The sequence below is a fragment of the Hippocampus bargibanti genome, linkage group LG04 (assembly GCF_051943395.1).
Source record: "Hippocampus bargibanti isolate YZ-2025 linkage group LG04, ASM5194339v1, whole genome shotgun sequence".
Classification (NCBI taxonomy): domain Eukaryota; kingdom Metazoa; phylum Chordata; class Actinopteri; order Syngnathiformes; family Syngnathidae; genus Hippocampus; species Hippocampus bargibanti.
The window spans coordinates 9,875,006-10,163,363 of NC_142737.1; the positions used below are offsets into that span (position 1 = coordinate 9,875,006).

Consider the following 288,358-nt stretch of genomic DNA (forward strand, 5'->3'; position numbering starts at 1 on the left):
TTCTTGACTTCAGATTTGAAAACGAGTTATTCATTAATTTGCTGTGTGCTCTATATGTAATATTTGAAGGGATTTAAACATTCTAATGGGTTCCCCAAATTCATAACGGCCCTCGAGAGGAAACCATAACTACAATGTGGCCCGCGGCAAAAAATGACTTTGACACCCCTGCTGTAGACTAACATCCTGTACCAAAATGTAAAGCAATAAAATGTATTAAATTAAAAATATTACACTAATATACGACATATTTTAAAATGTCAAATATATCGACAAAAAATAGACTATAAAATATTTTAATGAAAAAAAACATTTTAAAATGTAAACTATATTGAAAAAAATAGACTATAAAATATTTTAATGAAAAAAAGTAATGTAATGTGCTGTTTTGACAGTACTGCCGTCTATTTGAGTTACTTCCGGGTTGAGTGAATGTTGGTGCATGTGGCTGCCGCTGCTTACCTGCAGAAAAAACAATTTTGTGACTGTAAAGTGATCTTGAGAGTTTTGAAAGGCAATTATAAATGAAATGTATTATTATTATTTATTTATCTGGGCTTAAATTTGACATGTACAATAATCACATACACAAGACCCAAGATGAGCATACGTCAAAATATTTATCAAGAGAATTTTACTGTTTGCCTAGATTTTTTTTACATATTTTTGGGGGTGGTGTTCGGCTATCGCTTAAACAATAGTGATCAAGAGAATTGACGGTGATATTGTTTTTGTTAATTTAGCAAACTATTTTTGGCACTCGTATATTAAGCAATACATCTTGAATTATGGACATTTTATGGCGTTTAAGAATAGTAAACTTCACTTTTATCAAATAAAATAAAAAGGGCTATCAGAGAATGATATGTTTATATGTTTGAACTCAGAGGTGGACCCAAATGTGGATCTTTTTTTTTCTTAAAAGATGAAAAAAATGAACTTGGTATCAATGAGCAAACCAGGATCTTCGGTTGAACTCAGAGGATCTTAAGATAACGGCGCTTTGAATCCAAGTTCAAACATGTTACAGATAAACACATCTCACATTTTAGCATCTACTGTGGCCTATCAGCTCCTCTGTAGTTCCAAGTATTTCCTCAGTTTCTAACCCATCTCGACATCCGGAATCTTGTTTGGGTTGCTGAAAAAGTCATCATGAAAGACTTGTTGGAACTCCCTTTTCCTGATACTATATTCCTGATTTTGCACTTTTATAAACACAACACAGGTCACAAGGTCGGTTTATTTGTTTGTGGTGTGTTTGTGCCAGTCGCATCGGCACTTCTGAAAGGCAACACCTTGAGGTCACCCTTTTGTTTGGTCTCAGAATCTGCCTCGATATGAATTTTTGCGGATGAGGGACATACAAACACAACGCGAAATGAAAACAGGCTCGAAGTGTTCATCTATTTATTTATTTTCAGAGGCAGGTAATTCACTACAGTTCAAAAAGTTTGATTTTTTTTATGAAATATGAACGTTTGCTCGAAACAGTCGAGATAGCCCGTGGGCGTGGATGTGATGATTATTTTATTGGTGACCTTTCCACTAAATCATTCCAACCATGGTCCTAAAGAGGAAAAGTGCTATAGGAAATATATGGATAAACGCAGTTCAAAATGTTTCTAAATAAATTAAACAGTGAAAGAGCACGAGTGTTTGTGTAAGAATCATTTCACAGACCAAATAAATAAATAAATCTGAGCAAATGTTTGCTTCCCCCTGGTGGCAATAAAGACAACTGTATTTTTAAATCCATCGAACTCGTCTGAATTACGGTCATAAAAATGTACTTGAACACATGCAGGGTTGATTCCTCGAAGAGCGTCAAGTTACTTAACAGCAAAGTCATTAACAATACAGTTTCTGCATATTAAATTTGGCCTTTAGCTTACATTTTGGACTCATTCGGCGTTGAGTTAAAAAAACCAACAACACAACCACAATCGGCATTTATCATGATTATCTACACATATCATTCGTTCATTTAAATGTTAATTTGGCTTTAACTGTGGAATTATATACAACATTTAAAGCACAAATGTTGTCAATCATCATTCGCTGAACAAAAGCTCAAAGTCATGCACACATTTAACTCCTCTAATCCTGAGATCTACTCAGGATCATTATGCAACATTTAATTCAATTGCTGCATTTACAGTCAAGGGACATTTCGTTTAGCACACATTCATTCGCCAACAGAGATTGGTTGATATTGATCAGAAATTATCAGTTAGCAAAATGCTGTTGTGGTCGCCGGATAACTAATTGTGGTGCCATCCGATTGTGCATATTTACCTAGTGTAGATATGCAGTCGACGTCGTTGTTGGCTTAAACAAGCATTACCAACTATATTTACAACTTCAGGTGTTTTAAAACGTTTTTAGTCAAAAACCATCTACCTTCGTTACTTCGTGGTGTTTCTCGTAGCAACACTTATTCGAACACGTCATCGCGATTCGATTCTCCGATTGGTTGATTAAAGCAAAATATGTTTTCTTCTCTAGACAAGAATACGTTATAATTCTTCATATTTAAAAAAAGGATTCGGAAACATTCGCGATAATGTATGAGACACAGTTGTGTAAAAGCCTTTGTCAGAATAAAAGTGATTTTTTTTTTTTTTTTACAAATACAGTATATTGTTGAGTAAATCAAAACGAGTACAGGTTCTAAATCACATTTAGTCTCCTGCTGTAACTTGCACCATTTTGAACAGACTGCTGGTACAGACTAGTTCCAGTGTCAACTTCTTGTCCTCAAGGGTGGTTTCAGTTTTGCCGAGGCCGAGAAAAAGTCCCAAGGTGTCGTGTCTCAGGTGCGCTTCAGCAGCTTGGTTTCACATAATGAGTAGCAAAGACAGCAGTGAGCCGATGACAAGAATGATGCTGTTGTAGATGGGCCCGCTGGACGCTCCGGTGTAGTACTCCATATCTCCAGATCCCTCTGGATCATATGCAGGCCTGGCCCCGTAGACACCGCCGTGGCGCGGGTAACCATAACCTCCTCCATAGCCACCAAAACCTCCTCCGTAGCCCCCATAGCCTCCATAGCCTCCGCCATACCCATACCCGGGGCGACTCAGGGCGGAGCCCAGCATGGCTCCTCCGATGGCCCCCGCCGCCGCAGCCCCGGCAACTTTACCCGCACTGGGGCCGCTGCTCCTGGGAGGGGCCGGTCTGTAGGCAGACCTGCTGCCACCCCAGCCACCCCGGCCTCCCCTGAAGCCTCCGCCGCGCCGGGCGTCCGACCTGGGGGTTAGTGTGGCTAAGAGCAGCACACACATCGTCACTGTCAGGGCCACTTTTTGTAGCCTGGGCATGATTGGTTTGCCTGTGACACATTGGCGGAAAAATACACATTTTCATAACTTTAATAACTTTGCTGCTGTGAAATGTAATTTTCTCCCCTGCGAGACTAATAAAGGAATATCTAACATGTTAATATTATTTATACATATACTATTATATATCCTACTAATACACTATGTAGAGTCAACCGCAATCCATGCATAATTGCCTAACTGACCACTTGATAAAGCAGATTGTTTTGATTTAAAATAATTTAATTCGTGATCAAAAACTCGACTTGGGTACTATTTTTTTATCTGGATACTTTTGATCACAAACATCTTTGTATTAATATAGACACCTTGTGGATGGTGATCAAGGAGACTGAACCAAAAGTAAACGTGTGTTTTCTGTGAAACTGTAACAGATTCTCAAAGTCCTGTAAGAAAGAATCAGAATCAGAATCAGAATCATCTTTATTGCCAAGTATGTAGGACACACAAGGAATTTGTTTCCGGTAGAACACGCTGCACTAGTATCGTCAAAAAAACTGCTAAGTGGCACTATACAGTTCCATTTTGGCTACTGTTGAAAGAGTTCAAAGAGTTAATGGCTTGGGGGAAGAAGCTGTTTAAATGTCTGCTGGATTTGGTGCGCATGGATCGGTAGCGCCTGCCTGAGGGGAGTAGCTGGAAAAGGTGGTGGGCAAGGTGCGGAGGGTCCAGTAGGATTTTCCGCGCCCTAGTTTGGATTCTTGCAGTGTGCAAGTCCTCGAGAGTGGGTAGGGCGGTGCCAATGATTTTTTCTCCTAACTAAAGTGTCATTGTGAGTTTTGAAAGACGCTTATAAATACAATATGAATTAAAAAAAATCACATTTGAAGTACAGTTCAAGTGCCCATGAATTTTTAGACATCCCACACTACTGTATTTCAATCTTAGGGTGTTTATCCATCTCTGATCATAACACCCAGTAAACAATTAGATTACAAGAGAAGTTAATTTTACCAAACACAAAAATAGACAAGATCTTCTGAAGACAGCTTTTTGTATTTTTACCCCACTGATTATTGAAGGGCTCTGAATAATCCTTCTAAATGGCGACACTTTTTTACACAAGCTTTCATAATCCCCAGTGCCACTAATTCTTTTTTGTGCTATAATATGTAAAGATATATCAGAAAGTGGACAGTATGTGTTTAATCCAAAATTATGGCCATATGGTTTATAATGGTGCCTCGACCAACCTAAATATATTAATAACAAGAATTGGAGGGATGGATATAAATACTGCTGAAGTGAGTGACATCATTTGTTCTATTATCGAGACAAACGTAGACTATTTTGAACCGGCAGTAATCCGATTACAGTGTCGCTCATTCACAAACAACGTGGGAACTTTTCAGCACAAACAAATGTGACGTCACCCGTTCAACAGCGCACACCCCGGTGCAATAATTTACTCATAAAAATAATTAAATAGATGTCATGCGTATGAAAGTTGTTGTTCCTCCATTGCTACATTTCTGTTTTGCTTCACCTGGAAAGATTTCAAGCAGCGCGGTGGCTGACTATATTTAAATTGAATGCGGTGTATCAAAAAGGTGCTCTCACCTGGTTGGAGTTCCTGGGGAGAGGAAAAAAGGAAGAAAAAAATCAAAGCTTGTTTCTGTCCTCTAGAAGTTGAAAACCACCAAGTGTGTGTATGCCTGTTGGCCGGTCTGTGTTGCAGTAAGTGATGTGTGTTTCAGGGTCAGCCACTTACCCTTCAGACTGTCACACCGAGGGGATCATCAGCCCGCATGTCATTGGCTGGCTGGGTGGTAATCTGTTGCGCCACTGACAGTAAGACTTAAAACAACTCATGGTCTAATTTGGAAGGAATGTGTTTAAGAAGCCAATGGAAGCAGCGAAACATCTTGTTACGGGCTCGACTAATAGGATATTATCAGTTTGAGTAACGTTAGATTATACAATACAATACATATTGATTTATACAGCGCTTTAACAACAGCTCAAGTTGTAACAAAGCGCTTAACATGGACAACTATCATATATAGGAAATAAAGCAGTCACAAAGATAGTAGAAAGCACCAGGAAGTAAAACTAAGAGCAAGTCTGAAGATCAGGGTTGGCCATTTCATTACTGTCATCCGCCTCAACAGAGTATCACGTTGATATTATTGCAGTAATTTTGCAATTTGTCAGTAAATTTATTTTAAATTGTTATGATTAGTTATTAATGTTTTTGTTAAGTCATTCACTGCCAGACGATGTGCAAAAATGTGTCAATTCCAGTGCCAGGGTTTTTGTCATTTTCACTAAACTTCAAAGAATATTGAGTTGTAGGACTACATAAACATTCAATGGAGCGTAAAAAACCGTAGACCCTCTTCTTTCAACAGAAAAAAAGAGTTAATTCCTAAATTATATGGGTCTGTTATATGAGCTTGAAATGAGGGTGGCTGTCCAAAATACAATGCAATACATACATATTGGTTTTTATAGGGCTGTAACAACAGCCGAAGCTGGAACAAAGCAATAACATGGGAAAAAAGGAAAATGCTTCCCCCTTGCGGAAAGGAAAAAAATGCCGGAGGTCTGGTCAGCGCTTTATCGGAACCCAAACAGGAAAAAGCAAAACCCGAAGAAATTCGAAAATTGCGCTCTATGTTATATTTTCAATTCCCGAATAAATTTGTGGCAGTGAATTACTTAATATGCAATTATTTTTTTCTTATTTTTTTCTTATTTTAAGAACAAAATATCAAAATGATTTCATCATACACTTCTCTAAAATCTCTTTTTAATTAAATTACAATCATTAAACAACACCCCCCCAACCTCTACATTTTCACATCATCATGAGTTGTTCCCATGTGAAGGATTAAAATATTTCATAGCCCTGCCTAAGAAGTCATACAAAAAAAGGCTGAAATAAAGCATGCACATTCTCAGAATGACATACAGACATTTGCATGGACTCTGTAAGTGCTATACAGTACACTACGGGTCAAAAAGTAACGAAAACATCACTAAAAGATGTCCTACAGTGACGCAGCGAGTGCAGTCGACACCTTGCAACCAACGGCTTTAACGGTATCACAGTGGGTGAATATAACAGACACGAAGGACCCAACATGATGGCGTTTGTGTGCGCGTCGCTCGACACTCACTGACCTACTTCCACTCAGCCTCCATAAGCCGTGTGGATCGCACACATATTAACAAACAGAAAACATTTGCAACAGAGACAAGCAAACGTAAGCAGACTTATATCATTGTGCATCATGCAGGCATTCAAATAACGGTCTCTTTTATGCTGTGCTTTGAACATGTCAACATGACATTGATATGCGTATATTGGATATGAGGAATGATTTTTTTCGATTTAAGGAGTACCTATCAGTGGATGGTAAACCACTTCGCTACTAGCAGTAGCGGAAAAAAAAAGAACCAAGTGCATTTTGGGTAGAGAAAGACGCTTTTGGCCTTTGTGCTCATCATTTGTTTTGCACGTAGAGGAAACATGATTAAAGTTCTTCCTTTGTGCTTGGTGAGTTTTTTTTAGCAGGCACTTGATTAAAAGCATGACATGATGATGCTTGTGCTTTCAATGGACTTTTAACATGAGACAGTGCAGATGACGCCATAGACAGTTCAGAGGTCAGGCAAGTTCATTTCAGACTCTCAATGGATATTGAATGGTTGTTAGATTACATGTGATTGGTTGTCGACCAGTCCTGGGTGTACCTTAACTCCGACCCAAACCCACCTGGAATAGTTTCAAGCGCACAGGACATTGCGTTCCAGCTAATCGGTTTGTCAGCTTCCCTGAGTCACACCTGCTGTCTGTGCCAAAGGAGAAGAGACCAGAGGTGCAGGACAGGCGATGTGGCTCCGATCATAAAAAAAGTCAGAGTGGGTTGAGCTGGTTTCGCATGGGTCCCCCAGAGAAGAGCCACTGTGCTTGTCGTTGCTTTGACGCGACGCTGCTGGTGGTGTTTGCTGGTGTTCACATACACGCGGGGCCTTCTGGCAGACAGCCGAGCTGCTTCTCTATGATGCAGCGTAAAACGTTGTACCTGCGGAATGTTTGCATTTATCAATCATGTATGTTTTCAACGGAGCATTTTAAGGAAAATGTTTTTTTTGAATGACTTCTATGAGCACAGGTGTGTGTGTTTCTGAACACCTCTATAAATATTATTGAACAGTTTGGCTAATTTACATAATACCGGGTGACCCAAAGAGGGAGAAAACGTTGCTGCAGTGAGGGACTCAGTAGGACGCATCTTTTTGGGTCACCCTCCCCGATAGAGGAGTGTGTAAAAGTGATTGATAACTTTGTCAGACGAGTACAGCTTTGCTTGCAACGAAATGGTGGACATTTGGAACACATCTTGGGAAAGCCATAAATGGACTAAAAATTGGCAGAAATAGCTGAAACGCTGGTGAATGGTCTTCCATAAACTGAATAATGTGTGGTTGTAATTTGAAATAAATAGCTTTTTAATCAAAGCCACAATTGAAATTTTCATGTTTCAGGTACGCACTTTTTGGGTCACCCTGTATTTGCCCTGAACCGAGCTTCTTCCCGCATGACACGATCAGCTAGGACCAGGATCAACTAGGCAAAAATCCAGAGCCATTTGGACAACTGGTGCATAGATCCTACTCTCATATCAAAGGCAAAAGGTAAGCAGAGCCGCATTGAAATTTTCTTTTTGAAAATTTTCATCCAGTCTGCGGCTGGATGGATGCATGGCTTGAGGAGCTCGCAATGAGAAAACCAGAGCGGCAATGTATATGTGGAACTGTCGTGGCTTGGAATTGAAGCGGATTTACGTGGGGACAGGAGATGTGAGATAATCTGTGTTCGTGAATGGATGCTACAGCTTCGTGTTTGCGCTCAACATTTAGCTTGCAGACATGCACATTTCACCATGACGTCCCCTATCCACTGGTGAAAAGGAGGCGTTGATCCTCCTCTTTCATCTAGAACTGCTTCATACAACATACAGTGCAGAAAGTGCTGAAGATCGAATGACTGTCTGTCTTTTGTGTTGTGTCACATTATTTATTATTTAGTTTTTTGTTGTTGTTATTTTGACTTCAAGATGGTGCCGCAAGAGTGGCTGCCTTTAGAATAGGTTCTGTATTTTGTTTTTTTCTACTTCTTTCTTTCCTTTCCTCTTACTTTCATCACTTTTGCTGCTGTGAAATATAAATTTCTCCACTGCAAGACTAATAAAGGCTAATCTAATCCAAATTTGTGAGATGGATATATTAGCAGAATCTCACAAAATTTTCTGAATGTTGTCAGGTTCTTTAATAGGCTAGGAAATTGAGTATGTACTGCAAACTGTTACCTCCTCCTCAGTTTCTGCACCTCTCTGTCTTCCTCCTCCTTCAGTTTAGTGATGAAGCTCTGCAGAACAGGCATCTCAAACTTGATATACTGCGCCACCTGATGGAGTGGAGGAGTAAAAGTCCATATAAGCGAGAAGAAAAGAAGCTACAGTATTTGGCGTGGTGTCCAGATATTTACGTCATATGTGACTTCCTCTCCCAGGTCCTCCTCCATGAGAAAGAGTTTGCACACCTGCTCACACGGACCCTGCATCACTTTCAAAACCAGAGGGAAGTCACTGCGTTTCAGTTTCGCTCGCTCTGAAAAACACAAAAGCACATATGCATTTTTTAATTATGCATCTTAAGCTTCCCTTGTCAGAGATGTCTGCTCAGACAAAGAACAAAGGCTGGAACACAGGAAGATTGTTAATTTAAAGCAGATTCTTTACTTACAGACAGTGTAGGTGTTCAATTAAATATCAAGTAGACAGGATGAACTTAGTACAACGACAGGAAGATTGTATTTTACTGCCGGCAGGGGGTGCAGTAGCCACTTTGTGTGCGCTTCTCGATCAATCTCTGCCAAGATTTTTTATTGAGAGTACTTGCAAGTTCAAATGATACATGAATAAAACGTTCCCTTCCTGATTTGAATACCATGCCCTGGGATGTCCCGTGGACACCCCTCCAAGTCGTCCCCTGGTACAAGCACCAACATCCATAAACCAACAGAACGGAGACATTTCAATGGGTGGCCTTTCCATGAACTACAGTAAAGTCTCGTTATATCGATACTACTGCTTATTACAATACTATTTCTATGAATGCAAGGAGAAAATTTACATGCCGCAGGATCGGATATATCGATAGTCCGGTTATATCGATATTTTTTCCGACTCCCGAGAATATCGATGTAATGAGACTTTACTGTAATAGATTTGTAACCTGGCGGATGAGCTCTTCTCGTACAGGAGCGTACCAAGTACTCCTTTTGCCCAAGGCTAGATTTCTTACGTCAGGAAGACAGTTTAACAGGCTGGTTCTGTTCATATCAAAGTGAGCCCAGATTCTCTGTGCTCTATTGTGTATACTGTGCCTTTTAGTCACACGTGTTTGGCCAACTAAGCATACAACAGGATGAAACTTTTAAACATGATAACTTCTGTCTATTTTCTATCACAGGGATGGGCTACTTTTTTTAAATAAAAAAATGACGACAGCGCTACGGAAATGCATTGCAGACTGGAGTTGATCAGTTTTAAGTTGTAATAACAGTGGTCACCACTAGATGACAGACCTCACGTACAAGCACCCCCAACCATAAAATTATACTTGCGCACCAGCAATAGAAGATACAGTTGGCATGAGGTCAAGAAAATGGACTCTTTAATGAAGATGAATGTGAGAGAGTGCTATGACTTGTTGCGTCACACGAGTGTATGATTTTGAAGTGCGCCTTTCAACACTTTCATGTCTTTCATTCCTTGATCTCCTTGATGTGCGTATCACCCTGACGCATAGCACACGCTTGCAAATTGTATAAAAGGAGCTGTCGCGGGACAGAGAGATGGGGCGAACCACGGGGCAGAATCAGCCCAGACTCACGCCCGGCTAACGCCGGGCGTCGGACGGACATCACGGCACGACTTGCTCAACTCCACGCCACGATCAAGCTCTGCGCGTCACCTGCCTGGGAGATCTGACAACGAACCTACTTACAAATAAAGAGAACCATCAAACTCTTTATTGGCGAGCCAGCCAGGAGCATTTTTTTCCCTCCTCCTCAGCCCAATCAACTCTCCAAATGGAAAGATCCAGATTTCCCAGCCGCCCGTGAACCCGGCATCTTCACAGCAAGACCCCTCAAGCCGAGCTCCCGATGGGCCGCCACCACCCGTGGGCGCCCCGACCCCACCGTGAAACCTGCCGCACTCTGATGGCCGACATCGTCCAATTCGCCTGGCGACTCTGCAACTAGCTGCATCGTATATGTCCACGATCGCACATCGTCGGACATCGCTTATGTCCACGATCGGACATCATATATGTCCACGATCGGACATCGTCGGACATCGCTTATGTCCACGATCGGACTTCGGGAAGACGCTTCATGGCCGACACGGCCGCCGACGTCAGCGTTCTTCCTCAGCGTCCTGCAGAGCGCCATGGCAGCGCGATCAACGCCACCGTCGCCGATGACCCGCCTGTCCGTGCCCGGCAGCATGGCCAACCCCACGCATCTTCGTCCTCACAATCCCTCATCGATTCTCCGACTTGACCGATCCCAGCCGAACAACTCACGGTGAGAAGACCTTCCGGCATCGACTCGACGGCCGCGAGGAAAGTTTCCATCGATCGACTCAAACTGGCAGTCGTAGAGCACTCTTTGCCGTGCTCCCGTACAACGACTTCAGGCACCATGAAACTTCCTCGGCAACCACCCCACCGACGCCTGCCATGCCCGGTGACCGTCATCTTGCCTGGCCTCATCATGTCGCTGAGTGACTTTTGTTTTTATTTCTTTTTCCTTCATCGTTTTCACAGACTTCGGATCCAGGAGGGGAGCCCTGTTGCGTCACACGAGTGTATGATTTTGAAGTGCGCCTTTCAACACTTTCATGTCTTTCATTCCTTTATCTCCTTGATGTGCGTATCACCCTGACGCATAGCACACGCTTGCAAATTGTATAAAAGGAGCTGTCGCGGGACAGAGAGATGGGGCGAACCACGGGGCAGAATCAGCCCAGACTCACGCCCGGCTCACGCCGGGCGTCGGACGGACATCACGGCACGACTTGCTCAACTCCACGCCACGATCAAGCTCTGCGCGTCACCTGCCTGGGAGATCTGACAACGAACCTACTTACAAATAAAGAGAACCATCAAACTCTTTAGACTCACCCCCACTGGCATGGACGAGGTAGAGTGCAAAGTCATCCGGGCTGTTTTCAATTTTAAACTTGTTGAGGAGAACTCTGAGCACCTGCGGTGTCGTCATGCAGCTGTTGATGCGAACGTTGGTCACCGAGCCGAAAGCCGGCGTGAACACGGCGGTCTGAGAGACACAAATATCAAAATGTACAACGTAAGAATTTCATTGCTTAGTGCTGTGTTGTACTTTTACTGTGCACATGAAAAAACATTTTCCAGTACAAGTGCATCACCTTGTGGTTGTAAAAGTGTCCGTTGATGGAGAAGCGATGGCGTCGGATTTTCCTCTGGTCGCTGGGGGAGCGGCGGTGGACTCGCCTTAGAATTCCGGCGTCACTCTTTGTTCGAAGCAGTTGAGCTGAAGTCTCACTGTCCTCTGTCAAGTCACCGGGAGAGACGTTGTCACCGAAATGAGTTATTGCTTCATCAACTCAACTGTGCAGCGTTCACAGCGACATTTACCTTCAGCATGCTCCTCCATCACACCGTTGCCTTCCAAGTTGTTGTCGGAGGGCGTTACTACCACAGTGGGCGGAGTCACTTGTGGCGTTTGTTGACCGTCTGCGCTGTTTGGGGAGCTGGAAGGAAAGTCATGAATTGGGAGCTTGCTCAGATTTTTTATTTGTTTCAGTTTATTTGAACAATAAATATTTTGTAAATTGACTTGATAGCAATCCAATGTAAAAGAAACAATTTGACATGCATTGTACAAGCCATTGTTGTTTATTATTTAATGCCTAATTATTTTTAAAAATTGAATCATTAATATTGGAAAATTATTGATAATTGTTATGAATTTCTTCTTAACTCATTCGGTGCCATTTACCAATTTATTCGAGAATTGAAAATATGACGTAGAGCGCCATTCCCGAATTTGTTGGGTTTTGTTTTTGCACGCTTAGGTGCTGATAAAGCATGGCATCTGGGATTTTTTTTCTTTTCGACAAGGGGGCAGCATTTCCCTTTTCCAAGTTAGCGCTTTGTTCCAGCTTCATCTATTGTTAAAGTGCAATATAAATCAGCATACTGTATATGTAATTTATTTTGTATAGTTGCCCCCATTTCAAGCTCAGATAACTCCAGACCCAAATAACTTACGAATTAACTATATTTTTCTGATTGAAGAAGTGAGTCTAATGTTTCTTACGCTAATGTTTATGTAGTCCTAAAACTCAATATTCTGTGGGTCCTGGAATTCAAGTGACAATGACAAAAACCCTGGCACTGGAGTGGACACAGTTTTTGCACAAGTCTGGCAGTGAAGGAGTTAAAAATGGGAATTAATTAATATTGCTAAATTATTGAAAATTTGAATGAATTTGTTATGAAAAAACATTTTACACATACTGTACTCTTCAATCATTTTGTTAGACAAATGGTCAATTGTTGAATTCGTTTTACAAATACCATCTAAAATGTAAATAATCCTCATTTAATTTTTCAAGGAAATTATTTTACATATATTTAACAATCTTTTATTTTCCTGTATAAAATAATGAGTTGCTTTCATAAATGTGATCTAATTATTATTTTATTGTTCACATTTACTGTTTTACACACACATTTCCCATCTCGGGAGAACATACAGTGGCACAAAATATGAAGGGAATATTTCCATCGGTGACCTTCAAAATTTCTGGTCATTGTGGCGTAATCTGATCAGCGTGCATTTCTCACCCTTGACTGTCCAGAATGCAACCCGAGTGCCAGGATGTGGAGGATGGAGGCGGTCGGATGCGCTCGTGGTCGTCCTGCATCTGAAGCCTGATTGGACGCCGGAGGCCCCAAAAGATATTCAACAGGCCTTCTACAATCAGCTCCCCCTCTTCCTGTTGAGGAAATCAATGGATTACACGCCGCCAGATCGAAGCGCTGTCTGTCCGCGTGTGTAAAATGCCAGAATGTGACAGATAAAAATACCTCTCTGTGCCTGAGCTGTAGATTCTGTCCTTCATAGTAGAGGTTGTATGTCTTCAGCTGCGAGAGAATGGTTGCCCTGGAGATAAGAGATGATCACATTTCAGTACGACTCAAGAGTATCTTTCGTTGTCCGATGTTGAGGATATCGAAAAACTGGAAGTAACTGACACCACTCCAAAACGTTTGGAATGGCTAAAAGGGTGAACGCGAGTCACTTACTTGCTGATGAATTTGTTCTCTCCGATCTGAACCACATTGTGAGTCCCATCCATGGTCACACTGCATGAGAGGAGCTGATGGGAGAAACAAAATATGCGCTTCATTATTCCGGCCACAGTCTCATGACTCCTCATGACCAGCTGAGGAAGAGCCAAAACACAAGATTGATTGTATGACAACAGTTTTATAAACGCGCGCGGGCCTCCACTGCTCTTAAACAAACACATAGTTGGACGTCTTCTCTGTGTTGATGTGTTTTCTGCATGCGGACGGAAAAAGAAGCTTCTGTTTTGGGTGAACAGGTGCAGGGACACATGTGAAACTTGTTGAGACAAATTCTTGTTTCAGCTGTTGCAACCTGCCATTTAATGATATACAATCTCAAAATACTGAAAAATCACCGAAATGTTTTCCAGATCAGTGCATTCGTTCATTTATTTCAACGGTGCAACTGAAAGCACATTTAGACATAAACAAAGTCGGTTCAAGCCATGCAGAAAACTGGCAAGAATATGTTTCTAAATGTTTTTTTCCCTGCATGGGTCAAAACGGGAATTGACTGAGCAGCTGTCATGAATCCTCCACATGGTTTCGAAACACTTCCTGTCTCAAACACGAAGCACAAAGCTTTTACTTCATTCTCCAGACTTACATTTGCCCGTCGAATGTGAACACCACCAACAAGAGAAAAACTGATGTGTTTGTTAGCAACAGAGCTTTAAAAAAAGTTTTCTTGTAATATGTAAAATATTCTGTATTATTCCCTTAGAAATAAATGCAGATGATGTCACAATGTCAAATCAGGAGTACTCGATTGGAATTTGAGGCTACAAAGGAAATTTCAACCAAAATGCTCAATTTCATCTTCAATTTTGTACATGGGTCTTTTTTTAACATTTTCCATCCATTCTGTCATAAGGATTGAGATTGGGAACATTGACAATGTATTTATGTATGCATTCATTCGTTCATTTATTCGGGATTCCAAATTTGAGACGCCTAAAGCGACAGTTCATAACAATAAACATGCTTTACAAAAATTTGAAGGGGAGCATTAACTCATTCACTGGCAGACGTAGAAAAATGTGTCCACCCTAGTGCCAGGGTTTTTGTCATTGTCACTTGAATTCCAAGACCCACAGAATATTGAATTTTAGGACCACATAAACATTCAATACAGCGTTAGAAACCCTAAAGTCTCTTCTTTCATCAGAAATAAAAGCGTTAATTCCAAAGTTGTATGGGTCTGGAGATATCTGAGCTTGAAATGTGGGCGGCTGTACAAAATACAATGCAATACATACATATTGATTTATATGGGGCTTTAACAACAGCTGAAGCTGAAACAACGCGCTAACATGGATAAAAGGTAATTGCCGCCCGCATGTGGAAGGGAAAAAAACATTGCCGGAGGTTTGGCTAGCACTTTATCGGCACCCCAGCCATAAAAACCAAAATCTGAACAAATTCGGGAATGGTCATATTTTCAATTCCCAAATAAATTCGGGAATGGCAGTGAACGAATTTAGCTAGTGGAGGTTATTTACTTTTCTTTCTTTATTTCTTGTCTTTGTTTTATGTTTACTTTGACAGCAACCTTCAGCTGAGAGTGGCAATAAACACCTCAAAGCACCTGCTTACTTATTACTTACAATGTCTCGTATTTTGAAATTGATAAACCAGGTCACTTTTATCTCAAGGCACCATTGAATTGCCAAAGTAGACTCACACAGAGCAACGATAATAATTACACAGGGGAAGGGGGTGTTCATAATAAAAAACTGCAGTGAATAGTGTTGTCATGAAGGTTTTTTTCAACAAGCACGTCTATGTGCAATTCTGGTCTCATGAGAGCAAACAGGCAAGAGGCAAGCAGGGGTGTAAGAAGGAAGTACTCCCCTTCCGCTGTATCACTTCCTCCTCTGCTCACCCAGTGGCTCAAGAAACTGCGACACGACGAAGACTTCCTCAATCCAACATCAACGCATACGAATTAGCATCCACACCCACAGATCATCTCCAAACAGAGCCCCCCCCGCCCCCTCCATTTTCAACACCACTGCGACAGAATCTGAGCCCGTCAATCAGTTCTCTGAATTGAATCAAATATTAAAAGGGCAATCAGCCAAGCGTTATTAATATTTCAACACCTTTCTGTCACACCTCAACGGGTGGCGTCAAGATACAAAATGGAGGTGATGATACTCTTCCGTAGAGCAGGCGCGGTCTCGGGCAGCCATTATTGCGGACTATTTACACCCTGGGTAATGTCACACTTGGGGATTCAATCGAATTTAATGTTGACAACAAAGGATTTGTCGTAAACGGTGAACGTGTGAAACATTTATGATCGTTGCCGCTTCGGTGAGACAGATATGAGAAGGTTTCCGATGTACATTTCAGTACACTTAATTCCCTCACGGCTCATTATGGCATCAGCCGGTCTTAACTCAGTTAGTGTCAGACATGTGCAAAAAATGTGTCCACTCCAATGCCAGGGTTTTTGTCATTGTCACTCAAATTACAGAACCCACAGAATAAACATTCAATACAATGGTGAAAAGGTTTCTTCTGCCGTCAACTGTACTTCTTTGAAGGTGTTGGACGTTTCGCTTATCATCCAAGAGGCTTCGTCAGCAAACTAAAATTTTGCTGGTAGCTCTGGCCATATATAGATATCTCCCTACTATCCAGAGGTGCCAGACCTCTGCTATGATAGGTGCCTGCTCCAAGGTTGGGGGGAGCAGAGGACACACAAATGTTAATTCCTAAATGATATGGGTCTGGAGTTATATGAGCATAAAATGAGGGTAGCTGTCCAAAATACAATGCAATTCATACACATTGGTATATATAGCGCTTTAACAACAGCTGAAGCTAGAACAAAGTGCTAACATGGACAAAAGGCACATGCTGCCTCCTTGTGGAAACAAAAAAACATTGCCAGAGGCCATGTCCATCACTTAATCGTCACCCAAGCATGAAAAAACAAAACCCAAACAAATTCAGGAATGACGCTCTACGTCATATTTTCAATTCCCAAATAAATTTGTGAATGGAAGTGAATGAATCAAGCTTCTGTCCCACTTTTCACCATAGCCCAGGGCTCCTTTGCACGCGTATGTCGATGAACAGTTTTTCCAGTCTGCATCTCCCATGTAAACTCTCTCCTTTTGCGTGTGCTTGTGAAAGCCATTTAAAGTCACGACCACGACTTCCTGACTTTCAAGTCCCCGTCACTGCAGTCTCTAAATGACAAGCACATATGCGTAGCTTCTTTTTGAAACTGCAATGGGCTTCCTTAAATGAGATGAATAGCTTTTAAAACCCTCCTCCCGACCCCTGTAACCCTTCCGGAATTCTACACTTCTATTGTCAAGAGTGTCATAGCAACCCCCTCAGAAACATTGAACCAAAAATATATGTTCCTCCTGCTTCCCATTAGACGTGGCAGGGGCCTTTTCAAGCTTGGTAGACGTGACTGGGAGAGAATTTGGGTTGTGTAAAAAGATGCTACCGCAGTAGCACAGATTTGCTTTCAACTACAACCATGTTGTTTCATTTATACATCTTACATATCATCGAACTGTAGTGCCTCTCAAGCCCTGCGATGAGTCTATAAAATGTATTGATTGAAGATCTTTTTGGAGAATGGAATTTACTTACTAGTTCAATGTTGCACAAATGTTAATGCATTACGGAACATTATTTTTACACACACAAAAATCTAAGGCACGTCACAAAACAAAAATGGCACAAAAACTGGAAGAGTTCGGCTCATAACCAGACACCCACACACGGGCGCGCTAGTGTTTCTATTCAAATCAGTTTTTCTCTACATTTGATGTTTAAAAGGTATGTTTCAAAGATTGTAAATGATTTTAAAACTCATTTTAGCTGACTTCAGGGTATAGTGGTAGGCTGCACTCTATACACCAGCTACCAGCCAACTGTCTGGACCATATCGATAGACTATGCAATGAATGGATGGTGTTTAAAGCTTGTGGGACTAGTAAAAGTGAGGCTGCACTAAAAGCGGTACAGAAATTGTAAGTCTGCGCAGTTTAAAGAAAAAAAAAAAAAAAAAGCAGGGCGGCCCGGTAGTCGAGTGGTTAGCACACCGGCTTCACAGTGCAGAGGTCGCTGGTTCGCGTCCCAGTCCGGCCTCCCTGTGTGGAGTTTGCATGTTCTCCCCGGACCCGCGTGGGTTTACTCCGGGTCCTCCGGTTTCCTCCCACACTCCAAAAACATGCATGGCAGGCAGATTGACCACTCCAAATTGTCCCTAGGTGTGAGTGTGAGAGTGACTGTTGTATGTCTTTGTGTGCCCTGCGATTGGCTGGCAACCAATTCAGAGTGTCCCCCGCCTCGTGCCCGAAGACAGCTGAGATAGGCTCCAGCAACCCCCGCGACCCTAATGAGGAATAAGCGGTACGGAAAATGAGATGAAAAAAAAAAGCAATCAACATCTCTAACGTTTATGCCGTTCACATGGTCCTGAGGCACTGAAGCCTATCAAAGGTGATTAAACTAATTCAGTGCCATCCCCAAATGTATTCGTGATTTGAAAATATGACATGGAGCGCCATTCCCGAATTTGTTCGTGTTCTGGTTTTTGTTGGGGGTGTCAATAAAGCACTGGTAAGACCTCTGGCAATGTTATTTCCTCTCCGCGAGGGGGCAGCATTTGCCCTTTTCCCATGTTAGCGCTCTAGCTGTTGTTCAAGCGCTATATAAATCAATATGGACTGTATGTATTGCATTGTATTTTGAACAGCCACCCTCATTTCAAGCTCAGATAACTCCAGACCCATATGACTTGGGAATTAAAAAAAATTCTGATAAAAGAAGCGAGTAAGGTTTCTCACGCTGCATTGAATGTTTATGTCATCCTAAAACTCAATATCCCGTGGGTCCTGGAATTTGAGTGACAATGACAAAAACCCTGGTACTGGAGTGGACAATTTTTTTTCACATCTTCTAGCAGTGTATGAGTTAAGGCGAAAGGTGGCTGACACTCTGAATTGATCGTCTGTTCAATGAAGACACAGTCAGAAAAACCGTTCACACTTGCATTGATGGGGAACTGAGACAGACGTCTAAACCACTATAGCATACTGGATATGTTGTAAATGAGTCAAATGAGCAAATCTGTCATATTCGAATGTGTGTAATAGTAATATTTTTTAAGAAAGCGACGGAGTATTAAAAAAACTAACATCTGAGTAATTGTAACCTTACGCAGTCAGTCACAATCTCGGTGCAGTCCCACTTTGATGCCTCTCCAAGCTTTAGACGAAGCCCACACTTCAAGATGATTGTACGTACTGGCTTAGCATCCCTTGAACGAGATGTTCCACACGTTGATTTGAAACAAACGCAAAACACGAAATGATGACTGTTTTTGGCTAAAAACGTTGAAATAATTTCAACAAACGCACACAATGCCGCAGTCCAGTCAGTCTTCATATTCAAGAACTGCTTACCCGAAACTACGCGGTTTGTCGTCGGCGACGTCAACGGATTCGGTTCCGTTTCTCTCCCGTGGTCGTGTTGCTGAGTCGAACTGACGGTCGTCGCTTCTCGGTTCGACCGCCGACGGTCGCCGTTGCTCGGTCTGTCCTCTGTCCGCGTAGTGGGGGCTGACACTCCGACACGGACAGAGCGAGTACATCTGTCGAGACGAGCGACGGAGCTCCCTCGCGCCTCCTTGGCAGCCAATCATGGCGCGGGGCCCCCAACGAGGCTATTATGCGCGAGACTCTCTCACACTTGAATGAAAGCCTCTTAGAACAATAGACGAGACAAACAGACAGAGAGTGAGCATCCCCTTTGTTATTCAGAAGGAGCACATGGTTCCATGAGATGGGAGTATATCATAAACAGTATCAAAGAAAACATGCAACGTGATAGTTTAACTTTCATATAGTTTAATAAGACAAACGTGATACAGTAGTGGGGGAACTCCTGACTTAAATGTTAACATTTGCTGCCGAGAATTGTATCAAATTGGACAGACGAGTGTACTTGAGGAGGGGAGACCTGTGGCATCACACGGAAGTGCGCCTTTCGACCCTTTGATGTCCTTGATGTCTTTCAAGGAGCCGGACTCATTCCCACACAGGCCAAGTGTATATATAAGTAGCCAGCGTGGGAAAGAGAGCTTGGGCGAATCACGGGGAGACTCATCTCGGACTCAGACAGACACATAGCTCGCAGAGACCTGCTCAGCATCGCACGGAGTTTCACAGCACGACTTGCTCAACTCCACGCCACCATCAAGCTCTGCGCGTCACCTGCCTGGGAGATCTGACTACGAACATATACTTACAAATAAAGAGAAACATCAAACTCTTTATACTCTCTTGATTTGGATTGGATTACTACTAATAATACCTGTCAACCTTGGCTAATAGCCTCCCATATAAATGATTACAATTCCCGTATAAAAGTTGGAATACGTCGTACATTATTTGAAATGATAAAAAAACGCTAACACAAGCGGAAATGCAGTTTACCGCACATGCGCACATTATGCTTTCTGAAAGTGGCTCTTTTGATCGTAAAATCCACCTGGGCAACTTTTACGTCCTTTTTACACGGAACGTAGAACGATAACTGAGGACCTTTTGTCGACGATCTTATCCATCCAGCGTATTTACCTTGGAGACTCTCCCATTCTTTTTGGTGGCGAGCTGATCCTAGAGTTTTTCTCTTCTTGTCGGTTCTCATATGCTTACTTCTACGTTATCTTCTTTTCCTTTCAAGGGGTCGCCACAGCGAATCAGTAACCTCCACCTTCAGAGGTATCATACGCATGTTTGTTTTGGCCAAGCGTTTACGTCGGATGCCCTTCCTGACACAACCCTCTGTATTTATCCACGTTATAACTACAGTAAAGTATCGTTATATCGATATCGGATATATCGATAGTCCCGGTTATATCGATACTATTTCTATGCATGCACGGAGAAAATTACATGCAAACAGGGTCGGATATATCGATAGTCCCGATATTTTTATCGATATTTTTTCGGACTCCCTTGAATATCGATATAACGAGACTTTACTGTAATTGATTCCTCGATTGCTACACAAATGCCGGACTTGAAATACGGAAACGGAAATACAAATTCAAACGAAAACGATTGTACGCGCATGCGCACATCGTGCTTCATCGACAAAGACTCGATAACCGCAGAAAATAAATGCCTGATCGAGGGTAACTTTTGCTGGTATACCACGGACACCGTGACAATATTAATAATTGACGAGCGCGTTGTCGTTTGCTACCAGTGACCGAGATCATCCGGATTAGAGCCGAAATGGGTATAACAAGATTGGTTTTATTAACATCGTTTTTTAAAATGTATTTTTTATCGTATAAAAGTTATACGGCGTACACAATTCAAAATGATGAAAAAAAACGTATAAAATACGGGGAAAACATACATTGACAGGTATGAATTAGTCTCACAGTGGAGAAATTTAATTGATGAAAGAAGAAAGGGAAGGAAGAAGTAGAAAAACAAAATACAGGAGTTGCTGTAAAGGCAGTCACTCTCGCGGCACCATCAGGAAGTCAAACCAAAATAACAAAAAATGTGACAACACAAAAGACACTGACAGTCATTCAATCTTAACACTTTCTGCACCCTCTTTGTTGTATGAGGCCGTTATAGATGAAAGAGAGGATCAAAGCATCATTTTCACCAGTGGATCAGGGACATCATGGTGAAATGTGCACGTCTGCTTCGAGCTAAATGTTGTCAGCAAACACCAAGTTGTAGCATCCATCGACAAAAAGAGACTGTCTCACATCTCCTGTCCCACGTAAATCCATTTCAATTCCAAGCCGCGACTGTTCTACATACGCAATGGCGCGCTGCGCTGACGCTCCCTTATTGTCATCACGGGCTGCTCGCGCCTGTCTCACAGTGGAGAAATGTACGGCCTCATCTACAGCAGGGGTGTCAAACCATCATGAGGGGTTTGGTCAGAAGAAATGCCTATAATCTCTCTCTTAATTACTAAACATAAGAATGTAAACTTTTGGCTGACATTTTAGAAAAGATCATGGAACTTGACACTCTTGAGCTGCTTTCGCAGGCAATATGAAATGATGTGGTGGCCTGATTTGGCCCCTGGGCCTTGCGTTTGACCTCAGTGGTGTACAGAATTTAAATAACTAACATCTAACAAAAACGGGGAACTCTATTGGAAATCAAGGCTCTGCTGCAGTCGAAAAACACGCAGAATTAATTTAGTCAGATGGAAATATTAAATTAAGTGGAAAAATGTTGATGTAGATAACAATTGTCCCCGAACACAATGACAGCATCGTGCATTATAATGCAGTTGAATTCCGAAGAGCACAAAACCTTCAGCCTGGAGAAGTCAGGAAAAGCATTCTCCATTTAAAACTTTATGAACAGTAAATTTTTATTTCATTTCTCCAAAATCATTTCATTTTTCAATTGCATTGGTTGTGTGTGAAATACAGTAAAGTCTCGTTATATCGATATTGGATATATCGATAGTCCCGGTTATATCGATACTATTTCTATGCACGCACGGAGAAAATTACATGCAAACAGGGTCGGATATATCGATAGTCCCGGTTATATCGATATTTTTTCGGACTCCCTTGAATATCGATATAACGAGACTTTACTGTAATAATAATAATAATAATCATAATAATACATTTAATTTCAAGTGCCTTTCACTCAAGCACACTTTATAATAAAAAAACAAAGCACAAAACAATAAAACTACAAATAAAATGATAAATAATAAAACTGCTAATGTCAGATTTTAAAATGTATTTATAGTTTTTTTAAATAACTCACAACCTTTGCATTTGGGGTGTGTAGACTTTTATTCTCTGACTACATTTACAATGAAACATTTTAAAAAAAAATCACAATAAATGTGTGGAGACAAATTTGGAACCAGTGTGAATATTTGACATACTGTACAATTTTTATTTATTACTAGGAGGTGAGTTGTTGAAACGAGGACCATACATTTTAGGAAGTTTCAAAAGTACTTCATTAGCATAGTAACATAACATTTCCATTGATTGGTCAATCATGAATGAATAACTTGATCCTAATGAGTTCAAAGACTGTAGGTTTGTATATATGAAAGCAAAAGTCTGCACATATATTTATATTTCAGTACAAAATGAGGACAAAAAAATATATATAATACATTCTGCGATTTTCCATTAAATAGTATTAGAAACAAATAATCAACCAATTGTTGTTGCTACAATTAGTTTTCACAACGATTTATCTTCCCAGAAGCAAGTTAAATACACAGATACTCTATTTTCTAGGTTTGCCTGGTCGTTTACTTTTTGTTTTTCTTAACAATCCATCCATTATCCTAACCACTAATCTTCACGAGCGTTGCGGGCATGCTTGAACCTGGGCCAGTTGTCATTCGGCAGTAGGCAGGGTACACCCTGAACTGCTAGCCAGTGTGTTAACAAGGTGTAAGCAATAAAAAAACAGTCACACATATAGAACAGGAAGAACAGTATTGTACATGTCCCCTTCATGATAATCAAAAGCAACCTGATGTCATTGTGTACTTCTGGCCATTTTAAATCAAATTACCGTATTTTCTGCACTATAAGGCGCACCTAAACGTAAATATATTTTCAAAAGCTGACTGCGGCTCTTAAACCGGTGTGCATTATGTATGGAAAAGGTTTTAAAATATGTCATTTATTGAAGGTGCCCCATATAATGCGGTGCACCTTATGTATGGAAAAGGTTTTTAAATGTCATTCATTCAAGTTGCGCCTTATATTCCAGACAATACGGTAAATACCATCTGCTGCTGTGTCACTAAACCAGTACAAACGTCAATGAAGGAGGTCCAGTTTTGTACAGGTTATTATTTTTTTCCAGGAGTTATGTGAACAAATTCAAATGAAGTTAAGTTGTAACACAACAAACTATATTATGATAAAGTCGGTTTCCGTGACAAAAAAACGCTTTGGTTACCTCGTAATAAGGAGATCATGTATTTTATCTTCGCCTGCGGCCATAAACTTTCACAATTATTAGCATAGGAAGCTGTGTGGGTGTGCTTGAGATAAGTGTCATTTGCATGACTGGTCGCCTGTTGCGTGCACGGAGTATTAATCCAGCATGAGAGAGCTTTATTTGTGTATAAAGAACAAACAAACAGATAATTGCAGAAGTAAATGCTAGTTAAACATTTGGTTCATTGAATGAAAGTAATTAGATTGTAGATGTTTTTGGAAATATTGATATGAGATAAAGCGGTATGTTACCCGTACAATGCAAGAATTCGCAAATATTGTGTTATGAGGGATCATCAGGTGAACCATGGGAAATTATTTGCGTTAAACTAGGTGTCTTTAAATTTGCATAAACAATGGGAACTATATTATTCATCCTTTCTGAAGAACATTTAAAGGACAACCAACATCACTTTTTTGCTTCCTAACTGACATCAGAAAAACGTTTTATAGCATCTAAAATACCCAAAACACGCAGTATGATATTTTTAGTCAAATGCAAAACACCAATAAAAATGACTTAGTGTCGAAAAACTACTTCAAATTGAACCCGGAAGTGGCCAGTTTCAGAAGGTCCCGCCCCCTTGTTGTGGTGTCACCCCAAGACGTCTTGACTTGCTGAAGAATCAAAACAATGGCTTCGGATTTGGAAAAGATGCTTTCTTGTTACTCATTCAGTTATGAATATGATTCAAATAGTTCTGAAGAGGAAAGCATACATGTTTGCAATCGATTAAAGAATTTATTCCGGTCATTTTGATACATCTGGAGAGAAATGTAGTGACAAACTCTTTAGTACTCACAGTACCCAAAACAAGGCAGAAGAGGGCGACAAAGCTCCGTGTAAATAGTCTCTTGGGACGTTTTGTAAACCACCATCAAATACACTGTAGAAGTCTTGGCGCAACACAAGGATTCACCATCGCGTTATTTATGTGTTTTCCTTCAAATTTAGCCATTAACACGGATCAACACGAAGTTTTCAGACCAAACAAAGTACCGCAAAATGGATTGAGGTGATGCAAGGTATGTCCTTTCTCGGTGAGGGGCGTTCCTTCAGTGACATAGGGTGAGGACTCGTCACCAACTCAAAAACAAGACTTGCGGAATATTCAGCGCGAGTCTTAAAATGTAAAACTTAGCTATATGCGGTGGGATCTTTGTAAAATACGCTCAGTAGAAGTTATTTGAAGCCATTTTACAAATTACGGACACAACTTGTCCGGAGACATCAGTTGTCCTTTAACATTACTGTGGCTAATTGATAAGCTGAGAACGTCTTCATTTAGTGTCTGTATAATAGTGCCCCCAGGTGGCAAATGTATGTACAGCAGAAGGAGCAGCACAATGTCGATTGAATCAAAGCAAACTAGTGGTAAAATCGTCATTTTTTTCAACATTCTAATTAATTATATAATTAATCTTTTTTTTTTATAGAATACAACAATATAAAGTGCTATCTTTTGTGTGGAAAAACCTTTTTTTTTCAGTTGGTCCGTCCCAGCAGCATTCATTTCAATGGGGAAAGATGATTTGCGACGTGAGCGTTTTGAGTTCCTAATTCAAGGCACCGCTGCTTTGTATTCAATTCAACAGGTCCACATTTCACCAAAGTATATTTGTAAATCAACGGAGACGAGATTGCCATTATTTCTTTCTCCTGGTGTACTTTTGCTGAGGTTTGGTGTGCCATAACATTTTTAGAATAAATGTTTAGGAAATACTGTAGGAATAGGGGAACAAATAAATTGGAGGAAAAAATATAACAAGCACAACAAAATACCAATCATGTTTCTGCACATGAGAGGCTACGAACAGTCAGTTAGTTAGAGTTAAGGCCCAGCAGTATTATGTGGTCCATTTCCCGGTCTTCAGACCAATTCTAAACGCAAATTAAGGTAAATGTAGTATTGTTGGCACCTTGAAATGTAACCGAATCGTAAAAAGGATGCTGACATCTGCCGTGTTTTATTTCTTCTTAACAGCAATAAGGGTAGTTGTTGCCTTCTATGTAAAAAAAAACAGTTGTATTTAGCTGATGATGGTGATTGTGAGCTTTTATAGGTCGGGGTGGCTAATAAATCATAAATACACTTTGAGCATTGAGCAAGCCACACAAAGACCTACTTCAAAAAGAGCTTTACACCATAACATTGCTTCCATACATAAAGCAACTGCTTTAAAAAAGACATAAAGGTCGTATGAAGTTGAGAAAATATTGGCTGGTTTTTATGGGAGCGTCTTTTGCTTTTTTTTTTTGGTAACATTAAAAAGAAGAAAAAAAACCTTTTGGTTTCATGAAAAAAAAAATTCAACGGTATACAATATTACGCACTTTTCAAGTAATTTACTTTAGTATTTGTGCTACCTTGTGTTGCTATGATCACAAGCTGCATGAAAATGGGAGTCCGACTGCATGAATGGAAACGCGTTGACGGCATTAGCAACAGACGATCCAATCGAGCCAGAAAACGCAAGATACACACGTTCTTGTTTCATTACAGTTGCCCGACCTTAAATTACAGTAGTAGTTCACGCCGTTCTAAATGGGCAAGTGGATAAGTGACTGGGCTGTATTGTGACCCTGTAAACAAGGAACAGAGGATCCACACAGAGGATCAGAGAGCCCATCAAACAGTCAAGAGACCCGTGCGGATGTGACCCCCATCTATGATAAGGCTACGTGAGGTACAGTACGGAATTGCTTTGAGAAGAAACCGCCAGCGAATAGGATGTTTGGCTCTTGCTGGAGTCATCTTCACTTTTGATAATTTGATGTACTAATGTGAGAAGATGGGGTGGAGGGGGTGGGGGGGGTGAATTACATTAGGCAGTAGCAAATTTCAATTGAATGCGCATCAAAAATGTGTCCACTCCAGTGCCAGGGTTTTTGTCATTTTGACTAACATTCCAGGACCCACAGAATATTGAGTTTTAAGACTACATCAACATTAAATGCAACGTAAGAAACCTTAGACTATCTTCTTTCATCAGAACGAAAGAGTTGATTCCTAAATTATATGGGTCTGGAGTTATATGAGCTTGAAATGAGGGCAGCTGTCCAACATACAATGCAATACTACATACATATTGGTTTATATGGCGCTTTAAAAACAGCTGAAGCTGCAACAAAGCGAAAACAAAAAAGGGAAATACTACCCCCTTGTGGAAGGGAAAAAACATGGCCAGAGGCCATGGCCAGCGCTTTATCTGCACCAAAGCAAGAAAAAACAAAACCCGAATGGCAGTCTAAGTTATATTTTCAATTCCCGAATAAATTTGTGAATGGCAGTTAACATATTTTTTTCTGTAGGGTCTCAATTGGGTCACGGGTAACCTGGAGCCAAACCTCGTTGGCTTTAAGCGAGAGGCAGGGGACACCCTGAACTTTTTGCTACCTATCGTGATCAGTGGACAAAAATATGAAGAACTATCACTTTCATAACTAAGGACCATTTAAAAGCTTTGATTAAGTAAAAATTGACAACCTACATGAACAAGACTAGAATATCCTCAACGCTACGTGGGAAGTCCATGAACCGGATTTTAAAAACCTCAGAACAACAACCGGCCTTATATTTTACTGCACATCTTCTTACTTAAGCAAATATAGGAAGTAAAAGTGAAGATAACTTCAGTCCGTTTGAACTGTTGCCAAATGATCCATTCGTGTAGATGCTGAGATAAATGCTAATACTGACAACCGTAATGACATGTAAACTGTGAGACAGTGAAACTTGGTTTCGCGGAAAATAAGCCAATTTCCCTCCTCTGTTGGGTTTTCCGAGCCTTGCGTGGAGTGACATTCACACCTGAGGCGGCAGCAACAACAACAACAACAAAAAAAAAACTCACAATCACTGTGCCGAAGGGACCCGAACAGACATGCATCCAAGAGGTGGAGGACTAAGCTAATTTTGGTACGGCTGTTGGTGTGTATGCATGTAGTTGCATCAAGTCATTACGACTTTTTCAATATATTTTTTTGCATAATTCTCATTTGGCAGATTTACTGTGTTATAATCGTATGCCTGTGTGGATTAAAGTGACAGTGTAAATAGATGCACGTAGCCATTATGCTAGCGTGCATACCGAGCACACATGCAAACACACCAAGCAGATGTCACATGGTTAACATCTTCTGGAGCATGTTAGCCGCGGCTTGCAGCATTGTTTAAAATGGCAAAGTGGGGAAAAAAATAAAAGAAAACAGACAGACAGGCAGACGGACAGACCGACAGAGGTCAGTGCTTCACCGTGTCAACCACACGCTCGCCAATCTTGTATCCTTTTTTTTCTCTCAGTGTTCCGTGCCGTTGCACCCGCAATTCACAGGTCACCTCGATGGCTACGCTGGACTCTCGCCAACTGAGCCCGCTCCCTCATTTCCTCCCTTGTCTGCATGCCTGTGTCTGCAACGGTTCCTGCAGGTTTCCTGCAGCCTCCCCCACTGGTAGCCGGCAAAGGTGGGGCTAATTGGGAGGTACTTGAAGATGGGATGCCTGCGGATGAAGTCCATTCCAAAAGGCAGGTCGTAGGACCGCATCCCTTCCAGCTCTGCAGCGCTGGGACCCGCGCCGCGCTTCAGCTTCTTGATACCTCGCTCCTCGGGGGAACCTGACGAGAGGTGAAGGTCATCGTCTCATTTTCAGCAACCAAAACAGGATGAAGTGGTAGTGGGAGCTCGGTATTTTACAACAGTCAGAATGTGCCGTAGTCTATCAATCATCTGCACTAACACAGTAATTTATGGTAATTATATTTACTACAATGACTACATTTATGTGTACTACCGGTACATTTATGCGGAAGAAGCCTTGAGGCTAGAAATGTAAAATGATCCAATGAAAAACTCTTGAGTAAAGAAATCCCCTGTCATACCACAGTTCTTTGTTTGCAGTGGCTTAACCCATTCACTGCCATTCCCGAATTTATTCAGAAATTGAAAGGCATGACGTGGAGCGCCATTCCCAAATTTGTTTGGGTTTTTCTTGCGGGGTGGCGATAAAGCGCTGGTCAGACCTCTGACAATGTTTTCCATTCCACAAAGGGGCAGCATTTGCCTTTTGCCAATGTTAGCGCTTTGTTATAGCTTCAGCTGTTGTTAAAGCGCGATATAAATCAATATGTATTGTATTTTCTTCAACCACCCCCATTTAAAGCTCAGATAACGCCAGACCCATATAACTTAGGAATTAACTTGATTTTTCTAATGAAAGAAGACAGTCTAAGGTTTCTTACGCTGAATTGAATGTTTATGCACTCCTAAAACTCAATATTCTGTGGGTCCTGCAATTTGAGTGAAAATGACAAAAACCATCGCAGTGGAGTGGACACATTTTTCCATGTTGTCTGGTCGTGAATGAGTTTATTACATCGCAGATACTTTTGTGGAAGATCCCTGCTTGTTTAAAATGGAAATTTCCATTTTTGTGTCAGATGGTAATTGGGTGTGTAAATGGTTCACCTGGAATCGTATTGTCCAAAATAAAAGCAACTGAGCCACCCACAAACATGGCGGTGGTGAGGAGAACGTTTAACACTTGGTCAATCTCAACAATGCCTGAAAAAAGCACAACAAACAAAAATTAGGAACAGGTCAATACAGTGATATTTTGTGTCTCTTGCAAAATATTCTACAGTAATTTTACTATTTGTATTGTTGGGGTGAAATCCGCATGGCGCGAAAAAAAAAAGTAATTCACCTCAGTATATAAAAAAAAAAAATGAAAATCTTATTCATCTCATCTCATTTTCCGTACCGCTTATTCCTCATTAGGGTCGCGGGGGTTGCTGGAGCCTATCTCAGCTGTCTTCGGGCACGAGACGGAGGACACCCTGAATTGATTGCCAGCCAATCGCAGGGCACACAAAGACATACAACAGTCACTCTCACACTCACACCTAGGGACAATTTGGAGTGGTCAATCTGCCTGCCATGCATGTTTTTGGAGTGTGGGAGGAAACCGGAGGACCCGGAGAAAACCCACGCGGGTCCGGGGAGAACATGCAAACTCCACACAGGGAGGCCGGACCGGGACGCGAACCGGCGACCTCTGCACTGTGACGCCGGTGTGCTAACCACTAGACTACCGGGCCGCCGAAAATCTTATTTTAATTGCTAATTTGAAAAGGAGTGACAGAAATTTCATTACATTCGTTCAAAAAATGAAAACAATCATTGTCACCCCCTTCCTAAAACAGGACCAAAAGCTGCTTGTGCCTGAACTAATAGTGTCCTCTGCTGGTTGCTCGCATGTAGTAAACTCGATCAATATTTTTTTTTCCAACCGCAAATTCCACATGATGACCATCATCTGTCGAAGAGTAATCTGGTGTGATTTGCTATCAGTCCGCTGAACTCACCCGTGACCAGCGGGTTCTGTTTCAGGTAACTAGGCAACATCAAGCCAAAGAAGATGGAGAAACCCAGAACAAAAAGGTTCCTGGAAGAGTTGAGGTCGATGAACTGCAGGTTGGATAGACCCACCGCTGTGATCATGCCAAATAAGGTGCAGAACAGAGCCCCCAGAACGGGGTCGGGCAGGGAGGCGAACAGGGCGCTGAATTTACCCACAAGGCCCAGCACAAGCATCATGATGGCTCCGTACTGGATCACACGCCTGCTGCCCACCTGGGGAAAAAGGTTGCCTTGTTTATTCTCCTGATCACAGATTAACTCATTCACACAGCCATTCCTGTTTTATTTGGGAATTTAAAAGTGTGATGTGGAGCGGCATTTTCTTGTAGGGCAGGGGTCGGGAACCTATGGCTCGCGAGCCATATATGGCTCTTTTGATGATTGCATATGGCTCTCCGATAAAACTAAATACATATTCTCGCTTTTTCGCTGTTCATTTCCTGTTAGGGCTGCAGTTGGCGGAAAGCGCAATTCTGATTGGATGACACTGACCTAGGTTGGCGGAAAGCGCAATTTGGATTGGATGATACTGGCCATCAGTTGAAACAGGTAAACGCCCTTTTAAATGAGCCCGACGAGTAAAAAAAAATCACGAGTACGCTCCAGCTTGAATGCACTGGAGGATTCGCGATTCTAATTTTTCAATGAAACAATAACATCGATGAAACAGTCGAATGTCAGTGATATTTTAACAAGCCCCATGTTAACGTTAGCATCAATATACTTCTGCGAGAATTATATTACAGATAGCAAGTATGGAAGCCAATGAGCCGTGTGCAGGCTAGCTAGCAGTAACTTCGCCTCTGGACGCGGCAAGTTGACTTTCATTCCGATCGTTTGGCTGGATTTTTACCAATCACGAGGAACGGAAAACCATTCATATTAACGGTAAGTACTATCACAAAGTTATTTTAAATAATACATTCTGACATTTTGTTGAAAAGTGGCCGTGCATTTGTGCGTGTATGCGCGCGCGCGTGTGTGTGTGTGTGTGTGTGTGTGTGTGTGTGTGTGTGTGTGTGTGCGCGCACGCTCGCGTGTGTGTGGCTCTCACTTAAAAACATTTCTAAATATTTTACTTTAATGGCTCTCTTCGTCAAAAAGGTTCCCAACCCCTGTTGTAGGGGAATGCGATGCGATGGTGAGACCTCTGGCAATGTTTTTTCAGTTCCACGAGGAGGCAGCATTTTCCTTTTGTCCATGTTAGCGCTTTGTTACAGCTTCAGCTGTTGTTAGAGCGCTATATAAACCAATATGTATGTATTGCATTTTAAAACAGGTTCTTATCTTACAGACAGTGTATTGTTGGTGTTCAAATAACTGACATGTTTCGGCGTCTACTTCCGCCTTCCACGAAACATGTCAGGTATTTGAACACCGACAATACACTGTCTGTAAGATAAGAACCTGTTTTAAATTGGATATCACGTAGACAGGATGAACTTAATACAACTATGTATGTATTGCATTGTATTTTGGACAGACCCCAGTAATTCATGCTGAAATAACTCCAGACCCATATAATTTAGGAATTATCCATTTCTTTCTGATGAAATAAGAAAGTCTAAGGTTTCTAACACGATATTGAATGTGTATATGTGTCCTAAAAGTCAATATTGTGTAAACAAATCGACAAACATCCTGGCTCTGGAGTGGACACATGTTTGCACATTGTCTGGCAGTGAATGAGTTAAATATTCACACATTGCTTTTTTCCAGAGGAATATTTGAAGCTGATCGTCATCTCAAATTTTCCCCTGCAACTTAAAAAAATACAGCAAAAACTGGGCACTGTACCATCAAGGTGGCACTGTACCAGAATATAATAATCTGAGATTGAAAGTTTGATTGCGACTGTGAAATACCTTAGTTATTCCAAGGACGCCAATGTTTGGACTGGAGGAAGTGGAACCATTTCCTGTTCCAAAAAGTCCATCCAGCACACAGGAAATGCCCTCAATAAATATGCCCCTGAGGATATAAAGGTTTCTCTGTGTCATAAGAAGAAAAAAAAAAACATAAGTAATGAGACAAAGGCTTGACAAAGCTCACCTATTGATGGCGTGGATAGGAGGAGGAGGGGCACACGACAGACGGGCGCAGGCATAATAGTCCCCGATGGACTCTATTATGCTGGCTACTACGGCGCTCATCATGCCGATGACGCCTGCGGCCGTTATGCTAGGGAGGCCCCACTGGACTGAAAGGTCAAAACATTTATTTATAAACATACAGCCTTTAATGTAATACACAAAGACCTTGTGTTGGAGACCCCTGATTAAAAAAAAAGACTATTTTGTTTAGCCGGTGGCTACAAGGAGATACTCACAAGGATAAGGGATCTTGAACCAAGGTGCAACCGAGAGGATCCCTTGACGTGCATCCGTGCGGGCATAGTAGCCATATTTGTCCTTTTCAGGTGGGAAGACATCAGTTACCGTGAAGATGAAGCAGAGCAGCCATGAAACCAAGATGGCCATGATGATCTGGGTGCAAAACAAATGAGAAAGACAATCAAATATACTTCAAATTTAAAACAGACAGTAAAAATGTTTGTTTGGGTGAATGTTTGTTAGTTCACAGCAACTATACAGTATCATGTTTTTAGTCAATACAGTGGCAATATTACATGGATATGGTGTGTTTAATTGTCCTTTGGGAATGAAAAAGTTGGATTACAGAGACTGTAGCAATCATGCTAAAGTGCATTCTTCTTAATTATATTAATACAATACAATACGTATTGATTGATTTAACAACAGCTGAAGCTGTAACATGGCGCTTATCATGGACAAATATCATATACAGGAAATAAAGCAGTCACAAAGATTCAGCGAAACTAGCAAAACCAAAAATAAATAATGTAAGACATGTAATTAGATTGGACTAATACTGTTGCATCACTTTATGAACAGCAGATGGCCTAAGACACACTCGTTTTCAAACATGCCAAAACTATTGACACATGATGTAAAAGATACGATGTTGAGTAACAAGTAAAACATGCGTGTGTGATAAAAGTCTTGTTATAAAAGCTTTCATCAACATTTACAGAGCAAGGAGATGGACTCAGGGGTGTACCTACTGGGAACATTTTAAACACCTGCAGCCTGTAAGCAGTCCAGCCTTTCTTTGCTTTGTAAACCGGCAATGGGAAGTGGACATTTCGGGCATACTGGGAGAAGAGTAGCACTAGAAAAATAGTCCTGCAGAATAAATTAAAAAATAAATAAAATTGTTAAAGTGAAAATGTCACCCTTTAAATTTGAAGACATTTAGGTGAACAACAATCCATCCATCCATCCATCCATCCATTCGTCTGCCGCTTATCTGGGATCGGGTCGCGGGGGCAGCAGCTTCAGTAGTGAAGCCCAGACTTCCCTCTCCCCAGCCACTTCTTCTAGCTTGTCCTGGCGGATCCAGAGGCGTTCCCTGGTCAGCTGGGAGACAGTCTCTCCAGCGTGTCCTGGGTCGTCCCCGGGGTCTCCTGCCAGTGGGGCATGCTCGGAACACCTCACCAGGGAGGCGTCCTGGGGGCATCCTAATCAGATGCTCGACCCACCTCATCTGGCTCCTCTCAATGTGGAGGAGAAGCGGTTCGACTTTGAGCCCCTCCCGGATGACCAAGCTTCTCACCTTATCTCTAAGGCAGAGCCCGGACCCCCGACGGAGAAAGCTCGTTTCGGCCGCTTGCATCCGGGATCTCGTTCTTTCGGACACAACCCATAGCTCGTGATAGATAAGGGTTGGGACGTAGATCGACCGGTAGATTGAGAGCTTTGCTTTTTGGCTCAGCTCCTTCTTCACCACGACAGATCGGTACAAAGTCCGCATCACAGCAGACGCCGCACCGATCGGCCTATCGACCTCTCGCTCCCTTACACCCTCATTAGTGAACAAGACTCCCAGATACTTAAACTCCTCCACTTGAGGCAAAATATCCTCCCTAACCCGGAGAGGGCACTCCACCCTTTTCCGACTGAGAACTATTGTCTCAGATTTGGAGGTGCTGATTCTCATCCCAGCCGCTTTACATTCCGCTGCGAAACGCTCAAGAGAGAGTTGGAGAGCTCCACTTGAAGGCCCCAACAGTACCACATCATCTTCAAAAAGCAGTGATGCTATACCTTCGAATGCGCCTAGAAATTCTGTCCATAAAGGTTATGAACAGAATCGGTGACAAACGGCAGCCTTAGCGGAGCCCATCCCTCACTGGAAACGATTCCGACTTATTGCTGGCAATGCGAACCAGACACTGACATCGGTCGTATAGGGACCGAACGGCCCGTATCAGGCGTTCCTGTACCCCATACTCCCGAAGCACCCTCCACAGAACTCCACGAGGGACACGGTCAAACGCCTTTTCCAAGTCCACAAAGCACATATCGACTGGTTGGGCGAATTCCCATGCACCCTCGAGGGCCCTGCCAAGGGTGTAGAGCTGGTCCACTGTTCCGCGGCTGGGACGAAAACCACACTGAGAGTGTAAGGGTTCAGCCCTCGCTGTTTGCAGTGTTGTACATACTTTGTAAACAAATTGCACAAATGTGAAAGACACACGGAACTGGGCAGGATTAAAGTAAATCGCAGTGACGTCACAAATGCTTCACTTGAGGGCTCGAGGTTAGGCTGTGACTAATTGTGATGTAAAGTTGATTGAATTTCAACATGTTTAATCATATTGTGTTTACCGTTGTATACCTGAAAACAGATCCCGGAGAGACAAATTAACCTGACCTTTTGAGAAAGAGCAGTTCAGTGGCGATGGAAAACCCAATTACACCGGTCGGGAGCGGCGACCCTGCGGCTATCACGCAAAAAGCAATGACACATGACGGATGATGTCGCCATGTGAGCGAGGTACTAGGTCCTTTTTGCGCGTGGCTCATTATTATTTTATTGTATTTTATTTCATAATATTGTATTTCATTGTATTGTATTTTATTGTATTTCATTTCATTTTAATGCATTTCATTTAATTTTAATGTATTTCATTTCATTGTATTGTGTTTCATTGTATTGGATTTCATTGTATTTTATTTCATTTCATTGTATTTGATTGTATTTTATTCTATTTTATTGTATTTTATTTCATTTTATTGTATTAATAATAAATAATAATTCATTTCATTTCTAAGCGCATTTCAAAAGTATTTTATTGTATTTCATTTCATTGTATTTTATTTAATTTCATTGTATTTTATTGTATTGTATTTCATTCTATTGTATTTTAATGTATTTTATTATGTTTTATTTTATTGTATTGTATTTCATTTCATTTCATTGTATTTCATTTCATTGTATTTTATTTCATTTCAGAGTATTTTAGTTCATTTTACTTGTATTGTATTTCATTGTATTGTATTTCTTTTTATTGTATTGTATCTCATTTTATGTTGTTATTTTTTTAATATAACACACAAACACAAAAAGTTTAGGCGTTTGTTTAAGGGGTCAAATTAAGTTCACCTGGAATATAACCATGTATGTCTTATCTCCATGTATGTAAAGTAAGCCGAGCCAGAAAACGCAGCATTTACTTAAACGTGTGAACTTACAGCATGGCTATGCCCCAATGTTTTCCTGCCCTCTCCCCTGCCGCTTGGAAACCAGAGAGGCCGATGAGGGCCACAGTGGGAGTGATGGTCAAAGGTCCGATATACTTCAACAGCAGCCCGGGGAGACCCAGTGCGCCAATGCATACCTCCACCAGGGATGACACAATGATTGCCCCTTGGATCTGAAAAAAAAAAAAAAAAAAAAAAAAAAAACAACAAAAAAAACCACTCAGTTGGGGTTAAACTCGCATGTTACACAACTATACTATTTTCCTATATGTAAATATGAGTAGCCCATCCACCCATCCGATCAGCTGACCCCCACACGGGTCACTGGAGCCTATCCCAGTTGTCTTTAGGCGGACTACACAGGGATGCCAGCAAGGGAAATTAAAACTGAGGAAAATGAAATATTTACATTTGCAGTATATTTACATAATTATACAAATACCATTTATTATGTTCGTAGGGGGTTTTCACCAACTTTGGTCATCCCCCATCAGGTCTTGTTCAAGTTACTGTAGTTAATTTAGTATTATAAATGATAATTAAAATCATGGTATACTACAGGTCAACAGTAATAAACATGCTCTATCATAATTTCCTGAATTAGAATAATAACTTGTGAATTGGAATGACTCACCAGGTAGTTTGTAATTCTGCTTTCTCAATCTTTTTTTCTCTGCATGTTTGCTTCCCTCACTATGCTGTTTGAGTGACAGCCAACCTTTGCCACCATAGTTGATCACTTTTCCATCGCAAAGACTGCAAAGGGCTTTTCCCACATTTTTATGTTTGAATATGAAATCTGAAAGCGGGCATCTATCGACTTGTTTTTCTAATCATGCCCAATTCCATGAATACTCTCACGGAGGAGTCGGAATCGAACCGCACACTTTTTCACTGCGATGCGGAGGTGCTAACCAGTATACCTCCATGCAGTTATTTGTTTCATATCAATAAACTACAAAAACAGCCTTTTGCACTGAGGGGTTTCTTGTGCTTTGTATTCGTTTGCGTTTCCTATTTATTCTATGACTGATGATTCCTGGGGGTTAACACAAAATCTTATTTTATCAATTTTGTGCGACTCATTTTCATGTAAGCTTTTGAGCTCGAGGACAAAGAAAAAGTCATTTGACTGCTTATGTGTAAGCAGAATATGTTCATGGATTTTCATAGGCCACACAGTCACATGCGCTTGTTGCTATGTTGGCATGTCGCCAGCTCCTGTTTGGTAAGCCGCTATTCCTCACATTTGATAACATGTTTCGACAATGGTGACATAAGACCATTTTCATTTCCCATTTCGCTTTGCACGTTTTCCCCACACACTTCCTCACAAAGCATTCAAGTATATGCATGCTTTTTTTCACAGTTTCTTACTTCTCGTATCCTGGGATGCCAGATGTGCTCAGTGTGGAGAATCTCTGTGCCATTTGTCTCGAATATCACTAAGGGGAGAAAAACAAAATTAACCAATTCACTGCCAGACATTGTGCAAAAATGTGTCCACTCTCGTCCCAGCGTTTTAGTCATTGCCACTTGAATTCCTGACCCACAGAATATTGAGTTTTAGGACTACATAATCATTTAATACAGCGTTAGAAACATTAGACTCTCTTCTTCCATCCAAAAAAATAGTTACTTCCTAAATTATATGGGTCTGGGGTTATATGAGCTTGAAATGAGGGCGGCTGTCCAAAATACAATGCAAGACATACATATTGACAAAAGTTGAAGCTGTAACAAAGCACTAATATGGAAAATATGGAAATTCTTCCCCCTTGTGGAAAAGAAAAAAACATTGCTAGAAGCTATGGCCTGCGCTTTATTGGCACTCAAGCATGAAAAAACAAAACCTGAACAAATTCGGGAATGGCGCTCTACGTGACATTTTCAATTCCCGAATAAATTTGTGAATGGCAGTGAATGAGTTGAAATACCGGAAAGAGATGCTCTTACCTGTATTGTTACACTTCCATTTGTCCAAAGACAGAATGGCTCTTGCTGGGGCAAGGAAGGCAAAAGCGCTGGCCTGGAACAAAGGCAACCTGACACACCAAGAAACTGAATCAGGAACCAAATAAAATGTCAAAAATGTATTTTTCTGTAACTCTCGTCCTCATTGGAGCCGCATATGTGCTGACATCTCTCCCATCTGACTTCTAATGAGGTGCAGAGTATGCCTTTACTGGTCACTAGCAAATCACAAGTCAAATGAGGAGTCACATAACTATGAACAGGTTAATATGTATGATTTTAGAACATGGAAGGAAACGTGGGGAAAACATGTGCAAGCACGGGGACATCAAACAGATTCAAAACCCAAACAAACCTTGGAGATTTGAGGAAGACATGTTTGGATTTGAAAATGTCTGTGCACGTGCATGCGCTCGGTGTACCTGCAGCCCAGCGTCGTCTGAAGGAGGGTTGTGATCCCCACACAGAAGAAAATGGTCCCTATGAGCTGGCTAGTGGCCCACTGGTCAAAGCCGACACACATTGCTTCGGCGAGCAGGAATGGCACTGCTATAGTTCCACTGAAACATGTCAAATAGTGCTACAAACACAACAAGGGCATTTTGTTAGAAACGGCGCATGCTTTTTTTTTTTTCAAAACATTTTCACACAGAGGTTTAAAAGTAATCACTTACTGGTCAATTTGTTATTAAATGACTCTACAGCAGTGTTTCCTAAGACAAAACTTATACAAGATCTAAAACAAGATCAAAAGTACTTCCTTTGACTTTGACCGAGAAGTGTTTATTTAACAAAATGTAAATACAAATTCCAAGGACAGCGACTGAATATTCAAGTTTATCCTTTCAAGTGTGGGAAGACTATGCGCTCATTTGTATCTTCTTTTTAAGCAAAATAATAGAGAGAGAAGGTTCTGGTTTCAACATTTATAAAATATTGTGAAATATCAAACAAATATTAATATGCATGAAACTTTTATTTTTTAACATTGGATGACATTTATTGTGCTGTGATGTTGTATCTTGGCCAGGAATCTCTTGGAAAAAAGGTTTTTCTTAACTTATTCTTAAAGAAAGGGAGCGTTTACCTGCAGGCCTAAAAACACACACAAGTACCAAGGCGGAGTGTCTTCTATGATGTAGATCATGTCCATTCTCCTCGGATCGATGCTGTCTGAGCTGTCCAGCGTCTCTGACAGTGAGCTCTAAATACACACAAAAAAAAAAAACATACGCAATAGTGAGACACAGTCGATTCTTCTTAACTCATTCTCTGCCATTCCCGAATATATTCGGGAATTGAAAAGCATGATATGGAGTGCCATTCCTGAATTTGTTCGGGTTTTGGTTTTTCTTGCGGGGTGTGCCGTTAAAGTGCTGGTCAGACCTCTGGCAATGTTTTTCCCTTCCACGAGTTAACTTTTGTGAAAGCGCTACATACAGCATGTATTGTATTTTGTATAGCCATCCCCATTTCAAGCTCAGATAACTCCAGACCCATATAACTTAGGAATTAACTATTTTTTCCACTGATGAAAAAAGAGAGTCTAAGACAGGGGTGGGCAAACTTTTTGACTCGCGGGCCGCATTGGGTTCTAAAATTTGACAGAGGGGCCGGGCCAGGAGCATTTGGAGGGAGTGTTTGGGCCGGAAATACTCCGAACAAGTTATGTCCATAATTTATAAAATCACTTCAAATGACTTCGACTGAGCGTATTTTACAAAGATTCCACAGCATATAGCTATAGTTTACGTTTTAAGACTTGCGCTGAATATATGAAGTCTTGTTTTCGAGTTGATGACGATCCCCATGTGACGTCACGTTTGGACCGCCCTGACCGAGAAAGCGACATACAATGCATTTTGGGTACTTTGTTTAGTCTGAAAACTTCGTGTTAATCCGTGTTGATGGCGAAATTAGAAAGAAAACACATAAATAACGCCATGGTGAATCGTTGTGTGTTGCACCAAGACAACTATTTGATATTCGCTGACACAAAATTCCCAGCTGACAAATCAGCCCATTTCCAACGGAGCTTGGGCGCAATCTTCTGCTTTTTCTGGGTGCTACATTGCTGTCATTGACGGCTCGAATTGATATGGGAGGACTCCTAGAATCAATTGCAAACATTTATGCTTTCCTCTTCAGAAGAACAAGAACAAGAAAACATCTTCTCCGAATCTGAAGCCATTGTTTTGATTCTCGAGCAACCTTCTGAAACTGGCCATTTCCGGATTCATTTTGAAGTCATTTTTATTGGTGTTTTTCATTTAACTAAAAATATCAGCCTGCCTGATTTGGGTATTTTAGATGCTATAAAACGTTTTTCTGATGTCAGTGGGAAACAAAAACAAAAAATGGTGCCGGTTGTCCTTTAAATGTAGTATGTACAAACCTCATAGCACAGTAAAAACACTACAACCCAATTTATTAACTGTCTTTCAAATGTGAAAAATATCCCTGATCAGTTAATAAATTTGTCTCAAGGAATATGCAAGATATGGCATTTACAAACTATTTCGCAGATACTTGGAGGAGGAAATGGAAATAGATTAAAATAACATATGCACTGTGATTTATCAAGATTGCGTCTGTTTTTAAGTTTCCATCGAAGGGGCAAAGAAATCAACATTTATTGAAAAATGGAATCACTTTCAACATTCAAAACATATTATTACACAACGAAATATTCAAGCTCAATAATACCTACTTGTGTTAAATTCCGCCAAATCATAGATGGTTTGTCCTGACCGCGCGCTCAACAAACTCCTCACTGACGCTCTCGCCTTCACGCGCTAACAAAACACGTGTACCGTCGCCGAGCACACAAACATAGACTACCTGCAGTTGAAATTTGCATACTCGGCTCGGCAGCCAATCAGAAGCCTGCTTCTTTCTTCCGGACTTTCGCAAGCGTTACAAAGTCGTGCAATTGCATGTCATTTTCCAAAATAGATGCACAGAACCTCAAACTAGAAGAAAGATTCAAAAGAAGCTAACGACATATGTGACGCTACAAAACGTAAATTTACATTAAACCGTGACTGTAACGTGTACGTGAGACTTATGAAAGGGGCTTAGTGGCTCGTAGGAATCAATGCAAACGTTGCATTGTGCACCACAATGACAATCGACTACTGTAGCAAAATTTACAGCCATGCCCATTTGCCGTAAAGTAAGCAAGGTAGCATTTGTAGTTGGTGCATTCTTGATTTAAAAAAAAACTTTATACTTTGCGACAATGTTTCTTAATGGGATTGGTCTCATTTTGCTTCAAGTTGGGAAAAATGGGGCAGGCAACTTTTCAGTTATCTGCCCTGTTGTTCGCTAGCTTTTTGTCATGAGTTTTAGACACTGTTTGTACTATAATTTGGGCAAGTTCGGCGGGCCGGATTGAAAAGCCTAACGGGCCGTATGTGGCCCGCGGGCCGTAGTTTGCCCATGCCTGGTCTAAGATGTTTTTACGCTGTATTTAATGTTTATGTAGTCCTAAAAGTCAATAGTCGTTGGGTCCTGCAATTTGAGTGAAAATGACTGCACAACGTCTGACAGTGAATGAGTTAAGATGAAGTTTGTTTTAATATCCTAGCAGGACCATGACTTGTCTATAGGGCGAGGCCTTATTTGTACCAACACACTCTTGAAAGAATGATGTTAGTATACAGCGATAACCAATTCATGTGGGATACGTTCTCGGACCACTGGCATTCTGTGTAGAGCCATCACAGACCATATAATTGTGTTTTCAAAAATGTTATTGCAAGCTTAAAATGTGTTGTATTGCAGTGCTTGCAGACAGGAATGTAGCAGATAAAAAACATTAAATACATAATAATAAAATAATAAAAATAATAACTTTAAACATCGTGGTAACAAATTGAAACATAGTAAGCCAACATTGCATTACAATTTTTGATAAACTTGGACTGAATTAATTATAAAACTAAATAAAAGCAAGTAACGGGGAGAAATATTTGGCCGATGCTTTTTAGGGTAACGGATCAGAATTCAATTTAATTTTGGCAACGAATATTCCATCATATTGGCCAGTTTCACAAAGTGACATCACAGCCAAGCTCACCTTTGGCAGATGTCCGATTACAGCACTTTGTATTTGTGCAAACCTTTCATTTTACAGTCAGATGATTATGACATGCGCATCGCGATTGCATTGCATCTAACATCTGACCATCTTGATAAGTCACAAAATGAGTCACAGGGTACATTCACATTCAGTCACTGTTACCTTTTCTGCTCCTTGAACATCTTTTGTGTAGATGGACATGAGCTCAGTGTTCTCCGTGTCTTGGTCCCCACTGGCTCCGCCCACACCATTGACCACCACCTAACAATGATTTGTAATGGTTAAAACAGGTTCTATAAACACACAACGCTTTCTTAACATTTTACCATTGTACAAATATTACCTTAATGGGACAGATGATAAATCAATAAACTAAGTTAAACGTTTATACTTCCTCCTTTTCAAACATGTAAGCAGGAATGCTATTACCTAGGTTGTATTGATTATTTCTAATTTTGTTTTGCTGACCAGAAGTCATTTTTGTGTTATCATGCCACACGTCTGTTTTGCACTCCTCTCAGAAAAAAAATGTCACAGCTTGTTCAGAATGTGTTTGCCACATCTATTTTTAGAAACGACGTACAGTGCAATCTCACGTGTCATTTCATTTTAGCTGTAATGATTTTCATGAAGTTTTTTTTCAATTTAACACCTGCATGGTGGAATAACTCATCCATGACCACCCAAAAATGATTGATAACACGCTGGAATATTTACATCGACCTATCCCAACAGTTCATTCACAAGCAATGGGGTAAAATAAAACTTTTTTTAAACAATTGCCTTTGCCATTTGCACTAGATAGTTTCCACAGGAACCCGCAGATTCCATGATTGCGGAATTTGCCTTGGATTTCAAAGCAGTCTGCGAAAACAAGGGCCAGGTGCAGAATTTGACATTTACAGATAGTTTTCAACAGTGAGAGAGGCCATGTTTACACTGCAGGACATGATGCACAATTCAGATTTGTGTGTGTGTATGTGTATCCTTCTTGCTATTTAACCTATATTTTATCAATCCTTTCATCGCCTTATCTTGGTGGCATTTACACATAAACGGCAGCCAAAGGAGTGATATGTGATGAAACAGCTATGCGGCAGTTTTAGTGCAGATTTCCTAAGGAAGTATTTGGATTGTTTCCACGTGTACACATTGCAGAAGCTACAGCGTATGGTGTCAATACTGTATTATACATATATACAGTTGCACAGTAACAAAAACATAGGGTGACCATATGTAAGAAAACAGCTGGACATTTCGGTGAGACAAAGGGAGGCAAACAACCAAGGAGGAAAAACCAAATGTGTCTCATTTCCTTCCCCTTTGAGGTTATGTTTTGGGTGAGCAAGAAGCAGAGAAGCCTTGAAGTGAAAACAAGTCTGCAGGTTTCAAGGCTCCTTTCTGTTATCGGGAAGAAATATTAAAACACTGACTAAAGGCTGAAGGTTGGAAAATATTTGTTGGAAGAACACCGAAACACAGACTGTGGTTAGTGTAAGGGTGAAGGTTCTCTTGTTTCGAATGGAAATGGAGAATGACATTTCCCACTGTGTTAGGACATGTTAGAGAACCACACTGTCACCGAATACATCCATCCACCCATTTTCCGTACCGCTTCTTCCTCATTAGGGTAGCGGGGGGTGCTGGAGCCTATACCAGCTGTCTTCGGGCACTAGGCGGGGGACACCTTGAATTGGTTGCTAGCCAATCGCAGTGCACAAAAAGAGATAAAACAGTCACACTCACACCTTGGGACAATTTGGAGTGTTCAATCTGCCAATCATGCATGTAAACGAATCATAATTTGGATATGTATTTTCTGGAATGTCGATTTGAAGCAATTTCCTGCTTTCAATCTGTTTTTTGTAAAAATCTGATTATTCCATTTCTCAAGAATAATGTAAAAATCTCACTCTGAAATTGAAAATTTTACACTAAGTCCACACAATCAGTCATGGCTGATCCCTTTATGGAATGTTTGGTATTGGTATGTTAATACGATGATGGAAAGATGCCTATTTTCAAGTAATCCCTGCAATCAAACAATGTTAACTTTCAATGAGAATTCTGCACCCTTCCAACAACTATTTCGGACCACTTTGCGTGCTTGTAAAGACCAGTCTCTCTCAGTTTATATTTAATATGATATTGTGATAAAATCCTGGAATATTTTTGAGATCATAAAAATGCAGAAAATACCACAAACTGTACTATTCTGCAATTTCGAGTTTTGATTTTTACATCAAGAAATAAAATAATCATAGTGAATATATGGACAAAGTTTTAAAATACATAATTCATTGAAGGTACACTTTATAATCCTGTGCGCCTTAATGTGCGGAAAATACTATATATTTGAATTTATTGAGCTACGTCTGTTGTAAATTGAATGGCTGTCTGTGTCCTTTGTGTTGTGTCACATTATTATTTTTTTTTTTTTGTATTTAAACATCAATGAGTATATGGGGAAGGTTGTCAAGATTGCACAACTGTTCATGTTTTATGTTATTGTTATGTTTATTATTTTGCTTTATGTTGACTATGATGTGACGCGCTTTGTTCCAGCTGCTGTGAACGCGCTATATAAATTAGGATGTATTGTATTGTAGATATTCCTGTAATAGAATAATCCAAGTCCCAATTTGATTCCTTTGATAACAGTGCCAGTAGTGGAAAATTATTTTGACGTGTACTGTCTTCGATGACACCAACGTTCTGCGTTAAAGCATTTAAATAACTTTCAAATTAGAGCCACTTAACTTCTCAAGTGAATCAAATGCAAGTCCCCATACACTTGAACATTCTGGTTCTCGGCCAAATCCTTTCATGCACAGCCTGAAAGGACAACCGACGTATCCGGACAAGTTGTGTCCATAATTTGTAAAATGGCTTCAAATGACTTCTACTGAGCGTATCTTAATAAGATTCCACCGCATATAGCTATATTTTGTTTTAAGACTCGCTCTGAATATTCAGGAAGTCTTGTTTTTGAGTTGGTGACGAGTCCGTACGTGACATCATGAAAGGACTGCCCCCTGACCGTAAAAAAGACGCATTGTAGAGTGCTTCCATCACGTCAATGTATTTTGCTGTACATGTTTGGTCTGAGAACCGTGTTGCACCCAAAAGCTGCCAGAAGAGGGAGTCCAAGCTCCATATAAGGAATTTATCAGCCTGTGGAAGCGGAGGTGGCCACTGGAGGTCGCCATTTTGTGCCTCTTTTCTGGTGATCCATTGTTGCCCCAATGTTGCCTCAAAATGGTATGGAATACATTCTTTAATTGATTGCAAACATGTATGCTTGCCTCTTCAGAACTATTTGAATCATATTCATAACTGGATGTGTAACAAGAAAGCATATTCTCCGAATCTGAAGCCATTGTTTGGATTCTCCAGCAATGCAAGACGTCTTGGCGTGACGTCACGAACTGGGGGCGGGACTTTCTGAAAATGCCCAATTCGCAGCTCATTTTTTTGTAGATTTTGGACACTTTAAGCCATTTTTATTGGTGTTTTGCATTTGACCAAAAATATCATACTGCGTGTTTTGGGTATTTTAGATGCTATCAAACGTTTTGCTGATGTCAGTGAAGTATGTTGTTACTTTGCTTTGCTAATTAACTCGTTCACTGACAGACGATGTGCAAAAATATGTCCACTCCAGTGCCAGGGTTTTCATCATTGTCATCATTGTAACCTTAGCATTCCTTCTTTAATCAGAAAAAAAAAGTTAAGTCCTAAATTATATGGGTCTGGAGTTACCTGATCTTGAAATGGGGGTGACTGTACAAAAGGCAAATGCTGCTCCCTCGTGGGAGGGAAAAACATTTCCAGAGGTCTGATCGGAGCTTGGTTCACCCCCCCCGCCCCCCACAAGAAAAAACATGGGGCTCAACATCATGCTTTTCAATTCCCGAATAAATTTGGGAATGGCAGCAAATGAGTTCTCTTGGCAGTCCATCGAAGTCGAGGATGACGTCGCTTCCATTGCTTTGTGGGGTATTGGACAGTGGTTATTGGCGCTGGCGGCGATGCCACTGTAGGTGACTATGAAGCCCGATTCTGGAGCCACAAATCCTGCCACATTACACACACACTTCTTGGTAGACTGCGACTTTTGTTGGAGTTCTTAAGTGGTTGTTTTCGAACACACGAGTACGCAATCTGCCAAAAGCTTTGGAGGCTTGATGGATGCGGGCCTGGACGTCATCATCAATTAGACAGGAGGGTGTTAGAATGCTGCCGAGGAAGCTGAATTGTTGGACAACCTTGAGGGGTGTGCCACTGAGGGTGAACGCTGGGGTTGGAGAACTCTCTTTTGCCATGACCTCCGTTTTGGTTACATTGATCACGAGACCGAGTGATCGGTAGACGGAGGACATGGTATCAAGGGCATTTTGCATGGCAGCTGGGCTGTGGGCCAGCAGAGCACAATCATCTGCATACTGTAGCTCGTGGATGCCGCTGATCAGGGTCTTGGTCTTGGCCTGTAGGCGTCTGATGTTAAACAGGTTACCATCCAGGCGGAATTGGATTTGTACGCCGCCACCTTCCTGGATGGACTTATGGAAGAGGAGCGTAGCTGCCATCAGGAACAGGTTGAATATAGCAGGGGCCAGTACACAGCCCTGCTTCACCCCGACTTCCACAGGGAACGGGGAAGATTGCTGGCCACCAACAAGTACAGTTGCTTGCATGCCGCTGTGGAACTGTTTTAGGATGGCGAGAAATTTGGAGGGGACGCCAAATTTCTGCAGTATGGTCCAGAGAATGTCACGGTTAACTGTGTCAAATGCCTTTGTAAGGTCAATGAAGGTGATATAGAGGTCCTTATTTTGTTCCTTGCATTTCTCCTGAACTTGGCGCGCAGCGAAGATCATGTCCAGAGTGCTTCGATCCTTCCTGAAGCCGCATTGTGTCTCTGGGAGGATGTCTTCGGTAATGTGCGATGTAAGACGGAACAGCATTACTTTTGCAAGAATCTTGCCAGCAACAGAAAGTAGGGAGATGCCACGGCTGTTGCCACAGACTGACTTGTCCCCCTTCCTTTTGTAAATGGTGACAATGTTGCTGTCTTTCCATTCCTGAGGAAGTGTCCCGTTTTGCCAGATGTTGCAGATGAGGTGGTAAAGCTTCCGTGTCAGGAGATAACCGCCGCTCTTGAAGACCTCAGCTGGAAGTCTATCAGGGCCAGGGCTTTTGTTGTTTTTAAGGCTCCGGATTGCAGAGAGGACCTCTGTGAACTGAGGAGGTTCATCAAGGGAGGGAACTGTTGGAAACTCTGGGAGGGAGTCAAGGACAGATGTGTCTGAAGGGTTTACTTGGTTGAGCAGGGAGTCAAAGTGCTCTGCCCAGCGCTCAAGTATTAGCTGTTTGTCCTTCAGTAGTACAGAACCGTCTGCAGATTTAACTGGGACAATGTGTTGTCTTCGTGGGCCGTGCAGGGATTTTACAGCATCATAGAAGGCGTGTGTGTTGTTGTTGTCTGCATGCCTCTGGATTTCTTGGGCCTTGCTGAGCCACCACTTGTTCTCCATCATCCTCAGCTGTTTCTGTGTTTCACCACGGATGGCCTTGTAGTGAGAGAGGAGAAGTGGAGAATGAGGGTTGGAGAGAAGTGTGGTATGGGCTTTGCGCTTGGCTACCAGAAGCTCCTGTAGGGCAGCTGAGCTGTTATCGAACCAGTCTTGATGACGTTTCTGAGTGAAGCCGATGGTCTCAGAGGCAGCTTGATGAATTGTTGTCCTCAATTTTTTTCCACCTGCTTTCAACATCAAGGTCACCGTTACTGGTGTCGTTGTCCAGGCTGGCAAGTCCCTCTGCCAGCTTGTGGCGGTAGCTGGCTGCACATTCTGGGGACTCCAGGGCCCTGGTGTTAAGACGCCTTTGGGGCTGCTGTTTCTTATGAGGAGGTCGAATTCTCAGCTTGAGCCTGGACTTGATCAGTCGATGATCAGTCCAGCATTCAGCCCCACGCATGGCCCGCGTGATGCAGACATCATTTTGGTCTCGTTGCCTTGTGATGATGTAGTCCAGTAAGTGCCAATGTTTGGACCTGGGGTGCATCCATGATGTGATGTATTTCTTTTTCAGCTGAAAGATGGTGTTAGTTACAATCAACTGATGCTCAGAGCACAGAGTGAGGAGTCGGAGGCCATTGCTGTTTATTTTCCCCGTCCCGTGCCTTCCGATTACTTGTTTCCAGAGCCTGGCATCAGTACCTACTCGGGCATTGAAGTCACCCATCAGAACAAGTTTATCAGAGGCAGGGATTTTGGATATGGTAGCATTCAGGGACTCGTAGAAGGCATCTTTGGTGTTATCGTCAGCATCCAAGGTGGGAGCATAGGCGCTGATTAAAGTTGCGAAGCGACCTTTTACCAGGGGAATACGCCAGGTCATAAGCCGTTCACTGATGCCTTGGGGGGACTCGGGGATGTTACTGAGTAAGCTGCTTTTCACAGCAAAGCCAACTCCATGGAGTCTTCGCTCATTCTCTGGGAGACCCTTCCAGAAGAAGGTGTAACCTTCACCAACTTCTGTGAGTGAATCCTCGCCTGAGAACCGAGTCTCACTGAGTGTGCCAATATCGATGTTGTACCTCCTTAGCTCATGTGCGATGAGGGCAGTTCGTCTTCGAGGTCTCTCCATCCCGTCTCGAGCATCGAGGAGGGTGCGAACATTCCAGGAAGCCAGGTTCATAGTCATGGGTTTGATTATATTTCGTTTTCGACCGCAGAGGGGGGATGCCTTGGTGGCTGCGGTGGGCCACCCAGGTGTGGTGGAACAAGCAATGTTTAGGTCACCTTTTCTAGACCCTTCCCCTATAAGGGGTGAGCAGTGCGAACCCTGAATAGGGCTGCTCAGACGCACAGGATGCTGCCGAAGGATAATGTTGCTCCATCCCATCTTCGCAACGACCATCAATCCTGTACCGCCCCTGTGTAGGATTCAAGCTAGAAGCTTCCAGTCACATCCATGACCTGCCCCCGTCACTTTATCCTATCGCCAGTGGACTTATATGGTGGAAGCTGAAACCTGCGCTACTAGTGGATTTAGTGTGAGGGACGGGGCGCGCAATTCCTTCCCCCACATACTTGGCCGCACTCACTGTATTCCAGTGGCAAGAGTGAAGACTCGAGACGACCTTCAGGTGAGTGCGGTTGCAAGGGGCTGCCGGTGGTCCGATCTGTTGGACTCCGCCTACGCCTACCCCTGGGTGCGGATTTGGGATCACTCTTTGTCTGGCCTCTACCCTCCGACCTGTTCGGCTTGGGTGACCCTGCCAGGAGTACAAGACTCCAGCCGACATAGCTCTCGGGGTCACGGAGACGCGCAAAGTGCCTCACCACGATAAGGTGGTGACCCCAGTCGAGGCACAGCAAATGAGTTAAGAACACAATAAAACCACATGCATGTACCGGAATGGGATAGAAGTCAGCTCCAGGTTTATTCTCGTCTTCGTGTTTGCCTCCCTCGCCTCGGCTGTCCACGGGCTTGGAGGTGGTGTTCTTGCCCACACCCATGCTTGTATTGACGTCGTCGACCCACTCGTCCGCTTCGTCACCTTTGTCTCGCTCCGGTGTCAGCGCTGCAGATGAGTCCTTTGGAATGATTACATCATCCAGCGACGATTTATCTGCTTGGAAAACAGAAGAGAGTTGGGCGGAGAGATGTAATTCAGGATGAAATGAATTATGGTTCACATGTGATAACCTGAGAAGTAAATTTATTCGAGCTCTGTTTTTTTTTTTTTTTTCATTCTCTATTGACGAATTATAAATAGAGATGACCATAGAACACCACCCAATCCAAAACATCTGTTTGGATTCTAAATTATGCATGAGTACTACAGGTATGACAGAAAATATGTTGGAAGGATTTTGCTGCAAGGCACTGAGAGAGAAAGGAACAGAATGGATGCAGAGTGTTGAAAATGTTTGGGATGACAGCAACTACGTTAGGAGAGATGAAGAAGGCAAACGAGAGTGGATGCTCTGTTTGTAATGGTTCAGATGTCACAGCAACCGTTGTTTGGGTAACATGAGGCCTTGAGCTCTGTCAATCTGTACAGTACACGGTCCTTTGGGCAAGGCTGGTGAAAAGCCTTCCATTCTGAGCCCTAAAACTGTCATTGGATTCCATGATCAGTGGATACGGTGTGGGACCATGAATGTTACTAAAAAGTTACCCTTGCATAACAGCGGAACACGTTTTCACTTTTAATTGTGTCATGAATTAAGTGATTTCTAAAAACATACACCACACTTAACGATGAGGCTTTGATCTGGAAAACAATTTTCCTATTAAGACAAAACCGATTTTAAAACACATTGGCAGTCAATAGTTTGACGCAGGGAAATTCTCATCGCGTTAAATGCACTATTACGAGATGCAACAACTTGAGAAAAACAAAACAACATAATCATCCATTTTACAATTCGTTTTCCTCAAAAGGGTCACGGCCATTTTGTACATGAAAATTATAAAGGCTGCCGATTTCAACACTGTAATAGATTGGTATTTCTAGATTTCAACTTCAGATGGATATTTGTGTTCAGATACAGTTTCAGTTGTCATCATTTTTGCAGGTCACCAAGAATTTTGACGGCCCCCGAGTGGATTTGCCTCAAAACAGGTATGTAGGTGCAAGGAACAAGGAGACACCGATAGAAAAATGGGTTCCCCGAATGGCATTATGCACTTTTCAAAGTTACAGCACCATTTCACAATGCTCACCTCTCAGAAACGCACGATACACAACGGAGATGATCAGCACTTGACCTGTGATTTTTTTTTACTACTATTATTATTATTTTTTAGACATTACAAAATTAAGGTCGGTTTCAGATCAGGCATAGGGTGTTGCTGCCGCTCTCAGATGCGAGACTAACGTCTCTTAGAAAGGGAACTCAGCATTTTTACAAAAGTAGAAAAACCAAGGCGTTAAACACAGGGTCATTTACCCATGAAAAATCCGTAAATATCGTATTTTTCCGGCATATAAATCACACTCAAAAGGATTGATTTTCTTCAAAAGATGACGATGCGCCTTATACGCAGGTGCACCATGTATGTGAAGTAATACAGGGACACCCAAAAAAACGGGCCCCAACTCTAATTAGGCCGCATTTCTAAGTATTTTGTCTGAATGAAATGTATTATGATTAAATTTTGGTCATAACTAGTTTATCAGAATCAGAATCATCTTTATTGCCAAGTATGTAGAACACACAAGGAATTTGTTTCCGGTAGAACACGCTGCACTAGTATCGTTGTCAAAAAAACTGCTAAGTGGCACTATACAGTTCCATTTTGGCTACTGTTGAAAGAGTTCAAAGAGTTAATGGCTTGGGGGAAGAAGCTGTTTAAATGTCTGCTGGATTTGGTGCGCATGGATCGGTAGCGCCTGCCTGAGGGGAGTAGCTGGAAAAGGTGGTGGGCAGGGTGCGGAGGGTCCAGTAGGATTTTCCGCGCCCTAGTTTGGATTCTTGCAGTGTGCAAGTCCTCGAGAGTGGGTAGGGCGGTGCCAATGATTTTTTCAGCCGTCCTAACTGTCCGTTGAAGTCGGATTTTGTCCATTTTTGTGGCGGCCCCGAACCAAACGGTGATGGAAGATGTATATATTCAAAACATCACACCAAAACACGAGCGTCTTTGGCCTTTTTTGTCCGTTCTACGGCATATGTTCTAGATGCCTCCATTTAGCTCCGTGCATTTCTTGAGGCGCAGCACAAAGCTGTCTATGACGTTCATACAGACTGACAAAATAATAAGAAACGGGGCCTAATTAGAGTTGAGGCCCGTATTTATTTATTTTTTGAGGGGGGGGGGGGGTGGTCACTCTGTATTAACCACAGCATTTACTGTAGCGCCTTATAATGTGTAGTGTTTTGTATTTGGAAAACCTTTATACATTTATATATTATATTTGGAAAACATTTTTCATTCTTTGAAGGTGCACCTTATAGTCCGGTGTGCCTTATATGTGGAATAAGTTTGAAAATACACCATTCATTGGGGAGGCACCTTATACTACGGGGCACCTAACACACTGGAAAATACTGTAAATTTGCCACATCACTGTTTAATCCAGTGCTAAATCATGATTACTAAATTAAAATGTTTTTCCGCCCATAAACACTAACCGCAGCCTCGCCCCATAATAAATTTTAGGATTTTCCCACATTAAAATCGATCTTCTGGCTTGCTGTTTGAAAATATTGGGATAGGTGAAATACCTAGTTGACACATCCCATCACTCTTGTCAATCTGCATGGCTGGGAGCATCTGTGTGGGAAGTAAGAGAGGGAGATAGAAACAAAGAGAGCGAGTGAGTGTTAGAGAGAGAGAGAGAGAGAGAGAGAGAGAGAGAGAGAGAGAGAGAGAGAGAGAGAGAGAGAGAGAGAGAGAGAGCGAGAGAGAGACAGACAGAGTCTGAGAGCAGGAAACAAGAGAAAGGGTTTAAGCAGTAAGGTGGAAGAAGAAGTAGGAGTTGAGGCAGAAGGAGAAGGGATGGGTCAAAGACAGGAAGGAGCAGGGAGGTGAAACAAAAGTTAATTGGACACACTTGATTATTCAAAGCAAAAATAAGTAGTGACTGAATATTGTTCGTCATCGTGCGACCCCTGAATTAGTTTATGTGTTTTATCCATGCAACATAGCTCAGAAGTATCAGGCAAAGCCAAAACGATGAGTGAATGCATATGCATATTAAAAGTCGTAAACCTGAAAGATTCCGCATCAAGGTGAAGGAAAAAAAAAAGATTTGAGGACTGATACAAAAACTAATCTAGAATATTTAACATATTCTGGGCTTTTGTCTTGTTTAAGACATTCCGTACGGAACAAATGTAATTCGACGTGCAATGAAATAGTATGTGCAACCAAGTAAAAGATCAATGACAATTGATTCATTTGAAGACCCTCCTACACAAAAGACCATACAGTAAAAAAATATATTGAAGAGTGTGTTCAATTCATTGCGTTTATCCAAGATGGCGCCGCGGATGGCAGCCTCGGTGACACGCTCCCTAGTATTGTTCCTGGTTTTGTCATTTTCATTTGTGTTTTTGCGATCCTACGCGACTCAGTTACACGAGGGAAGAGTTACTGAGCATTGGGGAATCCACTCTTGGACTATTTTCACCGACACACCAAAATCTACAAGGTTTTTCGGGGCTGCTCGCGAGCGTCGTAGCAGCTCTGTACGGAGCTTTGAGACGACGGCGTCAGAAGGGGAAGCGAGCCGGCGTTCTCGTCAAGCTTCGGCAGCGTGGATTTCGAACGCCGCTCCCATCGATCCACCTCGCTAATCTACGCTCACTACCAAACAAGATGGACGAACTTCTGCTTCTCACAAAGACCAATAAAACGTTTGCCCGCTCTGCTGCGCTGTGCTTCACTGAGACTTGGCTCAGTGACCGCCACCCGGATTCCGCACTACACCTACCCGGATTCCGTCTCCTTCGGGCCGACCGTGATACGGAGCAATCGGGGAAATCCAAAGGCGGTGGACTATGCTTCTACATCAACGAAGAATGGTGCGCCGATGTCACGATGCTCGACGCACACTGCAGCCCTGGTTTGGAATCGCTGTCTCTCAACTGCAAGCCATTCTACTCGCCACGTGAGTTCGCTTCCTTTATTCTCGTTGCCGTGTACATCGCGCCACAAGCTAATGCTAACGCGTGTATACAAACGCTAGCGGACCATGTAAACCATCTCGAACTAAAATATCCAGAATCACCCCTGATCATTTTGGGCGATTTTAATCAAACACGTTTCAACCGTGAACTTCCCAAATATAAGCAGCATATTGACTGTTTCACCAGAGGAGAAAACATTCTAGATCATTGTTACACAGCACTCAAAGGCGCATACCGGTCTGTTGCGCATGCAGCATTGGGTCTTTCTGACCACTATTTAATCCACTTAATTCCCACATACAAACAGAAACTCAAATGTGTAAAACCGGTAGTCAAGACAGTTAAAACATGGACAGATGAAGCAAAGTTATCGCTACAAGAATGCTTAGACTGCACTGATTGGAGCGTCTTTGAAACTTCAACGGGCACATTGGATGAATACACAGACACTGTAACATCATACATCAGTTTCTGTGAGGACATGTGTGTACCAACAAAGTCCTTCCGCTCATTCAACAACAACAAGCCATGGTTCACTCCCAAACTCAGGCAGCTTAGGAAAGAGAAAGAATCCGCATTTAAAAGCGGCGATCAAGCAGTTTACAAACTCGCCCGAAACAGGCTGACGAAGGAAATTAACATCGCAAAGAAAAGTTATGCGGAGAGGCTTAACAAACAGTTCTCCGCTAACGACTCTGCATCGGTGTGGAATGGCCTGTAAGCAATAACAAATTATCGTTTACCTTCCCCCCAAGCAGTGTACAACAATGGTATGGCTGATGAGTTAAATACCTACTTTTGCCGATTTGAAAAGGACACCACCATTTCCCCGGTCTGCCCACCATTACCAGAAACTACCGTATCTCCGCCCTCTGCCCTACAGATCCACGAACTGGACGTTAGACGGCTCTTCAAGCAGCAAAAGATCAAGAAAGCTGCAGGACCTGACAGAGTGTCCCCCTCCTGCCTGAGAGTCTGCGCTGACCAGCTGGCTCCGGTCTTCACACAAATCTTCAACAGATCCCTGGAGCAGTGTGAAGTCCCATCCTGCTTCAAACAGTCTACTATCGTCCCAGTTCCAAAGAAACCAGCACCCTCGGGATTGAACGACTATAGACCTGTCGCTCTGACGTCTGTGGTCATGAAGTCCTTTGAACGCCTCGTGCTGAACCACCTAAAGAACATCACCGGACCTCTGCTAGATCCTCTTCAGTTTGCCTACCGGGCAAACAGGTCTGTGGAGGATGCAGTCAACATCGGACTGCACCACATCCTCGACCACCTTGACAACACAGGAACCTACGCAAGGATCCTGTTTGTGGACTACAGCTCTGCGTTCAATACCATCATCCCAGAACTCCTCATCCCCAAACTTCTCCAGCTTGGTGTGTCCCCCACGATCTGCCAGTGGACCCTCAGCTTCCTGACAGGACGGACACAACAGGTCAGACTGGGAAATATATCATCCACAACACGAACCACGAGCACTGGAGCCCCGCAGGGATGCGTCCTCTCTCCATTGCTCTTCTCTCTGTACACGAACGACTGCACCTCAACGCACCCAGCTGTCAAATTCATAAAGTTCGCAGACGACACCACGGTCATCGGTCTCATCAAAGACGGCGACGAGTCTGCGTACCGACAACAAGTGGAGCAGCTGGAGCTCTGGTGCAGCCGTCACAACCTGGAGCTGAACACACTCAAGACAGTTGAGATGATGGTGGACTTCAGGAAACATCCATCACCACAGCTACCCCTCACACTATCCAACTGCCTGGTGTCAACCGTTGAGACCTTCAAGTTCCTGGGAATCACAGTCTCCCAGGACATGAAGTGGGAGGTCAACACCAACTCTATCCTGAAAAAGGCCCAACAGAGAATGTACTTCCTGAGGCTGCTAAAGAAGCATGGCCTGCCACAGGAGGTGCTGCAACATTTCTACACGGCTGTCATCGAATCCATCCTGTGTTCTTCCATCACCGTTTGGTTCGGGGCCGCCACAAAAATGGACAAAATCCGACTTCAACGGACAGTTAGGACGGCTGAAAAAATCATTGGCACCGCCCTACCCACTCTCGAGGACTTGCACACTGCAAGAATCCAAACTAGGGCGCGGAAAATCCTACTGGACCCTCCGCACCCTGCCCACCACCTTTTCCAGCTACTCCCCTCAGGGAGGCGCTACCGATCCATGCGCACCAAATCCAGCAGACATTTAAACAGCTTCTTCCCCCAAGCCATTAACTCTTTGAACTCTTTCAACAGTAGCCAAAATGGAACTGTATAGTGCCACTTAGCAGTTTTTTTGACAACGATACTAGTGCAGCGTGTTCTACCGGAAACAAATTCCTTGTGTGTCCTACATACTTGGCAATAAAGATGATGCTGATTCTGATTCTGATTAAATTTGAAAATTTGAACTCTTTCAACAGTAGCCAAAATGGAACTGTATAGTGCCACTTAGCAGTTTTTTTGACGACGATACTAGTGCAGCGTGTTCTACCGGAAACAAATTCCTTGTGTGTTCTACATACTTGGCAATAAAGATGATTCTGATTCTGATTCTGAAATGTATACTGGACCAGTCAGGTTTGTGTCTGTGAACTTTGGATGGCCAAATACTGTGATACCTTGGCTTATGATACTTAATTGGTTCCCAGACAGAGTGTGTAAGGAGAAGTGTGTATCCCAAAAATTTATTTCCCATAGGAAACCATTAAAATGAGAATAATCCGTATAATAAAACAAATAATAATCCGAATAATAAAACATAATTTTAATTTGCTAAGCCTTAAAACTACACAAAATATACAATATTTTATGTAGAATAAATGTGCTATGGTATTATAATTAAAGAAATAAACTGTACAGTATAATAAAGTCGTTTTATTTACCTTTGTGATGGTCGATGGCTTGATGGAATTGAGTGGCCGTTTGTTCAGCGTTAAACAGGAACGTGGCCTTCTTCTTTCACCATCTTGAGGAATAATCCCTTTGTAGGTGCTTTCTCTGCGATAATTTTACATTGTTCCACATCAATTGTGTTCTGTTTAGCTGAGTTGATAGCGTCTTGCTATCAACCCAGCTAAACGATGAAAAGGCCGTCATCTGTACATCTTTCAAAGAAGTACAGATGACGGCTGAAGAAACCTTTTCATCGATGGACCACTCCTGTACGACTAAGAGTTTACACAGACGCAACCCAGCTAAACAATATATATATATATATATATAAAATGTACAGATGGCTTGTGCAGGTTATTTGTGGTGCCTTATTGATGGGAATGTTAACCTTGCAGTCTACACTTTGCCTTTGAACTATCAAAGTTGAAACGAGTCCAATTTTCACAGTTTTCTATCTTCTCTGTCGTTTGCCTGTCTCTTTAATGTTTAAACCACCTCCCCTCACTGCTGCGATCTTTACCAATTACATGGCTTTAACCGAAGACTGGGGGCGGGGAATAGAGGAGAAAAAAAATGTTGGCGGACATTTTCTTTTTTGGAGAATGGCTTCACTCTCTCCGTCTGTAACCCTCCCGCTCCCTCACTGCTGCACTGCTGCATTCTTGACCAATCACGTGGCTTTAACCGACGACTGGGGCGGGGAATAGAGGACCAAAACAAGCCGCCTGCCATTTTCTTGTGAGGAGAATGGGCTCGTTCGCGAACGACACATCACTCATTGCGGCAGTTCCGTGTGCATCCCGAAAAATAGTTTGTATGCCAAGGTAAAATTTTCATAATTTTAACGTTCGTAAACCGAAAAGTTCGTAAGCCAAGGGGTTCGTAAACCGAGGTATCGCTACAGTCGTCATGTTGTGGCTCTAAGCCACTGTAAATGCAGAAGGATGTGAAGCCTTGTGAGTCATGTCAGATGTTTGAAACGGGTTATTCAGCCTTGTGTGTGACCATCTGGCTCTGAGATGTCTGTTGTTAAAAGAGCGCTCAATTTGTATTTGTCAATTTGGACTTTTTCCATGTTCCACGTATAAATTGAGTCAATCCAGTTGGGTATAAAAAAGAATATGTCTGAATTTGTAAAGTCGGTGTCAATATTGCGCAACGGTAATAAGGATGTTAGATTCAACAACATGTTAATCATGGTGTCGATTTTGGATTGTGTTGCTTTTCAAAATGTCATCAAACAAAAACGATTGAGGTGGAATGTTGCGATTACAAGTTTCTGACATGAAAGTAACGTACATGTACATAGTTGATTGTGTAGAAATAGTGGCTGCGCACAGCAAATGGGACTCTGCCATCCTTGATTGGGCCTTAAGTTCTTTAATAATAATAATAATAATAATAATAATAATAATAATAATAACAATAATAATAACACTAATACTAATACTAATAAATTTCATTTATAAGCACCTATCAAAACTCTCAAGGACACTTTACAGTCACAGGATAAGTTTTTCTTTGGGTGAGCAGTGGCAGACACACGCTCCAGCGTTCACTCAACCCGGAATAACTCAAAATAGATAGAAAGCTAGCTAGCTAATCGATAGATAATAGATAGCTCCCTAGATAGTTAGCTAGCCAGATAGCTAATAGATAGCTAATATGACACCCTAGTTGGAGTTTATGGGGAAACTCAAACACACAGACATAATTACGCATATTACATATCTAAATACAAAGCAGACTTCATTTTACAAACATCTCTAGCGCTAATTCTAAAGTCAATAGGAAATCCCACTCAAATGCTAAGGGAAAATTAGCACAGATTTCAGAATCAGAATCAGAATCAGAATACCTTTATTCGTCCCGCAATGGGGAAATTTGCAGTCCACAGCAGCAATTGAAGAGGGATGGGGTTGGGGTGGAAGGATAGAAAACAAGATATTCTAAGCATAACAAAATAAAAATGTCAACTGTATACTGTGCAAATGTAGATGTGCAAAAACCGTTCTATAAACAAGACTGTACATAGTGCAGAATCAAGAAATGCATTTAGATATATTGCAACAACCCATATTTACAAGTGTCCAGTTTTTTTTTTTTTTGTTTTTTTTTTTCACATGTGATCATTGGGAGTTGTGAAGCCTGACAGCAGTCGGTAGGAACGAGCGGCGGTACCTCTCCTTCTTGCAGCGCGGGTGTAATAGTCTCTGGCTAAAGGAGCTACCCAGAGCTGTCAGGATGGGCAGGAGGGGGTGGGAGGGGCTGTCCGTCATAGCTTTTAGTTTAGCTAGCGTCCGTCTGTTGCCCACCTCCTCTAGAGAGTCCAGCGAGCAGCCCACGACAGAACTGGCCCGCTTGACAAAGCGCTCCAGTCTTTTTCTGTCCCGGGTGGTGATGCTGCCTGACCAGCAGACAATGCCATAGTGGATGGCTGATGCCACCACAGAGTCATAGAAAGTCTTTAGGAGTGACCCCTGAACTCCAAAAGACCTCAGGTCATGACATTCTTTCAAATAACCCACAAACACTGTGAAAACACGCCCATAAATGCTTTCAAAAGGGCAAAAAAAAGTTCTATGAAATTTACCAGTTCAATTGCAACTTCGCTTCTTATTCTGGAGATAATTCATGCATGGCACAATATCACTGAGGTCAAAAAGTGTATAAACAGCCGGTTTTTAAAGCTATTTTCATTTGATCAATTTCTCTTTTCATTGTCTGTTTGAGTCATATTTAAAGTTGAGACACACGGAATTTTCCTTTCCTCTAAATTCAAGGGCACAAAAATCCAAGGGCACCAATCCGCACAAGCCTTCGAGTTCCCAAGCTAGCCCAGTCAGTCCTGAGAGATGTGAAAATAACATACGATAAAATAAATGTGATAAAGAGAGAAGGATAATGAACATTTGAGCATTTGTATTTGAAAAGATGAAAGGCACAGGGGTCAAACTCAAGGCTTCGGGCCAGATATAACGCGCCCACACCATTTATGTGGCCATTGGAAGCAAATCATAGGTATCAACTTCCATGATGCGTGCTAAAATCGGTACCAAAATGTCACATGTAATTAAGAATGTTGAGAGTTTTAATTTAACCAACTATTATAGTTGATTTGACTAATTTCAAAACTGGTAATCCATCATTTTGTTGTGTACAAGGAATATTGTAAACATTCATTTACTTTCACTGTCCTAATGGCCCTTCGAGGAAAGACATAACCATCAAATTGGCCAGAAAAAAAATAAGTGACACCCATGATATAAGGCATGACGGAAATATAAGCGGCTTGAAATTCAAGTCTCAAATCTTCAAAGTACAGCAATGAATGGGCACGAGTCTATGATGAACTTTTAGATTTTAGTTTATGAATATATGTTCAATTTTGAAGTCATTCCTGAATTTCTTCAGGTTTTGTTTTTTTTTGTTTGCTTGCCAATGAAGCACTGGCCATGGCGTCTGGCAATGTTTTTCCTTGCCACAAGGAGCAGCATTTCACTTTTTTCCATGTTAGCGCTTTGTTCCAGCTTCAGCTGTTGTTAAAGCACTATATAAACCAATATGTATGTATTGCATTGTATTTTGGACAGCCACCCTCATTTCAAGCTCAGATAACTCCAGACCCATATAATTTAGGAATTAACTTGTTTTTTTCTGATTTTTTTGAATATGAATGACAAAAACCCAGGCATTGGAGTAGACACATTTTTGCACATGTCTGGCAGTGAATGAGTTAATATTTGTGGTTTCGATCTCAATCAAAATAATGACGAGATTACTGGGTTGGGCTTTTTTTCTCCATAATTTATCAGGACTAGTAGATAACAAAGAAAGTTATTTTCCGCGCAGTGAGGACAGCGCATGTGGCACAAGAGCACGGCGCGGTCGAATTGTTTGGACTTGAGTATCCCGGCAGCCTATGGGTCTGTAGGGCTCTGGTGAGGCATGTGCAAACAATACTAATCCTCTTCCGCCAGATAAAATCACTTTCATGCTTGTGTGATGGAGCGGCAGTTGAGAGGAAAGGCAAGAGACACATGGCAGCAAAACAGGCAACCGAAAAAAATAGTTGGCACATTGTGTAACAGGGGCCGCATAGTGGCTTTTAATTCATAAAACTATCTCAAAAGGTACGATCTCAAATGACAGGTTGGCACACGTCTCTACTAAGGTGTGGACTCGAACGCTGAATCACGGTGAAAGATTTCACGGCAGATGTTACACAATGTGTAAGAGTGTACGTTACATCCACAGCATGGGTGATTTATCTAAGACTGCAAGTGAAGCTCGGCTTCCTGGAAAACAGCACCACCCTCTCTCATCAAGGACAGTGGTGAAATATATATTGCTGCATGTCCATTTCATTGATGGAATATGTACTGATCAAAGATAAGCGACAATTTCTGTCACGTTACGGTTTGCAACCAACAGGTAGCAGTGTAGGGCCCACGTGCAGCAGCACAAGTGTTGGTCGTTTTAATCAGTGGCAGTTAAAAGGACTCCCTCCCGGCAGGACCATTCAGTGTTGGATCATTGTTTCCTCATGTCAGGTTTGTTTAGTATTGTTAAGCTTTACTCATGGTTTTGTTTGCTACTTTGGACCTTTTTGTTGATGACTATGACTGTTGTTTGAGATTTTGTTCCTGCTGTCTTTAATAAAATTTGTGAAATACACCCTGCTTCTCCCTCCTGCCTGCATTTTGTGGTCCAACACCACAACTACCTTGCAAATCGTGACAATTTCTGTATCATTGATTTCATCACAGTCGGACGCTGACCATCAACTACTTTATAAGAGAAAGGGATGTTTTTGTAGTCCATTTTTTAAAGATGTGGATTTACAATTACAGGAGTCATTTCTTCCCTTTTCCCAGAAAGTTCATTGCACTTTTTTTGAACAAGTCCAGGTTTTGTGAATTCCGTCAATGACCAAGTTGTTCCTTCTTGACTGGCCTTCAAAACAGTCCGCCGTATCCGTTATGACTAACAGGTTGTCACATATTTTTTATAAATGTCTGTTTGCTTGTTTTTTTTTTACAACAGTCAGTTTGATTCATCTGACCTATTTTAATATCATTGTCATTGTCATGTTTTTTTCTCTCTTTGACTTCTATGGGAAGATTATCCAGTCATGATAATCTTCAGTCAATGATAATTGTCGGAAGTTGTTGCTAGCTAGCTTGCGCTACGTGGCAGGTGTATTTGCAGCTGCCCGGGAATCGAATTTGTCCTGCTAGAGAAGCAAAAGAGACAACTTTCGGACAAGGGAATGAAACAAGTCTTTGTGCAATTGTGTTATTCACCGTGAACTACCAGCTGTCCAAAAACTACAGCTGCTTCTTTATTTTCAAACTCATCTGACAGCAATGACGTCACACCTTCTGTGTCCACGAGATTAGAATTTCAGCGAGGCGGTCATCGACGTACATGATCCCGACACTCCCCGCCCATACTCCTCGGAGTCTTCAACATTCAACCTTTCACTTATCTAAAGTTTACCCACAGAATGTGAATGTGAATCAAACACCACCTGTATGCTAAACGCCAACGAAAAGAGAAGTCTGCAGTACTTTAATTGGAAAATACATTTCTTATTTTTTTTCTGATTTCATCATTAACAACGTACTGCACCGCTGATGCAGTTGTTAAAGTCGTGAATCAATAAAATGAATTTAGGATGGAGAAAGCAAGGCAGTGAAAAAAAAAGCGAAAGATTTAGATCAGATGCACAAAGATGCTCAACCTTCTACTTGGTTCTCACAGCAACACCAGCCCCCGCACAGCATGCCCCAAGCCACAAATAAAGCTACAATGAGAAACGGGCACCTTTCTCACAGGCTTACTTGCTCGTGATGTAACAGTACAGTTTACATATAGGTTAGTGAAACTGACCAGTGCACCTGACATTCTCACGCCTTTGAACTCCCGCAGAGCACAGCGGGCAGATTTAAGACCAAAAAAGGCATTCATTGTTGCTACAAGTCGATAAAATCCTTTAAGCCACAGCAAGATACTTGCCAACATAAAATTTGGTCACAAAGGGTTTCATAGTCCAAAGCTCAAAACTACTACATTTTCTTTAAGGAGCAGTTTTGATAATCATTGACTTCATACGAGGAGCAACTGCAACTGTTAACAGCATTTTTTGAAGGTTAATCACAGGTACTTTAAGTCACACTGTACCAGGGGGAGAGTCTCCGGTGAGGAAAACCTATTAGTACCTTGTATGACAACTGAATTCAGTAGTTGGACAGTGAGATCAATTAATCGATAATTAGATACAGTGGAATTGGGAGTTACAGATGATCTGTTTGTCAAACTCTACGAGTTATGTGCGTCGAAAATATGCATCCACTTGTGTCTCAGCATGGATGGGTAGTACGGTTGAGCAATGTAGATGAAATTCCATCTATTTAATTATTTTTTTAATGTATTTATTTATTGCCAGGTATCTCCTAAAGAGATATATTATGATAGGCTCAGTAAAAAAACGTTTTTAAGGAATTATTTATTTATTTCTCTATTATTAATAATAATAATAATAATACATTTTACTGATCGCGCCTTTCAAAGCTCAAGGACACTTTACAATCACAAAACAGGGACACAAGTAAAACCACAGATTAAATTATAAATAAGAACAAGAGATAAAACGCTTCAAAAAATGTGATTTTAAATAGGTGAGTTTTGAGATAGGATTTACTGATTCAACTAGTTAGCTATCTTTTGATTGACTGTATTTATGTATTGTCGTAAAGAAAAAAGCAGAAAGTTGGTCTAAAATAATGCACACAGTGCATTTTATTTAAAAATATTTTAAAACATATTGGGAACAAATAAATAAAAGCAACTAGCAATTTCATCACGACTCAACGCACAACAAGGCAGAGAACCAAAATTAAAACACGATTTGTTTGCATTGGTTGACACCAGGCAAAAAAAAACATTAAAATGGCAGAAAATTAAGGGAATGTGAAGAAGGATGAGGCTGAGGTTATTCTCCACGCTAGTTCAAATGAAAGCAGTGAGGGTAGAGCGACAAGAGAAATAAATAATTGGCTTTGAACAGGCAACAAGGTTCCGCTGGGCAACATGGAAACATAATGAGCAGGTTAACTCCAAATAAACTGAGCTTCTTTGAATGAACAATGTAAAGCGTTGGGCGGTTAATTAAGGGGCATTGCTTTAGCAACCGGATAAACAGAACATAATGGAAAGTTATGGGAGTGACACAAACTAAAACAACACGTTTACTGCCATCAAGGTTGATCTGAAATAATAAAATGCAGGTTTCTGTTATGTATATTAAACAACAGTGAATGGAAATCCTAAGGGAAGAGTTGCCTTGAGATACAAGTTTAATTCTGTTGTTGACTATGCTCACACTCATTTCTTAAATTATCGTTCCCCATTGAGTTGAGTGGAAATGTCATTCATCTGTCATAGTCAAACCCACCAAAACAATTCTAATATCTCATATATAAGGTGCACCCAAATGTTTTTAACAATGTTTCTTGTTTTGTCTGCTGAAGCGCGATGATTTTGAAAATTATTAACATTCCATACTGTGTATTGAAGGACAGCCGATGTCACTTTTTATTCAAATGCAAATAAAAATGACTTCACGCCAAGACGTCTTGCATTGCTTGTGAATCCAAACAATGGCTTCAGATTCGGATAATATGCACACATTTATGAATATGTTTCAAATACACTGTATTCTGAAGATTAAAGCATACATGTTTACAATCATTAAAGAATTATATGTGCCATTTTGAGGCAACATTGGGGGATACCCCCAAAATAAAAAGGGAGCTAATGGCCAGCTCCGTTTCTTATATGGCAATGCAGTTCGGATATATCGATAGTCCCGGTTATATCGATATTTTTTCGGACTCCCTTGAATATCGATATAACGAGACTTTACTGTATACCATTCATGGTGGGTGCGCCTTATAATTCGTTGCACTTTATATACTGGAAAATGCAACGTTTGAAAATGTACCACTCATTGGGGGTGCGCTTTATTGGATTATTATTATTATTATTGGATATGCCTTTATTAGTCTCACAGTGGAGAAATGTATACACTGGAAAATGCGGTAATCCTAATTTATGTTTGTTAATGTGGCACGGTAGTTGACATGTTAGCACATCTGCCTCACAGAGCAAAAGTTAAAAGTTCCTGCGTGGAAGTTTGCATGTTCTCCCAGTACGTTCATGGGTTTTCTCCGGGTACTCCGGGTTTCCTCCCACATTCAAAAAAAAAAAAAAAAAAAACACGCATATTCATCTATAGGCGCCCTGGGTGTCAATCAGTTCAGGACGCCACCTACTGCGCAATTCATTGCAATCAGATTAGCGCAAAGAAGAACCAATAATTTCAGTGGTGTGTGTGGTCAATGGTTGCACTTTTAAGTCCTAAAGGCATTCGATGAAATATGTAAATGGCAAAAAAAAAGGATGAAACCACAAAGTACCGGAAGTCAGACAGCAAAGACAATGGATGAAATGACAATAAAATATTATCGGAAATAAATTAGTTTCAGTTCATTTCACATGTGGAGAATTCCTCAAAAAGCCAGAGGAAAACATTGTTTTCGCTATGTTCCATTCATTTTTATCACCAAGGCATTGTCAATATTTTTAAGAAATTGACGTCAATGCTCCAATTTGACACACAACTACACGGCCGCCGACGTCAGCACAAAAAAAAAGTTGGATTTCATGAAATGACTCCAGAAATCACTCAATAATTACGGTTGAGGATGAAATTGTAGGAAGTTAAAGAATACAGTAAATTCCGGACTATAAGCCTCTACTTTTTTTCACCAAATTTTCAACCCTGCGGCTAATTCAGTGATGCGGCCAATTTATGTTATTGTTCTAACGGCCGCCAGGGGCCCTCGAGTAGAAAAGGTAAGATTAAGACTGGTGGAATATATGCCTCGAGGAAGACTGCAACTTGTTGTCTTGTGCATGAATTAAATTAGCATGAACATACCCTAATCATGGAAAATGCAAAGGCATATGACGCAGCTTTCTGGAAACGGCAGCGGGAAGAACTGGAGCAATGTAAAAAGACAAAAAAAAAAAAAAAAAAAAAAGCTTTCAGAGGTAATAAATGCAGGTGGCCCGAGCTAGACAACATTCTAGAAGACTGGGTGAACACACAGAGAGCAGATGACCGAGGTGTTTTGACTATGCAGATCAGACTGAAAGCAAAAAAAAAATGGCCACTGAAAAGAAAATTCCGGATTGACAGCGAGAGAGAGGCTGAGGTAGTGTGTGACGACATCTATACTACACTGTTTCATTCCGACACTGATGACTTGGATGGCTTCAGTTCAAAGCAGGAAGATGAAGACGGCTTACCGTGATTTTTATCAGTATGTTCTTTTACCAGACCTGTTATACTGTGTTGCTATTGCATTGCTACCATGTTGCTACCATTTTACTGCCGTGTCACAGTCACCGTTTGGGAAGAATGTTATATTATTATGATTATTGTTAAGTTATATTATTAAAACTTTGAAGACTCTCTGTGTACCGTCTTTATTTGTAAATATGTTTACACGTTTTAATGTAGGCACATGCGGCTTATATACAGGTGTGGCTTGTGTATGTACAAAATCGGTTTTCCTCCAAAAATGCAGTGGGTGAGGCTTGTAATCAGGTGCGCTCTATAGTCTGGAAATTATGGTAGCTTTAAATGACTACCCCATGACCAAAAGAGCACTCAATTTGACAATCAATTACTCGTGGAATTAAACATTTTCATATCCCTGCTTAACGCTAACGAATTACACATTTATGTCACTGTATATATACAGTATGGCGTGTTACACAAGACTCACAGAGACGTGTTTGCTCTGTTGAGTCAACATTTGTTTTGTGGTTCAGAACAACCTTTGATTAAAACCATCCACATTTTCGTCACGAGAGTAATGTAACAAATGTGTAGATGAAATGGGAATCTGTGGTGGGGGTGGTATGAGTATCATAAACATGTCTTAGCTTCATTTTCTGCATAACCAAAGCCATTGCTGTTTGTGTTCCCAAAACAGATTGATTTTATTATTTAGTTAATTAGTTGTAGTTGAGGTATTTTCCATCTTGACTCAAAATTGAGGTCATCATATTGATTTGCTCACATAGAGGCTAAATTCAATAAACATTTTGTTTTTTTATGGCTTGAACTGAAACGTTTGTGCCTTGGAGCCAAAATATTCCATTATGTAATACAGTGTAAACATGGCTGAAACAAATAACTGTAGCATCCTTATTTCAGCTCTGAAAACAGTCAACAAATAAAACGTGCCTTTGCCAGTTCAGGATGTAACATGCCCCAAAGCCAACATCTTTCAATCTGTTGGTTTCAAACTCTGCCATCATTTTGTTGCTAAAATGAGTGGTTGTTGAAATATTTTCAGACTATGTGCGCTGTGACTCTGAAAGTACAATAGTGTCTCGATCAGTTGCATTACTGAGGACGGGAATATCCCATTGTAAATTTTATTCATAAGTAAGGTTGTGGCTGCATTTAGCTTCCTGTGTTTTTTTTTAAATGAAGGCCTTTTTGCTACTTTGTGTTAAAAAGCTGTTAAGCAAATTTGGCAAATGGAATTGAGTTTGAAATGTGAACATTATAGGGGTGGAAATGAGGTAACGTTGAAAAGAGGTCCGACTGTATTTTGAGTATTTTGAGTGCAAATTGCACTATTGCACGTTTGTACGAAGGAAGAGGATGTGTTTGAATAAATATTAATACTATTACTGCTAAAACTTCTATTATTACTACTAATATGCGTGTCATTTGTTTATTGCGTGACTCATTTTAAAGTAAACGCCCTCTGGAGGAGCAATAAGCTTGAAGCACTCATTAACTCTACTCAAATTGTTTGCAGTCTGACAAATTGCACGTTGTACAGTCAGGAAGCACGGTATGGTGTAGTGTATAAGAGATACTAATGTCCAATTCTGATACGTGTACGTGCGGACCCTGACATGTGAACTATTACACAAACAAATCCAAGATTAGAAAAATTCAATACTTTGTGTACAGTAGGGACAAAGTTTCACACCGCTCATCAAAAAGGGGGACGTGAGGAAACATTTGGAGTAACATGACGTGCAAGTGCACACTCTGCATTTGGGCTGTTGTGTGAACAGCAAATGAACTTGCACTACAGTGTAATCTCTGTCACATGTGGTGAACTTGTCCTATACAGCAAACAATTTTCTTAGGCCTGAGAATTTCAGAAATTCACAGAATAGGTTTTTCTGTTCTGTTCTGTTAAATGACCCAATGAGAAACCACAATAACTAATTTGGGGTTTCGTCAAGGTTCATCACGGAAACTCATTTTTGGATTTTGACTGACACTCACTCATAATAATATCAAGAATTCTGATACTCCATAGTCGGAAAATTTGTTGATTAATGAGATGTGTGTGTGTGTGGGGTGGGGGGCGGGGCACTTGGTCCATGGCAACAGTTTTGAGCCGTTTTTGTTGCAGGTTAGACAACGCTGTGCTTATGAAATACCATACCTGTCAACTTATACGTTTTCCCTGTATTTCATACGTTTTTTTTATCATTTATAATAATATACATAATATAAACATAATGTATGGCGTACCAAAACTTTTTCACAGGAATTGTAATCATTTATAAGGGCAGCTATTAGCCAAGGTTGACAGGTATGAAATACCATTATGGCAAATGGATATAAGGCACTCTATTTGAGATAAGCATGCATGAATGACCTGATGTGCTAGGCTAATATGACGCCAGCTAATGTTAGCACACAACCATCAGTAGTCTTCTTATCTTTTGACTTTTCCCTTCAAATGGCCGCCACAGCGAATCAGTGTCCTCCATCTTCAGAGGTTTGAGTCGCATGTTTGTTTTGGCCAAGCTTTTACATCAGATGCCCTTCGTGACACAACCCTCCGTATTTATCCGGGCTTGGGACCGGCACAAGAAGACACTGGCTTATGTCCCCTTGTGGCTACAGAATAAGCAACTCTCTGAACTTAATAAAGATGAAGATACTCAGTAAAAGGCTCCCAAACACAAAATGGTCATCGGCACAGCAGCATTCAAACAAGTAGCAATTGGAATTAAGCTGAACCAATAAAACCATTATATGGCAATGCCACACACATCTCGGACTGGAAAACACCCAAAAAATAAACAATACTCACTTCAAACCCCAACAATTTTGACAGATTGTTAACTCATTCACTGCCATTCACAAATTTATTTGTTCCTCCCTACATATATATATATATATATATATAATCCGCGTCTCACCCACCATGGGTGGTGTCTGTCCCCCATTTTAGCTCGGGTCCTCTACCAGAGGCCAGGAAGCTTGAGGGTTCTGCGCAGTATCCGTGCTGTTCCCAGCACTGCGCTTTTCTGGACCGAGATATTCGATGTTGTTCCCGGGATCTGTTGCAACCACTCGTCGAGTTTGGGGGTCACTGCCCCGAGTGCTCCGACCACCACAGGCACGACTGTCACCTTTACCTTCCAGGCTCTCTCCAGCTCCTCTCTGAGCCCTTGGTATTTCTCCATTTTCTCATGTTCCTTCTTTCTGATGTTTCCATCACTCGGGACCGCTACATCCACGACAACGGCTTTCTTTTCCCCTTTATCTATGACCACGATATCTGGTTGGTTGGCCATTACCATCTTGTCGGTCTGTATCTGGAAGTCCCACAGGATCTTTGAGAGCCATGCAAAAAGCCTAAAGTCCTGACACTCATCTCAAATCATCTTTTCCCATCGAAATGAATACAAACATTCATCTGTTGCTACTTTCTTTAAAAGTTTTGAATTCAGTCAGGGAAATACACCATTTCAGAATATTATTTATCAAAACCATCCATCCACTCATGATACAAATTCCTGATATACGAGTCATAGGTGTGCTGCGGCCTATACAAGCTTTCTTCAGGCATAAGGTGGAGTGCCATGAATTGGCTGCCATCCATTTACATCAAAAACAAATAGTAATCACATAACTGAAGGGAATGAAAAAAGTGAGCTGCCGTAGATTCCAACACACCCATGACATTCGTGAGGATAAGCAAATTAGATGATGGCCGGGTGGATAAAATGAATAATACGATTTATGACACATGGCATTGGTGGAGGCAGTGTAAACAGTGATCCGCGCCAGCCCGGGAATAAATTACAAAAAAAAAAAAAAAAAAAAAAAAATGTGTTCTAATATTGTCGTGTATACGACACACGCGAGTATAAGGCGCACCCCCAATGAATGGTGTATTTTCAAACTTTTTCCATTCATAAGGCACACTGGAGTATAAGGCACACCTTCAATGAATGAAAACTCATTTTCAAAATATAATATATAAATTTTAAAAAGTTTTCCAAATATAAAGCACACCACATCATAAGGCGCTACAGTAGAGACTGGTGTTATGCACTACTTCTTCTACTTTGGGGAAATGTAATTGGTGGGTCCTGAGAGTAGTTGCAAGACCTGTTGTGGCTCAATATTACTTCACATACAAGGCACACCTGCATATGAGGTGCATTGTCATCTTTTGAAGAAAATGAAGGCTTTTGGGTATGCTTTATACATCAGAAAATACAGTATTTAGAATCAATTTCTATGAATAGAATATTTTCCCATCTCACCAAGTACAAAAGCGTGGCGGAAAAAAAAATATATATATATATATATATATATATATATATATATATATATATATATATATATATATATATATATATATACACGAGGTCCAAACAGGAACAACGTCAAACACGAAAGCTTCTGACTGTGAAGCAAAAATGAGATTCATGATGCAAGATTCCACTACAAATACTTAAGTGGCGCAACACCTAGAAAAGCCAGTTGACTTCATGGTTTTAACAAACCAACTGTGACAGAGCCAACCTCGTTGCAATTTTCCCCATTGTGGCACTATTAAAGGCTTTCTGATTCTGATACTGAATGAAACCGCCAAAACCGAAAAGCAAAAACTATACTCACATTTGATGACAATGCTTTGACCTTACCGTGAAATGGGCATCTCTTTCCCTACATTACATGTACATCTTGAAGTTAAAAGAACAAAAAAACGAAATAAAAAATAGTATGACAATACAACGCCAATATGCCATCACAGACACTGGAAAATACGGGACCTTACTCTTATTCCACGTGGGCGCATCTCACCTTTTCGTACTCTCTATAGTAATTTAAAGATTTTTATTTTTAAATAAAACGACAATGCAGCCTTTCAACACATGTAAAATGGCAGGATACGATGTGCCATGCAAGAATAAAGGTGAGGTCATTTCATGAAACTCCAAAATAAAATATTTTATGTCACAAGTACTTTATTTTCCAGGTGTGTAAGGCGCACCCAAAAGCTTTGATTTTCTCCAAAAGATGACCCTTTCCTAATATGTAGGTGTACCTTATATGTGAAGTAATATTGAGCCACAACAGGTCTCGCAAAGACTGTGAACAGCCACCAACTCCATTTCCCCCGTAGAAGTAGTGCGTAACCCCAGCCTCTACTGTAGCACCTTATAACGCGGTGTGCCTTATATTGGGAAAACTTTCATATATTTCTATATTATATTTGTAAAACTTTTCGGTTTCATTGAAGGTGCACCTTATAGTCCAGTGTGCCCTACATATGGAACGAGTTTGAAAATGCACCATTCATTGAGGGTGCGCCTTATACGCAGATGCAACTTATACACCGGAAAATACGGTAAATAAACAAAATACATTGAACAAAGCATGAAAAGGTGATTGCGATTTCAGACAAGTGAAACATTAATAATAATAATAATAATTTCACTTATAATTACTTTCCAGAAGTGAAAGAGTTATGTATGTAGTTGCAAACTATGACAGAGCATTCCGCCCATGCATTCATGTAGTTTGAATGATTTCACACAATATTACATCTATGTACACATTCGGTACTTTGAATCAAATCCATTCATTATCGCAGCTCCTTTATTTGTGACTACCTTCGAGAAAACAGGTCTTATGTGATTATAACAAAGAATACTCGCTGACAACTGGGTGAAATTCATCTGCTGTACGAGAAGGAAAATGTATCGTTCCAATTTTCTGGTCCATTTATATATTGTATTCTTTTCCTTTGACCACTCAAATAAACATTTGCTTGAATGTGAACAGTGCGGCTCAACACAGCAACAAGGAATTTCGCCAGATAAGTCTACCAATGGGAAAGAGAACTTAATAGAACAATCAACAGTGCATTATAATGGCTAGCTGGCAACTTGGCATTCTGTAATTGACACCACTTGCCAGAGATTGCCGAACAAAAGCATTTTTGATGTTAAGTGCGTTGCTATGGCTGTAATTATGAACGTGACAAAAACCAATAAAAGTCTACTTGAAATAGTTTGAGCCCTAAGCATTCCTCAGAAAATGGTTGCCATAGTTTACTTTACATTTTTCCTTTAAGGTTTTGGGATGGTCTACAACTGAATCTGTGCGATGATGTGACGAATGGTGTCACTGTGACAAACTCCTGGGTGGTTTCTGTAATAAATGTCAAAAGGTGCTGGAACACAGTATTCTTTTCAGGGTGTGCATGTTTATGAAACATAGTTATTGTGCTTTTTAAATTTTCTCTTTCTGCGAAAAGCATGTTTGTTTTTTAATCAAGTTTCATAAGTAATTTTTTTTAATCAAGTTTCATAAGTAATAAGTTATGTTACTGTGCTCCAGACTAAGAACCATATTGTGGATATTCACATTATGGTTTGCACTAAATGTGCATAGCTGTCGACCTTGGCTAATATATGCCCTTATAAATTATTACAATTCCCGTATAAAAGTTGGAGTACGCCGTACATTATTTGAAATGATTAAAAAAAATGCTAAATCAAGCGGAAATGCAGATAGCATGTGCACGTTATGCTTTTATCAATCCGACTGTACGCAATGATAAAAAAATAATACAAGATTGAGGATTACTTTTGCCGGTTTGCCATGAAAATAGTAGCGATCGGCGGCAGCATTGTCGTGCAGCCCCTGATCTCAAATACATAATTTCCTACATTTTTATTTACCATGAACGATTCCTCTCAACGCTAAGAGGTTATCAGGATTTCTCTCTTCTGGCATACTGCCTTTTTTAGAGAAAAAGTAAGCAACATTAGTCCTCTTTGCAATTGTTTACTATCTACCTATAGGCTCATTCGATCACCCTACCGGGTCACCTCTTTTCACAATCATAGTGGTTTCCAAACCCTGGATTGTTTTCTTGATTTATGTTTCTCTCCTTTCAAGTTAATGTCGGGTAGCTAACTAGCACCGTTGTGCATCGTTACCCATTGTTGAATGAAACCTTTTTATTCTTCAATCACACAATCCACGGGGTTGTTGACTTTTTATATGCACTTGTAACTTTTAAAATGTATTTCGAGGTACACACACATACACACACACAGACACAGACACAAACACAGACACACACAACTGCTTGACTGTTTCCAGGACAACCTCATCCGTCACCAGCACCTCACCATCAAATACGCTTCGGTAACATAGTGTCATACTCAGTGCATAAGGTCTAGTTGTGACTAATGCAGAGGATATAGTTGATGCTTGGCAGACAAAGAGGAAAATGCAAGCAGGTTGTGTTATGACGAAGGAAAACAGTGGGAAAAAATGTGTGTTTCGTGAATCTTAGTCGCGCTCTTTGGAAGATGAAATAGTTTTAGGAGCTCAAGGATGACATATTGGGCCTATCACCGTCACACTGCATCACCCACGAGATTAAGCCTGGATGGGCTATTTTTTTAGGGGGACGCTCAAGCAAGCCAGGTTGTGTAGTTTCGATACATTCCAGCAAATCGAGTGGGGCTGTGATGTAAAAGCAATGCTATTCTTTGTGTTTGTTCACTCACCTGTTCGGAGAAAGGGAAGACGAAGCCCACTTCGCTGCTCGGCTGCGTCCGCTGGCTCGCTGCTGAAGCAGCGCGGTAAAAGCTGGTCGAGTCGGAGGAGGTAGTCGATGGAGGACGACAGGCTTTAGCTTCAAAGCAGAGGGGAAGCTCATACGCGGAAGGGAAAAGGACCGGCGAGAATGGTGGTGGTGAAGCCGGTCGAGCCAAATGGGAATAGCCCTCTCCACGACAGACAGTTTGGAAACCGCTGCCGGCGGAGGGATTTATGTCTTTCATAAACCACGGGGTTGAAGCAAGGTTTCGCGCATGCGCAGAACGACAGTGACGTCTGGCACCTGCCTCACGTCGTTTCAGCCAATCAGAATCGGCGGGTTGATGACACATCAGCCTCGCATGGAACGTCATACAATGCCATATTCTTCCCACTTGCTTCAAATAAACTCAATTTCTATACAGAATTGACATTTGAAAATTGTTTACATGCTGACGGTTGTAATTCATTTCAATGCTTCGTCTTATTTTGTTGAGAAAATCACACCGTCCTCTAGCGTCGATCGTTTGCACGTTTATTACATCATGACTACTGCAGTGTTTCCTAACCTGAACTGTGCCAAGGCACGTTTTGCTTATTCATCGCCCAGCAACGAATAAACATTGAAATACCGGTGTTCTAGTTTCAATATGCTCTCAACTGGACTCTCTCAGTGCAAATAATGCACATGTTTAATTGGATTTAATTTTGATATATATAAAAAAGTCATTCTGTACGGCACAGGTGTCAAAGTCATGGATGTCAACCACAATAAGTCATTATTCTTGACTTAAGATTTGAAAACGAGTTATTCATTAATTTGCTATGTGCTCTATATGTAATATTTGAAGGGATTTAAAAATTCTAATGGGTTCCCCAAATTCATAACGGCCCTCGAGAGGAAACCATAACTACAATGTGGCCCGCGGCAAAAAATGACTTTGACACCCCTGCTGTACCGTACTGTACACTCATGGTTAACAAGAGGCTGCTATGTCGGAGTTTTGTATCTTCTGCCACCTAGTGTAAGAACATGTAAATATTCTTTTTTGTCAAAATCCATGACTGGTACAGACAGATTAAAATATATTTCTAACTTTTGCTTTTGAAACAAATTAAGCGAGGTTGGATACATTTCTTTACCACCACACGTTATCTCTCACAGCACATTTCATTTTTATGTATTTCAGACAACATTGTTGTCACGTTTCTTCCTGATGGTAAAATAATCCTCACTAGGCGATGAGTGGGCAACCCTTGAAAGTAGTGTACATGCAATGCAGGTAGTTATTTAGCTAGATACGGAGACATACAGTAAAATATAAATCTCTTGAAATTGCCTGATACTTAAAATAAATCTTCCTCATCTTGACGTTTCTATCTGTGACTCTATGTAAGCAAACACAATGCTGACATTCCAACCACGATAAGCGTGGGTTGGCATGTCCAGCGTATTTTTCTTACAGCAGTGCCACATGGTGGGCTAAAGGACATTCCAAACCAATAAACCCACACACATCAATCACATTGTATATGCAGTATACTGCTATAAGTAGTACTGTAGTTGGTATTTTTTCCCGCTCCTGGCGAATGTCACACTTGCCCTGTGTTAAATCAACTAAAAGCTCATTCTGTATAAATGATGGCCAAGCCCTGGAGGGAAAATGGCCTGGGAAAAAAAAAGACTGAGAGCTGAGGTCACAGCATTCGACTGCATCTTTATTAACCCACGTCACAAAGATCCGACTGTACTGCACATTACACTGTGGCACTTGAGTCAGCATGCGAGTAGATACTGAAGAACCAACATAAATAAAACCTTCATTCAGCATATTATGATTTTCAGATCTCATTCTTTCAGTACTGCACAGATAGACCGTAGCCATTTTACAATTTTAAACGTAATCTCAATACAAAAGAACATAAATTAATCTGCTTTAATTCTATGAGGGTCTGTCACTAAATATCATTTTCATCTAAGAATGATATTGCTTTGTATAGATCATTTTTGGTTGACAAAAGCAAGACAAACACTATAATACAGAAATTTTCCCACAGCTGTGCAGATACTGACACTGCTTAGTTCTTCCCCAGGCGCAAAAAAACTAGAATTCTTAGTGCAAGATAATTCCATGTTACAAACATGCTTTGTTCCCCTTTTAAGTTTCAGTTTCATTGACCCGAGTTTCTGAGATCAACAGGGTTGACTTTATGCAGTGTGTTTATCCAAATAAAAGGGAACTGTGAGGCCTATTATTATGTCTTTCAGTTGACGATGACCATTTCCTCATGTTTATTGACAAAGGTCCTTTTGTGGCTTTATTCGAAAGACAAAATATAGTTTAAAAAGTGTACTGCTGTGCACTTTCAACAGGAAGATGTCCAATGTGATCCGTTTAAGTAGCTGCGGAATCGTACAACTCAAAAAAATGTGATGAGAAATAGAAAAATCCCCATTGTGTCTTTGCGCTACCTACAGTACAGTGTCAAGATGTCATCTATTTGGTGTTTCAGGTACGGGTGATGGCTATGCTGTGGTCTGTATGAAAAAAAAAAATTCTCAGCAACCTGATGTATTAGATTACATTCTCGAACAGCTGCATGGAGTTCATGATGTTCTCATCCTGCACATAAAAATGGAAAAATATAAGAATGAGATTGAAAAAAAAGGATATGAGAAAATATGATACATGCATCAATCATTTTCTATAGTGTCTATCGTCATTTTGGTTCCATATTAGCTGTAGACTCTCCCAGCAGGCTTTGCGGCAAGAGATGGGAAAAGGCTTCAACTGGCTGTCAGCCAATCAGAGTGACAATGAATCATTCACATCAATAACTATGGACCATTGAGACGTTTCAGTCAATCTTAGAAGTATTATTTTAGAATGTGAGACGAAGCCGGAACAAGGGGACCACACAAACTCCACAAACTATGATCCAAAACTACAGGGTGACCCAAAAAGATGTGTAACCATGAAAATTTCTATTGTGGCTTTGATTAAAAAGCTATTTATTTCAAATTACAACCACACGTTATTCAGTTTATGGAAGACCATCCACCAGAGTTTCAGCTATTTCTATCAATTTTTAGTCAATTTATGGCTTTCCCAAGATGTGTTCGAAATGTCCGCCATTTCGTTGCAAGCAAACCTGTACTCGTCAGACAAAGTTGTTAATCACTTTTACACACTCCTCTTTTGGAGGGTGACCCAAAAAGATGCGTCCGACTGATTCCCTCACTGCATCAATGTTTTCTCCCGAAAAAGGAGTGTGTAAAAGTGATTGACAACTTTGTCAGACGAGTACGTACAGGTTTGCGTTCAACATTTGGACATTTGGAACACATCTTGGGAAAGCCATAAATTGACTAAATATTGACAGAAATAGCTGAAACTCTGGTGGATGGTCTTTCATAAACTGAATAACGTGTGGTTGTAATTTGAAATAAATAGCTTTTTAATCAAAGCCACAATTGAAATTTTCATGGATACGCATCTTTTTGGATCCCCCTGTATAACTCAGAAATGTAAGCAAAATTCGCAATAATCATTCATTCATTTTTTGTATATAGATACATATGAAAAAAGGAAAGATCATATTATGTTTGTATAAACATTAAAGGCAAGTTTAATTTAAGGTTAATTTGCGGTCCCTCCTCAAAATCAACAGTCAACAGACAGTTTTTAGGTCATGGTATTTCCGTTGTTTCTGGGTTTTTTTAAGCACTTATGAGTGACTTTAAGTCAGACTCATAACAGTTTCCAGTGAAATGTAATTCCGTATTGAACATGTGGACAGAAAAGATGCCCCTCAGGTCAGGCCACTTTTGAAAATTTGCTACAATGGAAAAGTTAACGAAAATAGACAAATCAATTAAAAAAAAAAAAAAAAGATTGTAATCGACATAAATTAAAAACAAATACCTTCATTTATTGCAATAATCACAAAGCAAGAATTTGTGTCAACGACTGTATTCCAAACCCAAGTTTGTCAACCCTGTTGAGGATATTCTTTACCTTCTGGCAGGTCTCGATGAATTCTTCGATGGTCACAACACCATCTCTGTTTCTGTCCATTTTCTGTAGGCCAGAATTAGGAAACCAAGAGCAGAGAGTCATACAAGTATTGACTGGAGGATATAATGCGACTTTGCATGATTTTTTAGAACCTGGAAGAATTTGTCCACATGCTCAGAAGGAGCCTCGTCTCGCACACATGGGTAAGTGTACCTGCCCATCATGTCGTAGATGGATTTCATGATTGCCAGCATCTCCTGCGTAAGGCACAAACGTTCAAGAAATTCATTCATTCATTCATTCATCCATCCACTAACAAACTGTCAATAAATTCATTCATCCACTCATTCATTCATTCTCTCTTTCATTCATTCCTCCATTCATTCAGTGACAAACATTCAATAGTCATTCATCCACTCACTCATCTGCTCTTTGTCTGTCTATTCATTCATTCATCCATCCATCCACTAATACATGTAATTCATTAATCCACACATTCATCCGCTCATTAATTCATTCATTCATTCACCCATTCACCAACAAATGTGTAATAAATTAATCCGTTCACTCATCCATCCGCTCACTCATTAATCCGCTTGTTTGTCCATTCATTCATTCAGCCATGCATACATCCTCGAACAAATGTTCATTGGTTCATTTATTCACTCATCCGTGCATCCATCCACTAAATAACGTTCAATAAATTCATTCAGCCATACATTCATTCATTCTTTCTTTCATTCATTCATCCATTAACCAACAAATGTGCAATAAATGTATTCATCTGCTCACTCATTCATCCGCTCACCCGTTCATTTGTTCATTCATTCATCCATGCATTCATGCAATAACAAACGTTTGATACATTCATTCATCCACCCATTCATTCACCTGTTCGGTCGTTCGCTCACTCATTCATCCGCTCGCTCGTTCATTCATTCATTCGCTCGTTTGTTCATTCATCTGGCCATTTATTAACAGACATTCAATCCATCCATCCATCCATCCATCCATCCATCCATCCATCCATTCATTTCATTCATTCATTTGTTCACTCACTCACTCACTCACTCACTCACTCACTCACTCACTCACTAATACGGGAGGAAATTTGGGCAAAGAAGGAAACAAGCACTCTGGCCCCCAGTGGTACCTCTTTGGTGATGTGGCCATCTTTGTTGATGTCGTATAAGTTGAAGGCCCAGTTGAGCTTTTCTGTGACAGATCCTCTGAGCAATACCGACAGCCCAATGACAAAGTCCTCAAAGCGGATCGAACCATTTCTGTCGATATCAAAGGCGTTGAACAGGAAGTGAGCGTACGTGGTGGCGTCTGCAAGGGACAAAAAAAGCTGGGTTTCAGGTACGTTACCATAGATACAAATTGGTGCGAGGAAGGGAAAGCTAACCTCCTTGAGGAAAGAACTGAGAATAGATGGACTTGAATGTCTCCTCGTCAACCAGACCGCTGGGACACTCCTGCCCGAGGTAATATGGGGGGGGGGGGGGAAGAAAAGATAAAAGCAAATTATTCAAAGCTTAAACAAATTGAGTATATGTCATCCTTACTCACTGGCCCAAGTTGGATATTTGGATTCAAACCTACACCTTATGACTGTGAGGCAGATATATCAACCACTACATTCATAAATAAAGCAAAAAAGCCATCCAAAAACAATATTATTTTTGTGTTGCCTTATTTGACTTTTCAAATCATTATTTATACAGCCCCTGATTAACTTATTTAATACACAGGTGTCAAAGTTAAGGCCCGGGGGCCAAATCTGGCCCACCACATCATTTTATTCCGCCCACGAAAGCAAATCAAGCATAATTCTTGCCGAACCAAAGTCTGAACCAAAATTTGAAATTGTCATATATAAACCACAATAACAGTCATTATTCATGACTTCAGATTTGAAAACTAGTTATTCTTTAACATCTTCCGCTGCCAGAATGTGTCCACGCCAGTGCAAAAATGTGTCCACTCCAGTGCCAGGGGTTTTGTCAATTCCACTCAAATTGCAGGACCCACAGAATATTGAGTCTTAAAGGACAACCGACGTCACTTTTTTGTTTCCTAACTGACATCAGAAAAACGTTTTATAACATCTAAAATACCCAAAACACACAGCATTATATTTTAGTCAAATGCAAAACACCAATAAAAATGACTTAAAGTGTCCAAAATCTGCAAAAAAAATTGAGCTGCGAATTGGGCATTTTCAGAAAGTCCCAGCCCTAGTTCGTGACGTCACGCCAAGACGTCTTGCATTGCTGGAGAATCAAAACAATGGCTTCAGATTCGGAGAATATGCTTTCTTGTTACACATCCAGTTATGAATATGATTCAAATAGTTCTGAAGAGGAAAGCATACATGTTTGCAATCGATTAAAGAATTTATTCCGTGCCATTTTGAGGCAACATTGGGGGTAAATGTCTCACTCAAAAAGAGGAAGAAGAAAATGCTGACCTCTTGTAGACATGACAGTGTATTGCGTTTCCACAGGCTGATAAATTCCTTATATGGAGCTTGGACGCCCTCTTCTGGCGCAACACGAGGTTTTCAGAGCAAACAAGCATTGCCGTGATGGAAGGACTGCTACAATGTGTCTTTTTTTTTAGGTCAGGGGCGTTCCTTCAGTGACGTCACGTACGGACTCGTCACCAACTCAAAAACAAGACTTCCTGAATATTCAGCATGAGTCTTAAAACGTAAAATATAGCTATATGCGGTGGAATCTTTGTACAATACGCTCAGTAGAAGTCATTTGAAGCCATTTTACAAACTATGGACACAACTTGTCCGGAGACGTCGGTTGTCCTTTATAGGACAACCAACACCATTTTTTTTTCCTAACTGACATCAGAAAAACGTTTTATAGCATCTAAAATACCCAAAACACACAGGATGATATTTTTAGTCAAATACAAAATACCAATAAAAATTAGTTAAAGTGTCCCAAAACGACTTCAAAATGACCTCGGAGATGGCGAGTTTGAGGAGGTCCCGCTCCCTTGTTCGTGACGTCACACCAGGACCTCTTTGCCTTGCTCTAGATTCAAAACAATGGCTTCAGATTCGGAGATGCTTTCTTGTTACTCATCCAGTTATAAATATGACTCAAATAGTTCTGAAGAGGAAACCCTAAATGTTTGCAATCGATTAAAGAAGTCCTCCCGTATCAATACGAGCCGTCAGGACTCCAATGTGGCGTCCTAGAAAATCCACAAGATGGCGCCCAAGCTCCATTGGAAATGGGCTGATTTGTCTGCTGGGAATTTGTGTCAACTAGTAACAAATAGTAGTCTTGCTGCAACACACGATTCACCATCGCGTTATTTATGTGTTTTCCTTCTAATTTCGTCATCAACACGAAGTTTCCAGACTAAACAAAGTACCCAAAATGCATTGTGTGTCGCTTTCTCGGTCAGGGGCGTTCCAGACGTGACATCACGTCAGGCATCGTCATTAACTCGAAAACAAGACTTCCTGAAAATTCAGCGCAAGTCTTAAAACGTAAAATACAGCTACATGCCGTGGAATCTTTGTAAAATACGCTCAGTAGAAGTCATTTGAAGTGATTTTACAAATTATGGACACAACTTGTCCGGAGGCGTCAGTTGTCCTTTAAAACAACGTATACATTCAATGCAGCGAAAGAAACCTTAGATTTAGAAAAAAAGAGTTAATTCCTCCGTTATATGACTCTGGAGTTATCTTAGCTTGAAATGGGGGAGGCTGTACATAAGGCAAATGCTGCCCCCTCATGGAAGGGAAAAACATTGACAGAGGTCTGACCTTTATCAGCAATTCCCGAATAAATTCGGCAATGACAGTGAAATAGTTAATGACCACTAAATTACCTCACAGCATATAACAAATTGTGATCATATAGAGTTTCCCCTATCAGTGATGGATGTACTGGTACATACATTCTTGAAGCCTCTGTAGAGCGACTGGAGCTCCTTTCTAGTGAACTTAGTCTGAGCCTGAAGTTGGTCCAGGCCTTCTGGCTGGTGACGCACCGTCGACAGCTCCAGATCACCGTCGCTGTTGTCTGTAGAACAGAGAGAGAGAGAGAGAGAGAGAGAGAGAGAGAGAGAGAGAGAGAGAGAGAGAGAGAGAGAGAGAGAGAGAGAGAGAGAGAGAGAGAGAGAGAGAGAGAGGGGGGGGGGGGAGAGAGAGAGAGAGAGAGACAGAGAGAGAGAGAGAGAGAGAGAGAGAGAGAGAGAGAGAGTGACAGAGAGATTGAGACAGAGAGATGGATAGAGAGAGAGATAGTGAGAGAGAGAAAGAGAGAGAGATAGAGAGAGAGATAGAGAGACAGAGATAGAGGGAGAGAGAGAGATATATATAGATGGATAGAGAGATAGTGAGAGAGAGAAACAGAGAGAGATAGAGATAGAGTGACAGAGATAGAGAGAGAGAGAGAGGGGAGAGAGAGACAGAGATAGATGGATAGAGAGAGAGATAGAGATAGAGAGAGGGAGAGATAGTGAGAGCGAGAGAGAGATAGAGAGACAGAGAGATAGAGAGACAAAGAGGCAGATGGAGAGAGAGAGAGATAGAGAGACAGAGAGATAGAGAGACAAAGAGGCAGATGGAGAGAGAGAGAGATAGAGAGAGGGAGAGAGAGATAGTGAGAGAGAGAGAGAGAGAGAGAGAGAGAGAGAGAGAGAGAGAGAGAGAGAGAGAGAGAGAGAGAGAGAGAGAGATAGTGAGAGAGACAGAGAGATGGAGAGAGAGAGAGAGAGAGAGTGACAGAGAGATAGAGAGAGAGATGGAGATGGAGAGAGAGACAGAGAGAGAGAAAGAGAGAAAGAGAAGGGGGAGATAGGTAGTAATGCGTGCAGTGGGGAGGGTGAGTATGTAAGGAGAAAAAGCAGGAGGGAGGAAAGGGGGGTGGGAGGGCAGATGTTAAGTGTATGCATGTATGCATACAGGAGAGCATTCAGGGAGGGTTGCGGGATCTCACATTTAAGAAAGAGGAAGCAGAGAGAATGTCTTAACAAGCAAAAAAGTCAGGGGGAAATGGGTTGGACTTTCTTCATGGCGGAAATGTCACCAAACATTTTCTGTTTGCCTTTGTTTTTAAACACACTCGGTCTAATCTGCTGGTTGCCAGTTCACACATACTAAGAGAAAGCACAGCATGGGTGGGATAAATGAAAAAAAATCATATCAAAAGAGCAGAGACAAGGAATTTTCCAGAGCACGATTTTCCATACTCACCATCTTTAGACAGAGAGAAGAGAGGAAGGGGTGCGGACACCACAATGGAGGGGAAAGAGAGTGCGTGGAGGACAGTGGGAGGGTAAGGAAGAAACAAAACAAAGAATAAGGTCAGACTGGACAGTCAAGATTTTTGTATGACGACAGCAGAGCGGACGGAGTGTAGGAAGAATAACTTTGAACACTTTAGGTATTACTCTCCAATGCTTAACTCATTCACTGCCAGACGTGCAAAAATGTGTCCACTCCTGTGCCAGGGTTTTTGTCATTGTCAGTCAAATTGCAGGACCCACAAAATATTGAGTTTTTGGACTCCATCAACATTGTAGGCTTTCAGTCATACAGGAGTGGTCCATCGATGAAAAGGTTTCTTCAGATTCATCTGTACTTCTTTGAATGTGTAATGTAAATTCCAGAGTTAGCAGCACAACTTTAATTTGCTGACGAAGCTCTTCAGAAAAGGAGCGAAACCTCCGACACCTTCAAAGAAGTACAGATGATGGCTGAAGAATCGATAAACTCTCGATGCAGCATAAGAAACCTTAGACTCTCCTCTTTCATAAGAAAAAAAAAAAAAAAAAACGATTGAATTCCCAAGTTATATGGGCCTGGAGTTATATGAGCTTGAAATGAGGGTGGCTGTCCAAAATATAATGAAATATAAACATATTGGTTTATATAGCGCTTGAACAACAGCTGAAGCTGGAACAAAGCGCTAACATGGAAAACAAGGTAAATGCTGCTCCCTCGTGGAAGGGAAAAAAAACATTGCCAGAGGCCGTGGCCAGCCCTTTATCGGCACCCAAGCATGAAACATCAAAACCTGAACAAATTCAGGAATGGCGGTCAACGTCATATTTTCAATTCCCGAATAAATTCGGGAATGGCAGTGAATGAGTTATCGGTTGTGGGTTAGCTGTAAACCAAGGGTGTCAATGTCATTTTTTTGCTGCAGGCCACATTGTAGTTACGGTTTCCTCTCAAGGGCCGTTCTCAATTTGGGGAAGCCATTAGAATGTTTAATTTCCTCCACATACTACATATAGAGCGCACAACAAATTCATGAATAACTAGTTTTCAAATCTGAAGTCCAGAATAATGTTATTGTGGTTTACATATGACAGTTTAAAATATCTGTTCAGACTTTTGAGCTTGATTTGCTCTTGTGAGCCAAATAAAATGAGGTTAGCGGGCCGGATTTGGCCCCCGGGCCTTGACTTTGACACCTGTGCTGTAAACAATTCAAACCGAGCTAAGTAAAAAGTGTACATGTTTTGTTAGATTTATACCGCTTTTAACGGTCACATTTTAGAGATAAAAGCATGACAGAATATATATTTTGGGTCTACATATATATAGTTTCAGTCAGGTGGGATCCCCTCATCTCCTATATCACTACATTTCAGGAACATCAATCCTAGTTGTATTAAATTTTATAATACCATCATATCCGACTGCACATCGACATACGCACGGCATCGTCGCAAAAAAAATGTTCAAAAACTAATTTAATCGGCTTAAAATAAAAATCTAGAATGGATAGCACTGTTATTGTTCAAAATGGCACAAATGGTCCACATCAAAGTCTGTGCTAATGCTGACAAAAAAAACTAATACTTCACAAAGACAAGCATCTGTGCTTACAGTTTCCCAAACTTCAAAGACCCCCAAAAACGATGCAATGAAATGAATCTGCATGCAAATCTTCATAGCTGACCCCAAAACTATCCATTTTGAACAAAGCGGGCTTACTCAAATCTATCTAGTCTTTTTTTCACTTTGGATAAACATCATACATTTTTATCATGACAATGCAAACTTTCAAGTGAGCAAAGAAGTTTCTCACCAGTCTCGGTGATGTCAATGAGGCCCAGTAAGTGCATCAGTTTGAGGAACATGATGACCAGACACACGATGCCCACTGTCTGCAGACCCTCAGTCTCCCACCGGACACTCATCCTGCCCTCGTCTTCTAACTTTCCTTCCACGGTAACGTGTCTTTGTTGCTATATGTTCATCATGGTTGCGCTCTGATCCATGTCTGCGTCCTGTCACTTTGCCCGTCACTCTCTTGTCTGTCACACTTTTTCCAGACGGTGTCTCATTTTAGCTCGCTCCCTCTACCATGTTAATTGACTTTTTTTGGGGCTTTCTGCACTTTCCGCACCCTCACTTCACCACTGGATTGCATTTTTATTTTAGTTGCACTCTAGCCATAAGTGACAGAAAGGTGTGATGGTCTGAATGCTTGTTCAAGACTACATATTCTGAAAAAGTAACTTTTTCATTGCTTCTATACAAATCATTAAGTCTGTTTCTATCTACCTACCCGTGTAACTATCTATCCGACTATCTATTTATTTTAAACAATTGCCAAACAACTTTGTTCAACCAAGTATGATAAACAATAATGAAGTTTCAGTTAAATGTTGCTAAAAAAAATGTTTATTTTATTTATTTGATTAATTGTTACAGCTCTAAATAAAATGTATGTATGTATGTATGTATGTATGTATGTATGTATGTATGTATGTATGTATGTATGTATGTATGTATGTATGTATTTAATTTAAAACAGATTCTTTTCTTACAGACAGTGTATTGTAGATGTTCAAATACCTGACATGTCAATGTGACGAAGGCAGAAGTATATGGTAACATGTCAGGTATTTGAACACCTACAATACACTGTCGGTAAGAAAAGAATCTGTTTTAAATTAGATATCAAGTAGACAGGATGCACTTAATACAACTATTTTTGTATTTGTTTGTTTGTTTGTTTATTGTAAACAACAAAATTGCCCAACAACTTTGTTCAACCAATTTAGTTTGATAAACAAACAAGAGCGCAGTTTCAGTTAAATATAGCAAAAAAAGCTTCATTTTATTTATTTAAAACTACAACGATTGTCAAACAAATTTCTATCTGTCTTATCTTATTTCTAAAAATGTGTCTCCCAGAGACTAGTTCTGAATATCTGGTCCTATGTTGCATAACATTGTGCTAATTTACATTGTGAATGCCCCTCCAAAAAATTCTGACAGAGTAGACCCAAGTGACATCTGGACGGCACTCTGAAACAATATCGTAAGGAAACACCAAGACAAGCCATATCATATGCAGAAGTGCATTGAGACTTGTAAAATACACAGACTATAATTAGCTAATGGCTGGGAAACGGGGCAAATGTTAAAGCTATTCGAGTTGTGACAGAGAAACAGCACTCTGGCATTTCCTCTCACCATGACTCAACACAAAATGGCTAAGTGCTTATGTCACTGTGTTGTGGTAAATCTCACAGCCTCACTATTCTATTAGAATAGTGTTCATTTCTCTCACCCTGTGTCCCTGGTTGGGTTTTTTGAAACACACTGATATTATTTATTTCCCAAAATATTTTCAGGATTTAAGGCGATGCTATTCAGTGAAATCCACAATTTTGAGGTCAAACGTCAACAATGTGACCTCAATCACATTGTGCCAAAACACACACCGTGGCCTATTTTTCCAAATGTTCCACCGTCTCCTCCGGGATGCTCACAAGGGTACGGAAAGTATTCAGTGGAGTCCTGACACATTCATGGAGTAATGAAAAGGGAACAGCCAACGTTCACTCCCTCGGGTTCTGTTACACTTGTTCAAAGGGTGAGGAACACAGATCTTGGCCGCCCTCTCGTGGACAACTCTTAAACAACAAATACAAAGCTCACCAGCATTTTTTGGGGGATGAAGCAGAAGTAATCAGCATTGTTTTTGTATATTCAACTCTAAGTGAGCCTTGCCAACATACTATAATGTCACTTATTGTGATATAAAAAAGACGGTGTCACAAATTTTAGTGTAATAGTGTTAAAGAGAGAAATGATTATTTTCCAATAAAAACATTTTGTTCAAAAACCGCTAAGCTACGAAAATTATACTAAAAGACGTGGCCCGATTTAGTTTGGAAGTATAATAGTGACGACCAGTTGAGTGGCTAATTCAGACGCAATGAGGTAAAGTTGAGCGAGGAGCACGGTTAGACACGTGAAGGACATTTTTTTGGGTGCGACTGATGGATGATCGATGCCCTTCAAGGCCATGGAGGAATTCTACGGGTTCCATATTTAGGCAGCCTCAGAGAAAACTGCTCAATACCGCATGTATAATTGATGTGAGGTAATGCTAAACCGGGGTGCATCACGATAGGCTTTAGGGAAGCGGGGGGGGGGGGGGGGGGGGGGTATCAAGAGAGCTGATGCGATTGAAAGGATTGATGAATAATAAAAGAAAAGAACATTACTGGGGCTTTTGCTGAATTTATTACTTACTGATGCTGAGCAATATTACAAACACTAATGCGGCGCCGACAGCCTTCTTGCTGTAATTGGCTTGTCGTGCCGACTGCAAGCCACTTTGACCCAAAGACCAAAATCAACAAAACCGAGATGGCTCTAGAACATCAAAATATGAACCCGGGTGTTGTGCACAAATAATCACGAGTTAATACACAGGTGCCAAATCTGGCCCACCAGATCATTTTATTAGGCCCGCGAAAGCAAATTGAGCATTTCAAGGGACACGATTCCTTCATTGATCAATCAACAACTCACCTAAAGTTACTCATTGTACCGTCCTTCCATATTGCTAGCCAGCTATCCAGTCATTCGCCCATCAGAATCAGAATCAGAATACCTTTATTCGTCCCGCAGCCAGCTATCCAGTCATTCGCCCATCCATCCATCCATCCATCGCCCCAATCATGAGACCAGTCCCCTAAAGGTTTCCCATCACACCTGTCAGGTCTGTCTGATAACCTGATCCCCCTTCCCGTTCCAGCAATAATGAATTACAACCATTTGTCCAACCACACCTCAATCAGCCACCCATTGACAAATCACCTGTCTACGTACAACCACTATAGTAGTAAAACTTCTCCAGCAGTCTCTTTCTAACCATCTACGAATATCACATCACTTGTTTCATTCTTTATTATACTATTGTATTTCCTGCACTTCTTCTTTGTTTAGTTATGATGTTATTTTCCAGTCCACAATGTGTTTGCTGGCTCAGTATGCCAACTGTTATTTATCAGGCAACAACAGGCTATCAATTTCAGAATCAGAATCAGAATCATCTTTATTGGCAAATATGTAGAACACACAAGGAATTTGTTTCCGGTAGAACACGCTGCACTAGTATCGTCGTCCAAAAAAAACTGCTAAGTTGCACTATACAGGTTGTCGGTGTGAGGTTTACATTGGATTTAACAAATGTTTTTATCATGGAAACAAATAATAAAAAGTAAAAGATTTATAGTAACAAAATGTCCCCTGCTGTTCTCTTTCAGCCAGTATACTCTTCTTCCTTTTTTAAACAACACTTTGTAGGTCAAATATTGTCTTTGCAGTTGCGAATATCATAGAGCACTGCATCCTTTAATACACGGTGTCAAAGTCAAGGCCCGGGGGCCAAATCTGCCCCACCACCTCATTTTATTCGGCCTGCGAAAGCAAATCAAGCATGTCAAGTGCCATGATGCTTTCTCAAGTCCGAAACTAAATTTCAAATTGTCCCATTTAAACCACAATAACAGTCAAAATTGTTTTATTTAAAAGTCTTTATTCATTAATTTGTTGTGCGTTTTATATGTAATATGTGGAGGGGATGAAACATTCTCATGGTTTCTCCAAATTCACAATGGCCCCCAAGAGGAATAACTACAACATGGCCTGGGTCAAAAAATGAGTTGACACCCCTGTAATAGAGGTTTTGTGCCTACTGAGCACTGGCGTACCGACAAGGCCTGCAAACCCTTCTCTGCTGGCCTGAAAATATCTGACCATGAATTCTTATTAAATAATTCCAAATTGTCTTTCAGCTTCCTTTCATTACTTTTCCCCTTTTGCGCTGCTTCCAGATGTGTTTTCATATTTAAGCATTTAACCAATCACATTTCAGCCATAGTTTGTTACCACTGTCAGAAATCTACCTGGATGCGTTCACAATCAGTTCGGAGGGCCCTGTCGTATCAAATGTATTGATCATACTGTTGTTCTAACCAATCAGATTTCGAATTGGGCACCTTCTTGAAGGCACTGGTAAACGTCAGAGTTTTCAAAAAATATGATTGGTTAGTCACTAGCCATAGTTTGTGAAAACTGCTTTGATGACAAGCCGCTAGTGACAAGATCATACTGGCCACAGCCAGCAAATATATTGTGTTGATTTAATAGCAGTTTTGCAATGGCTGAAGGAGAAGAAATGGATTTGGTTGAAAATTTACTTTTAAAGCCATTTTGAAGACGGACCATTCAAGAAAAAATGGACATCATTCAGAAAGTTCGGTCAGTTATTTCCTGGCTAATGGTACCCTCTCGTGGACTTGTAGTAAATCACACCACACTTTTTTCAGTCTCCATTTATTCAGACGTAGCACTACTGAAGGCCTAGCGATGAAATTCACGGCCCACCAGTGCTTCTGAGGCAACAATTAAATAATAATAATAATAATAATAATAATAATGGAGAAGGGGCCTCATGTTGACCCTTACCTTCAAAAGAGGACATGGGTTCCAGTATGCCAAACTGCTTGAGAACAGCCACGAAGAGAATGATAACCACACCAATGGCAAACAACTCCATGCCTTGGATCCCCATGGTTGCACGGGACGGGCCTTATAAATGAAAAAGGCCGAGCCGACCAGGAATTAGTGTGGGCCAACACCCCCCCCCCCCCCCCCTAGCAAACAAGTGTTTTCACCGGAGCTCAGCCAGGGAGTGATGGGAATCCGCTTGACAGGTGAGAGACTGCATGGGTTTGTCTCGAGACACCATGCGAAGCGGGCCAACAAGCTGTTTGTAATGTCAACAGAGATGCTCAAGTGGAAACAACGTGGATGCCGACATATATGGAAAACCTCCCTCTGAGGAAGCGAGAGGCAAGACGGGGTGCCATTTATTAGGCGCAATAAAGCAGATGTTTCAAGTCACTTTTCTCCAGATTCCCTCTTAAAGCAAATAGCTATTATCAGTCCTCCCGTCATCGCGTTTCTCTAAATCACATGACGGGTTCACCTAAGGATGTTTTTGAAGAAAAGCACACACTTTAGTGGGTGTCTCCCATGGTTCTAGTGACTTTAGAGATCCAGATCTCTTCTTTCAGGTGGTAGAAAGTCCAACTGCGTTGAACAGTGGTGGCTTTCTCATCCACATGACGTGAGTGAAAAGGAATCACCAAATCACGTGCAAGAAAGGTGTGAAGCCAAAACACAACAAAACACAGGTTGTTTTGCCAGCTGCTGCTCACTACACTTCTGAGGCAATGTCAGGAAAAATCTAAAAAGTTCAGTGGAAGATTGCAATGCTAAGACAGTGGCTAAAAAATGAGGCAAGAAACAACTCCAAAGTCCTCCTGCTGCGCTGGTTCTGGATTTCGTAATCCCTGAATGCATCCAGTAATTTCAAATTGAACGTCAATTTTAGTCTCTCCTAGTTGAGTCCACTCCTGCACACACCCAAATCCAAATCCCGATATGGAAGCGTCCAGTAAGGCAGCGAGGAAAATCCGTGAAGGGATACCCCATCAATCCGACTCTGCCTGCGATGCGCTTCGAGGTATAAAACCAAAGTACCCTGTGCATTTTATACCTCCGGCTATCCCGACTTCCCTCTGGTCTCACTCTCCTCCGCCTTTTCCTCCTCCTCTTCCTCCTTTCTCTCCATCTGATATGCCTTGAAGCCCTGAACGCACCACCCCATTGCATTTCCTCCTGTCATTCCATAACTTTGGTCAATCCCCCATACACACATAACCCTGACTTTATTGTAAAATATTCCACAGCTGGCCAGAGATCAACAACAATGGATAAATATGAGTCATGTCAAAAAAATCACTCTACACTGGCTAATGCATCAAAGTGAGGCTAAGGTGTGTGTGTGTGTGTGTGTGTGTGTGTGTGTGTGTGTGTGTGTGTGTGTGTGTGTGTGTGTGTGTGTGTGTGAGACAGAGAGCGAGAGAAAGAGAGCGAGAGAGAGAGAGAGAGAGAGAGAGAGAGAGAGAGAGAGAGAGAGAGAGAGAGAGAGTTTGTATGGTTATTTTCGTGAGGTCCACTATGATTGTATATCCTACATAGTGAGGACATTTTTGACAAGTGATGACTTTTTGGTCGGTCCTCATACGTTTTTTATTTTAAAGACTTTTAGAGGGTATGCATCTGTGTGTGTGCGTGTGTTCCTTTGCTGACTTGGTCGAATAAAGAAGACACAAAAAATGGAGGCCAGAGTCATCAAAATCAATATCCTTGTGGTCAGATAGGAGTCGGGCACTCCCTTTCACTTTTGCTGTGTCTTTTTTAAAATCTCCACTGCTTTGGACGCAGAGTAAAAAATAGCACCAAATATGACATGACATATTTTTTTTTCAGCAACACTGTGTGTTATGTCAATCATGGTCAATTGGTAATACAGTGTGTGTGTGTTGCCAATCGTTGCACATCCTTGCCCCCTCAAGGCCAAGTTGAACTCCCTGAACCAGGGAGTTACTCCAGAACCAAATAAGCTAGAAATGAACTTTTTTCAAGTCTAAGGTTTCTTACGCTGCATTGAATGTGTATGTAGTCCTAGAACTCAATATTCTGTGGGCCCTGAAATTTGAGTGAAAATGACAAAAACCCTGGCATTGGAGTGGACAAATTTTTGCACATCATGTGGCGGTAATTGAGTTAAGATTCTTAATTCGCACTTGGGTGAAGCAGAGTGGATCAACTGATGGGCACCCGCACACACCCTGAAGGAGGATATATTTGCGTACTGATGCTTTTCAATGGGTTTGTGTGTGTGTGTGTGTGTGTGTGTGTGTGTGTGTGTGTGTGTGTGTGTGTGTGTGTGTGTGTTTCTGCAGCCATTAGGACACTAACAGGGTTTTTAAAAGGAAGCCTGTCCTCTGCCTGCTGACACAACAGTCAGTAAAGGCTTATAGAAATTGCATAATGTCTGACCACAAAGTCAAATCTAAATCTTCTGCATGGATCCAACTCAAACCCCTCCCCCTCCCCCAGCCCCCCACCGTTCATTAGATTCACTGCAAAACTGCTCGATATGATCATATGTCTACGTGGTGTATGGAATTGCTGCCAGTCCGGCTTTGATCAATCAAACCATAAAGAATAAGATGAGGGGTGGGAAATCAGGATCAAAGTAGTGGTGACTCTAATATCCGTAGTATGCAAACAAGAATGCGGGCAGAACTTGACTGCCCATCAGTGGCAAGTTGCGGGACTGCAGCGGTTAAAAAGCATCTTTGAATCATACAGTGTGCTAAAATTGAGTTGTAGGACAATTTGAACAGGGATCATGTTTGCTTTCATTATTTTTTGATGAAATAAAAAATAAAATGTAAAGTCTTCAGTAATGTTAGTGGTCCAGTAAGAACCCCCAGTTCCTCAAAAGCCATATCCTCAATAAATCGTGGTCATTTCAGGGTTCTATAGAGCTCACTGATGATCATTTGAATTAGTTCCTATCCTTTTCAGGCATGAAATTTAAATATGAAAATAAGTAAGAAAAAACATCTCGCCAGTTGATTGAGTGTAAGGGCCATTACAGACTGTGTTTCTAGGGACATCTGTGATGTTCCAAGATGTATTTAGTTCCCTAACAATACACACGCTACCACACATTTGTACGTTTTCTGAGCACCACATAATGAAGCCTTCAATGACAACTGCTGCAGCCACGAGAAAGACTCAACGGACTCAAGTTTTGAGAATAAGACCCAGTTCCTACCTGAGCGATGGTACCTGGCTGCACCGTGTCCACAGTGAGAAAGACAGCTGGGCCTCGAAAGACGCCTGCGGGCCTCCACAGAGAGAGCAGCCATCACAGCTCCCATAATGCCTCGAAACAGACCAACTTTCTTTGCGCTAAGCTACTCTGAGACAATTTCAAACTTTAAAGGCAAAGACGGGAATCTAATAGTGAGGTTTGACCCGCGAGGGTAGACTGAAACCGCCACTTTCCCTGCCAGGTGGTTGTGGCTCACGATGACAAAACGGTTTCACACACATCTCAGCCGGTGGGACCACCTTTGAAAATCCATTTGAGCCTGGAACAGAGCGAGGGATCGAATAGCGATAAACGGCTTGTGACCTTTTACATCACACACTGTTGCAACGCCTCCACAAATCATTTGATGCCGTCTCGGGCACTTCCTATCTTCTGAACCTCTGCACATGGACTCTCCAATACCCTCTGATGAACTACAGTGGAAGCTAATTTCAGTATATTTCCAGTTACAGTATTTAGACACACGATTGATTTTCAGAACAGTGTCGTGATCTCAATCTAATTTGGCATTACAATTTTAACCTCACATAACGCTTGCTTTACATGTGCGCATCTATCAAGTGACAACGTTGGAACAAGAAGGGTGCATTGAGGTCAAGAATTGAATATAAACTGCCCAAATCAACTTTTTTTTGTCAGAGGAGTAACGATTCTCCTGACCAAACAACACGGTGCCTTCAAAATAAAAGCCTGGTTGTTTGCAGTTGAGTACCGTATTTTCCGATGTATAAGCCACACCGGAGTATAAGGCGCACCCCCAATGAATGGTGTATTTTCAAACTTTTTTTCATATACAAGGCACACCTGACTATAAGGCACATCTTCAATGAATGAAAAACATTTTCCAAATATAATATATAAAAGTTTTCCAAATATAAGTCCTACCACATTATAAGGCGCTACCGTAGAGGCTGGGGTTATGCACGACTTCTACAGGAGGAAATGGAGTCGTGGCTGCGAGACCTGTTGTGGCTCAATATGACTTCACATATGAGGCGCACCTGCGTATAAGGCGCAGGATCATCTTTTGAAGTAAATGAAGGCTTTAAGGTGCGCCTTATACACCAGAAAATTTGGCAAATCATACCCTTAAAAACATTGCTCCTGCTTTGTTACTACTTGGGAAGCAAAGAATAGTCAGAGTACAATAATGTACTTTTCATAATCAATCACTGCCAAGTAGTGCTTCACGGGGATTTAGCACAGACATCCCATGACGCACATAATGCCGAATTCGCTGCTGAGAGGGACCGAATATCATTCATCTGGGATTGCATCATCATCAAATGTTAATCCCTCTGTGCCGCCCCCAGCCCCCAAAAAAAACTAATCTGGACAGTGCAGTCACGTTTTGAAAGTTAACCCCTTGATATCACCATGCCCATCACATATCTCAATTTCCCAAAAATTGATGACCTCTGCGTAAAAATGCTTCAAATTTGCACACATTAAGACTACCTGTACCAGGTGTCCCAGCGATGAAGCCCAGAAAACAGCGCAGCAGTTTGCCAATTTTCTTCTTGGATGCCTTCCTGCAAGAATTCATTCTTTCACGCCTTAAGATGATTTTGGACTTACTTCCACAGAACCCTGAATAGACTGAGAACTTTGCAATGCACCCTCAATTCGGCAGGTAACAATCCATGTGCAGATTGTTCGATTCAGCTCACCCTCAAATTGTTTTCTTGTGAGTGATGTCCACTTATTCCTTCTTCTGAACATCTTCCGCTCTCACTTGTCTCATCTACCAGTGTCAAGTCCCTCACTTGACGTTGGAAATAGGGCAGACCTACGGCTGCTGTCATTTGAGAACGACCTGGACTCAACCACATCCTCCATCTGATGTAGAAACGCGCCAGTATGTCTCCACCTTGAGTGAACACAAGCTGCAGAAGATGAGAAGTTGATTCGAAGAAAGCCCTGCGGTCTTCACCACACTTCTCGACTTTAACCCGACTCGTATTACCGCCCGTTGCTCCCTGCCCAGTGATATGGCTTCTCCATTAGGATGTGGAGTTTCTTTTCAAAGCACGGCTTCAAATGAGAGAATCGTTCGACAGATTAGTTTAGGTACACCTGAAAACCAATTCTGTTGGGTATCTGTTTTTTCGACTAGTATGGTTGGATGATCCCAGCTGACTGTTGGGCATGATGGTTTACACTGTACAGGTTGACAGCCAATCACATCAAACACTCGAAAGTACCAGGAGGACATAAAAACTACACAGACTAAAACTAGAGTTGATATTCAAACCCATAACCGCTCAATCGTGAGGCAGACGTTCTAGCCATTAAGTCAAGGAGCAGCCTGTATTCAGTGTTGCAGAGGATAACGAATACATGCATGTGAGAGTGAGAGATTATCTGCCCACATGTGCTCAATATATCCATTGCTCAAATGTTTAGAGTATAAATCCACAAAAAAAATGATGCTATTTGTTGGCCCGTCGATGGCATTTTGCAGTTTTTCTTATTAGCATCAATCTAAAAGCATATATCTGAACCAAGTTATGTGCTTGCTTTAAATACACAACATAAAATTGTGTTTTTATGTTTAGTTTGACAGTACACTTGAAGTGGGGGTGTCAAAAACGGTGAAAAGCCTCTTTTTGACAAATTAGCCACCCCCAATATTTTGCAGACAAGTCAAAGCGTAACATCAAAATGGCGGCTCATATCTCGCAAAATTTAAATTGTACCTAATGTTCCGGCCGGTGAATGACCTACATGAAAATTAGCCCTTTGTTTATTTAAGCCTTTTTGTCTAGAAATGCTTTGACGCATTACAAAACTCGAACAAGACTTTCAACCAAATAAATATTGAGTGAAAACAGCCATTCCCGGCTGCCACCCCCTACCTCCCTCCATTCAATACAGATCTCAATGCGGCTATTTTTAGTTGCTCGTCATGACCACGGTGAGGACTCACCCGAAAACAAAGCTGATTTTCCGCACAGTCCGGCTGCACTTTCTCCCACTGGGTGTCTTGTGTGAGATAAATTTCCAATCACAGTAAGGCTCTCTGTTACTTTGGTACTTAATAAATTGCTCACAGGGTGCACAAAAAAACAAGTCAGAGGAAAAGTACAAACTGCGTGAACAGCAAAGTTCTTGTTTTTTTGTGTGAATAAACATGGTAGCAAAACACATTTTTTGCTCTCGTCAACAAATAATTGTGTTTGAGTTATATTTCTGTCGACATTTTAAAAAAGTATACACACTTCAACCGTATCCTAGGATACATTGCAGTGGTTTCTGAATTTCTCAATCTGCAGTACATATGCACCGAAAAGCTAGCAATCACTCATTTGACGACTGAGTTTAAAATATTAGCGAAAGAAAATAGATGGCATGAAAGGGGAGTAAAAGAAGCTACTTTTATAAAACAGAAAAACCCTTCACTAAATCGCCATGGTGGTGTAAGGTTTAATTTGGATCGTGCAGTCAGAACAATAGAAGTAATCAGTGTAGCTTCAGGAAATAGTCCTCTGCTGCCCCCAACCTTAGGGCAGGGACCTATCAGAGCCGACGTCTGGCACCGCCACCCCTGGACAGTAGGGATATATATACATATAGGGACAGAGCTACCAGCAAAATTTTAGTTTGTTGACGAAGCTTCTTGGATGAGAAGCAAAACGTCCAACACCTTAAAAAAAGTACAGATGACGGCTGAAGAAACCTTTTCATCAAAGGACAACTCCTGTACGACAGAGTTTACATAGACGGACCGTATCCTAGCAAACACCAACTGTTTCGACAAGCAAATACACTTCTTCATCTTTCTGCTCGCTTCTACGATCAATGTCGATGAGCTGTTATTATTATTTTTGTGTTAATTCATTATAAATGAAATATATTAGTATGAATATTATTATTATTGTTATTATTATTATTCAGAAATCAGAATCAGAAAATCTTTATTTGTCCCACAATGGGGAAATTTGCAGTCCACAACAGCAATTTGAGAGGGGATGGGTGGGGTGGGGGTGAAAGGATAGAAAACAAGATATTATAAGCATAGCAAAATAAAAATGTCAAGTGTATACTGTAAATGTGCAAAGCCGTTTCCTAAAAAAACTGTACATAGTTACATTATTACTGTTATTATGATTATTATTATTATTAGTTACCGGGGGCCTCATTCATGTAGTCTGACAAAACGCTGACTGCCGCCACCCAACCCACCCAAATAAGCCTCCAACTCACTGACTAATCTCCAAAATATACACAACATGGTCATGTTTGGTTTCTTTCTTCTATTTTTGGATCTTAGTGGAGCACAGTACATTCTCCCAGGTTAGCCTCCATCATAAACTAAATAAATAATCCCTTGTATTTTTCAACAAATTTACCCATAAACCAGAACCCCAAGAATTGGTTCTGTAGCCACAAAGGGACATAAGTCTTCTTGTGCTGGTCCCAAGCCCGGATAAATACAGAGGGTTGTGTCAGGAAGGGCATCCGACGTAAAAGCTTGGCCAAAACAAACATGCGAATCAAACCTCTGAAAATGGAGGACACTGATTCACTGTGGCGACCCCTCGAAGAGAAAAGCCGAAAGGAAAAGAAGAAGAAGAAGAGTTACCGATATCGGGAGTTGACGTAATTCTCCAGCGCCGCTCAAAGATGACGTGCATGAGCAGATAAAGACGAATACAACTGTTAAAAATCACATTCATACGTGAATAAAGAACAAAAGGGAATTGTGTTTGAGATTAAAGGAGTACATATTTAATTATTATTAATTTAGTTTATCAATAACTAATAAAAAAAAAAATGTCGATGCATGAGCACGTCTAAGGGCACAAGTCCAGTGTGTATCGATGGAGCATATTGGCAGGGCAGACGCACAATTGGGGTTATTTATTACAACGACATGTCACATACATATCATTCAAACACGAATTTTTGAAAAGTAGAATATGAAGGAAAATAATTATATCTCCGTCTTATTTGATAGAGTAAAAATAATAGAAAGCAAGGGCAATTCTTAGAACCGCTAGAGGGCGCACTGAGATAACCAAGCTCTGGAGACCAATGTGGATGCAAGAAACTGAGCGAGCGCCATGACTGTAAATTTCACTTTGTCAGTTTATGAGCAAATAAATGGTGGTTATTTGAAATAGCAATGCAGTCACTTTGATAAATGAGTATAGAAATGAGTGATGTCCAAATGCTTGACTCTGGGGAGAGCTAAACTGCACAATGAGTCACTGCCCTCCCTTGAAACCCTGTGAGGTTGGTAGAGATCCAGCAAATCAATAATCTGATCAACTGAATTACATTTGGTCACAGTGGTTGTGTAATCATTTATCCCGTAAACAGTTAATCTACACGCACAAATCCAACTCTCTCTCACCTTTGTCCTGAGGCTGTGTGCTAGCGATGATCCATTTGACCAGGCAGCACTTCATCAAAGCTTTGCGAGAGAATCGTGGCTTCTGCCATTTCCCAGATTCCTTCCCTCGGCCCGGCGCGGGCTCCACACCATTGGCATCTCCCAGTAGGCTGCCGTCAACCCCTTTACCATCAGCCTGAAGGGGAAAATGGGGAAAGGATAAAGGATTTAAAAGAATAATAGAGAGCGCACAGGTCAATATGGAAATGGTGAAGCCAAGGGGAAGAGTGTTCAAATTACCCATGAAAAAGATTGAAAATTAATCTCAAATATGACATTATTTCACAAATTCTAGAAAAAAATAGATACTTTACAGTTCAGTTGCAGGCCATAGAGTACATGTCGTATCTGCTACTCAGCCTACGGACATATTTCAATAATAGTCTAGTAAAGCTCTACACCACTTCACCGTACAACCACAATCAGCATCAATCAACATCTACATCTTCTCATGTTTTATGGAGGTGAACCTTCCAAAGCGCAATCAAAGCTACTCTGGAGTGGCACTATCACATTGCTGAGCGATGTGGTCACACGTGGGCAAGTACCGTACACGTGTTGACACATGACGGTCACAGACACTTCCGTGGGTCTCAGTTGGCCAATAATGTGTCAAATATCAGCTCCTGTCTTTAAATGTAAATAAGCCCGCATGAGGTCACCTGTGCTCATTTCAGACAGACGTAGATATCTTTTCATCTACTCCAATTAGCTTGGCGTAGCTTTAAAACGCTTCATTGAAATTCATTGCGTTGAGCATTGCTAAACAGGCATTCGATTCATATGTATTTTGCGATGTCTTTTGAGAAGAACAAACAAAAACGCATGTACAAGTATTTACTGAAGCAGCCATGTGCTGTAAATGTGATGAGCGCAGAAGAAAGAGCGGAGAAGAATGCAAAGAAGCAACAGAAGGAGGTGAAGCGAGAAGATGGGAGATTTCCAAACAACCATTTGATCTCACGGGTGTACGGCCATGCAAAGAGGGAGAGGAAGAAAGAGAGATAAAAAGAAGCAGAGAGAGGGAAAAAAAGAGAGAGAAAAAGCGCAAAGAGGACTCGAACGTCTGCCGGCGTTCCTGGAATCACAGAAGTCAATTAGCATAATGAATCCTGGCCTTATCAGAGAAGAAGAGCAAAGGACGAGCAGAGGACAGCAGCGTGGCGATGAAGATATGGAAACGCTTGTTTCACACTGAAAAAGGAAACAAAGAGATCAAGATTGAGTGCCGTGAATTTGGTCGGATAAATTTGAATGAGTTCATCATAAAAGAGCACAATGGCGACTACACTGGCATGCAGGAAGTGAGCTGTCTTGATCCATTTATTCTCAACCTTCCGCAAATCCAACTATGACTTTTCTCCAGGCATTGAACACCTTAAAGGACAACCGACGCCCCCAGACAAGTTGTGTCCATAATTTGTAAAATCACTTCAAATGACTTCTACTGAGCGTATTTTACAAATATTCCACAGCATATAGTTATATTTTACGTTTTAAGACTCGCGCTGAATATTCAAGAAGTCTTGTTTTTGAGTTGGTGACGATGCCTACCGTGACGTCACGTCTGGAACGCCCCTGACCGAGAAAGTGACACATAATTCATTATGGGTATTTGGTTTGTCTGAAAACCTCGTGTTGATCCATGTTAATGGCAAAATTAGAAGGAAAACACATAAATAATGCGATGGTGAATCGTTGTGTGTTGCACCAAGACTACTATTTGATACTAGCTGACACAAATCCACAGCAGATAAATCAGCCCATTTCCAACGGAGCATGGGCGCCATCTTGTGCCTTTTCTGGGACGCTACATTGGAGAAAAAAACGAAATAATATGACAACACAAAGACACAGTCATTCAATCTTAAGCACTTTCTGGAGCCTCCTTGTTGTATTTGTAGAATCAAAGCGTCCTTTTCACCATTGGATCAGGGATGTGATGGTGAAATGTGCACATCTGCTACAAGTGTTGAAATCAAACACAAAGCCGTAGCATCCATTGACAAAAAGATTGTCTGGCATCTCCTGTCCCACATCAATCCGCTTCAATTCCAAGCCGCAACAGTTCCACATACGCAACGACCTTTGCTTGAACAAAGCTGGGCTGTGAAAATGCTGCCCATGACAGGCGCGAAAAAGCACAATCGCCCCAGAGCGGTCCAGTGATGACAGTCAAATGGCACTGACATTCCTCCCAATCAAAAATGGTGCTGGCATATTTGTTCTGCCAAAAAGGAAAACACTCAGCACAGTCTCCTCCTTCATGAATGTCGTGGCCAAAAAAGCTGAAAAACAATCCGTATGCGTTCCACACGACGCACAAAGCGACAAAAGAAGAAAAAACAACAACAACAACAACAACACAAAAACAACAAAAAAGAGCCAGGCTCGTGGGAGCACTTGCTGACAGCTGCCTACTCAGGTGCCATCTTTGATTGTGACATTTTCCCATACTGTATGTGAGGGCAGTAAGCATGCTGAGTTTACTACAAAAACACATAAATAATCACGATATACTAAGGGCCTGAAATACTTGTTGTAGTTGACTATAAGATAGAAGTTAAGTTGAACATTATTAAACAAGAGTTAAACAACCTGAGACCAGGGACCTATCATAGCAGAGTCTGGCACCGCCACGTCTGGACAGTAGGGATATAAATATATATAGGGCCAAAGCTACCAGCAAAAAAAAAATATTTCGCTGACGAAGCCTCTTGGATAAGAAGCGAAACGTCCGACACCTTCAAAGAAGTACAGATGACGGCTGAAGAAACCTTTTCATCGATTAAACGAGTGTTATCGTCTAGTGATTGCAACAGAGAGAGTAGAAAGTTTTCCGTACATCAGAAATGCAAATCAGTTCAGTCCCTATTAAAAACTGCAGTATTTACTTTTTTTCATGGATTTATTTCCGTGACGGTATTCCAAGGAAAAATCTGTGATGCACGCATCCCAAACGTGACCATAACACCACCGCTTGAAAGTCAAGTCAAGCTATATGCGATGCAGTTTCATAACATCCTATAAATAAATATGCCAGGCACACACACACACACACACACACACACACACACACACACACACACACACACACACACACACACACACACACACACACACACACACACACACACACACACACACACACGCACACACACGAGTCCTACATAACAAAGAATTGCATTCATCCATTTATTCCCTCATCAACATAGTTCCTGCCCAGAGGAGCAACAAAGAGAGGAGGGGGTGAATAAAAGGGTGGGTAGCCGAGAATGAATCCGGCTGTGACATGTCTTTAGAGAGTAATATTCCCCAAACTAACAGCTGCAGGCAGACTTTGTTTTGAACAGAGGAGAAATTCTTTGCTACATTAGCGGTTTGTTCACGCAACGCCGAGCAGGCCAACCTCCAGGAGTTAGATTGTTAACACACTGCTCAGCGAGGGACTTCAGTCACTTAATGTGTTCTTACTTGGCCGTGTGCATTACTGCGCCAGTAAAACAAAAATAAGATCTCATCCTAACACAAAGTAGGTGACGGGAATACCAGCAAACACACACACACACACATGCACACTTTCAATGCTTTAGCTAGCTTTGTCATAGGGCAAAAAAGCCAATAACTAGTTTTCAAATTTGGATTGGATTGGATTTGCCTTTATTAGTCTCACAGTGGGGAAATTTACATTTCACAGCAGCAAAGTGATGAAAGAAATGAAAGTAGAAAAACAAAATACATGAGCTGCTGGAGAGGCAGCCACTCTCGTGGTGCCGTCTTGAAGTCAAAAGAACAAAAAATATATTAAAAAATAACAAATATGACAGCACAAAGACAATATGACAAACCAAAAACACAGAGATGTGATGACATGAAGCAGTTCTAGATGAAAGAGGAGAGGATCAAAGCTTCTTTCCACCAGTGGATCAGGGACATCATGGTGGAACGTGCACGTCGACTACAAGCTAAATATTGAAAGCAAACACGCAGCTGTAGCATCCAGTGACGAAAAGAGATTGTCTCACATCTCCTGTCCCACATAAATCTGCTTCAATTCCAAGCCGCAACAGTTCCACATATGCGTCGGCGCTCTGCGCTGACGCTCCTTACTTCTTCTCGCGGGCTCCTCAAGCCATGCATGCATCCATCCAGCCGCAGACTGTCCAACAGCACCGACCTCTTCCGCTGAACAAAGCGGGGCTGTCAAAATGCTGCTCATTACAGGCGCAAAAAAAACACAATGGCCCCTTTGGTGTCCAGCGATGGCAGTCGAATGGCACCGACATTCCTCCCATTCAAAAACAGTACTGGCATATTCATGCTGCCGAAAAGGCGCAACCGCTCAGCACAGTCTCCTCCTTGAAGAATGTTGTGGCCAAAAATGCTGAAAAACAATCCGTATCCATTCCACACGACGCACAACAAAACAAAGTGAAGAAAACACGAAAACAAGACAAAAACAACAAAAAAAGCAAGGCTCATGAGAGCACTTGCTGACGGCTGCCTACTCGGGCGCCATCTTGGACTTCATTTTAGATTAAATTTGAAGTAAAAAATAATGACTGTTAAATGGGACAATTTGAAATTTAGTTTTTCGGACTGTAGCAAGCATCATGGCACTTGACATGTTTGATTTACTTTCGTGGGCCGGATAAAATGATGTGACAGGCCAAATGTGGCCCCTGGGCCTTGACTTTGACACCGGTCCTCTATGATATTTGTGACTGCAAAGACAATATTTGACCTACAAAGTGTTGTTTAATTTTTTTTTAAGTAGATTATACTGGCACAAAGCCTGTCTCAGAATCAGAATCATCTTTATTGCCAAGTATGTAGAACACACAAGGAATTTGTTTCCGGTAGAACACGCTGCACTAGTATCGTTGTCAAAAAAAAAAAACTGCTAACTATACAGTTCCATTTTGGCTACTGTTGAAGTACTGTCTGATCTCGACAAGTGTGAGGCTGTGAGTGTTTAGGGGTGGAGTTGCAACAACGTCTTGCTTTGGTCCGGCAAAGACGTATTGACGCCCGTCTTGATCCATAGATCAAGGGTGTCAAACTCATTTTTTTGCTGTGGGCCAAATTGTAGTTCCGGTTAGCTTTCGGGGACCGTTGTGATTTTGGGGAAAATATTAGAATATCTCATCTCCTCCACATTTTACATGCAGAACACACAACACATTCATGAATAACTAGTTTTCAAATGTGAAGTAAAAAATAATGGCTGTTATTGTGGTTTACATACGACAATTTGAAATTTTGCTTTGGACTTTAGCAAGCATCATGGAATTTCACAAATTTGATTTGCTTTTGTGGGCCGAATAAAAGAATGTGGCTGGCCAGATTTGGCCCGCGGGCCTTGACTTGGCGTGCCCTACATGGTTGAACATATGCGTATCAGGCTCAGAGTAAACGGAACGGGGGGGGGGGGGGGGGGGGGGGTGTTGCTTGACACACACAAAAGCAGTCAGTGCCCGCGACGGGACAAAAGTATAAATGAACCAAAATAAGGCTGCATAAGTACTGCATTCTAAGTGCCAAGTTACTTCAGCCTGGATTTCAAGGCAAAGAGAGAGACGGCAAAAACACACAGATGTTGAATCTTCTTACAAATAAATAACTAAATAACCAAATAACTTCAATAAATAAATAAATACATACATACATACATACATACATACATACATACATACATACATACATACATACATACATACATACATACATACATACATAAGTAAATAAATAAAGAGAGTTTCACCCAGGCTCAGACAAGTTAAACAATGACTTCCAAAAAAATATCTGCAGTGGACCCCCACATACAAGTTATTTAGGACCCACTGATTCACCCATTTGTGTTTTTTTCTTGAGAATGATTTCATTAGTTCTCCGCATTTCTAAATGTTGTTTTTTTGGGGGGGGGCGTTCACCTGTTTTTTTTTCGGGAAGAATTTGGTGATGTTTTATTTATTTATTTATTTTTTAAATGCATTTTAATGTGTGTCAACAACACTGTGAAAAAAACACAGACTACTTAAACAGTACAAACTAAATAGATTTCTTCTTTGTCAGCAACACACGCAAATGAAAAAAAAAAATCTTATTACATCCCAATCCTAAAACCTAAGGAATTTCTTATGATCTCACGTCTTTATATTGACACAATGACAACTGTAATGAGGCGTTTTATGATAAAATTATGATAATGTCACTAACCCTTTCATGTATTCTATAACTTGATAATATAAACTGTCTGCTATTCACCACTGTCCCATAATGTGTTCATTAAATTTGTCATGGAGAGATATGAGCGGTTAAAAAAAAATAAATATCAAATGCTCCTTTCTGAATCTTATGTAAGGTACATATTAAATCTCCAGATTGATCAGTATTCAAGCTAATTTGCATATCGCATGAAAAAAATCCTTTATTGTCCCCTAAGGGGAAATTCCATTTTACATCCAGTTGCACACACGCACACACACACACACACACACACACACACACACACACGCACACACACACCCACACACACGCACACGCAGACACGCACATGCACACACACACACACACACACACACTCACACTCACACTCACACACACAAATTTCCATTTTCCACAAAGTCTTGAGCATTTAATCCGAAGAAGGAGGCCTCAGCTGCATTGACAAATGTAAGATACAGTATGTCCGTGAGAATGCAAATTTGAATTGAAGAGAAAGTGAGGCAGATAAGAGGAAAAGAGAGTATTATGGAGGCCGAGCTGAACTCGACTCTGGTGGTGGCGGTGACAGAGTCGAGTTGGAAAGAGCGTTAATGAAGAAGGAAGTGATGGAAAGAGTGAGAGACATTAGTGCATGAGAACTTCCATTAATAAAAGATCTGTCATTAACATTGAACAGGGCCAAGGCCGATTTGACATCACTCACACTCCACTAGTGTCTTTCTGATCTTACGAACAGTCAAATATGTCTAGGATGACGTGCCTCCCTCGTCTTTTGTATTGGATTGGATTTGGATTGGATTTGCCTTTATTAGTCTCACAGTGGAGAAATTTACATTTCTCAGCAGCAAAGTGATCCCCACCATTACAGTTATTTTGTTTTACACTTGTAAGAATGTGCAGAATTTCAGTGTCGCATATCATGTTTATCTGTTTAAGAAGCTAAGTACAAATGTGTTAAAAAACCAAAACAGCACTTGCTCTAGAATCAAAACAATGGCTTCAGATTCGGAGAAGATGCTTTCTTGTTACTCATCTAGTTATGAATATGATTCAAATAGTTCTGAAGAGGAAAGCATAAATGTTTGCAATCGATTAAAGAAGTACTTGCGTATCAATTCGAGCCTTCAGGACTCCAATATAGCGTCCCAGAAAATGTACAAGATGGCGCCCAAGTTGCGTTGGAAATGGGGTGATTTGTCTGCTGGGAATTTGTGTCAACTAGAATCAAATAGTAGTCTTGGTGCATCACACGAATCACCATCACGTTATTTATGTTTTCCTTCTAATGATCCTGTGACTATAAAGTGACCTTGAGAGTTTTGAAAGGCGCTTGGAAATGAAATGGATTATTATTAATTTCGCCATCAACACGGATCAACACAAAGTTTTCAGACCAAAGTACCCAAAATGCATTGTGTGTCGCTTTCACGGTCAGGGGCGTTCCAGACGTGACGTCATGTTAGGCATCGTCATCAACTCGAAAACAAGACTTCCTGAATCTTCAGTGTGAGTCTTAAAATGTAAAATATAGCTGTATGCCGTGGAATCTTTGTAAAATACGCTCAGTAGAAGTCATTTGAAGTGATTTTACAAATTATGGACACAACTTGTCCAGAGGCGTCGGTTGTCCTTTAACTATTCTACAGCGTACAATACCTTAGACTCTCTTCTTTCATCAGAAAACAAAGAGTTAATTGCTAAATTATATGGGTTATATGAGCTTGAAATAAGGGTGGCTGTCCAAAATACAATGCAACGCATACATATTGGTTTATATAGCGCTTGGACACCAGCTCAAGCTAAAACAAAATGCTAACATGGAAAAAAGGGAAATGCTGCCCCCTCATGGAAGGGAAAGAAACATTGCCAGAGGCCATGGCCAGCGTTTTATCAGCAATCAAACAAGAAGAAACAAAACCTGAACAAATTCGGGAATGGCACTCTACATCACATTTTCAATTCCCGAATACATTCGTGAATGGCAGTGAATGAGTTAAGTCTTTTTTTTTTCGGGGAAAAAAAAATCCATTTTTTTAAACAATATGTCACGGTCCAAAAGGGAACAAAACGGGAGTGTGTGTTGAAGAACTGATACTAATTGTTGCGCGGACAGCTTGCGCTTTCAGTCAGTGTGGCTGTCATTGCGAATCAGAGGGTGGAGGAAGGCTTTGTACATATGGAAGAAACACTGTGTATGTGTGCACATGAGTGTGAAAGGCTACTATATTGACGTGTGAGCCCTCATGTGGAGGAAGAATTAATCCTCTCGGGGCAATCGAGGAGCCATGTTTCAATTATCCACTCCTCCCCACTGTAGAAAGCGTATACACATCAGCATCATGTCATCAGAAGTTGTCATTTGTCTTGTTTGGACCACATCGACCGCTCCAAACCAAGACCGTTCTACGCGCTTATTGATTAGAGATTGATATTTTTACAGTTGCTTCACTTTGCCGCTATTCTTCGACTGCAAGATCGATAATACTTCTCGCTGCTTGGTGAGTTTCATTTGTGTCTTTATGGAGTGGCACGGTGGGTGATAAGTTAGCATGTCTAGCTTACAGTGTGGAGTTTACATGTCCTCCACATGCCTGTGTTTTTCTTTCCCCCGGGTACTGCGGTTTGTTCCCACATTCCCAAAACATGGCGGGTCAATGGAACATTTGAAATTATCTACGTGGCTGGTAACTTGTTCAGGGTGTGCCCTATCTTCTGCAAAAGTTTTGATTTTTTTCCAGCAACCCAAACCACTGAACTTTGACAAAAAGCCAACTGAACGTCATGGACAGAGTAGAATTTGTGACAAGAGGCATTTGATAGATGAGTACGTCTACGGTTACGGACTGTTAAAAAATGCAATGAGTCTAAGCTTACGAATCACGCCACCTATTGAACAGGTGGCTCCGTTAGACATTGTATGAGGTGCAATGTGACGCCCTGCACTCATGTAGCGAGTTTATACATGGAGGGGGACTTTTTTTCAAACACATGTTGATAATCAGGACATATTTGCATATTAGTTTATTTCTCCCGTATTATAAAAGTTAGCAAAAGCCTGACTGTTGAGTGTCTCAAAATTCTTATTCTGAGAGACAATTCTTTGGGATGGGGTGTGCGGAACTGTCGCGGCTAAGAATTGAAGCAGATTTACGTGCGACAGGAGATGTAAGACAATCTCTTTTCATCAATGGATGCTACAGCTTCGTGTTTGCTTTCAATATTTAGCTTGTCGCAGACATGCACATTTCACCATGATGTCCCTGATCCACTGGTGAAAAGAACGCTTTGATCCTCTCTATCATCGCGGTGAACGGCTTCATAAACAAATATGTTGCAGAAAGTGCTTAAATTGTGTTTAGATTGTGTTTAGCTTGAATGACTGTGTCTTTGTGTTGTCATATTATTTTGTTATTTGTTGTTGTTTTGATTTCAAGATGACACCGCGAAAGTGGCTGCCTTTACAGCAGCTCCTTTATTTTGTTTTTCCACTTTTTCCTGTCCTTTTAATTTAATCACTTTGCTGCTGTGAAATGTTTATGTCTCCACTGCTAGAATAATAAAGGCTAATCCAATACCCACTGATGTGCTCGGAATGGCCACGAGGTATTGCAGATCACCTTTAAAGGACAACGGACGTCTCCGGATAAGTTGTGTCCATAATTTGTAAAATGGCTTCAAATGACTTCTACTGAGCGTATTTTAAAAAGATTCCACCGCATATAACTATATTTTACATTTTAAGACTCGCGCTGAATATTCAGGAAGTGTTGTTTTTGAGTTGGTGACGAGTCCGTACGTGACGTCACGAAAGGAACACCCCCTGACCGAAAAAAAGACACATTGTCGCAGTCCTTCCATCACGTCAATGTATTTTGCTGTATTGTTTGGTCTGAAAACCTTGTGTTGCACCCAAAAGCCGCCAGAAGAGGGTGTCCAAGCTCCATATAAGGAATTTATCAGCCTGTGGAAACGGAGGTGGCCACAGGAGGTCGCCATTTTGTGCCTCATTTCTGGTGATCGTTTCTCCCCAATGTTGCCTCAAAATGGCATGGAATAAATTCTTTAATTGATTGCAAACATGTATGCTTTCCTCTTCAGAACTACAGTAAAGTCTCGTTATATCGATATTCAAGGGAGTCCGAAAAAATATAACCGGGACTATCGATATATCCGACCCTGTTTGCATGTAATTTTCTCCGTGCGTGCATAGAAATAGTATCGATATAACCGGGACTATCGATATATCCGATATCGATATAACGAGACTTTACTGTATTTGAATCATATTCATAATTGGAGGTGTAACAAGAAAGCATATTCTCCGAATCTGAAGCCATTGTTTTGATTCTCCAGCAATGCAAGACATCTTGGCGTGACGTCACGAAGTGGGGACGGGAATTTCTGAAAATGCCCAATTCGCAGCTCAATTCTTTGTAGTTTTTGGACACTTTAAGTCATTTTTATTGGTGTTTGCATTTGAATAAAAATATCATACTGCGTGTTTTGGCTATTTTAGATGCTATAAAACGTTTTTCTGATGTCAGTTAAGAAACAAAAAAATGACATCGGTTGTTCTGTAATTCTTTGTATTTATGTATAGGAAGGAAAGAAGTGCAGGTAGTCTCCGGACTCATGAACATTTATTTGCTTTCGCCGGTGCTGCTCCTGTTGCTCGCAAGGGTGAGTTCAAAAGAGCTTTGAATTTTTTTTTATGTCTGCATGCTGATAATAGCATCAATGAATGCTGGTTACCATAGATTCCACCCCAAAGGGAAAAGGCCTTTTTCTAATTGAGTGAGGTGTTAATTGGTCGATTTGGAGAGACTTTGACAATATAATGATTCATTAGTGAAAACAGGCAAATCTGGCTCCAAGAGAGTGATATCACTGCAATATGATCAGAGGCTCCGTAAGTGATTTGATGCTCAGGCAATCCCATGAAAGTATTGCATTAATGATTGGCCATTTGCATGTTCTCCCCAGGCTTATGTAGCTTTTCTCCGGGTACTCCTGTTTCCTCCCATATTAAAATAATATACATGGCAGGCTGATTGAACCCTCCAAATTGACCCTGGGTGTGAGTGTGAACGTTGATGGTCATTTGGAGCTGATCCCAGTTGACTTTGGAATAACAAATAATAATTAAAAAAATAACAGCACAACTGTCATTGTTGACAAACTCGTGCCCTTCTAGCATTTGGTGACGGGGCAGATTGTTCACTTATTTTAACTAGTTCACTGCCAAATATTGAATTTTAGGACTACAGAAACATTCAATGCAGCGTGAGAAACATTAGACTCTCTTCTTTCATCAGAAAAAAGTAAATTATATGGGTGTGGATTCTCTACAGTTATATGAACTTGAAATGGGGGTGGCTGTCCGAAATACAATGCAATACATACATACATATTGGTTTATATAGCGCTTTAACAACAGCTGAAGCTGGAACAAAGCGCTAACATGGAGAAAAGGGAAATGCTACCCCCTTGTGGAAGGGCATTGCCAGAGGTCTGGCCAGCGCTTTATATGCACACGAGTAAGAAAAAAAACCAAAACCTGAAATAATTCGAGAATGGCGCTCCACGTCATATTTTCAATTTCTGAATAAACTTAAGAATGGCAGTGAATGAGTTAATTATTTTGGAACAATAACCTGCCTTTTTGGCTCAGCGAATATACTTTTACGAAATAGAAGCACATTTTAGGACAATGCTTTGATGCAATCATAAACAACCACCACAACAACCAACTTTGTACAATGAACACCATGCGGGCAATGGCACTCCAACCTGAAAATTATAATAAATGTACGACATTTGCCACAAAATGAATGTTTACAAGTTTGAAGGAGCCCAAAAATGCAATGGAGGCTGTGAACTAAAATACAGTGATACCCCAGTTTACGCGAGAATATAATCTTGGCATACGAACTAGTTTTTGGCGGACGAACCAAACCACACGGTCAAACAGCTGGTAACTGGCGGACTAGTTTGCGTCACCACATTTCTTTGAGTGCAGATGTGATTTGTTATCGAGTGGAGCAACAGTACTCCACTCCCATCATGGGACCGAAAAAGACCCCACCACAGGCTACTGTTAAACCGAAGAGGACACAAAGGAAAATTATGGTCGAGCAGAAGGAGATCATCGAAAAACACGAACTACCATGACAAAAGTAAATAAAATGACTTTATTATATAGTATAGTTTACTTCTTTAATTACAATACAATAGCACATTTATGATACATGAAATAAGGTATATTTTGTGTAGTTTAAAGCCATATTTAGTAGAATATTATGTTGTATGGGGACCTGGGAACGAATTACTCTCATTTTTAATGATTTCTCATGGGAAATAAATGTTTGACAGGCAAACTTTTCGCTTTACACACACTTTCTGGGAACCAATTAAGTTCGTAAACTGAGGTATCACTGTATAACAGTTCCGCAAGATATAAAATCAAAATTTTAAAAAATGGTCAGAATTTATTTGAAGATAATAGCTACATACGGTGTCAGCTATTGTGTGTTGACTGTAACAACTGATGTTGGACTTAAAAGGCTTCAGATTAGGTGGAGGTGGGGGAACATATAGCAATGTTAATTCACAAAGCCACATTAACCCACAACAACTACAATAGTCTGCAGTCTGATAAGCGGGCCAATGAAGAAAGTGCATTAGACAATGCATCCATCGCTCCACTTGAAGATCACAATTACTGGTAATGCAGCGCCTCTCCCGCCTCCTCATCATCAGTATCATCATCCCGCTCTCATTCCCACAACTGAGCACTGTCGACATTAGGCGTGCATTAAAAATTCGACCTCAGACCAGACTAAATGTAATTTATGTCTTATATCGCCGGCGGTCACTGGTTGATGTCTTGGGGTACAGATGCTTTATTCCTTGCAGTTTTAATGAGCAATTCCCCTTGTAAAGGTGTTGAAAGTCACTTGGGGAGGGGGTCACTTTACTGTCTAACATCCGCTTATTTATGGTCCACATTACGCCCGCTCTAGATGACACAATTGTCTGTTTCTAAATTGTTTAAGTTGTGCCGAGAGAGGAGAGAAGAAAGTAAAGACTCATGAGGAGGAGGAGGAGTGTGAAGCAGGAGAGGAAGATGCCAAGTGACACTTGCTGGAAAAGCATCTGCGGGGTTTGAGTGCAGCGCTGGCGAAATACGAGCGACCCATCAACCGTGTCATTACATAACTTCACCTCACAAGTCCATAAATGCTTTAAAACACTCAAAATAAACACTTTAGTAGAACCTCAAACTGTACTTTTTTTTTACTTGTCACTTGCAAAAAAAGCACCTCTGATTGACGTACATTAAAGACATTGAAAGTCATCTTACCTGCATGATGCTTGCCCGCGGTGGTCCTGCTGGCGTGTCCACTCTGCGCGCGCCACAACCTCCGACTGACGCGCCAGCGGAGTGGATGCGAAGGAATGCTACACACACACATTCACAATGAGAGAGAGAGGGCGGGAGGGGTGTGCATGTGTGGATTTTCATCAGCGGGAGCCTAATGATGCAGAAACGTGTAGTCAACAGGCGGATTGCGGTTGCAATGTGCAAAATCACATATCACCAGGATGCATTTGGACACATTTAAGGAAAGAGAGTGCGTATGTGTGTCTTTTCAGAGAATCCAGTCGCTCAAATGGTGCCCAGTGACACATTACTAATCAGGCATGAGTCCCCATTTTTAACGACACTTTCCAAACTTGAGTGCCTTCATTTGCATCCTTTTTATAATCCAGCTCAATTGTGACATGCACTTCTCAGGCTAGCCGCACGAAAAGCTTGAAAAATGCTCATTCCAACAGCGTAGCAGCTTTGAAGCGTCTTGTTATCTGCCCAAGTGCTCGTGTGTAATGCAGAGAAAAGCAGAAGAGCAAAAAAGGGATTTTATTTATTATTGTATTCACTTTTATTTATATATTTTTTATTTTTTATTTATTTTGTATTTATTTATTTTTATGTATGTCTTATTTATTTTTATTCATTTGTTATTTATTTTTAATGTATTTCTTTTTACTTGTTATTTGTTTATTTTGTATTACCTATTTATTTTTTATTTATTTATTTGTACTTATTTTTTGGTGTTTTTGTTGTTTATTTTTCCAGTATCTTGCAATATATTTCAATGATTATATTAGGAAATACATTTTTGTTTTCTAAAGGTACCGTCTTTTCCCGTGCACTGGAGTATAAGCTACACCCCCAATGAATGGTGTATTTTCAAAACTTTACCATACATAAGGTGCACAGGACTATAAGGCGCACCTTCAAAGTGAATTGAATGAATAAAGTTTTCCAAATATAACATAAAGATACGTATATAAATGCTTTCCATATATAAAGCACCCCACATTATAAGGCGCACCCCAAATAAATGGTGTATTTTCAAACCTTTTCCAGATATAAGGCGCACTGGACTATAAGGCGCACTGTCAACGAATGAAAATGTTTTCCAAATATAATGTCGATATATATATATACATATATATATATATATATATATATATATATATATATATATATATATACAGTAAAGTCTCGTTATATCGATAGTCCCGGTTATATCGATACTATTTCTATGCACGCACGGAGAAAATTACATGCAAACAGGGTCGGATATATCGATAGTCCCGGTTATATCGATATTTTTTCGGACTCCCGAGAATATCGATATAACGAGACTTTACTGTATATATATATATATATATGTATATGAGACACACCACAGTATAAGGCGTTACAGTAGAGGCTTGGGTTATGCACTACTTCGTCTAAATGGAGTCAGTGGCTGCTAGCAGTCATTGCGAGACCTGTTGTGTCTCAATATTACTTCACATATAAGGCGCAGGGTCAGTTTTTGAAGAAAATCAAGGATTTTGGTTGCCCCTTATACAGTACACCGGAAAATATGGTACATACAACATTGACTACAATATGACATCACCACAATGCTAATTTAACACATTTGACTGTGCGCCACACATGTGACCACCTTTGTAAAAGCAGTATGGTTGAATGCAGCTACTGCATGGTGTAATCATATGCGTCAGAGAAGAGCGAACTTCTTTGAAGAATCCAGCTCGTTTATCTAAGGCGCTACTTCAAAGAGCTGTGATGGATATGATGATGCATTCAATGTCCCAATTGAAGTTCAAATAGAAGAACGGCGGGTGTTATCGGCATAATTTAGAAAGGAAGACTATGCAGCAGCGCTCACGTTCATCAGATATTCTCTCCTGTGTGACCACTGCAGCCATGCGTGACACTGAGCATGTGTGGATGAATGCGATTATCTTATGTGATTGCCATGAGAGCAAGAAGGAAAGAAATGCAATTAAAACTTTACTGGAGATTTTTTTTTCTTTGTACTCAATGAAGAACTTGATGCATTTAGATGACATTAGCTGAGATGTAAAGTAGGAATCAAGCCTGGTCAAGTCTGCTATCGATTGTATAACGAATAGTCGAGATATGACGCATTTCCAGGAGGGAGATGCGTGGACTAAGTTTAACTGATGTTATATAGTTTCTTTTTTTTGGGGGGGGGGGAGGCCAAAAATGCAGAGCAAGGTAGGGGAAAATGCTAACATATCACAATTAAAAAAAATGAAGTTCTCTTCGTGCTGCTGAAACATTTCCGTTCATTCAAAATAGCAAAGGAAAGATAATTTAAGAGCTTAAGTTTAGACTAACTAGCATGACAACAAAGAATATAAAGCTAATATGTTAAGTCGCTGCTGTGTTTTGCCATATTTAGTGACATGAGAGGAGTACAAATGCTGGGAAAAAAAGTAAATCACACACTGTAAGCACTAAGTTCTTCCCTCGTATCCAATTGAAGATTGAGATATCCTCGTGATACTGTGACTCTCTCTCCATTGCTCTTCTCTCTCTACACGGACGACTGCATCTCAACGCAGCCAGCTGTCAAATTCATAAAGTTTGCAGACGGCACCACAGTCATCGGTCTCATCAAAGACGGCGACGAGTCTGCGTACCGACAAGGGGAGCAGCTGGAGCCGTCACAACCTAGAGCTGAACACGCTCAAGACAGTAGAGTTGATCGTGGACTTCAGGAAACATCCATCACCACAGCTACCCCTCACACTATCCAACTACCTGGTGTCAACCATTGAGATCTTCAAGTTCCTGGGAATCACAGTCTCCCAAGATATGAAGTAGGAGGTCAACACCAACTCTATCCTGAGAAAGGCCCAACAGAGAAAGTACTTCCTGAGGCTGCTAAAGAAGCATGGCCTGCCACAGGAGTTGCTGCAACATTTCTACACGGCTCATCGAATCCATCCTATGTTCTTCCATCACCGTTTGGTTCAGGGCTGCCACAAAAATGGACAAAATCCGACTTCAACGGACAGTTAGGACATCGGAAAAAAATCATTGACACCGCTCTACCCACTCTCGAGGACTTGCACACTGCAAAAATCTAAACTAGGGCGCGGAAAGTCCTACTGGACCCTCCGCACCCTGCCCACCACCTTTTCCAGCTACTTCCATCAGGCAGGCGCTACCGATGCACGCGCACTAAATCCAGCAGACATTTAAACAGCTCCTTCCCCCAAGCCGTTAACTCTTTGAACAGTAGCCCAAATGGATTTTAGTAGTACCCCAAATGCAATTTTTTTTAATGATGATACGAATGCAGCGTGTTCTACCGGAAACAAATTCCTTGTGTTTTCTACATACTTGGCAATAAAGATGATTCTGATTCTGATGTCTTCAGATTAACTCACTCACTGCCAGATGATGTGCAAATATATGTCCACTCCAGTGCCAGGGTTCTTGTCATTTTCACTCAAATTGCAGGACCCACAGAATATTGAGTTTTAGGACTACATAAACATTCAATGCAGTGTAAGAAGTCTTAGACTCTAATCTTTCATCAGAAAAAAAGTTAATTCCTAAACTATATGGGTCTGGAGTTATCTGAGCTTGAAATGGAGGGGGGGGGGCTGTACAAGAGGCAAATGCTGCCCTCTCGTGGGAGGGAAAAACATTGCCAGAGGTCTGGCCAACGCTATATCGCCACCCCCTCCCGCAAGAAAAACCAAAACGCGAACAAATCCAGGAATGCAGAATTTCTACGACATGCTTTACAATTCACGAATCAATTTGGGAATAGTAGTAAATGACTTAAAAGAATATCATTTATTATAACAACATAATATGTAATAATAAATAACTAACTCATTCATTGGAAGACATGCAAAAACGTGTTCACTCCAATGGCAGGGTTTTTGTCATTGTCACTCAAATTCCAGGACCCACAGAATGTGGAGCTTTAGGACTACATAAAAATTCAATACAGCGTTACAAACCTCAGACTCTCTTCTTTCATCAGAAAATAAAGATTTAATTCCTCAACAATATAGTTCTGGAGTTATATGAGCTTGAAATGAACACGCCCGTCCAAAATACAATGCAATACATACATATTGGTTTATATAGCGCTTTAACGACAGCTGAAGCTGGAACAAATCACTAACATGGAAAAAACGGAAATGCTGCCCCCTGTGGAATAGAAAAAAACATCGACAGAGACCATGGCCAGCGCTATATCGGTACCCAAGCATTAAAAACCAAATGCCCGAACAAATTTGGGAATGGCGCAATAAGTCACATTTTCAATTCCCGAATACGTACATTTGTGAATGGCAGTGAATGAGTTAGAGGTATATTGGGCTCATTTTACGGTGACCCTTGCAATTGAGGAAACTCGCCTACTAAGTGACCTTGAGAGTTTTGAAAGGCGCTTATAAATGAAATGTGTTTATTATATTTGGTATTTAGACAAACACTTCTCGCTTTTCGCTACTGCAAACTAACAGGAACACCCATCTTCAAACATGTCCCATCTAAGTGTGTACGTGTGTGTAGAATGAACAATGATGCTTACGTGCTGAGCGTCAGAGTGGAGATTTCCCCAATAAAGCGGCTCGCAGCGACAATGATGCTCATTTGCTTTCACCCCTGGAAGAATTAGCAGAACACATATAAGGCGCATGTAAAATAACACATGCACGTATGCACATGAACGTGTAGGGGCAGCATCTTGAGAATAATTCACCCCCGAGATGGATTTCATGTTTCTATGGAGAAGATTGCCTATTTTTAGGAGAGATATAAATAGATCCTTGTGTCGCTGCGAGGCTTGCATCGCATGTCTTGGTGTACCCGTGCATGCTTAACTGTCTGTCCCCTGTTTACGGAACTGCTTCCCATATAGGACAATGAGTCATTTCACGGCGAGTAAATACTTGATGGAACTATCAGGAATGACCGTCTTGCAGGCATTGCAATGGCACTGTGATGTCATATTTATCAGAATCATTACCGGATAATTGCGGGGGACTTTTACAACGTTACATATGATCGGCTGGTTTTGGGAGTTGGACACAAATGAAGCAAAGGGGCATCCGTGACTTATTATAGAGGCAGGTTTGAGGGGGGTGAGGTAGGGACCAAGTTTGTAGCCGTGGAAACAGTTGCTAAGGAGCAAACTGTGGCATCCCTGGACGCAGAGGGACAATTACACTCGGTGGTCAGAATATTAGGCACGCCAGTGCAGATTGGAAGAGAGCCAATACATGAATGTTGTTTAAAAAAGGTTCGCTTGTATCAACTTTAATCAGAGATAATTAGATCGGGTGTTGAGGTACAACTCATTTGTTCAGTGACTTCGCTTTTTGTAACTGTGATTTTTTTTCCCAAAGACAGATACAAACAACACACACACATATATATATATACACGTATATATATATATGTATATATAAACATACATATACACACACATATATATATATATCATACATATATATATCATTGCCACCGACCTACCCACCCTCGAGGACTTGCACACTGCAAGAATCCAAACTAGGGCGCGGAAAATCATACTGGACCCTCCGCACCCTGCCCACCACCTTTTCCAGCTACTCCCCTCAGGCAGGCGCTACCGAACCATGCGCACCAAATCCACCATTTAAACAGCTTCCTCCCCCAAGCCATTAACTCTTTGAACAGTAGCCCAAATGGAACTGTATAGTGCCTCTTTGCAATTTTTTGATGATGATACTAGTGCAGCGTGTTCGACCGGAAATAAATTCCTTGTGTGTTCTACATACTTGGCAATAAAGATGATTCTGATTCTGATATATACATATACATACACATATATACAGTATACCCAGAAAGAAGAGTTTCACGCAAGTCACTCTGTTTATTGATTTTTTTTCGACAAAATGTATTTCTTTAATTATGTGTGTAAGTATTTATTTTTTTATTTTTTTATTTATCAGAATCCGAAATCCTTTCATAATCCCACAATGAGGACATTTGCAATTTACAGCAGCAAAATTTAAAGTGGGGCTAAAAAGGAAAAAATAGCTATTTATTCTTAAATTGTGCCATTTTCTCAGCAGCTCTGGCGTTCACTCTTATCTTGTTCATGAAATGGCTCATCCCCATTTTATTTTGTTTTAATTTTTTTTCAGTTAATGCATAAATGTTCATAGCCCTTTAAAAATGTACTACAAATACGATCTGAATGCATGTGTGGGCTTTTTGCTCGAATAATAGGTCTTAGAATCACACCTCATAAGAATGTAATGTCCGTGTTATTGTTTTCAGCTTCTGTGGCTTGGCAATAGCAAATACAAAGTATCTACTTGTTTACCAAAACATACAAATAAACTCTCCTCTTCCACTTGATGACCCCCTCAACCACAATCCCAAATTCCGCCTCCTCCCCCTTTCTTTTTTTCATGACAGCAAGCGGGGACATAGAGGACATGTCACGATTATGCTAATACCAGTGGGGATGACTCTGACGGTCATACATGCATGCGTGCCTGCTGTGAGGCTCGCCAAGGAATGTGCTGAAAGGTCATTAAGAAAAGGGAATCCCTTTAAATCCTGGACACCTGGAATATCTTAAAGGGCAACCGACGTCACTTTTTTGTTTCTTAACTGACATCAGAAAAACGTTTTATAGCATCTAAAATACCCAAAACACGCAGTATGATATTTTTTGTCAAATGCAAAACAACAATTAAAATGACTTAAAGTGTCCAAAATCTGTAAAAAATTGAGCTGCGAATTGGGCATTTTCAGAAAGTCCCGCCCCCAGTTCGTGACGTCACGCCAAGACGTCTTGCATTGCTGGAGAATAAAAAAAAATGGCTTCAGATTCAAAGAATATGCTTTCTTGTTACACATCCAGTTATGAATATGATTCAAATAGTTTTGAAGAGGAAAGCATACATGTTTGCCATCGATTAAAGAAGTCCTTCCGTGTCATTTTGAGGCATCTGGACCACAATGTAACGTCCCACAAAAGAGGCAGAAAAATGGCGACCAGCTCCTGTGAGGAATGAATTAGCCCGTTTCCACAGGCTGATACATTCCTTGCATGGATGTAACACAAGGGTTTAAAAAAAACAGTACAGCAAAATACATTGACGTGATGGAAAGACACTACAATGCGTCTTTTTTACGGTCAGGAGGCGGTCCTTTTCTGACGTCATGTGAGGACTCGTCACCAACTCAAAAACAAGACTTCCTGAATGTTCAGCGTGAGTCTTAAAACGTAAAATATAGGTATATGCGGTGGAATCTTATTAAAATACGCCCAGTAGAAGTCATTTGAAGCCATTTTAAAAATTATGGACACAACTTGTCCGGAGACGTCAGTTGTTCTTTAAGGGTGTGTGTGTGTGTGTGTGTGTGTGTGTGTGTGTGTGTGTGTGTGTGTGTGTGTGTGTGTGTGTGTGTGTGTGTGTGTGTGTGTGTGTGTGTGTGTGTGTGTGTGTCGCTGGCATGTGCATTTGAACATCAATAATCCATGCAACTTCCCAGCTCTGGCGGAGACAGTAGCGCTCTGCCGGCTTATGTAAGAGAGTGTCACAGGTCTGAAATGCAGGGATGGACCCGCTCTGAGCCGCTTATGCTTCTTTGTTTCTACACTAAAACCTTGACTTTTGACGAGTTTTGCAGACGAGCTGCTTGGCATGGCATGGTGAGTGAGGAAATGCAAAACATTGAAGGATGGCATAAATGGCAGCATCTGAAGGGCTGATTCTATTCTTGTTAAAATGGAAAAACATGTTGATTTTGTGACATTCAACCATTCATGCATGTCGACAGTTTTGAGGCTTCATTATATCGAAATGTGGGAATATACAAAAACCGAGATTCCAAGTTAATAGGCAGACATGTTGACCAACACTCGACCGTTCTCCATCGCAAAGCATTGACATGGAATTGATGCCATCATAAAATATAAATGGTAAAAAAAAAATCTATATTTTAACATTAGGGAATTAAAAAATAAGCACAGACTAATAAAACTGCTTCAAACATGCTTCTTGTTCACAATATACCTGTACAAGCGATTTATGACCATGTGAACAGATATTTTTTGAGAATAATCCGGGTGGGTGTAGCTACAAAGTCGAATAAACTGTTCTGAAACAAGTAAGTCGGACCCAAAATGAGCAGAGTATAAATTCTGCTATATCAACTCGATCGAGAACCCTTTTCACCTATTTAGTTGAATACAACCCCGATTAAAGGATAACCGACGCCTCCGGCCAAGTTGTGTCCATAATTTGCAAAATCACTTCAAATGACTTCTACTGAGCGTATTTTATAAAGATTCCACCACATATGGGTGCATTTTACCTTTTAAAGGACAACCAACGTCACTTTTTTGTTTCTTAACTGACATCAGAAAAACGTTTTATAGCATCTAAATTACCCAAAACACGCAGGCTGATATTTTTCGTCAAATGCAAAACACCAACAAAAATGATTTAAAGTGTGCTAAAGCTGCAAAAAAATGAGCTGCGAATTGGGCATTTTCAGAAAGCCCCGCCCCCAGTTCGTGACGTCACGCCAAGACGTCTTGCATTGCTGGAGAATAAAAACAATGGTTTCAGATTCGGAGAATATGCTTTCTTGTCACACATCCAGTTATGAATATGATTCAAATAGTTCTGAAGAGGAAAGCATACATGTTTGCAATCGATTAAAGAAGTCCTTCCGTGTCATTTTGAGGTATCTGGACTGCAATGTATCATCCCAGAAGAGGCAGAAAAAATTGCGACCAGCTCCTGTGAGGAATGAATCAGCCCGTTTCCACAGGCTGACAAATTCCCTCCATGGAGCTTGGACACCCTCCTCTGGCGGCTTTTGGGTGCAACACGAGGTCCCCAGAACAAACAAGTACAGCAAAATGCATTGACGTGATGGAAGGACCGCTGCAGTGGGTCTTTTTTTTTAGTCAGGGGCGTTCCTTTAGTGACGTCATGTACGGACTAGTCATCAACTCAAAAACAAGACTTCCTGAATATTCAGCGTGAGTCTTAAAACGTAAAATATAGCTATATTTGGTGGAATCTTATTAAAATACGCTCAGTAGAAGTCATTTGAAGCCATTTTACAAATTATGGACACAACTTGTCCGGAGACGTCGGTTGTCCTTTAAGACTCGCGCAGTATATTCAAGAAGTCTTGTTTTCGAGTTGATGACGATGCCTGACCTGATGTCACGTCTGGAACGCCCCTGACTGAGAAAGCGACACACAGTGCATTTTGGGTACTTAGTTTGGTCTGAAATCTTCATGTTAATCCGTGTTAATGGTGAAATTAGAAGGAAAACACATAAATAACGCAATGGTGAATCGTTGTGTGTTGCACTACCAATTGCGGTAACAACATACAGAAGTTGATACAAATTCCCAGCAGACAAATCAGCCCATTTCCAACGGAGCTTGGGTGCCATCTTCTGCATTTTCTGGGCGCGACATTGGAATCCAGACGGCTCGAATTGATAGGGAAGAACTTATTTAATCGATTGCATCACTTTGCTGCTGTGAAATGTACATTTCTCCACTGTGAGACTAATAAAGGCAAATCCAATCCAATCCAAACATTTATGCTTTCCTCTTCAGAACTATTTGAATCATATTCATAACTGGATGTATAACAAGAAAGCATATTCTCCGAATCTGAAGCCATAGTTTTGATTCTGGAGCAAGGCAAGACGTCCTGGCGTGACGTCACGAACTGGGGGCCGGACTTTCTGAAAATGCCCAATTCACAGCTCATTTTTTTGCAGCTTTAGCACACTTTAAGTCATTTTTGTTGGTGTTTTGCATTTGACTAAAAATATCAGCCTGCGTGTTTTGGGTATTTTAGATGCTATAAAACGTTTTTCTGATTTCAGTTAGGAAACAAAAAAATGGTGTCGTTGTCCTTTAAGGCATTGGCTTTGCAGGTAATGATATCTCCATTCCAAAATTTACTGTGTTCTCTTGTGTTGCAATTATTTGAGGATTTGGAGGTCATTTGAGGGTATTGAAATTGCTTTCTATCTTCAAAATTTCAGCTGTCAAGTTAAGAATTTTCTGGCATCGCCATGCTCTTCTGGGATGGTGCTCCTTCAAAATCATTTACGTTTTTTTCTTCCTTAAAATGAATTGGACAGGTTATAATGCCATTATTTTTATATTTTGTTTTTTTTTTTGGGGCATGTGGAGAAAGCTACAACCGGTTATACTCTGCATCCTTCTTATCCCCAGACAAAAATCCCTTGCCACTGTAAAGCAATTTATAGGCAGGCCAAGCAGACAAGAAGAGATAAAAGAGGGCAATGGTAAGATAACAGACTACGGATCAGGTGATAGGAACAGGTCGGGTCAACTGAGAGTTACTCAAAAAGGAAATTCAACTCAGTTTGGCCTTATGGTGGGTGACAAAAAAAATCTATGAAAGCAGCCTAAGTAGAGTTTATACCCATTTCATTAAAGAAACAGCTTGCACATGCAAATTAATTATACGAGCAATTGGCCTTGTGGGGCTTGTGAAGGGATTAGTGTTCACCTTTTCATCAGAGAAGGAAGCACATTTGGTTATCGGAGTTTCCAATTGGCGCCACCTTATTATGAAGTAGCTGAGGCACATGGTTTCTCCCGAGCCAATTTGCGAACAGCTGGAAGAAGTCAAACACAAAAGAACACATTGATTTCATATTATTGCATTGTTTCAATCATATTGATCAGTAAAATATTTGAAAATAGTGATTAAATGGGAAAAGTGTTCCTTTCTTTGAGTGCACATGTCGATCGTCTTCAACGATACTTTTGCTGTTATGGGACCGAAAAAGACACTACCACAGACTCGTGTTCAGCCGAAGAAGACACAAAAGAAAACAAAATTACAGTCGAGGAGAAGATCATTAAGAAACAGGAACGAGGTGTGCGTTCGTCTGATTTAGCGGCTTAGCAGATATGCTAAGTCCACCATTGCTACCATCCGTCACAACTCGCTGTACCCCTTTTTGTGGTTTATTTTGTCACGTTATTCCGGGTCCGTGGACTCATCGGACCCGCGCTTTTTGTTGTAATAAAGTCACGGCCAGCACCTACGTCTCTGCCGCCTGCTTAGGGATCCAACCCCTTTTATTAACGTTCCGACGAGTCAGCTATCCCTGTCACGCTCGGAACGTGACAGTATCATTGTGTTCAGTTGATAGAAAAGGCTTGGTATGATGTTACCCTTCAATCCTTGAAAGCAGCATGGAAGAAATTGTAGCCCGCATGCATCCTTGAGAGGGACTTTGAAGGATTTGATCCTCATGACTCTGTTGTTTTGGACGACATTGTTTCCAGACAGAAAATGGGACTCAAAGTGGATGCAGATGACATCAAGGAGCCTGTTGCTGACCATAACGAGGTCCTCAACACAGAGGATTTGATTTGCCTTCAAGAGGACAAGCAGAAGCAAGCCATTCAGGAGTTGTCATCTGAGGGCGAGTAGGAGGAGATGGCTGCAGAATCAAGTTAGAGCATCAAGGCAATGTTGGCTAAGTGGAATGATGTGCAGGCTTTTATTGAACAGTTCCATCCAGAAAAGACTGTGGCTATGAGAATCATCAACATGATGAATGATAATGTGATGCCTCAATTTCATAAGACGTTACAAGTCAGAAAGCAACAGGTGTCAATTAAGAGCCATCAATGACCATCACACATGTAAATAAAGTGACTTTATTATACAGCGCAGTGTATTTCTTTCATTACAATACAATAGCACATTTATTATACATAGAATAAGGTATATTGTGTGTAGTTTTTAGGCTTATTTTGTTGAAAATTAGATTTTATGGAGACCTGGGAATGGATTATTTTCATTTTAATGGTTTCCTATGGGAAATTAATTTTTGGGATACACACTTTTTGCCTTACACACTGTCTGGGAACAAATTAACTTCGTATAACCAAGGCCCCACTGTAGTTATTTTTGTTGAGTACCACTCGAAGGCGCCAGCATAACACCGGCGTTGCCTTTACCACACTTGGAAAATCTATTCTATAGGCTGTGTCCAAATAGAAGGCTGACAAAAAAATGTCCGCATACAAAAAAAAGTACAGGACATTCAAAATGACCCACAGTGCACAGTTTTACAGTTTAAATATGTTTAAATATGTTCACACGAAAATATTGTCAGATCTTAATGAGTGTCCGAGAACAGCAGACTTTGAGGCTTTGTACAGTACGTACATGAAATAAGCCTTGTTGGGATGAAGCAAATCTGCTATTACATTGCAGAACTCAATTATGAGTGTGCCTTTTTCATTTTGCTTGCGGGATGTAATTAAAGTGAACCTGAATGTCAGTAGTTAATTAAACACCTTAAAATGACTGCAGCATTTTTATCAGTATTATCAGCGGAGTACTTGCCTTTTCCCTGACTCAGGATGTCCAGTGATGGAAACACTCAAAGAAAAAAATGAACATTACAGGTTCTGTGGTGACAACTAGGAGGGATTTGAACATTCAGGTAGGAAGAAATATGATCGAAAAACATTCATCGGGCGTATTTGGTTGAAATAAATCCACTCACCCAAAATACCCTCTGCCCACGCTTCTTCTTCCAGAAGGCTCATTACAGTTGAGCCATTTCATCAGATGAATTTTCATATAGCAGAGTGAGGATTACGCTAGCAGACGCTTTTAATCTGCTGTGCACTCTTTTTCTGTCCAGCACTGTCATTTTGTTCTACACTTCTTTATTTTTAACCAAGCTCGAGATGACGCTAGATATAAAAAAATCTTTACGCGTCACTTTTTTGGTTGTGCATCCTGCTCTGTCTGCGTGCCAAGAATAGTTTTACACAATGCAGGTTTCCGAAGAGCATATATTCTACAAAACTGACTTTAGCAGAATATAACGAATCGCAGAACTCTGAACAAAAGCAAACGAAAGAGCGCCGACGGTACAAAGTAGCACAAGTGAACACAGACACGACTCGGCTCATTTCACAACAATTAGCAGCTCACCGTCGAATCTTCCAAACAAGACTTCAAGATGTTTACCGTCACTCTTAAATTTCTATAAACCTCAACATAAAGCAATAACAAGTTCACGTGCTATATTTAAAACCAGATACCTTTGCCCTTAAAGTTGGCGAACTTAATGCTAATTAGCATTAGCCCGTCTAGAGACCATTCAGGAGGGAACGATTGTGACGATCGGTGAAGGTAGGAAGACGTCCGTTTATCAGTTTTTAAGGTTGCAACATTTTTTGTGATTTTCTTGTCACGAGAGAATTTTGAGATGTCTAAAAAAATCACATGCAAACACCTGTGGCGAATGTTGAAGTAACATGTTACATTTGAACAAACCCTGCCGAACACGATATTCGCAAGCCACAATTGTTCACCGTTCAGCATCTTTTGTTGGAAAATAATATTTAAAAAAAAAACTAAAAATAAAGCAAAGGTTAAAATATTAACGCAATTTTAAAATATGTTCATTCTAAACGGTGATAGCAGGCAATTGGTTTCGGGCAATCTCCACCCCAGGCCCGTTTATGATGATTGGAAAAGCTTGCAACCTCTGCTGCTATGAGCTCTGTTTTGTTGGGGTTTATCTCTAGGTGTTGGTTCCCCCTGCACCAATTAAAAAGACGGATGACCTCGGGGTGGTAGGTTATCTCATAATGGAGGACATCAGACCTACCACAGCTGTTGTCGTCTGCAAACAGCACCATAATGTTGGAGTTACGTGAGCACACATGATCTTGTTAGCATGCTTCAGAATGTGGTGACTTAAAGTCAGCGCATGTTAATTATTTTACACTAAGAACACATGTTGTAAATTTGATTTTTGTGAGAAATAACACATTTTTATTGTGTAATTGTATTTTAATACAGACATTCAGCCAGTACATTTACGTTTAGGGGATCAGAAGGCCTTTATAATTATGGTTACGGGTAATTTACATTAACATGCCAAACGAGTTTTTGTCATAATATTTCAACTTTACGTCTTTCTAAAGTTAAAAATTGACATTATTAGTCATCAGGGCTGCATAATAGTATGTGTTCAATGATCCGACATGATTTGACACGACAGGTGAATGCAAATTTGAACAAATCTGACACCTCTTCCCCCCAAAAAAATTGGTGAGCAATTTATCTTGGTTTGATGACTGTTTTCCTCCCAGTCGTGTAACTCTATCCTAAAATCGAGTGATGTCATTTATCTGAAATGGAATTCCAAACCTTATTTGTCACGTCTGTTGCACAAACGACACTTCTCAAACTCATCTGGTGGATGTCTCTTAATTAAAAATATAACCGAACTGCGACACCCGGTGGCCACAAGCGCTCACAGAATGTAGTTCGACTGTGTCGAGAGCGCTTGTGAGGTTTTGTAACGCTGGTAATACGTATTTATCCTCGTTCAAATCATATACCAATCGTTGTTGATACATCGAAACCTTGATAAACGCGTGACAACTACCGATGTAACGGGTTTAAGCTTCTTTTGCACAAAGATCGCGTTTCAAAAAATATTGCAGACTGAAATAATGGCACAATGAAGCTAACACCCCGCACCGCTAATTCCTAATAGTATTTGATGCTCCACTCTTCTGAGGACAGCTATTTTTATTTATTTTATCATAACCGTATTTTCCAGTGTATAAGGCACGCCGGACTATAAGGCGCACCCCCAATGAATGGTGTATTTTCAAACATTTTCCATATAGTGATCCTCGCTACCTCGCGGTTAACTTATCGCAGCCTCAGCGCATCGCAGATTTTTTTGGGGGGAAAAAAAACGTTTTTTTATGGCATGTAAATGTGCAAACAAACGTTCTCTATTCTCAAAAAAAGAAAGAGTGCCAACAACTACCAATAACAATGTCCTCTCGGAGAAAGACTCCTCCAGTAGAAAAAGACGCTACAGTGCAGCGGAGTGAGGACGAATAGGCGCAGCAGCAAAACATTGTTTTACAACACTTTAAACTATTAAAAAAAGAGCTTTTATTTTTTGTTTCATTCTGAAGTATGTAGTTTTGCATTGTAAAATAAAATACAAAAAAAAGCTGACTACATTGTACTTCGCGGATTTCACCTATCGCGGGCTATTTTTGGAACATATCTCCTGCGATAAACAAGGGTTCACTGCACTGTATAAGGCGCACCTTCAACAAATGAAAAAAGCCAAATATAATACAGCATATAAACATAAGTTGTAAAAATTTTAAAGCATGACAGTAGAGGATGGAGTTACGCACGACTTCTACAGTGGAAAATGGAGTCGGTGACTGCTGACAGTAGTTGCAAGATCTGTTGTGGCTCTATTACTTCACATATAAGGCACACTTGTGTGTACTGTAAGGTGCAGGGTGATTTTTTGGAAGAAAATACGGTCATTAAAAAAGGTTCAACAGCAATAAATGTTATTATTTATTTGGGACCAAGTTCCGGGATACACACAAAAAAAAGTTGGCATTACCACATAGTATTTACAAATGCGTATCTACAACAAGTCAGAATGGAAAAAAAAGACCAATGGACAGGAAGATTCAAAGTGTTGACATTTCCACACAACAGGGAATGCAGATAAGTTTCCAAATGCCGACAACTGATGTCATCGAAGGCCACTTGACACCGGAGTGAGTCTTCATGCCTTTCAATTTTCCATTGTTGTTGATTTTCTAGCTATTTAAGAAGTCTCCTCGTCGATCTTGGGAGCCAGGTAATATTTGACGTGGCCCATGTCGGCAATCTTGTATTCCACCACTGCAAGGATTGAATAGAAAATGTCATTTAACGGACAACCGACGTCTCCGGACAAGTTCTGTCCATAATTTGTAAAATGGCTTCAAATGACTTCTGACTACTGAGCGTATTTTACAAAGATTCCACCGCATATAGCTATATTTTACGTTTTAAGACTTGCACTGAATATTCAGGAAGTCTTGTTTGAGTTGGTGGCGAGTCCATACGTGACGTCACTGAAGGAACGCCCATGACTGAAAAAAAGGACACATTGTAGCAGTCCTTCCATCACGTCAATCCATTTTGCTGTGCTTGTTTGGTCTGAAGACGTCATGTTGCACCAAAAAGAGCCAGAAGAGGGCGACCAAGCTCCATATAAGGAATGTATCAGCCTGTGGAAACGGGCTGATTCATTCATCACAGGAGCTCAGTCGCCATTGTCTGCCTCTTTTTTGGTGATCCATTTCCCCCCAATGTTGCCTCAAAATGGCACGGAATAAATTCTTGAATCGATTGCAAACATGTATGCTTTCCTCTTCAGAACTATATGAAACATATTCATAACTGGATGTGTAACAAGAAAGCGTATTCTCCAAATCTGAAGCCATATTTTTGATTCTGCAGCAATGCAAGACGTATTGGCGTGATGTCACAAACGGGGGGCGGGACTTTCTGAAAATGCCCAATTCGCAGCTCAAGTTTTGGCAGATTTTGGACACTTTAAGTCATTTTTATTGGTGTTTTGCATTTGACTAAAAATAAAATATCATACTGCGTGTTTTGGGTATTTTAGATGCTATAAAACGTTTTTCTGATGTCAGTTAGGAAACAAAAAAGTGACATTGGTTGTCCTTTAATACAGGATGTTAAGAAAGGAGAAAATCAGTCACACTGTGCAGTGGTGCCTTGACACAAGTCATGTGTTTTGTCAAATGCAAAGCGTGTGACATTTTTAGGATCACTGTAAAAGTCAATGTTAAATGGGAGTTACAATCAAGAGATCGGGGACTGGCAATACCAAATTTAATGCGGTGGCTGCATGTGTCACTCACCTAGAGGAATGTCCGCGGACATGCTGAGGGTGACCGTCTTAGACAGAGGAGTGGCTTTGGTGAAGTAGTTCAAGTAGTTGAGGGCAAAGATGAGCTGAACTGGCTCATTCATCTCAATAGTGACCTGGAAACAAATAGCAAAATTCAATTAAACGGCAACCGACACCTCTGGACAAGTTGTGTCCATAATTTGTAAAATCACTTCAAATGACTTCTACTGAGCGCATTTTACAAAGATTCCACCGCATATAGCTATTATTTTACGTTTTAACACTCGCGCTGAAGATTCGGGAAGTCTTGTTTTCGAGGTGATGACGATGCCTGATGTGACATCATGTCAGGAACGCCCCTGACCGAGAAAGCGACACACAATGCATTTTGGGTACTTTGTTTGGTCTGAAAACATCGTGTTGATGGCGAAATTAGAAGAAAATATAAATAATGGTGGTGATGGTGAATCGTTGCGTGTCGCACCAACACGACCAATTGCGGTAACACCATAAAAGTGGACACAAATTCTCAGCAGACAAATCAGCCCATTTCCAACGGAGCTTGTGCGCCATTTCGTGCATTTTCTGGGAGCTACATTGGAGTCCAGACGGCTTGAATTGATACGGAAGGACTTCTTTAATCGATTGCAAACATTTATGCTTTCCTCTTCAGAACTATTTGAATCATATTCATAACTGGATGTGTAACAAGAAAGCATATTCTCCAAATCTGAAGCCATTGTTTTGTGTCTGGACTATCCTGGCGTGACGACACGAACAAGGGGGCGGGACCTTCTGAAACTCGCCATTTCCAAGGTCATTTTGAAGCAGTTTTGGGACACTAACTCATTCTTATTGGTGTTTTGCATTTGGCTAAAATATCAGCCTGCGTGTTTTGGGTATTTTTTGATGCTCCAAAATGTTTTTCTGATGTCAGTTCGGAAACAAAAAAATGGTGTCGTTGTCCTTGAAAAAAAATTCTCCACCCATTTCAAGTCTTACTGCAATCGATTTAGAATGCTGTCATTTCCATTTTGCTATTATGACATATTGACTATTAGCTATTTGGTTTTCTTCCGAGCAACAGTAACTTAAAAAAAACTGCTTGCGATCTGAAATATTTTGTGATTTATTTTTTTTACTTCAAGTATTCACCTGCAATTTACATGAGTGTTTTCATTTGAGCAAACTCACCGCCTCCTCCTCCTTGTCCACGTTGCTAGTCTGGGACAACTTGATATTTCCCGTGCCCAGTTCTCCAGTGGCGGAGAATTTGACGCCGTCCTTGGCGCAAGAGATCATGACGGCGTCGCCTATTTGCGATAGGTCACGACAGATGCGCGCAAACTCCCCCGATGGCATCTTGACCACGCAGCTGTACTCCTGCTCCTATGAACACGAACAAGAAAAGGTCAGCAACCAGCGCACTGTCTCATCCCTGCACCAAAAATCTCACTGGGAACTTACTGGAATTCCCAACTGTTCCACATCGAGGTCCATCAACTTCATCTCATAATCTGACACCTTCTCCTGGTCTGGGGGAGGGGTGAAAAAAAAAGTACATTAATGGAAAGTTCTAGCAATAACAATACATAACTGACCGAAGAGTGCACCAACTTACTGATGGTCTCAAAAACGAGCATAAGTGTGTCTGCATTGTCTTCGGCTCGGAGGGTGATGATGTCTTCGTTTCCAGCGCATTTCAAGATCTTTGACATACTGTGGAAAAGTCAGAAAATTGAGGTAAGTTAAGTAAATGGCGTCAATATTCAGCAATGACTTTATATGCTGGTCATGATTTTAAAACAAACACGATAATCTATTTTTCTATCTTCCGTTAATCTACTATGACGAGACAAGTGGCAAATGTCTTCCATATACAACTTAATTTTGCTTGGTATTTACAATTACTTCCACATCCCAAACATTTACTCATCCACCCCAACCATATCTCATAATATCAAGTGCCAATGTGCCTCCAACAATTGCATAAAAAAAATGCATCCGTACATATTTTTCATATCATTTATGTTAATTAGCAGTCTTCTTGTTGGTCGAATATGTCTTGTTTTCCAGAATAAAATACAGGGTGTTTATTCATTTAGGCTAACAATAATAAATGATACGGAGTGTTTAAAATGTTTATATTATTTGTATTTTTATTGTATTATGTTTTTATTTATAAGGCGCTTTCAAAATGGCTTCAGCTGCAATGAAGCACTTAAAAGTACAGTTAATCGGGCTGTCAGGCTTTGCAACTCTCAATGATCACATGTGAAAAAAAAAAAAAAAAAAAACTGGACACTTGTAAATATGGGTTGATGCAATATATCAAAATGCATTTCTTATTCTTGCACTATGTACAGTTTTTTATGGAACGGTTTTGCACATTTACATTTGCACAGTATACAGTTGACATTCTTATTTTGTTATGCTTAGAATATCTTGTTTTCTATCCTTTCACCCCCACCCCAACCCTTTTCAATTGCTGCTGTGGACTGCAAATTTCCCCATTGTGGGACGAATAAAGGTTTTCTGATTCTGAATCGATTTGTTAAAAATTTCTATTTGAGGAGAAAAAAAACAAACGGATGACAACTTTTAGAAATACTCTAGTCAATTAGTTTATTTAGTTTTTATCAGTCATAAGAACAAATTACTTCAATGAACGGACGAAATTTCAGGCGTCGGTCAATTTGACTCGTCAGCAAACAGGAATTGACGTCAGAGTGACTTCCTACCGGAAGTGCGAATTCCCGGGTTCAACTCGCATTCCCGCCAAGTCTCAAATTGGCGCTTAAATGACATTGACCCGCGATGACGACTCGGGCGAACTAACTTTACGCCAAATCAAAGATTTCAACCCCTTGAGAGGATATACACCATGCCAACATTATTGGGTACATTTAATAGGAACCAAAGTGAAGGATTTCAGAGGCTGCTCCATTCAGAGGGACATGCCAGAGCAACTCAGCCACGATGACCAGTATCCCTTTAGCTTTTGTTGTGTTTGCTACAATAAAGGCACAATGATATACGGTATATGTCGTTGACATAAACACGAAAACATTTTCATCCCGGCATATGTGACTTATGTCACGAAAGAACGCTTGTTTTGAAATGAAAGCCAAGATTTGCCTCACAATCCAAATGTCAAGTTACAAAATATCCACCACCACAATGCTATGCTGGCCTCTAAGAGTCGTACTTATTGAGCTAAAAAACAACATTATTTAGCTGACCTGCCCAAGTTGACTCCCATGGCGAGGTTTCTGTCGCAACGGTAGGAGTCGAAGCCGTCGCTGCGCAGGGTGAGCTGCACCAGGGAGACGTGAGAGGAGTCCATGCTTTGCAGCGATATGCCGGACGAACTGACGTCCCAGCATGCCTCCGTGATCAGATCCTTCAGGGCCTCCAGGACCTTCTTCAAGATGGATCCTTGGACTAAGCGAGCTTCAAACATGGTTGTAGTTGGGGGGGGGAGTGCTGTTGAAAAGTAGGAATGGGCAAAAAAACTTCTCGAAAGGGAGCGAGGAAAACAAAGGTAACGACTTGCAGGTATAGCCAAGGACGAGAAGCTTGAGGTGAAAGCCTTCGTGCGTAGATAGTTGGACGAAACTCGGCTCCACAGAAGTAGGCAGTCTCCCGCTCGCCGCAGCTGTTATAATGGTACTGCGTTCTTCAACGTCATTTCCGCCACCGCGTCTTCTTCCTGCGGGACAAAGGTAGATGAAAAGCGGCCATTTTGAAGAGGTCAAACCGCCAAACCCTGACTCAGCCAATGCATTATTTTTTTTATTCGCAGTGCAAACAACTAAACGTGACATGGTCTCTTTTAAGCTCACTCACACAAGTATTCGCTGTCATAAGCAGCGCCGTTAATTTCGTTCAGTGTGGTTGCTGGCAAATAACTCGGAACATTATCGCCATCCACTAGTATGGAGTATGGCTCTGTCATGCATTGATTGCAACCATCCCGCCTCGATGGTGTCGTATTACCTCCAAATATTTGTATAGCCTTCGTGACGTTTTTTTGAGAAAACGTCACCTTTTACTGTGTTTGATCAGTTGTGAATATTTACTAACTTCTGGCCTATGAAACCATCAGACTTTTTACTGATTAAGGAATACAGATATAATTTGACTTGCGTTTACCAGTAACAGCTCAATTCCATGTGTTCAAAGTAATAGATGTTATTGTTCCTTGTTAGTGGTCTGACCCTGTTGAAACATCCTTTAAATTCTGTAGAACAAGCAGCTTTTCATTTCTGAAGCTTTTTTCACTTCCTCATTCAATGTACAAATACATCTATTGCATTGCTGCACAGATTAATTGACTTCTGCCATCTAGTTCTTATACATTCACACTGTACGTATAGCGAATGACCTGCTACAACCATCAGTGACTCCCGAAGGTGCAATGACTAATGAATATTTATTGATGAATGAAACATGTTTGTCAATAAGCCGCACATTTACAATGATGACATTTTTAATACTACTTCTTTTCCCCTGGGTACTTTTATGCAACTTGAGCTGGTTGTATTTTAAACAGGATAAGAGCGCCTACAGCCCAGACAGGAAGTAGTTGGTTGCCATGGCGATAATGGGCGCTCCCGTTGGCACACCAGGGAAGGGGCCGCTGGATCCGGCGATGTCAATATGGGAATACGGCAGAGGCGCCTCAGAATCCACACCATGCTGCATGTGGGAGTACAGATAACACACGGGTGAGTTTCGATCGGATGAAACATATTCAAGTTTTTTATTTCATCCCGTGACCACCTTGTGCAGGCCCGACGCCATGATGAGGAATGCCGCTGGGGTTTGATGTCCACGAGGGGTTGCAGAAGATGGCAGGTTGTTACATTGGAGGATATCCTCGTACTCAGATTTACCCTTGTGGAATTCATAGTCCTCCCTCCTGATGCTGGATATTTCAAAGAGGTCGCCAAGCACCTCCCCGGCTGCATGATGGAGTGAGAGGGACTCACATTATTTATTTGACTGGAAAATGTTTCAAAAATGTTTCAAAAATGTCGGCTTGCAAAGGGATTGGGAAATCTGGCCCATTTGCTTGGAAAGTTAAAACTGAACAATTTTGTAAATTTTGTCAATTGGAATGATGAATGCAAAAATTGTACTTTAGTGATTTTGTCCTAATCATACAATGTCATTAAAATCATGACATTTCAACATGATTACAAAGTATTTGGAAGCAAAAACAAAATCAAAATGACGCCAAAGTCAATCGACACCTCTGTGTCTTGGAATCTATGAATCAGATCTTTAAAGGACAACCAACGCCTCCTGACAAGTTGTGTCCTTAATTTGTAAAATCACTTCAAATGACTTCTACTGAGCGTATTTTACACAGATTCCACGGCATATAACTATATTTTACGTTTTAAGACTCGCGCTGAATATTCAGGAAGTCTTGTTTTCGAGTTGGTGACGATTCCTGACGTGAAATCACGTCAGGAACGCCCCTGACCGGGAAAGCGACACACAATGCATTTTGGGTACTTTTTTTGGTCTGAAAACATCGTGTTGATGGCGAAATTAGAAGGAAAATACAAATAACCGATCCGTTGGTCATTTGGTACCGGGCCGCGCAGAAAGAATAAATAATTTACATCATTTCCGTTTTATTTATTATCTGAGTCCGTTGTATTTTTCATGCGCTTTGTACTTGTTTTTGTGGTGTATCTTATTTTGAAGGCACGTTTAAACATTACCATGGTGACCATAGAGCGTTAAGGGGCAGAAACGATGTTATATAATGTTGTTGTTGGTGCGATGTTACCAGGACTCTGCTAATAAAGTTGTATAAAAATACACAATGGCTTGACGTTTATTATCATTATATTTAAAAGAAAGAAAAAAAAAACGTTTTCATGCCTGTCGTATCATTTTATTTTGTTGTATTTATCCGCCGGTCCATGAAAATATTGTCTGACATTAAACCGGTCCGTGGCGCAAAAAAAGGTTGGGGACCATTGCTATAAAAGATCCCTGAAGCAGTTGTGAGGACCCACCATGCTTAAAAACAGTCCACCATTGCTCAACACTGCAACGGACTCTTCATGTTCAACTGTATTTTGAATTTCCCCAGCTATATTACAATTCCCAATTGAAATCCAACTTTTATTTCATAAAATTCATTTAAAAAAATTCTACTAGTTCCAAACTCAAATTTCTTCAGTGCTGCAACCATAAAATCACTTTTATCTCACCTTTCTGCCACCGAGTTGCATTGCCAGCACGATGGGCGGGTCCATTATCCATAATTATCTGCAGACAATTTTAAAGTTGAAAAAATACAAGTTAAAACATAATACTGACATCCGTGGTAAGCCAATAATGGAGTCGGCGCTCACAGAGTAGTTGGGTCCCATGGCTCTGATGGCGTGGCCAGTCAGAGTCGCAATTGTAAACAAGTGGGGGCAAGTCTCGTGTACTGCCTGCGTGAACATAAAATAGTGACAAAACGTTTTGTGATCAATTGTTCAAGGGATTAATTAAAATAAATAAGGTTCTCTGACCTTCTCCTTCATCTCACAAAGCAGGTCAACCATCACCATGCGCCCTTCAGCGTCCGTGTTGCCCACTCGAACACGGCGGCCCGCACGAGAAACCACCAGCTCGTCCGCCACGTAGCAGTCTGAAATACAAACACGCAGCCTTTACTTAAAAATTTGCTAGTATAGTATCCCAAAAAAAAGACATTTTTTAACCGCATATTTTGGATTGAGCCGGATCATAAAATGTCACTGACCTGAACCCACACTGTTGCGCACCATAGCCATGGAACCGACAACCTTCAGGTTTTTTGGCTTGAGTTTAGCCAAAATCTAAAATGGGAAATTGTATTAGCAAACAGTCCATCCATTTGCGGCTTGTTTCCACAGCTTTAACTGAGATCTGTGAGGTGACTGGCTGGCTTCCAAAAGGAGACAAAAATCAGGTGTAATTTACATAATTTAATTAAAATACTCTCAGGCATAGCTAAAGTGAACAATGGTTCATGAATGAACTTTTCTGTTGGTGGAATGCATGGCATAAATGTGCTCTTTTAATGCTAAAATGGATCGCTTGAATTATGCGTCTTTAGTTTCATTTTTGGGGGAAATGGAGAAAAAAAAAAACAATCAAAATCTTTTGGGTTATATGTGGTGCGCTCAACCATATAGGTTTATTTCATAATTTTAGTTCAGGTCATCATTAATGAATTCCCTTTATGCCCACAATACAATACAATACAGGACAGACGCTCCATGACTTACGAACATTCGAGTTACGAACAATAGTACATACGAACATTTTTTCAGGTATGTTGAAAACTGTTTGGACAAAGATGCTCTAAGTTAGATTTTGAATGGCATGCCTTTTTCCGGCCGAGCTCGCTTGCGATTGGCTGTGGAGAGTATGCGGGTGGGGAGGAAATCCCTCTTCCCAGTTCACGCTCCAGCAGGATGCGATGCATAACAAAAAGTAATGGCTGGTGGCATGAATTTCAGTAATTACGTGCCAGCAGCTTCAGTAATAGCTTACTGAAGACCCAAGGATATATGTTGTCGTACGACATTAGGTGTGAAATTATTTTACGACTGTTGGAGATACTTTCCCATTCAGTGTTAGACTTAAATATACATTCCATACAAACTATAGCACTGAAGTAACTTACGAACAAATTCACCTTATGAACGACCGCTCGGACCGTAGCTCGTTCGTAAGGTGGGGAGCGTCTGTACAATACAATACCGTATTTTCCAGTGTACAAGGCGCACCCAAAAGCCTTGATTTTCTTCAAAAGATAACTCTGCGCCTTATACGCAGGTGCGCCTTATATGTGAAGTAATGTGAGCCACAACATGTTTCGCAACTACTGTCAGTAGCCACAGGCTCCATTTTCCCCCCTGTAGAAGAAGTGGTGCGTAACCCCAGCCTCTACTGTAGCGCCTTATAATGTGGTGTGCCTAATATTTGGAAAATGTTTATATACAGTAAAGTCTCGTTATATCGATATTCAAGGGAGTCCGAAAAAATATCGATATAACCAGGACTATCGATATATCCGACCCTGTTTGCATGTAATTTTCTCCGTGCGTGCATAGAAATAGTATCGATATAACCGGGACTATCGATATATCCGATATCGATATAACGAGACTTTACTGTATTTCTATATTCTATTTGGAAAACTTATTTCATTCATTGAAGGTGTGCCTTATAGTTCAGTGCACCTTATATATGGAAAAGGTTTGAAAATATATCATTCTCTTGGGTGTGCCTAATAATAATAATAATTATTATTATTATTATTAATAGTAATAATCGTAACAGTAATAATAATAATACATTTCATTTGAAGCGCCTTTTAAAGCTCTCAGGGACACTTTTCAGTCCTTTATACTCCAGTGTGCCTTATACACTGGAAAATATGGTCAATACAAATACCCTGGCACCTATTATTTACAAAAAGGACTCGGTCCCTGTTCCCCACATGGATTGCCATGGGTTTACTTTCATGCAATCTTCTGAAGATTGCACACAGGCACTTGATTATGAGAGACAATGTCAAGAATTTCATAATGTATCTCACCTGGAAGAATCCTGCAACAGCAGCGGCACCACACTTGTCTCTGTGCATCCCGGCCATGAAACCACCAGCCTTGATGTCTGCGCCGCCCGTGTCGTAGGTGATGCCCTGTTTACCAATAAACGGGGATATGTCTTATCATTCTTTGATTCGTCAAAAAATATGGAACTCTACACATCAAATTTTGAAACGGAGAAGCCTTTTGGATTACAAATGAAACATCTTGATGGTAGATTTCAAGTGCATGCCCAGTTCATTCAGAACACGTTTTTACCTTGCCCACTAACATCAGCGTCTTCTGGATGGGTCCCTCACCACGGTACTGCAACTTGATAACTCTGGCCTGGTGACGGGGTACACCTGAATGAGGAAGGAAGCATGAATAGGTGCGCTACCAATGAGCATGCGAAACAACAAAATGCGCTCTTACTGTTGGCACAGCGGTTGACAGCAGCCAGGCAGGGGTATTCCCTCTCCAGAAGCTTCACGTCACTTATTACTTCTGCCTAAAGTGGAACACACACGTTCGACATATAATGGTTTGTAATTTTCTATTGCATTTATTTTATATTAGAACAATCTCACAGCACGGCATCAAATAAAAATAGTCTATAAAACTGTAATAATCACACGTGGCAGTCACGAAAGAGCATTTAATCATCCTGATCTGGCATACAGCAGACAATATTGAATGTTAGGGAACACAGGAAATTGTAACAACAAAAAATGCAAGCTATTAATAGCTGTGTTGGGAAAAAAAGTGAGAAATTAAATTTCAGTTTTGATGATGGATCGCCAAAGTAGAAATTCTTTTGGCCTGAAAAGGAAGACATTGCAGAGATAAAACAGTTCATTACAATTTTTGGACAAATCGTGACCTCTCAAGAAACATAATGTTGCCAAATCACAGTGGATGGAAATCTCTGCATTAGAGCAAAGGTGAAAAAAAACAATGAGCCAAAGGCTTAATTACCTGCACCGGGCTGTCCTTGAAAAGTTCTATAACATAATCAGCCACACGAGGTGCGGCCATTCGCTCAGGATCCGAGCCGCCGATGTCACGGCATGCCAGCCTAAGAAGAGAAAAAAAAGGAAAAAAAAGACTTCAGAGTGAAGGACGGAATGGCTCAATTATGAGACAATGTGATGAAATAATTCCACTGTACCTTCCACTTTCCAGAGCACTCGCGAGATCCACGAGTTTTTGTCCCTGGCTCTCATGAGCCACCCAGAGACCAAGCACGCACACCTTGTAGTTGGATGATTTGTTGTTCACTTCTCTCACTTCTAAAGGCTATCAGAGGACAAAAAAACAGACACGTTGCATCTGAATGCACTATTGGATGCAACATTGAGACTATGCAAACCAGCAGTGTGTTCATCTTACCATGTAGAGCGCATGGAGAGCCCCAAGTGCAGCCACCAGAGTGCTATTCTTGTAGTCCTTGTGCTGAGGGCAGACTAACAGGGGACGCTGCATTCCTGCCTTCAAGGCCCTGAAATGATGGAATGACAAGTGTAAAAAATGTTTTTAAATCGATCAGACCGATCGTCAAAATCGTCCCGATCGCCAAAATCGTCCGATTGACAAAATCCACCGATCGCTATGATTGCTAGGATCGATCAATCAATAGGGGACCTCCCAAGCCATGAACGGATACTGACCGCTTTACCGCATTGACAGCAGCATCACTGAAGCGTCTGACATCATCGTAGTCGCGGTTGACAGGTCCCGTAGCGGAAAACACCACTCGGTTGCCAGGGAGACCGGGAACCTTCAGGACTACCACTTCCTCCCCTAGCCCACCGTCCACCTGTTGAACAATTTGTTCATGATGTTTCGACACAGGTTTTCTGCACAATTAATGAAAACTCAATGTTGTCTTTGAGGTGCCGAATGAGCAAATGCATCATAAAAATAATTTTTCATTTTATGTTAAATGATATTTAAGTGAAACTGTATTAAATATGATATTCCATTCAGGGTAGACAAAAAAGCCAATTCCTGTAATACTTTAATGTCAATAGGTTCTTTGGTCTGTCAGAATTTTAAGTGTATTCCTTTGCCTTGGAATTTTAAGTATGTTGCATAAAAATAGTAATCATTCAAGAATAGTGATCGAATGTTACAGAGGTGAACTGCCCATACTAGATGTTGGTCAAAAAAACTTACGGTGTTGTAGTCCTGCAGGGGTGCTTTCAGACACTCAAGTTGTGAGGGCAAATCATCATGGCTTGGGGTTACCAAGATGACGCCATCAAATCTGCAAGTGTCAAAATGGACAACCAAAAAAATGTCTGTCTGTCTGTCTGTCTGCCTGCTCAAGATTTGAAAATAACACACACACGCACAAAAAATAGGATATGTGCCTTTTCTTTTAGTACTCACTTCTGGTCCTTGAGGTCAGTGGTCCACTCAATGGGTTGCACACTATCAGGAAAAAAAAGTTATAAAACATGATGTTAGACTTCGACACCCTCACCAATAACGATTAGACTCGAAGAAGCCAGATACCAGTTCATGTTAACGATAAGAGAGTAATCAAAGTGTGAAAGAACCTCTGATCATTCAATTCTTATCTGAAAGACTTGATCAGACCTTGCGTGCAAGTTTTGTCATGAGACTAGACAACCTCAGAAAATGTTTATGTCAGCAGACACAGAGTTCAAGAAATGTAAGCGTATGCACATAACAAAAGTGAAAGCTAGCAGAGAAAATTCAAAGTAAAACTTCACAACGAAAGTGAAAGCTAGCAGAGTAAATTCAATGTACAACTTAACGATTTAATTTCCGGAAATGAAACACCAATGTCAATCACATCATGGAGGAATTGATTCTCCTTCGATTAATGCCATATGGCAGTGTACTGTACAGTATTAAAAATACAAAATGGGAAAAGTAAACGTTTGTCTACATACACAATGAAATGTGTATTTTAGTTAGCTCCTAGTAGCAAACCAGTTAAGGGCTTAGTGAGTCGAGTTAATTCTCACCTGGTGCACATTGTTTCAGTCTCCTTCGTTGTCGGCGTCGGCTGACAAGTGAACTGGGAAAAGAAAGAGAATGATTATGAACTGACAGACTGATGAGTAACAATGGGGGGGGGGGTGCTGTCGGTCACATGACTAGACTACACGTTGCATTCAGTGTATTCAACACGTCGGAATTGTCCCGTTTTATCGTTTAAACTTCGCGTTTAGTCAAAATAAATACAACAGTCATGTCGTTATAAAGTACATAATTGGAATAAACAGAAAAAACGGTCCGTTTTAAAATTATTTTGACAATAAAATAGCTTAGTGTCTGTATTATTAAAAAATCTTAAAAACATTGAATGGTACTTAACTTTCCTTTGCCTGATGGGAAATGTAGTTTTTAATGAAATGATGCATAACATTGGTTTTTCCTTTTTTCTTAAGATACAGGTGAATGTTGCAGTGAATAGTGTTACGTTATTTAGAAATTTTTCGGCATCAGTCGGTGGGACTACATGAATGAATAGAAATAAAACCGACAAAACCTAGGCGGAAGTTGCGAAAGTTGAGCTACGGACACCGGAGCCAAAGTGAGTATTAACCAGAGGCTGTGCAAAGGGCACCAAATGGTTGAATGGCCCTGTTGTATTACCATTTCTGAAACTTAGTGAGGACACTGCTCGAACTTCGGGTAGGCAATATAGCCAGTATAGCAGCTATTTAGCCCGAAGTCTGATGGGCTCCGTTAACCTCCCGCAACCTTGTAACTTATCCTAAGGTAAGCGTGGATGGATGAATGAATGGACTATATAGGAGGGACTTAGAAAATTCCAAGAGGAATAAATATGTACAAATAGCGTTTTATTTCGACTCGGACACTGTAAGAGTGGACTCAAATTAACAATGCGTGTAGGACGAGTGGTTGAAGGGTCTGCATGCAATGTTGCATGTTCAGCCCACTAAAAACTGGAAACAGTACACGAGTGTGAATGCGAGCGAATGTTCAATCAATTTGTGCCCTGTCATTGGCTGGTCACCAGTCAAGTCACCAGGGTTTTTGATCATTTCAAATAATGTTTGGCGTACTACAACTTCTATATGGGAATTGGAATCATTTATGCGTACTACAACTTTTATATGGGAATTGTAATAATTTATAATGTCAGCTATTAGCCAAGGTTGTTAGGTATAACACAATCAGAATAAGAATCATCTTTATTGCCAAGTATGTAGAACACACAAGGAATTTGTTTCCGGTCGAACACGCTGCACTAGTATCATCATCAAAAAATTGAAAAAAAAAAAAAAAAAAAAAAAAAGAGGCACTATACAGTTCAATTTGGGCTACTGTCCATCATCGAAATTCTATGGACTTTACCAACAGTAATTGCATTGTTTTGGTGGGTGGGGCAACAGATGAGAGTTTCCCCTGGCTCCTTGCGCATCCTCAGTTTGTTCTCCCAAAGACACTTGGTGACCTATCAACGAAGGGGCTTGTGTGACGCACCCATGCGTCTGGTGCAGTTCCATCGCCACAATGATGAAGGAGCTCTAAGAGTGGGAGTGGAGCAGGATGAAGGCCATGGCATCGTGGACCTGAGGGCGTTTGACACCTCCATGCCTTCTACAATGAAAGAGCTTCTGGAGCGGGGAGAAGAAGGTCTCAATTGTGCGCGGAGGTATCACAAATATGTACCTAGGCATCAACTCCTGTACATAACATTGCTGTTAATTCAACTTCTACATTTTCACCTCAGGGCGGTGTCATCTGGCCAGTGCGTGCTGAAGCGTTCCGATATCAGGCTGCTGTCTCCCATTTTAGCCCCGGAGAAGGTGGTTTGCGTGGGTCTCAACTACAGAGACCACTGCCTGGAACAAAACGCCCCCATACCCAAAGAGCCCATCATCTTCAGCAAGTTCCCCAATGCTATCACGGGGCCATATGATGACATCATATTACCTTCTGAGAGCCAAGTGAGTTTCTAGAGGTCTGAAATTGTCAAATTTTAATATGAATAGAAATGTCACTTATTTACGATGCAATCGTTGATTAAAATGGTGCAGTCAAAGTTTGCACTCAGATGACTAGTCACATCTTCCCAAACTCTATTCCCAATGTATAACAGCCACGAGTGATACCAAAAATAAATTAGTTGAAAAAAAACTGTGTGATAAGTGAAAATACATTTCACCAGTCCAAAATAATTAATAGATTAGTTCTCAAGCTTTTTCAACACTTTAAATGTTAGTAATCATGTGTCAATACAGACCAATAGTATCGATTTGTGAATAAAATATTCAATTACTTTGACTTGTGAGCACAACTGAAGCAGGAGCACTTTATGGTGGGCGCGAACTCCCTAACAAATAGCATCGAAGTGGTTTTCGAAAGGCCGCTTTATTTTTGGTTTGGCTGTACGTCTTCTTCCATCATGGTTTGCTTGGGACCGCCACAAAAATGGACAAAATCCGACTTCAACAGACAGTTAGGACGGCGGAAATAAATCATTGGCACCGCCCTACCTCCTCTTGAGGACTTGCACACTGCAAGAATCAAGACAAAATCCTACTGGACCCTCTACACCCTGCCCACCACCTTTTCCAGCTGCACACCTCTGGCAGGCGTTACTGATCCATTTAAACAGCTTCTTCCCCCGTCGCCATTAAGTCCTTAAACAGTAACCCAAATCTAATTGTCGAGTGCCTTTTTGCAATTTTGCACAACCCTGTGGAACAGCATCCCGTTATAATTAGTAGCTCCAGCCCTGTACTCACTTGAACCACAGTCTGCTTGATACTTTGCACATTGTCTCACAGTTGTTCTTGAGAGGTATCCCTTACATTATGGAATTAGATTAGATTAGTTTTTATTATTGTCCTCCATACTTATTTGTCATGAATTATGATGACACTAGTGCAGCGTGTTCTACCGGAGAAAAATTCCTTGTGTGTGCTACATACTTGGCCAATGAAGATGATTCTGATTCTGTATTGATATTTTACGGCCCCCAGTGGCCATATCGGGTATGGCACACCAGAAGGAGGCAGCCTTTCTTCAACCAGGGTACAAATAAAATCTCACAAAAAAAATGCAAATAGCACACTGAAAATGTGTTCTTCCTGTGATTGATATGCCCAAAACGCAACATTTGTACTAAGCACGAAAAATGATCTGGTAAAATATGATTATTTTTCTTTATCATTCCATGTAAAGGAGGTGGACTGGGAAGTGGAGCTGGCTTTTGTGATTGGACGCCAAGGAAAGCACATCAAGGTAAGCAACACCGCATCGTTATGGCGTGACGGCTAAATCTCCTGCCACCTTTCCGTTCAGGAGGAAGAAGCTCTCTCTTACGTGGCCGGCTTCATGGTGGCTAATGACGTCAGTGCGCGCGATTGGCAGATGAAGCGCAACGGAAAGCAGTGGCTGCTGGGAAAGACGTTTGAAAGCTTTTGTCCCCTCGGCCCCGCATTAGTGACCACAGATGCCGTGAGAGGTGACTGTGCACATTAGCAGCCTTCGTCTCTTTACTCACGTCACATCCTACCCACCTGATGGGATAAGATCAAATGCACACTCAGTGGCCACACCAAGTACGCCCACGGATCAAATGTAAGAGCTCGATTGAAACAAAAACGACAAAAATCTGCCATGGCAAAGATCATAATGCTTAATTTACCCTCTTTTCTGGTGTCTAAGGCGCAACCAAAAGCCTTCATTTTCTTCAAAAGATGACCGTGTGCCTTATATGCACGTGCGCCTTATATGTGGAGTAATATTGAGCCTCAACAGGTCTCACAACTACTGTCAGCAGGCACCGACACCATTTCCCCCTGTAGAAGTAGTGTGTAACCCAAACCTCTACTGTACCACCTTTTAATGTGGTGTGCCTTATACGGACGCTCTCCTACTTACAAACATTCGAGTTATGAACAACGGTACATAAGAAAATTTTTGTAGTAACATATGTAGTATTCTCTCCAGTTGTACATGTACATATCTTTATAGAGCATATATTTTATTAAATGTTTATTTCTCAGTACAAACCAATACAGGATACTTATACAAGCCTTAAACATATGTATATAAACCTTAAACATACTTATATAAACCTTAAACATGCATTCCATACAAAATCTAGCACTGACTTAATCAACTTATGAATAAATTCACCTTATGAACAACCGTTAAGAACGTATCTCGTTCGTAAGTTGAGGAGAGTCTGTATTTGGAAAACTTTTATATACAGTAAAGTCTCGTTATATCGATATTCTCGGGAGTTGGAAAAAATATCGATATAACCGGACTATCTATATCCGATCATGTGGCATGTAAATTTTCTCCTTGCGTTCATAGAAATAGTATCGTAATAAGCAGTACTATCGATATAACCGATATCGATATAACGAGACTTTACTGTATTTGAAAAACTTCATTTGTTGAAGGTGTACCTTATAGTCCGGTGCGTCTAATGCACCGGAAAATACGTTACCTTTTAGAAAAGAAAATTTTATTTCCTAATATAGTCATTGAAATATATTGCAAGATACTGGAATACAGTATATTATTTTTTCAAGACATCAACTACATTATGATATAAATCCATAGAATTATATATTAATGATAATATGTTATGCAATATATTCTATAGTGATGTAATATTTATCATAATGTATATTGAATTACACACCTCTGTACTGCTGCTTTCTGTACTTTCGCTCCCATTCCTTTTACCCCATACTTATTCCTCTCAATACTGGATACTTATATGTAAACTCCACCTTACTGGAGATACACCGAAAGACCGGAAGGAAACCACCTCTGGAGTTTCTTCCATTGCAAAGCTCCTACTGCAAAAATCAAACATAAGAAAAAAAAAGTTGTTTTTTGTTTCTGCTGTTTTTGGTAAAACAGTGAAACTAATACAAATTGGAAAAATTTCAATCTCCAGATCCTCACAAGTTGGGAATTCGGTGTCTGGTCAATGGAGAAAACGTACAGAGCAGCAACACTGATCAGATGATCTTCAAGATCGAGGCGCTGATCTCCTGGGTTTCAAAGTGAGATTGCCGTTCTGGATTCTAAAAAAAATAAAATAAAAAAATAAAGCACTGCAAATACACACAAAAAAATACTGTTACCTCGTCAAAAAGTTGTAGCATACCAAGTCTCGAAATGTTTGTTTTTCAGGTTTGTGACATTAACTCCTGGAGACGTGTTCCTGACCGGCACCCCTCCTGGTGTGGGTGTGTTCAGAAAACCGCCCATCTTTCTCAAGGTGATTTTTTTTGGCAACTGCTAAAAGATGGAGAGGGGCTGGGGGGAGTTCACACCATTTTGTCATTCACTGCCATTTTTTCGGGAATTGAAATGCATGTCGTGGAGCGCCATTCCCAAATTTGTTTGGGTATTGGTGTTACTTGCGGGGGGTTTGAAGCTTTGGTCAGACGAATGTTTTTCCCTCCCACAAGGGGGCAGCATTTGCCTTTTGTACAGCCACTCCTTTTTTTAAGCTCAGATAACTCCAGACCCACATAATTTAGGAATTAACACTTGTTTTCTTATGAAAGAAGAGAGTCCTAGTTTTCTTTTGCAGCATTGAATGTTTATGTAGCCGTAAAACTCAATAGTCTGTGGGTCCTGCAATTTGAATGAGAATGGCAAAAACCCTGGCACTGGAGTGGACCCATATTTGCACATTATCTGGCAGTGAATTAGTTACTATAACATAGGCTAAAAAAAGTAAGTGCTGTTCTAATAAATCGGTTTTGTCTTTCAGAGAGGAGATGTTGTGGAGTGCCAAATAGACCAGTTGGGGTCTATTGTCAACAAAGTGATATGAACTCTTGAAAATTAGCACTATTAACTGCTTGTTTCCACCCACAATTTGGGAGTTGCCATTTTTTGGCCAATCCAGAGAATAAAGAATCACAGGACTCCTGTGATTAACATGTCATTGCCTGCAATAAAAAAGTGCATCATGTATGTGTGTAGACCATAAAAGAGCCTTTTCCCACCCCTCAAAATGGCTTAATTATTTGTTCATTAACACGTATGAATACTTAGAACCATCAACATAGCCAGAGGTACAAGTTCAGAAGGAATAGTACACGCAACCCAACACCGGGGGGCAGTATGGTTTCATGGTGGAACTTTAGCTTTTGAATTGTAGCTTTGCAAACTGTTGATGCTTGCCAGGGGCAGATTCCTCAGACTCATGAGGTAGAACTCATGACAATGGCACCCATTTTGAATTAATAATGGTCTGAGAAAATAATTAACAGGAATATAATACCAGTAGACATTAGAAAGAAAACAAGGCTCAGATTAGAGCCATTTAATCACGACGAGATGAATAGAACTGGGCCTCATTAGCATGGATGTGAAATAATGAGCTTGATAACTTGTAGGAAAAGAAAAAAACGAGCTGAAATGTGTTCAGGTTCCAAACAAAAGCCCCCAGGTTACAGTGTAAACACGAGATGGGGGGGGGGGGGGGGGGGGGGGGGGGGCAAGCTGCATCATCAAGAAACGGCCGAGCCACACAGCTGATTGCAGCAACCTCATAATCCCCATCTCCTGCAGCTTTATGCTAATGCTATTACCCAGGCAAAACTCGAAATCAAATGTCTCATAACTGAGGAATCTCAATGCAATTAACCCCAAACGCCTTGTCAAACTCAGCGTGAATCCTCTCCATAACGACTCCAACCATCTTTGGCTGCATTCAAAAACACAGTAACAAACACGGATATCTTAAATGTAGAGGAACTGAGTGATGAAGCGCTGCAGTTTCTTCTTGTTTTCTGCCGACTGGAATAAAGGTGTGACATCCAGGAAGACGACTTCTTCCCGCCGCTCCTCCATAAGGACCTGGTGGGGGCACAAACACAGTCAACATAATGTACTTGGAAAGATAATTCTTTTTATCTAAATGGGGCTAAAGACGTCTTCCCACATGGCGCTGGTGGGTGGGTGGACCGGTGGTTAGCATGTCTGCTTTAGTTCCGCGACGTGGACAATTATGTATTTAGAGCTATCCATTTTGTAATCCAATCACACAGGCGTGGTGGAGCCTATCCCAGCTGTCTTTGTGCTGTAGGCGGGGGGACACCTTGAACTTGTTGCCAGCTAATGGCTGTGTAATCATATGTACCAAAAATATGTTCAACAAAAACTTTGTTCAGCGGAAAGGTCGGTGATGTTGGACAGTCTGTGGCTGGATGGATGCAACTGTCGCGCCTTGGAATTGAAGCGGATTGGGGCAGGAAATGTGAGACAATCTCTTGATGCTAGACAGCTTTGTGTTTGCTTTCAACATTTAGCTTGTAGCAGACGTGCACATTTCACCATGACGCCCCTGATCCACTAGTGAAAAGGATTCTTTGATCCTCTGCTCTTTCATATATAACTGCTTCATACAACAAAGAGGGTGCAGAAAGTGCATAAGATTGAATGACTGTCTGTGTCTTTTGTGCTGTGTCACATTATTTATTTAGTATTTTTTGTTGTTGTTTTGACTTCAAGATGGCGCTGCAAGAGTGGCTCCTTTTACAGCAGGTCCTGATTTTTGTTTTTGTACTATTTCTTTTCCTTTCCTCTTACTTTCATGACTTTGCTGCTGTGAAATGTAAATTTCTACACTGCGAGACTAATAAAGGTAAATCCAATCCGATCCAATGTTGGCTTGATTGGAAAATGTAATAATAACTGTGCTGATTACAATAAAAACACTTTGGTCACTTTAACTCTTCATTTCTTTGACTTTGTTGTATCGCATGGTTGAGTGAACGCTGGCATGTCTGGCTGCCACTTCTCACCTGCAGACAGTTTTAAAAGGCACTTATAAATGAAATATATTATTATTGTCCCTAAAACACCCATTCCCCCCGTTTCTTTTTTTAAACAATTATCCAGTCCTCCTTTCAGGAAACTCCAGTTGGTCCAAAATGATGCAGCTCGTCACATAATAGGAGCCCATAAAAGAGAATTTATAACCCAAATTCTGGCTTCGCTTCACTTGCTTCTTGTACATTTTCAAGTTTATTTTTAGATGATTTTATTTGTTTTCAAATCTTTAAATGAAGGGCCTTGCCCCAGCTAACCCCTCAGAGCTCCTCCATCTCCTCCTGTTGTTGAAATGCCCAATGCCCCTTTTCTGACGCGTGTACTCATTTTTTTGATGTCCAATATTTTTCTTAAAATATCACTCTTCAGGCTGTGATCTCTTTAGAAGAGAAGAAGCCTTGTGCCATTCACATGGTCATGGCGCATGAATCTTCTTCTTTTCCTTTCGGCTTTTCCCTATAAAATTCTTGAGAAGCAGGGACAGGCAACAAATGTTACTTTCTGATGTTTAAAGTAGTGTGATCAATTCATTTATTAAATATGCATTCAGATCAGTCTTCGGGCTAAAAAAACAAGTTACTTAACAGTTAATTATATCATGCTTCTGTATCTTTTTCCCCGCGATGCAAATAAATGGCACAGATTCGGAGGGAATGGCCCATGTGCACTCCGTCCCCATCAAGGGAGTTCTGTTGTATTTTCACCAAGCTTTCAAATGATACTTAATGGTGAATTTAAATGTTATTTTTCCATAATGTTCTCTTTAAACAGTAGAATATATTAAAAAAAAACACACACAGGATGGCAACTATTTCTGACTGATGATCCTGATCAGCTATTAATTGCTTCTCCGAGCCGTTGCAGATATATAGGTCAATGATGCTCTATTTTTAAAAGCAGCGATTGCCATCTCGCAAAGTGGGAGCAAGTGCGACGCCTGCGCAGGCTGAAGGACCAACTCGTCAATCGTAGGAGCGGGAGATTGTGGAGTTTTCTTTGATGTGAGCATCTGCACAACCTGAGTGCTTCTGTATCAGTAGAATAGATTTCACTTGGGCTCTTTGTAGTCTGGAGACGTTGAAATGATGCTTTTTCTCTTTGTCCTCGAACCCCGGCGGTTCAAACAAGACGAGATTGTGTCTGTTCCTGTCTGAAAAACGACCTCTCGCGGCCCTACGCTCTCACGCTGAATCTCAAACTGCGATCATCAAGCATTTATCTGGCCCTCGACAACGTTTTGTTTTATTCATTCAGATGAGGTCACCGTTGTAACCCTGAAACACGCTCCAGAAGTCAAAAGAAAATTATACACTTTATCGCATGACTCCAGAACAGCAAGAAAGAGTCGCCGTAGTTACTGGAGGTGATGCCATAGAAATATATTTCATCGTGTATATTCACCCAACACACACACAGTATATATAAAGCCTGTCACTCACCCCGAGGTCTATTAGTGTTCCAACTGCAGCGTGCGCAGCCGCCTGTGAGCAGCTCTCTGTGAGATGGCACACAATGGCACGCATCATTCAAAAGAACAGACGTATATCCAATAAAGAAAATAACACGCCGGAATAACGGAACAAAGGCATTACCACTGGAACTGGTTGAATTTTTACATTGTATAACACTGAGTGGTTTCAATTAGGCTTTTTCGGATTTTGTCTTTGTATATTCGGAGGTGTTTTTTTTTTAATGTTGGGGGAGATGTGCTCACCATAGTACCGTTTCTTCGCCGTTGCTGTATTACACAGGTGTGAGTGCAGCTGAGTCACAAAATCGCCTTCTGCCAGAGAGAAGATGGTGTGTTATTTTACATGTATGTTCAAAAGAGACCGCACAAGTCATTTATTGTTCGCTATAAAATAAACTACCTACAATGAAACTGAAATTTGCAAAGATATTCTCTTGGTACAAGTCAACGTCCGATTTGTTGGTTTTGAAACTCCTTCTCGTAAATGATATAAACCAAATAAACCTGATCCAGAATGAAATTAACTCATAACTCTGTTTTAGTGACACGGCGGTGCTTCGAGATACTTGGATCACAAAGTCACCTTCCGCTACAGAAAGTAACAGAAAAAGCCAATCTGTTTCCACAGTAAATTTCAACATCAAGCGTCATTTTCGAAGAATTCCTCCCTTGACTTCTGCTTGTTTACATCAGCCAAATTTTCTCATCTTGAAAAACATAGAATTCCGATCACTTATATCTCAAGGAATGACTGATTATTCATTGAACGTGAGTCGGACATGTGCAGGGCAAAAAAAAATGGAAAATGCGCACAATCTGACTTGGGAGGTTCTGACGGTGAGTCAAGTTCATGTATCATCATTTTTAACATTCTAAACTATTTTATAAGTGCAAACTAGCAAACCATTCTATAATTAAACCCAATTAACATAAATTCTGTCCTCTTGTTAACTGCAACAGTGTGTGGCGGACAAGGTGACACAGGTGCAGATAGGAAATTTACTGCCCGTGCTCACGAGGTGAGTGTCTTAAAATCCATGCTGAACATAAATGACTTTACTGACTATTACAGCAGTGTCTTGACAAATTAGTTTGAGTCATTCCATGACCACACACTTTCATCTTTTTCTTTCAAGATGAGAAATGCATAAAAATGTAATCTATCACATACTCCCTGTAAAACCCAACAAAAACCACTGTAACATCAGCGCTGGATCAGGGAGGCCATTGAAATCCGAAAGCGAGGACCAAGGACCATCAACAGGGATGAGGGAGCTTACATGCTCTCTACTACCTGGAGCAGCATCCTGGAGGGACGAGCGGACAGCGTGGCTTGCCTGTCAGTTCTGACAGGTAGGTCACGCCCTCATAGCAACACCAGCTGAAAATGGCGCGTCACAGCAACATCCGTGACACTCTGACGAAGGCGGAAGTAGTCGCCGAAACATGTCAGGTATTTGAACACCTACAATACACTGTCTGTAAGTAAGGAATCTGCTTAACATTAAAAACCACTGTATTTTTGAGTGTATAAGGCGTACCCGAAAAGCCTGGCTTTTCTTCAAAAGATGACCCTGTGCCTTATATGCCGGTGCGCCTTATATGTGAAGTTAGATTGAGCCACAACAGGTCTCACAACTACTGTCAGCTGCCACTGACTCCATGTCCCCCATAACATAATAACCTCTACTGTAGTGCCTTATAATGTGGTGTGCCTCATATTTGGAAAAAAAAATTATATATTTATATATTCTATTTGGAAACCTTTTTTCATTCATTGAAGTTGTGCCTCATAGTCCGGTGCGCCTTATATATGGAACATGTTTGAATATACACCATTCAGAAGGGCCTTGTACTCCGGAAAACACGGTACACATTTTTCAGGAGGAGTGTGAAAAAAAATGAAACAAATCTTTTTAAATCTTTTTTTGCAAGACAAAGGAAGATTTGGGAAATGGAAGAATACAAATATGTAAAACATATTTGCAAGGGATTTAAATCATTACGCTTCATGGCAAGATCTAATATTCAATAACAGGCGATAACTGTTACTTTCTGATGTTTAAAGTAGTAGTAGTTACTGAACAGTTAATTTTATCATGCTTTCAGTATGTCTTTTTTTCTCCGAGATGCAAATAAATGGCCCAGATTCTGAGGGAACATGTTTGAAAATACACCATTCACAGGGGGTGCGCCTTATACTTCGGGGCACCTCATACACTGGAAAATACGGTATTTTAAGTGTTTTTAAAATGGAAAATAGCACTGCGCCATATTGTAACTTATAGAAATGTAGTGTAATATATTGTGACAGAAAATCTTTGTCTCAAACACAGATGCTGTCTGTCAACAGTAACAGCTAGGCGGACATTCCAAATACAACTCGTTGTTATAGTATTCTGTTTTTTAAATGAATTAATTTATTTGTTTATTTTTCTTAATTATTTAGTATCGCCAAATTACCGCCTGTTGTGAAATGAGTTGAGTTGCCTGCCACTGTCACATACTCGCATTTCAAAACAGCTAAATGATAGGGCCGTATCTTGATAAACATAGAAGTTGAGTCACTTGAATCGCAGTGTACGTGGCTTTCATTTCTAAGGAAAGGTCAAATAAAAAAGAAAAAAAGAAAAAAAATAAACCTGGAAGAGGTGTGCGCAGGTGGTCCAGGAAAGCGGTGGTCCAGGAGAGGGCCTTCAGACGTCCGGCTAGCATGTTGCAGAGGAAGAAGAGCATGTCGGGACACTGATTTGGCTGGCTTATCTACGAAGGAGAGGGTAAGAAAGAGTTTGATAGGAATGTCAACGGCAGGATGATTGGAAGAGTTCACTACGGAAACAACATTTTCCGCGAGGCTGAACTCCCTATGAAAAGTCTGTCAGCTAGCACGTCAAGTCATACTGAAATCCAACAGGAAAGATCTTTTAATTTTAGTTTCTGTCATTTTGTCCAGCAGCCTGTCGGAAATATATAAATATATTATTTTTTTGCCTCAAATTGATATAACTCAAGAAATGTACTGTGGATTGTTATGAAATTTCTGAAAAACGTTCATGGACCCCAGAAGGGGTCTCCGCGCCTGTCAGTTACTTTCATACTGAGGTTCGCGTACAAGTGAACAACAATAAGGAAGCAGGATACCGTGACATTTCTTTGAATGATCGGGTGACTATTCCGGTGTAAAGGTCAGAGATTCAAAGGAAGCTATAATATAGGCTGACATATTTTTCCTGTCATGGGAATTTCACAATTTTCCCGCACGAGACTGTGGAAAGGCCATTTGAACCCGTTTAAAATCAATACATCTTCTTCAGTCTTCTTCTAAGCCATTTAAGAAAAAAATTGTCGTCTTTTTTTTTTCTCAACAGACCAAGGTTTTGTATGGACACCGTCCATATCCCTTTTATTGGACATTTCCAAAGGAGTGTTAAAAGTCGACAAAACAAACACCTTTGATCAGCTTTTGATAAAACATCATTTATTGTGCATGAATTGAATTGTAATCTGTATTTGTTCAATATTTTGATGCATTTTTATGCTTTCGAAAACATTTATGGCTAAATTTTGGGAAGGCTTGGAACGGATTTGGTCATTTACATGTAAAACACATCTCTACTTCCAACATTTTCCAGTTAAGAAATGTCTTCCAGAACCAATTAATTTTGGAAAGTAGAGGTCTCATTGTACATATGAGCAGTTGTGGGCCAGTTGTGGGAATTATATTTTGAATTCTTATTAAATAATTCTAAATGGTCTTTCGGTGTCCTTTCATTGCTTTTTCACTGCTGCGTAATTCCTGACGTGTGTTTTCGTATTCAAGCATTTAACCAATCACATTTCATCCATCATTTGTTACCAGGGTCAGAAATCAACCTGGACGCCTTCACAATCAGTTCTGCAGGCCCTGGAGGATAAAAATCAATGTTGATGAAACTGTCACTTTCAACAATCAGAGTTCGAGTTGGCAACCCAAGGCCTGCTGGAAGGCGCTGGAAATGTCAGAGTTTTCGCAAATTATGATTGGCTAATCATATGATTGGTTAATACCTAGCCAACCATAGTATCACGAGCCACTAGTGAAGACCAAACGGGCCAGAGCTAGCACACTGTATCTGGAGAGAGCTGCATAGGCAAATTTATGGCTGTGTTGATTTTATAGCAGTATTTGTCAACCCACAATGGTTGAAGGAAGAGAGGAAATGGATTTGGTTGCAGATTTACTGTTAAAGCCATTTTCAAGACGGACTTTTCAAGAATAAATGGACATCATTAAGTTTGGACAGCTCCAAAGCGAGGAAAAATAGCAAATAATGCAAAACGGACCACTACTGAAGACCTAGGGGTGACATGCACGGCCCACCACTGCCTATAAGGGATACTTTTTGATGCAACTTTGCATTGGATCTCATTCGATCGTATAGATTTTGAGTGTAATTACGTGAAACCATTTCAATATGTCAGAGCATATTATGTGAGGTGAGTAGCCATCCAAATGTTGAAATAAACAAATTGTAACATAACAATTTCAGTGAAATGGAAATAAATCTGCAGGCAGCCTTGACAGCAGAGCTGCTCACGACAGCTAACCTTACCTCACTGAATAGATCCAGGTCTGCTTTGTATGATGTCAAGTGTATTCAGGAGGGTTCACAAACAGACAGTGATCAGTAGCCAAAAGAGAAGATGATATTTGTCAGGGAGCGCTACGTGTTTTTTGCTCAGGCAGCTGAAGGTGGCAGAGGCAGTAAAAGAGTATGCGGTTGCCGTGGTAAAAATGTATATAATAATGAGTCCCTCCCGTGATAGAAAGAGCTGATATGAACTTGATGTGACCGTGCATGAAATACAATCAATTATATTGCTACTGAGGATTTAGTTTTTAATTCACCGAAGCAGGGACTCAAGTAAATAAATGATAAGAAGCTATGAAAGGGTCACGAAAACCAGAAAGAGTCCGCACATGAATATTTGATGTGCAACATCCTGAAAGTTTCTTTGAAACAGACAGCGCTGAACAGTCAAGGTCTTACGGACAACAAACAAGCAGTAATATAAGCAGACACCAAAAAAACACAGCATATGTACTGGGAAAGCATTGTTTGAGGACAGTCTGAAGATTTGAATGAATCAGCGTTAAACATTAAATATCTATCAATTGAATGCACTGCGCTCCTTTTTTGTCATTTGAAATCAAGACTGAGCAAAGAGGAAGACCGCTCATGGCAAAGACAGCTGAATGCAATCGCAGTTTTGAAGCATGCGCAGCTTTGAAAATGTTCTCTGAGGCAAGGGTTGCGCTAACTGACTCTCCCGAAGCTATCGGTCCAAACAATATTTGGATGAAAAATATATTCTCTGAAAGGAACTTGCCGTGGAAGATTGGGATATGGAAGTATTTTCTGTTGTTGTAAAAGTCGGAAGAAAAGAAGCAAACATAATTGAGAGGTTTGAGGATGACAGTTGTGGTCAGTCGTGCTTTGATGTTATTCATTAAGATCTTGTTTTTCGCTCAGTATTATCACCTCTAAGTCACTTTGCCCACAATTTGGGAGTTGAATAAATGCTTTGAAAAGTCACACGTATTTTGTGACAGTCTTCTATTAAAGCTGACACGTATATTGCTAATTATTCAAGTAATGCGTTTGAGCTGCGTGGCTGCCTTTGTTATGGAGATGTACTCGCATCAAATGAGTCTGTCGTGCTGTGGCTAGTTTTGTCGTGGCCTGGATGCACCCCTGTTAGCTGCCAGCGTCTGTTAACTGGGGCAACATCCGGCGTGATTTTCCCCAAATGCGGTCAAACCTCGGATGATTTTCAGTGGCATGCTCTGTGTCTTTGTGTTGTCATATTTGTTATTATAATTTTTCTTTCCCAAGATGGCGGCGCGTGAACACGCAGCGGCATTAAAATCTCCACGGTACTGTTCATATACCTTGTACGAATACAAGTCTTGCTCCTCGCAATCAGAATCGCTTTGATACGGCTCATCTGTGGTGGTCCATGTTAGCGGGCCATCTCTCTTCCAGAAATCACCGATGGGATTGTCCCTCTGTACCTGGCGAGAGAGATAATGTGCAATGTTTGGAAGCAAACAAACACACCCTTTTATGTGCACAGATATTATGGCTCTATTAACTCATTCGCTGCCATACCCGAATTTATTTGGGATTTGAAAAGTGTGATGTGGAGCGGCATTCCGACATTTGGTCGGGTTTTGTTTTTTTCTTGATGGTGGTGCCGATAAGCGCTGGTTAGACCTCTGGTGATGATTTTCCCTTCCACAAGGGGGCATCATTTGCCCTTTGTCCATGTTAGCGCTTTGTTACAGAAGGTTGTGTCAGGAAGGGCATCTGATGTAAAAGCTTGGCCAAAACAAACATGCGAATCACCTCTGAAGATGGAGGACACTGATTCGCTGTGGCGACCCCTTGAAGCAAAAAGCCGAAAGAAAAAGAAGCGCTTTGTTACAGCTTCAGCTGTTGTTAAAGCGATATTTAAATCAATATGTATGTAATGTATTTTGTACAGCCACCCCCATTTCAAGCTCAGAGACTCAAACTCCAGACCCATATAACTTGGGAATGTAACTTTTTTTTCTGATGATGAAGAGAGTCTACTGTTTCTAACGCTGTATTGAATTTTTATGTAGTCCTAAAACCTCTGTGGGTCCTGCAATTTGAGTGAAAATGACAAAACCCCTGGCACTGGAGTGGACACATTTGTGCACATCTTTTGGCAGTGAATGAGTTTAAAAAAAGTTTTAATTCAATCGCCAATGGTTTCTTCGGAAAAACACATTTTACATGAGAAGAGTGGTTGATCGGCATCTTACTTCTTCCATGATTAAGATGCCACATCGCACCAAACTGTCGATTGCATCCAGGGCGAAATTGTGACAAGACTGGCAGGGCTGGAGAAAATGGTCCGGAAAAGAATGTGAGAGAAGGTCAGGGGAACAAACAGCTTCACTTTCATCATGGAAGACGAGCATAGCAAGACAGGTGACAAAGAGCATAGACTGTGAGGTGAAAAGGAAGATGAGTTCACAGAAGAAGCGCAGTCGTCCATCGTGATGCATGAGTGGGAGTGATATTTTGCCAAGGAGGAAAAGGCTGAGCAACACTGCTGCAAGCAGAGCAGAAAAGAAAGAGCAGCTACTCATCTGAAAGGGGGGCTAACAGAGAAAAGGTGCAGTATATCTGCCTCCGATTCAGAGCCCTTGAAGTCAACATGATGGAGCGTGTATACGTGTACATGTGCCGAAACACAACACGAGCACACAATTCAGCACCAGTGGTGCAGGGTGACTCACTGTTCGGCCCCATTAAACACCCATCAGACGAGACCACACCGGATGCACGCGTGTGCGCGTGTGATATGAATGGGGAAACTTACTGGCCGAAATCCCGGAGGCAGGAGATGGCAGAGCTGCAGGGCTCTTTCAGTTAGCTCCAACTGGCCGAGTACCACATCAAACTCCAAGTCACCTTTGACCTTGTCTCCCTCTGCACTCTGAGCTCTCACCTTGCTGCTGATGCCACTGTTGGTAATCTCACGTAGCACGGCAGACACTGCACATGCTGGGGAGATTGGAAATACATATACTGTACTATTATTATTATATAAATACACACACAATATATATATATATATACAGTAAAGTCTCGTTATATCGATATCGGATATATCGATAGTCCCGGTTATATCGATACTATTTCTATGCACGCGCGGAGAAAATTACATGCAAACAGGGTCGGATATATCGATAGTACCGGTTATATCGATATTTTTTCTGACTCCCTTGAATATCGATATAACGAGACTTTACTGTATGTGTATATATATATATATATATTTGTACATATAGGGTATCATGAGCGTATATTTCAGCACATTTATAGAGGACAGCTTGAAAAGGGTGAGTTCACCTCACACAATGTGGAGAGCTGTTTCCATATATATAGTAAGTTAATGGATAATGCAATGAGGCACTCAGAGGAACTCATCGTGCGTACTTCATCGTACAGAGAGGTATTACTCATTGCTTTGCCCTTAATTTAGTGTGTGCCTTAAAGGTTCAAACAAGATTGTCATTTGGAACAATCATCAGACTTCCATGTTGACCACATTAGATGGCAATAGAACAAAAGAGGTTGATAATTTAGTATTGTTTTAGCATTGTCCTTTTGCCACAGACATGGATTGCCCACCAGTGTGCAGACAATTTCCTGTTCTTTGGGCACGTGTCTATGGCAGTTTCTTGAGTGTCCTGTTATTGTAGACTTGAAGTTTGTGTCCATTAATGACATTGATGTCAATTTTCCAATGGCTCTATGGACTGACAATTGGAGTGTCATATTTCACACACACCTAAATTAATAAATACAGAAAAGCATATATCATTCATGATGATAACATATTGCTTATTATCCAGTCATCCATACTCTCGGCTTCCATTTTGGTATTGCTTCAGAGGTGAAAAAGTCATGGGACACCTCGTAGTTTATTTGGCTTATTTTAAGCAATTTAGAGCAAAGCTATGTTTCATAATGCTCATTGCTCAGAACCTTCACTCCCACAACAGAAATAAACCACACTTACATAATGAATGCTCCACGGAAGCATTATCAAAAGGTATTGTACGTGCCCTTTAAAAAAATAATAATAATAATAAAAATAAAACAATGTGCTTTAAAATGCAAATGAGATAGACAGACAACTGTCAGTCAAGTGCTTCGGAAACAGCAGGGAGCAGCTGAAAATCTGCGTCATCAACTGAGCGGAAGTTCATAGTTCCCATGGCAATGGCTGTAAAGTGGCGGTATTGCCAAGCTTCTGATATCCTTGAGTTTGCAATGTCAAACTATTTGCAGAAACCAAATATATTTCCTCTCAGTGCTGTGACATGAAAGACTTTTTTCTTGCCCCTTCGCTTTTGCACTTTGGAAGCAGGTCTAAATGCATTGTGCAGACCAGAATTTTCAGGACTTTTGATACGTACAACCTCAGACAGAAGAATATCTACCGTGCTTTAGAAAAGGAGGCTCTGGAGAGATAATGTGCGAGTGAGAGAATGGGATGTGAAAATTTAAGAGGAACATATTAACTCTCGAGTGCCCACTGTGGCGCAGTCATCAATAGGAAGCGGACTCTCAAGAACAGGTTTGACACAACCGCATTGAAAAAGGAAAGATGAGAAAAAGTAAGAGCAATCTCCAGGACAAGTGTGGGAGAGGAGAAGTAGTAGATCAAGGTTGAGCAGATGGCCACGTTGAGTGTGGGGACTGTGATTGAGCCGGCAAAGCTTCATTAGAGAGGGGGGGGCCTAAAAGATGACATCGCCGAGTGGTGAAATGAAATGGAGACTCATTATTATTTCTTTTTTTCAGGTTACGATGAAAAACTTCGGAGTTCCTGCTACTTTAACGATGTCCTCCGGCGAAAAAAAATCGTGCAGCCTTATGTGACGATCTCTCCTAATTTTGTTGGAATTTGAACCTCATCAAATTCACATTTCTTCTCTATTCGAAGAATATAATTTTGGAATACGCAATAAACAGCAATTTTATAGTTTGATATCTTATATATGTGGAATATGTCACACTTACATGGCAAAATGATATTTCCATGGTGCATGCTTGTATTACAAAAACTACATGTTGCCGTAAATGTTTCATTTGTCTGATTCCATCATCTATACAAAGAGTGGTTATTGTTTATTGTGATAATCATGAAATAGAAGCTTGTTTGTTCTAAATTGAATTATTGAATTGAAATGAACCTTCAAAGAAAAAAAAATAATACAAAATAGACATCTAAATTTTCAGAAGAAAAAAAATATTTTCCGTAAATGTTCCGTTCTAGTTGTGAATTACATAAGCAAGCACACATGATTACAGTAATACGAATAAAAGACAACAATGACTGCCGTTGTTCAGTTTTTTTGCAATGGCCAGCTAAACATCATAATTGGAGAGCGTAAACTTTAGCCAAGACAGCTCATCTTTCTAACAATGCCATATTTCTGCTGAGATAGCAATGTGTGTTGAGAGCAATGTGTAGAAAAAAAGTCTTTTTTTTTCCTTTTTCCCAGGAAAAGATAAACAGCTGTAGTTGCTTCCGAGTCTATTTTTCATGAATGATTGACTTAGCAATGCCGGCATGAATCCCAATCATTCAAGCTGGGGGGCAACATATTACGGATGTTGTTTCACTAATGGCCACTCAAGCCCCTGTGGCTACCGACGAAAAAGCTCATTGGCAGTCTTGTTCTTGTTACATCTGCTAAAGCTGAGTATTAAGAACTGCAACTTTTAAAATATCAAATATCAAATCGATTTCCCATCCTGCCATGTCGACTGTCACAAGTCGCAGCCAAAGCCTCCCACGAACACCATCACGCCAAGGGAACACATGGTGTCAACACGACTTTCGGCGGAAATGTGAACGGAAAGTACCACAGTCTTACCAAAATACATGCATGAAAAATCACTTACCACCAACTGCTTCTAAAATAAAAGTATGGGTGACAATCTGAGCCTGAAGGTCAAGGTGATTTGCGGCAGCAAAGGTAGGCCGAGGCATAATTAAAGGGTCTCGTCTAGAAGAAGATATGGTGTGCAAAGTTTTCGGAGTCATATTCATTTATATTGCATTTCCGGAGGACTAACCTTGACGGTAGTGCCGCTATGATGAGGTGAGGGGCAAGCAGTGTGACGGAGTAGTGGACCATTTCTGTTAGACTTCCTCCAAATCCGACGTCTTTGTTCCTGAACAAGAGCTCCTCCGTGAGCCAGTTGACATCACAACACAAGACGGATGTGCTCACACCCTGCCCATGGGGATCCCAAAAGTGAATTTATCGTCAGTGGAGCTTCTCACAACTGTTTGAAATTATGGAAGAATTCCATCAATTTTTTGGGGGGGAAGTTATGACTTTTGATTGAAATCTCGGAATAGAAATCAGGTACACTGATACCTCAGTTTACGAACTTAATTGGTTCCCAGAAAGTGTGTGTAAGGCGAAAAGTTGGTCTGCCAAACATTTATTTCCCATAAAATAACGTTAAAATTAGAATAATCTGTTCCCAGGTCCCCATAAATCAAATTTCTACTAAATAAGCCTTAAAACTACACAAAAAAGACCTTATTTTATGTATAATAAATGTGCATTGTAATTTAAGAAACAAACTGTATACTATATCGTCAGACAATAACCCACAAAGGGACATGTGTCACTTTTCGCAAGGAAGGAGCAGCCTCAACATGTGTTAGCGAGGGTGTGAGGGGGTGGAGCAGTGGGAGGGAGTTTGTGAGCAACCTGCTCCTGTCCCAGCGCGCCTGCTAGGCAACGCCACCCACCAGGCCGCCCCGCCATGGACCCCTCTGCCTCGTCAACAGCATCATCCTTGCCCAGCAGCGATGGAGGCGGGTGTCCCGCGAGTCGCCTGCAGCTGTCCTTTCTGACAGATGCATTGTTTCTCACACCCTCCAAGCAAGACTGCAGTGAGGTCGGCCACCCCCAGCCTCCTCTCACCTACTTTAACAGTCGCCACCACCCCCGCCCGCGTGGCCTGCAAGCTATCGAGTGAAAATGAGTTGCAGCGCTCCCGTCTGAAAAGAGGAAGGGGGGTATAGGCAGGTGAGACAAGTCACGAGTTACATGGACGCCCCAGCATTGTCCTCCCCCCCCCCCAAAAAAAATAATAATAATATGAACTCATTCACTGCCATTCCCGAATTTATTCGGGAATGGCAGTGAAATATAACGTGGAGCGCCATTCCTGAATTTGTTCGAGTTTTGTTTTTTCTTGCAAGTGGGGGTGCCGATAAAGTGCTGGTCAGACCTCTGGCAATGTTTTTCCCTTCCACAAGGGAGCATCATTTGCATTTTGTACAGCCGGCCCCGCTTGCACCTCATATTACTCCACACCCATATAACTTAGGTATTAACACTTTTGTCTCATGTAAGAAGAGAGTGTAATGCTTCTTACACTGCACTGAATGTTTATGTAGTTCTAAAACTCAATATTCTGTGGGTCCTGGAATTTAAGTGAAAATGACAAAAACCCTGGCACTGGAGTGGACACATTTTTGCACATCCGGTAGTGAATGAGTTAAAAACATGACTAAGGTCTTTTCCGCAAATAGTTTAGCAGAAGGGACACAGTGACTTGCTCGGAATTTAAATATGAATTATGTGACTCGCCAGGTATCCATTTATTCTATCACAAGGCCAATTTAATCACCCCCTAGCTAAAAAAATATATTTTAGAGTTTACAATTAACATAACATCGGAATCTAGGATCAGTCCAGACCTCAAATAACACTTGCTGGTAAGGAACTATGTTGAGGTGATATATCTTGACATACAGAAGCACATAGGTTGCGGTTGTGAGACTTTGCCACATACTTACATTATTAAAGGACAACCGATATCACTTTTTTGTTTCCTAACTGACGTCAGAAAACGTTTTATAGCATCTAAAATACCCAAAACACGCAGTATGATATTTTTAGTCAAATGCAAAACACCAATAAAAATGACTTAAAGTGTCTAAAATCTGCAAAAAAAAGAACCCGGAAGTGGCCCGTTTCAGAAGGTCCCGCCCCCTTGTTCGTGGCGTCACCCCAAGACGTCTTGCTTTGCTGGAGAATCAAAACAATGGCTTCAGATTCGGAGAATCTGCTTTCTTGTTACTCCTCCAGTTATGAATATGATTCAAATAGTTCTGAAGAGGAAAGCATACATGTTTGCCCGTTTCCACAGGCTGATTAATTCCTTACACGGAGCTTTGTCGCCCTCTTCTGCCTCTTTTTGGTGCAACACCAAGTTTTCAGACCAAACAAGTACAGCAAAATGCATTGACATGATGGAAGGACTGCTACAATGTGTCCTTTTTTCGGTCAGGGGCGTTCCTTCAGTGGCGTAGGGTGAGGACTCGTCACCAACTCAAAAACAAGACTTCCGGAATATTCAGCGCGAGTCTTAAAACGTAAAATATAGCTATATGCGGTGGAATCTTTGTAAAATATGCTCAGTAGAAGTCATTTGAAGCCATTTTACAAAATATGGACACAACTTGTCCGGAGACGTCGGTTGTCCTTTAAGGAGAGTGTTTTTTTTAATCATATGCACGTGTTAAAATGTGACTTTCAAATTGCCTATTTAGTGAATTTACATAAATTGTATAGTGTTGCTAGCTTGACACCATAACACAGGGATGATAAATTTACCTTATGGTGTCTGTACAGCAAAAGACTGGATAGCAGACTGGTGGACATCACAGCCATACAGGAGGTTACAGCTAGGAAAGGAAAGCAGAATCCACAAATGCTAAATGCCATTGCAAAATGCAAACATGATTATAAGATCTCACGGGGATTCATTTACACAGCAGCAGGGGAATATTATCTCTGACTTACAGAATATGACATGGACAGCAATGGCAATGTTGAGCTCACTTTCCTGATGAGTTTGCTCGGCGGTTTCTGACGCAGAACGAGAAGGCAGAAGCCAGGATATCTTCCTTTGACCAAACTCACTTTCAGTGCTTGATAGAAAAAGCAAACATCCAGAATCAATATTGGATAAGATGTCAATCCTTTGTAGAATTATCACACGGCAAGAGCAAATATAGATATCACTCACTCAAGTCTGCAGCAGGAGATTTTCTTTTTGTTGTTGTTTGTCTTAATACTCCAACTGTGGATTATACAACACATCTCTCAGAGTGTCCGTGTCCACCCACTGTACATTCCGGGCTCAGAAGCAAGCAATAAGATGACACAGTGATTCGCCGGTGTGCACAGTGGAGCATTTAGCGGTGCCCCATATTTCCCTCAGGAACACTGAACTAAACAAGCGAAGACCGGACCAGGTGGACCCCTTTGATTGAGTGGCCCTGTTGCTCCTTAACGCCGTCATGAGGACGGAAACAACTTTTGGCTGAGAGAAAGACTCATGAGGAAAAGATATGGGCGGATGAAATAGACTGATGGCCATATACAGTGCAGTCGTGTTTTAACTTCAACAAGAACAAATGAAAAGTTGCAGGGCCTCATTCAATGACAATACAGTGACACTGTGGTTTATGAACTTAATTGGTTCCCAGGCAGAGTGTGTAAGGCGAAAAGTGTGTATCCCAAAAATTAAGTTCCCATAGGAAACCATTAAAATGAGTAATAATCCGTTCCCAGGTCCCCATAAAACAATATTTTCTACTTGATAATTTTCTAAGCTTTAAAACTCCACAAAATATACCTTATTTTCTGTATAACAAATGTGCTATGGTATTACAATTAAAGAAATCAACTGTACTGTATATAAAATCGTTTTATTTACCTTTGTGATGGTCGGTGATGGCTTGATGAAATGGAATGGCCGGTTTCATCAGCATTAAACGCTTGATGAGGAACGTAACCTTCTATTTTCACCATCTTGAGGAATGATCCCTTGTAGGTGCTTTCTCTGTGATAATTGTATCTACTTCCTCATCAATTGTTTTCTGTTTAGCTGGGTTGATAGCTTTTTGCATCAAGTGTACGGATGGCTTGTGCGGGTTGTGGAGCCTGATTGATGGGATATTTTAACCTTGCAGTCTACACTCTGCCTTTGAACTATCAAAGTTGAAACTCTCACTGTCGTCTGCCTGTTTCTTTATTGTTTAAACCACCCCCCCCCCTCACTGCTGCGTTCTTGACCAATCATGTGGCTTTACCCGAAGACTGGGGGGGGGGGGGGGGGATAGAGGACAAAAACAGTCGGCCGCCATTTTGTTGTTAGAAGAACGGGCTCGTTCGCGAACGACACATCACTCATTGAGGCAGCTCCGTGTACGAAAAAAAAATCGTATCCCAAGGTCAAGTTTGTATGCCAAGGTCAAACTTTCAGAAATGTAACGTTTACAAACCGAAAAGTTCGTAAGTCAAGGGGTTCGTAAACCGAGGTATCACTCGATGAAAAGGTTTCTTCATCCGTCATCTGTACTTCTCTGAAGGTGTCGGACGTTTCGCTTCTCATCCAAGAAACTTTCTCAGCAACCAAAATTCTCACTGGTCACTACCAGTAAGAATTCTTGGCAAATCTGTCTGCAATTCTTACTAGTAACTACCAGTAAGAATTTAGTTTGCTGACGAAGTTTCTTGGATAAGAAGCGAAACGTCCGACACCTCCAAAGAAGTACAGATGACGGATGAAGAAACCTTTTCATCGATGGACCACTCCTGTACGACTGAGAGCTTACACAGACGAGGTATCACTGTAGATGAAAGGCAATTTCAGTCATTTCTGTAGTTCAGGGAAGCTCATCATGTGCAAAATAACACTGCTCATCTTGGCCTAAACTCTCTGGAGCATTGAGCATCATTTCTTGGATATAGAATACAGCTAAGAAAGTATTTTACATCTGTCATTATCATTTGACAGATTTGCCTGGGCCTTTCTTGAGTGAATAATAACAGTGAAAAAAATATTCACAGGATGTGAGGTAACCTCTTTATTTCCTAGTATGATGGCTGAGCACCAAAGCTTGTTAACATTGTCAGGTAAAAGAAAAAGAAATTACCCGTTGATCACGCTCCAGTCGAACTGTCCCCATTTTACCATTCATCACTTCTCATCTTGCTTAATCACTTTTTTCCCCTCTCCCCTTTCCATGCGGCCTCTGTGCCAGTATTTTTTTTCTTTGCCTGTCAGAAACCGAGGCTACTCATTGAGGGTGTTCATTGAACCTTTACTGTGTCAATGTCAGATTTAAAATACATACAGAATTGTTTTTATGATCATTGCTATTCAAATGCTGGTTCCAACCAAATTTTGTGGTTGTGTAGTTGAATGAAAGTGAAAACGTGAAAGACGAAGAAGAAAGGTGAATGTGTAAATATATGTATGATTCCATGGCTGATCATTTTTATTATAAGCATAAGCATTCTTCATTGCAAGCATGATCAATCTATCATAAGCAAATGTATGATAACTACAAACAGTAAACCTAACACGAGCTTCCAACACAAAATGTTCGTGTGTGTATGTGTGTGTGTGTGTGTGAGCGCGTGTGCGTGCGTGTGTGTGTGCGTGTGCACGTTTGTACCTAAAGTTCATGATAACAGGCAGCAACATGTCCTGGAGGGGGCGCCATTCAACTACTCTGTACCTGCCGGATGCATACATCTCCTACAAACACACACACACACGCACACGCACGCACGCACGCGCACACACACACGCACGCACAGACTTTTAATCAAAACCCATCCCTCAGGGCTACTTAACACAAAACCTAAATCGTACTGAAATGCTTACTTAAACAGTGACTCCTGAAAAACAGATTATCAAGTATTGCGTGCAATAGAGCCTCTTTTATTACGACCATACATTTACTTCACATTAGCTGCTAGTGTAGATTTAGCTGTTCTCTTGTTCATTGTCAACAGGATAAATATATAAAATAATGGAAATAATCCTTTGCACTGTTGCACTCATTGTCCAATGGCATTTCGGTGTCTATATTTTGCTTTTGCAATGATTCAGCCATCCATCTGCATTGTCCGAACTTGTTACTCATTCATAACCAGCTCTGCATGTGTGCAATTGCTAATATTGTAAGCCTCAATTTGTACACCGTGTAATATTATGAATGATTCAAAATACTAATTCACACGATACTGTGAGGCCTTTGGGAGGTCAAAACCACCCACATAAAATGGCAAACAGTGAGTTTAAATGACGGGGCATGTCTTAAGAACAAATCATTAAGCAATTTAAGGTGTTGAAAATAGCTTGAGAACAAATCTTTTCATTGGTCAGCCACAAAGGTGCAGATTTATCCCATCTCATTGATTATTTATTGCATCACTCATGGCTTTAAGACCATTGAAGAAAAAAGAGTTTGGGATGGTGATGTAGGCGGAGTAGTTTGCTTTGGTATATGACTTTTTTATCAGCGTGAAAGCTGACTGTGACTCAACCATTTTAATCAAAGACCAATAAATTATTATTTTTTAATGGTCATAAATGAGCACACAAAAAGTCTGCATACAATATCAACCTCAGGTATAATAACGCCAACAATGTACCGGGTATTAAAAAGTATGATCGTGATTTTGAAGACATGAGCACTCTATGCAACGACAACTGAATGTTCTTCATGTGTGTTCACCTTAAGAGAAAAAGGCTGGGCGATATGAATCCTAACCATTCCTTTCACTTTCCTCCAAAGAAGAGACAACAGCCAGCGATATGGTGAGGTAATCTGTAAAACGTGCACTTCGGTGAGAATGTTGTTTTTCATTTACCCTCCAAACTAGAGGCAACTAAACTTGTGACAACAGCAGATAATGTGTGCAAAAAATAAGGGTCGTTTATGTGGTGATGGCCATTTTACCTGCATGTGTGACTCTGGCACACAATCATAGGAGATGCCCACAGGAACCAGACTGATATCAGGGACAGATCCCTCTTTGATGAGATGCCTGATGTGAGCCAGCCACTGGCACCCTTGACCATACTCTGCTGACACACCGACACTTAAGGATTGGCCTTCGTGTAGCAGCTCACTTACTAACTGCGGAAGACAGAAAGGAGAGAGAGAGAGAGAGAGAGAGAGAGAGAGAGAGAGAGAGAGAGAGAGAGAGAGAGAGAGAGAGAGAGAGAGAGAGACAGAGAGAGAGAGACAGAGAGAAGAGATGGTATAGAAGAAGGTGTGGAAGGTCGTAACAGTCAGGAGCAATTAGCATAAAATACCTGCTATACATTTTAAATTCTACATTAGCTAAATGACAGGTCAAGACCTTGAGAGGGAGGAAGGAGAAAAAAGCCTAAAAATGTGTTTGGGGCACCTGAAGAACATCAAGTCAAAATGCAAACAGGATAAGGAGCAGATTAAAAAAAAAAAAGAGACCACGGGGGCAATATCGATGAAAAGGTTTCTACAGCTGTCATCTGTACTTCTTTGAAGGTGTCAGCCGTTTCGCTTCTTAACCAAGAAAGTTCGTCAGCAAACTAAAGTCTTACTGGTAGTTTAGGGCATATATATATATCCCTACTGTCCAGACACGGCGGTGCCGGACTCTGCTATGATAGGTCCCTGCTCTCAGTTTGTGGGGAGCAGAGGACTACTCCCTGCAGCTCCTGGACCACTCCTATACGAAAACACTAAGTGGAGTGTACTCAATAAACAATAATAAGTTAACATTGACATAGAGTTTAACCAATAAACAAAAATGCTTTCAAACACGCAGTCAATATGCTTGCTCACATTAATGATCAAAGCGGGAGGGGGGGGGGGAATACACACCGAGTCTCTCATAAACAACCCGCTTATTTCAGAGAGATTGGAGTCTTGTGAAGTAATACCTGCCCAAGAACTGCTATTAAAATATACAGCAATATATTTCTCTTAATAAAACTAGTTATGCTTCCAAATGAAACATCTTTGGAAAAATGATACAAAGCATGAAGGCCTCCCTTCCTACCCACAAAAAAAGGAAGTCAGTGAGAAGGTGATGAACACTGAAAACTAAGAAAAAAAATAAAGGTATGGCATTACTAGAGGAGTAAAAGCAAATGGAGACAATTATTTGCAAAAGAGAGGATAAAGCGGTGCAGATAATGGATGGAATTGTGCGTTTGATGAGGCTGAGTTTGAAGAAGAGTTTAAGCGACGGCTTTTAAGTTGATTGAGGAGCTGACTGCGTTGGGATAAAAAGAACAGCCCATACAAAGACAAATTATAAGGCCAGGTAGCTATTTTATGCTTACCCAGCAATTTTGTACCATCATCACCACCTTCTGGATTTTTTTTTCTTCCTCTCCCCTCCAGTAAAATATATCATGTTTTTCTGATTCATGACCGAGACCTTCATTTCCATTCACTTGTGAACAGGCCGTTTGTATGTTTCAAGACACTTGGCTAATGAGGAACGACTCCAATTGTCCGGCTTGAATATATTGTGCGGTAAAGAGGGATTATTTATTGTATTCTATTAGAGGGGTGAGTCAGAGAAAAGGGAGCGCGAAAGCTGATTTAACCTCTGGCGGATTTGCATATGTCTTTGAAACCAGAGCAGATGACTGCCATTATGGTCACGTTCAACCTCATCCTTTAGACAACACGTCAAACTTACTGAGGTCATGACAGGCCTGTACAGATGGTCCCTTTCGGCATCTTGCTCCGTCGCCGCAGATGGCGGCAAGAAGATCAAACCGATTTTCTGAAGGATCGACCTAAAGGAGAATCTGCTATGCATTATTTCACACCAACTACCGTATTTTCCGGTGTATGAGGGGCGCTGAAGTATAAGGCACAACCTCAATGATATATAAGGCACACCAGACTATAAGGTGCACCAACGTTTTCCATATATAATATATAAATACATAAAAGTTTTCCAAATATAAAGCACACCACATCATAAGGCGCTACAGCAGAGGCTGGGGTTACGCACGACTTCTTCTACATGGGGAAATGGATTCATGTCTCCTGACAGTCGATGTGAGACCTGTTGTGGCTCAATATTACTTCACATATAAGGCAAACCTGCGTATAAGGCGCAGGGTCATCTTTTGGAGAAAATCAAGGATTTTGGGTGTGCCTTATACACAGGAAAATACGGTAAATAAAATGCAAGTATCATTTACCCGAGTATAACCTCCCCCCATTAATCAAGACGCTAGAGGCTAATTAATAATTAAGATCCTGTATGCATACAGTGGTGCCTTGGGATAAGAGTGACCCAATTCATAAATTTTTCAAGATACAATCCGGTTAGCTACTGTTCGACCAATTTTTTTTTTATTTACGTGCAAGCAAACATTTGAGCCAAGAAAGCAAGATGACACAAGTGATATTCAATCATTTCACTTCACAACAAGCAGCAGATTGACAGCTCGTGTACCATTATTAAAAAAAAAAACAAAAACATGAGAAAGTTTTGAGCTACTAGCGTGGTCGCAGAACTAATTCATTTAACTGCTATCGCAACACATCACTGTATATGAAATGAAAGTCAGTGTGAATTTACTCCCACAAAAGAATCACTGTGTTGTTATCACACTGCTGTTTTACGTAACGAACATGAAAAAAAGTGTGGTCCTTTTCTTTGTACCTGAGGAAGGAGTTGTGAACTTGGATCGGACAAATTGCATATGGGACTCTTAGGTTGTTACAGAAGAGCACCAGAGAAAGGAGAATGCTGTCCAAGATGCTCTGACGCACGTACACGTAGACCAGCAGCGATCCCTGTATTATGGAATAGAGGCAAACTTCGCGTAAGCAACATACCGGTAAATCAGATTGTCGTTTCCTTGTATACTTATGAAAATGTTTAGTCTTTCAGGTGTGCAGGGATTAAGAAACACTACTGTCGTGATAGTAAACAAGATGGAAAACATCAGAGTAAGGTGTTAACGTAATTATTTTTTTACACAATAATAATTCAAGTTATTATGAAATCAGTGCTGTAGTTATGTACAGTAAATGCAAATACACACAACAGAGCAATAAAAAACAATGTATGGGTGAAGATTTAAGGTAGCTGTATTTTTCTTCTCTGGCAGTTTTAATGAAAAGCCAAGTAAAAACCAACAATGAGAGGACTCAAAAGTCTTTTTATCCTCATTGGGGTAACCTCGTATTATACTGACCTATTACTCTGCTTATTGTTCTGCTTTTTAAGTATCTCTCACACGTTTATACCTACGTTTTATGAGTGAAGGGGTAGCGCTAACTGGAGTGACTAAAGGGGCTACAGATTATGCAGCGGGCGGGCGCGCTAGTGGTGAATCAAATCTCAGTTCAATTAATTTGCTGTCCGTACTTCTGTCTGACAGGTCTTCTGTGTTTGTTCCTAAGAGTGTTAAAATGATTCATTAATTCATTTCATTTGGATTCTTTAATTATTTTTATGTCACCCCCACTTATTGATGTGATAATCGTGATGACCAAACTACGTTTTTAATCTCCAGAGCCTCACCTCACTCGGAAAGAAAAAAAAAAAAAAACACTCTTTCTTATCGAAATCACATATTTTGATGCCATGAAAATCATTTGGGGGATTTAAAAAATGAATGCATTGCACTGCATGAATAGAGAAAACCTCTTTAGCATCATTAGATGGTCAAGTAGATGGTCAAAACACAGCCTAATTCCAATTACCGTATTTTCTGGTGTATAAGGTGCGCAGGTGCGCCTTATATGTGAAGTCATAGCGAGCCACAACAGGTCTCACAACTACTGTCAGCAGCCACCCACTCCATTTCCCCCTCTAGAGGTGGTGCGTAACCTCAGCCTCTACTGTGGTGCCTTATATGTGCCTGGTATTTGGTAAACTATTATATAGAGTATTTATATATTATATTTGGAAAACATTTTTCATTATAGTCCGGTGCGACTTATATATGGAAAAAGTTTGACATTACACCATTCATTGGGGGTCCGCCTTATACACCGGAAAATACGGGACAAGCGTGAGGTAGTTAAGTCTAAACACTCATGGCTTGACACTCAGCATGATGGAAGCCTCATGCACTTCTCATCATCTGGAAAGAATTTCTGTGTGTGTGTGTGAGTGCGCGCGCGTTTGATGATCGAGCGCCGGTACCTCTTGTGAGGCTCTGTGCAAAGCCACAAAATGGTTGCGGTTAACTTGAATACTGCCAAAAACAGAGGCAAACATCTTCATCATCGCCCAGCCCACACATCTAGGCACGAGCAGAGTGGGCAATGCAGACAGACAGAAGAAAAAAATGAAAATTAAGGGCTGATGATGATGATGAGAGTGGGATGACACATGCAAGGCAATAATGGACAAACAAGAAAGGCAGTGAATTTCTACAAGTTGTCACATACAGACTGAAGTGCAATATGTCAAACTTATTGATCATGTATATATATTCATTTTAATTCTGGGGCTTTTCAGTTTGACTTCATATCATTTCCCTTAAGATAAAAACAATATTTGCAATGTACTGCAACATTTAGCTACAGTGAAGGATGGCAGACAGGTCATTTCAAAAGATGGGAAAACGTTGACATGTAATTTCAATTTGAATACAGTAAAAGCTTGCTTTTCATTTGCCCTACTTTCCTGTGACTGACTCACATATTCACTGATGTTCCAAAATTCAGAAAACTAGCATCACAAAACATGTGAATGAGCAGTTCTTGACCCTCAAAATCATTTTGCAGCTCTAATAACAGCAAATGCAGAGCAAGAATGCAGCACATAGGAAATGCATGTGTTTCATAATTTCTGGGTTTGTGCTTTTGGTGCTCTATTTGTCATTTATGTTCAATAGGAGCACCGATCGTCACACGCATCGATGAGTTTAAAGTGTTGGTTACTTGGTAGTGTGAATAAGGACCACGACAAACAAGAAAAAAGGACCCCTTTTGGTCATATATATATATATAAATAAAGGACCAAAAGGGTCCTTTTTTCTTTTGGTGGAACGGATTAGTTAGATTGAGATTATTTCCTATGAGCCATCTTGTTTTGGATTTTTTTTTTATGATTTGATTTTAGTCTTTCTGTAATAGATTAACTCATTCATAGCCAGACGATGTGCAAAAACATGTCCCCTTCAGTGCCAGTTTTTTTTTCCTTTTCAATTCTCGAATGAATTTGGGAATGGCAGTGAATGAGTTAACAAAGAAAATCTGGGTTCCGCTGTATTTCAACAACTTGGACTTGCCACCATGAAATATAAAACGTTATAGTACTGTATTTATATGATTAAAAACACACCGTAAAAAAAACGGGGAGATGCAGGTATTAATTACGGGACGGAATGATGAGATGGGATGGAGCTGCCGTTGGCTGTCACCCACCTCTGGCGCTTTTTGATTTGCTGCGAGAGCCTCCCTCACTCTGAAACACAATCATAGGGCAGCTCAGTTAAACAAGCTCCAGAGTTCTTTCATCCTAAAACACACCCAGTAGGACGACAACAACCTTGAGTGAAGAGGTTAGCAATAGGTTCAACTCAATTATATTGACAAAAAGACAACAACAGACAGAAAAGTATGATGTCTGACCCTTGTTACGCAGTTCCTCGTCATTCACTCCGCAGGTGATATACTCCCTTCTGTGTGTCTTTGTTTGAGGGTCTTATCTCCTCGCCTTTAGTCATTTCTCTCCCAAAACTATATGATTCCATTACATTTTCTGCATCTTCCCCTGTCATTAATTTACTCTGCTCTCCTCCATCAGCTGTGTCATCTCTGGTACCTGTTACTTTCACAGACCCTCTTGTGGCGGCTGTTAACAGGACTCGGATAGACCTTGCACCCACTCACAAATAGCACACAACATATCCTCCGTACGAGCCAGCCTCTGTACCTACACGAGAAAGGGAAAAAAAGGAAAGATAAAATAAGACATGGGTTAAATAAAATGCCTTGAGACAAATACTTGCACAGGGGGTCACACTGAAATAAAGGCAGGTTCAGACCAACAGAAGTTATAAGTAATTTCCCATGCAGGGCGGCAGTAGTTGTTCATGTGTATGCCTCACAGTTTTGAGGTCAATGTTTTGAATGTTGCTTGTGGCTTTTCATATGAGTTTTACATGTTCTCGGTGATTGTGTGGGTCTTCTCCGAGGACTCTGGCTTGCTGCCGCATTCCAAAACCATGCGTGTTGGGTTCATTGAAGATGACATTGCCCACAGGCGTGAATGTTATTGTGTGTGTTGGTCGGCAGTGTGTGAGCCTTGCAAACCGGCACACATACTCTAATAACTCTTGAAAACAATCAACAATGGCAAAGAGGACTGTCAGCGTTTCCTCCTCTCCAATAAACCTTGAGTGCCAGAAGAGACAATCATGAGTCGGAGTATTTTGTGAGGAAGTGGTCGTGGAAAAAAAAAGAGGAGGAAATTTAGTTTGGGGATGAGGAGTTGCGCAAGTTAACGCGTCTGAGGTATTTCAATGAGACAAATTCAATGGACTGCAAATTCTGCTGTAGGAAAGCACAACATGAATTTAGCTGGGCCAGACATAAACTTACAATTTACATTTTTTTTTGCAGTACAACTTCTTGATTGTGTAAATGTGTCAAAACTTTCACAATAAAATATTGGCTCATTTGTTGAACTTTGACGTTACCTGGTGTGAGTCTCACTAACAGAGAGAATATTGTGAAAGTCAAGCAAGGGGCTGTGTCTCAACTGCTTATGATGGAATGACTGAAAAAAAAGACAAAGGAGATATTTGACCATGTTCTTGAAATTCCATCAGAAAGTAGATTTAAAATGAATTCAAGATTTTCTGTTGACCATTTTGATTCTTACTAGACTGTCTGGAGTGCATTGTTGACAGCACTGACCCACAATTGGTCGGAATTTGCCCAGCACAGGCACTGCAGTAATCTTGAAGGAGTGTGGCAACTAAACACAAGAAAAGAAAATTGTACAAAACACACAACACTAATCATTGCAAAAAAAAAAAACATAAAATCAGAACAGATCTGAGCACTGCTCATGTCATGTCATATACCAGATGTCAACATCAATGTTGACATCTGAGCACTCAGATGTCAACATTGAAAATTCTGGATAAACTGTGCAAAATAATGTATCTTTTACAGTAGAGTGGGAACAGATAAGAACTGGAGTAAGACTTAGTCTATGTATAATTTTCTTTGAGTTTTTTTTCCCGCATTTTTGGTTGAGCTTGAAGTGAAAAATATAAAGACGACCAAAAATTACAGAATGACAATGAATATTAATACTGCATAAGAACAAGCAGTGAATACAATAACCCGGTGCAGTGTTCGGAATTCAGACTGATCCAGTTTAGATAAAACAGGCGAATGAATCTTGTGAAATCAATGACTTTGATCAATGATAATGAGCTGAGAAAACAGGACAGTGCACTGAATAAGTGCCTTGCCAAGAATGGGACACTAAGCCCCTCAAAAAGTTATGTGAGGATCTTACTAAATTTATAGTGTAATGGTTGGACTATTACAAATGTCTTACTATGCACCGTGGGAAGTTGTGGGTTCTATATTGCTACGCATTTGATAACGGTCCCTGTGGGCTTTAATTTGTTTTAAAATTATTGGTCATACATTTTTAACAGTTAAAAAAGAAAATGAGTTCAACAGATATTAAGCATAGCCCACACAAGAGTCGGGAGTGTCTACCACTACCACATTGTGTTGCCCTGATTTATTGCCCATTGCTTACCAATGGTCAAAAGCCTTGGGTAGTATTTCAAAATAAAGAAAATACAAGACAAATTAAACGGAAAGCACATGCTGCCGCGGCTGTTTTCTTTGAGATTGGCAGGATGAATGCACAGGGATAAAATGATGTGAAAGAGTCACACATGCTGTGGACTTACAGCGGGTCTTCTCTGAGAAATCGCCATGTCTGTAGTTACCCTGCCATTCAACTGCTGCACCATGATGAATCCAATCCAGCCTTTAATGCAATTATCTGCCGAGACAAAGATGGGGGCGGTAATGGGTGTTTGAAAGTATTTTGTTGAAACACACTCACAAGAAAGGGGGGGGAAACAAAATGTCGGTGTAACAAAACAATCTTGTCCCTGGCTTTTGCTCGGCACGAATTTTACAAGATATCTTTCTGTCATTTTTTTTTACTCATAGATGCAATTTCAACCAACTAGCCAGCACTTCTTTGCCTCTATCATCAAAACGCTTCCTTTCATCCTCTAAGGCGAAGAGAGGCAGGAGACTAGCTTTCCCTGTGGTTGGTTTGACATTGGTTCAATTTCTAATGAAGCAATGACTTGGGGCAACCCTTTGATTTTTGTGCTTACAATAAAAGACTATCCCTCAAGAGCAATACAGAGCAGATTTTTTTCAAAATTGGCTTCATCGCTGATTAGGGTTCATTCCAGCAACAAAAAAAAAATCGTAAAAGAAATATAATTGCAAAATATACAACATTCACAATAATTAAAAGGTGACACTAAATTCCACTCCAGAGCATGTGCAATTTTGAAACCTCCCAATATTTTGTGGAAATACCTCTCACACGGCCCTCCAAAAAATAATAACAGGAGAAAAATAAGGAGAAAAAAAGACAACTAACAGAGCAAAGATTTTAGACAGACATCAGGTCAGAAGAATTTCAGTCACAATGTATTTTTTGGGGGGAGTGGAGGGCGGCAACCACACAAAAGATACTACTGATGGAGAATGAGAACTATGATAACGACCGTTAAGGTGGAAATTGAACTTTGCGGTCGAGTTGTTCCAAAAGTGGTTCCAGGCTGCTCAGTACAATATGGTTAAGATGACACAAGGTTGTTCAGCGGAAGAGGACACAAAACAAAATTAAGGTCGAGCAGAAGAAGGAGATCCTCGAAAAACACGAATGAGGTGTGCGTTTGTGTGACTTAGCGTCCCAGTACCAGTATGCTAAAACGACCATTGCTACGTGTGGCTTAGGGTGTTTCTGTGTTGTCTAAGCAACGGTCTCAGGCAATAGAAGAGGTTGAAAAACTTCTGTTGATTTGGATTAACGTAAAGCAGCTCGCAGGGGACCGCCGTGTTAGTGAGGATATTATCACCGAGAAAGCATGGCAACTTCACTTGGATATCATCAATACGCAACGACCATAACAAAGGTAAATAAAACGACGTTATTAGTTTATTTACAATACAATAGCACATTTATTATACATAAAATAAGGTATATTGTCTGTAGTTTTAAGGCTCATCTAGTAGAAAATTATGTTTTATGGGGACCTGGACATGGATTATTCTCATTTTTAATGGTTTCCTAAGGGAAATAAATGTTTGGAAGAGACACTTTTCGCCTTAAACACATTTTCTGGGAACCAATTAAGTTCGGAAGCTGAAAACTGTATTAAATTGTTCCAGATTTTCTAATGTAAATTGACAACTGTCCATGCAATAACCGACTCATTTTCTACAGGGCGCATTACACACATTACGGATTCTCTGTCATCTGTTAATTAATCACAACCTTTCTTTAGTGATAACACTACTGTCAGATTGTTGCTTTTTTCGCTACCATGGAGAAAACAATTGAGGACTTAGAGCAGTAGTTCTAGCACTAGCACCATGACAGGACAGATTTTAGTTGCACTAGCTCGCTATCCACAGTGCATAACTTGTGGTTGCAGTCCAAGATAACATAGTGTAGCACCTATTGTGACAATAATTAATGGGGTAGTTGCTGAGCATTTGTTATTTGATTATCCGTACAGTATTGAGATACTTTTTGTGGGTAGAGTATCAAAGTCAAAATCAACAGTATTTGGGCAGGACCATCAATGTGACTGTTCGACAAAAGGATGAGCACAATATCTGATTGGTCAATTCATTGCTGCCTGCAGCATTGTTTTTTTTATAATTTATTGATTCTTAAGCACACTGTTGCTTGAGACAAACTGGCTGTCAATAAAATGAAAAAAATACAGAGTCAACATGACTACTGAGATGCCTTGAGAATCCAAGGTGAAGTGATAATTTCTCGAAATAAACAAATTGTAGATGACATCAAAAGCGAGGAACTCTGACATGATTGCACACGTACCCCTTGTTTCCATGCTGTGTCTATGAAAACTCACAGATCTGGAACTCCGCAGTTTACCAACACAAATGCAGTTTGTTGTTTTAATAATGGATCAAATTATCCATTGTTTATGTTTAAAACGTCCTTTGCCAAATGTCATCCGGATAATTATACAACAAATTTCACGCCAGGATCCCTCCTAATAAACCTCTTGGTGGTAATCATCCATCAGTTAGATGACTCTTACAAGAGTCGCATGAAGACCTTATCTGTCTGTATCTTACTCGGCTGATCCCACTCTGCCCCATTACTTGGCTAATTGAAACCCGAGTTATACCACCCCCATGGGGAGATGCTCCATTTCTCCTGGCTCCAGTTCCCACATTCATTATCTACTCCACTGGGAGCAAAGTCCTTGATAAGAGGTTCACAGGAATCAGTGATGCTTTGCAGGTGCAGGGATAGATGAGGGCATATGGCAGCAAAACAGCAAATAAAGGGAATAAAACACTCCAAATTACACAGCAATGAATAAGCAACACCTCGAATGGGGTTATATAATCCACTTCAGAGGGAAAACACCATGCCTGGGTAAGACCACCAACAATTTCCTGCAACAGATTGTCAAGCATCTTCATTTGAGTAAAATTTTGTCGCTGAAAACTCACTCCACTAAGGAGCTCAATTATCCCTCTCCTCAAAATTCAATCACTCCATCACACTTTTAAAATAAATACAATGTGGGTGCCCGCTGTTGCCGTGGTAAACCTAAAAATACAAGGGAAGAATACAAATTGCGAGCTTTGTAATGATGTTAGGATTGCAGCAATGAAGCAATACAAAATAATCGGGTGCTCCAATGCATTATTTAAGAGCAGCCCAGAAGGTTTCTTATTCAAACCACTTGGGACAGGAGGATTGCGGGATGTAGAAAACAACCACCGGGAGATCAATGTGATCGACTTTGATCTATGTTCTGCAAGTAAACCTGGAATCGTAATACTGTTCACGCACACAGCTATGCGGTAGATATGTCAACTGTCACTCGTACGGCTACAATCACGTATAGAAAATCTATCAGGGGATCAGTAGCGAGCGGCGTAGGGCACAACTGCTTCGATTTCTTCACACTAAAGGAATGCTTTATTCTTTTCCTTCCTCACGCATCAAACTGCTTACAGTACACTTTAATGCTCAAGGTGTAATCAAGGCATCAAAGTCTGATGAATCGAGTCTTACGCAACACAAAGGAATTTTCAGTATCAACCGATGTTCATGTTGTCAGTCTTCCAAGTATTAAATTGATATTTTATTACATTTTTTTGGTGCAGTTTTTGCTTCCATTTGAAACCAAGTTTAGTTATTTCAGGTACACTTTTGTGTTATGTGTTGGAAAAACAGCTGATCAGGTCGTGAGACCTTCAAAATAAAACTGCCAATCTGACAAATCCTGAAAATGGCCTACTGGCTGTTTTTACTTGCAGCTACAAAGTGTGCAGTAATCAAGGTGGTGTTACGACAGTGGTCCCACGTTTTATTTATTTATTTGTCAATGGTGGTGTTTGTTTCCTTTGAGGTGATTAAGGTTGATTGGTGGATGGATATCGGGCCCCTTAATTGTTCCATCCATCGATCATTCCTTCAAGAGCAGATCTGGAATGACAGCAAGAAAAGCAATTCCCATTTCCATCTACTTGCAACCAGACATTGCTCGAGGATATTATTTGTAAAATGTGCATGCACAATATTGCGTGGGAGTGAACGATCAGCTTGTTTGATTGTTTTCTCCTGTGTATGTTATGAACTCATTCACTGCTAGCCGAGTTTCTCATATTGCCAGCAATTCTCTAATATTTTGACCCATTCAAATATTATGTTCTACAATAGAAGAAGAATAGATGTTTTTTTATTTCATCAGAAACATTGTTTCAAGGTTTTCTGATCACTGCAAGCAATACGGTCGCAAATGAGGCGAACTTTTCAGTGCATGCTGATGGAAATACAATTTGAAAGCATTCTGCTCTACACCGAATCTTTGTCAACACAGAGCATTTTTCAAAAGTGCCTTTTGGTTATTCATAAGGCCAAAAAAAAGCAGTGCTGGAGTACGCTCTGGGCAACTTGTGTCTGGCTGTCGAGACGGAAATGCTTTGAGCATGAGCTGCTGATTGGTTTATAAAGTAGGATACGTTCCAAGCTTGGTTTGCCTTGAGGCCGAAAGAAATAATTGTCTTCTTTAGTAGCCGGATTCTTCAGTAGACGGATTGATTCAGTAGCAGTAGATTAATGGTAAAATAACGGATTGTGACAAAATTATTTTGCGACAAATTTTGGTGTCTCAAAGTTAGTCGCTTGGGACTTCAGCGAAATAGGGACTTCCTTTCATATCCTGAACACCCCTAGACAGGTCATAACACTCGGAATACATCAAACATTAGTCAGTGGCAGGTTTGACAGTCATTTGTTTTCTAGTAGGCTCTCTGGAAAATATAAGTGGATGAGTGCAAGTAAAACAAAGAGAGGAGGGGACACTAAAATCATTCAAACAATGAACAAGAGCTTCACTGACCCACAAACCAGTTGAACATCCTCTCCACGATGGCCTCTGCCTTGCCACATCATCACAAGAGAACATAACAAGCTTCTTGTCCAGACAAGAGTCACTTTGACAAGTCGACACCAAGTGAATTTCCATAAATTGTTTACCGTAAAATTCACATGATGAAAGAAAAGCCACTAAAAAGCTTCACAGAGGTGATCAAAGTTCAATCAATAGTCCGTGAGTCTTTACAACCTTGCGGTCTCTGTACTCTCTACAAGGAACCCATAATGTTCGCACACACTGAGAATAGAGCTGACAGGCATAGGGTGATTTCAGGAAGAGTAATTACACCACACAATAAAATTGAAAGGACACTTACACAGTTGTTGATTATGAGGGGGTGGAAGGTGCATTAAAAGTGCGCCTGTGTGCATGTTGCTTTGCGTTTTGTCGTCGGACCTATAGATGACTAATGGGGAGGGAAAACGGGCCATCCTTTAATGTTTCTGTCTTCATGGACACAGCCTAATCTCATATTGGAACATGAATAAAATGATTGCCGCCAGGAGATGTCCCACAGAGAAAAAAACGGAAGCGCTCTGCCGCCCTGATGGCTGGGTTTGCAAAGTAGGTCATAAATACGGCTCACCACATGCTGGTAGATGGGAATGGACCAATTAGCAAACACATTTGAGTGGCAGTTTACGGATGGTTATTTTCACAGTAAAAGACTAACAATTTGGGGATTGTTGTAGCAAATGCAAGTCTGCGATCATTGTCATTATAATTATCATTAGTTTGCGCAGCAAGTGTTAATCTATTATTTAGAATGTGTCTATTCGGCTCGTTAAGGCGAGGGATCTGTTCTGATGTAAATGGTAACTTTGTATTCAGTACTTCACAACTTGTGTCAATACATCCACGATATGAATGCTAATCTACGTGAATGCATTTACAATGGGAAATAACAAACAAGGAAGAATAATAGATTGGCTATTCAATGAACAATAACAATTGTTAGAGTTTGTCATGTCTTGAAGCAGGCAGTAAAAAATTGAGTCAACTACTGTGTTGTGAGCAGCAGAGGTGCTGTTGATGCAATCTTAACATGTACATCGTAAATCAAAGAAATGTTGACCTTTCCAAATCCCTTCCAAAGTACTACTACTACTCCTAATAATAATAATAATAATAATAATAATAATAATAATAATAATAGGCAGCCTGGTAGTCGAGTGGTTAGCACACCGGCTTCACAGTGCAGAGGTCGCCGGTTCGCGTCCCGGTCTGGCCTCCCTGTGTGGAGTTTGCATGTTCTCCCCAGGCCCGCGTGGGCCTTCTCCGGGCCCTCCGGTTTCCTCCCACACTCCAAAAACATGCATGGCAGATTGGCCACTCCAAAATTGGCAGATTGGCCACTCCAAAATTGTCCCTAGGTGTGAGTGTGAGAGTGACTGTTGTGCTGTATGTCTTTGTGTGCCCTGCGATTGGCTGGCAACCAATTCAGGGTGTCCCCCGCCTCGTGCTGGCTACCCATTCAGGGTGTCCCCCGCCTGGTGCTCGAACACAGCTGGGATTGGCTCTAGCACCCCCCGCCACCCTAATGAGGAATAAGCGGTACGGAACATGGATGGATAATAATAATAATAATAATAATAATAATAATAATAATAATACATTTTATTTCTAAGCGCCTTTCAAAACTCTCAAGGACACTTTACTACACAGAGGTGTCATGACCACAACATAAACGGTCATTAGATCAAACTGGAAGTCTGAGGTCCTGTGGTTTTGTGTTTGAGAAAGACAGACTGAGAGTGAGGGTCATTAGGTAAGCTCATTAAAGAGCCTGTGGCTTGACATGGGTGAATAGTCTATGATGACCAATACAACCACACCCACCATGTTCTCTGGACGAGTGGTTAAAGAAACAAAGGCTGTTTTTTTTAAATCAGCTATATTTCTTCTCAGAAACTCCACATTACAATCTTATTCACATACACCACATATAAGAGTCAAGTGGAAAAGGTGTAGCAACAAAAAAATGTTTTCAAATTCAGGAAAAAGTGAATAGTCTGACGCGAAGCGTACACATATTCACACAATAGCAGTTGCAACAATAGATGCATAGCATAGAATTTATCCTGAGCAAAACCAATGACTTTTCTGTCCTTGGCTTCTACACAAGGTTAACACTGAAGTAAACAATGTGGCCGAGCACAATATGTCGAGTGAGATTACACCTTTTAAATAATGATATTAACCTGGCTTTTGGTGATTATGTTACGTTAATCATTTATAAACGTACAAGTGGTGACAAATGTGATCGAGAATGTGTGCGTAGATAAGCTGCTGTCTTCTACCCAATTGTGGTCAAAAACACCATCTTGTTTCCTATAGTTTAACCTTAATCCTGAGAAGCCCGCTGTTCCGGGTAATTGTAAACTGTGATTACTCTCCTCGGTGTAGAAATGCTCTTTATACACACTAAAAGTCCTGTATTTTGTTTTGATTTCTACTTATTTCTTTCCTTTCCTCTTCATTTTATAAATAAAAGCACTGCTGTGAAATGTAAATTTCTCCACTGCGAGACGAATAAAGGTAGATCCAATCCAATCCAATCCAAAAATGGAGGTGTGAAAGCACAACGTAAGGCAGCAATAGATGGTTTGTTACTGATAACATTTTTATTCTTGCTTCTCATTTTCTTCCTACAACGTTGTTCCTCTCAAGCGTTCGTGGAGAAAAAACATGGAGGTCAAGTAAAGAAGAAAAACGCCACCCCCACGGAGTCAAGTAAGAGCTCGTTTTATAACAACAAAACCCAGCTTTAGTTTCTTCTGGTTTGATGAATCCCTGACTCTCTCGGAAAAGGCCTAAATCCTGCCAATATGACGCAATAGTCGCTACAACGCTGCTACAACACCCGTTGTCTCCATTGAGGATTTGTCCACGGTTTGTTGTTGACGTCTGGTGTCGGAAAGCCATATTGGCTGTTGAGGAGCTGAAATTCTGAACATTTAGATAATTGAAATTAACTCATTCACTGCTATTCCCGAATTCGTTCGGGAATTGAAAGGCATGACATGGAGCGCTATTCCCGAATTAGTTCGGGTTTTGGTTTTTCGGCAAAATGAAGCAGGCTTTTTTTCTGAAAAGTCAACGGAGATCACATCACATCAACTGCTTGTAGGTCAACCATCAAAAAAAATGTAATTCATGAATAGTAAGCACGCATATCAAGGAATTAACCCCAAAACCCTACCGAGGAATGTAACATTTAGAAGCTGTCCCTTGAGATGGGGATGATGATTGATCGCTAAGCAGTAGGTCATAATATGAAGGTGGCAAACAGGAGAGTCACTGTTAATAGTCTCTTAATTCGTAGTCTGTATTAATGCATAGGCAAATTTGTTTTTTGTTCGTTTTATTGTTTTTTGATGCAAGTTATTCAGTCAGTGGGGGAGAGGAGTTTCACACATCTCTTCAAATGATGTTCCGCTGCAGAATTTTGATATACGTGATTCTTATTGTGGGGAAACAGTGAGTATATTTTGCAATGTGGCAGCACTGGTGAGCTGCTTATCGCTCCACTTGTGATAAAAATAAAAAAAAGATTTCCTTCTTATTGTATCCATTTGTTTTCCCCCGGATTTAAATCACTTTTGTAATCAGATCACAGTATCCAAGACAATCCATCCGCTCTGCAATTGCCTTCAGTCTCTTGATGACAAACTCTTCTGTGCCCACTTGTTAGTTTGTTTAATCCGTTCATATCATTTCCCCCCCCCCCCCCCCTTGTTTAGGTTTTCTTTTCTGCTTACTCCCCCGGCATTTCCTCATTTGATTCACCAGAGTTACCCACCACAAGCCAAATCGGGCTGTGATTGATCCACTAATCTTCTCTGCTTTCAAAATGCCAAAAGAACACACCGTAGCATTAACAATACCAATACAACTAATGATAGCAATAAAGAACTGCACTGCCTTATCAGTGCTATTGGTATAAATAAAGGAAGCCATTTATCTTAGATGAATCTCACCACCCCCTCACACAAATACGCTGTCCTTATGGCAATATCCCTGAAGATCACGCAAAATTGCCCGCAATAGACTCCAAATCAAATTGGTTTGAATAATAGCAGCTCGCCTGCACCAGCAGGATTTCCAGGATATTCAGGCTATCTGGAAAAAAAGCTGACGGTTCAGAAAACCTCAGAATGAAACACATGTTCCAGAAATGTGCTACAATCTTTATATGTCAGCACATTTTGCTCATTATCTTCATCAATGGAATCTAAGGCAAGATCGAGGTAATCCTGTGCGATCGAGTTCCCGAAGAGCTTATTATATCGCTAAAATATTGATATTAACACCGAAGGCTTTACGAGAAATATATAAATGCACAATGTCTTTCTGTGGGAAGGTTAAATGAGTAGTGTCACCCCACCAAACAACAAAAGTGTTCTACAACCAGTGTTAATTTCATTGACGAAAAATGTTTAGCATTCATTTTGTCACAAATACTTTTTTCCAGGCGATTTTCCTTTCCTGCTTCAGTCACGCTTACGGGGAAAGCAGATAAGAAAGATTTGATGGGATAATATCCATAGCTGGTAGTAAGCAACGAAAAGATTTGTGGGCCTTTTCACCTTCCATGCTCAAGAAAAAACAGAATTAAGTGGAGAAAATTTGGAACGGTCCTGCGTGAGATGAAAATGGAAACTTTTTTAGAGACATCTATCTACAAAATGTACCATATTTATTTGAGTATGATGCGTACACGTGTAGAACATGCACCCCTAATTTTCAATTAAAAATCGGTATAACATTTTGTTTCACTTTTTCTCGGCTGAGACCAAGCATTGTGATAAAAATCATTTATTGACAATGTAAACACTGAATGACAATGTAAACACTGAATTGAAACTCTGGATATTGGTAATTGTGCAAAACAGCAATGCTTAACTCCCGTTTCAGTGTGGGCGGTGCGAGCAACAATAAAAAAAAAGGAATGCGCGTGATCCGGGTCTTTCCGAGAATCGAAACTAAAGGGCCTATGGAGAATAGCCACGGAAATGCTGCCCCCTTCTGGAAGGGATAACGCATTAAATATGTATGAGATTTTTTTACCCAAGCCTCGTTTATAACGCGCACCCAAACTTTGAGTTATTTTTTAGGTCGTAAATGTTGCACGTTATACTCGAATAAATACGGTATATCCTGAAATGAGCGCCACCTGTGACCTCACTAGAGGAAAGCATAACAGAGCACAAACATAATGACAAACAAAGTGCTTTCCTTAAAAATGAACCCAAGTAAATAAAAGTTCGCCTTCTGCGGTGGGGTTACCAGCACTGTCGTAGCAAGGACTGTGCATTGCGCTTTATTTAGATTAACATTCAAACATAGTTGCATTCATTGTGATTAATCTCAGGAAATCCTGCCTTTTTAAATTAGTTTAAAGTTTAATAAAGACACAGTTGTGTTCAATTGTGTGTCTTGCGTGTTAAACTACAGTTACAAATTGGTGTTTTTTTATCTCCAAGTTTTTTTATGTATTCTGAAGGAAAAGGTCAGCTATATTTTTTTTTAACTCATTCACTGCCAGACAAGTGCAAAATGTGTCTACTCCACTGCCAGGGTTTTTGTCATTTTCACTCAAATTCCAGGACCCACAGAATATTGAGTTTAGGACTACATAAACATTCAATACCGTATTAGAAACCTTAGACTATCTTCTTTCATCAGAAAAAAAGAGTTAATTCCTAAATTATATGGGTCTGGAGTTGTATGACCCAGAAATAAGGGTGGCTGTCCTAAATACAATGCCATAAATACATATTGGTTTATATAGCGCTTTAACAACAGCTGAAGCTGGAACACAGTGCTGACATGGAAAAAAGGGAAATGTTGCCCCCCTGTGGACAAGAAAACCTCGCCAGAGGCCATTGACAGCGGTTTATCGGCACCCAAGCATGAAAAAAACACAATCTGAAAAAATTCGAGAATGGCGCTCTAGTCATATTTTCAATTCCAGAATAAATTTGTGAAGGGCAGTGAACAAGTTAATTTTAGTCCAAAGACTATAACGAAAAATACAAATGTCAAAATTAACACTGATCATAACCGTTGTTGAACCGTTGCTGTGTACACTTTTTTATGCACCGTATTTCACTGAAAGTGAGCCTAGACAAGGTGTTTGAAATAAAAAGGTCTTTTTAATCCTAAAGCAAAGCATCTCCTATGGCTGACATGTCCCATTAAAAGCATTTCACTGGGCAAAACGAGTTGCCTTCATCAGAGGGAATGCAAAATGTGTTTGTAGGGTGACTGGCTGGTTGACTGGACTTTTAACTAATTAATATCCCACTGGGGGGTGTTTAATGAAATACTCCTAAAAATCTTTTGAACAAGAACATGTACCATGTTATTTGACACCTAATGCCTGCACACGCGGAGTTACCTTTTGTTACCACCATAAAACTAGCTTTGAAAGGAAATTTTGCAAAATGGATCCAAATTCTGAATTGGACTTGACAAAGCTAAAAGAAATCATCTTCAAATGTGCAGGCTGTGAAATGTAATTTGAGGCTTGTCTGATCAAATAGTAGTCCAACTTGTGAACAATTTGACTTGGAGAATGCTGGCGTTCACACATACAGTTGCTAAACAACCAATGTAACATGTGTATCTTTATAGCTCAGAGTTGCGTTCAATGCCATATCAACATCGACTGTACTATGGCGGTATTCTTGAAAATATTCTTCAAGAGAATCAAAACAAAATATCATGTGTAAGTGTCTAGAGGGTCTCAGAGGACTTCTATTCTTTTGTTCATTTGCCCTCCTGCTTGACCCCTTGATTTAATTCACTTTTAAGCAGACACGTCACACTATCCAAGGAAATCCATCCTCTTTTCACTTGGCTTTTGCTTCTCAACTACTTTGGCCTCCAATATCCGTATTTGATTTCAGATTTGTTTCTTGCTCTTCCTTTTTCTGTTTATAACACCTGTCATCTGACTGTGATTGATGCATTTGTTTTACTCGCTTTCAAAGCGCCAACAATTACCATATTTTTGACACGATAAGGCTCAATATTTTTCTGTTGAGGCATTTCGTAACTTGAAATTTTCACATGAAGAGAAATTTATAAGTAGTGGTACCACTATAAGGCGCAATATTTTCCTGTTGAGGCATTTTGTAACTTGAAATGTTCACATGGAGAGACATTTGAAAGTAGAAGTACCAATGTGTAATGTGACTTTTTAAGGTAGGATTTATTCAGCACAATGTCAAAAAAAATGTACTGGACCAACCTGGAAAACATCACCATGAATCTGGAATTTGTCTTAAATCCATGTAATCGGTCATAAATCCTTGTCTTCTATTGTGACCACAAGCAAAGATCTGAGTAATGTATTTCTAGTTTGAGCACGCATGGGTTTTCTGCACAGGAGCCGGGGGAGCGTCGCAGGGGATATAGCATCAAACAGCCGCCTGTAGCACACTGAGTGAGTGAGGTGTGTGCTGCAGTGTGCATTCAAGATATTAATTATGAATCCGTTTCTTTTATCATTAGATATATAGTTTCTCTATACGCCCACAGGGCATTGACCTTGTTATGGACACATACATTCGCAAACATAACTTAATGATGCAAAAACCCAAATTCCCTTTGGACCACAAAGGTCAATATAGGCATTATATGAGTGTAATCATCCTAGGATCTCAGTGATAAATTGTGTACAACGGGTGCACACACTTTTTTCATACGAGGTAATTATTTCAAGTCAAAATATACATCCAACTTTGAAAATATATAGCTTAAATATACATATACATTGAGTAGCTATATATGTTGGTATGTCTTAATACTGCATGACCATAGTCCACAATATAACTTTGTACATTTGTTGTCGTGTAACGCCTCTGATGACTTGTACTAAATGGGAACAGCTAGTAGCTGCTGATAGCGAGCCTCAAGCACACTCTTCCAAAAGATCATTAGTCATGGTGGAATGGAATTTATACTTGATAATATTCATGGGGTGGAAAGGCTGCCTCACATAAGTAAGCGGAGCCGAATAATGCAGTCAAGGAAGGAGTACATTTGCTCATGTTTGGATAATATTTCGATGCAACTAAGTCAAGACCTGTCCATGAGACCTGGATTCAAGATGAAAGTCAACTTTTAGTGTCAAAATCTCGTCCCCCGCTTGAAAAACAGTGCTGTGTTTTTTTTTAATGGGAGTGAATCAACCTCAGCATCTTCCCAAAAATGGAAAACACAAATGGCTGGCTCCGGTGAAAACAAGTCTTTCACCATGTTTGTCAAATACTGTTGTGTAAATAGGCAATCACCTGTCAAACTTGGCTTTACATGCAGTACAGACTTGAAAGGGTTAATCCGATCAGCCGGTGAGTGGGTGTGGCTGTGGAGATATATGCTGGCTGAACCAGGTGGCTCTCGTTAGCCGAGGAAGCCACACACCGACGGTGAGTCCACATGTTGCATTTCCACGTTCTACCTGTCTGTTGAATAAAACCAAAATAATGTCGAAGTAATGATAATAAATGATTATGAATGAGTTGCATTTATATTCTGTGTTTCCATTTGTAGGTGTATGACCTACTTCACTGCTCGTCTACCAAACAAAAAAAAAAAAGAAGCAATGTATTCAAAACTCAATCAACAATAAATAACGAGAGTGAGTTGAGTTGCATCAGTGTGGTCTCTCTGGGATCCCTTTCGGTGGGAAAACGTGGAAACGTAAATAGACCGAACAGTCATAAACCGCCGCTCACTGCACCGGACTGGTGCACCAGCAGCTTGCTCACCTGGAAGGCACAGCCAACCCAGCTCTGGCCGACCTAACGCTCCAGTGACTGACTGGAGTCGACCTGGAACTGCTGGATAAGCTTAGCCCCAAACAAACAACAGTGCCACCCGGTACAGTGGTCTGTAACTGGATTTCAGACCCCAAAGCCAAATCCAATTAATTCATCTTTTGAAATTCCTGTTGATCTCGGGCAAAGGAGCCAATTGCACCAATAAAGTGGAATAAAGCCCCTCAACAAGGACCCCATTGGTCAAACATTCGGCTCTCAAGTCTACAGAAACGGAATTGAGATGGATGACTTGAAATAACTCAAGAGAAGGAAATGCTCTGACTACTTATGTGGCGGCTGGACTCCTGGATCCAAGTGATGTTCCAAATGAATGGAGGAGCTTCAAGACTTCTCTAAAGTTGTTGATGCCGAGCTTGAGTATGCCAACGCCCTAAGAGAATTAGACGATGAAACAGTCAGAGTGTCTGCAGTAAAAGTCGAGAGGCTGACCACTGAGTGCAAGGCAAAGTTCCTTGAGGTGAAACGAGACACCCAAGAAGCATTTTGGAATGGCTATGGCAATGACATGTTCTCTGCCCAGTCTAAAATCGCTGAGTCTGCAGTTACTCAGGCTGAGGAGGACGAAGTCAGCCCTCAGCAACCAATCAAGGACCGCAGGCTGAGGAATAAAGGCCTAGACAGAGAGGTCACCGAACTCAATGACATGCTGGTGGAATGGTAGGAGTTGATTCCTGCGTCTAAGGTAGTGGATCTAAAAATATGCTACTGAACACTGAGTAAGAAGCTCCTGGCTTTGTCAGACAAGCTGGAAGAAGAGGAAAAGGAGGATGCAAGTGGTGCAACACTGGCCTCCAACTTCGGAGCGGGAATGTCCATCACCCATTCTCTCCCAGATGAGCCTGTGGAACCAAAGCCTGAACCTCACACTAAGAAAGCGCTAACCTCCAACCTTCGAATGGGAATTTCAAACTCACTCACCCAGCCTTTCTCACCACAAATCAGCCCCAGAACTGTGCAGCAAGGAGCATTTGATTTCAAGCCTCAAATCAGCCTTGAAAGGGCGCGGCTACCTACTTTCTCCAGCGTTGTATCAGTGTGGTCTCTCTGGGATCCCTTTGGGTGGGAAAACGTGGAAACGTAAATTGACCGAAAAAATACTGACAGGTAGTTTGACAGTAAATCTGTAGCACATCCCTTCCCTTTCTCCTCTGACGCATAGTTTTAGAAATTTGACCCTCTTTTTCCAAAGAAGAAATGACGGATGGCGTAAAACCATAATAAAATAATAAAAAAATATTTCTTCGATGGATCGTTTCTGCAGGTTGCCCCCCCCCCCCCCCCAAAAAAAAAAAAAGACAGCTCCTTTCCTATAGCGATGTGTGCTTGCATACTACAAGAGGCAGCTATAGATAGCAGTATCACCTCAACGGACCTTTGAATGCACCAAGTGGAGTAAAAGAACAATAGTACCACTGCAGGAATCTTCAAAAATAAGTGCCTTTCTGAGTAAAAGTTCAAGTTTATGCTCGATTATTAAGCACAAGAAAGAATTCCGAAGGATACAGGCGCTTTCATGCCCACCATTGAAGCAGTACTCGTGCTTGCCTTCTCGCCACGGGCATATGGCCGACCGTTGTGCACAATGTGCGACCAGTCCTTTTCTCAAAAATCTAATCTTGGGGAAAAAAAGGATGACCAATAGACTTTCACTTCCAGAACAATTTATCTGGTCTTCCATATTTTTAAAACAAGGTCAAGAAGCATAATATATGTAATACAATAGATTAATAATAATAATAATTATTATTATTATTAAATTTTCCATGCTGTTTAACTCATTCACTGCCACTCACGAACGTATTCGGGAATTGAAAATATGACGTAGAGCGCCATTCCCAAATTAGTTCCGGTTTTGTTTTTTTCTTGCTTGGGTGCCGATAAAGCGCTGGCCAGACCTCTGGCAATGTCCCTTCCACAAGGGGGCAGCATTTCCCTTTTTCCCCATGTTAGTGCTTTGTTTCAGCTTCAGCTACTGTTAAAGTGCTGTATGTTATACATATTAGCATATTTGACAATAAAGCTGACTTTGACTTTGACTTAAAGTGCGATATAAACCAATATGTATGCATTGCATTGTATTCTATTTTGGACAGCTGCCCTCATTTTAAGCTCATATAACTCCAGACCCATAAAATGTAGGAAACAACTTTTTTAATGAAAGAAGACAGACCAAGGTTTGTTACTCTGCATTGAATGTTTATGTAGTCCTAAAACTCAATATTCTGTGGGTCCTGGAATTCACGTGACTGAAAGAAACTGTGGCACTGGAGTGGAAACATTTTTGCAACTGGCAGTAAATGAGTTAACTTACACTTCATGACGTTTTTTATGATAAATTTTCACAAAATTACGTCAATTTTTCACTTTTTCTTGATATACCGATGAGCCGACTGTCGACACTAGCCATATTGGGTATTAGTAGCGTCTATTATGGATTTCGAGTGACAATGACAAATACCATGGCACTGGTGTTGACACATTTAGTGCACGTCTGGCAGTGAATGAGTTAATTTCACAACATAATCAGTACCCTATGATCAAAATTACTAATAAATGATCCCTGACAAGTAGGTAGTAACTTTTATTTCTGAGCGCAAAGATGGAAACTGTTGTCTTATTTGCTTATTTATAATATGCCGGCCGGGAGGAGAAATGCAAGCAGTGTGTTGTCATAATGATTCACTTACATGGTCAAAGGGGACACGCTTGACATCTACTGGCTGCTATTGGCAGGGTTCCAGATCAGATAATAAGATTGGCATGTCAACATGTTAAATCGTTGTTCATATTCAATTGACATTGCTGCCAAATGCACAATCAAATCAAGACGAGCATTTCCTTTGACGGCTGATCATGCACAGTAAACAAGACATGATTTGAAACTCCTTTAAATCATCCTGAACAGAAACACATTGTAGAACATTGTTTCTTCAGCCATCATCTGTACTTCTTTGAAGGTGTCAGACGTCTTCTTATCCAAGACGCTTCGTCAGCTAACTAAAATCTTTTGCTGGTAGTTTCTGCCCTATATATATATTCCTACTGTCCAGACATGGCGGTGCTGGACTCTGCTATGATTGGTCCCTGCTCTTAGGTTGGGGGGACCAGAGGACTACTCCCTGCGGCTACACTGATTACTTATATTGTCCTGACTGATTACTTCTATTGTCCTGCCTGCATATGAGGTCAACGACTGGCCTGATTGCCCCATTTTCTCTGGTATCACCTCATCAGCATAACAAAGCCTATGTTGCCTAAGAAGTCTGTTGTACGAACGGTCCAAATTGAATCTCAAATTGTCATGGTGGGGCAATGGCGATTTAGTGAAGGATTTTGCTCACCTGCAATTTAAGGTATTGCTACTCCTCTCCTTTTAGTATCTTCCAAATTTTTGGTTTCATTCCAAATGACGGTAACCACAGTTTGTGAGTGCTCTCCTGACATTGTAGAACATCATTAAAGTGCTCAGTTTCTAAATTGTTACCAATGCCAGCTGAGGTTATTTGAAATCGTTGAAAATTCTTTGGTTTGTTTTGATTGAATTAAATTGATGTCGCGTGATTAGTTCACATCAGTTTGAATGCGCAGTCATGACAGTCGTTCTTTGTTTCAAATGACGTAATTGCCGCTGTCAAAAGCAATGCAACACTGTGCAAAAGATTTAGATACCGAGTGGCTGAATTGTGCGTTTGGAACGGTGTGAGAGGATTAGATTGAGTCGATGACAAGAAAAGCACGGCATTGAGGGGGGACTCGACAAAACGTGAAGCTAGTACATCTGTTGGGTTGCATTCAATTTGTTATTGAATATGAATCCGCTCTTTCATCATCCTCGAATAAGAAAAACAAAACGAGAAAGAATACATAATTGGTTCTATTTATGTCTATCAATATATGTGCTTGGGAAAGCTAGAAACAAGCATATTTGTGTTTGCTTCCTTGCACGTGTACCATTCAACCAAAAATCCAGTTTGACCTGCTCTACTAATCATAGATACTTTTATTTAAAGGACAACCGACGTCTCTGGACAGGTTGTGTCTATAATTTGTAAAATCATGTCAAATGACTTCTACTGAGCGTATTTTACAAAGATTCCACCGCATATAGCTACATTTTACGTTTTAAGACTCGCGCTGAATATTCCGGAAGTCTTGTTTTTGAGTTGGTGACGAGTCCTTACCCTACGTCACTGAAGGAACGCCCCTGACTGAGAAAGGACATACCTTGCATCACCTCAATGCATTTTGCGGTACTTCGTTTGGTATGAAAACTTCGTGTTGATCCGTGTTGATGGCGAAATTAGAAGGTAAACACATAAATAACGCAATGGTGTATCGTTGTATGTTACACAAAGGCAACTCTTTGATATTCGTTGACAAAAATTCCAAGTTGAAAAGTACAGTAAAGTCTCGTTATATCGATATTCAAGGGAGTCCGAAAAATATCGATATAACCGGGACTATCGATATATCCGACCCTGTTTGCATGTAATTTTCTCCGTGCGTGCATAGAAATAGTATCGATATAACCGGGACTATCGATATATCCGATATCGATATAACGAGACTTTACTGTACAACTATTTCCAACGGCGCTCTACCGCCGTCTTCTGCATTTTCTGTGACACTACACATCAGTCTTGATCGCTCAAAATGATCCAGAAGACCTCCTTTAATCGATTGCAAACATTTATACTTTCCTCTTCAGAACTATTTGAATCATATTCATCACTGGAAGTGTAACAAGAAAGCATATCCTCCGAATCTGAAGCCATTGTTTTGATTCTCGAGCAAGGCAAGACGTCTTGGCGTGACGTCACGAACTGGAGGCGGGACTTTCTGAAAATGCCCAATTCGCAGCTCAATTTTTTGCAGATTTTGGACACTTTAAGTCATTTTTATTGGTGTTTTGCATTTGACTAAAAATATCAGCCTGCGTGTTTTCGATATTTTAGATGCTATAAAACGTTTTTTCTGATGTCAGTTAGGTAACAAGTGATGTCGGTTGTCCTTTAACGTTTGATTGACAGTAGATTTTTCAAAGATCCAAGCAATTTTCCTTTCCTCAAAATTCAAGGACACGTTGCAGAGTGAAGCTTCAATTTCAGTTTTCATTTGCAGCTATTTTATATTTGACAGAAAGGATAGAATGTTCAAAACAGAGAGATGAAGGAGCATGAGGCTATGAGGATAAGAGTCGTGTAGTTGCATGAATAGTCCGGTTTGAAATGACTGAACAATCGTTTTAGTTAATATGATTTCAATCTCAACCAAAATAATAAAGATGATTATTTTTGGTAATCTTCTGGCCATACTACGGATTGAGTTCAAGAAAAGGCTAACACATTTACTGATATCTAATGGGCAGAATGTGTCTTCAAATGACAACTAAAGTCCCATGTGTCTGCCTGACCGTTATCTTTGATTAGCTAATTTTGCATTCCAAAAGAGCCCGTATTGTTCAACACTTGGGAGTTTTTCTTGTCAAAGTAATAACGCTCGGCATGACGTCTAATCAGAAAGGGTATATTTTTCGGCACGGAGCGGTTTGTATGATTGACATGTCAATCTTCCAATCATGACACAGTCATTCAAAGTCTTGCAAGCTAATACCCTAATCATGACAGTGCCATTCCCAACGTTCGTAGGAACCCTATATTAGTTAATTTAATCTTTTACATTTACAAAATACACAAAAATACGACAATTTAGCCTCTCAAATCATTTAAAATAGCGAGACATGTCAGGGGGGAGTCCTCGTCGTAATAACTTGAGTACCCATCTTTGCAAACTAGACAAAAAGAAACAGCGGCAGAGGACAACAGAAACCTTTTGAGAGCTGTAACCTCCCCGAAACAACGATTAAAATTATCAGCTAGAACTGTCGGAGGGCAGGAGTGAAGGTTATGACTATGAACGTGAACAATAGCACAGATGATGCAAAACCTCTTATTCACAAGAAGAATAGGAAGGCCAAGGTGGAATTTGCTGGGAAGTACAAAGATGAGGCGGAAAGATTTTGGCAGAAGATTATTTCAAGTGATGGAAAGGCTAAAACTTTCCAAGGCAAAAAAACATCATCATCTTATAAATTTACAAACTCATCTATGGAGGTAATGTCAGGGCTGTAGAAAAATGAACTCTGAAGTTTTGAAACGAGTCGTGCCACACTCCCAAATGAATGTGCAGAAATGTCCTTACTCTGAGCATACACAAGATTAGCCTGTACACCAAATCACCGTCAGATTCATGTGCGTCATGCGCGTATGTTCGTGAATCGGAATTAATTTTCGACCGCGAGATGCACTCTTGTATTTTATGTTTCTCCATAAAAGGGAATCTGCTTGATGCATCCGACCAGAGGTGAGGAAACAGTGACTTATGCAAGTGTGAGAGATGGCCCCAATACTTATACAACTTGTCTTCAAAACTTTTTTTTCCCCACATCAGAAAATACAAAACGCAAAAAATTGCTCCATAGAATAACAATGTTCATCATATTTAATCAATTCCAAGGTCATGATTTCATAATGGGGCAAAAAACACGGATTAAAAAAGAATAAGAGTTGAGAATGGCTGAGAATTTTAGAGTAGGTGGATTATGTCAACCCAAAGAATGGGCTTGCTGCTACCCGCTTTCGGTTTGACCCGGTCCCAAGACTCTTTATTTGTGATTCTTTTTCTAACTGAAAATTCCAAAAAATTTGCACCCTGAAAAGCTTGACACCAGTTCGCAGAAATATATTTGCTGATTCAATACAGTCAATAGCAAATGTATCCAATTTTCTTTCCCTTCTCTTAATGTTAAATTACCTGTCTAAGTGCTACAAATTGGCGAGTTGATGTGAGATACAACTCAATTAACTCAAACTGAAACAGAGAGTGGGGTTCTAAATCTCCATTCCATTTATTCTTCTGACCGCAACTACTCCAGTCAGTGAAAGCATTAAAGTAAATGAATGAACTGTGTTTAACTGTGTTCATTCCCAAAGCCCCGACTATCAAAATATTAGATAAAGTAGGTGGATAATAAACCTTAGTTCCTCATTTCCAAGCCCGTAAAGAGAAAACATTATTAGTCGAGTTACGTGCCCGTGTTTGATGTTCTTGCATCATAACTTCACTGTAGTTATAATGGATGGAGGAAAATCGAATGAAATACAAACTGCCTGACAAACATTTGGATGGAATTTCGCATTCATATGAAAGCCTGTCCAAAATCTTCATGTGTATATTCAGGTGTATATACATCATGTCCGAAAGTAGTGATACCTCAGCTGACGAACTTAATTGGTTCCCAGAAAGTGTGTATAAGGCGAAAAGTTCGTCTGTTCAACATTGATTTTCCATAAGAAACCATGAAAAATGAGATTAATCTGTTCCCAGATCACCATAAAACATAATTTTCTACTAAATAAGCCTTAAAACTACACAAAATATACCTGATTTGATGTATAATAAATGTGCTATTGGATTGTAATTCAAGAAATAAACTGTACAGTATAATAAAGTTGTTTTATTTACCTTTGTGATAGTCGATGTAGTTGCCTCTTGATGATATCCGAGTGAAGTTGCTGTGCTATCTCGGCGATAATACCCTCACTCACAATGTCCCCTGCTCGCTGCTTTTCATTAATCCAACAGATGTTTTTCAACGTCTTCTATTACCTGAGACCGTTGCTTAGACAACACAGAAACACCCTTAGCCAAACGTAGCAATAATTGACTTAGCATACTGCTACTGGGACGCTAAGTCACCCAAACGCACACCTCGTTCGTGTTTTTCGAGGATCTCTTTCTTCTGCTCGAATGATGTGTGTCCTCTTCAGCTTAACGCTAGCCTGTGGTGGGGTCTTTTTCAGTCCCATAATAGCAAAATTACTCCACTCCATAACAAACCACGTCTGCACTCAAAGAAAGGAGGTGTGGAAAACTAGTCCGCCAGCCACCGTGGCGTTGTTTACCATGTGGTTTGGTGTTCATCCGCCGACAACTAGTCCGCCAGCCACCGTGGCGTTGTGTGGTTTGGTTCGTCCACCGAAAACTAGTTCGTTAGCCAAGACTATATGGTCGCAAATTTAATGTTTGTGTGGCAAAAAGTTTGTGAGCTAAAGCGTTTGTAAGCTGAGGTATCACTGTACATATTTGAGGTCATGTACCTATTTGCTACGTGTGAAATAGTATGAAAACATCATACTCAATTGCAATGTCCATAATGAGCCTTATTAATCAATTATATGATACACATAAAATAAAAAAAAAAACACTAAATAAAATTCTATCATATCTATTGAACATATCAGCAAACCTATGAATCATTTTGAAGATTAAAAAAAATAAAAGCAAAGATTAAATCATCGTGTGAGTAAAACAAGCACTTTTGGACAACCAAAATGTTTTCTTGGGCAAAAAGAACCCCAAAATTTCACTGTTGCGTCACAGCGGGGCCTTAAATGTAAACAAACGCCTGGCAAATGACGGTTTACTTTCACACTTGACGGGAGAGCAGGATCTCAAAAGACCCGGGGTCAACCACGTGATTTTCATCTGGAAGGGGGCGGGGCCAGAGTTTCAGTGTAAAAAAAAAAAAAAAAAAAAAAACATGCCTTTCATGTGTCCATCTTACCACTACAGCAGGGGTCGGGAACCTCTTTGCCCTGCACACACACGCAAGCACACACACGCAAGCACACACACGCAAACACACACGCGCAAACACACACGCGCACACACACACACGCGCAAACACTCACGCAAACACACATGCACGCGCGGCCACTTTTCAACAAAATGTCAGAATGTATTATTTAAAATAACTTTGTGATAGTACTCACCGTTAACATGAATGGTTTTCCTTTCCTCATGATTAGTAAAAATCCAGGCAAACGATCGGAATGAAATTCAACTTTCCGGTCCAGAGGCGAAGTTACTGCTAGCTAGCCTGCACGCGGCTCATAAGCTTCCACACTTGCTATTTGCAATATCTTCTCGCAGAAGTATATTTATGCTAACGTTAACATGGGGCTTGTTAAAATGTCACTGACGTTTGACTGTTTCATCAATGGTATTGTTTCATTGCAAATTAGAATCAGAACCTTTTCTCTCCTCAATGCATGTATTCATCCGGAAGTGCTAAAAAGTCAACAGTAAATGAGCTTTTGATGAAGTGTGATGACGCAGTATTTACAAAGTTATGCGGTTTAAGAAAGCCACTGAGATAAACTTGGTGAGCCAGAGCAAACACGACAGGATGACGCAATTTGGAGTAAGGTGATAGGAAAGAAGGAGGGAGGAGAGGGGAGGGACGATGCCACAACACCAAATCCATTGTCTATTTTCTGTGCGTAAAGATGTGACCTCTGCGTTAACCCCGATAAGGACTTAAATCTCTTTCTCAGCCGAATCTTCCTGATGACTTTTATTGTCTTGTCTGGCCTTTGTTAAAGCTTTGGCAAAGTTATTCTAACTCTGTGTGTCTACACAGGCTTCAGCATCGTGAAACTACAACACTGCCGCTTGTCCAATATAAACTGAAAAACAAAGGACTATGTAAAACACACTGAAAATTAGTAGTTTCGCAGTTTAGGAAGAATTGACGAGTCGACCAACGTTCACCAGTTTTTATCCTCCGTACACCATTTTTGAGTGAAAAAAGACGAAAAAGGTGTGTGCCGTTTACATCTCACATTTCCATCTCTTTCCTCAAACTGACGTTAAACCTAAATCAACATTAACCACTTCCTGTCACGCAGTGAAACCCTCAAATACAACAACAGGCGCACAATAACCTAAGTAAAGGCTTTTTACTACTATGTAGAAATACTATTTTATCAGCATGCAAATTTCCCTTGATGTAAACCTGCATGTTATTTGATGTCCAAAAACTGTGGTTGAACAAATAAAATATGAAGTTAAGTAAATGAACTCACAATTTGCAGGTAGAAAATCTCTTGCCAACTATCACTGTAAATTGAGGATGAATAAGAAGAGGGGAAAAAAATCACATCTTCAGTCTAGAAACGTGATATCCAACACGCACTGATTGCCACCCCCGTTTGTAATCATATGAGAGGATAAAACCATTTTTGTGCCACTGTGTTATCATAATATCGTAATTTTTAGGACTGCAAATAGGCATCTCCAGCATCTGTCAGTATGACATTCATCTCAGTTTACAATTTCCATTTACGCTACTTTGACAAAAGAAAATAGATCACCAAACCGTCCTTCTGAGGGAATAAAACGTCATTTGAATTCCAGCGATGTTTCAAAGTATGGCTGGCCACCATTAAACATCCTTCATGATTCAAGCGCAATGTTGTAAGAGCAAAGGCTACCAAGGTGAGTAAGTTCAACATGCCACAGTGAGATGACATATCGATTTGTCTCTCAGTGAAACAAAGGTATCACCATGAGTGGGAAGGGAAAAAGGAAAAATTCAAGAAGATTGTGGCGCCGGAAAAAAAAAAGAAAATACAACAGTGGTTTGGTTACAGAGAAAGGTCTTGTTGACTCTCATAGAGAAGGAGAGAATTGGGGTGTGTATGTGTGTGTTTGTGGCGGGGGGTATTCAACAATATTTCAAGGTTTTGCTTTTTCAACTCTCATGAGCATTAAAACAAACACTTATTCCGTGGAGAACTACAGAACAAATATACTCAGAGGTCAGAGAGTAGTGACTTCCACCGCGGCCATCTGAACAATCTAAATTCCGAGTTACAGACATTTTCCAGATTTAAATTGCTAAAGGAAAAATTTCAAGGCCCTGTTAAGTACATGTATAGATGTTAAACTCCTTATTTGTCGCGCATCACTTCTGATTTACGGCTTTCCTCGGAGAGCCGGCGAAAAATGTCAGCGTTATTTATTACCCCATGAAAACTTGGCATTTCAGTATAGAAGTTGACCCACATGATTGGCTCCCGCGAGCCATGTAAAAAGCCCGTGGGCCACGTAAAATCACGTCGGGCGGGATACGGCATTGACTGTAACACCTGTGCATTTCACAATATCCATCCCTTCGTTATGGGCGAGAAACACCCAGAACCACCATTCACACTCACCCCGAACAATTTATATTTGAAAATAATTTATCAAGTTATGTAAATAGACAAGAACAATGAATTGAGCAATTGCAACATTGAAGTGAATGGACAGTAAAGTCTCGTTATATCGATATCGGTTATATCGATAGTACTGCTTATTACGCTACTATTTCTATGAACGCAATGAGAAAATTTACATGCCGCAGGATCGGATATATCGATAGTCCGGTTATATGGATATTTTTTCATACTCCCGAGAATATCGATATAACGAAACTTTACTGTAATTTTTTAAAACAATAGTCAATCATAATATATATATATATATATATATATATACACACACACAGTATACAGTGAGACCTCGGTTTACAAACACCTTACCTTAAGAACTTTTCGGTTTACGAACGTCAAATTTATGAAAATTAAACCTTGGAATACACACTACTTTTCGCGATACACACCCACCACGGCTGGCGGAGTGATCTTCGTATCTTCGGCGGAACCACACGACCGAACAGCCCTCCAGCTGGCGCACTTTTCCACACCCCCTCTCTTTGAATGCACACGTCGATCGCCTCCGAGGAGCTTTGTGCAGTTAATTTTGCTATTATGGGACCGGAAAAAACCCCACCACAGGCTCGTGTTCAGCCGAAGAAGACACAAAACAAAATCACTGTCGAGGAGAAGAAGGAGATAATTGAAAAACACGAACGAGGTAGGCGTTTGTGTGATTTAGCGACCCAGTACGGCTATGGTCAACCACTGCTACCATCCTCCGCAACAGAGAAGCCATCAAAGATGCGTCTGTTGCAAAAGGTGTTCCGTGCTGTCGAAGCAACGGTTTCAGGCAATCGAAGAAGTTGACAACTTCTGTAAATTTGGATTAACGAAAAGCAGGTATCCGCCGACAGCGTGAGTAAAGCAATTATATGTGAGAAAGCACGGCTAATTCACGGCGATATAAATATGATGCCTCAGTTTCGTAAGACCTTACAAGTCAGAAAGCAACAGGTGTCAATTAAGAGGTTTTTAATCATCAAAAATGATGAGGAGTCTCCAAAGAAGAAAAGAAGAGAAGCCACACCAGAGGTTGAGTTACCAACAGTCCTTATGGAAGGTGACTCTCCTTCCATAAGCCATTAACGACCATCACAATGGTAAATAAAACTTTACTTTAGAGTACAGTTTATTTCTTTAATTACAGTCCTTATGGAATGTGACTCTCTTTCCGAACAGCAATTCCCTCTGACCTCCAACCTCTAACGCCATTCCATCAAGCCATCAATGACCACCAATGTAAATAAAGTGACTTTATGATACAGTGCAGCGTATTTCTTTCATTACAATACAATAGCACATTTATTATTTATAGAATAAGGTATGTTGTGTGTAGTTTTAAGGCTTATTTAGTTGAAAATTATATTTCATGGAAACCTGGGAACGGATTATTCTCATTTTAATGGTTTCCTATGGGCAAACATTTTTTGGGATACACAGTTTTCGCCTTACACACTGTCTGGGAACCAATTAAGTTCGTAAGCCAAGGTCTCACTGTACCATATATCTATAACTATATCTAAAAGCCCAAAGTGACTAAGGTCACAGTTGCTAAACATTCCTGTAACTACATAGCCTGAAGCTTCTATCAAGACGTATTCACAGGCACTACCAATGCCGTGTAAAGACAGATCAAGGCTATATTTGTCCAGGAATGTATTCAGCTCAAGGTCAAAAACTGGGAGCCTGTTGGGTTCACCATATTCTGTTTTATTGCCAAGCATAACAACAGAGTGGGAGAAATCTGTGGGAGTGACCTTTAGTAAAGCAAAGCGCTTTCACTCGCTGTCTGAGTGTTTAAAGGTTTCGTGTTAAGGTCAAGTGTGTGAGACTCATATCAGCTGGGTCTCAAAGGTACAAGAATATACTCGTAAGTCAAAGAATCACTGAACAGTTATGACTGAAAATATTCACATTTCTACTCCTGAAGCAGAGTAGTCACTTTATTGTGCTGCAATTCCATGCAATGTATTTTGTTTTCTTGTTTAAAAAAATATTTGGTCACATTGTTTTTTTAAACACATCAATACTTGGAAACAAAATGGAAAAAAGTGGATTTTTTAAATGGAATTATTTTTCCACTACTACTATGTTTCTATTTCATTTGATTCGAGTGAATGTATTGCTCGTCAAACCTATCAAATATTGTATGATTATTATTACGTATGAATGTCACTGCAAAATTTTGCAATGATATGGAAAGGACAGCTATTCGGACATAAAAATGGATTATAGACAGACAGTGATCAGTCTTTGGTCTACTTTTTACACATACGATAGATAACTTGTCCAAAAAATGATGCTGATAAAAATGATGGATATCAGCAAGAATTTATCATTCTTGCTGAGAGAGACTATATCAGGCAACCGATATCTAATATCAATATTGGATCGGATCACAGCCAAACTGCTGGATTACACGTTTTGTTACATCAAGTATATTCTCCACGTAATTGACTTCAAAATGTCAACAGTAGGAAAATTAGAGGAAAAAATCTCAAAGAGGAATCTGCAGTTCTTTTCACATCCACATCAGCTGTAGTTTTATTCAGGACCGTCCAGTATTTTCTGGTGTGTTAGGTGCACCGAAGAATAAGGCGCACCCCCAATGAATGTTGGATTTTCTAACTTTTTCCATATGTAAGGCACACTGGACTATAAGGCGCACTTTCAATGAATGAAAAATGTTTACCAAATATAATACATAAATATATAACAATTTCCAAATACTATAAGGCACACCACATTAAAAGGTGCTACAGTAGAGGCTGGGGTTACGCACTACTTCTCAGGGAATTGGAGTCGGTGGCGGCTGAAATTAGTTGCGAGACCTGTTGAGGCTCAATATTACTTCACATATAAGGCACACCTGCATATAAGGCGCACGGTCATCTTTTTAAGAAACTGAAGGCTTTTGGGTGTGCCTTATACACAGGAAAATACGGTACGTAGTGTGCATAGAACCTTCGATTTGTGGTAATCGCTTGTTATTGAAATAAATTTGAAAATGCAAAAAAAATGTTTTTCATTGGATGATTCCTGCCTAGGTTTCCTATTATTTGTGGTGCAATGGAAAAGCACAACGTGACATTACTCAAGTCTTCAAGAAGAGTTGCTAAACAGCATAAAGTGAAAGTACCAAAGAAGAGAGAGCAAGATTGAAAAGACAAGTTGAGAATGAAGCACTGAAATAGAGACAGCTCTTCTGTGACATTTCAAAAGGCCAGACTTCCTGAGAGACACGGCCACTCCCTCCATTAGTGCAGGGCACTACATGATTAGGCATATTGATAGCATCTTAACAATTGCCATGCGCTTTATACCATACAAGTATGTACGCTATATTCGCCAGAACGCGTCTGTGGTTGTTTGCAGTTTCATTTAAGGATGTGACGCTTGCTCGGTTCACCTAACCAGATTAAACAAGATAAACAAGATGTGTCTTTGGAGGCATTTAGCAGCTCTGGGAAATAAAACAACCCTTTGCGCAGCTTTAGGTTTCAGGTGCTGACCAACAGTCCAACCTGAAACACACAAGCCAATCTCAACAGGTCGTTATTGCATTGATTAAAGTTAACTTGTTCAGTGGAGTGAATTATAGTGATCTAACGGGTGGATGTATGATCACGCTGAGGTTTCTGCACCACACTTTTCATTCACCCCAACGCAGGTGAAAGTGGCTACATTACCGAAGGCAACCCATTTGATGACTGCATCCTGTATTTTATTAATTAAGACTGAAGTCATTCGGTTACATGTGAACAAATACGCAAGATAAACTCGAATCTCTCTCTGTGGTTGATCACTGTTGCCTATTCAGAATGAGATCGCTCCACTCAAATGTTGCATCAGAATTAGCTCCCATTTAATTATATTAAAAAAAAAAAGAGTCTGACAGACAAAACCGAGTCACATGGCTGGGATGTGATATTGTAGCCTAATGGGAACCATGTGGCCGCCACACAATCTTTAATTACGAGCAAACTCCTCTGACAGACCCTTGTGTGACTGAACAGATTTTCTACAGCAGGGAGTCGAGAGCATACTCGACGATACTCGTGTTGTGAGGTACTCGACTGACAGATGGAATCAATACAACGACATGATAGAGGCTCCATCTCTTACAAGACAAACTGTCTTCGGACCAAAAAATAATATAAAGGGTGTCTCTTTGTCTCTCTCACCCTCTCCCTCGCTTTCCAGTCATTTAGTTATTTTCTCTCTCTCCACATTTTATTTAGAGATTCAAAGAAACCCCACTCAGAGAGACTGCTGATTGACAGAACTAAGCGGACCATCTCAGCAATGCAAGTGAACTGCAGTAACCCGTGTGGTTGCATGTCACTTGATTAAGATTCTGCAAAATTCTTACATAACTACTTAAGCTTAAGCATGGCAGCCATGCCCCAAATACCAGGGTGACAACTAAAGCTTGACTTCTCCCCCCGTCCCCAATCCTCAAAAAAAAAAACATAAGAGCTAACAGCAAAACCAAGAAATGAAATAAGCTTGACCATTCCAAGAATGTTGTTTACTTCCTAGAATACGTATTTAATTATTGTTGACAAAAATGTTTTTTTTTACCACTGAATAATCTCAGTGTGACGACGCAGATGACTACACAAATGTCAACTCAAAGAAGAATTAATAGAGAATTTTACATTTGATCGCCCTTAAACCAGCACATCACCAATTTATTCTTAATATGCCATAAAACTATAACTGCTGAATTTCAATATGAAACATTGTGAGATGGACATTACAAAGTATAAGAATACATAAAGCCAAAACTCAAAGGTATGGACGACACCAACAAATGTACGGAAACTGTCATCGCAACAGGCTGAGAGCAGGCTTTTTGTTGCATGATGAAAACAAAAAGCAACAAAGTGCTCCCTTAGTGGTGTGGTTTTGGAATAAGTACAGGAAGAATTTCTGAAATGCAAACGAAATGAAGAAGTACGCAGGGCTGAAGTGATTAACAATGTTTGATGGCAAACAAAAAGAGGAAATAACATGATTAAGCAACGCTCATCAGTTTTATTCAACTTTCATTTCAGTTTTCAAAATTGAAATTCAGTTATGTTTTGAGTTCATTTTTAAGATTTGTACATTACAACGTTATTGCATTGAACGACCTCACTAAGCGGACATTTGTTTCATTAAAAAATATATATTTGCGGCCATTTAACTCATTCGCTACCATTCCCAAATTTATTCGGGAATTGAAAAATGTGATGTGAAACGCCATTCCCTAAATAGTTCGGGTTTAGGTTTGTCTAGCAGCGGTGTCGAAAAAGGGCTGGTCATATCTCAGGCAATGTTTTTTCTCTTCCACGAGGGGTCAGCATTTCCCTTTTTTCCATGTTAGTGCTTTGTTACAGCTTCAGCTGTTGTTCGAGCTATATAAATTAAAATGTATGTATTGTATTGTATTTCGTACAGTCCCCCCTCATTTCAAGCTCAGATAACCCCAGAACCATGTAATTTAGGAATTAACTTTTTTTCCCGATGAAAGTAGAGAGTCTAAGGTTTCTAACACTGTATTGAATGTTTATGTAGTCCAAAAACTAAATGTTCTGCAATTTGAGTGAAAATGACCAAAAAAACCCTGGCACCGGAATGGACACTTTTTTGAATGTCTGACAGAGAATGAGTTAATATTTAGAATGGAATATTCCAGCTTTAGACACATTCATTCCAGCAATGTTAATTCTGTAAAAGCTATCCACATATTTGTCCTAATCAAAGGGATGCTGCAGAGAAATGAAGCTATTCAAGATGGGTGTTCTTAGCGAGTAGCAATTCAAGATGGCTGCCAGTGTATTCACTTTTCGCTATAGCGAATAAGTGGCATGGATAGTCCGTTCATATACATAAACATCAAAGAAATTAGCACAAACTTGGGTATTGGCTGATTTTATTTTTGTTTTTTTTACTTCTCATCTCTTGTTTCAATCCCAAAGGTGGTGAGATTCAATATTTACAATTACTGCAGTGTGTGGGTTTGTTGCTTAGAGATTGTTTTTTGCAGTTAGTTTGGAAATGAGGCCTGAGGCAACTCAGCCTTCATACGGGCGCACCGATTCTATCAGAAGCATCACAAATTTCTGAACTTCCTGTTTCACGTCCAAACCGGTTGGCATTGTCTGAATCAGCAGCAGGAGGAGGGGGATAGAAAAATATTGCATGTTTTTAAAGCAGTCAGAGATGAGGTAAGTATGACAGGCATTCTGTAGAGGAGAATAAGATGCCTCTGCGATCACAAGGCTGAAGCCTTAAGGGTTTGGGAATGGATCACAGGACCGATTCAATTACATTTCTGAAAGTATTTAAAAAGATTTATCTTCCATTACTAGCCGACAACCGTAAGATCTTTTGTTGGGGTAATTCGCTATACGAACATCTTTAAACATCTTTTTGCATTGTTTGTTTATGTTTTGGACTTCCTGATACATCATCCTGCCTGCCTTTACATGATGTCACATCCTATTATGTCCGTCTTATAAATGCTCTCCCAGCGTGTCTTTCTTCCTCTTCCCTCTTTCCTTTCTGCCCCCCCCCCCCCTTGGCCGACCCCACAATGTCTCTGCTGTCTACAAGATTAAAATAACTTCTTCTGTTCAAAACCTGACTTCCTGCTGATTTGACCATCCTCTGCTATCAACACCCTGAGAAGCGATGAACCAGGAACGAACGATCACTTTCAACCCATTATCTTTCTCTCTCTTATTTATTTGTTTTATTCAACACTGCACACGCTTGTTCCCAGAAGATGGAGGTGATTGGATTCAATGGCATGGAAAGACGCTCCCAGAATTAGAATGATAAAATGTTGAAGACTATCTATCGAGTCAAGATATTAGAGCGAAGAAAGAGAGCACAGATCACGGGACACGCACATCTCTAAAAAACAATAATATCAAATTCAACATGATATCTTTGCTAGACTGACAGGATTAGGCGACATTCAATTCAATAAGAGAGGGAGGGTGAGCATATTGGTTTGTAAAGCATTCAAACAGAAACGCAGCGGGGTGGAAGAGGAAAGCATGGGGATGACAGCGCAATAACAATAGCATTAAAACCTATCGACGTTATCATACAATGTGTGTTCATAGCCTCGCCAACGACGTGAACATACCGGACTTAAAACTGCAAAGAAAAATACAGACATTCCGGACTATTTTTTATAAGCGTTTGTCATGTAAATGTACTATAAGGTTGTTAAGAGAAGGCTTGGGAACATGAAGGTCATACGCTTTCAACCACTCGTGAAAATCAGTTTGAGAAGATTTGGAGATAATTTTGTGCTATTTTATGGATCTGCTGCCTCCATTCCATTCAGTCGTCCTGGAGAAGATTAAAGCTTAAACAGCAAGCGGTGGATGCCGTTCTTGGCTCTTCGGAAGCGGAGAACAGTAACCTTGACAGCGTGGCGTCATGTTATGACGGCAATAGCTATGAGCCTGAATCCTCCTCAAGCAGATGTGTGCACATGAAAGGAAAGTTGGGTGCATTTTTCTTTTGAAGGAGATGTTGGTTAAGGGGGAAAAATAACCACGAGTTCGACTGAAAAGAAACAAGCTTCTTGTTAATAGAAAAATATCCAGCAGTAGAGTGATTCTAACGCTGACAGTATATATATTTATTACAATAAAGATATACAGGCCAGCCCTACCGGGTCGATTAGAATCACACAATACAATATTTTTGATGTCCCAATGTTTCACCTTGCTTTATTGCAAATGCACGTTTATGTCAGTATCTCGCCCACGTCTCACTCTCACCAACAATGAGTTTTGTTTTCTCTGCAGTCATAACTGTCCGTGGCAGATGGATTTTGTCCTGAGAGGCTGTGATACCATGTGTGATTCTGTTTACAATGTCACTGCAGATGCTTCATAAGTGATGATTTAAGGAGAAATTATGATTTTGCAACGAAGTGAGTAAACACTACTTCAGAACTAAAAGAAAAAACATGTCTTGTTTTTTTTATTTTTTGGTTAACTCAGTCACTGCCACACGTGCAAAAAGGGTTGTTGTCATTGTCACTTGAATTGCGGGACCCACAGAATATTGAGTTTTAGGACAACATAGACATTCAGTACAGTGTTCAGGACAGTCTCTTCTTTCATCAGAAAAAAAAGTTAATTCCTAAATGATATGGGTCTGGAGTTATACGAGTTTGAAATGAGGGCGGCTGTCCAAAATACAATGCAATACATACATATTGGTCTATATAGCGCTTTAACAACAGCTGTAGCTGGAACAAAGCGCTAACATGGATAAAAGGGAAATGCTGCCGCCTTGTGGAAAAGAAAAAAAAAACATTGCCAAAGGCCATGGCCAGCGCTTTATTGGCACCGAAGCATGAAAAAACAAAACCCGAACAAATTCTTCATCCTATTTTCAATTCCCGAATAAATTTGTAAATGGCAGTGAATGAGTTAAACTGTGATATCAGTACGGTATTGGCATTTACCGATACTGCACATTCTAGCTTAGTGGAATGCATACTCACAGTGGTATCGAAAACCGCTGATTTTAGTAAACCTATCATATCGTATCAAAATTGAGTTCTTTAGGATGAAAATCAAAATGAAATGATGTCAAAGTCAAAGTCAGCTTTATTGTCAAATATGCTAATATGCATGACATACAGCACAGATGAAATTACTGTCCTCTCGGACCCAGCGTCCAAATTATTACTGATGTTCTATTACCGAGCATGCCACACACTCCATTTACTGTACATCATGATTACATGATGCGGCAAAACAAAAAAAATTCTAACATGCCAGACTTCTGTCGTCTCCCAAACGACCAATCGCATAACACGGGGTACAACATGTCTACACAACTCCAAATCAACGATGAGACACTTTGTCTGTGACGTCTGTCGTGTCAAAATCGCACTACCTTCGATGTAGCCTGAAATCAGCATAACTTATTTCTTACAAGTAATCTCACACTCAAGTCTCCATTTTATGATTATGTTTTTAACATTCTCACAAAGGGTATAGTTCTCAACTTAGTCCCCTAAACTGTCATTCTTGTCTACCATAATTATTTTTCCTCTCCTCTGTGTCCCTTCCCTGCCCATCTTATTTCTTTCCTCGCTATACCATGAGGCTACTTAACATCTTAACTGTGGCGATAAACAAGACAACTGATTCCACTTTCAATCAACATCACTCCACCCTCGCTTCAAGTCTCCTAGGCCTTGCGATTCCTCAGTGCTATGGGGATCTGATTTATTGCCACCTTTCAGTGACTGCACTAGTTTTTATTCTCTCCTTAACACTTTCTCCCTACACTAAATCTGTGCTGTGTCAGCATCTCCTTCCCTGCAACTAATGTGGAAAAAATATATACATTGTCAACACAGAAATCTGGTGTGTCCCTTTTGGTTCCCAGTCAACCAAATTATTTTTTATTATATTTTTTATATAACCTTTTAAGCTACTCATGCCACCAACGGCATTATTGTGCATCTTGTGGCATTTTACAAATAACGATGGAGGTATGGATTGGATTGGATTGGATTTTTGTCTTTATTAGTTTCGCAGTGGAGAAATGTACATTTCACTTCAGCAAAGTGATGAAAGGAATGAAAGTAGAAAAACAAAATGCATGAGCTGCTGGAAAGGCAAGAAAGAAAAGAAAGGAAAGGTAAGAAAAAATTAATTGAAAGGAATGAAACAAAAGCATTCCTGTTCTTTCCCCCGCCCCAATTGCTTGTCAGGACACTAAGCTGGAGCTGGTAGTGATCAGTTTTTTTTTTTCCGTACAAATGAGTTAAATTTAGATTGTCTATGACAAAGGGTGCTCTATTTGGGGACAGCTCATCTTGATGCTGGGCATTTCGGTGGATCATGGGCATTTTCTTTTACTCACTCCGGGGCGCACCTGACAATTTGGTGGCTGAAAGTCGACTACATTTAATGGGTTCTATACAATGGATGATCAAAACAGATGATCACCAGTGGACAGTAGAAAGATGAATACTAGGCAAGGTTCGTGACCTTTTTCATTCGGTCGGGATCATAGTGAATGACAGGCACCATCCCCTGATTTTTCGCCAACATTGATCAAAAATTTGGAAAATTCAACATCTGCTATCTTCACAAGCATTATGAAGTGAGCCTTAACGCAGCTGCATAAATATTTTGAAATGTTTTCAGTTGTTTCAGTTCAAAATAACAGCCTACTGTGCAGTGTTTTACTTCTCTGACGCACACGAGCTCAATAAATAGTTTTCTGTTGGGAAAAAAAAAAAAAACTTTTGTTCTACTCTATAAAAGTGAAATGAAATCTGAATCCAATGAAAATCAAACAAACAAAACTAGGCAACAGAGAAGCTAATTTTTCCGCATAATGAATACCACATTCCGCTGTGTCCACCATGATAGATGATAAACATGAAAATATAGATGTCAGAAACCATAGTCTTTGATGCTCAACAAACAACGAACCAGGGCTGACCACGTCTGCTGCTGAGTACCGTTAAATCATCATCGGGATGAGAAATGCCAAAAACAATTATCCATTTATTATGTGAGGGAAAGTCTTTTTCGCCTCCGGCCTCTGCCTCGAAAGAATTGAATTAAGTCAAACTTCTGATATTACATTTCTGAGCCAATTTAATCACAGCAGGACAGTGGGAAAACAGAAAGAAAAGACAACAATGGTAATTGGGAAAACTATGTCCAACCGTATCTTGCTGGGGATTTTCTTCCGAGAGCACGCTGATACCTTCTGATTCAACTGCTTAAGGCTGTGACAAATGTCGCCGTGATCAATTGTATAAGACGACTTCAACCACATAGCACAGAAACAACCATGTGAAACTGTCCAAGTGTGACCAGAAGTAGGCGGTAGAAATGTCATTGGTACTTGAAAACATTTTTGGGATAGAGAGGAAATGAATGGCTTAAGTTTGTAAGAAATGCCTGCTTGTTCCTCAATTAAATTCCTATTCAAGGAATTAGCTGTATTGCAATTTGTGACGATATTGTTAACAATGAAACCATAACATCCTTGTTAAATGATTGAAAGGAAAAAGGGCCTGTTAAGTCGGTAGTATTCCAGCAGAACCAGTATTTTTCATTTCTAACAAAAAATGAAAACATTTTTTTCCCTGTCAATTTTGAGGAATTGACTTTTGATTAATTAAGCGATAAATTACATCAAGTGGAAAGCCCAACTTGGCCACAAACAAGCAGAGATGGGATTGATACGGTCTCAATTTGTTAGCCTGAGACAGGGTGACATCAGTTTTTATTTAGGCCTGCATCCATGCTTTGGAGCAACAGGCAGATTTTGCGATATAAAAGGGGTACAAATATATATTTAAACATAATTGGTACTTCAGTTTAAAATGCCATAAATTTCTTTGCCAGTCTTCAGCCAGTAAACTGGTTAAATTTTTTTTGCTTTTTTGAATGTTGCTGTGCCGATTACTATTTTGTGTTTGGGAGCCTTTTACTGAGCGAGTTGCTTGTTCTGTAGCCACAAAAGGACATATGTCTTCTTGTGCCGGTCCCAAGCCCGGATAAATACAGAGGGTTGTGTCAGGAAGGGTATCCGACGTAAAAGCTTGGCCAAAACAAACATGCGGATCAAACCTCTAAAGATGGAGGCCACTGATTTGCTGTGGCGACCCCTTGAAGGGAAAAGCCGAAAGGAAAAGAAGAGAAGAAGAAAAGGAAAATCTAAATAACCTGCAATCATTTGGTATGCGCTTATTTTATAACTTGGGATGTGGCGGTGTTCAGAGCCAACCAAGGGCATTTAAACTCTTGTTCAATGGGAGTCAGCACACACCTGCCACCTGTCAAGTGTTGACCTTTACCAATGCCGCGGTTACAGCTGAAGAAAAACAGCCCCAAAATATGATGCTGCCATCACCATCCTTCACTGTAGTTATTGTGTTTTTTTTCTTCAAGATGAGCTGTCTTTAGTTGATACTGAAGATATCCTTTAGAATCATGGCCCGTTTCCACCTTGGTTTCATCGGATCATATCAAGTGTGATTTTGAAAACGTAGCAAGGTTTGGATGTTTTGTCTTGGCAGCAATCCTGACCAATTTTCTTCTCATCTTTTCATACATCTCCATTTTGGAAAGATGTGACATCCATGGAAATGTCACTCACATTTTTCACCAATTGTGTGTGTGTAATGTTTGCGTTGAAACAGTGAGTGTGGACTATGGGGGGCTGATTATTCCATTCCCTATTTTGGCACTGCTGGTTTTCTGGAGAATTAAGGGATAGATTATTACAGCATCACCCTTGAATGGAGTGTAGTACAGTTGAAAATAATAATAAGGAGCTAAGGTTTAAAAATAACAATAAAACCCAAATCATAATTTCCATAAAACAAGACATTAACAATGACATGGATGAAGTGCAAGGTCAATAAACATTTTATTGTTTCCCACGTCACCCAGTTTCACGGCTATAGCACATACAATAGCCTTTTCTTAGGTCGAGCAATACTGGGAAATTTTTATTTGTGCAAGGCTGCGAGATAATGCACAAATTGAAGATTAAATTCCGCCACCACTGTAAATCCAACCTAGTTCTGGACAATAAGATTATTTTTTTTGCAAAGCCTATAGTACATCCCGAATGAAATAGAAAGGACATTTATGAGCCATACCTCCCCGCCCACCAACACTTCTACAAGAAAGATTTTTATTTGATTTGGATGTTATACTGGCCTGTGAATAAGCAAGGACCCTTGTCAGTCATAAAAGCAACATACTATAAGCTAAAAATGGGTTACAAGAGAGTCATTTTTTTGTTTCTTCCAAGGCTCCTTTTACACCAGAACCCGACTGGAAGAAGAAATAGATGGTGACACAGCTATACAAAATTGTACTTTGATTATACGCTGAAAAAAAACACACAAACGCTAATGGTTGTAGCCTTTATTCCCCAACAGTTGTCAATGCAAAAAAACCACTTCTTTCAGTTGGCTGGGTGCGGTCGAGATGGTTTATTTTATTGAAAATGGCAACTTAGGTGTAAGCACAGAGAAAAGTTGTACCCAATCCTTTCTGTGATGCTATTCAACCTCCAATTTGTTCAGATTGATGAGTTCAAACTGTCGACATGCACTTCAACAGCTTTAAATGGATCATTTTTCTCTCCACGTTCTTCTATTCTTACCACTGTGCTTCTTTCAAGGAAAAGTGTCACAAAAAAACAAAAACAAAAGGGAACTGCAAATCACCTACGGAGGGGACATCCTGTGATGCCGGATTAAACGATGTCTTTCAAGGAGTAGTGATGTGATGGCTTGTCTGATACGCTAACATATTATGGTGGTTCAATGTCTAAAATAGGATCATAATGCTTCACTTGGGAGGTTGCACTTAAAAGCATTTGGAATGTAAAAACACTTACATCAAGATATTTTTCAACTTGAAAGCAAGCTGTCATCAAGTACAGTGGGGCCTCTGTTTACGAACATCTTGCCTTGCAAAATTTTCGGTTTACGAATTTTAAATTTATGAAAATTAAATCTTGGATTAAGCACTACTTTTCGCGATACACACGCCCCACCACGGCTGGCGGAGTAATCTTCAGCGGAAGAACACCAAAGCACATGACCGAACAGCGCCCCAGCCGGCCTGCCCTTCCTCACCCCCTTTCTCTGAATGCACATGTCGATCTCGAGAGAGAGAGAGAGAGAGAGAGAGAGAGAGAGAGAGAGAGAGAGAGAGAGAGAGAGAGAGAGAGAGAGAGAGAGAGAGAGACGTTGATCGCCTCCAACGAGTTTTTTACAGATACTTTTGCTGTTATGCGGCCGAAAAAGACCCCACCACAGGCTCGTGTTCAGTCGAAGAACACACAAAACAAAATTACAGTCGAGGAGAAGACGGAGATCATTGAGAAACACGAACGAGGTGTGCGTTTGTCTGATTTAGCGGTTTAGCGGATATGCTAAGTCCACAATTGCTACCATCCTTCGCCTAAAAGCTTTACACAAAGGCTTTATTTACTCGATGCTTACACGTAACTAAAGGCTTGGCATGATGTTACCCTTCGATCCCTGAACGCAGCATGGAAGAATTTGTGGCCCGCATGCATCCTTGGGAGGAACTTTGAAGGATTTGATCCTCATGACTCTGTTGTTTTGGACGACATTGTTTCCATTGGACAGAACATGGGACTCGAAGTGGATGCAGATGACATCGAGGAGGTTGTTGCTGACCATAATGAGGTCCTCAACACAGAGGATTTGATTTGCCTTCAAGAGGACAAGTAGAAGCAAGCCATTCAGGAGTTGTCATCTGAGGGCGAGGAGGAGATGATTGCAGCATCAAGTGAAGCCTTTTGTTGAACAGTTCCATCCAGAAAAGACCGTGGCTATGAGAATCATCAACGTGATGAATGATAATGTGATGCCTCAGTTTCGTAAGACCTTACAAGTCAAAAAGCAACAGGTGTCAATTAAGAGCCATCAACGACCATCAGAGATGTAAATACAGTAAAGTCTTGTTATATCGATATTCAAGGGAGTCCGAAAAAATATCGATATAACCGGGACTATCGATATATCCGACCATGTTTGCATGTAATTTTCTCCGTGCGTGCATAGAAATAGTATCGATATAACCGGGACTATCGATATATCCGATATCGATATAACGAGACTTTACTGTAAAGTGACTTTATTATACAGTGCAGTGTATTTCTTTCATTACAATACAATAGCACATTTATTATACATAGAATAAGGTGGGTTGTGTGTAGTTTAGTAGTTAAGTAGGCTTATTTAGTTGAAAATTATATTTTATGGAGACCTGGGAACGGATTATTCTCATTTTAATGGTTTCCTATGGGAAATTAATTTTTGGGATACACACTTTTCTCCTAACACAATCTGTCCGGGAACCAATTAAGTTTGTCAGCCAAGGCCCCACTGTATCCATTTTCTTAAGTTTCTATTCAGTCTTTGCCACATCGCAACGCGGCGCAATCAATGAAAACATTCCCCAATTCCCCAATGGAATCCTCTTTAATTCCATGAAAATAATGAAAACTGCGCTTCGCTCGCGCCAAATCAGATAAACAATCCAAATTCAGGGTGCGCTAATTTTTTTTTATTTATAAGAGGGGACGCAAAGTCATTGTCAGAAACGCATCTGAAGCTCAAGGATCACATGAGAGAGGGGCGATGCGGAGTTACGTCCACCCAAAATAGAAACGACAAGTACGAGAAGGGTAACGAGTAAAAAGAGTGGCAATTGTCTACAACAGCCAAATTGAAAACACAAATGGCACCGCAGTGGCATCGGCATTTCGTAGCTATCACTTGAGTGTTCATTTGTTCGAGGCCAGTACTAACTTATGCGCAATTAAATAAAAAGCAGACTCCAGTAGGACTACTGGAACAAATGAACACTCAACAAAGGCTCTCCAAATGGTCTAGATGTGACGGCAATGCAGCCACTACAATGTGGAGTGGGGGGGAAAAAAACAAACAAACAAACAAATGAACTAACAAAGCACGAAAGACACAGGACAGGGCATATATGAGGCCACTCTGTACGCAAGTGAATTTGCGTCAGCAAGCACTTGAATTTCGGTTGCTTTTATGCCTCCGGAATGGAGGTCCTAGGTGTCAAACATCAAGGGTTCCGTCCATATACATGTGTTATACATGTAGACAACTCCGTGACTCATAGCATATGGTTGAAAGAATCAATACACTTCTACTACAGCGAGCTACATTTATTCTAGATTTTTTTTGTTTATTTCAATAAACCAAGACTATCAACTCGTCAGCTGGTGAATTAAAAAAAACTATTTTTGGGGGTGCAACAGACAAAAAATAGACGAGTGCACTCAACTATGAATTACTGTGATTTAAACGGAAACTGTGAAGACAATGCTATGTAATCGCTGTAGACCACTAAATCAATGAAGGTTTGTTTAAAGTCAAAGGGACAGTCATAAAACCATCTGATCTCACGTTAAATTTAAGAATCAACAAGATGAAAGAGAAAACACGACGCAGTAAAATGGGTACCAAAAGCTTTGGAAAGACATTGGCCAAACTCCCATGGCATTTACAAGAGAAACCAAAGCGGTCCCTTTCCAGACAAGTGTTTCATATGCTCTGCGGATGTCCCAGGACGTGAACAATTACCAAATTTTAAAAGGGAACAAGAAGGGAGCAAACCGAATCATAACAAAACTTTAGAGCAACGGTGTCAAAGTCAAGGCCCGCGGGCCAAATCCGGCCCACCACATCATTTTTTTCGGCCCGCGAAAGCAAATCAAACTTGTTAAATTCCATGATGATTGCTAAAATCTGAGCCAAAATTTCATATTTTTAGATGTCAACCACAATAAAAGTCATTATTCTTGACTTCAGATTTGAAAACGAGTTATTCATTAATTTGCTGTGTGCTCTATATGTAATATTTGAAGGGATTTAAACATTCTAATGGGTTCCCCAAATTCATAACGGCCCTCGAGAGGAAACCATAACTACAATGTGGCCCGCGGCAAAAAATGACTTTGACACCCCTGCTTTAGAGGATCACACCTGTCTCTGCTCTCCCCATTTGCCTTTTGTACATGCAGGTTTTGCATGTGTGTGTGTGTGTGTGTGTATTTTGTCTTTAACTCGTTCACTGCCATTCACAAATGTATTCAGGAATTCCAAATATGACGTAGAGCGCCATTCCCGAATTTGTTTTTTTTTCATGCTTGGGTGCCGATAAAGCGCTAGCCATGGCCATTGGAAAACTTTTTTTTCACAAGGGGGCAGCATTTCCCTTTTGTCCATGTTAGCGCTTTGTTCCAGCTTCAACTGTTGTTAAAGCGCTATATAAACCAATATGTATGTATTTTGGACAGCTGGCCTTATTTCAAGCTCAGATAACTCCAGACCCCCATAACTTAGGAATTAACACTTGTTTTTCTGATGAAAGAAGAGAGTCTAAGATTTTTTACGCTGCATTGAATGTTTCCGTTGTCCTTAAACTCAATATTCTGTAGGTCCTTCAATTTGAGTTAAAATGACAAAAAGCCTGGCAATGGAGTGGATACATTTTTGCACATCGTCTGGCAGTAAATGAGTTAAATAATCAATATAAATAGGTAAATAAATAACATAACTTTTTAAAAACATTCTTGGACTGGCAAGACCATTCCCTGAAGAGCACTTGGCACGTTGGAAATCAGATGCAATCATCACGAGAAATCACGAACTGCTGCTTCAGAACTCTTGACACACAGCACTCATAACCACTGTTGTATACACTCAAACGGTACTTCATAAGGTACACCATGTTAACTGTTGAGTTGGATATGCTTTCTTAACATTATGTTATTTCATGTTTAGCTTAGTACATTTTATGTTATTTCATGTTTAGATCAGTACATATTATGTTATTGCATGTTTAATTTAGGCTACATGGATTTATGAAGCTTATTAGTTGAATTGTTGTGAAAGCAGAATGTAACAAGTATCAACTTTCAGTCTAATGTTCTCCCAATACTTGTCCGTAGCTGATTGGACAACAGATCGCTGCTGTGTGACTTTCAATACTTGTCCGGAGCTGATTGGACGACAGATCGCTGCTGCGTATTTTTAAAACTAGTTTGAGCGGGCGGGCTTTTTGGCTCCCCGCTCCGACGAGAGATGCGCTCCTTTTGTTTTACGAGAATAAAGTAGTTTTTTTTCTGTTCACCATCCATCGTCCCCGCTGGTATTTCATCACAAAACTTCGTTGAACTCCGAACCAGATGAGAAACAGGAATTAGAACCCAACAGCGTTCACCTTCAAAATTGCTTTTATACTCTACTATTGCACAAGTCAAACGTTGTGAGCATATCGGACCGTATTGGCAGTGTTTGAAATAACGTCTGCCCGGATGCCTGAGGCCTGTAACATTGACGCCGGGCGTACAACTTCCAGAACCTCTCTGCCCGGGTGGTAGACGTACAGAGAACACAAGAAAAATGGATAAGTGGTGATGAATCAAGCCAAAACCTCATACCCAGAAGAGAGACTCAAAAGAAGCAAACAAAATTTATGACACTCCAAAACGTAAACGTACATTGAGAGCATCGTGGAAAGAGGAGTTTATGTGGCTTGCAGCAGACGAGGCACTGTGCAACCTGTCGGGAAGTGTATGGACAAACTACAACTGGAGCAAAATCATCAACAAAGGATAAGTACGACAAATTAAGCAAGGGAGCATTTGTGGTAGGTACATCAATTACTTAATTTTGAAGTGTTGTTCTGTTATATATTCTGATTATCAATCCTTAATACTTTGCAACAATGTTTTTTTTTTTTTGCAATTAGTCGTCTTATTGTGTTTCAAGTTGTGAAAAATCGGGCAAGCAACTTTATGGCCGGGCAGGCAACTTTTCAGAGTTGTCTGCCCAGGTGTCCGCTAACTTTTTGTCATCAGTTTCAGAAACTGGTATTGGTATGATAGCAGTAATGGGAAATGTGATATTTCGATGACTGCACATTTGCAACCACATCCCAAAAGGTACTATGTGCAAGGCAGACGTCAGAAGACAGATCAGGACATCGCGGACATAAAGGGATAAAGGTCAGCAATAATACAGTAAAGTCTCGTTATATCGATATCGGTTATATCGATAGTACTGCTTATTACGATACTATTTCTATGAACGCAAGGAGAAAATTTACATGCCGGAGGATCGGATATATCGATAGTCCAGTTATATCGATATTTTTTCCGACTCCCGAGAATATCGATATAACGAGACTTTACTGTACTTAGCTCGACAATGGCATTTAAACAACGCTCACTTGAGGAAAAAGAGAAGCCTAAAATGTGCCAAGAAAATAGATCCCATGCCATTACACATTTGATAAAACGCAAGATGTATCCATATTTTGATTGTGTTTTCCCCAGCCATGAAATTGCTGCGAAAGAAAAGGGCCGATCATACATTTCATTGAGGCAGACTAATTTAATGTGTTCTTTTTTTAACTTCCATGGCCCTGAAAGGTTTTTCGCCGTAGAGCTTCTTCTCAATGAAAATGTCTCGTTTTAAACCTCAGTGAAATACTATGTCCTCTTCTGTCTGAAGGTCAATTTGAAGTTATGAAAGTCATCTTTACCATGCTTATATATAAAAAAATCTAAAAATGATATTGCTGTTTTGAGATCGGTAAACTAGATGGTTGCAAAGTCAAAAAAATATATATATACACAATTAATAATTAATATGGCTAGTGTCGACAGTAGGCTAATCGGTATATCAAATAAAAGTGTAAAATTGACATAATTTTCTCTAATTTGATTATAAAAATATCATTAAGTACAGTGATACCTCGGCTTACGAACCGCTTGGCTTACGAATTTTTCGGTTTACAAACGTTAAATTTATGAACATTTTACCTTGGCATAGAAACAATTTTTCGGGATACACACGGAGCTGCCACAATGAGTGATATGTCGTTCGCGAACGAGCCCATTGTCCAAACAAAATGGCAGCCGACTGTTTTTGTCCTCTATTCCCCGACCATAGTCGTCGGTTAAAGCCACGTGATTGGTCAAGAACGCAGCAGTGAGGGGTGGGGGTTACAGACAGAGATCGAGTGAGGCCGTTCTCCAAAAGAAAAATATGGCAGCCGACTTTTTTTTGTCCTCTATTCCCCGCCCCCAGTCTTTGGTTAACGCCACGTGATTGGTCAAGAACGCAGCAGTGGGGGGGGGGGGGTGTTAAACATTAAAGAGACAGGCAGACGACAGAGAGAGAATGAGAACATTGATAGAAAACAGTGACATTTGGACTAGTTTCAACTTTGATAGTTCAAAGGCAGAGTGTAGACTGCAAGGTTAAAATATCCCTTCAATCAGGCTCCACAAATAATCCGCACAAGCCATCTGTACACTTGATGCAAAAAGCTATCAACCCAGCGAAACAGAACACAATTGATGAGGAACAAGGTAAAATTATCGCAGAGAAAGCACCGACAAGGGATCATTCCTCAAGATGGTGAAAAAAGAAGACTACGTTCCTCATCAAGTGTTTAATGCTGATGAAACCGGCCACTCCATTCCATCAAGCCCTCAACAACCATCACAAAGGTAAATAAAATGACTGTATTATACAGTACAGTTTATTTTTTTAATTATAATCCCATATCACATTTATTATACATAAAATAAGGTACGTCTGTGTAAGCTCTCAGTCGTACAGGAGTGGTCCATCGATGAGAAGGTTTCTTCAGCCATCATCTGTACAAATTTGAACGTATTACGTCCGAAACCTTCAAATTTGTACAGATGACGGCTGAAGAAACCTTCTCATAAAATAAGGTATATTGTGTGTAGGTTTAAGGTTTAGAAAATTAGAAAGTAGAAAAGTATGTTTTATGGGGAGCTGGGAATGGATTATTCTCATTTTAATGGTTTCCTATGGGAAATCAATTTTTGGTATACACACTTTTCACCTTACACACTCCGTCTGGGAACCAATTAAGTTCGTAAGCCAAGGTATCACTGTACATGTTAAATATTAAAAAAAACTATATTGATATTTCAATATCACATGCCGCGTGCTTTATCCTCAGAAGGGTCACGGGGAATGCTGGAGCCTATTCCAGACGTCCTCGGGCAATAGGCGGAGGACACCATGAACCAGTAGTCAGCATATCACAGGACACACCCAGATGAACAACCATCCGCGCTCAATTACACTACACTTTTTTCAGTATGAATTGATTCCGACGCAGCACTAGTGAAGGCCTAGCGATGAAATCCATGGCCCGCCACTGGAAATACTCATATCATGATATACGTCTCAGCCATTTCACCCAGTCCTACCAGGTACCACTGTGAAAAGGGATGGATTTGACAGAAAAAGTAGTCCAACAACAGACCACATTGCTCCAACATGTCCACAACTCCAACTCAAGCCTGAGGCAAGATATACTTAGAGAGAGAGCACATTTGCGGTGACGAAGAAAGGAAGAAGACATCCAGTTATAGACGGTGTGCTATAGCTAAGGTCCTTGACAAGATATTTGACTACATGTCAAGCTCTAAAACAAGGGTCCGATGAGCGACCCCAAAGGCAGTGAAGCCCCTTGTACAGTTGTGAGTGAAGGCAGTGAAACAGACTATTGTGCCAGTCAACATACACACACATGGTCATAGTAGTAAGAGGCCCCTACCTTGTTCTCGACCAGGGAAGGGATTCTTCCAGTAGAGACAGTCAGAACTATTAAAAGAAACAAAGTACAGTATGTTAGGAATATGAAAGTAAGAAATAACATAGGGAATTCACAAATGAATATTCAAAGACAAAACTGCACAGACGCTCAACACTTTGCATAACTTCACCAACATTGAAGAATTTCAAGTTTATCTGCCTAACATGCAGGACAACTTTATCCTGAGGGTGGCGGTGATGCATGTAATCACTTCTTGTACTTCACTTGAAGCTCTGTTAGCATGCAAGCGCATGAGTATAAAAACTTATGACAAGCACCAGCTATTTTTCATGATTATATGAACTATTTATGGCACCAAACCCGCTTCCATGTCAGAAATAACTGGCAGCCCACTGATGAGAGAAAAGGGGTAAAAGTAAAGATAAGAATGAAGCCTTGGAGGTATGATTAGGGATTCACCACTAGACAAGCTAAATCAGAGGTAATGGAGAGCATCAGTGGGATGGGCAAAGATAAATGAGGGGATCATGAGGGGATGTGAGTGGGGTGGTGTGACGAACGGCTGATTTGGTGGCACAGAACAAAAACTGTTCTCTATTTCCTACAGTTGTGATGATTGAATAAACTGATCCCAAGCTGTTTGAGGAGGACAAGGGCTGAGCCCTATTGCAAAAGCGAGAATCTATTCAAAGCTGACACCCCACATCCTGGGAGTTGACCACAAACACGAATGTTGACGTTAATTTATTCACTGCGAGACTAATAAAGGCAAATCCAAATCCAATCCAATCCAACTCAGCCTATTTTTTAACAGAGCCTTTTTATCAGAACCTATGCTATGGTGCTAACCTATGCTAACCCTATGCTGGGGGGGTTCTGATAACTCCTAGTTTGAAAGGGGAGTAAAAGAAGCGATTCTCATAAAACAACTAAATCCTTCATTAAACCGGTCTGGTGGGGTGAGGTTCAATTTGGATCGTTCATACAATAGCCTGCTTAGGCAAAACAGGTTAGGCAACATTCGTAATGCTGATGAGGTGATACCGGAGGGAGTGGGGCAAACAGGCCAGTCGTTAGTCAGGAATGTAGGAACAATCAGTGGGGCCACAGGGGAGTGGTCCTCTGCTCCCCCAACCTGAGAGTAGGGACCTATTATAGCTGTGTCCGGCGCCGCCATGTCTGGACATTAGGGATATATAAATAGGGCCGATACGACCAGTAAGACTTTAGTTCGCTGACGAAGCCTCTTGGATAGGAGGCGAAACGTCCGACACCTTCAAAAAAGTACAGATGACGGCTGAAGAAACCTTCTCATCGATTATTTTCGTACAGTCAATTTTCTCTCTAAAAAGCATGTTGGTGAGCAGAAGCATTGCAGCATCGGGAATTGCGGGAGATTTTCAAACGGGCATTTCATTCCAGGGCCGATGATTATGTTTTGACCCATCGCTTTAATTATGCAGGCAAGACGAGTCAAATCTGTCATTGCGTCGCAACACGCTGCCGGGATTAACTTCAACGCGCAGTTAAGGTTAGTCATGATTCACCTCACTTTATCGGTCAAAATAATTATAAATATCAACATTTACTTAAACACATGCGTTGAAGACGCCAAATTTTTCGGTGACTGCCAATTCCAACCGGCTAGGCTATGCTAATGCTCGCTAACACAACTGGCCTGCCCAGTGACATAATATCCTCATAAAAATACGTTTACCTACTGACGAAATAAATGAGCTTTTGTTGAATTACAGTTTGAACGGGTTTGCGGTGTGTTAAAGGCGTCATGCAGAGCAACTCACGAACGTGGCCACCGGTCTTCTACCGTGGATGTTATTTTCTGCAAGTCACCACTGTGTGTTGTGGTGTCCAGTAAATGTAACGTTTAACATGAAATGAGTGTGACCATCCCAAAAAATATATATTTAAAAAATAAACGTTAATTAGCAAAACCAATTTCATTTCATGAAAGCAGGTAATTATAATACGGACCTTTTGGGCTATACAAGCAAGCTGCAGCATGGTAAATACACTAAATAGATAATATAAAATAATTAATTAATCCTCTGGTGTGATGAGACTTTGCTGTGACTGACAGGACTCTGAATTTTTATGGATCTTCAATATGCTTAGTAGTGACAATGATATCATTGAATTTGGTGCACATAGTATTTTCAGCGCACCTCCACTTATGTGTACCCTATACTGTTCAATGTTGTTTTTTTTAATTCTCAGTGACAAATGCATGAATTTGCTCAACTTCGACAGCATTAAATGAAAATGAGATGTATCTGAATGATTTTTGAGCACAGTGTTCATCTATAGGAAAGGTTGTCTTCCCTTGTGACAGACCAAAGAAAACCATTTGTCTTTTGTTGGCCAATACATGTTTTCAGACAGACAGACACCATCTCACACTCACATGCACACACACACCCATAAGGAAAGATATCTGGAGAAAGTGATTGCCTTTTCTAAATGCCAATTTAATGGTAGCCCTTGGTCAGATTTCATTAATATTAATTCCATTTGACATTGTCGTTCTTTGCTTTATACACAATCCAGAAAGATACACTGTTGTCAATCACTAGTGATCCCTTATCAAATTGAGCACAGCATCCTCCATCTCCTCCATATACATATCCAAACCGTATAGCCCTCAGGAAAACAAACAAAATGTACTCACTCAGACAGGATAATTGTGTCTGTCTGAGATGGGAGGTAAGTTTTGTATTTGTTCAGGCAATGTTATAAAACAAAAGAAAATGAGTATGACACCTATTCTTTTCCGTTTAGACTACTACTCTGAGAATACAACTCAAGTAATGCACACACTATGAGAAACAAGTCCTGTATATTTTTGAGTCGATTAATTAGTTGAGTCGATGAATTAGTTGTTCGATGGACAGGTAGGAAAATGGATCGTTTGATTTGACTGCAATTAAATGAATATTTGATGTGTTGCAAATTTTGATTGGCTCCATCAGTGACCTCATTTCTTCAAAGCAGCATTACAAAAGATTGAGGCACAAAAGTTCAAAGTACAGTATTTTTCCGCGGATGAACACCAAACGGAAGTCAGTGTTCTGGGATAATATAATTTATTTATTTATTTATTTATTTATTTATTTATTTATTTATTTGTGTGTTTGTTTATTTGTTTGTTCAAAGCTTGTATTTCTCCATTCATGGATACTTTCATTGAACACGCACTGACAACAGTGTTGTTTTGTTTTGTTTTGTTTTGTTTTTGTAAAAAACTGGCAATGTAAGATGGCTGATTTTGGCTTCATCCGCCACAGTTCATAGATACTGTATACAGTAGTTCCATTGCCTTCATCCAACAACACAGTAATATCATTCATAAACCATTAAAAATACAAAAGTAATAATTGTGGAAATAATATATTTTGTTAGGATACTTCTTTTCCTTTCGACTTTTTCCATCAGTGGTCGCCACAGCAAATCAGTGCACTCCATCTTCAGAGTTTTGATTCGCTTACTAAATATTATAACTCCTTATATGAGCAATCACATAACTTGCGCAGTTGGCACAATTAAAATGCTACTTTTACGTGCTAATGATTGAGTTCACAACCAAAATGTGGCTGGAAAAATCACAATGAACTTTTGTCTCTCATTAATCCCGTTGTCTATAAACGTAATGAGCAAATTTGTTTTCTTAAACAATCTGCTGCTCATTCCAGTTACGAATGTAACTGGGTGCAATGATTACTTTGTGTCTCTCAATGTGAACCAAAGTCACGCGTGGCATTTATTTGCATTTTCATTGAAAAAAAAGATCATCTCTTGAAATTTCCGTGATGCTTTCTGCTTCATTCCGCCTTATCAAAAGCCTTTCACATGAATACTCAGTATACACTTCGAAGAAAAACAGTCTGCCACTTTTAGAATATGATATATGCGGTGTTCCATGCTTGCTTATCCAGGAAATATTCATTTCATGCCACTATAAATGCACGATGGATGGATCCTCTCTGTCTGCACAAAATCCGGGTGTGGTCGAACCTTCGGGGGGGGAAAAAAAAAAAAAAAATACACTGCAAAAGAAGATTCAATATGTACAAGTAGGCTTATTTTTTATTCCATGAAGGAAAAGTTGTTGTTTTCTCAAAGCTCGTTTCAAGTACTTTGGAACCCTTAGCGATTTAACTGCTACAGGCCTCAACAATGCTGGACTGTTATTATTGATAAATGCTTCTTTCTATTTGCTTTGCAGCATGACATCCGCCTGTTAGTCACATGGTGGTCCTCACCCACACTGATTGTGAGAGGAGAAACCACTAAATCCATTACTGCAGAAGCATAAAAGCACAGAGGAGTGTGCCAAAAAACCACGAAGATCACTGACATGGAAATGATAGTACAATCAGATAATTATTTCCCTCCTTCGTCATCAGACTAACCTTAATTTTATGAAACTTCAATGATTGTATCTCAAGTAAAACTGGTCTTGGTGCCATATAATTGCACATTTTATCATCTTAAATCGATTGGAAATTGGCTACTGAGCAGATATTTGGGAGAGTGGCACTTTGCCAAAACCAATGAAAATCTTGGCAATAACGCAATGCTACACTTCTGTAAGTGGCAGGTTGTCTCGCTGAACATTTTTTCTTGATTCAGGAAAATGAGGGATCAATATTCTTTTTTGTCTTTATAGGATGGTGAAGTATCACTCGGAATGTTCTAGATCCCCATTTCAATGCCAGTGTTACATCTTGCATAATTATCTCCATGTTCGGTACATATGTGATGAATGTGATTGAATGTGATGTGAATATGAGTACCGTATTTTCAGGTGTATAAGGCACACCCAAAACCCTTTATTTTCTTCAAAAGATGACCCTTTGCCTTATACGCACGTGCGCCTTATTTGTGAAGAAATATTGAGCCACAACCGGTCTCTCAACTACTGTCAGCAGCCACGACTCCATTTAGAAGAGAGTATTGCGTAACCCCAACCTATACTGTAGCACCTTATATTTGGAAGACTTTTGTACATTTATATATTATATGTGGAAAACTTTTTTCATTCATTGAAGGTGCACTTTTCCCCATTGTAGGACTATTAAAGGCTGCCTGATTCTAATTCATATTCTGATTATAGTTTGTCGCGCCTTATACAGTATTATGGAAATTTTTTTAAAATACACAGCTGTGTATTTTGGAGGTGCGCCTTATACTCAAGTGAAAAATATGGTATTCCTCTACATCTTTTCCATAATAGTGATCATATCTTTCATTAATGTATTGCAACATCATAAATGACACTGAAAATATGTTGCAGTGATATTGCGTGCTACTCTTTAAGTCCAACTGTTTTGAAGGGGGTGTTTCAAAACTTCCTGCGTAATTTGAATGAAGCCCTTGTCAGCTAATTCCCCTTCCAACGACCCTAATTTGATTGTCAAACATGACCATTCATAATGGCTTCCTTAGTAGTCGAGAACACATAACTGCTTAAGCAACAAACAGGACTTGTAAGACAAAGCGAAAATGAGCACTGCAACAATTAACGGCTAGTACGGTGGTAGCATGACTTGTTTGTGAATGACCGATTACAAAACACAAAGGCATCTATTTTCGTGATTGTCCCAAATCCAGCATAGCCCATGTCATCACCTGCTATTAAATCAAGACAATATATTTGCTTATGCAGCTCGGTACCGATAAAGTGTGCTAGCTCTGGTCAGTATGCTCTCATCACCAGCGGCGAGTGATACTATAATTGGCTAGTGACTAGCCAATCATAGTTTGCAAAAACTCTGACGACCAGCGGCTGCAAGAAGGCCCTGGTCCCCATTTTGCACTTCACAGTGTTTCTCATGGGAAAAAAAAAAACACCTTTTGAAATTAGAACTTCCGATTGATTAGAACAACAGTTTGATCAACACATTTAATGCTCCAGGGCCTGCAGAACTGACTGTGAAGATGTCTAGGTAGATTTCTGACCTTGGTAACAAACAATGGCTGAAATGTGATTGGTTTAATGCTTAAATACGAAAACACACGTCTGGAAGCAGTTCATCAGGGGAAAAGTAATGAAAGGAAGCTGAAATACAATTTGGAATTATTTAATAAGAATTCATGGACAAAATATAATTAACATCAGTCTGTGATTCAAATATTTTCAAATGTCCTTTTTTTTAGTGTATATTATTCGGGAAGTGGATATTCCGCTCTGCTTTTAGCGATACTCCTGAAGCCAAAGGTGCATGGTGGGTGATTTATTGTATACAGACGCTCCCATACTTACGAACATTCGAGTTACGAACAATGGTATATACAAACATTTTTGTAGGAACATATGTAGGATTTTCTCCCATTGTACATGTACATATCTTTATGGAGCATATATTTTATTAAATGTTTATTTTTGAGTACAAACCAATACAAGTTACTTATATAAGCCTTAAAGGACAACCGACGTCTCCGGACAAGTTGTGTCCATAATTTGTAAAATCGCTTCAAATGACTATTTGATATTCGCTGAGAAAAATTCCCAGGAGACAAATCAGCTAATTTCCACGGAGCTTTGTCACCATCTTCTGCATTTTTTGAGGTGCTACATTTCTGCCTCAAAAATGACACGGAATAAATTATTTAATCGATTGCAAACCTGTATGCTTTCCTCTTCGGAACTATTTGAATCATATTCATAATTGGATGAGTAACAACAAAGCATCTTCTCCGAATCTTAAGCCATTGTTTTGATTCCCGAGCAAGGCAAGACGTCTTAGTGTGACACCACGAACAAGGGGGCGGGACCTTCTGAATTTGGCCACTTCCTGTTTCAATTTAAAGTAGTTTTTAGACACTTTAAGTCATTTTTATTGGTGTTTTGCATTTGACTAAAAATATCATCCTCCGTGTTTTGGGTATTTTAGATGCTATAAAACGTTTTTCTGATGTCAGTTAGGAAACAAAGTTGTCAGTTGTCCTTTAAACATGCATTCCATACAAAATATTGCACTGATGCAACTTACGAACGAATTCACCTTACGAACGACTGTTCGTAACGTATCTCGTTCGTAAGTTGGGGGGTGTCTGTACTTTGTTCGTGACACTTGTTAGCTGCTATAAAAACAGATTGTAATGCCAATATTCCTCGACTAAGTTTCACAGTTCTGTAGTTTTTTTTGTTTTATTTTTTTAGATAAACATAACCGAGCTGCAAACCATGATTAAAAAACGACCTGGCATGTTGTTTTGCTTAGAGGTAATTAAACAAAGAAACAGGCAATTATGGCCTTCTATTGCGGTTTGTCTTTACACATGCCATCAATCTTCTTATGCTAATGAATGTAATGTTTACTGTTGTTTGCATTCCCAGCGTGGCTTTTAAAATGTACATTACTCTTCACAACTGTAGGGGGAGCCACGAAGGGAAAAAAATAAAACTCAACAAAACAAATCTAAACTTTCTTGCATTTTATTGTTCAAGGCTGTCGGTACGATCTATCAATATGCTGATTTTATTTAAATTAGGATTAATGTCATATTATCCATGCTTTATTTTCCAAATCATATATCAGCTAAGGAGGCTTAAAGGACAACCGACATCACTTTTTTGTTTCTTAACTGACATCAGAAAAACGTTTTATAGCATCTAAAATACCCAAAACACGCAGTATGATATTTTTAGTCAAATGCAAAACACCAATAAAAATTACTTAAAGTGTCCAAAATCTGCAAAAAATTAAGCTGCGAATTGGGCATTTTCAGAAAGTCCCGCCCCCAGTTTTTGACGTCACGGCAAGACGTCTTGCATTGCTTGTGAATTAAAACAATGGCTTCAGATTCGGAGAATATGCTTTCTTGTTACACATCCAGTTATGAATATGATTCAAATAGTTCTGAAGAGGAAAACATACAAGTTTTCAATTGCTTAAGGAATTTTTTTCCGTGTCAGTTTGAGGCAAACGGGCCGAGGGGATGTCGCACCCAAAAATGGCGACCAGCTCCCGTGAGGAATGAATAAGCCCGTTTCCACAGGCTGATAAATTCCTTCCATGGAGCTTGGACGCCCTCTTCTGGCGGCTTTTGGGTGCAACATCAAGGTTTTCAGTCAAACAGTACAGCAAAATACATTGACGTGATGAAGGACTGCTACAATGTGTCTTTTTGTCGGTCGGGGGGGGGGGGTCCTTTCATGACTTAACGTGAGGACTCGTCACCAACTCAAAAACAAGACTTCCTGAATATTCAGCGCGAGTCTTAAAACGTAAAATATAGCTATATGCGGTGGAATCGTTGTAAAATACCCTCAGTAGAAGTCATTTGAAGCCATTTTACAAATTATGGACACAACTTGTCTGGAGACGTCGGTTGTCCTTTAATGGGACTTAATTTAATGGGCAACCAACAGCGAGCGTCATGGTGCTTATTATCTTTATGCTGAGTGATGGTCAGCTCTGCGTCCTGCCTTGACCTTCATAATTAACACATTATTCACACAAATCATCTTATCAGTGCATAATCACATTTACGAAATCAATACAAATTTGGGTGTGTAAGGTTTGGGGGCGCGGGGAGGGGGGGGGTCTGACATGCATGTCAAAAACAATTTGTCCGGCAATGAGGCATGAGATCGAATCCGATTTTTCAGATGAGTGCTTTTACATGGCAAATGTCAAAGCCGACTGTTGCATTATGCATAAGAAACCCACAATTCTGCATGAAATGAGACATTTGTGGTGTGCGTTTATTTCCAGCAGATTCATTTGGTGGAAGTATGCACACAGTGTCGTGTCCCTGGCCTGGCCTCCTGTCCACCACTTCCTGTTCCCCTTCATGTGCCAAAAATTGGTCTCGCACATCAGAGCGCTCACAGGGCGCACGAAGCGTGGAAACCCATATTTGTATGTCAACAAACAACCTTTTGAAATCTCATCATGGTTCTCTTCCCTTCTTTTAATCAGCCTCACGCTCCAACAAACACATAGAGAGCTCACTTGAGAAAATGTTATTAAAAAGTTCCAGGCGAGAGTGATGTGGGGCTGATTGCTTTGGATCAACTGATGAGCAGAGCATGACCAATGCTGAAAATGGCAATCTGTGCTAGAAAAATCATGAGATAACTGGTGTAATGTTTTTTTGTGAACTTATGCACATTAATGCCTCTGGTTATCCATACACAATATTGATGTGTGCGACTGACTGTACATAAATGGATGTGCGTGTGCGAGCATGGATGTATTTATGTAGGTGAGTGTCAGCCATCTCTTTATCTATTTTGTTGTGCATTGGTTGTGTGTTAATGTTTCCTATGTGTGTGTGTGTGTGTGTGTGTGTGTGTGTGGGGTGGAGGGGGGAGGTCGGAGGGTGTCTGACCTTTCCATGATGGCTCCGCTAAATAAAGCTGCAGCCTTTCTTGGAAGTCTCGGACACCACTACAGACCAATTCATCCTTTTTTTTGTTCCGCGTGTTGAACAACTCAGACGTCAACAGCAGTTTTTCTGTTTATTTCATAATTCTGCGCTTTCCATCACATAATTCAGAATTGTCTCACAGTTTTAATCGAATCAGGATAGTTTTTTTGTGCTAGTGGAGGATTATGACCAAAAATATAAATCACAATTACAGTGGAACCTTGGCTTACGAACTTAATTGGTTCCCAGACAGAGTGTGTAAGGCGAAAAGTGTGTATCCCAAAAATTAATTTCCCATAGGAAACCATTAAAATGAGAATAATCTGTTCCCAGGTTCCCATAAAACATAATTTTCTACTTTAGAATTTTCTAAGCCTTAAAACTACACAAAATATACCTTATTTTATGTATAATAAATGTGATATAGTATTATGATTAAAGAAATAAACTGTACTGTACAATAAAATCATTTTATTTACCTTTGAGATGGTCGTTCATGGCTTGATGGAATGGAGTGGCCGGTTTCCTCAGCATTAAACACTTGATGAGGAACATAGGCTTCTTTCACCATCTTGAGGAATGATCCCTTGCAGGTGCTTTCTCTGTGATAATTGTATCTAGTTCATCAATTGTGATCTGTTTAGCTGGGTTAGTAGCTTTTTGCATCAAGTGTTTTGTTTTTTGGAGCCTGATTGATGGGATATTTAACCTTCCAGTCTACACTCTGCTTTTGAACTATCAAATAAGTCACAAATTTCACTGTTTTATATCAATTTTCTCCCCATTTGTCCCCCCCCCCCCCTTTTTTTTGTTTCAAGCTCTGTCTTCTCCCATTCGTGTGTGTGTGTGTGTGTGTGTGTGTGTGTGTGTGTGTGTGTGTGTGCTTGTTTTCTCTCTCTCTGTCTGCCTGTCTCTTTAATGTTTAACCCCCCCCCATCACACTGCTGGGTTCTTGACCAATCACGTGGCTTTAAACCGAAGACGGCATTTTGTTTTTGGAGAACGGTCTCACTCTCTCTCTGTCTGTAACCCGATCCCCCGGGGGCGGGTAATAGAGGAAAAAAAAAGTCCGCTGCCATTTCCTTGTTTGGAGAACGGGCTCATTCACGGACGACACATCACTCATTGTGGCAGCTCCGAAAAATAGTTCGTATGCCAAGGTAAAATTTTCATAAATGTAACGTTCGTAAACCGAAAAGTTCGTAAGCCAAGGGGTTCGTAAACCGAGGTCCCACTGTATTCAATTGGGGTGGCTTGAGGGTCGAGTGTTTGGCACATCTACTTCACAGGGCAGAGGTCTTGGGTTCAATTCCCGCTCCGGCCTTCCTGTGTGGAGTTTGCATATTCACCTCAGGCCTGTGTGGGTTTTTATACACATCCATCCATGCATCCATGCATCGATCCATCCATCCCTCTCTGTCGGTCTATCGGTCTATCGGCCTATCGGTCGAGTGATCTGTGTACATGTGTACATATATGTGTGTATATGGGTATATATAGTTCATAAAGAGAAATTAACCACTCTAATATAGTAGTTAAAAACAATGGAGGACTTATTCCTCAATCGTCCTGGAATCCCCTGCTTGTTTTTTGTTCCAATTGGAGTAGTGCCTCATTTTGTTCCTTTTAGAACAAAATGAGGCACTACGCAGCTGCTCAGCTCCCATTGATATGATTAGATTTAGTAAAATGATGAAAGCCAACACCTACTGACAGGCAATTATGATATTCTTCACAAATATTCAAAGCTGTTAAGTATCAAGACAAAACTTATTGCGAATGTCAAATGAGTTTTTTCTCGATGTTAATGAGCTTTTTCTTTATCTAATACTGCGCTACTGTCACAGGGCTCATCATCAAGACTGACAGGCCAGGACTCAATCGGTACATCACAACAGTGACCCTTCAGGTCAGTGAGCATTGTGATTCTAGAGCAAGGCAAGACGTCCTGCCGTGACGTCATGAACAAGAGGGCGGAACCTTCTGAAACTCGCCATTTCCGGGGTCATTTTGTATTAGTTTTGGGACACTAATTCATTTTTATTGGGGTTTTGCATTTGACCAAAAAATATCAGCCTGCATGTTTTGGGTCTTTCAGATGCTATAAAATGTTTTTCTGATGTCAGTTCGGAAACAAAAAAAATTGTGTCGGTTGTCCTTTAAGGACAGCACAAAGCTCTTGAACAGGAAACCTACATTGAATGCAAAAATGTTCATTTTTCTCACCAACAGTTAGTCACTTTCAATGATATTTTTGAGCTAATTTGATTGTCTTGTGTATCATTACAAATCTTGAAAAATAATATTGGCTTACTCATGTTGTAGAATATGACCAGATAAGACCCACTGTAGGCTCATTTAAGACATGACAGGTATTTCATGCTGAGCAATGATATTGAAACTTAGAACCCTGCATATTTGCAGATTTTTTTTCAATATTTTGTCAAATTCATACCTGTCAACCTTGGCTTATAGCTGCCCTTATAAATGATTACAATTCCCCTATAACAGTTGTAGTATGCCGCACATTATTTGAAATTATAAAAAAACAACAACACTAATACAAGCAGAAATACAGACAGCTTTCCACGCATGTGTCACGGTTTGGAAGGTGGTGATGGCAGTTGTGGATCCCAAAAAGCAGGCAGGAGGGAGCAGCAGGTTGTATTTGAGAAATTGTATTAAAATAAAGTCAGCAGGAACAAAATCTAAAACATCAAAATCATCTGAGCAGAAAAATACAAAGTATCAAAGAAAAACCAAGAGTAAAAGTCTGCCAAGATGAAACAAACACATGCACAGCATTCAATGCATACAATGACCCAACACCGAATGGTCGTACCGGGAGTCCTTTTAACTGCCACTGATCAGGACGACCAGCACCTGTGCAGGTGTAGGCGGGGCCGACAGCGCCACCTGTTGGTCGGCAACCAGATCATGACAGCATGTGCAGGTTATGCTTTTATTAATCCGACTGTATGCAGCGATTAAAAAAACTATACGATTGAGGATTAGTTTTGCCAGTTTGCCGTGACAGTAATAGCGATCGGCGGCAGCATTGTCGTTGGCTACCAGCAGTTGAGACGAACTGGATTTGAGCCAATGTGGTCTTTGTAAGATCGGTTCACAATTTTTTTCCATATAAAAGTTGTAGTACACCATTCATTATTTGAAATGATAAAAAAAGAACTCATATAATATGTTAATTTGACAGGCAAATGTATAATTTATATAAAAAAATATAAAGGAAAACGTATAATTTGACAGGTTTTTTTTTTTCTATTTTTTTTCCTGCATTTTTCCCCCCATTTTATCCTTTACACTTTTTGAAGATTTCTTTGGGTGTGGGTTGTAACACATTAATATAAACAAACATTTTTTTATGATTATTTTCTTCCAAAATTAATTGAGGAGCCCGACAGTGTTTTCGGCTGCCAGTTGCCCATGACTTATCTAATCACAAGTAAACCACTTGCCACTTCACAGTGTTTCTCATGGGAAAAAAAAAAACACCTTTTGAAATTAGAACTTGCAAGTCAACCAATTCCGCAAAAGTGATTGCGTTATACGATATGTATGTTAGTGGAGGAAAATAAGTGCTATTGCAGTAGTCGTGAGAGACACATTGATAATACGACAAAGGTGGTGAATGACTTGTGGAGGCAACATATAAAGATTTGCGGAGCCTTCAGGGGTTCCAACATGCATTACTGCATCCAAATGTTGTATTGTTAACTTACAGCATATGAGCTTTTGAGATAATAAGCCAAGCGAGAACAATTGTTGCCGATGGCGAGTACTGATAGCAACACCGGGCATCTACAATAAACAAGTATTTATGTCCTCTCACGTACAACCAATGAGAGGCTCTGAAGAGCTATTATGAATATAATTGCACTGGCCTCAAATAAAAGCAGCAAAAATTATCACGACTATCCAAAGCCCAATTGCTTAACATGTACACCTTCCGTCCATATGAAGGCCTGTTTTTGTGCGTATGTGTGTTGGATTCCTGCTGCTACCTCTTCTGTGTGTTTTTTTTTTTAATCCGATGTCAGAGATGTTCGGTCGGACACTGTTAACAAAAGCTCGAACACAGGAAGATCGTCTTTTATTGCCGGCAGGGGACGCATTCATGACCGACGCCCAACTTCTGTAGCCCTCTGCCAAGCTATTTATTGAGAGTATTGCAAATATAAAGGACAACCGACATCACTTTTTTGTTTCTTAACTGACATCAGTAAAATGTTTTATAACATCTAAAATACCCAAAACACGCAGTATGATATTTTTATTAAAATGCAAAACACCAATAAAAATGACTTAAAGTGTCCAAAATCTGCAAAAAAAAATTGAGCTGCGAATTGGGCATTTTCAGAAAGTCCCGCCCCCAGTTCGTGACGTCACGCCAAGACGTCTTGCATTGCTGGAGAATCAAAACAATGGCTTCAAATTCGGAGAATATGCTTTATTGTTACACATGCAGTTATGAATATGATTCAAAAAGTTCTGAAGAAGAAAGCATGCAAGTTTGTAATTGATTAAAGAAGTCCTTCCGTGTCATTTTGAGGCATCTGGACTGCAATGTAACGTCCCAGAAAAGAGGCAGAAAATGGCGACCAAGCTCCCTGTGAGGAATTAATCAGCCTGTTTCCACAGGCTGATAAATTCCTTACATGGAGCTTGGTTCAGACCAGACAAGCACAGCAAATGCATTGACGTGATGGAAGGACTGCTACAATGTGTCCTTTTTTTCGGTCAGTGGCGTTCCTTCAGTGACGTCACGTATGGACTCGTCACCAACTCAAAAACAAGACTTCCGGAATATTCAGCGCGAGTCTTAAAACGTAAAATATAGCTATATGTGGTGGAATCTTTGTAAAATATGCTCAGTAGAAGTCATTTGAAGCCATTTTACAAATTATGGACACAACTTGTCTGGAGACGTCGGTTGTCCTTTAAGTGATACATTAGTAAAACATATTCTTCTTGATTTGGACGTCCCAAGCACCAACAACTATAAAACAACAGAACATAGACATTTTAATAGGTTGTCCTTTCCATGAAGTGATAGATTTGAAACCTGGCTAATGGCCTCTTTCTTTGAAGCAGTTTACCAAGTCCTAAATTATGTCCTTTGAAGGAGTAACAAGTCCTAAATTAGTCCAAGGCCAGATCTCCTACATAAGGATGACAGTTTAACAGGCTGTGTCTGTTCAACTCAGATTGACGCCATATTTTCTGTGCTTCCATTGTGGACCTTCTAAGCATGAAACTTTTAAATAAAATAACTTATTTTCTGTCTATTCCCTATCATCCGGGCAGAGAACTTGTGAAGCAATCCAGCCAACATTAATACATGTACCAGAACCGAACACCTATATTCACCCGGAGGATTGGTATTTGATAAACTATCTGTGAAGCATTTGTTTTGGTTGCTGGATATTTTTCATGTGTTTATCTCCGATCGAGTTGCTCATGCACACACACGTACCCCCTTCCACGCATCTGGAGGAATCTCCAACAGAATCTCATGCGTGCATAAGAAAAACTAATGAGTGTGTGTCACGCTTGCTGGGTTCTCTCCATCCTCACTCCAGAGGCTCCGCTGCCACACACCTGCTCTGTTTTATATGCCAACGATTGCAAGAGAGTAAGAAGCTCAGGGACATCGCTTCCAGATGAATATACAACACTGTAAACAACCAACTTGTCTCAGATAACTTATGTGTTCTTATTCTCGAGTCGCACCACAGCCGTGAGAATGCAAATGAAGGTGAAGTTTGCCAATCTACCATTTTGTTTGTGTGTGTGTGGGCTGGCGGGGGAAACATGGTGGTGTAAGGGTGGTGAAAGCAGGAATTATTTGATCCTGTAAGACAGTACAATGACAAACCCCTAAATTGTCCATCATGACATACCGTATTTTCCGGTGTATAAGGCACACCTAAAAGTCTTCATTTTCTTCCAAAGATGACTCTGCACCTTTTATGCAGCTTCGCCTTATATGTGAAGTCATATTGAGCTACAACAGGTTTCACAACTATTGTCAGACTCCAACGACTCCATTTCCCCTCGTAGAAGTAGTGCGTAACCCTAGCTTCTAGCGCCTTATAATGTAGCGTGCCTTATATTTGGAAAACCTTTATGTACTTATATTTGATCTTTTTTCATGAACAAGTTTGAAAATACAACATTCATTAGTGGTGCGCCTTATTCTCCGATGCGCCTTATACACCGGAAAATACGCTACATTGTAGAATATAAAAAGTCTGCACACCCTTATTTAAAATTAGTTTGCGTGTCAATATGAGACCAAAATAAACCGTGAAATCTTTCACTGCCAGATGTGCAAAAATGTGTCCCTTTCAGTGCCAGGGTTTTTGTCATTGTCGCTTGAATTCCAGGACACATAGAATACTGAGTTTTAGGACTACATAAAAACAAACAATGTCTTACTTTTGTACTTTACAAACAAGATTATTACATGTTTTGTTGATTGTAACATATTTCTCTTCTGTTTTCTCAAAATAGTAGCAAACATGATATTTTAATGGTTGAGAAGTTGGAATATGGGTATTTTTGACATTGATCAACATGGGTCTGGTGTTTTTAGCCTCATTTTAAGTAGCTGTACTGTTAAAAAAATTGTTTGGCTTCAGGGGGACAAAGCCCCCTTGACCGCCTGACCAGGACTTCGTCCTGGGTCGAATGTGCTATGTACTGATTTTCAACTAAGAGTTGGACTTTATATTTTTTATGTTTCACTGTGTTTACTTTTGTTTACTTTTATTTAATTAATTTAGCATTTTAATTGTCTCTGGTTTTATACACCTCATGTTTACTATATATACAGCACTTTGCATGCAGCTGTAGTTGTTTTAAAGGCTTCTATAAATAAAGTTGAGTTCACTCGAATCATGTTCAAAATAAATGTATAAAAGACACCAGAGGATGCTTCCTACTTTTTCTGAATAACTTTATTTTAAAACTGGAGCATCGGTGGGGAAGATCACAGATGGAGGATTGACAGTTCCAAAGCGCCGACCATGCATTTTGGTCCGAACACAGCAGGCGTGGGGGGGGGGGGGGGGCAAAACAGGCGCTCTCCAGCAAAAATATTCGGATTATTTCACCTGTCTCCCTCAATCCATAATTCTCATGTCTTTTTTATTTTCTTGAACTAAGAAAAGCGGCAACTTCACCACAACAAAGCAAAGAATGGGTATGAATACACCAGGTGTGCGGCAACTCCTTTTTATACACCAGCAGCTACGGTTATTTGAGTCTTTGAAAGAATACAACTCACAAATGTTTAATTGGACACAACTTTTGTTCTGGGTGATTTTCTTCAGTGTTTATGGATGATAAATCTTCATAGCAACAATTGCTGTCGCTGTTGTACTATTTTTTATATATATATTTTTGCAGCTATTTCAGACAAATGTGCTTATCTCTATTAAAAAATGATAATAAATGGTCATGAATGGGACATTTTATGCACGTGGTAGCCCATAATTTTTACATATACCGTGACACCATCACACAAAAGCCACAGTTTAAGGTTTAAAAATCCATAAGGCTCGCGTTGAGGAGTAATACAATATTTTTACCCTCTGAGCCATATGATATTATATGATCGTCAGAACAAAAATCACTGCAATGGAACAATAAATACAGGAGAAAGAAATAGTAGTTTGAAATAAATAGTACAGTCTTATATCATTACCTCCCAAGACACACACACACACATACACACAAACACATACAAGCACAATGAAAATATGACTGGAGTAAAAAAAAAAAAACAAAACATAGGAGTACTAATACTGTGTAGAAGAAGCAATCACGTGACAAGCACAGGGTCTCTATGCTTCACTGTTGTAGAACAGGAGAGAACGGAGTTAGATCCACACACAACCACACACGCACACACACACACACACACACACCCATTCACAAAGATACACACGCTCACACACACACACAGGTCAGCGAAATTTGACATGTCGCTGACAGCCCTTGTCCCATGGAGTCAATAATCCAGTGTGCTCTATAGAACACATGTATTTTGTTAAAGAAAGAGTGAAACTTTCTGTTAAAAAATACAATAAAAGAGGGATAACGTGCTGCCTCACGAAAACTAAAATATTTACCGCTTCACAGCAAGCGAAGTGAATGACTCAAACGGGGTTTTCTAATCACCCAAGTAGTCTTAGTGATGTGGTGATGTACCTCAGTGTGTTTGTCTGTCCACTTAACGCATTTGTTCCCGTGTGTGCCACTTTCACTGATCACCAAAAATGCACAGAAATCAGCATATGAACATTGGTGCAAATAACCCTTTTCGAGAGGCTTATTTCTTAACAACATTGCTCTACCTACTCCGTGAAAAGCAGATTTGCTCATTGTTTTTAGTAGTATATATTTCTCTCTTGACTCCCATGAAAATGAAAACATTTAATTAACTCATTCACTGCCAGACATGCAAAAATTGTGTCCACTCCAGTGCCAGGGTTTTTGTCATTCTCACTTGAATTCCAGGACCCAAAGAATATTGAGTTTTAGGACTACACACACATTCAATACAGTGTTAAAAACCTTAGACTCTTGTCTTCTATGCAGACAAAAAGTGAATTCCTAAGTTACATGGGTCTGGAGTTATCTCCAATGGAAGTGGGAGTGGCTGTAAGAAAGGCAAATTCTGCCCTCTCGTGGAAGGAAAAAACATTGCCAGAGGTCTGACCGGAGCTTGATTTGCACCCCTCCGCAAAAAAAAAGAGAGAATTCCTAAATTAAATGGGTCTGGAGTTATATGACCTTGAAATGAGGATGACTGTCCAAAATACAATGCAATACATACATATTGGTTTGTATAGCGCTTTTACAACAGCTCAATCTGGAACAAAGCGCTAACATGGAAAAAAGGGAAATTCAGCCCCCTTGTGGAAAAGAAAAAAAACATTGCCAGAGGCTATGGCCAGCGCTTTATCGACACCTAAGCATGAAAAAAAAAAAAAAAAAAAAACGAACAAATTCAGGAATGGCGCTCTACGTCATATTTTCAATTCCCAAATAAATTCGTGAATGGCAGTGAATGAGTTAAAGACAAAATACACACACGCGCACACAAAACCTGAGTGTCAACAATAACCCGCGGGCAGCTAAGCGCCAAGGCATCTGACATGTATCCAGCCAGCTAACGTCTTGCTGTTCCTTTCATTTGAAAAGGAATCCTTCTATTCATGTTATCGCATTTTCAATCCTCCAATGCCTCTTATTGTTGCTCTTTTGGATAAGGAATCAAGGAACACTGTTTGCCCTGTAGCCGTACAGATTAAGACTCCAAGGAATCGCCGTTAACCTTATGTGCTCCTTGTGCTCTATGCTGACAAAAAAAAAAAAAGAAAAAGAAAAAAGGGAAAAAAGGCCTCGGGCTTGATTGAATCTAAGGTCAATGCTCTTCATGCTTACCAGTTTACCTTCCTCAATAGCTCAATAGCCTGCCTGTCTCACATTTAGTAGAGAGAGAGAGAGAGAGAGAGAGAGAGAGAGAGAGAGAGAGAGAGAGAGAGAGAGAGAGAGAGAGAGAGAGAGAGAGAGAGAGAGAGAGAGAGAGAGAGAGAGAGAGAGAGAGACAAGATTTCTTCCTACACACATTTCACATATGCCGTTCTTGCATGTCGGCCATGATTTGTGCCCCTTGTTTCTCAGCATTCAGTCGGCATAACGTGATCAATTGGTCAATTTGCTTTGCTTTGGTCCACAATATTATCGTTGTTATCTGCAGTCAGTCTGTAGATTAACTCTCCTTTCACAGATTGCTATTGTGTCCAAATCAGAATGTCATCGTCTAAAATGTTAAGTAATCCATTCTATGGCTGTGTTGAAGGAATTTAGATTATTATTTTGTCCATGGCTCATAAATTAATAATACAGCCCTTTGAAAGATGTCTGTGTTATCAGCTTCATTGGTTCCGAATGTGGTTGCCAAGTCGCTAAAAGAAAGTACCTTTGGTACTTTGACACAAAATCTTTTTGAAGGCCTTCCTAAAGTCTTTGTTGAAGATGGTGTAGATGACCGGATTGAGGGAAGAGTTGCAGTAACCAATCCAGAAGAAGAATTTAAAGAGTGGATCGGGGATGGCGCACGTAATGGGGCATACCGCCTTGAGAGAATACGAAAAGAAAAACGGGAACCAGCACACCACGAAGACGCCGATGACCACAGCCAGGACGAAGGTGAAGCGTTTCTCTCGGTTGACCATCGCTTTACGCCGAGCCGCCCCGGGGTTGTTATCGATTTTGGACTTCCTCCCCGGGACCAACCGCGACCCTTTTGAAGTGGCGATCATGTTCCTGTAGCGTTTGATGGAACCCGGGGAGTGGATGCTGACCCCCGCAGGGGAACACGGCATACTGGCGCCGCCGCCGCCGCCCCCTCCGTTGCTGGCCTCGCTGTCTGTGCTGGAGCTGTCGCCGTTGTTGTTGTCCGGTTTGGATTTTTGCCGTTTGAATTTGTTGCCTCTCCCTTTAACCTTGGTTGGGGTCGGTTGCGGCGCAGAGGGGATGGCGGGGGTCACGTGCAGGGAGGTATCGACGGAGCTGGGGACTGGGCTCAGCGCTGGAGATGGAGGTGGAGGACGCAGATTATTGGGGTTGGGGTCCTTCTTGGGTTCGTCCTGCCCCCCTGAGAGAGACGGGGTAATCGCGAGGGTGGGGGGTCTGGCGTTGGATGTTTTCTTCGGGGAAGATGGTTTCTCATCATCACCCCTACCGTTCGCTTGAAGTGGCTGTTTGGGTTGACTCGGCATGGCGGCGCCGACCGCATCCTTACGGGGCTCCCCTGGGGGGCTCCGTGTTCTCTGCTTGGCGATTTGATAGATTCTCACATAAACCAGAATCATGATGAGACACGGGGCGAAGAAGGAACCGATGGTGGAGTAAAGAATGTACCATTTCTCATCGTTGAGCTCGCAGCGAGGTCCCCTCTCACTCGCCGGGTCGCCCACTTCGGTCTTGTTGAGGGACAGAAGTGGCGGGAAAGAGATGATGGAGGAAATGAGCCACACGACAACAATGGCAGCTTTGATGCGTCTGGGGGTCCGCTGACGACCGTAGGTGACTCTGGATATGGACAGGTAACGGTCCAGAGAGATAGCGCACAAGTGTACAATGGAGGAGGTGCAGAAAAGCACATCCAGGGCCAAGTAGATCTCACACCACAGGGACTTGAAGTACCAGTAACCCAGAAGTTCATTGGCCAGAGAAAAAGGGATAATTAGCGTAGCCACCAAGATGTCAGCCGCGGCCAGTGACACCAGGAAAAGGTTCTGCGGCCCTCGCAGGGAGTGGCTGGTTAGCACGGCGATGATCACCATGATGTTCCCCACGATGGTGAAGACCACCATTAGGGTTATGGCGGTGGCAAAAGCCGCCGTGGCTTCGGGGGAGTACGGCGCCAGTTTGACGACGCTTTGGTTGCAAGGGATGGAGGCACCGCTCGCATTCCAGTTGCTAAGCTCCAGGGAGCAGCCGACCTCCGGAGCTGAGGCCATCTTTCGGTCTTTTCTCCTGGACTCTCTATGGATAGAATGAAATAGTAAATTGAATTTAAGACGGGTCCTTTGGGGCGATCTGTGCTGGCCAATAAAAACAAAGCTCTAAATCTAGTGAAAATACAAATTATTGTATTTTTTTTTCCTAATCATAATGAATGTCTCTTTCCTTAACATGACAAATTACTTAATATTCTTTTAAAATCTTATTAGAAAAAAATGCTTGCAGTCACACAATTTTTACTTCACCTTTATATTGTGTTGATTATGTTGTGGGTCATTTTTTACCAGTATGTAAAAATCCACACAAAACAGTCAAATAGGTGACATCAGCAACAACTGTTTCTGAAATGTTATACAGTACTGTACTGTATAACACTTAACTGTACTGTGCTGTACTGTACTTGAAAAGAGAGACAACATATTTCTATCCCATTGGGATATTTTAGAACTGTTTTGAAGATAGGAAAAGGAAATGATTTCTAGTACTTTACTCAACAACAACAAAAAAACATGGAAACCTGTCAAATTGACCCCTTAACATAATATTAGGGTAAATCACAGTTGGAGATGATTGCTTTTTATTGGGCAAAATCAATTTCTGCTTGACTGTCACGCACTTTCAATTGCAATCTGTTATTTATCTGTTTACCTCTGTTGTTGTCGTCTGTTGTTTATCTCCAAATGTTAGCTCCCTTCCATCCTCCACGACGGGGCTTCCGAGTCCATTGTAAGATCGCAAAAACGTGCGTGGCTCTTGTTGCGTCAGGACACGGATCAATTGTGTTTAATTAAAAAAAAGCCCTGAATCCATAAAACCCGATTCTCCCCGCCCCTCACATCGTACCGTGTCCCCCTCTCTTGTAAAACTTCTCCAGCTCATAAAATATTTAACTCGGTTGATTAAACATGTAATGGTAGTCAGTCAAGTCTCAGAGAAAAAAAAATGACGTGAAGGTGACATTATCTCCGTGCGTCAACAAAGCTGAAAAAAATTGACTATTTACATGACTGCGCTCATAAAAGCGCACAAAGGAATTCGTATTTTCCAGTTAGTCCATGAACTTGATTTCGTGCACCCGAAATCGCAAAATGCTTAAATATCACTGGTGAAATCCCTCCCAAAAGGTCATACAAATTAGTCCCCGACACTCTTCTTTCTTTTTCCCCTCCTGCACCCCTCGCCTGTGCACGCCAGGATGGAGCGGCTCCTGTGGCGCGCGTCGTCAGTTTCTGAGGCACATTTTCACTCGAGAAGTGGATCTGAGCCCGGTTGCCTCCCATCTCTCTCGCTCTCTCTTGCGCGTCTTTTTAGAGGCGCTGACGTCACCGCGGAGATGTGGGCGTCACGGGATCCTGACACGCTCCCTGGCAATATCCCCCCCACCCACCCACGAACAGAACTTCACACAGAGACCATTGAAAAGTACATTTTGGCCAATTACCTATTAACGGTTGCTATTGATCCCGTCAAAAATCAAGTTCGTTTATGCAAGTGATAACGTGCTATTGTACTGTACATATATATGAAATTGCTAGCATAAAAAGGGCAAACCTTTTTGGAATGTGTAAAAACAAACCCACTTCCGCTCTACTTCCGGGTGGCAGAACGATCGGACGCTGTCACGTTCAGTCTGAGATTTGTTTATGAGCACAAGGTAGGCCAATATTTTTGAAGATAACTGTCGTAATAATGCAGAGACTTACTTTTGGAAATACCATAATATTTAATAGTGGACAATTTTGGCGTGGATGTGGACAAACTTTTGGCGGGCATGTAATCCAGGTAGAAAGCAGTGCAAGCAGAAGTACGCGTGCAACGGTCTACGGATGGATGGATCTACTGTATATCTATGAATAGATATAGATCTATGTTTAGATGTAGATATATCGATGTATAGATATCGATCTATGTATAGATATATATCTATCTATGTATATAGCTCTATCTAGCATAGATAGATCTATCTTGTGTATAGATATAGATCTATCTATCTATAGATATCGATCTATGTATATAGATATAGATCTATCTATCATCTATCGATATAGGTCTATCTATCTGTCTGTCTTCTATCTATCTATCTATCTATCTATCTATCTATCTATCTATCTATCTATCTATCTGTCTGTCTGTCTGTCTGTCTGTCTATCTATCTATCTATCTATCTATCTATCTATCTATCTGTACATACACGCGCACACACAGACATACACACACACACACACACTCAATGTGATTTTTAGATTGATTTATATATGCATGTACAACTATCATATATACAGCAATAAATCAGGAACAAAACAGTACAAATGACCAAACAGTCAAACTAAGATCTAGTCTGAGTCAAATGTCAAAGAATACCAGAGTTTTAAGGCAGGTTTTAATGATGGGTCATGAAGGGGCTTGCCAAAAGTTCAGTGGAAGGCCCTTCCAAAGAGGGATGGACCAGCCATGAAAGCTCGATCCCCTCCGACCCTCCGTTTAGTTCTTTGTACTTCTAATAATGTCTGGTTCGCAGATGAAATGAGTGTGCTCCTATTTTATTTAAACAATTTAAGTCAACTATAGCTCTACTTCAAACATTTAATACTGATCTCGATGATTTTATTGGGTGCAACCACGGGACGTGTACGCTCTATTACACATTTCCTTTACATTTGAGGACTCCGGGCAGTATTCCATGTGATTTCTCATGAATCTGATGAATAGGCTTTCTATTGCATTCTTGTAATTCAAAGTCATAACTTTACATCATTTCAGAGCAAATGAAAGTGTCCTTTATGAAGAACGAGCCCTTTCAGCGAACTACAGTATATGGCGTTAAATCCATTATTCCACAAAGGAATCACGCTGACAGTCATCATGTTTGTGTTCGTCAGCGAACTAAAGTCTTTTGCTGGTAGTTTCGACCCTATATGTATCCCTACTGTCCAGACGCTATGCTCTGCTATGATTGGTCCCTGCTCTCAGGTTGGTGGGAGCAGAGGACTACTCCCTGCGACTACACTGATTACTTCTATTGTCCTGACTGATTACTTCTATTGTCCTGCCTGAGTATGAGGTCTACGACTGGCCTGATTGCCCCATTTGCTCTGGTAACTTTACTTTAGTTCGCTGACGAAGCATCTTGGATAAGAAGCGAAACGTCCGACACCTTCAAAAAAGTACAGATGACGTTTTAAGAAACCTTTTCATCGATGGACCGCTCCTGTACGACTGAGAGCTTACACAGAGGACAAATGTTTAGTTGCATTATTTTTGTTATTATGAATCTTTTTCATTGCATTTTATGATAAATTCTCCTTACACCACAAGTTAAGAACAGAACAGTTAAGAACAATGAATAAATAAATAAATAAGACATATTGTATCGTTTTTTTCAGTGCAAATGGCTTTCTTGTCAAAAAAATTGTCATTCAAGGTTGGCACAAAATTACTGAACAAGAAACCAACATTAACTAATTACAGCATTGGAAACCTTAGGCAATCTATCTTCATTCATCAGAAACACATATTTAATTCCTAAGTTATATGGGTCTGGAGTTATCTGCAATGGAAGTGGCGGTGGTTGTATAAAAGGCAAATGCTGCCCCCTTGCGGAAGGGAAAAACATTGCTAGAGGTCTTATCAGAGCTTGATTCACACCCTTCCGCAAGAAAAAAAACAAAACCCGAACAAATTTGGGAATGACGCTCAACGTCACCCTTTTCAATGCCCGAATAAATTACGGAATGGCAGTGAAAACTTACACAACAATCAACTCACTCAAAATTATACTATATTTTTTGAGGTTGTCATGATCTGGTTGGCGACCAACGGGGGGCGCTGTTGGCCCCGCCTGCACCTGCACAGGTGATGGTCGTCCCGATCAGATTGGCGACCAACGGGTAGCGACGTCGCAGGTGCTGGTCGTTTTAATCACTGACACTTAAAAGGACACCCGGCACGACCATCCGGTGTCGGTTCATTGTTTGCTGCATGTTTGTTGCATGCATTGTGTATGCTGTGCACGTGTTTGTTTAACATTGGCGGTCTTTTACTTTTGGTCTTCTTTTGATACTTTGTATTTTTTCTATTCAGTTGATTTTGATGTTTTACATTTTGTTCCTGCTGACCTTTATTTTAATACAATTTGTCAAACAACCTCCTGCTCCCTCCTGCCTGCTTTTTGGGATCCGCACCCGCCATCACCACCTCGCAAACCGTGACAGAGGTACTATGTTTGCCTTGTGAAAAAAATATAGACTATTTACTTTTTAGTATACGCAGTTTCAAACCTGTGTAATCGCAACTAAGAGGTGACTGCCATTTAGTGACAATTGATGATATTACAGCTTAAAACGACTACTCGCAGATTCACATATTTTTTTTTTAGTTAGTATCAATACTTTTGAAGTAGTTCGATTTTTTTTTCCCATTCAAGATTTATATTTTTGAAATATTTTTCGGCCCACGGGGGGCGGAAATTTGAAACAATGATCACAGCAGTGGTACTCTCAAAAGTACTCACCTTTTTTCAGCTTGAGAACATATGTATTACTGCCCTTTTGACTATCAAAGAGTTACCTTGGAATTGAAAAAAATAAGCCAATGGGGGATTTTTTTCATGTAAACTGGAACACAAGGTGCACAATTTTAATCCCCCATTTTATTGCAGAACAATATAGGTAATTGAGCGGTATTACCTCCAACCTTTTATCGCTGCGCAAGCATGTGAGGCCCATGTAGCGCTCTATACTCATGCATTTTCATCATGACTTGACTTCCGTTTGAATCCCTCTGCATTAAGCACCATGCATCACATTCCTCCCCATATAAAAAAAATCCTCATGCCCCCCTCGCAGCGTGCTGCTCTTGCCGAGGTCAAGTATACCTGATTGCATCGTCTGCTTGCGTCATGTCCCTAAAATGAAACGACGCTGTTTTTTTTTGTACTGTTCCAGAGTGGGTAGGTGGCCTCCGTGACATCAACGCACACACTCCGCAGCCTACGCATCCAAACACATGGCCTCGTGAATGGTCCGTGGGTAGGAGGTCCTGTTTGTTTGCTAAAGCGCCCACCGCGCGCACATTATTCATTTAATTAAAGAGGAGTCCTCCTGTGGAATTACAGCTTGAAGCAGGCAACTATAATGGTGATACATTTTGCTCCCATCCGCGCTATATACGGTATTCTAAATATAAAGGGAAACAAAATAAAGCTTTTAAGCAGTGGAGTGCTCTCCAATAAAGCAGTGTGTCTGTTTCTCATGGGTGGATTTGCCGTTAGCGCCAAAATGTGTTGTGCGCGGAGTGGCAGATAGAGAGGGGTGGGCCGCTGATGCCAGTAACTCACATCAGTGTGCAATAAGATGCAGTTGAAGGGCCTGGCGTGGAGATTAAAAGTAACATTAATTAAATTTGAAAAAAGTTTCTAAGTGACGTTCTTTTTCACCCTTGCACACTTAAGGTCAAATATGGCATACAAGTCCAAAGCAAAGTTGTCACTTTGATTCCATTTGCTACTATTGTGTATAGCAGCATGCCCTCAAAGTTGTCAGGACAAAGCGTTTGGCCGTGGGGATGTGGCGTGGAAATTCTTTGAGCAGTGTGCAGTGGCACTTCCTGTGTAGCAAAACAGTGTGCTACCTGTAATGTTTTTGCTGTCATGTAAAAGGACTGTTGAACATTGACGTTCATTTGGGGAAGTGTCACCCTACTGTTGAACCCCCCTCAGATACAATTTTAGGAGAGAGTTGCACGTGGTGTCTCTCTTTGGCAATCCCTACAGAATATTTTGATCCTTCCTTCCATCCATTTTCAACATTGCTTATCCTGAACGGGGTCGTGAGGAATTGCTGGAGTCTATCCCAGGTGACTTCAGGCAGAAAGCAGACTACATTCTAAATTGGTCGCCAGTCAGTCGCTCTGTATACATAGAGATAAACAAGTCCCATCCACACTGAGTGGGAATCGATCCCACCTATAGCGTACCCAAGTCGGACGAGTGCACCACTACACTATCAGCATACATGTTCTTCTTTTCCTTTCGACTTTTCCTTCCAAGGGGTCGCCACAGCAAATCAGTGTCCTCCATCTTTCGAGGTTTGATCCGTATGTTTGTTTTGGCCAAGCTTTTACGTCGGATGCCCTTCCTGACACAACCCTCTGTATTTATCTGGGCTGGGGACCGGCACAAGAAGACATATGTCCCTTTGTGGCTACAGAACAAGCAACTCGCTCAGTAAAAGGCTCCCAAACACAAAATGGTAATCGGCACAGTAACATTGAAAAAAAGCAAAAAACTTTACTCACCATTTGATGAAAATGCTCTGATCTTACCGTGAAATGGGCTATCAGCATACATGTTAAGTTTTAGAAATCATAAATAGGGAGATTTTGTACTCGCGATTCTGTAGTGCGTGTTAAAATAATGTGAGCGTTACAAAAGTGTAAATTAGAAGTAAATAAAACACAAGAAGGCTTTCATTGTTTATTTATACATTCAATGGGTATAAAAATGTATTTTGTTTTTTACATTTTCTTTTGTTTCACCTTACAAATGAACTGTCTGTAATTGTGTCAATAGTTGCTTGATAAAGTATGTATTGTGAGTCTCCCGACCAAACCGTGAGACTTGACTTGTATCGGTGACTGATTTTTTTTTCAGGTTAATCAAAACCGAACTTTTTTTTAAACATAAACTTGTTCCTGCCAGTAGTAATATGTCGTGTGTGCATGGATATGTGTGCATTTTATTTCGTGAAACTTGCACGACTCCATCAACGTGGGTTGAACATCAACATCGGTAAATATTGCTAACCGCACATACGTGTCGAGCTGCTCCATCATATATCATTTCAATTATTATAAGCCGTATCATTCATGGCCTGGCAGACCCAGAAGGCATTTAATTCATTTCGCTGACACGTCGTTTCAACTTTTTAGTTCAGGTCTGCATTGTGTTATCAACAGTGCGATGGGGACATCTGCTGGATTATTGTAAGAGAATTTTAAAACTACAACCAGTGGAGGTCGCTATTAGGTTTTGAACCAATATGTTTATAGATTACGGTAGTTTTCTACTTGTAAAAACATAATCAACATCCCAGCGTGTCATTTATGTGAATAGCGATAAAGAAAAGTTATTTGGACGTTGTCTGGAAAGCATAGAACTGATTGAATTCACCCTATATAGCAGATATCTAATGATTCTAAATAAGCCTATAGTGTGGTAATATTTTAAGGAGTTAAGTACAAATACCCGAAAAATAAGATGAAACACAGTAGCAAAGCACTTTGTTACTTGGTACCACTGACATTTTGTGTTGTTATTCATTTATCCATTACCCAGACCATAACCCCTGGCTTACCTACCAATGAGTTCCACGCCACATGTATATATTCCGTTCATAAAAAATGAGTAAGGCACAAGAAGTACAAAAAAGATGTATTTTAACCTCCTCTTATTACTGTAGAATGTAATAAATGTAGTCAATCAATCAGTATTCACAGTCCCAACTATTATTGAAAAAAAGACTGAATTGTGTTCTCCAGCAGTCTTTTTGACAAAAGAAAGATCAGCTGCAATTAGCTGCATAAATAAAGTGCATTTACTGACTGGCATGTCAAAAAACTGCCCTCTTATATCCAGTAGAAACACATGAAAATGATTGTTTTTGATTTTTGCCAACACAATAAAATGATGCAGTGACGCCAGCACCACTGCATCTAACATGCTCTTTATCAGAGAAATATGGGTGGCGTTAGAAAGGTTCACTGTAAGTTTTCCCCTTCACTGTAGGAAAACAAATACTTTGTATATACTGTAGATATTGCAGTGTTTGCTTTGTTCAGTGCATGAGATGTGGAGGGAGTTAGAGTAAGATAAACCATTTCACCAATTCCCTCATGATTCTACACTTCCTGGCACTTTCTGGAAATGACTCCAAAGTGATTGCTTCCAAAGGAAAATCTTTGACTTTCAATTTGTTTTTGTTTTGTTTTTTAGCGATGCCTTTTCTGATACACCTTTTACATCTGATATGCTCTATTCCTCAGACGATATCAGCCCTGACACAGCACGTCTGTCTCAAACTGCAGCAGCTGTCCCAAGAAAGCCAGGTTAGGGGAAATGACATGACGCCGCTGCTTCACAAAGTCGAAAGCCTCATCCAGACAAACTCGTTGGATGTGCATGAGGTAGGCCAGACAGATGGTGGCCGAGCGAGAGATCCCCGCCTGGCAGTGCACCAGTACCCGGCCTCCGCTCTGCTTCACCGCATCTGTGGGTGGGTACAAAAAGAAATTATTAAAAATCATTAAATAAATAACAAAATCAGCAGTAAATATAAAATATTTTCAAATGTAATTTTTCTTCCCCACACCCACTGGCATAATATGTAATTGGGCAACATTAAGAAAAAAAGTCAGCGCAGAGCACCTATACATACATGGAACTGTCGCGGCTACGAATTGAAGCGGATTTACTTGGGACAGGAGATGTGTGACAATCTCTGTTCGTCAATGGATGCTAGAGCTTCGTGTTTGCTTTCAACATTTAGCTTGTAACAGATGTGCATATTTCACCATGACGCCCCTGATCCACTGGTGAAAAGGACACTTATCCTCAGCTCTTTCATCTACAACTGCTTCATACAACAAAGAGGGTGCAGAGAGTGCTTAGAATTGAATGACTGTGTTTTTGTGTAGTCATATTATTTTGTTTTTTTGTTCTTTTGACTTCAAGATGGCGCTGTGAGAGTGGCTGCCTTTCAGCACCTCCCATATTTTGTTTTTCTATTTCTTCCCTTCCTTTCCTCTTCCTTCCATAACTTTTCTGCTGTGAAATGTGAATTTTTCCACTGCGAAGCTAATAATAATAATAAAAATAATAATAACAACAATAATAATAATAATAATACATGTCATTTCTAAGTGCCTTTCAAAACTCTCAAGGTCACTTTACAGTCACAGAATCAGTTTTTCTGTGGGTGAGCAGCGGCAGCCACATGCGCCAGTGTTCACTCAACCTGGAATAACTCAAATAGATAGAAAGTTTGCTAACTAGCTAATAGATAACTAATAGAGAGCTAGCTAGCTAGTCCATAAAGATGTTAAGTTCCGGGCATGGGGGGAGAGAATGCGGCATTCAACCGAAAAATTAAATAAAAATGTAAATAAAACAAGTCTCAATGATTTTTTACACAACTTTGCATTCAACCCAGAAGAACACCAAGAGAACCACTAACAGAACATACATCAACTCGCAGCAATGTAGAAAACATATCAAAACTCCATTAAAAGCCACAAAAATAAATGAGTGTCCTTGCATAGATGATTTCGCCATATAGTTTTCTGTGTGCGCCATGAAATCATGTCAAATACTTATAGGCGGGGGGGATAATTACAAATAAATTATTTTTTTTTATATTTCGATAATAAAGGTGAATTCAATCCAATCCAATTGAACCCTCTAGAGTATTTTTTCCCCTATACAGTGAGACCTCAACTTACGAACTTAATTGGTTCCCGGACAGAGTGTGTAAAGGCGAAAAGTGTGTATCTCAAAAAAGAAATTCCCATAGGAAATCATTAAAATGGGAATAATCTGTTCCCGGGTTTCCATAAAATATACTTTTCAACTAAATAAGCCTTAAAACTACACACAACATACCTTATTCTATGTATAATAAATGTGCTATTGTATTGTAATGAAAGAAATACACTGCATTGTATCAAAAAGTCACTTTATTTACATTTGTGATGGTCATTGACGGCTTGATGGAATGGCGTTGGAGGTCGAAGGTCAAACGGAATTGCTGTTTGGAAAGAGAGGCACATTACATGAGGACTGTAATTAAAGAAATAAACTGTGCTGTCAAATAGTTTTATTTACCTTTTTGATGGTCGTTGATGGCTTATGGAAGGAGAGTCACCTTTCATAAGGACTGTTGATAACTTAACCTCTGGTGCTGTTCGGTCGTGTGCTTCCGCCGAAGATCACTTCGCCAGCCGTGGTGGGTGTGTATTATGAAAATAGTGCTTATTATAAGGTTTAATTTTCAGAAATTTGAAGTTTGTAAGACGAAAAGTTTGTAAGATAAGGTGTTTGTAAGTTGAGGTCTCAATGTATTCAAGGTCAGCGTGAAAATGTATATTCCCCACTGCTGGTTTATCCAACACACTAATCTATCTGCCTGTTTGTTTTGAGCGCACAATACAGGAAGCAAATATTGACCAAAATAGATGAGTGGATTTTTAAGAAGAAGCCCGCTCTTAGGTACGTACCAATAAACACGATGGCTGTCGAGAAACAGGCTCGGATGTCCGCAGCCAGATTATCCTCCACGGTAAGGCGCAGGTACTGAAAATCCCCCTCGAAGAAGTTGGGACATGAGGATGATACGTTGAGCACAGCAGTGATACCGGCTGATTCGAGGGTCCCCTGGCGGGATGCGTGTATGGCGCTGCCCAAATACAGAAAGGGCAACAGCTCTACTGGGCCGTCCTGCAATAGAAAAAAAAACTGATTGTGAATGGTTGTTCGCCTATATGTTCCCTGTGATTGGCTGGCAACCATTTTAAAGTGTACCCCGCCAACCGCCCGAAGACAGCTAGGCTTAGCTCCACCCACCCCCTGTCACGTTTCAGTTTGCAACCATCAGGTGGCACTGTAGGGCCCCACCTGCAGCTGTACAGTTGATGATCGTTTTTTTTCAGTGGCAGTTAAAAGGACTCCCGGTATGACAATTCAGTGCCGGGTCATTGTTTGTCTCACCCTGTCAGGTTTGTTTCGTCTTGTCATGTTTTTCTCATGGTTTTGTTTGATAATTTGGACCTTTCTGTTCTGATGACTTTGTTGTTTGAGATTTTGTTTCTGCTGACTTTATTTAATACACTTTGTTGAATCCACCCTGCTCCTCCCTCCTGCCAGCATTTTTGGGGTCCACCACCACCTTGCAAATCGGGACACGCCCTGACCCTTGTGAGGATCAGAAAATCTATGGATGAATGTATGGATGAATGTTCACAGTATAGCTAGATAATGTTTAGATTTTTCCCTTTTACAGTAAAGTCTCGTTATATCGATATCGGATATATCGATAGTCCCGGTTATATTGATACTACAGTAAAGTCTCGTTATATCGATATCGGATATATCGATAGTCCTGGTTATATCGATACTATTTCTATGCACGCACCGAGAAAATTACATGCAAACAGGGTCGGATATATCGATAGTCCCGGTTATATCGATATTTTTTCGGACTCCCTTGAATATCGATATAATGAGACTTTACTGTATTTTTATGCGATCTCACCTGATCGTATGTAGGCGTTTTCCGGCCCAAGATGATTGGTAGCTCTGGTTCAACTGCAGTGGGTGTTTTGCTGTAACATCGCTCTGGGTAGGCCTCTGAAAATACTTGAAATCCACCTAAAAAGGATGTCACAGTTTTAAATCCTCTGGAAGAGATTGTGAATAAAATAAAATAAAACCTCTTATAACTGATCTCAGTGTCTCTCTAGTGGCGAGTAAAATTATTACTATTATTATTATTATTATTATTATTATTATCGTATATTTGTTTATTCGTTTATTAATTCATTCGTTTATTAATTCATTTGTTCATTCATATTCTTCTTGTTATTATTATTATATACTCTTTCATCTAGAACTTCATGTAACAAAGAGGGTAGAAAAAGTGTCTAAGAATGAATGAATCTGTGTCTTTGTGCTGTCATATTATTATTATTTTTTTTTTTTCTTTTGACTTCAAGACGGCGCTGCGAGAGTGGCTGCCTTTCCAGCAGCTCATGTATTTTGTTTTTCCACTTTCATTCCTTTCATCACTTTGCTGCTGTGAAATGTAAATTTCTCCACTGCAAGACTAATAAAGGGAAATCCCATTATTATAATTATTATTATAATTATTATTATTATTATTATTATTATTATTGTTATTATTATATGGTGTGAAATGTTCACGAGTACTGCTGTAATACAAAATCTTTGTTTAAAATAAATGAAGTACTTGGGTTTATTTGCCCGCCTGAATAATTCCATCGTTTATAAATCGATAAAACAACAACAGCAGTCTGTGAACTGCTCATTTTCAAGTAATATTCTTGTCACCTTGCAGGAAATAAATTTGCGTGCTGAGTTCGTTTCGCAGGGCCGCGAGCAGCATGTGGGCGACGCTTTCCGCCTTGAGGTCGTCCACGGAGCGGCTGGCCTCATCCATCACGACCACGGCCAGCGAAGAGGTCATGCTGAGCCCCCCGCGCCGCAGCCTCCCGAGCAGCTCCTTGTCCGGGATGAGCCAGTCCAGGGCCACCTCGGCGCCCTTAGACCTACGTCGCAGCACTGAGTTCCAATTGACGTTCCGGGACTCGCTTAAATGGGCCAGGGAGAAGTCCAGAAAGGGTCTGCAGTCCAGGACCACGTAGCTTGTGGATACGCGCTCCGCGAGGAGGTGAACCAACTCGTGGCTGTTGATTTCCAAAGTCTCGCCGGCTGTCGTCATGGTCAGAAAACGCTAATTAAGTCGACTAGAAACCTTTGAAAAGTTGCCGCTGCGATAACTAAAGCCAGTCAATCACAGTATTTGTTCCCTAGTTTCCAGTGAGTGAGTGATTTCAAACGAATTTCACTTAATAACAACAAAGTATAAACCCCGCCCAGTTTTCCATAAACCCCGCCTTGTTTTCCATACTTGCAGCGGAAACTCCAAATATGGCTTTACTTGTCACTCCGAATATGGAAAGTGACGTCACGTTTTTTTTAACCAAGCCCGTTTAAGGATTTTTTTGTGGGGTTTGCCGTCGAATGACGTTTGGCTGTAGAATAGTTGTCATTCAAACAACATGCTCTAATAGGAAACATTTTTTTGTTTTGTAAAATTTTTGTATCGTAAATTAAACATATTTTGTTAAAAAAAAAAAAACAGCATTGTTTCATCAGAAGTGAAATGACATTATATCAACTCAAATATCATTACAAGCATTGATACATACCAATTCACGGCAGGGCAATATAACGCTGTGATATTTATTGATATCAATTTACTTCTGAAATTAGACACGTCATGGTGTGTAGTTCGAGGGGGTCAAAGTCAGTTCGCTTTATTGTCAAATATGCTAATATGCATGACATACAGCACAGATGAAATTATGGTCCTCTAGGACCGAGCGTGCAATGACTTTAACAAACATAATTAACACAAAAACTTCTCGCTTAAGGACATTTCGATATACATGTACTTGGAGGAACTGGCATAGAGTCCACAAAAAAAACACCCACGCGCACACACACACACACACACACACACACGCACACACACGCACACACACACACACACACACACACACACGCACGCACACACACACACACACACACACACGCACGCACACACACACACACACACACACACACGCTACCACTGAGCCATCACAATATCTACAGAATCTATAAATACATTTTAATTTTTTGTGCTTATGTTTTCACAGTAAGTGCAGTGTTTAATGCATTTGTGCACCATTTTAACATTGCCCATTTTGGAGACTGATATGGTACTTGGTTTAGGAAAAGAAACATACTATTTTTATGATCTACCCCACATTTAATTCTCATCTGTTACCCACATGAAACTTATTTTGCCTCCCTATCTCTCATGACTTCCCTCAAAGGCCTCACGAGTGACTCCCACTGCCTTCTTCATGTTCCCACTTCCTTCCTCCGCCATGTTCCCCTGCTGATGAGGCTGCAATTTCTGTCCACGCAAACACTGTCCGTCATGGCAGTCGTCTGAGCTGAGTATGCATTTACTGTAACCTCAACAGGAACATTCGAGTAGACATATCCCCCCCAAAAACTTTATACACCTATTCCAGTTGTCCCAAAAGGAAATGATGCCACCACGCCTACTACACATCCTGCCACCCCCACTTCACCACAACGCCTCCTCTCACGTAGACGTATTATCTCCACCTTTGTTCTCCAAGTGAGTGTTAATGGATTACTGAAACTAAGTGACTAACATTTCACAGACCCCCGAGCAAGTGAGCAATGATTTTCGCATGTTAATGGATAATAGCAATTGCCTACGCCAGTACTCATATATTTGTTTCCATTTGGCTCAAATGCTTGATAAGTGAGTTACTATCATGCCAAGGAACAAAATACTTCATAATGCCATTGTGCCTTGTCTTCTAAGTATTGTTTCAAAAAAATTATAGTACAGTTCTGAAAGGCTCCTCTATATAGCGAATATCACCCGACCAAACCCAGACAACATGTGAGCCATGACGGTCATTATATGAACTCTTTGTTCACTTTTCAAACTTCCACGCTTGGTTGTTACCAAAGCCTTGAGCAATTGTGATGCCATTTTTAGTCGATAGAAAGTGTCCAGATATCGTTCATTTAAAGGACAACCGACGTCACTTTTTTGTTTCCTATCTGACACCAGAAAAACGTTTTATAGCATCTAAAATACACAAAACACACAGTATGATATTTTTAGTCAAATATAAAACACCAATAAAAATGACTTAAAGTGTACAAAGTCTGCAAAAAAATTGAGCTGCGAATTGGGCATTTTCAGAAAGTCGCGCCCCTCAGTTCGTGACGTCACCCCAAGACGTCTTGCCTTGCTGGAGAATCAAAACAATGGCTTCAGATTCGGAGAATATGCTTTCTTGTTACACATCCAGTTATGAATATGATTCAAATAGTTCTGAAGAGGAAAGCATACCTGTTTGCAATCGATTAAAGAATTGATTCCATGTCATTTTGAGGAATCTGGACTGCAATGTAGCGTCCCAGAAAAGAGGCAGAAAATGGCGACCTCTTGTAGATATGACAGTGTATTGCGTTTCCACAGGCTGATAAATTCTTTATATGGAGCTAGGACGCCCGCTTCTGGCGCAACACGAGGTTTTCAGACTAAACAAGCATTGACGTGATGGAAGGACTGCTACAATTTGTCCTTTTTTTGGTCAGGGGCGTTCCTTCAGTGACGTAGGGTGAGGACTCGTCACCAACTCAAAAACAAGACTTCCGGAATATTCAGTCTTAAAACGTAAAATATAGCTATATACGGTGGAATCTTTGTAAAATACACTCCGTAGAAGTAATTTGAAGCCATTTTACAAATTATGGACACAACTTGTCCGGAGACGTCGGTTGTCCTTTAACTCATTCACTGCCAGATCTTCTTTTCCTTTCGGCTTTTCCCTTCAAGGGGTTGCCACCGCGAATCAGTGTCCTCCATCTTCAGATGTTTGATTCGCATGTTTGTTTTGGCCAAGCTTTTATGTCGGATGCCCTTCCTGACACAACCCTCTGTATGTGAGACCGGCACAATAAGACACTGGCTTGTGTCCCTTTGTGGCTACAGAACAAGTAACTCTATGAGCTTAATAAAGATGAACCAGATGATGTGCAAAAATGTGTCCACTCCAGTGCCAGGGTTTTTGTCATTTCAGAAATTGCAGGACCCACAGAATATTGAGTTTTAGGACAACAAAAACATTCAATCCTGTGTAAGAAAATGTAGACTCTCTTCTATCATCAGAAAAAAGAATTAATTACTAAATTATATTGTTCTGGAGTTATATGATCTTGAAATGAGGGCGGCTTTCAAAAATATAATGCAATACATACATATTGCTTTATATAGCGCTTTATCAACATCTGAAGCGGTAACAAAGTGCGAACATGGAAAAAGGGGAAATTCTCCCCCCTTGTGTAAAAGAAAAAAACATAGCCAGAGGCCATGGCCAGCGCTTTATCGGCACCCATGTATGAAAAACACAAAACCCGAACAAATTCGGGAATGGCATTCTCCGTCATATTTTGAATTCCCAAATAAATTCATGAATTTCAGTGAATGAGATAAATGATGAAAGGAGCATTTTTTTCTGAATAAATGTATGAGTAAATATCAGAATCAGAATCATCTTATTGCCAAGTATGTAGAACACACAAGGAATTTGTTTCCGGTAGAACACGCTGCACTAGTATCGTTGTCAAAAAAAACTGCTAAGTGGCACTATACAGTTCCATTTTGGCTACTGTTGAAAGAGTTCAAAGATATATGATACAGAGTAGAAATTCTGAACGCCTCCTGCCCTCATTAGGATTATCCCGGATTATTTGTATGGCGGGAGTTAATCTCAGAAAAACATGACAACCCAGATGCTGACCTCATCCCGTTCGTATCGTGCACGTCCATGTAACCAGGCCGCCCACTCACCTCCCATATGGCTGGTGGTTCATTTTATGGAAAGCTGAACTGTGTTTGAGATTTCACATGCATATGGCCGAAAAGTGTGTGTGTGGTTTAATGGAAAACAAATCACATCCGTTCATTTTATCCTCACAAAGGTCACGGGGAGATGCTGGAGCCTCTCCCAGCTATCTTCGACTACTACGCGGGGGACACCCATCACTGGTTGCCAGCTATCGCAGGGCACAGACACAACCAGCTGTCCACGGTCACACTTATACTCACACCTAGGGACAATTTAGTAGAGTGTTCAATCACCCAGAGAAAAGCCACGAGCACCCCGGGCGAACATGCAAACTCCACACAGAAAGGCCATAGCTGGAATTGAACCCAGTACCTCTGCACAATGAGGTCCACACGCTAACCACTGGACTACTGGGCCACCACTGATATATTGCTTTTGATATAATTTGGTTGTTTGTATTAGAACTGTATAGTGCCTGCTATTTTTTTTTACGATACTAGTGCAGCGTGTTCTACCGGAGACAAATTCCTTGTGTGTGTTCTACATACTTGGCAATAAAGGTGATTGATTCTGATTGTATTGGAATACAGTAGGTACTAAACCATGACACCTAACTTGTAGGTATAATTCCATGTTTTTCGCACAAAAAGAAAAAAAATATTCAGGAGGCACCTTCCAGTCACTGGTTTTTTAGGCCACCCTAGGAATCATTTTCCACATGTACCAAATTCCAACATGATTTTGTAATCCATTCTTCCTGACAATTTGCAACTGACCGTATTTATTGACTGACACAAATCCAGCTTCAAACTGTTTAACTCATTCAGGACATATTTACGATAAAATTCAATAAATGCCATTCAATTCTTTATTTTTCATATTGTGATGTCACGAGAGGCTGTGTCCTGGAGGGCAAATACATCCCCCTAAGATGGCTCCACCCAGAGAGAGTCTTGGCCCCACCTGGTGGAAGGCAGCAATTAAACCCACACACCTGCAGCTGATGAGGGCTTGATTGGAAAGCAGGGCTCTTAAGGCAGAGAGCCTCTGAGTGTGGCGCTTGGGGAAAGACAAGCTCGAGTGCTGCGCTCTGTGAAGAAGTTGATTGCGGCGTGGAACTCATTGCCAGTTGGGACCACACGAGTGGACACTGGATTTGAACCTAGCTAAGGTGGCTCGGCTACATGACGAGGACATCAAGAGGGGTGAGGCCTAGAGACTCTTGTAAAAGAACTCCGTCTTCAGTTTTACCTCAGAAGAGACTTTATTTGGATTTAAGTATCAGAAGAGACTTTATTTTGAAGTATTGGAAGAGACACAATTCAAACCTTTGTTGCTTGTGAATTCCCCCTGGAACCCTGATTAAAACCTTTTGTTTGTATCCAAATCTGTCGTCCATTGCACTTCTTGTCCTGTCCCGCTGAGAGCTAGCCTCTCATGATATCACAATATTAACACATTCACTGCACTGCCATTCGGGAATTGAAAATATGACATGGAGCGCCATTCCTGAATTTGTTTTGGTTTTCCTTGCAGGGAGTGCTGATTAAGTGCCGGTCAGACTTCTGGCAATGTTCCACGAGAGGGCACCATTTGCATTTTGTACAGTTGGCCCCATTTCAAGATCAGATAACTCCAGACCCATATAATTTAGGAATTAACTCAATTTTTCTGATGGAAAAAAAGATGGTCTAAGGTTACTTACGCTGCATTGAATGTTTATGTAGTCATAAAACTCAATATTCTGTGGGACCTGCAATTTGAGTGGAAATGACAAAAAACCATGGCACTGGAGTGGACACATTTTTGCACGTCAATGAATGAGTTAATCAATTACATATTACTTAAAAACCATGTAAAGTGAATTAAGAGATCTATTTCAAAATAAACACGATGAACGATTAAGATAAAAATAAGTGCAAACTGAGAACTACCAGATGTCCCATTTGCCACAAAAGGGGTCACCACAAACTTATGGAAGATGCTTCGGTCAGATGAGACCAAAATACAATCGGGTGGATCAGCAATGACAGCACGACAAGAAAACATCAAGTACATTTGAAATTTCAAGTGCCACAAGAACCTTTTAATGTGCACGCCATCTGGCCCACACAGAGGTGGATGTGTTATTTTCTTCCTCCACTCTGCTTTTCTGTGTTTTTCTTCGCTGAATCATCATGTTTCTGTGGGGAGCACACACAGGGTCATACACTCATATTTAAACATCAATTGGATAGCATCTTGGGGTCATTATACAGGGCACTATAAACCCTGCATTATGCAGGTCGTCGAAAAATGTGAACCAAACCGCAATGCTCTTGCTTGTCATCTTTTCCCGCGACTTACCCAATGACAACAATGAAGATGAGACACCCTGCCAAACTAAGAGTCGTGATTAGTCCCATCAGCGGAACCAGCGCGCTGCTATAGTATTGTGAAAGCGATTCTTCATCTTCAGGAGTCAATGCAGGCAGTGAAAGGTTATATCTGGTTGTTTCGGTCAGCCCTGGAGTGACTGTGAAGGATGAGAAATACAACAGAGTGAGAGAGACAGAGAGATTTGTGACTTGAAGAAATGTGATGTTACATGTTGATGATCTATCTATCTATCTATCTATCTATCTATCTATCTATCTATCTATCTATCTATCTATCTATCTATCTATCTATCTATCTATCTATCTATCTATCTATCTATCTATCTATCTATCTATCTATCTAGCCAACTAGCCAACTACCTGTTTGTTTATTTATCTATTTAATGCATTTACTTATTTGTGACTTGAAGAAGTTTGATTGACTTTACCAGTTACGTGCACAGCAACGCGGTATAACTCAGTCCCATCTTGGTCCGTCAGTGAGCATTGGTACTTTCCCTGATCCTTCAAGCGGAGCTGATTTAAAACCATGCTAGATTCCTCCATGACTATCTTATATTGTGAGTTTGGACCATTGACCTGAATATAAAAAAAAGATGTGCAAAAAATAGGTCATATTAGTGTAAGAATACAGCGCATCATATACAACAGGTTGAATGTAATGAAACTGCAATTTTAAATTGACACAAGACTGCAGACTTTGGTAGCTAATGGTTAAATACAAGTTTTGTAATTGTTACAATGTGATTTTATGAGGGATTATTTATTTCATTTCACCATAGAGGTTGCGAAATACAAACAAGAACAAACAGAAATGCGTCGTGCCAGGAAAATATCCGAGCAAGTTCGGGCAGAACAGACAAATGACTCGCATAAGGCCCAAGTCAAGAGTTGAACCCACAGCCTGAGCACTGTGAGGCAAATTTGCTATGATCACTCATGCTCGATAATATCCTATGGAAATTCTTCTTTGTTTAATTTTATTACATTTTATTTTGCAGTTTTTTAATAAACTTGACTAGTCAGCATACGAAAATTCAATTGTATTTGGGCCAATCCAAATAATCCGTGCAAGTTCCGCCCCCTCGTGGTTAAAATGTATAAAATAAACAGTACAGTACAGTATAATGCTTTTTCCCCCTCTTGAGTAGTTCAATGTGTTATAGGTTTTAACATTTAAAAAGAAACTACTTTCATTTGTTTAAATTAATTTTAATAGCGTGACAAAGCATATGGTACAAATTTGGTGGGATGGGACATATATTATACAGTATACTATATATTTATATACTGTATACCTTATTTATAACCTTAGCTGTGGTTTTATTTAAGTCCCTGTTTTTTATTGTAAAGTGTCCTTGAGAGTTTTGAAAATTGCTTATGAAAAAAAACTATTATTATTATTATTATTATTATTATTATTATTATTATTATTATTATTATTATTATTATTATTAATAATAATAATAATAATAATTGTGAATTATGAATTATTCATCCATCCATTTTCCGTACCGCTTATTCCTCATTAGGGTGGGTGCTGGAGCCTACTCAGCTGTCTTCGGGCACGAGGCGGGGGACACTCTGAATTGGTTGCCAGCCAATCGCAGGGCACACAAAGATGTACAACAGTCACTCTCACACTCACACCTAGGGACAATTTGGAGTGGTCAATCTGCATGCCATGCATGTTTTTGGAGTGTGGGAGGAAACCGGAGGACCCGGAGAGAACCCACGCGGGCCCGGGGAGAACATGCAAGCTCCACACAGGGAGGCCGGATCGGGACGCGAACCGGCGACCTCCGCACTGTGAAGCTGATGTGCTAACCACTAGACTACTTATTATTATTATTATTATTATTATTATTAATAATGACCTAAAAAATATGTCAGGATGTAAAAGCAGACCTTTGCGTCAGAGGTCCAAGTGTATGATAGGCTCCCGAAAACAAGTGAATGCCATGGTTTGAAACAGTCCAACAATGCCTGTCCTCCTTCTTTTTCCTCAATCTTATATTCTGCAGAAAGCAAAGGATGCATATGAATATCTTTCACTCACACGGACACGCAACACGGAACTTATTTCCACTTTTGTGACCACATGTCCTATGTTGAGAACAAAACATACCCTCCATACACGAGTACATACCACTACAATCCAACTTGCCAGACGGAGACGGACAGCTGTAAATCTTGTACTTGCATGTTATGCAATCCATTACTCGTCGCTGCAAGAACCCTGAATGGCAAACAGTTATCACACATCATGTCCAATGCTTCAAACATGAATTGCGAGGGGAAAATCAAACTCACCGCACTTATTGGGGCACAATCCTGAGGGAAAGACAAACAAAAAGCACGCATTTGATTCACAATTAAGATGTTTAAATTATGCTGTGCACGCTCTTGTATTAAAGCTATTTACCATCAGCTATGAACTTTTTCAAATGTGTGATTAAAATCGTCTTTCCTTCTTCAAGGACTTGAATGAAAGCTCTTTGAGAATGTCCTGGGCAAAAATGGAAGTTAGTGCTCAGTATATGTGCAGTTAAACACTTTTTTTGTTTCTTAACTGACATCAGAAAATCGTTTTATAGCATCTAAAATACCCAAAACACGCAGTATGATATTTTTATTCAAATGCAAAACACCAATAAAAATGACTTAAAGTGTCCAAAATCTGCAAAAAATTGAGCTGCGAATTGGGCATTTTCAGAAAGTCCCGCCCCCAGTTTGTGACGTCACGCCAAGATGTCTTGCATTGCTTGAGAATCAAAACAATGGCTTCAGATTCGGAGAATATGCTTTCTTGTTACACCTCCAGTTATGAATATGATTCAAATAGTTCTGAAGAGGAAAGCATACACGTTTCCAATCGATTAAAGAATTTATTCCATGCCATTTTGAGACAACATTGGGGAAAAACGATCACCAGAAAAGTGGCACAAAATGGCGACCTCCTGTAGCCACCTCCGTTTCCACAGGCTGATAAATTCCTTATATGGAGCTTGGACGCCCTCTTCTGGCGGATTTTGGGTGCAACACAAGGTTTTCAGACCAAACAATAAATCAAAATACATTGACGTGATGGAAGGACTGCTACAATGTCTTTTTTGCGGTCAGGGGGCGTTCCTTTAGTGACGTCACGTACGGACTCGTCACCAACTCAAAAACAAGACTTCCTGAATATTCAGCGCGAGTCTTAACACGTAAAATATAGCTATATGCGGTGGAATCTTTTTAAAATACGCTCAGTAGAAGTCATTTGAAGCCATTTTAGAAATGATGGACACAAATTGTCCAGAGATGTCGGTTGTCCTTTCAATATGTATAAACGCAATTCATAATGTTGGCGGGCCTCTATTTATCTCTAAAGCAATTTTCTGATAGGAAATATTGTAACATTTGTTCCCAGGCTCATTTTTGAATTGAATTTCAGATATTTGAAATTCAGATAACTTTGTTGGGAGAAAAAAAAACTGTACCTCTATCAATTTTACAGAGCGCTTTTCCTAAAACAAAGTTGCTAAGTAAAGTAAGTAAGCTAAGTAAAGTAAAGTTGCTAAGTAAAGTTGCTCTTTACTAATATACAACAATGTATTAGTTCTCACCAGTGTTTTTTCCACCCAAGAACCGATTAAATTCACCCAGGTATTCAGTTTTGGCTTTGTACAGGGTGGTCGGATCTAAACAGTGAGACACAGGTCATTAATCACCATAAATACTGAAGATCATCTTTTACAAAACCTAAGAACCGAATTGAAATAATCAATTGGAAATGTCTCAAAATAAATCTTGTTATATTGTGACAAATATAGTTCTTACCTATAACGCCTTTCAATTCCCGGCTTGCTTCCTTATATTTAGTATAGACATTATCAATAATTATTTTCCAGTTGACTTGCTTTTGTGCAGTTGAGGCAGATAAGGAAAAGTCTTCATGCGTGTTTAAGACCTCTTTGTCACACTGCAGACAAGCCTCGCTCACAGTGTTGCAGCATAGCATCAGTATGACTGTCCACCACTGCAGCATTCTCCCTGTTTGATGCGTACAAATACATTTTAATTTTTCTGTCAAAGTCCTACAATTCTGCACGGTCTATGTCAAAGAGGCTTTTCTTAAAAAAGAGCGATGTTGGACTGAATGAAGGGGATATGTTGCATTTTTATCACCATTACAGTTTTCCTTATATTTCCTAGGCTGTAAGTCGGAATAATATTTTCTTAGTTAACACATTGTACATTGTAAATCATTTGAAAATCTTAAATTATAAACTACAATACCCAGAATCCTCTAATAGTTGATTGCCGTGCGTCTGGACAAATCACCATCGCAGTTTTGGTTGTTGTTGGGCGGGCAAACAGAGCTGCAGTGCTGCACCTGCGCAAGGCTTCGCGGGTGTGTGCTGGAAGTAAAGCGACATTTGGGACAAGTAAGCTTTTGTATTTTCGCTTAACCATAATTTCATGACATGTTCTGAGTTACATCTTCGGAGACGGCACTGCTCACTTAAGACTGCTATTCGACCGGCGCGAAAATAAATTTATAACGGTTAACATCTCAGATCTGGGACGCCGTACTTCTTGAGAAATACATGTACACTACAGTACGTCTGTGTAAGCTCTCAGTCGTACAGGAGTGGTCCATCGATGAGAAGGTTTCTTCAGCCGTCATCTGTACAAAAGTGAAGGTTTCGGACATTTCGCCTCCTATCCAAGAGGCTTCGTCAGCGAACTGACGAAGACTGACGAAGCCTCTTGGATAGGAGGCGAAACGTCCGAAACCTTCACTTTTGTACAGATGACGGCTGAAGAAACCTTCTCATCGATGTACACTAGTCAATATTTTATGTTATATCTGGGCCCCTTGTAAAAAGAAACAACCCCAAAAAAGGCAGTCAAGACGAGTTGATCAGTTGTTCACCAAACCGCTTGGTTTCTACTTTAAAAAGGCCAGGAGCAATAAAGAGCCGCGACGATATAAACCACATAAGAATTGAATTGCGTTCACATTGCTCCCAGTATTGTCTTCCTCTTTAGCCAAAGAGCCCGCGTCGGTGTTTAGGCGAGTGTTTACGACGAAGTTTCGTTACGTCTGTGACGTAACTCGAATCTGTACGTAAATTTGAAAACGCCCTGGCTTGTCTCCAACGTAGTTTTAGTTTTAATTACAGCTAAAGCCCTGTAAACAAAAGAATCAAACGAAAAACAAAAGCAAACAGTATACTGTGCGTACTCGAGATTAAGCTACCAACTAATCTTAAAATGAAGAAAAAAAAAAAAAAAACAGAAACAGAACAAAAAACAGAAAGTTACAGGTTTTTCGCAGAGGATTTGATAAGTAGTGTGAATTTGTTAAGGTTTATCACACAAATGTACCATTACACCATTAATGGTATCCATACTGTATTTTGTAATATGACTCTTGCTTTGCTCCTACTGTATTGACATGGGTGCCTTCTTTTAAGGGTGGAACCATCCAACCTGAAGGGCAGACATCCATTCATCATTCTTCCTCCGATTCCACGACTACTACTAGGAGGAAGCTCAATTATGAAAATCATCATTATCCACCATTCTTATTAGGTCCTTATATAGTTTAGTATGTACCACATTGTTCCAGTTGCCCCAGGGGAGCAGCACCTGTCCGATGGGACCGGGGGCTCCCCGCTAAAAAAGCGAGGAAATCAGGAAGCCCGGCCCTTGGTTATTGCAAGTGTTCTTGGCTGTGCATTGGTTCTGGCTGCCGTGGTGGCCTGGTGCTACTACTCTGCATCTCTGCGCAAAGCCCAGCTCTTGAAGACGGAGTTGCTAGACCTCAACAAGGATGGTTTTGTAATTCGTAACCAAGCAGGCACGATTATATTCACCATGTCCTTCAGGTGAGCTTCTCTTTCTGTGTGTCGGTAAAGTAGACTGTGTCATTTAGTTTAGGACAAAATGTGAAATAAAAAAAGTGTATGGAGCCACCCTCCCTGTGGAATGAATTATTTTTTTCGAGGAGGAATGTCAGGACATTCTTTTGAGGATGACGTCCAAATTCTGGATAAGGAGGATCACTGGTTTGAAAGGAGCATCTAGGTCAAACCGACAACCCAGAATGACATTTGAGGCAACACATTGTCTCGTCACAACAATGTCCTGACATCCCTTTCACAAAAAAAAACAACTGAGAAAGCCTTTTGGGTTAAATGAAACATCACTGGGACGACAAGTGTGATTCGAGCATACTTATTCAGACCGCTAGATCGTAAAAAAAAGGCAATTTGCCTCATTTTAACCTTTGCTGATTCTCTTTCAATGAAAATACAAAGTCTTTACACACGCAATACATCAGTTAATCCGACACACAAAGACAAGCGGACGCGCCAATCTATTGATTGAAGTCCATCCACTCTGTGAGGCGGAAATAGGTCAATGGATGATGGAAACAATAATGAAAGTATGATGACTAGCCCCTTTGGGAACAACCACTACTACAACCATGACTTTATTTACTCCTCTGGCAGCCAATCATGTAGAAAAACCTCACAAGCAGGCAGGACGTGACTTTCCATACAGAGTCAAAGCTTAAACGTTGAAACCGTGAGCCAAACATGGGTTATTTTTTAATTCATGTTTTATTGCATGACGTATTTAATGCTGAACCCATTTTCTTGAATGATCTACAGATCCGCCACTCTGGATTTAGACTCATGTTCCAATGAGGAAAATATGCTAAGCTGCACTCAGTCAGATGCTGGCAAGATCAACTTTTTTATCCACACTGTTCGGCTAAAGGACACGGTGATGTGTTACCACGTGCGCTGGGAGCCTCTGCAAGATAAACGCACCGTGGAACACGCCATGGCTTGTAATGTCTCTTACTGGTACGGAGGGGCAGAGTTGGCCACCCAACACTGGCCCATCAACATTGAGGGTGAGCAGGAACCGCAGCCTTTCATCACGAGCGACGTCTACTCAAACCGGAATGCTTTTGGGGGGATTCTCGAACGCTACTGGCTCTCGTCTAAGGCTGTGGCCATTAAAATCAACGATTCTGTGCCGTTTCATTTGGGCTGGTCTGAGAAGGACATGACGCTTCACTTCCAAGCCCGATACCAAGATTCTCCATTCAAACCACCTGAGGGACAGCAGGCCTCACCAGCACTCAGCTACAGAGTGTGTGTGGGCTCAGATGTCACCTCAATTCATAAATACATGGTGAGTATTGACACCATCCATGCATCCAATTCACTGCCAAACGATGTGCAAAAATGTGTCCACTGCAGTGCCAGGGTTTTTGTCATTTTCACTCAAATTGCAAGACCCAAAGAATATTGAGTTTTAGGACTACATAAACATTCAATACAGCATTAGAAAACGTAAGACTCTTTCCTTTAATCGTAAAAAAATGTTGACTTAACTTTCTTCATTCCTAAATTATATGGGTCTGGAATTATCTGAGCTTGAAATGAGGGCGGCTGTCCAAAATCCAATGCAATACATAGAGATTTATATAAATGGGGCCGATACGACCAGTCAGACTTTAGTTCGCTGACGAAGCCTCTTGGATAGGAGGCGAAACGTCCGAAACCTTCACTTTTGTACAGATGACGGCTGAAGAAACCTTCTCATCGATGGACCACTCCTGTACGACTGAGAGCTTACACAGACGTAGAGATTTATATAGTGCCTTAACAACAGCTGAAGCTGTAACAAAGCACTAAAATGAACAAAGGGCAAATGCTGACCCCTCGTGGAAGGGAAAAACATTGCCAGCGGTCTAATCAGCGCTTTATCAGCACCCCCGCAAGAACAAAACAAAACCCGAACAAATTCGGGAACGGTGCTCCACGTCACAATGTTCAATTCTCAAATAAATTCGGGAATGGAGCGAATGAGTTAATCTGAAAACTTCCATGCATGTTTTTAGAATGTTGGAGGAAAGTGCTACTCTATCTATCTATCTAGCTCGCTAGCTTAGCTATCATGTCACAAAAAGGTTGTCCGGAAAAACTGCATTACTGTTTTTTTGTTCCGTCAGGTGCGCCGCTATTTCCCAAAGCCGGTCAAGGTTCCTTCTGTTGAGGTATTCAAGCACCCGGTGTGGTCCACTTGGGCTCTGTACAAGACCTCCGTCACCCAAGAGAAGTTACTGCAATATGCTTCTAACATCACCAAACATGGCTTCACCTGCTCTCACCTGGAGCTCGACGACCGCTACACCGCCGACTACGGCGAGTTTGATTTCGACCCCCAGAAGTTCCCCAACGCCAGCGGGATGTTCGACACGCTTCGACAAGATGGCTTTCAAGTGACCCTCTGGACTCATCCTTTCATCAACTATGACTCCATCAACTTTGGCGTTGCCCTTCAGGATGGCCTTTTTGTGCGCGAGCACGGCGGTGAACTGCCAGCTCTCATTCGCTGGTGGAATGGCATCGGTGGAATCTTGGATTTTACCAACCCAGATGCCCGGAATTGGTATTCAGTCCAACTGGCCAAGCTCAAAACACACTATGGCGTGACATCCTTTAAGTTTGATGCAGGAGAGACAAGCTATCTCCCTCAACAGTTTAGCACCTTCATCCCACTGACGGACCCCTCCACCTTTACCCGCCGCTACACAGAGATGGCCATACCGTTTAGTGAGCGAGCTGAGCTGAGGGTGGGCTACCAGAGTCAAAACATCTCTTGTTTCTACAGGATCATTGACAGGGACTCTGTATGGGGTTACGAGCTCGGCCTCAAGTCCATCATTCCCACCGTTCTAACTATCAGCATCCTGGGGTACCAGTTTGTACTGCCCGATATGATTGGTGGGAATGCGTACCCTGACCACATGACAGGTACAAAATCGCTACAGTTTCACAGAAATTAGCTTTACAGCAACTGACCTCTGCCATGAATAGCATCTGCAAATAATTTACAAACAAAACAGAACATCGCAAATGCCGATTAAACATAACAGCAGAGATTTCTCCAGGTGGCGCAAAAATGTTCAAGATTTTAAGCACTAAAAGAGGACATCCGAGATTTTCAATGAATACATAAGATTATGAAAAATTGCAGACAGGCAAATTCTGACTCATCTGGATCTTTGTTATTACAGACGCTCCACAACTTACGAATGAGATACGTTTCGAACGGTTGTTCGTAAGGTGAATTTGTTTGTAAATTCCTTCAGTGCTAGATTTTGTATGGAATGTATGTTTAGGGCTTATATAAGTAAGTTTAAGGTTTATATAAATATTTTTAAGGCTTGTGTAAGTAACCTCTATTGGTTTGTACTGAAAAATAAACATTTAATAAAATATATGCTCTTTAAAGATATGTACAAGTGGAGATAATACTACATATGTTACTACAACAATGTTCGTATGTACTGTTGTTCGTAACTCGAATGTTAAGTAGGGGAACGTCTGTATTCGGTTTTTACTTGTATAAATGATTCACTGAACATTTCATATGAAATGATCTATCGCTCATATTTATTTATGTACTTTAGGATCTATAAAAGATGGCTATGACCTGCCTGACAGAGAGCTGTACATCAGATGGTTGGAACTGTCTGCATTTATGCCTGCTATGCAGTTTTCTATACCGCCATGGTTGTACGACGATGAAGTGAGTATAATAACACTTCATACATTTACCTCCCGTGTGATTATTTTACAGTATGTACCGTATTTTACGGTGTGTGAGGCGTACCGGAGTATAAGGCACACCCCCAACGAATGGTGTATTTTCAAACATTTTCCATATATAAGGCGGACTGGAGTATAAGACGTACCTTCAATGATTGACAAGTTTTCAAATATAATGTAGAAATATATAAAGGTTTTCCAAATATAAGGCACAGCACATTATGAGGCTTCTTCTACAGGGGGAAATGGAGTCGTTGGCTGCTGACAGGAGTGGCGAGACCTGTTGTGGCTCAATATGTTTTCACATACACCTGCATACAATGCGCAGGGTCTTTTGGAGAAAATCAAGGCTTTTTTTGGGTGCGCTTTATACAACGGAAAATACGGTACTTGATATGAATTAGGCTGAAATTGTTAGTCGGTATGTTTTTGTCAATTTTTTTTATCCTAAGTTTGATTTTCATTATGGTTTAACTCATTCGGTTGGATGTTTTTAGGTATCATAAAAGTACAACACATGAATCGTGAAAGTCACTACTCCTTATCACACTTCTTGCTTAACTCAAGGTCACCTCAGAAGCAGTCAGGCTAGAATTGCCCCAACAGCTAAATGCAAGTTGATAAATATATATTTTTAAATGACACGTTCGCACCCAAGACTTGAGCTCACGTCCTACATGTTCCAAAGCCCTAGTTCTTGGCTGGTTTCAGATCAGGTTACAGTTTGTTGTATCAAAGTATGGCTGATCTTATCATTGTGTTTCCGCTGAGCCATATTCTTTTCATATTTTTCTCTTTTAACTCATTCGCTGCCATTCGCGAATGTATTTGCGAATTGAAAAGTGTGACGTGGAGCGCCATTCCCAAATTTGTTCGGGTGTTGGTTTGTCTTACCGGGGTGCCGATAAAGCGCTGGTCAGACCTCTGAGAGTGTTTTTCCCTTCCACGAGCAGGCAGCATTTGCCTTTTGTCCATGTTGCCGCTTTGTTACAGTTCAGCTGTTGTTAAAGCGCTATATAAATCAATATGTACGTATTGTGTATTTTGTGCAGCCGCTCCCATTTCAAGCTCAGATAAGTCCAGACCCATATAACTTAGGAATTAACTCTTTTTTTTTTTAGATGAAAAAGAGAATACATTTTGTACGCTGCTAAAACTAAAACTCAATATTCTGTGGGTCCTGCACATTTTTGCACATCGTCTGGCAGTGAATGGGCTAAACACTGATTATGATCCCGACAGTAATTGAATGTATACCCTACTTTGCAAGAAAATGATGATAAATCATATCTTTGTCCAGGTGGTAGAAATCGCGCGAAAGTTCACAAAACTCCATGAGACTCTGGTGGCCCCCAGGGTTCTAGAGTTGGCCCACGAGGTGGTTAACACAGGAGATCCCATCATCAGGCCCCTTTGGTGGATCGCCAATGACGACGAGGCAGCTTATAAGGTCGACTCCCAGTTTCTGATTGGGGATGACCTGATGGTGGCTCCAGTGTTGGAACCAGGCAAACAGGAAAGAGACATCTACTTGCCTGCGGGAAGGTGGAGAAGCAACAAGGGAAAACATTTTGTTAAGGGTCCCAAGTACCTCACCGACTACCCCGTTGACCTGGATGAGATTGCCTACTTTACATGGGTACACTGAACTATGCAAGCATGACGGGCCCTCCCATGCTGTTTCCAGGTAAATGTGTCCATGAACACGTGCCAAATAAAAGCAGCAGTTTTGACATGGCTGTGCTTCCGGCAATACGGCTGTTGAAAATAATAGTTTCACTACTTAGGCTGTTACTTTAAGTAAAAAAATATATATTTTTTAAACAGCTCATGAATGATCCTGCATCCCTGCTAATTGGCTACTTTCTTAGTTCAATATATCATTTGACTTTACTACTGAAATAAATCGATTAACCGTTTCATGCACTCTAACCTGATAACACGATAAGCTGTCCACTGTAGTAACCGCTGTCCCTGAAAGGGTGAATAAATGTAATATACAGTACTGTAGTCTTCAGCATACGGGTCTTGGGGAAATTGATGACACAAAAACAATACATATTGATTTCTATCACGCTTTAACAACAGCTGAAGCAGAGCAAGAGTATTAATTGCAGCTTGTACTTCTCCTGTTTGGCACAGGAGGAATTTTTGAACACTCCCGATTCAAATCAAGTTATTCTGGATTTAGAATTCACAAGAAAAAAAAAACACCAAAAATAATGTCATATGAAAAAGCCAGGCATGTTGACTGCAGGAAACTCATTCCAGTTACACAAAACTTGCACTTTCAACAACAAAACCTTTTTTTTCTCTAATGTCTCAACTGCTGATAAAGATATAACTCTAGCTAAGAAAAACTGATCTAGCATGCAATTCAAAAGGCACTGGAATCGCATGACTGTTGTCCATGTCTCACACTGATCTGCGCGCCATTTGGACTGCTGCATGGAAGTCTCACCCAAAGACTGAATGAAATTCGATTGTATTGTTTCATTTTTTTCTTATGTGCCTTCCAGACAGTAGTAAACGAACTCCGATCAGTCTTGGCACCCAGTCGGCAGTGGCTTCATCTCCTTAAATGCTAATGTACCGCGCTGTAAGCTAACCAACGTGTGTCTTTATCATCAGTGTTGGCCACTGAAAGGTAGTCAGTTCACCCTTTCACTTAATTCGTTGATTGAATGAAATGAAGGGTTAACTGTTATTTTGGATACATTAAATGTAGTAATTTTGTTTTCGTATTCCGCTCTACATGTCATCTCGCCTGTGGATGCTTTTATGAATGTACTGCAAATGCACTAAATTGAGGTTATCAAGATGTTTGGAAGGCACCTCTCAGAAGGAAGACATGATTTCTTGTTCATCCAAACAGTGAATAATTTCCAAGGGGAAAAAGTCTTATTCCAACGACAAATTCCATTTTTTTAGGGGGCAAGAGGATTTTCTGATAATAAAGTTGGATAATAAAGTTCTGTAATTCAAACATTTCAAGTTAAAAAGTTGCAACGTTCAAACGAACAAGGCACACTCAAATCTGTAATATCAGGAGATTAAAGTTGCATTTTTTGCGAGCGAATGTGCTGTATTTTTTTGTCAAGTTCAGAAATACAACTTTATTCTCCCAATATTTGGCACTTTCCCCCCGTCATCTTAAAAGGACAATATTCTGCTAAGAATATTCATTGAACATTCATTCTTTTTTATTTTTTGCTAATTTTGCTTTGTGTCTGTTTATTGTCCTCGGAGATATGCAATTTTTCAAACCATACAACAGTGTATTTTTTTTTTTATTTATTATTATTTTTTTTTTTTTTACAAATTTGAGTACCTTAGTTTGAGAACCACCACTCTCTCGTTCCTGCATTAACATTCCTTAACCAGCCAGTGGTGCCATTGCTCAATTTCTGCAAATCTATCCTGATAGATTTGCAAATGTTGGTGTTTTTAAAACGACGTGATTGTCATTGTACATTCAAACATGCTGGTGTGTGCGCGATTTAATATTTGATCAATACAGTCATGATGGCGTGATACCCACAATGCCTTTTCTTGAAAACAGCTCCGTTCATGCTTGTCATGTGTCCTATCGCCAAAACGAATCTTTTATTTGCTCTTGTGTGTTCACTATCGTACCAAGACAGAAATATTAATGTTGCAAAAAAAGTAATGGTTTGTTTTCCGAACCCACTCACGAGGCAGGTGTGGAGGTTGAGTTTTACTTTTAGTGTTATTTAAGATTGCAGTGAACGTCACAAAGAGGAGCAATTAAGCAGAATGGCTTCCCCTGAAATGGGACTCAAACTGGTGCATTTTTGCTGTTTAATTATATTCCACAAATGCAATATTAATCAGAATGTGTTTAGACTTATGGTGTTGGACTTTCCTTTTCATGTCCGACCATTTTTAATGTCAATTATTTTTGGTGTCTTTAGTCAATAGAGAATTGATGGGGCTTTCACCTAACGCTATAGTTTTTATCAAGGTGTTTCACCTAATAAAGAAATGACAATTTTTCTACCAAAGTGTCAAGTTTTCAGTCAGACATTTCCCATTGGTACATTGTCAGTTCTCAACATAAAGTGGCATAAAACCTAAACATTCTTTTAAACCCGTTTCTCATTTTGTATATTCTATATTGTGACATACACATTTTATCAAGTTAGTAAAAAACGAGTTCTTACCGTTAAAGAAAAGCATGCATTCTGCCAAAGGTCCCGACAAGTGAATCAAATAAAGTGAGACAATGAAGATGAGGTGAGAGTCAAGAGTTCAGTCATTCCACTACAGGTGATCATAATGTATCAAAGCGCACATGTGCCCGGTTAAGTCCTTTATGATGTGCGTTCATGATGACACAAGAAACACAATATGACAAATACTCATTATTCCGCATCATCAGGCTTTTCAATTGTTAGTACACAGTAAGACGTCTAATAAATGCTTTTGCATTGCAATTGTTAGAATGCTGACATTCTGCCATATACATTTACTGTTGTGACACCCGTCACATTGGTGCCGTGACCCGTCGATCACAAGTGACTCTCCACTTCGGACCGGGACCGCGATGCTGCACAGTGTCTTCATCCCATCACTCGGTGGACGGTGTGTCGACCCCGTTCTTTAAATTGTGTGTTGATTGTCTGAGCTGCTGTTTTGCAATTGCTGTGTTTTTTTTCTGTAAGTTTTTTTTGTGAAGTTTGAGAATGAGCTCCTTCCAAGAGACATTTAGCACACCTTTTAATAAGTGTATTGGTAGAGGTAGAGGCATCCCGACCATGTTACAGGTGTGGAGTCCCATTCAGAGTGATGTAGTAGAGGGGAATGGGCAGGTTCTAGCTGAGGCCACTTATGTTAGTGGGGACAGAGTTCCTTCCCAGACCCAGTGTAGTACATCTCAGACGAGCGCACAGACTCCTGACACACCAGTGACAGATCCCTTACCCCAGTCACCTGACGTAGTTGGTCAGATGAGTGACATAATTAGACACATTGGCCAGCAGCTGGCAGACAGCATTGTTGCACATCTCAGCCCAACACATAACGTCCCCATGCATAACACCTCATTCCCACATGACACGCCCATTGACACAACAACACAAAGTCTTGACTCATCACAAGTTCTGATACTACCGCACAGGAAAGTTCGCGAACCCCCGACTTTCAAGGGTGACCACACTGATCAAATGAATGTAGATGAGTGGGAAGACCTAATGAGGAACTACATAAGGAGAGCAAAAGTAGCTCCTGAGCATCAGGCAGAGGAAATCCTCATGAACATCAGCGGTAGAGCTAAAGATGTTGTCAAGGTTAGCACAAGAAACAGTGGAGTTGATGTAACCCAGAACCCAAATGCCATCTATAGCCTTCTTCGCAAGCATTTTTCTACTGCCCCTTGTTCACCTCTCCCTCTAGCAGACTTTTACACCACGCTGCCCAGGGATAAGGAGGCCCCATATGACTACTGGTTGAGGCTTAACAACGCAGCTGAAGTTGCCACCAATCGTCTCAAAGAACAGGGCAGAGATTTCGACTGTTCTTCCCTCGACGTAACACGGATGTTTATTAAAAATTGTCCATCCAAAGATCTTTCCATGACATTTAGGTCAAAAACAGTGGATAAATGGTCGGCAGTTGAGGTCCAAGCCATCCTGGATGAGTACCAGACAGAAATGAGTCCCAGGACTGCCACTCCAGCTGCGGCGAACAGTCAACCCATTCATGTAAATAAAAGTGAAATGCTTCAGAATACAGCATGTCAGGACAACGATAAAATATCCCACTCAGCCAGGCCACCCGACTCCGCAAATCTTGAGCGTGTCATTTCCATGCTGGAAAGAGTTTTGCTGCAAGGAGCTAACAATCCCTCTGCCTCTGGTAGACGCAAGTCAAGGCTTCCAATGGTGGACGGTTTGAATAAGCTACCATGTGCTGTCTGTGCTAGCGCTGACCATTCTGCGCTTATTCACTGCCGCGAAAAAAGACTTTGTTTTCTGTGCTTTTCACCTGATCACTCCAGACGCAACTGCCCCACACAAGTGCAGCCCACAAGATCACTACTGTCGGGAAACTAATGTCTCCGCATCCAAGGGAGTATGATGCGGATGAAGTTCATGACCCTCCCAACAGTTCGACAGATGATCTTGATTCGATATTAGAGTCCCTCACTTCCAGTGTCCCCACGGAGAAGACTGTTATCTTCCAAGGCACACACAAGGTCCTGAAGTCAGATAGCTTGTTCTACACCACTGCCACTGTCGCAGGCATTTCCCTGACCGCAATGATTGACAGCGGCTCTACTGGTTGCACATTGAGTGAGTCGGCTATGGCACGATTGTTAGTGTGCAACCCTAACATCAAACGTTACTCTGCAGATGACGTTGTCATTGTAGGATGTGGTGGTCATCAGGTGACGCCTTCGGCCATATGTGATTTGGAAATAGTCGTGTACAATTGCAAGCTAGCTGTGCCCATGTTTGTGGTGCCTGGACAAACCGACGACATAATTCTTGGCAGCAATGCCATTAAGAAAATCCTTCACCTGATGCGGAAGACTGAAGGCTATTGGCGGCTCATGTCAGAGCCCGGTAGTTCGATTGATGATGACTCCCACCACTTTTTCTCACTGCTTTCCAACACAGAGAAATGGAGGGGTGGAACGATTCCTGACAAAGTTGGCACGCTGAAGTTGCAGCAATGTGTGATGTTGCAACCAGAGAGTGAACATCTTGTTTGGGCTAAGCTTCCCGCCTGCGCACCAATGTCAGTTGGCAGCACGGTCATAGTTGAACCAACTCAAGCAAGGTGCAGATCCAGGAAGATTCTGGTTGGCCGGATTATCACACCGATGTGGGGCGATGGATGGCTCCCAGTGAGGGTCATCAACCCCTCGACTGAAAAAGTGGTGTTGAGAAGAAACACAAAGCTGGCAGATGTATTTCCCTGCATTGCGACAGAAGACTTGTCTGAACCTGACAACATCCAAATTATGTCCCAATCTGTTCAGAATGCCACCGCAAGGCCAAGGTCCAAAGAAGACATCAAAATAGCACTGGACAAGCTTGGACTACATGATCTGGACTTGGATGCATGTGCTGTCTCCGATACGTGGAGGGACAGACTTTTCCAACTCATTGAGAGATATGAAGCAGTATTTTCACGGAACAGGATGGACTGTGGAGAGGCCTCTGAATTTGTGCACAAGATACACCTCGTGGATGAGAGACCATTCCGCCTGCCTTATCGAAGAGTGCCACCAAGTCAATATGAAAAGCTGAGAATGACTCTCAATGAGATGGAAGAAAAAGGCATTATTCGGAAATCCACGAGTGAATATGCATCTCCATTGGTCTTAGTGTGGAAGAAGAATGGGGAGTTGCGCATCTGCACGGATTTCAGATGGCTAAATGCGAGGACACAGCGCGATGCTCACCCATTGCCCCATCAGGCTGACGCTCTTGCCGCACTTGGAGGAAATGTCTTCTTCTCCACCATGGACCTCACCTCGGGATTTTATAATGTGCCCCTGTTTGAGGACCATAAGAAGTACACCGCCTTCTCGTCCCCATTTGGCCTACATGAATATAACCGGATGCCACAAGGCCTTTCGAACAGCCCGGCTACATTCATGCGGATGATGCTTTCCATTTTCGGGGACAAGAACTTCACCAGCCTCCTGTGCTATCTTGACGATCTCATGGTCTTTGGTCCGACAGAAGAGATTGCGCTTGAGCGATTGGAGATGGTTTTCTCCCGCTTGAAGAACCATAATCTGAGGCTTGCTCCGAAGAAGTGTCACTTTCTTCGGAGATCTGTGAAGTTCCTTGGCCATGTTGTCTCAGAGTCAGGGGTACGGACAGACCCTGAAAAGGTGGAAGCGATAAACAGTGTACAGGTACCAGACCTAATGGACAGTGATGGCCTCACTCCCTCGCAGAAGAAAATTAGATCTTTCTTGGGAATGGTGTTGTATTATCAGCACTTCATTGAGGACTGCTCCATCAAGGCCAAGCCCCTTTTCAAGCTCCTTTCAGGCCAGAAAACCCGTGGTAAGGCCAGACGCAGGTCGAAACCCACATCGGATGCATCAAGTCATGTGAAGTTGACACCGGCGGACTGGACCACTGAATGTCAAACTGCCTTCGAGACTCTGAAGCACGATCTGTCAAACAGTGTAACGTTGGCCCACCCTGACTTTGAGAAACCTTTCATCCTGGCAGTCGATGCATCGTTTGACGGCATTGGAGCTGTCCTCTCCCAGCTTCAGCCTGATGACAAGGTTGCGAGACCAGTGGCATTTGCGAGTAAAACGCTGTCACGAGCCCAATTGAACTACCCTGCACATCGGCTCGAATTTCTTGCTTTAAAGTGGGCCGTATGTGACAAGTTTTCCCACTGGCTAAAAGGCAGACATTTTACTGCATGGTCTGACAACAACCCCTTGACATATATCCTGACGAAGCCCAAACTAGATGCCTGCGAGCAGAGGTGGGTGTCGAAGCTGGCAGCATATGACTTTGACTTGAAGTACGTCCCAGGGCCCAAGAACATAGTGGCTGATGCACTGAGTCGAGAACCCTTCGTTCAGTCTTGCGTGAGCCATCGCCTGGTGAAAGAACCCTACCAATACCTACTCAATGGAGTCCAAGGGGTCGTGAATGAGACTGTACAGGATGCTTTCCGTTTCAAGAGCAGCTGAGACGAGCTGTGTTCTTTTGTTGCTGAGGCACTGGAAGAAGCTGAAAGTTCGTGACGGGACTCTTTACAGAGTAAGGAAAGATCGCCACATGAACAGAAGAGTCTTTCAGTTCGTCATACCTGGGTCTCTGAAACACCAAGTCCTACATGGTGTGCATGACGCGGCTGGTCATCAGGGCTGTTCTCGGACACTCTCCTTGGCTAGTGAACGGTTCTTTTGGACAGGGATGGAGAAAGACATTACAAAACATGTAAGGCAGTGCCAGAGGTGCATCTTGGGTAAGACCCCCGAGCCAGACGCCCGGGCACCCCTGGAGAACATCCGCACTTCGGCTCCAATGGAACTGGTATGCATTGATTTTTGGACAGCAGAGTCTGGCGACAAGAAAACCACCGATGTCCTCGTCGTCACCGACCACTTCTCAAAGTTGGCTCTCGCCTTCCCCTGCAGGAACCAATCAGCAAAGCAAGTTGCCCGCTGCCTGTGGGACATTTGTGTGACAGGCCCCGAAAAACTGATTGTGAAGGCTTCCAGGTAGATTTCTGACCCAGGTAAGAAATCATGGCTGGAATGTGATCGGTTAAATGCTTAAATACGAAAACACACACCTGGAAGCAGCGCAACAGGGGAAAAGTAATGAAAGGAAGCTGAAAGACAATTTGGAATTATTTAAGAAGAATTCATGGACAAAATCTAATTAACATCAGTCTGTGATTCCGATATTTTTAAGCCAGCAGAGAAGGCTTTGCAGGCCTTGACGGTCAGCCACTGGTGGAATAAATTTAAATACAGTGATACCTCGTCTTACGAACGCTTTAGCTCACGAACTTTTCGCCTTACGAACATTAAATTCGCGAGAATGTAATCGTCACATACAAACTAGTTTTCGGCGGACAAAGCAAACCACACAGCGCCACGGTGGCTGGCGTACTAGTTTTCTACACCACTTTCTTTGCGTGCCGAAGTGGTTTGTTATCGAGTGTAGTACTTTTTCTATTAAGGGACGGAAAAATACCCCACCACAGGCTATTGTTAAGCCAAAGAGGACACAAAAGAAAATTACGGTCGAGCATAAGAAGGAGATCTTCTAAAAACACGAACGAGGTGTGCGTTTGTGTGAATTAGCGTCCCAGTACCAGTATGCTAAGTCGACCAGTGCTACGTGTGGCTAAGGGTGTTTCTGGTTGTCACGTCACTTGAGGCTCGAGGGCTGGGCTCGAGTGACGAAAGGAAAGCGGGGAGTGTGGATCCAAAATACACGGCGAGACAGATACTCGTATACAAAAGTCTTTACTGAGGCACGCATGAAAAAAGGACAGCAGGATGAGGTGACTGAGGGAGATCGGTGACAGCTGATCTGACGGCACGGAAGTAACAGGGTGGCTTTCAGAATACTCCGACGGCGCCTGAATGGCGCGATCGGTAGATATAGTCAGAAGGCACAATCAAGGGAATGACAATCAGCTGTGGGGACCCAGGTGCGTGATGATGGGAGGGGCCGTCTCCCGGGAGCAGCGGAGGAGGTGACAGGAGGGGCGGGGCGCGCCCAGGACGGCGACGAGATGTGACAGTGCCCCCCCCTCAACGGACGCCTCTTGGCGGCCCACCAGGTTTGGAGGGGTGAGCCGCATGGAACGCCCGGATGAGAGATGGGTCGAGGATCCAGGCACGTGGGACCCACTGTCGTTCCTCCGGTCCATAGCCCTCCCAGTCGACCAGGTACTGCACTCCTCTGCCCATGCGCCTGGAGTCCATTATCTCCCGCACGGTGTAGACCGGTCCGTCGGCCAACATCCGGAGGGGAGGTGGGGGGGTGGGCGTGGGGGCTAAGGAGCAGGTTTCCACTGGCTTGAGGAGGGAAACATGGAAAACGGGGTGGATCCTCATGGTGGGTGGCAGCCGGAGCCTCACCGAGACCGGGCTGAGGATGGCCTCGATGGGGAAGGGACCCGTGAAGCGTGGGCCCAGCTTGGCTGAAGACCCTGCCAGCCGAAGGTCCCTCGTCGACAGCCACACCTCCTGCCCGACCTGGTAGTTGGGTGCCTGTCTCCGGTGACGGTCCGCCACCCGCTGGTTCCGGGATGCGGTGCGTGTCAGGGCGTCCCTGGTCTCCTTCCAGACTCGGTGGGCCCGTCTGAGGTGATGTTCAATAGACGGGACCTCCACCTGGCCCTCCTGAGTGGGAAACAAGGGCGGCTGATAGCCACAGGCGGACATAAATGGGGACCGACCTGTGGCTGCGGAGACCAGGGAGTTGTGGGCGTACTCCACCCAGGGTAGGTGCAGGGCCCACGACGCCGGGTTGTGGAGGCACACGCACCGGAGGGCCGCCTCCAGGTCCTGGTTCTTCCTCTCCGTCTGTCCGTTGGTCTGGGGATGGTATCCAGACGACAGGCTCGCCGACGCCCCTAGGGACCGACAGAAACGTTTCCATACCTTGGACACGAACTGCGGTCCCCGGTCCGACACGATGTCCGTCTCGATGGCGGACGGCAACCTGGTTAACGGGACGTAGTGGGCCGACTTGGAGAATCGGTCCACAACGGTAAGGACGACCGTCTTGCCACGGGAGGGGGGGAGGCCTGTCACGAAGTCGACGGAGATGTGGGACCAGGGTCTGGACGGTACCGGTAGCGGCCGGAGGAGTCCTGCCGGGGGCTGATGGGAGGCTTTCCCACAGGCACAGGTCGGGCAGGCCTTCACGAAGAGGGTGATGTCCCTCCGGAACCCCGGCCACCAGAACCGTTGAGCGATGAGTTGGATCGCCCTGTTGACCCCCGGGTGACAAGCTATCTTGGAGGTGTGCCCCCAGACGAGCACCTCCGTGCGAAGAGGGAGTGGGGGGGGACGAACAGGCGATCCTTAGGACAGCCCCTGAGGATGGGGGTCGTCCCCTGGGCTTGCTGTACTTTTCTCTCAACCTCCCACCTCAGGGCACCCAGGATGCGTTGGGCCGGCAGGATGTTGGTGGTGGTCTCCTCCCTTTCTGCCGGCTCATGGATGCGGGATAGGGCATCGGGCTTGGTGTTTTGTGACCATGGGCAGTAGGTGAGAGAAAAGTTAAACCGGGTGAGGAAGAGTGACCATCGGGCCTGTCTAGAGTTTAGTCTCTTGGCCGACCGGATGGCCGCCAGGTTTTTATGGTCCGTGAAGACGGTGAAGGGGTGTTTCGCTCCCTCAAGCCAGTGTCTCCATTCCTGAAGGGCCAGGACGACCGCCAGCAGTTCCCGGTTGCCGACGTCATAGTTGGCCTCGGCGGGGCTGAGCCGGCGGGAGAAGAAGGCGCATGGGCGTAGCTTCTGGTCCATGGGAGAGCGCTGGGACAGGACGGCCCCTACTCCGGACTCGGATGCGTCAACCTCGACCGTGAACGGGAGATCCGGGTCGGGATGACGCAGAACTGGGGGGTTAGTGAAGGCAAGACGGAGGCGGTTGAATGCCCCCTCAGCGTCGGGCGTCCACCTGAAGGGGATCTTTGAGGACGTGAGGTTAGTGAGGGGGAGTGCCTTCTGACTATACCCGCGGATGAAGCGGCGGTAGAAGTTGGCAAACCCCAAAAACCGCTGAAGCTGTTTGCGCGTCTTCGGGATCGGCCATTGCACCACCGCTTTAGTCTTAGTAGGGTCGGCCCTGAGCTGCCCCCGCTCCACGACAAACCCTAGGAAGGACAGAGAGCGGACATGGAACTCGCACTTCTCTGCCTTCACGTAGAGCCGGTTTTGCAGGAGCCGCGCCAGGACCCGTCGGACGTGTTGCCGGTGCTCCTCTGCAGAACGAGAGAAAATAAGAATGTCATCCAGATAAACGAAAACAAAAACATTGAGGAAGTCCCTGAGCACATCATTGATCAGATTTTGGAATACGGCAGGAGCGTTCGTGAGTCCGAACGGCATCACCAGATATTCAAAATGTCCTAATGGTGTTTTAAATGCAGTTTTCCATTCGTCCCCCTCCCGGATGCGGACCAAGTGGTACGCACTGCGGAGGTCTAATTTAGAAAAAATGGTTGCGGACTGAAGGGGCGTGAAGGCTGAGTCCATGAGGGGGGGGGGGGGGTATTTGTTACGGATGGTGATGTCGTTCAGACTCCGATAATCGACACACGGACGCAGGGTTCCGTCCTTCTTGTCAATAAAGAAGAACCCTGCGCCCAGCGGAGACCGTGACGGCCGAATGAGTCCCGCCGCGAGGGAAGAGTCTATGTAAGTGCTCAGGGCTTCCCGTTCCGGTTGTGAGATGTGGAAAAGTCTGGAGTCCGGTAATGGAGCCCCTGGCTGCAAGTCAATAGCACAGTCATACGGTCGGTGGGGCGGCAGGGATTGGGCGTTGTCCTTGCTGAACACCTCCCGCAGGTCGTGGTAGCAGTGTGGCACACCCTTGAGGCAGATGGCCTCCGGTGGTCCACCGCGGGAGGCGTCTCGCCCTGCCGTAGCCGACCGTAGGCAGTTGGCGTAGCAGTAGGGGCTCCAGCCCTGCCTGAATGGTGGGACCCTCCCAGGAGATTGACGGGTCGTGGGTATTGAGCCAGGGGAGACCCAATACCAACGGCGCATTCCGGGAGGGCATAACTAAAAATTGGCGGTGCTCGACGTGGTTCCCCGCCACCCGGAGTTTGAGCGGGGCCGTGAGGTGGGTGACTCGGGCTAACAGTCTGCCGTCCAGGTCGACCATCTCCTTTGGGGGGGTGGAGATCGATCAGCTGGCAGCCCAACGAGTCCGCCAGCTGGGGGTCAATGATGCACCCGTCGGCCCCAGAGTCCACTAGGGCCCGCACGGTTTGGGAGCTGGACGGGCCGATTAATTCGCTGTCCAGCTCCAACCGCGTAACGGGGGTCGTGGATTTGACCTCCAGAGGTCGCTGTGGTCGCCGTCTTGACGGGGACTTGCGTGGACCTGAGGTCTTCGCCCGGGGGCCTTGGGTGCGACGAGCCCCGGGGGTAGTGTGGTCGTTCCCCCCCCCCCCTACGATCATGGGTTCGGGGGATTCCTCCAGGCGCCGCACACGCTCGCTGCCGGGTGTGGGAGATCTGGACCGGCTGCGTGGCTGTCTGGGCCTCTGTCGCTCCCGAAGGCGGTGATCCAGGCCGATGACTATGGCGACCAGGTCGTCGAAGGTGGTGCCCGCGTCGCGGGTAGCCAACTCGTCCTTGAGGTCGGTGTTCAATCCACGACGAAACACCCCCCTCAACGCTCGGTCGCCGTAGCCGCTGCCAGCGGCCCGGATGCGGAAGTCGACGGAGTATTCCGCGGCTGAACGGGCCCCTTGGACGCAGTCCAGTAGTCTCCCCTCCGCTTCGGACTCCGTCACCGGATGATGTAAAACCCGGCGTAACTCAGCGACGAAGTCCGGGTACGAGGTGCGCAGCTCCGGTCGGGATTCTCGGATGGCCAGCACCCACGTCTCGGCTTCTCCCGTGAGCAGGCTGGTGATGAAGGCTACCTTCGCCTCATCGCTAACGCAGGCGTATGGATGTTGCTCAAACACGAGCGTGCACTGCATTAAAAACTGAGCGCAGCGCCCGGTTTCGCCTGCGTAGCGGGAGGGAAGAGGAAATTGAGGAGCGTGCCTACTCACGGGCGGGGAAGACTTGGCCGTGAGAGCGGAAATGCGTGCCTCAGCCGCCGCGAAGCGTTGAGCCAGCATGGTGGTAATTTGGCTGATTTCCGCGATGGCTCGGGCCAGCTAGCTTGAACGCTCCGCTTGCTCGGTGAGGGCGGCGAGATATCTGTCTTCGCCGGCGGGATCCATAGTTGGTCGGAGTATTATGTCACGTCACTTGAGGCTCGAGGGCTGGGCTCGAGTGACGAAAGGAAAGCGGGGAGTGTAGATCCAAAATACACGGCGAGACAGATACTCGTATACAAAAGTCTTTACTGAGGCACGCATGAAAAAAGGACAGCAGGATGAGGTGACTGAGGGAGATCGGTGACAGCTGATCTGACGGCACGGAAGTAACAGGGTGGCTTTCAGAATACTCCGACGGCGCCTGAATGGCGCGATCGGTAGATATAGTCAGAAGGCACAATCAAGGGAATGACAATCAGCTGTGGGGACCCAGGTGCGTGATGATGGGAGGGGCCGTCACCCGGGAGCAGCGGAGGAGGTGACAGGAGGGGCGGGGCGCGCCCAGGACGGCGACAAGATGTGACACTGGTTTGTCTCAGCAACGGTCTCAGGCAATAGAAGAGGTTGAAAAACCTCTATTGATTTGGATTAACAAAATGCAGCTAGCAGGGGACAGTGTGAGTGACGGTATTATCACCGAGAAAGCACGGCAACTTCATTCGGATATCATCAAGATCAAACGACTTTATTCTACAGTACAGTTTATTTCTTTAATTACCGTTCAATCGCACATTTATTATCCATAAAATAAGGTATATTTTGTGTAGTTATGAGGCCTATTTAGTGACAATTATGTTTTATGTACCTGTGAATGGATTATTCTCATTTTTAATGGTTTCTTATGGGAAATAAATATTTGGCAGACGAACGTTTCGCGCTTACACACACTTTCTGGGAACCAATTAATTAATTTCATAAGCTGAGTTATCACTGTATATCAATTGTGCCTTATGTCCTGGTAATTTATGCAAAGGTTTCTTCAGCGGTCATCTGTACTTTGAAGGTGTCGGACGTTTCGCTCCTCATCGTTTGTCAGCTAACTAAAATTTTAGTTCGCTGACGAAGCTTTTCGGATGAGGAGCGAAATGTCCGACACCTTCAAAGAAGTACAGATGACCGCTGAAGAAACCTTTTCATCGATGGACCACTGTACGACTAAGCTTATACAGACGTCCTGGTCATTTTCAAATACAGGCAGTTCAGCCCAGCACAGGAGAAGTCCAGCTGGATTCTTTCCCCGACAATCAGTCTCGCTCGGAACTGGAGAGCCGTATCCTGATGATAAACCCCGTTGAGATCCTGGTGCCTTCTGACCTCTCAGCGCAGACGCAGAAACTGTTGGAGAGCATCACCAATGCCAGGTAGCCACCAGGGGGCGTAGTGAACCTTATTTTATTTTTATATATTAATTTATTTTTAACCACACCATAACTTGTTTTTCATAAGCCTTTTTTTCATTTTCCCCAATCCCTCTAACCATTTTTTTTTACAATTTGCTGTCCAGCAATGATGAGCCCTGACTCCCTATTGGGGCTCTTTTTCAATGCATCCAGCACAAATGAAAATGAAACGACGGAGTGGGAGGAAGTGAAGTAGATTAGAATAGATGAGGTTGATTTGATAAATAGAGATGTACCTGCTGCTTTCTACATCTGCCGTCTCCTACCTGGTGCACCTTTATCATATTTCACACTCATTTGTGGTTTATTTTTTTAATATTTTGGGTGTTCGGTTGTGTCAATCAGGGAACATAAGTGTTGAAAAAAAATCCACATTTATTTTTCCATTGACTTGTCATTTAAAATAAATAAATAAATATTCAGATCAACCTTGGCAACAACCTTCACCTCTCCAGGGCCAAGCGGTGGCAGGCCCCCCCCCTGGCAACCTGGCGTGCGCGCCCGCAAAGAGACAGGTAATGAGCCCCCAGGAGATTGGTTGGTATCAGGGTGTATAACTCTCCATCTACCCCACATCCTGCAGTCACGAGTCAGGTTTGTGAGGGGAGATTTGAGCAGTTGAAAAATCTCAATGGATGTGACACAAGTCATCTCCTTTCTTTTTGAAAGGTTTTCGAGTCGCTAAGCAAATAATGTGAAGGGGAGGCGGGGTCGTTGCTGCGCACTTCACATATGCTATTTTCTCTGTTTCTTCCTTCACTGTCTATCTGTCTTTAACTCACTGCCTCTTTTTCTCTTTCTCTCACTCTCTCAGCCTGTCTCTCCCTCCCTTCTTTTCTCTCTTTCTGTCTCTCCTCCTCTTTCGCTCTCTTACTCTGACTCTGTCCCTCTCTCCTTTTCTCACTTTCTCTGTCTCTCTTCCTCTATCTCTCTCTCCCTCTCTCTTTCTCTCTCTCTTTCTTTCCCTGTCTCTCACACTCTCTCCTTTCTCTGTGTCTCACTCTCTTACTCCCTCTTTTTCTCTCTCTCTTTCTCTCTTTCTTTTTCCCTCTCTCACTCTTTCTCTCTTTCTCAGTCTCTTTCACTCCCTCTGTTTCTCTCTCTTTCTGTCTCTTTTTCTCTCTTTTTCTCTCTCTTCCCTCTTTTTTCTCTTTCTCTTTCACTGTCTCTCTCCCTCTCTCTCGCTCTCTCTCTCTGTCTCTGTCTCTTTCTCTCTCTTTCTCCCTCCTTCCCTCACCCACTATCTACCTCCTCTCTCCCTCTCTTTTCTCTTTTTCTTTCTCGTCCAACTTGCCCTTTTCCCTCTACCAACCCCCTCCCTCTCTGTGATATCCTCAAGCATTACAAGTGATGCAGTCTTGTAGTTGTAATTTTCCTTGTTGAATGGGTAAAAGAGGGGAAAGGTTTCCCGTCATGTGACAGGTGAAACCAAATACAAGACTACTGATCAAGGTTATTCTTAGGATTTGGAGTAATCCCGTCATAATTAGTCATCTAATGAATCAAATGAATAAAAACATCTGCACTCGATCAACCTTCATGATATGAACTTTGCATAAAATACCTGTTAAAGCGGGATCATGTTTCCGTTTTACCAAGCCGGCATTTCAAATGAGGAAAAAAAAAAAACAATTCTTTCCTGTGAGGCACAAACTCCTGGACATTTTTACAACCTATTTTATGTTTGCTTGAATTGCTTCCTTGAGCTGGACTGATCGATAGAAAGTCATCATTTGCTTGATCTGACTGCTTCAATGATTGATGGAGCTTACTGGAACAATAATATTGTTGCTTCCAGTCTGACCAGCGGCGGACTTGATGTGCGATGGCTCGTTCGTGTATGCTTGAGTGTGTGTATTCGGAAAGAAAACAGCATCCATTGCCACATGTTTGCCTTGGTTGCCATGGCAACAACAGATTGGACAAAGCTAACAAGTCCTTGAAAGCAGCATTGCAGCATGAATGAATGAGATGAGAGGAAAGCAGTCGATATGCAATGTTTGTGTGCGTGTAAGAAAAAATAGCCTGTACAGTGACTTTTTTTCCCAGTTCCCTTTCATTAGGTAGGGAAATGATGTTTTCTTTTATTTGTTTCATTTTGTCCAGCGCTCAGGCTGCTGACAAGGCGCGAGTTGAGAAGAGGGACAGCGCCCACTTTGAGTTTGCCTCTGCAATGAACACAGTCACTGAATTCTATTGCCACAAACAGATTGAAGGTGTGTGTATCCATGTTCGGTTTTTCTGCCTTATTACTGTGTCGTATTACTGTGTCGTTTTACTCTTTTACATCCATGTAAAATTAACCCTTTCACTCCTAGTTTTATAAAAATATGTTTGTGTTGTCCAGGCTGTCTCTCTCTATGTAGTGTGGCATCACTGGAGAGCCCTGTGATCTGCTGTTTGGGTCCTCTAATCCAATACCTCCAAGAGTTCAACTTGGAAAGAGTGCTTCAAAGTGAAAGGTATACAAGAGACGTGCATTTGGCACCTAGGCCTTCAGTAGTGCTATGTCTGAATCAATTAAACCATTAATAATTTTTTGGACTACAAGCTTTACTGCAGCTACAGCTGCGACTGCGACTCATATAAAATTGACATACATGTTAAGTCTCACAATTTGTTCGGGAGACTCCCGATTTTGACCACAATACTCACAATATTCACTTTATAAAGCAGCTATTGGCACAATACAGGCAGTTCATTTGTAAGGTGAAACAAAAGTAATTGTAAAAAACAAAATATATTTTATACTAATTGAATGTATAAATAAACAATGAAAGCATTTTTTGTGTTTTATTTCCTTCTAATTTAACTTTTGTGACGCTCACATTTTTTTTTACGAAAATCTTCCAATTTAAGATTTCTGAAACTTAACATGTATGTGGTGTGATTGGAATGGATTGGATTTGCCTTTATTAGTCTCACAGTGGAGAAATTTACATTTCACAGCAGCAAATTACAAAAAAATACAATACAATTGATAATTACAAGTCCACTAGAGGGTAACGTTAGCCATAAGGCCTGTGAG

General features: G+C 41.1%; 12 protein-coding genes and 1 pseudogene across 23 annotated transcripts in view; 3 read left to right on the forward strand and 10 right to left on the reverse strand.

The window, feature by feature from the left end:
- Positions 1-1,393: 1,393 nt before the first annotated feature.
- prnpa (prion protein a (Kanno blood group)) lies at positions 1,394-5,061 on the reverse strand. The gene is made up of 2 exons (XM_088993907.1): positions 4,905-5,061; positions 1,394-3,334 (listed from the first exon to the last, which is right to left on the reverse strand). Exon 2 carries the CDS (start codon positions 3,321-3,323, stop codon positions 2,841-2,843), a length of 483 nt encoding a protein of 160 aa, XP_088850033.1. The 5' UTR covers positions 3,324-3,334; positions 4,905-5,061; the 3' UTR covers positions 1,394-2,840.
- Positions 5,062-5,342: 281 nt separating this feature from the next.
- Positions 5,343-19,455, reverse strand: rassf2a (Ras association domain family member 2a). Of its 2 annotated transcripts, XM_088993901.1 has the most exons (11): positions 19,202-19,455; positions 18,957-19,056; positions 13,716-13,789; positions 13,497-13,572; positions 13,254-13,405; positions 12,039-12,154; positions 11,810-11,952; positions 11,547-11,700; positions 8,842-8,963; positions 8,663-8,760; positions 5,343-7,375 (listed from the first exon to the last, which is right to left on the reverse strand). In XM_088993901.1, the coding sequence occupies exons 1-11, from the start codon at positions 19,438-19,440 to the stop codon at positions 7,306-7,308; spliced, it is 1,344 nt and encodes a 447-aa protein (XP_088850027.1). In that variant the 5' UTR covers positions 19,441-19,455; the 3' UTR covers positions 5,343-7,305. The 2 variants fall into 2 exon arrangements, with proteins under 2 accessions (XP_088850027.1, XP_088850028.1); XM_088993902.1 differs by lacking the exon at positions 18,957-19,056 and having other exon boundaries at positions 5,345-7,375; positions 19,202-19,342.
- Positions 19,456-22,578: 3,123 nt separating this feature from the next.
- On the reverse strand, positions 22,579-73,610 carry slc23a2 (solute carrier family 23 member 2). Of its 3 annotated transcripts, XM_088993908.1 has the most exons (16): positions 73,321-73,610; positions 52,063-52,111; positions 49,243-49,463; positions 41,984-42,082; positions 38,825-38,941; positions 38,160-38,317; positions 37,720-37,808; positions 37,141-37,208; positions 35,755-35,936; positions 33,282-33,402; positions 32,526-32,682; positions 32,249-32,396; positions 32,062-32,167; positions 30,142-30,409; positions 29,243-29,338; positions 22,579-28,392 (listed from the first exon to the last, which is right to left on the reverse strand). In XM_088993908.1, exons 1-16 carry the CDS (start codon positions 73,594-73,596, stop codon positions 28,124-28,126), a joined length of 2,424 nt encoding a protein of 807 aa, XP_088850034.1. In that variant the 5' UTR covers positions 73,597-73,610; the 3' UTR covers positions 22,579-28,123. The 3 variants fall into 3 exon arrangements, with proteins under 3 accessions (XP_088850034.1, XP_088850035.1, XP_088850036.1); XM_088993909.1 differs by lacking the exon at positions 52,063-52,111 and having other exon boundaries at positions 49,243-49,460; positions 73,321-73,461; XM_088993910.1 differs by lacking the exon at positions 52,063-52,111 and having other exon boundaries at positions 73,321-73,457.
- A 1,434-nt stretch (positions 73,611-75,044) lies between these two features.
- On the reverse strand, positions 75,045-116,048 carry LOC148898918 (calsenilin-like; annotated as a pseudogene). Its single transcript, XR_016114660.1, has 9 exons — positions 116,007-116,048; positions 111,422-111,519; positions 97,792-97,966; positions 89,141-89,263; positions 81,307-81,431; positions 78,524-78,848; positions 77,523-77,627; positions 77,371-77,433; positions 75,045-75,975 (listed from the first exon to the last, which is right to left on the reverse strand). The product of XR_016114660.1 is annotated as a calsenilin-like (transcript).
- Positions 116,049-126,847: 10,799 nt separating this feature from the next.
- pcna (proliferating cell nuclear antigen) lies at positions 126,848-131,911 on the reverse strand. Its single transcript, XM_088993913.1, has 6 exons — positions 131,471-131,911; positions 129,850-129,947; positions 129,696-129,763; positions 129,423-129,617; positions 128,239-128,362; positions 126,848-127,207 (listed from the first exon to the last, which is right to left on the reverse strand). Exons 1-6 carry the CDS (start codon positions 131,689-131,691, stop codon positions 127,131-127,133), a joined length of 783 nt encoding a protein of 260 aa, XP_088850039.1. The 5' UTR covers positions 131,692-131,911; the 3' UTR covers positions 126,848-127,130.
- A 733-nt stretch (positions 131,912-132,644) lies between these two features.
- On the reverse strand, positions 132,645-139,939 carry LOC148898920 (putative aminopeptidase W07G4.4). The gene is made up of 16 exons (XM_088993912.1): positions 139,825-139,939; positions 139,220-139,261; positions 139,004-139,094; positions 138,496-138,644; positions 138,218-138,326; positions 137,997-138,124; positions 137,804-137,903; positions 137,261-137,336; positions 137,105-137,190; positions 136,834-136,938; positions 135,007-135,082; positions 134,774-134,892; positions 134,609-134,692; positions 134,465-134,522; positions 133,014-133,195; positions 132,645-132,929 (listed from the first exon to the last, which is right to left on the reverse strand). Exons 1-16 carry the CDS (start codon positions 139,833-139,835, stop codon positions 132,795-132,797), a joined length of 1,551 nt encoding a protein of 516 aa, XP_088850038.1. The 5' UTR covers positions 139,836-139,939; the 3' UTR covers positions 132,645-132,794.
- A 297-nt stretch (positions 139,940-140,236) lies between these two features.
- fahd2a (fumarylacetoacetate hydrolase domain containing 2A) lies at positions 140,237-145,790 on the forward strand. Of its 4 annotated transcripts, none has more exons than XM_088993914.1 (8): positions 140,237-140,396; positions 141,223-141,485; positions 141,564-141,780; positions 143,021-143,080; positions 143,141-143,303; positions 144,759-144,867; positions 144,998-145,085; positions 145,587-145,790. In XM_088993914.1, exons 2-8 carry the CDS (start codon positions 141,223-141,225, stop codon positions 145,647-145,649), a joined length of 963 nt encoding a protein of 320 aa, XP_088850040.1. In that variant the 5' UTR covers positions 140,237-140,396; the 3' UTR covers positions 145,650-145,790. The 4 variants fall into 4 exon arrangements, with proteins under 4 accessions (XP_088850040.1, XP_088850043.1, XP_088850042.1 ...); XM_088993917.1 differs by having other exon boundaries at positions 141,273-141,485; XM_088993916.1 differs by lacking the exon at positions 140,237-140,396 and adding an exon at positions 140,451-140,584.
- Positions 145,791-145,916: 126 nt separating this feature from the next.
- gpat2 (glycerol-3-phosphate acyltransferase 2, mitochondrial) lies at positions 145,917-220,445 on the reverse strand. Its single transcript, XM_088993918.1, has 24 exons — positions 220,403-220,445; positions 174,476-174,570; positions 173,419-173,514; positions 173,234-173,313; positions 172,357-172,467; positions 171,874-171,996; positions 170,728-170,827; positions 169,234-169,367; positions 168,253-168,352; positions 166,512-166,691; positions 166,287-166,379; positions 165,219-165,301; positions 162,779-162,832; positions 162,553-162,680; positions 162,364-162,434; positions 159,797-159,957; positions 159,623-159,726; positions 156,522-156,706; positions 155,959-156,036; positions 155,059-155,181; positions 151,769-151,889; positions 149,370-149,438; positions 149,095-149,150; positions 145,917-146,680 (listed from the first exon to the last, which is right to left on the reverse strand). Exons 2-24 carry the CDS (start codon positions 174,536-174,538, stop codon positions 146,564-146,566), a joined length of 2,430 nt encoding a protein of 809 aa, XP_088850044.1. The 5' UTR covers positions 174,539-174,570; positions 220,403-220,445; the 3' UTR covers positions 145,917-146,563.
- Positions 220,446-239,441: 18,996 nt separating this feature from the next.
- Positions 239,442-242,611, reverse strand: adra2b (adrenoceptor alpha 2B). Its single transcript, XM_088993920.1, has 2 exons — positions 242,009-242,611; positions 239,442-241,381 (listed from the first exon to the last, which is right to left on the reverse strand). Exon 2 carries the CDS (start codon positions 241,354-241,356, stop codon positions 239,797-239,799), a length of 1,560 nt encoding a protein of 519 aa, XP_088850046.1. The 5' UTR covers positions 241,357-241,381; positions 242,009-242,611; the 3' UTR covers positions 239,442-239,796.
- A 6,166-nt stretch (positions 242,612-248,777) lies between these two features.
- Positions 248,778-253,981, reverse strand: dusp2 (dual specificity phosphatase 2). 5 transcript variants are annotated; one of them, XR_016114664.1, is made up of 6 exons: positions 253,479-253,981; positions 252,664-252,779; positions 251,630-251,849; positions 251,238-251,344; positions 251,098-251,160; positions 249,498-249,624 (listed from the first exon to the last, which is right to left on the reverse strand). XR_016114664.1 is itself a non-coding variant. In XM_088993921.1 (4 exons), the coding sequence occupies exons 1-4, from the start codon at positions 253,867-253,869 to the stop codon at positions 249,407-249,409; spliced, it is 945 nt and encodes a 314-aa protein (XP_088850047.1). In that variant the 5' UTR covers positions 253,870-253,981; the 3' UTR covers positions 248,778-249,406. The 5 variants fall into 5 exon arrangements, 1 of the variants encoding a protein (XP_088850047.1); XR_016114663.1 differs by having other exon boundaries at positions 249,496-249,624; positions 251,098-251,344; XR_016114662.1 differs by having other exon boundaries at positions 249,496-249,624; positions 251,238-251,849.
- A 5,467-nt stretch (positions 253,982-259,448) lies between these two features.
- izumo1 (izumo sperm-egg fusion 1) lies at positions 259,449-264,401 on the reverse strand. Its single transcript, XM_088993923.1, is given in 11 exon segments — positions 259,449-259,782; positions 259,946-260,114; positions 260,406-260,556; positions 261,886-261,995; positions 262,127-262,216; positions 262,291-262,311; positions 262,403-262,486; positions 263,589-263,663; positions 263,803-264,015; positions 264,262-264,316; positions 264,318-264,401. Coding segments are annotated over 11 exon segments (1,149 nt in total). The 3' UTR covers positions 259,449-259,685.
- On the forward strand, positions 264,349-273,852 carry LOC148898926 (alpha-galactosidase MYORG-like). Its single transcript, XM_088993922.1, has 6 exons — positions 264,349-264,410; positions 265,446-265,859; positions 266,649-267,180; positions 268,004-268,808; positions 269,468-269,586; positions 270,907-273,852. Exons 2-6 carry the CDS (start codon positions 265,582-265,584, stop codon positions 271,252-271,254), a joined length of 2,082 nt encoding a protein of 693 aa, XP_088850048.1. The 5' UTR covers positions 264,349-264,410; positions 265,446-265,581; the 3' UTR covers positions 271,255-273,852.
- Positions 273,853-285,129: 11,277 nt separating this feature from the next.
- The window catches only part of msh3 (mutS homolog 3 (E. coli)), a 39,334-nt gene continuing 36,105 nt past the window's right edge, over positions 285,130-288,358 (forward strand). Inside the window, exons 1-3 of the mRNA XM_088993926.1 lie at positions 285,130-285,291; positions 287,437-287,546; positions 287,678-287,792. Of these exons, the coding sequence (XP_088850052.1) occupies positions 285,209-285,291; positions 287,437-287,546; positions 287,678-287,792 (308 nt within the window). The 5' untranslated portion in view covers positions 285,130-285,208. The remainder of the gene's footprint in view (positions 285,292-287,436; positions 287,547-287,677; positions 287,793-288,358) is intronic.

Coding starts and splice junctions, on each gene's coding strand:
- pcna (XM_088993913.1), bottom strand. CDS start 131,691: ATGTTTGAAGCTCGCTTAGTCCAAGGATCCATCTTGAAGAAGGTCCTG. Junction 129,764..129,849: donor GCTCGTTTTTGAGACCATCA/GTAAGTTGGTGC, acceptor CCCCTCCCCCAG/ACCAGGAGAAGGTGTCAGAT. Junction 128,363..129,422: donor TGGACAAGGAGGAGGAGGCG/GTGAGTTTGCTC, acceptor ATTTGTTTCCAG/GTCACTATTGAGATGAATGA.
- fahd2a (XM_088993914.1), top strand. CDS start 141,223: ATGAGAGTTTCCCCTGGCTCCTTGCGCATCCTCAGTTTGTTCTCCCAA. Junction 143,081..143,140: donor GCCAAGGAAAGCACATCAAG/GTAAGCAACACC, acceptor CTTTCCGTTCAG/GAGGAAGAAGCTCTCTCTTA. Junction 143,304..144,758: donor GACCACAGATGCCGTGAGAG/GTGACTGTGCAC, acceptor TTCAATCTCCAG/ATCCTCACAAGTTGGGAATT.
- adra2b (XM_088993920.1), bottom strand. CDS start 241,356: ATGGCCTCAGCTCCGGAGGTCGGCTGCTCCCTGGAGCTTAGCAACTGG.
- slc23a2 (XM_088993908.1), bottom strand. CDS start 73,596: ATGAAAGACATAAATCCCTCCGCCGGCAGCGGTTTCCAAACTGTCTGT. Junction 38,318..38,824: donor GTGTGTTTTTAGGCCTGCAG/GTAAACGCTCCC, acceptor TTGTGTTTGTAG/CACTATTTGACATGTTTCAG. Junction 28,393..29,242: donor TTTGGACAATACGATTCCAG/GTGAACCATTTA, acceptor ACCTCTCGTCAG/GTTCCCCCGAGGAGCGAGGT.
- dusp2 (XM_088993921.1), bottom strand. CDS start 253,869: ATGACGACAGCCGGCGAGACTTTGGAAATCAACAGCCACGAGTTGGTT. Junction 252,780..253,478: donor GCAAATTTATTTCCTGCAAG/GTGACAAGAATA, acceptor CATCCTTTTTAG/GTGGATTTCAAGTATTTTCA. Junction 249,625..251,629: donor GACAGCCATCGTGTTTATTG/GTACGTACCTAA, acceptor ACCCACCCACAG/ATGCGGTGAAGCAGAGCGGA.
- rassf2a (XM_088993901.1), bottom strand. CDS start 19,440: ATGATTGGCTGCCAAGGAGGCGCGAGGGAGCTCCGTCGCTCGTCTCGA. Junction 13,790..18,956: donor CCGAGATTGTGACTGACTGC/GTAAGGTTACAA, acceptor TTCTCCCATCAG/CTCCTCTCATGCAGTGTGAC. Junction 8,964..11,546: donor CCTCGTCCATGCCAGTGGGG/GTGAGTCTAAAG, acceptor TGTGTTTTTCAG/AGCGAGCGAAACTGAAACGC.
- prnpa (XM_088993907.1), bottom strand. CDS start 3,323: ATGCCCAGGCTACAAAAAGTGGCCCTGACAGTGACGATGTGTGTGCTG.
- LOC148898926 (XM_088993922.1), top strand. CDS start 265,582: ATGTACCACATTGTTCCAGTTGCCCCAGGGGAGCAGCACCTGTCCGAT. Junction 265,860..266,648: donor ATATTCACCATGTCCTTCAG/GTGAGCTTCTCT, acceptor AATGATCTACAG/ATCCGCCACTCTGGATTTAG. Junction 269,587..270,906: donor CATGGTTGTACGACGATGAA/GTGAGTATAATA, acceptor ATCTTTGTCCAG/GTGGTAGAAATCGCGCGAAA.
- LOC148898920 (XM_088993912.1), bottom strand. Junction 138,327..138,495: donor GCTGTCAATGCGGTAAAGCG/GTCAGTATCCGT, acceptor CCATCATTTCAG/GGCCTTGAAGGCAGGAATGC. Junction 133,196..134,464: donor TGCAACTCGGTGGCAGAAAG/GTGAGATAAAAG, acceptor TCCATCATGCAG/CCGGGGAGGTGCTTGGCGAC.
- gpat2 (XM_088993918.1), bottom strand. CDS start 174,538: ATGGTGCAGCAGTTGAATGGCAGGGTAACTACAGACATGGCGATTTCT. Junction 159,958..162,363: donor TGCTGTACAGACACCATAAG/GTAAATTTATCA, acceptor CCCCATGGGCAG/GGTGTGAGCACATCCGTCTT. Junction 159,727..159,796: donor ATAGCGGCACTACCGTCAAG/GTTAGTCCTCCG, acceptor ATCTTCTTCTAG/ACGAGACCCTTTAATTATGC.